Source organism: Electrophorus electricus, chromosome 13 (assembly GCF_041902795.1).
Source record: "Electrophorus electricus isolate QZ-2024a chromosome 13, ASM4190279v1, whole genome shotgun sequence".
Classification (NCBI taxonomy): domain Eukaryota; kingdom Metazoa; phylum Chordata; class Actinopteri; order Gymnotiformes; family Gymnotidae; genus Electrophorus; species Electrophorus electricus.
In genome coordinates, this window is record NC_137509.1 from 17,169,346 (window position 1) to 17,382,341 (window position 212,996).

At 40.7% G+C, this 212,996-nt stretch overlaps 11 protein-coding genes and 1 pseudogene across 21 annotated transcripts; 4 read left to right on the top strand and 8 right to left on the bottom strand.

The window, feature by feature from the left end:
- Positions 1 to 14,983: 14,983 nt before the first annotated feature.
- Positions 14,984 to 20,475, bottom strand: LOC145643382 (uncharacterized; annotated as a pseudogene).
- Positions 20,476 to 30,666: 10,191 nt separating this feature from the next.
- Positions 30,667 to 42,755, top strand: emilin2a (elastin microfibril interfacer 2a). The gene is made up of 9 exons (XM_027014451.3): positions 30,667 to 30,985; positions 31,613 to 31,738; positions 33,711 to 33,904; positions 34,028 to 35,929; positions 40,448 to 40,771; positions 40,856 to 40,903; positions 41,041 to 41,088; positions 41,275 to 41,415; positions 41,634 to 42,755. Exons 1-9 carry the CDS (start codon positions 30,849 to 30,851, stop codon positions 41,963 to 41,965), a joined length of 3,252 nt encoding a protein of 1,083 aa, XP_026870252.3. The 5' UTR covers positions 30,667 to 30,848; the 3' UTR covers positions 41,966 to 42,755.
- Positions 42,556 to 63,164, bottom strand: lpin2 (lipin 2). Of its 6 annotated transcripts, XR_014115942.1 has the most exons (20): positions 60,680 to 60,973; positions 57,234 to 57,434; positions 54,480 to 54,575; positions 53,935 to 54,236; positions 53,680 to 53,787; positions 53,374 to 53,575; positions 52,891 to 53,260; positions 52,413 to 52,512; positions 51,980 to 52,167; positions 51,754 to 51,847; positions 51,470 to 51,632; positions 50,801 to 50,886; positions 50,291 to 50,441; positions 48,716 to 48,864; positions 47,498 to 47,584; positions 47,179 to 47,331; positions 46,622 to 46,736; positions 45,770 to 45,873; positions 44,104 to 45,370; positions 42,556 to 42,905 (listed from the first exon to the last, which is right to left on the bottom strand). XR_014115942.1 is itself a non-coding variant. In XM_081694936.1 (19 exons), the coding sequence occupies exons 2-19, from the start codon at positions 57,423 to 57,425 to the stop codon at positions 45,223 to 45,225; spliced, it is 2,808 nt and encodes a 935-aa protein (XP_081551062.1). In that variant the 5' UTR covers positions 57,426 to 57,434; positions 62,858 to 63,164; the 3' UTR covers positions 42,973 to 45,222. The 6 variants fall into 6 exon arrangements, 5 of the variants coding, with proteins under 5 accessions (XP_081551062.1, XP_081551060.1, XP_035375919.1 ...); XM_081694936.1 differs by lacking the exons at positions 42,556 to 42,905; positions 60,680 to 60,973 and adding an exon at positions 62,858 to 63,164 and having other exon boundaries at positions 42,973 to 45,370; XM_081694934.1 differs by lacking the exon at positions 42,556 to 42,905 and having other exon boundaries at positions 42,973 to 45,370.
- A 1,627-nt stretch (positions 63,165 to 64,791) lies between these two features.
- myom1a (myomesin 1a (skelemin)) lies at positions 64,792 to 84,027 on the bottom strand. Its single transcript, XM_026996156.3, has 37 exons — positions 83,868 to 84,027; positions 82,939 to 83,126; positions 80,262 to 80,390; positions 79,766 to 79,943; positions 79,433 to 79,590; positions 79,184 to 79,276; positions 78,870 to 78,958; positions 77,450 to 77,482; positions 77,132 to 77,293; positions 76,774 to 76,935; positions 76,105 to 76,246; positions 75,800 to 75,999; positions 75,577 to 75,633; positions 75,257 to 75,381; positions 74,677 to 74,860; positions 74,347 to 74,521; positions 74,131 to 74,252; positions 72,546 to 72,742; positions 72,220 to 72,346; positions 71,715 to 71,890; positions 71,380 to 71,494; positions 71,119 to 71,275; positions 70,560 to 70,666; positions 70,241 to 70,285; positions 69,947 to 70,083; positions 69,697 to 69,841; positions 69,375 to 69,434; positions 69,220 to 69,287; positions 68,971 to 69,096; positions 67,252 to 67,339; positions 67,086 to 67,124; positions 66,863 to 66,968; positions 66,250 to 66,413; positions 66,084 to 66,120; positions 65,772 to 65,794; positions 65,410 to 65,465; positions 64,792 to 65,219 (listed from the first exon to the last, which is right to left on the bottom strand). Exons 2-37 carry the CDS (start codon positions 83,073 to 83,075, stop codon positions 64,959 to 64,961), a joined length of 4,380 nt encoding a protein of 1,459 aa, XP_026851957.2. The 5' UTR covers positions 83,076 to 83,126; positions 83,868 to 84,027; the 3' UTR covers positions 64,792 to 64,958.
- Positions 84,028 to 84,574: 547 nt separating this feature from the next.
- bag1 (BCL2 associated athanogene 1) lies at positions 84,575 to 87,153 on the bottom strand. Its single transcript, XM_026996157.3, has 7 exons — positions 87,006 to 87,153; positions 86,551 to 86,676; positions 86,311 to 86,393; positions 86,118 to 86,231; positions 85,908 to 86,015; positions 85,731 to 85,793; positions 84,575 to 85,633 (listed from the first exon to the last, which is right to left on the bottom strand). The coding sequence occupies exons 1-7, from the start codon at positions 87,046 to 87,048 to the stop codon at positions 85,541 to 85,543; spliced, it is 630 nt and encodes a 209-aa protein (XP_026851958.1). The 5' UTR covers positions 87,049 to 87,153; the 3' UTR covers positions 84,575 to 85,540.
- A 49-nt stretch (positions 87,154 to 87,202) lies between these two features.
- Positions 87,203 to 89,610, bottom strand: chmp5a (charged multivesicular body protein 5a). The gene is made up of 8 exons (XM_026996160.3): positions 89,441 to 89,610; positions 89,233 to 89,337; positions 89,067 to 89,113; positions 88,796 to 88,889; positions 88,504 to 88,575; positions 88,166 to 88,274; positions 87,963 to 88,078; positions 87,203 to 87,728 (listed from the first exon to the last, which is right to left on the bottom strand). Exons 1-8 carry the CDS (start codon positions 89,504 to 89,506, stop codon positions 87,678 to 87,680), a joined length of 660 nt encoding a protein of 219 aa, XP_026851961.2. The 5' UTR covers positions 89,507 to 89,610; the 3' UTR covers positions 87,203 to 87,677.
- A 1,967-nt stretch (positions 89,611 to 91,577) lies between these two features.
- Positions 91,578 to 96,318, bottom strand: oprk1 (opioid receptor, kappa 1). Its single transcript, XM_026996159.3, has 4 exons — positions 96,236 to 96,318; positions 95,754 to 96,001; positions 94,861 to 95,213; positions 91,578 to 94,553 (listed from the first exon to the last, which is right to left on the bottom strand). Exons 2-4 carry the CDS (start codon positions 95,996 to 95,998, stop codon positions 94,024 to 94,026), a joined length of 1,128 nt encoding a protein of 375 aa, XP_026851960.2. The 5' UTR covers positions 95,999 to 96,001; positions 96,236 to 96,318; the 3' UTR covers positions 91,578 to 94,023.
- A 13,044-nt stretch (positions 96,319 to 109,362) lies between these two features.
- Positions 109,363 to 138,502, bottom strand: atp6v1h (ATPase H+ transporting V1 subunit H). Of its 3 annotated transcripts, none has more exons than XM_027029063.3 (14): positions 138,391 to 138,502; positions 137,561 to 137,700; positions 136,536 to 136,635; positions 136,176 to 136,265; positions 132,931 to 133,044; positions 126,602 to 126,706; positions 124,446 to 124,493; positions 123,296 to 123,393; positions 122,519 to 122,711; positions 119,255 to 119,433; positions 118,924 to 119,049; positions 116,013 to 116,114; positions 114,488 to 114,601; positions 109,363 to 109,931 (listed from the first exon to the last, which is right to left on the bottom strand). In XM_027029063.3, exons 2-14 carry the CDS (start codon positions 137,662 to 137,664, stop codon positions 109,865 to 109,867), a joined length of 1,440 nt encoding a protein of 479 aa, XP_026884864.1. In that variant the 5' UTR covers positions 137,665 to 137,700; positions 138,391 to 138,502; the 3' UTR covers positions 109,363 to 109,864. The 3 variants fall into 3 exon arrangements, with proteins under 3 accessions (XP_026884864.1, XP_026884865.1, XP_026884866.1); XM_027029064.3 differs by lacking the exon at positions 138,391 to 138,502 and adding an exon at positions 138,245 to 138,384; XM_027029065.3 differs by lacking the exon at positions 124,446 to 124,493.
- A 4,617-nt stretch (positions 138,503 to 143,119) lies between these two features.
- Positions 143,120 to 151,260, top strand: rgs20 (regulator of G protein signaling 20). Its single transcript, XM_081694938.1, is given in 6 exon segments — positions 143,120 to 143,143; positions 143,145 to 143,183; positions 145,617 to 145,798; positions 147,266 to 147,355; positions 147,799 to 148,033; positions 148,212 to 151,260. Coding segments are annotated over 6 exon segments (759 nt in total). The 3' UTR covers positions 148,401 to 151,260.
- Positions 151,261 to 153,000: 1,740 nt separating this feature from the next.
- tcea1 (transcription elongation factor A (SII), 1) lies at positions 153,001 to 158,099 on the bottom strand. Its single transcript, XM_035520016.2, has 10 exons — positions 157,916 to 158,099; positions 157,080 to 157,142; positions 156,883 to 156,988; positions 156,682 to 156,784; positions 156,128 to 156,273; positions 155,433 to 155,489; positions 155,171 to 155,325; positions 154,917 to 155,063; positions 154,624 to 154,695; positions 153,001 to 153,640 (listed from the first exon to the last, which is right to left on the bottom strand). The coding sequence occupies exons 1-10, from the start codon at positions 157,988 to 157,990 to the stop codon at positions 153,632 to 153,634; spliced, it is 933 nt and encodes a 310-aa protein (XP_035375909.1). The 5' UTR covers positions 157,991 to 158,099; the 3' UTR covers positions 153,001 to 153,631.
- Positions 158,100 to 159,706: 1,607 nt separating this feature from the next.
- Positions 159,707 to 169,099, top strand: LOC113589418 (oxygen-regulated protein 1). 4 transcript variants are annotated; one of them, XM_081695246.1, is made up of 5 exons: positions 159,707 to 159,776; positions 160,122 to 160,778; positions 161,433 to 161,592; positions 161,780 to 164,259; positions 165,819 to 166,012. In XM_081695246.1, exons 2-5 carry the CDS (start codon positions 160,128 to 160,130, stop codon positions 165,876 to 165,878), a joined length of 3,351 nt encoding a protein of 1,116 aa, XP_081551372.1. In that variant the 5' UTR covers positions 159,707 to 159,776; positions 160,122 to 160,127; the 3' UTR covers positions 165,879 to 166,012. The 4 variants fall into 4 exon arrangements, with proteins under 4 accessions (XP_081551372.1, XP_081551373.1, XP_081551370.1 ...); XM_081695247.1 differs by having other exon boundaries at positions 161,780 to 162,691; XM_081695244.1 differs by having other exon boundaries at positions 161,780 to 169,099.
- A 14,842-nt stretch (positions 169,100 to 183,941) lies between these two features.
- LOC113589417 (putative G-protein coupled receptor 141) lies at positions 183,942 to 184,843 on the top strand. Its single transcript, XM_035519952.2, has one exon. It carries the CDS (start codon positions 183,950 to 183,952, stop codon positions 184,841 to 184,843), a length of 894 nt encoding a protein of 297 aa, XP_035375845.2. The 5' UTR covers positions 183,942 to 183,949.
- The last annotated feature ends 28,153 nt before the right edge of the window (positions 184,844 to 212,996 follow it).

Genomic DNA, 212,996 nt, shown 5'->3' on the forward strand with positions numbered 1-212,996 from the left:
TGTTATATATCTTGCATATTTTTGATGTGACATTTGTTCTGTGAAATTCTTGCAGCCATGGAAGGGACCCACATCTTGGCTCCAAATGGCGTTTTTCCAAAAGCCCTGTGGCAGTATTTGCGGTGGACAGGTAGACAATAAGGAAGTAAACAGCATTCGGCTCCTTTCCTCTTGTTCCCTTAAGCCTTCTCTTTACCCGATAAACCTCCACCAAAGAGCACATTTACTCAAAGCATTTCCTCCAGAGATTACATTACACAACCTCATTCTTCTGAAACTAGTTTTGAAATGTCCCTTTCTTCTGCTGTACCATGATGGCCCAAAACGCTTGTGACATTTTTCTCCGGTGGTGGTGAAGGGAGACTGCATGACGCCAGGCTACAGTGAGCCAAATGGAGATGTCAATTAAGTAGGGGAGCTGCACCTCTTCTAATGTCAGCCTCCGGTTTCCCCAGAAATTAATTACACCCATAGTCCCTCTAATTCCTCCTGACATGTTTAACTATGCAAAGATGGAGCCAGGAGCCAGAGTGAAAGTGAGCCAGGGCCTGGGAGGGTGAAGGCAGCGGAAATGAATTGTCCTTTTACACCCAGCCTAGAGCCACTGGTGATGACCTTAAGATAAGCCGGGAGGGGCCTTGCTTCTGCTTTTGTATTCTGCCACCGTGTAAGGCATCCATCAGATTTTAAGGTCACTGTCGATTTCAAGTCATTCTGTTTGGAAGCTCAGACACATCCACCAACTCGCATATACACACACCCACATATGTAATGTTTTTAATCTGTGTTGTATTGTTTTAAACCCATACTGTGTTACTTGAAAGAGTAAATAAAAGCAACATAAAAACAAAGGAATTTTTTTTACTGGGTGAAAAAACGATATCTGGCTTGGAGATTTACTAGGCCGAACTGTGTGAGCTCATCTCTCTCTTACTCCCCCTCAATTCAACAGGCATCTGTAAATCCTGCTTCATGATTCATTAATTAGTATAAAAAGAATGATCTGATCCTTTGGCGTCTCATTACCGCCTTGTGGTGTGGTAAGAGTGTGGCGTGTAGTGGAGGCGTCAGCTGGAGGCGCGCGTGCGCGCAGAGTGCGTGATCCACTGGGTGTAGCAGCGTCTTCGGCATGCACAGGAGGAGACAGCAGTGGAGGTGTTCAGACGGAGGGAGCACGGGGGGATGGGGGGTAGGAGGAGGAGGAGGAGGAGGAGGAGGAGGAGGGCCTCTCAGAGCAGACTGCAAATGACAGAATAGCTGGGGATTGTGCTAGGGGTGAAACCCATAAAACTTTACAGCGTGTTCCTGGGCGCACGTACCGCTGCGACACAGTGGTGTCAGTGGAAGCTCTCACACTGCACACTGGAAAAAGACAGGAAAAGGGGGAAAATGGTATTCTGAGTCTTATTGTGAAAGCAAAGTATGAAGTCTCCTAGCCAAACAGGTGAGGTGGTGGCGCGGGGACGAGATGAGCTGGCTGTGTTGTGTCAAGCACCTCCAAACTGTTTTGCCTTTTTTAATGTTTGTTTTAAAACAGTGCGCTGCTCTAGTTTTGAGGACCAACTATGCAGACCATTCAGGAAGCAAGCTGAGCCATTCTGAAGAGAGGAGACTGGAATATTGGACAGTGTGAGTGTGCGCGAAACATTAGAATGCAGGGAAAGACTCAAAGCTAAGATTAAGCTGTGGATTATAATGAGTTTAATGAAGTGAGTATGTGTGTGTTATTATAAACTGTGCTACAGTGTATGAAGTAGCCATTAGATGGGGATGGTCCTACCAATGCCTGCTAATTGAGCAGGGAGACAGGAGACCTACTGCGTGTGTGTGTGTGTGTGTGTGTGTGTGTGTGTGTGTGTGTGTGTGTGTGTGTGTGTGTGTGTGTGTGTGTGTGTGTGTATGATAGCAGACGGCTCAAAGGCTGAGCCCCCCTGTTGCCTGTGTGGGTGATGGATGACCATTACATCCACAGCCTGTTAGCTTCACTGCCACACATCAATTTATACCCTCTCAGACACACACACACACACACACACACACACAGAGGCCAGTTTGGAAGGAAAGTTTTCTCGTTATTCTCTCAGTCATTCGCTATCTCAGGGGAGATTTGTTTCTTTAGCTCACATGTTCTCCTCTGTAAACTTCTGAAGCCTTTTCAATGACATGGAGCTCCACATTCAAATACGATTTAAATGCAAATTCTGTTTCCATTTAAAATGACAAAGCTTAAAGGTGACACGGAAAATAAATTATTTGTGGGTTGTTGGTTTTTTTGTGTTGAGTGATATTTTTACAAAATCATAGATTGTACCATCAGCTTTTTATTCTCTTACAGTACATATCAGTGCTTCAAGACTATTTTTAATTATGATCCAAAGGCTTTAGTGGAGATATTCTGAGTGCTCATTTTCTTTTTGGAAAGATATTTTTTGCGTTACACATAAAACAAGTCCATTGATGTACTCTAGGGCTGACATTTGACACCATAAGAAGAACTAAATAGGAGCTCTAACATATTCACCATGTTTGCCAAGTCAAAGGCAAACTACTCTTGTATACAACTAATATAATATAATATTATATATATATATATATATATATATATATATATATATATATATATATATATATATATATATATATATATATATATATACAGCTACACTTAAAAAAAACACAACTCTCAGCCCTCTAAGAACAATATTCTTCATAATCCTTTCATCTGTAGTAGTAAATTGCTTGTACATGCGCTGAAGTGACATTTTAAGATTGCTGTGCCAGGTTCTGAAAACAGTACTTGATAGATCTATGCAGTTTAGCTCGTGTTTGATTTTAGAATTTTAGCATAACAAGAAGCTCAAGAACTCAAACATGTTTCAATTCTTCATAGCTAAAATAAAATTTAGTTAGATAAATATAGATTGATTCAACATAAATTAAATCATGGTTTTATAATTCAGAAAAGGGGTATGGATGTAATCAGGGTAACTGGAAGCTTGGCCATCCCATTAGTGGCTGGTAAAGCTGAGTGTTTTGTGCTGGATGAAGTGGAACATATCTCACAGCGATCGCGCAGCATGGCCTACACGGAGTGTCAGCACCTGTCAGCCTGACGATCGCTCTAATTAGCTTCGCCACAATGTTGTTATTTTGTAGGCTCGTCTGTTTTCATTTAACGCCGACAGGCATGAAAGTGTAAGGAGCTCTTGCTTCCTGCTTGCCTCTCTGATGGTGTCTCGTGCATTGGGACGAAATTAATGACTTTTACTCGTCCCGCGCAAACGGCTAAGCTAATTTCCCTGAACAAGGCGTACCGAGATAGACAGTTTATTGATTTCAGTGTCTTCGGTTTTATAGTATATAAGCTTCCACTGGGGCGATGGCTTTTGATTTAAATATGCAAAACCAAAATAACAGTTATAAATTGTGAACGCTGGCTGTCTGATCATCATGCAGCAGGAAATATGAATTGGCCAAATGTTTAAGACATGTGCTTTAGTGCTTTGACATGTCACCTGCACTTAACCAGAGGCACAGCCCATAAATCTACTATGATAATGAAAAGGAATTAAGCAATGTCATCCAGGTCATCCAGTAAAGATGACCTGGGTGTTATGACCTGTTGAGGCTGACTGAGGGGAGTGTCCTCACACTTCCCACACATCACACTAAGGAACACTCAGCTAGACAGGGTCTGGCTCCACAGCAGCACAGCTACACTTAGATCATCTCAGCTGATAGGGAGAATGATGCTCACCCTGATGTCATCTCGAGATCTTTGTGCAGTGACGCATCTGAGAAACCAAATCCAGATGCATTAGAAGGAGTGCTTTCTGTCTGTGAGGGCTGCCAGGAATAGCCATGTTATTCGGGCAGCGAGAAGGATTTCAGAAACAAGCTATATAGTCACTAATAATCACAGCAGGGGAACAATCCATAATAAGGTTAAATGGCTTATTTTTGCATAAAGCACTTTATTTAATATCCTATTCTGATAATGTAGAGGACATTATATAGCACTTGATCTTCTACATAAACCTTTTACAATTAAAACAATTTATCAGGACTTATCCCATCCAGGAGGAACCAACACAATCATTCGCATTAAACACATCATCATTCATCCTCCTTTATGGGCTTATTGCATAAATGTACAACTTTATACATTTTGCATAAATGTACAACTTTATTATGTTCTGCCTGCTTAATACAGTGCATGGGGGGTGGCACACACAGTGCTAATATAACAGAGGTGTGAAACACATCTCGCAACAAGATAATGAGCTAATAATGAGCAGGAAGCTCTCTAGTGTAGAGCCTATAGCGGAAAGGGTGCACTGTTAAATAGGGATGTTAAATCATGTGTGCAACCATTCAAACACACAAAAAACTTTCTACCTTTCTATCTTACTGAAGAAATGTTTTATTTTTATCAGGAAGCTTAAATAACTCTTGTATTTGCATTTTAATCCAAAATCTTATGCCAAAGATATTATAAAACTATATCCACTGTGTATTAGATAGACTTATAACCTCATTTATATGAATTGATAATGATGGGACGTTAAATATGATATTACTATCCAAACCCCACATTGGAGCTTTAGATAAAGTCGAATAATGTTGGCAGCTACACTTCTCTTTCTCCTGACTGTTCTGATGCTCCGTCCATATGGCAGAAATCCCAAAGTTGTTACGCATGAAAATAATCCAACCGTCCCTCATCAGGATGCTGCAGTGGACGTCTTCTCTCTGTAGCCTAACACGCTATGCCAATGACAACAGAGTACTAATAATGACAACAGAATTATAATAACCAATCCTCTTTGAAACAGAGCACAGAGCAAGAAACAGGATTGTGCAAGTTACTTTGCAACTTGGTGGAAATGCGTTGGGATTCACATTTCTTGTTTGTAGATATACCGCCCTTAAACTACTGTTCAAAATGTCTATGAAAATATTATAGCTCACAATACACATTGTTCCTCTACAGATTCAAACTCAAAACCATAATTTCTGCCAGAGATTTTTTAGTGTTGTGGTGTGCAACCATGTAGAAAATATTCCGCTGGGTTTTGTTTTTTTGTTTTTATATCACTGATAAAATTAGCACATGATCACTTACATCTTGAATTGGCATCTTTTTTGTGCAGTGTGAATATTAGAGGCAGATTGGAAAGAGTCAGTTTAAAAGATATGTGCTCACACCTACAGGAGCCATATTGTCCAGGGCAAAGTGTCAGCCCAGCAAGCGCTCGGCGCAGACAGACGGAAATCTTCCTTCGGCAAAGCAGGAATTCAATTTGGTGTGCCAAAAATAGGGAATGAATCAGAGATCTTGCTTGTTTTGATTTTCTTTCCAAGGTATGAACCTCATGAGGATTCTAATCTCTACTGATCGGTTTTGCAAATATTAGTCTTTGATGCCTTGAAAAGGGGGGATCACGAGGCCTCAGAATTTGCATCAGCACATCAGCATACAACGGCCAGGTAATGATATATCTCTGCAGTGTGCACTGGGCAGAGACAAGGTTGGATGAAGGGCCTGACGGTCTAATAAACGGATTATGACTGATAGAGGAATTCCCTCTGGCTGGCTGGCTGGCTGGCTGGCTGGCTGGCAGTTTTTGATGTGCCACTGTAGCCTGGAGCCCTCCTCCGAGCAACAGCTCTATGCAAATTTCCAGCTGGTGTGCCTGCCACACTAGCAGCAAAATCCTCTTAACGGGAAATATTGCATCTAATGAAAGCCATTCCTCTTCTGGATGACTTCGAGAAGCCTCTAGCTTCTCTTTAGGAATATTGCTTATGATTGTGGGGGCTTAAAGGGAACAAAAGAGCACATTTGAGGCTGAGAGTGGGGAGGCAACATCTACAACCATTCATGTCTATGTCACCATGGCTGAATGGAATCACGCATTCACGGAGAGGTGAGCACAGTCGGCAGGAGAACATCCCCTGTCTGCGTGGGATGAGATTGAGTGAGAATGTGCCAGCACAGAACCCTACCTCTCCACTGACCTGCAAGCCAGCAGGATGCTGTGTTCTCTGAGCCCTCTGTGCTGAGAGCAGAAAGCGTCTCATCTGCCATCGCTCACAGACCAATTTTTAAAAAAAAAGGACGAGTTAGTCTTACGTGTGCCAGTTAATCTCACATCTTCAAATCTTGAAGGCTCAAGTAATGTGACAGTGTTACGATTTCCCACATTCAAACGAGTCGCTATCAGTAATCATGTATTCATTGTAATCAGCTATCAGTAATCATTAAGTAATATTTTAAATAACATTTAATATGGTACATCCTACAAATAAATCTCTCCAACACTATGCAGTGTGTATCCACTGACATTTATTTTAAAGTGCATTCAGTGTTTTAAATAGAAACAATTCAATTAGTTCACAATCCTGAAAAAAATATTGCAGAAAAAAAAAAATGTAAAGCATAGAAATAACGATCATGAATTTATGACTGATTAGACTTTAAGTACTGAACAAAATTATGACGCTGACAACATGGAAATCAGTAACAGTCGGACTGAGACGGACCCATTTTTATGTCCATCACCGATTAGATCACGGCTGATTATTTTCAAGTTGATTTGACTTTAAAAGTAACGACAGCTAGCTGCCACGCCAACCCTGGTTGCAACATGTTGTCTCATCCTTACCTGATCCTCACTGTAACTTATGTAACATTTTACATGTTGCATAACATTTATTAGCTAGCTAGCTTGTGCAGCTGTAAGCAGTAAGTGCACTGGCATCTCTTTTCAAATAACCGATGAGGCTTTAAGCTGTTGGTGCTGTGATCATTATCTCTGCAGCACAGGTTTTGCTTGCAATCACTGCAACACACTTTACAAGAAAAAGAGACCATCTGAGGCTCAGTCACGAGGACACGCTTCAATCATCCAGGGTGTGATGTCATTGAATATGAATGAACATGGGTGGAGTTATTTGTAAATCCAGTCCAACTGGTGCTCAATCTGTTAAGTACCAAATTTCAGTTGATTATCTTTTTATATAGTGGGAGAAAGTGCAGTTGAAATTCAGCCTACAGGTACAGAGTCATGCATCATAGATCCAAGCTGATTCATGTATCTTAAAGTCAGTTCAGTCGAGTTTTTGTTTATCACAAGTCAGATTTATGACCCGAGTCCAGCTAAACTATGTGCCCCATCACTGTTGGAGCCACATATGACTGTTAAGAGGAAATGAATTAAAGGCTATTTAAACCAGCATGTTATTGGCAATGTGATGGCTGGAAACAAGGTCATTTTCTACCCAGCAACCTCTAATGCTTCCTTGGCATAATGACTTTCAACAGATTGAAGTGTGACTAAGGTTTTGGAGAGGAGCATGTGAGAAGCCATCTTGCTGTTGTTTCTCTGGCACTTAGGTTACAAATGTCAGTAACGCTGAACATACATGCCCAGGAATAACAACTCCAACAATGCTCCGGTGCTTGGGAAAACTTTACATGAAGCCTACATTGCTTACAGTGTGCATCAGCAACAATAATGAAACTCTTAAGTGCAATGGTAAATATGTTGCATATCAATGTATAAATGAATATATAGAGTACTTACTCCAGATTTTGAATGCATTAATGCTATGTGTATTGTACATTTAAGTATAATTGCACTGTAATGGTGATTACATGAAGTAAAATGTTACCATTTTATTTGATCATTTCATTTGTTTATAAAGGTAAAAAGTGTTTTTGTTAGATTTAAACTCGCAAGCTTTGAAGGAGGGTGTGACAGCCAGAGTGCAGAGCAGGACTCACAGATTCGCTTGACATGGTGAAACATTTATTGACATTAAACACAAACAACAATGGTGGCACTCACACATAGTGTCAACACTGAACATGAACACAAACAGTGGAAGAGGGTGTGTATGACAGAGGGTGTATATGACAGAGGGTATGTATGACAGAGGGTGTATATGACAGAGGGTATGTATGACAGAGGGTATGTATGACAGAGGGTGTATATGATGAACTGGATTTGTGTGTTTTCATGCTGTTCATGCTATCAATTTATAAACCAAAAAACACCAAAAAACAAACCTGTTTTGGGTTTTCATTTTGAGCATTTGAAAATTAATCCTAGCTGAATTACATTCAAAAGATAAAAAGAAGTAAACATCTAGCATCAAAATTACATTTTGTATGCATTACTCATATATATGTTGAAATTTCCAAACTCTTTTCATGCTTCCGCCACATATTTTGATAAGAGATGCTCAGGACTTAAGTGAACATTATATTATTTTAGTGCTTTGGGAAAGCCATACATTCATCATGCCAAAAAACCTGTCAAAGTTCCGTTTATCACAATAAAAATCAACATACATAGGAAAAGATGTATTCAGAGAGTGAAATTTATTGATCTAATTTACTTGATTTATGATTATGTCAAGACTGACATTTCATCGTCCACTGGGATGACAACATGCACAAAGAGCACCTTTAAGAAATTTGATTTAAGCGTGCTCGTGTTTTTCTGCTTTCAAATATTAAATCCAAAATCAATTTTATATCCACGAGGAAAGTATGAAATTGAATACAGTGTACATTGTTTTAAATCATGCTACATTTGAGTACAGTAATTGCTGCTTTCCCATTTGGCAAACACATCTAAAAAGATGGATGGTGCACTTATGCCTATTTGCCAGAGAGCTTAATATTTGCCTAGCACAAGGTAGACCAAATGTGTTTCTCTATTTATAAAATATTTTTCATTGCATAAAAAGAAAGGGTTAAAAACAAAAGTAAGAACAGGGCACAATTCTCAGTTCAGACTAATATGGTACAGGGACTCTCTTCTTGCTCAGTTCTGTTTTCTTTCACAGGCTGAAGCACTGCTGTGTGATATTTCACCTGTAAAACACAGTTTCTGCTAAATGTTCGCCCACTACACTGATGAATGGCTCCCAGCACTACACATCAGCAGAGCTGGGTGAGCCAATGTCGCAGTGGCCCATGCTTGGTATTTCAGGCTCTACCTGACCTCTAGCTAGTAGAGGACAGCCTGCTCTTCAAATAAACACCCCCAGCTGCTGGCCCACTGAACCCATGGGCTTGGCCTCGACCAGGCTTGGGGGTTTGCTGGACCGAGCTCTGACTATGGCAATTGATTTCCAGTAAGTCAGAGTTCTGTTATGCTCATTCACTTTTCCCCTGCACTAATATCATTGGATGGAGCAATTGGCATGTTCGGTGTTACCTTGAGAAGCAGGGACAGCCAAGCATATAAGCATCAGCGAGAGAAATTAAATGTTTAAATTTTGGTGGTCTCTAGTCACAATGAGAACAGAAAACCCAATGCTTTCTAAAGTTTTTTTTGTTTTTTTTTGATAGGTACAAGGTCTCAGCGTCAGATACTTATCACATGCAGATATTTGGAGTAGATGACATATGTGTTGGAGAACATGCACAGAGATGCTATATCCAACACCCTGCTATGTGCTGAAGTGCAGATGGTTAATCAGCTCCTTGACCCTCAAGGCAGTGAACCAATCCAGCAGCCTCATCACAGTGCTATTGTCAGACTCATCAGGCCTGCTGTAGCAGTCCCACTGGGCCCAGCCCTGCCGGAGGGCCGGGAACAGCCACAAATAATTAACACGTGGGTCACGGTTTTAATTCAGTAGGAGCCATAGTTACTGTTCCTCCCTCTGCGCAGAGATCAGCACATGGAATAATGAGATTTTCTTTGCAAGGTGATTGTATAGAGCAGTCAGCCAGAATAGCCTCAGATGTTCAACCTTGGTTCAAGAGCATTACCTGGATTCTACTTTCAGCCACGTGTTTTCTTAGGGTATTATTACCCGAATGCATAATCACTTCTTTCCCTGCGAATGCGGCACTGTCAGCATGCCATTTTTTGGCAGCATCAGTGAACTCTCCAGACTTTCCACAAATGACTGATGCCTGTGTTCAAGTGTTTTCAAAAATGAGACCTCACCCTAACAACAGGTTACTTTTTGTGTCATCGCAGGCAAAACACACCAAGTTTGAAGATGATTTCACTCATCTCCGCTGTCTTTGTGCAACTGCCCTTATTTGGGCAGAAAGGAAAAGGCTCCTTAGATCCTGGCTCCAAACAGCTCAGTGGAGATGACGTGGGTGACAGTACCTCTCAGAGCTGTGTCAGCCCGCTCGTCATTCTGTCTGCGGGCATGATGAACAGCTCTTTCCCCCAACATCCCCCCTGAGGCTCGTCGAACCCGCGCTCAGCTTCGGCGGCCAGCCTGCCGCCAACAGCACCTACTGGTTCTGACCCGCTGTTCTCAGGTCAGTACTCAATATCCCACATCAGACTTTTACCTCACACATGCCTCCATGGGACTATTATGAGATGTATTACATGAGAGATCAGATATCTAACAGTACTATTGTAAGGTCATTGTTTAACATTAGACATCAATCTTCTATCAAAACTTCTATCTTCTGTTCTATCTTCCATCAATAACAGACATAAGATTTTAAAAACACAGCTCTATCTGTGAAGTGCTATGACTGATATTAATACTGTGGCAAATTGCAGGTTTAAGGCACACTGAGATACACCCTGAAATAACTGCCCTTGCATTTCATAAATGGGACTCGAGGATCAAGTAGACCCAAGTGATGAATTGGTAATGACTCAAAGGCAAATACTGTGTGGGCAAACCTCATTTCATTAGAATAGAAGCCTCTTCGCAGGAATATTTGGAGGTGAAATACCATATACCATGGAGCTAAATTTGCTCATTTTTATTTAATTTCCGGAATACATTTTTTCCACATATTGTCAATAATGCAAATACACATATGTGCATGTGATAATAAAAAGGCACAGGCACGCACACAGACAGTCTCAGAGGACATACTGACCAGTCCCAGATGGGCCTGTATAGTGGAGGCCGGAAGATCAGAGGAAGTAATTACTGCTCCTTGATTTGAATTCTCTCTCCATTGGGAAATGAATATGTTTCCAGTTGCCTCTCACATGACCTGCCACCAGATAAGACAGCTGTGCTATCTGCTTTAAACACCAAGGTGACGCCCAGTTTTGTTTAACATACCATATACGGTTCATTCTAAGCAATAACAGGACTTGTCAAAATACGATCTACTCCTTTACCTTTATGGCTGTCAGTGCAAAGCTGTGCATTGACCTTTTTTGCTTGTTTGTTTGTTTTTTTGCTTTACAGCTGTCTTTGTGCAGGCTCCATGCTTGTTTTCTCAATACTCTTCATTTCAACGTTTGGAAGAGAGATTGTAGTATTATTATTATATTGTGTGTAGATGAAGTCTGTTTCCTTGGCAACTAGGCCAAGACAGAAGATGGGAAGTTATGAGCAGGTTTTTTGGGTGGGTATTAGATCAAGTTAGTAACTGATTGTGTAGTAACTGATTTTTATTTCTGCAGTCATTACCAATATGCTTATTAATATGTTATGAGTGCATCTGTTATATGAGTTTGTGATTGGATTTTGTTATTGTTTATACTGCATGGAGCACATTGGTTGTTTGTGAACTGATTGGGCTGTACTCTTTAATCAGTGGCAACTTTGGGATTTCCATCATTAATTACATCCTCAGAACCACTCGTTAGATTTGATGCTCTATTCCTCTGAGTTGCAGACAATCCTGCCATGGCCAGAGAACGCCTTCGTGCACTTGTTATTAGGCTAGTTGCCTCTAAGCCGATTGCTGACAATCTCCAGAGGTCTCGACCTCTTTGACTCATTGACAGTGAGAAGCCTGTTGAGTTTATCTCTGTTCATATTAGCAAATGTAAGTTCACACTTTCCAGTCATATGCAGTACCTGTTTCAGGTACAAACAAAATTTGCATGTAATGTATGAAACTGATGTATTTGCCCTAAAGCACAGTTCACCCACCATCGACATGAAATATACATACACAAATGGAGGTTTGCACAGACCATGGATAGATTGTGCAAATAAATGAGTGGAGATATTGTAAGTGTGGATGATTACATGTGCTAGCTGATTTACTAAATCAGTTAGCAGTGTCCAGTTTTACATTTATTTTCATCTTAAAGGAATATCCCAGTGTTCAACCTCAATAAACATATTAATTCATTATTCAGAGTAGTTTTAGGATGGTTCTTGTGAAATGGCTGGTTTTATAAATACACTTGGGACCAAATGACCCTTTCATAAAATTCTAGAGGGCATTGTTTCTGCATCACCTGTAACTGTAAAGCATTTTATATAAAACACCCCAAAAGCAATTTAAAATCCTTTGAAAGATAAATAAAATGTTTTTTATACCCCAACATTGTTTGAAAGTGTACCTTGATCTATGTTCATTTATTAACACTTCTACCTCAATATCACTAAACATTTATTCCCATCTTAACTTAATAACTCTATGATTGTCCATTTCACCTTTCAATCCTGTACCCCTGAAAACTCTGCACATATACAAAATGAACACATGCACAATTCAATTTGCTACAACCTTAGTTAGTCGTTACTTTTAGATTTGCTGCTAGTGCGGTTTGCCACTGCATCAAGTTCCATTTTGCACTGCACAGTCTCATGTACATAGATGTAATTGTGTTATATCACTAGAGAATTATAGGGAAGTAATGATACTGATTGTGTGAGGTATTACTATTGGGTGCTCAGTGTTTAGTAAGCCTTTTGTTTTTATTGCCCAAGATGAATTATCAGATGGGAAGGTAAAAAGAAACTGATCCTTGGGAAAGTAAGACCATGATCCATGAATCTGTAGTCCTAGCAAAATAATCCAGATAATCCAGAGAATTATCTCCTCACTGTTAGTCACTGTCAGTTTGCACTGCTTTTTTCAATGCCCCATCATACACAATGAGTGTAGGAGTAAGCAAGTAAGAGCATGCAAGACACATGAAACTGCAACTATGTTTTCAAACTTCTATCTTCACATCATACTGCTGTTGAGCACATCTGATAAAGAATACCACTTATGTGATCTGTCAAATGACCGGCTTCGCCCAGCACGTCTGTACATCAACACCAGAAATGAACTAAGTCATCCTTCCCAAGCCAAAAGGAAGGCCCAGCTGTGCTGCCTTGGATTAGCAGCTATGGATGGCTATGGAATCACTGGAATTTCAAACCTTCATAGCAAATCGCACCACTTCATAGTCCTGGGGGGGGGGAAACGTGTTGATGGAAGGAATTAATGAGGAAGCAGACTAGAAAGGAACAAAAACAAGACTTGGGCAAAGAACAGCACTGCTATGGACATGTAATGTTAGTCCATATATCCCCTTAATGTCTCCGGATGTGCCCTCTGGTGAGGGCTTTTCAAGTCTGCCCCCCAACCTACAGATACAAGTCTGGATGAACTTGAAGCTGTTCGGGATGAATGGAAAAGGGTGACAGCCTCTGTCAGTCTGAGACTGCACTAGAAAAAAATGACCACATTTACAGCTCATTCAGACTAGAGCTTTTGGCCTTCAAGTGGCAATAACAAGAGAGTTTAAAAATTAAATGTCACATTACTGGTACCAACCCACTTAGCCACACGTATATATTTCTTGCGTTTAGGCTATAGAACAAAGATAAGTTGCCCCGCTTTCAGTGTGCTCAGTAAGAAAAGCAAACCAGATCAATGCAAAACAGCTTGTTAGCATCTTAAGGTCAATGATCCTTAATCTGGAACCCACTCTGGAAAGGTTCAAATAAACAATGTGCATGCTTTTAACAAACAACAAAAAAAACACATTATGCCCCCTATCCATTTCAAGAATAATTTACTTTTTATTACTTTTCAAGTACAGAAAACAAAGAAGAATCCCCAGAACCAGATAAGCTCTACCCTGCTGTGTCAAGATGCTGGACACTGTGCTGCTAAACTCCAGTGTTTACAGACATATTTAACTCCCCTCTGAGCCTATGTCCCTCGGTGATCTAGAGAAGCTAGGATTATTTTTGTGCCTAATAATGTTAGGATCATTTTTAAAAAAGCATTTAAGTAGAGAAGCATCCTCACTTATCTTAATATCCATAGCAGATTAATTCAAAATGTTGAGCAGTGAATTGTTTAGGAACTCCACATGTTTGAAAGCCATTGAATTGGAAAATCAGTATGGAAAATGTATTTAAAAGTAGTGAAGACAAAAGAAATATAGTTAAATAATTCTAGGCATCCACTGAGTTATACTGTGTATGACTATGTATGTGACGAATAAACCAAACTTGAACTTGTTGAAAGAATTCTCAACTCATGTATTATGGTTTGGTGCATATACAATGGGGAAAATAATTATTTGATCCCCTGCTGATTTTGTAAGTTTACCCCCTTACAAAGACATGAACAGACTATAATTTTCATGATATGTTTATTTTAACAGAGAGAGGGAGAATATCAACAAAGAAATCCAAAATAAAAACTTTAAATAAAGGTTATAAATTAATTTGTATTTAAGTGAAATAAGTATTTGATGCTCAAGCAAAATGTGACTTAGTACTTAGTGGAGAAACCCTTGTAGGCAAGTACAGAGATCAGACATTTCTTGTAGTTGGTCACCAGGTTTGCGTACATCTCGGGGGTATTTTGGCCCCCTCCTCCTTACAAACATTCTCCAAATCCTGAAGGTTTCAAGGATGTCGCTTGGCAGCTCAAAGTCTGAGCTCCCTCCACAGATTTTCTATGGGATTAAGGTCCGGAGACTGGCTAGGCCACTCCAGGATCTTAAATGTGCTTATTCTTAAGTCACTGCTTTGTTGCCTTGGCCGTATGTTTTGGGTCATTGACATGCTGGAAGACCCATCCATGACCCATCTTCAGTGTTCTGGCTGAGGCCAGGAGGTTCTCATTCAAGATTCTATGGTACATGGTCCCGTTCATCAACCCCTCAATGCGGTGAAGTCTTCGTGTACTTTTAGCAGAGAAACAACCCCAAAGCAGAATGTTTCCACCTCCGTGTTTGACAGTGGGGATGGTGTTCATGGGGTCATATCCAGCATTTCACTGCTTCCAAACATGGTGAGTCGAGTTGATGGCAAAGAGTTCAATTTTAGTTTCATTTGACCACATGACATTCTTCCAAGCCTTCTCTGAATCATTCAGGTGTTCACTGGCAAACTTTAGACGGGCCTGTACATGAGCCTTCTTGAGCAGAGGGACTTTGTTGGCACTGCAGGATCTCAATCCATTACAGTGAAGTGTGTTACTAATGGTTTTCTTAGTGACTGTGCTCCCAGCTCCCTTGAGATCATTAACAAGCTCCTCCCGTGTAATTCTGGGCAGACACCTCACCTTTCTCAGAATCATCCTTACCCCACGAGGTGAGATCTTACATGGAGCTCCAGAGAGAGGCTGATTGACTGTTATCTTGTATTTCTTCCATTTTCGAATTATCGTGCCAACACTGGTCTCTTTCTCACCAAGGTTCTTGCTGATGTTCTTGTAGCCCATTCAAAGCCTTGTGCAGGTCTACAATCTTGTCCCTGACATGCTTTGATAGATCTTTGGTCTTGCCTATGGTGGTTTGAATGAAGAGACTGATTCTGTGACAGGTGTCTTTTATATACATAACAAGGTGAGATTAAAAGTACATTCTTAAAGGGACAGGACTAATTTGGGTGCCTCATGGGCACATGACCGGTCTGTGGTGGTCAGATTTCTTGCTGGTTGGTAGGGGATCAAATACTTATTTAACTTAATCAAATACAAATTAATTTATAACCTTTATTTAATATTTTTACTTTGGATTTCTTTGTTGATATTCTGTCGCTCTCTGTTAAAAAAAACCTACCATGAAAATTATAGACCGTTCATGTCTTAGCAAGGGGGTAAACTAACAAAATCAGCAGGGGATCAAATAATTATTTTCTCTACTGTATATATATATATATAGATTTAAATTCTCCACTTGCTCACTGGGTGGTCTTTTTCCTTCAAGCTCAGGTCCTCTACCAGAGCCTGGGAGCTTACTTGTTCTCAGGAGTATCTTATTTGTTCTCAGGACTACAATGTTCTGGATCGAGATCTTGTATGCTGTTCCTGGTATCTGCTGGAGCCATTTTCCCAGTCTGGGGGTTACGGCCCCTGGTGCTCCAGTTACCATGCTCCAGTTACCATGCTCCAGTTACCATGGGTACAGTTGCCTTCACCCTCCACAGCTTTTGTAGCTCTTCCTTCAGCACTTACTGTTTCTCCAGTTTTTATAAGTGGTCAGCTCACTCCTAAGCAGGCTAAGAAGCTCATTGTTTGTTTACTGAGGTAAAGTCAAAACTGTCATAAATAACTGATACAACTGTGCAACTAATTGATGACTAACACTCCTTCTTAGGAGTAAAAAATAAAAAGATGGTAGAAAGTAGAAAAGGGGAGTAATAAACATTACATCTTTGGCTTCTCTCTCCAATACCAAAAGTAAAAGGACCAGGTTGGATAAGTTGAGAAGCAAAAGAGATGTGTGAATGGAAAAGGGGGGTCAAGGTGTATTCAGGGAATCACAGTATAGAAAAATAAAACATCAATTAAACATTAAAATGATGGCAAGACTAATGTAAAGGAGCTGATCTCTTTCTAATGTAAGCTAGCCTCACAAGCAAAATGTTCTACTAAAGTTGAATAATATAATGAGCAATGAAGGTTATGGTGAAACCAGAAGTCTCACATTTCCCACAGTGCTTTTTGCCACTTAATGTTACCAAGAACCGCCTACTACTGCAGGAAAAGGAAGCTCAACTGGCGTACAAAATGACCAATCACAAGCCTGATATTTTGGCATGATCTATAGTAGGAGGCAAACTTGAAAATGGAGTCGTGACATAAACAAGGAAACAGATTGCCAGTCCAATAAAGTGTTTGTGGTAAATATTGATCTTTTGCGCTTTTTACTGCACACAAGCAACTCAGGAATTCCAAATATGCTGTTAAATCACACGAACGCTATGTCAGTGTCAACTTCTTCATTTTTCCCCGTGTAAACCACAGCAATGCTGTTGTCTGCGAGGTATTTCAGCTGATCAGCCATAACAGACAGAAGGAGACAACCAGCATAATCGGATGACTCAGATTCCCTGGTCGCTGTTCACAGAAAGTTGGCCATGCTTAAAATGTAAGGCTTTGTAGCCAGTTGGCAAACAAGGAATGATGTCTCTCTTACTTATTACCAACTGCTTTAAACTCTTTTGCTCATTTAACTTTAATGATAAGGTACCATGGGATTCATAGACCTTTCTCAGTCCCACAGATATATCTTGCTCTGAAAGGCTAATATTTACATATAAACTGAACCACTACCTCAGCTCTCTCTTACTTTCTGTTTATCTGTTGCACTACACTGTCTGCACCCAGCCATGTTACTTAATCTGTGAATCACTATATCTCACTCACTTTATACGTACAGCATTTTATTGTGCTAGTAAAAGCACTATTAGTCCTCAGTGTACTAATAACAATGCATACAGCACTAGCACACTAACTGCATCATCATGTTGCTGTAGACCAACAGCTAGTGAGTCTACCCCCCCATGATCAATGTCTAGTCTCCATTGTCCTGTGCTTAATTGGTTTCATAGTTTATCGTAGAATAGTTTATTGTAGTGTTTGTACTGTCTGTCTGTATTTATTGTAATCATTTGTAATCTACTGCTGTTATATGTCAAATGTAGCATTGTGTTTTGGAGCATTTATGTAGCATTTCATTTCTCGTTCAATGCATCTGTTATAAAAAGGAATTACAATAAATCTTCAGTTTTGCAAATAACATATTCAAATGTATAAACATTAACTGGAGAAAAAGAAAGCACAGTAATCCAGGGCAGTTCATCTGGACAGTCCATAAGTGCAGTTCTATATCTTCAGTCCTGTCTTTGGCTAAACAGTAAAGTCATCACACAGTTGCAGAGCTGATCTACAGAAATTGCCAGTGACTAGTGGGATCAGCGAGACAGAAACACAGCTATTCAGCATTGTCCTCGGGCTTATTTCTCAGCTAGAACACGTGACTGTCTTGTTTTTCTTCCAGCAGCTGAATAAATAGAAGTGTGTTTTTAAGAATATTCATAATGCACGCTTTTTTTCCAGTCATGATCTGCCTCAGTAGATTTATTTCTGCAGTCTTCAGTTATTCACAAGCAGAGGTGCATAGTAACACATTACATTCATTTATGCAACTTTTTAAAGAAATTGTAGTTTTCGGAGTTTTAAGATGATTTAACTATGATTTTCTAAAAAACAAATCTAATATGTATATAAAGGCTAGAGAAATGTTTTGTTTTTTTCCATTTTTGTGCTGCTCAGAATGACAGAATGTTGGTAAATGATGGATACTATTTGTTCTTGTTACAGTCTAAATGGCACATATAATAGGATTTGCTTATTGGAAGTTATATAATAAAATATCCATCTTTTGTGCCGGAATGACAACCTGCAATATGTAAATTGTATCATGCCTATTACTACGCTATGTGAGTGACAAAAAATATTTTCTAATACAATGTGGAAATGCCACAACTTAAGGTTGTCTCTGGAAACAGCAATTATTTTAATTTGCTAAACTACCCTATAATATATATATATGTTGCCATAGATACGATGGATGCTACACACTCCAATCCCACGGGTGGCATCCTGGCAAGCTGGAACATGCCACTGTGCTTCTCTGCTTTATTTTAGCTAAGACATTTGATGATACGTGTAATCTATCTCAATATTCTGTTTTTTCCCACTGACTTTTCTCATTTTCTTGACTTTCCTCGGTGCCATTTTGCTAAAAGTGATAAAATTATAGAATTTTGTGTATGTATGTATAGATAGATAGATAGATAGATAGATAGATAGATAGATAGATAGATAGATAGATAGATAGATATGGAATTTGTCCAAATGCCAAAAATTGTCAAGTGTGGAATGTGTAAAAGTAAGTTTAATTCTAAAAAATAGTTTAGAGGATACCCCCCACCCCCACCCCCACCCCATTAATACCTATTCACGGCATCTTGTGATTTCATTTCTTAAAAGTGTGGTGTGTTTGCTCCTAGCTGTTAGATTTGTTGTATTGTTTGGGGTTTTTTCCATTTATTTGTTTTATAAAATTGTTGTTTTAAAACAATTTTGGTTGGGTACTGTGGCAGCAGGAGTGTGGAGTTACTGCCTCCTCCCCTAATCAAGGAGAGCTGCTGCACCCGCAGCGTAAACACTTAGTTCTCCATGGCAGGTTGGGTGGTGTCAGCAGTGTCCCCGCTCGAAACTGAAACGAAACCTATGCCACTACTGTCACATAATATGGGGAAAGCACTGAGCCAGAGATTTGCATGTGTTAAGGTTTCCCCGCTTGGTGTCGCGGTTCCCATGATGCTCGGCTCCATGTGTTCTGTTCTGTGCTCATGCTGTTCCAATGTCGATGTCTACCATGTGGTTTTGTTTTTTGTTTCTCTCTTTGTTGTGGCTGTTTCCATGTGAACTGTGCTGTTCTGTTGTGTATTCCAGGTTTATCTTGTATTCTGTGTTTCTTTTGTTCCTGGTTTTTTCTTTTTTCTTTATTTATTTCTTTTTTACTTTTTATTTCTTTTTTTGGCAATGTTTTCTGGTTATGCTGTTTTGTTGTAGTGAGCAAGCAGTGCTCTGGGTTTTGGCTTCTATCTTTGGGTGGAAAGAGTGAAAAGCACTGTCTCCGTGTCACTGGTGCGCCGTCTGGCCCTGTCAGACTCACCAGCGGCCACCATATCTCCAGACTCTCCTCGTCACCCGGCTCTCCGGCCAGGTGATTTCCCAATCCTAGGTCTTCTACCTGTTCTGTTCCCTAACCTGTTCCCTAACCTGCTCCCCTGTCCTGTCTCCTGTCCTGTCTCCTGTCCTGTCTCCTGTCCTGTCCCCTGTCCTGTCTCCTGTCCTGTCTCCTGTCCTGTCCCCTGTCCTGTCTCCTGTCCTGTCCCCTGTCCTGTTCCCCAGCTCCATGTCCTGTCCCCTGTCCTGTCTCCTGTCCTGTCCCCTGTCCTGTTCCCCAGCTCCATGTCCTGTCCCCTGTCCTGTCTCCTGTCCTGTCCCCTGTCCTGTTCTCCAGCTCCATGTCCTGTCCCCTGTCCTGTCCTGTCCCCTGTCCTGTCCCCTGCCCTGTCCCCTGTCCTGTCCCCTGTCCTGTCCTGTCCCCTGTCCTGTTCCCCTGTCCTGTCCCCTGTCCTGTTCCCTGTCCTGTTCCCCTGTCCTGTCCCCTGTCCTGTCTTTGCCTATCCTCCCATCACTGCCCTTGTTCCTGTCTTGCCCCATTTCCTTCATCCTCTTTGCCTGTCTCGTCTCCAGGGCCTGGTCTGGTCTCTGTCCCTGTCCCAGCCTTGGAGGTTGTCCGCACGCCTGTGATTGTCTCTGTCCCTGTCATCCTGTTTCCCATCCAGCCCCAAGTCCAGACTGATGTGCAGTCTTGTGTCCAGTCTCCTCTTCAGCTGTTTGTCCTGTCCACTGTCCAGTCCCCTGTCTGACCGGTTGTCCAGTCTTCTGCCAAGTCTCATGGTTCATCCTCTGCTTCCAGTCCCAGGTCCTGTTACTGCTCTAGTTAATTTACAGTTAGCTTTCTAGCTAACATTAGCTTTTTAGCTAAAATAAGTCCTTTCACGTTGTCTGTCTCACATCTAAGTCTCAAGTTATGAATGCTTAGTCAAAGTCGAGTCTTTTATTAGTGTTAGTCAAACAATGTTAAGTCCTCAAATTTGCGAATTGAGTCTTACTTGAGTCAAGCCATGTGGTTCAAGTCCCCAGTCTCTAACCTTCAGACATTATTTATTTGGTGTTAATTACACTGCCTTAAATGAGGATATGGTACCTCATTTAAAGGTCACAATAACAACACATTACAATTCATTTGAATAGAAATTATATTTGGAAAATATTTGAACTTGTATTTCTGTGCTACCAAAATTAGACTTTTTTAAATGTTTTAATTAAATGAGATCTGATGAAGTAACACAGTATTTGAGTAGTCTTCTTACTAGATACTTAGGTACTTGAGTACAGTTTTTGGCTACTGTACCCACCTCTGTGTAAACATCCTATTTCTAGCTTTCTGTAACTATTTTTAAGAGGCATTCTTAATCTGGTTTCCTCCTGTAAGTCACCTCTAATTCCACCCACTAGCTAAAGTCCCCCCAGCTGCTGAACAATGCCACCAAGCTAAGGGGGTGAAGGCTAGCGCGTGCTTTCTCATAACGTGTAGCCAGTTATGCCAGTTATGCCAGGGACGGATCTGATCCGTAACAATTTCTAACAGATTATTTGATATTCAAAGTCAAATACAGTATATTTGAATCAAATGGTCAGATGTTGCTACAGATTTTACTACAGAGAAACTGGCATCTATATCTGTAGTAAGTCCAAGGTGTGACCAAATTCATATGTTGGTTATTTTTGCAAATACAAGCACTTTTGTATATACATACAACACTCCACCTGTTTTTCCTTCATTTCAACAAAGGAATAGTTAGATAATTAGCCTTTGATGTGACTGCTCCACTCAAACACAGCATTGTTTCTGTAAGACATACAAAATTACATTTATATTCTTTAGTCATATCATTTATCAGATACATTTTGACCTCACGCATTGAAACATTAGATTTTCTTGGGTGTAAGAGTTTTAACAGGTTATTTCCACTCCTGCTTTGCCGTCCTCAGAGATACTGCTATTATCATAACTTGGCACAGAGCACTAAACAAGATGTGAAACAGAGCATATGTTGATTACCAGGTCCTGGCCTTTCTACTTACCCTTTTAATCATAGTTTTTTTCTTTTACTTCACTATATAGACCATCTCTTCTAAAAACAGGAACATCTTTCTTAATGAGTTCTTCACACCTTCTATAGGTAACTCAGGACCAAAGGCAGCTAATCATCTTGTGAAAGAACCTGGCATGACCATGATCTCCTGAGGCCAGGTGTCTTCATAATGTCTTCTGACAAGGCATTTATCATATCTGAGGAAAACCTCTTTCATTTCAATCCCACCTCACTGAAAGTGATTTCAGAAGCATAAATAATATGAAAATGAGAACTTACATCTTAATAAAGATTCTTTTAGACAGTGTTCCCAGACTATTTATAAAATCGCAATATCTTTCAAAATTGATTTAAAACATCTTCAACCAAAAGAGTAATTTGCACAATAAATATTTCTCTAATTCAACAGAATTATGGTGAGTTGCTTTAATTTCTCTGCCCTGTAATTGTCTGAGTACTTGGCAAAAAGAGGCTGTTATTTTGTTTAATAAAGTTTCAAAAGAGGCTGTTGTTTTGTTTAATAAATTTCCTAAAGCCCTGGCACTGTGAGTACTTGCTCCAGGGAAATATTCTATCATTACATGCTGCACACACAGAAGGGAAGTAAAAACAATAAAAGTGACCTTATCTGAGGCATAAGATAACTTTAAAGCCTCTAAGTGACACCCATCCGTAACTGAACTCATCGAGCTGATTACTGGCAGGAAATTACTGGCAGAATACAGATCATATGTTTGAAAGAGTCACGATGTGATTGATGGCTTTTTTATTCATTCCCTTCTATTCGATTCTCTGTATTTAACCTGGCCTTGCTCTGAGCTGTTTTACTAATAATGTGGTAGGTAAAAATGAGCAGTGGGCATCAATCTGTTTTCCAACACAGAGCCAAATGACTAACTATGATGCAGGCATCGGGTGGTATCGAAGGATCAAAAGACTCCAGATCCAGTCAGCATAATTTAATTATGGAATCTTCATCTGGCATCCATCCAACCAAGTGAAAATTTTCCATCTTCACATTTGATTGTGTAGGTTTCTGGAATATATATATATATATATATATATATATATATATATATATATATATATATATATATATATATTGACGCACAGTGCTGTGTTGGCTAAGTAATGTTAAAATCTTACCAGAATTAACATTTTAAATACATCTGAGCCTCAGAAACATTTGTTTTTCCACTTTTGCTCCTGGAATGGAGTAATTCTGAGGCAATAGTGTCCTCTATTTAATGGAAGTGTCCGTCCAGCTTATCATTTCACAGATTTTGCATATCAATGCATCTGAGATTGAAATCCATTCTGTTTTATAGATAGGACTTTGATAGTTTCCCATTATGTCGATGTCACCCTGAGGTCGAATGAAAATGCCATCCCAGTCTCTACCAGGTGGTGTGCAGCAGATCTGGGGCCTGCTCATATAAGATGAAATATATTCTCATAGTTTAACCTCAGACTTTGCTCTGACAGCTTAAAAACATGAAGTGAATGGCTAAGGCATGCCGGTCCTTCACTGTGTCATTTAGTATAATGAAGACTTGATATGCTTTTGTCAGTGTAAAAAAATCTCTGCTGAAATGAAGTTTATCCAGTTTGTTTACTAAAGAAAGCCTTAAAATGTAATAGCAAATTTCAGTAGCAATAAAAAATGATGTAGATATATTTATACCTGGCCTGACTTTCTTCCTACTTTTTTCAGATATGAATTTAAAGGAAGGCATCCTTTACATGCATTTAGTATTGTTTACTGACTACAATGACAATTTTGTAGTGCGTTATAATGAAAAGCTCATTTAAAGATTTAAACATACAACATACATATGTATATTTCCTGTCAACTCTTGGTAGGTGATCATATAAATTCCACCATTCCAAATAGATACCACCTATGCACTTGACTCATACCGTCTTTATCTGGGAAATGAAAACACGCATTGTGCCACACCGCAGCCTCACATTGCCAATGTCTGCCAAGGTCGGAAGTGGAACCATTTCAATAGTTTCATCTGCGTTTCCCTGGGAACGCTTTTTTTTAAAATAAGCAAGCACAATACCTCGTTCTCGCCGCCTAAGCACTGAATTTCTGATTGCTTTTGTTGCACGTTAACGAAGTCCTCCATCCTGCACAAGCCCATGGCACCCACCACGTTGCAACCCTGCGTCAGTATTCAGGCTATCAGATAAAGGGCTGGATGGGGAGAAGAATTACATAACCTTCAGAGTCATGGCTTCTCATTTTCCAAGTTTACAGCACTTGCTTCAACTTTGGAACAGCATGAAATAAACTGGGGGTGAAGGTGGGCATTGCAGCCATGTAGCGCTCTTCCAGTGGAAAGTGTGAAATTTACGCTCCCGGGTGCTTTTTGGACTGTTCAGTTGCCGTAATGCAAGCAGCCCTGGAATCAGCAATGCCACCCCCTGGAGAAATTTTACAGGCCTCCAACAATGTCAGAGGCAGAGGGCCGGCTTCCGGTTCAAAGGCCTAAAAGGACTCCATCACTCTAATTCTCCAGCCAGCTCGGCTGAGCCCCATGTGGGGTTTGGGTGAAGATGCTCTGGTGGGTGGAGCTCTTTTGCACTTAGCCTCATGACCTGCTGACACCGTGGCTGCAGAGCGCAACGCTGCAGCACTACTTCCTCTGCAGCGCCATCCTCAGTAGTCATTACAGGCTAATGGTCCATAGAACGCTGTACTGTAACACTCTGTCCTGGAAATGAGACAGAACATTGAAGGGTGGGGGGCAACTGTGAGCAAGGGGGCAAAGGTGTGCAGGGGTGTGTGTCTGTGGGGGTTGAGAAACGGAAACAGACAGTTGGTCCAGTCACTGATAATAAGATAATTAGACTATTGTCTTATTCTGGCATTTGAGAAGAAGCTGCCTGAAATGGGGCTCGGGGCCGGGGCCAGAGCTGTGGGGAACATATTAACCCTGTCTTCTCCAGCCGAGCAGGAGGACCAGTCCCACAGGACAGTACTGCTGCCCTCCACCGGTGTTATTTCCCGGAAAGATTGCACACTTATTGCATTTTGACCTGTTTCGAGGCCTGGTATCGATTTTTGAAGCATTACAGCAATATTAGGATGAGGGGAGCTTCGTTGAGTGAAGGCTGTAATAAGCTTGTTTTGTGCCCTCTTCCCACTTCTTCTGGTTTTGTTGACTTTGTGTTGCTCCGGTCGATAAAATAAATTCCTCGGCGAGTGTCTTGGAAATATTGCCGTGTCACACAGGTTCCTTTTCAGGCTTGAGGAAATAGAACGTTAATCAAATAAAGGAGATCTCATTTCAATCAGACCTCACATTCCTCCTGGTCGCAGCTCACAGCCCAGCGTCAACGGTGCCTTAACTGGGCCCGACTCAAGCCCCAACTACTACACAGACCCACCATCCTCCCTGACACCACTCATTCATGATTTCAATCATTTGTCTGCTGTTTCATTCTTTCCGTTTGTTGACACAAGAAGATCTTTTTTCTCTTTTCCTTTCTTTCTTTCCATCCCAGCATGTGCCTCAGTTTGGGTGGCAGACGCATTAAAGCTGCCTGTCTCCATGGTGCATTAGTTGGTCGTTAGCATGTATTATTGATTTGACTCTGCTAATCACCATCTTTACTGTTCCTGGTCTCACAGCACTATGGGCAGTCAAAGTGCTTAGAGCTTTCAGTCAACAGCCTGGCTGTGAAGGACACTTTCATAAAACTTTGCCATTATGTATTTCTCACCACTAGACTGCAGCTAACATTATTCAAACCCTTTTAGTGTGAAATAGCAGCTAGCTTTAGAGGCTCATGGGTTTTGTTTTTTTGTTTTTTTTTTTATGACGCTTTTGGTAACATTTCAAATTACACTTCAATTTACACTTACAGTCTGAGTATGTATGAGGTCTAAATGTTTTGATGTTCTTATCATTATATTTGTATATTTGCTTTCACTGACAGTGTAGGAAGGACAAATTTTTAAAAATCTTTTAGAAATGAAATAATGATGTTTTGACAGAGCAAAATCTACTGCATGATGAACTAAGTGATGTCACTACCATATTACGCAGATCTGTCTGGATGACGGAGGCTAGACCATACACGCCACTGTGATGTAAGAACTTGTGACATTTCTTCCCCAGCTGGTTGGGTCAGACACTTAGAGCCCACTGAGTCATGGGGGAAAAGATCAATAGTAATATTAGATCTGAGTTTAAATAAATATTTTCACCTTTCAGATTATGGCAATCTGACAGAAATAGAAATCTAAAATAGAAGGGCTGAGAGTATGCTGATAGAGTGATATATCTAGGGCTATTCCAGTCATTGCTTTTTGGCTGTTGATCAGTTGGCAAACAAATCCAACTAGACAGTTTTAACCTGGTGTATTATTTCGGATCTTACTGTCATTACAGTTAATACAGTTAAAGCTAATTCATAAATTAATAAAACAATTCAATTGTAAACAATTATAGACTAATAACCCATGATATAAGACAATGTGGCGGTTCCTTATGTAATTGCCTTTAAAGTTTTCAGAAGCAAAATAAATGGCACTATTTTATTAGGAACTGCTTTTAGACTAAGTAACACATATATTTGGCAGGGAGGTTATGCTCTTTGTCTCCTCTCCTCCCAGACATGTCTCCTTTAAAGCCTCATTTTTATATGAACATTTGCTCAGATACCTTCAAAAGACAGCTATCTGGGCAGCATTTGAGGATTCGCGGTTTGCAGTCTCTTTCAAACACTTATACTTAGTTGAACCAGGAGAGGAAAGGCATGCCATAGCAGTGATCAAGGTTAATCTTTTATCAGACTTCAGAACGGCTGGTGTATTTGACAACGGGATGAAATGAGTTTTTAAAGAGCCGTAGTGAATGAGTCCCGGCAGGGCAACCGACAGGGCAAATCACTGAGATAGAAACCCGCAAAAGCAGTGAAGCCAGTCGGGAAAGAGAGACAAATGACTGGGAAGGCTCAAATCAGCAAAACATTAAGACATTATGGAAAAGAAAATTAGGAATTATACTGAGTTTAAAGTTATAATAAAGAGAGCAAAGAATAAAATTGATTCTAGATTGTGTAGCTTATCACTGCTGGATCAATGGAACATCTGATCTAACCATTTTCCAAAATGCTCCAGGTACAATGTGGTTCAACCTGTCCATTTGATTTATTTATTTATTTGTATTTGGGGGTAGAATTCTTCTACAGAGGTGCAACCATGAGCCACAAAGAAAGAATTCCAGCTCAGACCCATCTGTAAGCCCAGTATTAAAAGCTTATACATCTTGTCATCTTTTGTAAAAACCATTCAGGGATAACTGTCCTATTAAATGTTCTATCAAATGATGATACAGTGGGGAGCATTTGTTTCCCACAATGGACTGAGTTTTGAAAATAACTTATAGAAGTGAAATTATTTTAATGAGAAACAGCTCCAAGGTGAATGAAGACCGTTTTAAAATGTGAAACCAACAATAGTGTCTCTTCAGCTTTCTTGTCGTGGATTTACAAAGTTCAGTGGACAACATGAAAAGAAAGGAAACGACATGTATTAGCTATTTCAGTAACACTGTGGCAATGCAAACAATGTTATAACAAAATAAGGTTTTTACGACCACTGATTCAAGAAAGCTCTCAATAGTTAACAGAGGGTGAACTCGAACACCTCTCATGAGCAGGATATACTGTGATCCTGACAGATTAATGACCTGTAGGTTGGGACATGTCTGTGACACCTGGGTGAAACTAAAGACAGAAAAACAAAAATATCACACAATGCAAATTATTCATTATCCTTCATCTATCTGTTAATCTACATAATATGATTCATTATCTCCACTCTTCAGTGTCATGGCACAACCTGGCTAGTAGCCTATGCCCCCTGCTAACCTCATTATAGCTGGAGGAGCTTATAGATTCAGCCTATCTGTACTATTTGTTGGCTTTGTGACAGGGATCTTCCTGCCCACACACAGTCTTACCTCATTAACATTTTAGGTGTCGAGGCTGTCTTGGGCCCTGATCAAAAATTCATGAGTAAGGCTTATGGCCATATTAACATTTTAGAGTCAATAAATTGAAGTGCCCCAAATGGCTGCTTGTGTGTGTGTGTGTGTGTGTGTGTGTGTGTGTGTGTGTGTGTGTGTGTGTGTGTGTGTGTGTGTGTGTGTGTATGTGTGTGTGTGTGTGCGTGCACGCCTCTCAATCTGGCAGCCTGTTCCACTAAGTTCCAATCAGAACAAAAGCATGTTAAGAATGATACAGTGTGTGCATTTACAGCCTGTTCCCTTGTGTAGGTGAAGGTGTTATTTATCTAAATGAAAATCCAGACTTAGAGATGATGTCAGAAGAAATTATGTGCCATTAGATTACATTGAAAACTATTTCCCACACAATAATATCCAGTTGAACGGAAGTCCAAAAAGTCCACGCTAGGAATCATCTTTGAAAGGTCATTTAAAGTGTACCGCTAATTAGGTCCAGCTCCACACCTCTATGCAGACAGTGTTAAAAAATGTTTGATTTTAGCCCAATTAAAGCCGCCAGATAAATCACAGATGCGCCTCAAAGTCAACGCGGAGTGCGAAAACTTTAATATCCGTTAGGTTATTGCGTACTGGGAGAAACGTTAGTCCGTTAGCTCTCCATAGACAGCATTAGAGAGCGCAGCAGAGCGCCTCCCGTCAAACACCCCCAACCTCCACCCCGCCCCGACCGGAGAGGGGGCGAAGCACTGAGAGAGGATTTTCACACAAACAACGGCGATTAAAGACAGCGCAGCGCCTTTCGGATAGCGCCGCAGAACAAAAAGACACGTCGAGCCGGTGGCGAGCGCAGGCTGGTGCCGCAGACGCGTGTGAGCGCGGTCAGTCTGTGGACCAATCTGTGGCACCGAGTCCTGGCAACAGGCAACGCGCTGGCGGCAGCGAAGGAGCAGCCTTGCGCGGTGACTCACCCCTGTGTCAGGATAGGGACGTTGTGCCACGGTGAGTGTGGAGCAGCGAACACACCCGCCAATTACACAGAAACCCAACCGACGAGCCAAGCTGCTTTCTCCGCACTGACACACTGCCAGGAGAGCGCAGGGCAGAGGTGCTCCACACGCCCTCTGTCCAGCGTGATTAGACGCAAATTGGACAGTCACGGGTCTAGTGGCTGCACCAAACAATCGCTTTGGTCCCCAAGTGCAAGCACACGCTCTTCACAAGGGCTCAGTCATTAACGGCGCTACCGGCTTTCCACTTCATAGCAAAAGCCACTTGTTCCTCTACTCTTTACTGGGGTCAGATGTGTTGTGTACAAACATAAGCATCTAAAAATATATCAGAATCATGGCTGGTCAGAGAATCGTTTTCTCTGGAAAATCATATGCCGATAAATGTTTAGCATGTCCATTGGAAGACAAACACGATAAACACAATATCAAATTAATCAATGATTTTTTTTAAATACTGGGAGCATTTAAGAAAAATGATTCTTTTGTTAAAATATAGGTAACGTTAGCTCCCACACCATATAAACAGTTTGTTAACTACTGCATATATCTTTGTGTAATTAATGAAGGAACGATGAACAATGTCCTGCGAATCGCAGATTGTGGATTAAAAAAATAAAAAATAAAAAATAACTTTAAAAAAAGATATATATTTATTACATTTTGTTTCCCAACGAATGCTTTAAACCAAACTTGAAATGAATGCGTTGCAGTTGGCATGCATCCAGAGCCTCTCTTAGGCTGAATCCATGGTGCAATACAGTCCGGTCACGCAGTGGCTCGGTGCGTTCGGTCATTAGTGCTACTGCTGGTTTGGCGTTTCATGTGACTACACTGCCCTCTGTTGGCTGTTTAATAGTATAGACAACCGACAAGCAACGCCAGAGATCCAAATCAGACGGATCGGTTGCAACATCGTGTTGGACCTATTCACTGTCATTTGGTTTTCGTTTACATTCTGCCACCTCAACAGCAGTTCCAGTCTCTGCTTACGCGTCTTAAATGCATTCGCAGTGATTTGATCAGGCTTGCTGATCCTTTGCTGTCCTTAGCAGGGGTGCCACCAGGAGTTTTGCACCCCATGAAATGATAGCACATTAGGTCCCACCACCTAGTAACCAAACGGATGCTTAGGCACCCTATCAGTCACAGGCCCTTAGAAACCTCCTAACCGCTCCCATACAGTGCCTGGTATGTGCACTGTTAGGTTGGAATTTCCGTTTCATTAAGAATTTTTCTTTGATGGCTGCAAATGATAATTATTAAATAGTGTGATTGATGCACTGCAATTTATTAGTTATATGTGGTATATCAGGACCAAGTGGTAGTTACCACTGCCTCACTAATGAGCAGTCAATCGGCCTGTTGAGCAGTTATTTGTCCTCATTTAATTATGCATTTGGAGAATTGTTTGCGAATGGACATTTGAATCCGACCTTTTCCAGTTCCATACATCTGAGGAATAGCATGGTATATGCAGTCTGAGAAGGCTAATAGCTCTGATCAAAGAAAAAGAAATTCCAAAAGAAAATCAACTAACGCTACAGTATCTCTGTACGCTGACTCAGAATGAGAAGATCCAGTACTGGCCTATAACCGACTTACTCGTCATCGAATTGCGATGTTCAGAAAACAACTTGTAAAGTGTAAAGATCCACGCTGGTTTCTCAGCTATTCCTTGATGCAGCCATGAGATTCCTCAACAGATGACTCCACTGGTAGATTACTCCGTATTTAACTCAGGCCCGTTGAGCTCCTAACCGAGAAAACCAAGATAGGGCTCACCCTTGACAAATGGAGCTTCAGGTTTATTGTGTAATAGCAGAAAAACAAGCAAAACAAATATCATACAAGCCACAGCAATGAAGTGGCATTAATTTAAAAGCGTTGTGAAGCATTCATCGACTGTTTTTTATCTGGGGGTCGTCCCGCCCACACTTTTCATAGGGTAATGGGGGTCTCCTGTAGAGTTGAGCGTAACTTTTTTTCGGACTTCCTCGAACTTGTCTCAAGACTCACGGAGCTCTTTCTCCTTGTGGTTTGAGAAGGCTGAACTCAGCCCTAGTCACTTTTTTTCATTTGTTCGTCGTTTGAAAGTGTCTAGGTCTGCTTTGCGATGACTTGCGCGCAGCATGTATTTTGCGTGCCGTTGGCTGTGTGGTTTGTGTTGAGCGTGTCTGCGAGCCGCGGGGCTCCGTCCAGCATGTTCCAGGGTACTTCATATTCAGGACCGCTCCACAGGCACAGGAACAAGTGAGTAAACGTGTACCTGCACTAGCAGATACTTCTACAATCCTCTACGCCAAGGTGGCTGTTTTCGGGATTTTCTATTTTCTTCAAACATGAGACGCTTCCTATAATCTGGCTGTCGGCACCATTTACTTTAGGCCAGTATTTTGACTCTAATCTGTTTCACTACACGCTTTTTTTTAAAAATACGAACGGTTCCCTCTCTCCGAGAAAATGACATTTTTACAATCCCTCTCGATTACTCGAGGTATAACGTATGGCTGCAGGCACTGTGGACTGAGGTACATTTTGATAAAGCGCCTTGATAGGTAACAGAATAAAACAATTACTTCATTGCCCTTTAAACAATCATGATGTTTTACTTTCCGGGTTTCATTTATTGCTCTGAATTTGGTCGCATTTTCTAACAGTTGTCTCCTCACGGTTTGAGGACGCTATCTTAAACTGCGCCAGGCCTGCTGATAACAGCGAGTTATTGAGAATGTTATCGAGTGCCGACGTTCTGTCGTCTGGCTAAAATCCATGGATTTGGCGTCGTTACCATCCCTCCCATGTGCATTTTCAGGAAAATATTAATGCAAGTATGAATGCATGTTTATTTTTCAGTTTTGTTGTTTCACATATTCGCAGAAACTGGTGTGCATTTATTGTTCAAAAGAACGTGAGTTGCGCGGTGCAAGGGAACGTGGAAAGCCATGTAGAGCCTGAAGTTGCGCCTTGTCCGATACATCACCCGGACTGCGAGCAACAAATGATGTAAGTACCCCGGGAGACCGGGAGGGGCCGGTGTGCAGGGGCTCCCTGTAAACTCATGGAGAGACTACAAGACCTAAAATGTCTATAAAAAGGGAACTGTATATCCATAGGGTTTATTCTAGAATGATTCAGTGTGGCAATTAGAAATTGGGTAAACAGTCTAGATTTTGTGTGTGTGTGTGTGTGTGTGTGTGTGTGTGTGTGTGTGTGTGTGTGTGTGTGTGTGTGTGTGTGTGTGTGTGTGTGTGTGTCCACACATGCGTGAGTGTATGTGGGTTGGGGGTAATTAGACATTCCTTGGACTTTAAGTACCATGCTGTCCTCATCTAGGACAAAAAGACATAAAGGCACTAAAGACAGGAAATCACATAAGTTCCAGACTATTTATTTTTGATATATTATTCAATTTTTATGGCGCACCATATTTTAATGTAATCTGTTAGCTAAATGGTTGCAAGACATTTTATTTATTGGCACTAGACCCAGATGGTAAAACCCTTTATTGTGAATATTTTCTCGGGACGTTTATTCTCCTAAACAGTAGTGCACTTCAAACTAAGTTGATATTTTAAGAAGCATTTTGCAATTCCTACCTAAATATAGACTTCTCAACATCATCCCATAGTCCTCGCAATTCAAATAATTTTAACACAAGTCAGTCTCGCCTTAGGAAGGATGAAACTGCAAAAAATATAATGTGGGACTAAAAAAGACCATGTGGAGCTTTTAGTTCTACATCAGATTTCAGAATGCAGGTGAGGTTTCTACAACAGTATTTATAAAACTGTGTGTTCCTATAATAGGTCAAACATCTTGGCGTTGTCTAGCGTGGATAGTAATTATTTTCATACATAATTGAAGTCACAGGCGTGAAAGCTGATCCCCCTCCCCACTATGGGAAATGATGTAATCTGTTCTTCCTTTTAGAGTTCGACTGGACCACTAAGATTTATTGTGTTACACTCAAATTAGCCGCATATGCAGAGTGCCAAATGCATGTCTATGGATTTTCAGGAGGTTCTAAATCAGTACTACGATAAGTACCAATAAGAAACTTTTTGGATAACATTTTTCTGGACTTGCTGAAGTATTTGTTGATGGTTTTCGCATATTTTAATTTGTGGAATTTGTTTACACTTTCAGACAAAATTTCACTTCTCGTGACATCCATGACAATATTGCTTTTGAATATAGTTCCCTGATGTTGTTACCTTGTGATAAATATTGAGTATCTTTCTTGTTCATCATATTACTGCTATTAGTTATTGTTACAAAGTGGAGGCATTGGTATAGTTCTTAAATGTCAGATAAAATTGCTGAGATTGAGCAGGATGATGCATTATACAGTAGGCTATAATGCAGACAAGGAATATTGCAAAATGTTAAGTGTCCATAAAGGAATAGCTGTGCCATCTATGAGTGAGAAATACACACAAAGAGTTTTAGCATTTCATTATCCTGACCACCTGACAGCTTGTAAAGCAATCTTGAGTACATGGACGGACAAACTAATGAATTTATGTAGCAGCACTGGGCCTCAGATCTCCTTCTCTAAACTTATAAAAACTTTCTCTGTGCACACATGTAAGTGGATGGCTTAAATAATGTTACTTTAAATAATATTAACTGTGACTTTTAAGTGTAATCTGAACAAACACATAGGCCAATTAAAATAGAATAACCCATGCAATACTGCACAAAAACGCTGCAACATTTTTGCTACTTTTGTGGCTACTAAGATTCTTTTATTTTTGAATTCTAGTACAAAATTGTGGAAACATAAACACACACACACCTTTATTCCAGTAGAACATCACTGTATGTCTGGGGAATATTGTTGCTTTTTTTTCAAGTAAGTGATTCATTCATTGTTCAGTCTGCTGCACACTGACTAATGTGAATTTCTTTGCTGATTGAATCATTTAGTAACAATATTGGTTTCCATTGTGGTGCACTAAATTTTCCTTTCCAGATATCGGACCCGGTTTCGACCAACTTACAGGATTTCTTATAAGACTGTGACTGAGCTTGAATGGAGGTGCTGCCCAGGATACCAAGGTCCTGACTGCAAAGATCCGAAAGGCTCTCCAAATACACAGACAATACTTGAACCCCAACCACAGGCACACCCTCAGCCTCGCCCTGGGCACACTCGAACCACTCAAAGTAGGACAGGATTCAGAATCATTTTTGTCCTAGCATCTTTGATGTGCAGTTCACCATAATTTAATGTTTTTATAAATCATATTCTTCTTAAAAGTAAAGGTTTGCCATTTTCTCCTGTCATAGGGCCAGGGCGACAACAGACTTGGCAGTACAATGGCCACCGTGGGGCTGAGAGAACCCCCCAGCTGGAGCAAGAAGTGCAGCGCCTCTCACAGACAGTATTGGACCTCCAAGCAGCCATGACCACAATTAATACAAACCTGCGCACCGACTTGCAGGAGGACACCAGCAAGATGCTGGTTACGCTTCTCAACAACATGCGTCCGCCAGACACTGCAAGAACGGGAGGCACAGAGGAAAGCGTGGTGCATCTGGATGGGCACCAGGCCACTAGGGGGCGCATTCACGGTGAAAGGGGGATGGAGGAAGTGCTAGCCAGGCTGAATGACGTAACGGATGCGCTGAAGAGCAAAGACGAGGCGATTGAGGAGTTGCGGGGTGCTGTGACAGGACACGATGGCCAGATCCGGATGCTCATGGACACCTCTCAGGTTCCAGCAGACACTGTTGGTGCATCCACAGACCTTGATGTACTCCAGACCTACATTGACGGAAAATTTGAAAAATTAAAGAAGGAGATGACTGTCGCCATGAAGGACCAGATAGCCCAGATGAGGAGTGAGTGTGATGATAGAATCTTTTCTCTTCAGAAGACATGTGACGATGGTCAAAAGAGAAGCTACGCGAGCCTGACAAAACTACTGGAGAGCACTGAGGCCGAGCTCAGGAAGGAGATCCGTGAGCTACATCTGGACTTGGCCATGTCAGATGGACTGGTGAGCACCAACAAGCAAACACCGCCTATTAAGGAGGATGATATTCACCATGAATTATGGCAGGAGCTTCAGCGGGTGGCAGAGGCTCACCGAATCCTAAACGCCCGTGTAGATAATGAGTTGGAGCACCTGTCCATGCTGCAGTTGGAGGATGTGTTCGGGCCTCGCCTGGATGAACTGGAGGCCCAGATGAATGTGACTGAGAGGAACGCAGAGGCCTACTGCTTTTATGTGGATGAGAAAATAACCAAGGAACTAGCAGATGAGATTGCCAATATCCGCCAGTTCTTGGATGACAGACTGAATTCAATGGAAGACCAGTTCACAGCCATGCTGATCGAAATGAGCAACAGATCCTTCCCAGGGATGCTCAGCGATTCTGTTGATGCCCTGCAATCTCAGGTTAATGGTAATAAGTATCTAATCCAAGGACTTGAAGACAAACTAAATGCCATGGGGCAGATATGCTCAGTAGAGTGCAAGACAAGCTCATCCAACAAGCATCAAAACCAGAGACGTCTGGAGAGTATCGCCAAGGACTTGAGGCACTGTATGAGTGATCTGGATGTCTTGAAGTCTGATGTCATAAACCATTCCACAAAGCTTGTCGATCTAGAGGGCAAAATCGATCATCTGGCTCTGCAGAATCAGCAGAACGGCGTGAGCACTCAGGACCTGGACAACAAGCTCAAGCCTCTCAAGGATGATGTGAGTGGCGTGACCGGAGCCGTGGTGGGATTGACAGACTCTGTTAGCAAGATTAGCAGAGATCTACAAACCCTGAACTCTACTTGTTGCCTCGCAGGACAGGGGGAGTGGGCAGAGGCTCAGCCGCCTCATGGAGACAGCAGACCACGTTTTGGCCAGGTGGAAGAGCTGAGAGTCAGATTGGACAAGTTGAGCGGCCAGGTGACCAAGGAGCTGAGTCTCTGTAAAGAAGCAGCAGCAAACATAGCCGAAGGCTTCTCTGCAGTAGATGGCAGGGTGGTCACACTGGAACAGCTGTGTGGGAAGCAGAATGAGCAGATAAACCAAGTTCAGGGCATGAAAAATGGTCTGGAGAGACACTTGGCGCAAGTGAACTCCTCTCTGCTGACACACTCTAGGGAGATCGACGCACTCCAGAGCAACCTGCTCAACTTTCAGAATCAGCTTGCAGCGCTTAAGGGCCATACCACAAAACTGCAAGGTAAGTCAAACAAAAACCTTAAATGTGATGCAAAAGTTTTGTGATACTGTAGGTCTGCATTAGTTACAATTTCTTGTTAACACAGCTCCACAAGACTGGAACTGGCCCTCTCAATTTAGGGAAAGGGAAAGCAGCTCACATGTCAGTCATTTTGTACTCTTTCAGTACATCAGGATGTAGTGGTGTGTTAATTCTTCCTCTGTGAGGCATAATGCATTGTACAAATGTGGCGTACTCCATTACATTTTACTGTAGTGACTTCAAATATCACTGTGGCATGCCTCTAAATGAGACTACAAATACAATTAAAATGGGGAGTAAATGTATTAAACAATTATGTAAGATTTGTATAACTTTGGCAAGCCCGGAAAAATGGAAATTGAACCATTTCCATAGATAAAATTTAGCTGCAATAATGTTTACAATTCATACCCACCAGAGTTATCATGAAAAAAAAGCCAAAGATTATATTTTCATACTTCCTTGGCTTTATAGGCAGACATGGTATTGTAATACAGTTACAGTATGATTCTCAGTTAAACAGTGAATTGGCCTGCATCTGTAATGAGATGCAGGCAGACTCATGGGGCTGCACAGCCCCAGGGCAACAGTAATGCAGGAGGCCCCACATGCCTGCAACACACAAAAACAAGTTACAAGATCTGGAATGGAATCACACACATCTTTGGGATGTGGGTTGCCCTCCTTCCCTTCTTTCCCAAACTTTGTGAGCTCATGTCATCTTCCGACTGTCCTTTGCTAGTCCCACCCTACTTTTGCTGCACCCAAAGTTGCAAACGAGGGCCGTCTGGTCCTCATTAAGTGCCCGGGCCAGCAGTCAGGCCCCCGGAGGTACAGTGGCATGAAGCGGGTTCACTCCCACACCCTGCTGCAGATGTTGGGCCGTAAGCCGTCTGTGATGTCACGCCGGCACACTGATCCTTGGGAGCCTCCCCTGTAAAGGCTTATGTCATCATTCCTACACAGGGTGGACTCAAAGTCCTCTGTGCTTCCTCACTGCACATGGAACTGGAGTCTGTGCACACTAAAATAAACTAAAGGTTTAGATCATTTTAGCACTCTAAGACCTTTTTATGTTGCCTGTGTCAAATTTGTTTTCATGGGATGTTAGAACAGCTTGTTAAATGCTATCTGGTAATTTTTTCCTTGAATTGAAAATTAATCATCAGTTTTACAGTGTACTCATATAATCTTTGAGGCAAAAATAAGATAAGATGAGGTGATGTCTCTCATTTGTTTTTTAAAAATTCAGAGACCGTTCATGTGAGCATTTCATTTATGAGAAATATTTCCTAATAGCTTCTTGTAATGGGATGTAGATGGGTGAAAAAGTGTTAAAGCATTTTGTAGTTCTGTAAGATCCCAAAACGATGTGTAACACATGGAGTACCATAGCCCACAGGCCAACTGAGCGTGCTGTTGATAAGATATAAGCTTTACTCATTCTTCCTGGCTGCGTATCCGGATTGGGACACACAGTTGCACAATTCTGGAGCCAATTCCTACAACCTCTCGTTCAGGGACAAGGTGGCTGGCTTTGAAGCTTGTGGCTTGATGCTCTCTTTCTTGATCTCTTTATTGTTTTTGAAGATCACTGCAAAATTTTTACAACTTTTTTTGGACAAAAGATCCCTTCACGCATTAGTAAATCAGATTCATTCTGAGCTTCATGGTCCATACTAGAGATGCCAGTGTGACATCAGAATTTGAATCTCCCTAGGAATAACCTGATGTGGCGTTGACATTTCGATCAAAGCCTTAAGGTCCTAGTCCCTAAAAATATCCCCTAAAAACATTTTCACATTGGATATCCCCCCCAAACCCACATCCCTGGTCTTAACTTCTCCCTTCCTCTCGTCTCGCCTGTCTTTCCTGCTGATTGGTATCTTGCAAGTAGAGGATGCCAAAAACCTCTTCCTCTGTGCAAGTGTTCTGCAGGACCTTTTCCTCTCAGACCTGTTACAATATCACAAATCAATCAGAGAAGTCGGTTTTAAGCAGGGAAAGGAAGTAGTTCATCTGCTGGATCTGAGTCAGGTGAGGGTACTGAGTCAGGGACCAGTGATGCATCTGGAGGTCAGAATGGATCAGGCTGAGAGGAATGTTGCTGGCCATTAGTGAAGCATGCAGAACAGAAGGCATTAACTTTTGGGTGGGTAGATGTGTGTCTCCATGGGCAGAACCACCCATTGTCTGTTTTGCCTTCTGAACCAACAGCTGTAAATGAGATTTGGCATTTGCTGATAACGTCTATTTTCCTGTATAGTAATGTTACAGACATAGCCCCCGTCCATCCCTTTCCCAACATATGCCCACCACACAGTGGCAAACCAAAAATTCCTGCTGAAAGCCTGTGCCTCCACTCCGCTGTATATAAGCACTGCTTCTGCGTTGCTCCCATAGTCTGGAGCGTGCACTTGGAGCCAATGTCCCTGTGATTCACTGCTGGTGAAGATGCCACATCTGTGCATGCTGAGCTCTGAGCCACTGCACCAGGCCGCTGGGTTACGAGCCTGTGATTTCCTCTGCTTGTCAAACAGACTCATGGGAAACGCACAGCTAGATGCCAATTATCTCGTGGGAAATGCGCTGTACGTAGGAGGATGTGTGTGTGTTTCTGAGAAAGGTGGTGTTGGGGCAACAGCTAAACGCGGGCGAACGGCACTGACGCATGCACTCAGTCGGGTGCAGTCGGTCTGTGCCAGCCAACTCCCTCTGAGTAGGACCTGTGGGATCCTGGCTGCTGCTTTGTTTTACTCATATCAGTTGCAAGCTGGAGAAAAAACTACTGGTGTCGGGAATGACGCACTGTGCTTAATTTTTTACACAAGCACAAGTAATAGGCCATGGAAGCAACTGCGGCAGTACAGGACTCTGAGAAGGTTTAGGACACAGGGGAGAACAGCGTAAGATGAGCAAGTGTGTAAAGCTGATCCACCACCTGTATCTGGGCATCCAGATTTAACTTGCATTCTCCATTTCTATCTTTCTGTTGAAAAAAGAACCATGTGGATGAAGTTTTCACAAAAATCTTTTGTCTAGGCATATCGGGTACATCTCACATTAAACGTAGTTTAAAAAGTTATATCAGGTATGTTGACGAACTACCAGTTTGTAAAAACTGAATTAGCAGACTGAATTAGCAGAAAGGTAGCTGTGGGCTGCGAGACTAAGTCCTTTTCTCAGAATGGTGACAGTGGGGTGAACTGAGCAGAGCCTTGGGGTAAGTTGGACCCTTCAGGATTACATGAAGTCAAATATTTGGTCTTTAATTTGGAGTTGCATCATAACAACGTGTAACTGACATTATATTTACCATTTCAGATTTAGAATCTGAACAGCCGACATGCCACATAGCTAATTACATTAGAAAAACAGATAGGGGCTCCACATCCCTGGGGAGCAACACTTGATATTTCCCTGAAACCTACATGCATGGAATGTCAAATAATTTCTATAATTTTATATGATTGATTGCTATCAATCATAATCAATAAAATGTTATATGATATTATCAGACATACAGTTGGGTGTCTCCACTGGAAGTGAACAACTTTGTGTATGTTCCTAAAAAAAAAAAAAGTTTAATTCAGTTTAAAACTGCCCTGACTAATTTTTAATCCTAGAGACTTGGCACACCATCATCAGTGCAAAGAACTGTAGATGAATTAATATATTTGTTTCATGAACACCAATACTATCAGTACAATGAAGGATTTAATTATTACTAAGAATATTTGGAATTAAACTTGAAAATCTGGTTAATACAATAGTAATACAGTAGAATAGCTAGTAACTGTTCTCTTTGATGGTTCAACCAACCTCCAACATGGGGCAAGTTGAGCCACAAGACCACTTTTTTGCAGACCCCATATTTAATCTATTTGGGTCAGGTACACTGTTGTGGCTCCAGTCGATGGCACACATCCTGAACTTGTCTTTCATGCAGTGGGTTTATTCCCATCTCGTATTCCCTTGGCTGTAGGTCCTTAAGTAAAAAATCTCATCTTACCCCACTCTCACCTACCTACATATTAAGGAATTGACAATCTTTTTTGGCCTAAATAATCATGGTGTCAGACTTCTTGCAAGTCAGTGAGACTTGGTGTGTATTAAAGCAGTGTGTGAGTGGGCGAGGAGCCCTAATGTGTTGAGTCATCTGAGAAACTCATAGCCTCTCCCCTCAGAAAACCACCAAGTAGAGTCTCAGAGATAGAGCAGACTTTACTGCAAAAACACACAGGAACTCCCATACAGAGAACACTGCCCAGTTTGAAGAATGGCAGCAATGATAGCTTGAAAAGTGAAGAGTTTTAGCCTAGAGAACAATTGTGGCTTCCCCCCGCCCACAAACAGCATTGCAAGAGTATTAAAATAGTGCTGCTATGAGATGAGTCACTTTTTCCATTTCCTTCATGTTTTTAATTTTGGATGACATCTGATATATCCATTTGGTTTTGCCACTTAATGTTTCCATATACCTTTTTGATCCGCCAGCTCTCTTCCAGAAGCTGAACCAAATCGTTGGAGTGCCCATGAAACAGGAGATACCTAGTGCCATCCCAGACTACAGGACTTCATCTCCATCCAGGAGGAACAACATCCCTGAGATACACATTCCTCTGATAATCCCCCACCACCCTCGTGCACCGGTCCAGCCAGGCAGGCCCCGGCAGCAGCCCAGCCAACCAGCTGTGCTTCGGCCGCCCGTGGAGACCGGAGAGGCTGGACCCCCTGGCTACATACGCAAGGTGACAGTTCAACGAGATGAGGGCTTGGACGGAGCTGGAAAGCCAGTTAAAGGATTTGCCGGCGCACCAGGTGAGAGTGCATAAGTGATTTGCCATAGGTCCAGTGACGCATCGCTTGGCAGAAATAATGCTGTGTTCCCCCCCACCCCCACAGGCCATCCTCCCATTAGCCCTGTGGCATACAGACCTGGCCCAGTTGCAGGTAAACCTAATTATCTCTCATGACTGCTTCATTTAATGTTGTGGTTATTTATATGATTTTTACACATTACTTTATAGAAATGAGAGGCCCTAGTTTACTTTCTTTTTTTTGGTCAAAGCATTCTTTATTTTCATTAGTTTCTCAAGTCCTTTGGAATCCTGCACAAAGACTTTTTGCAAGACCAGGTAAATTGAATGCTTTTTTTTCCAGTGTAGGTGAGCCTTTTGACATGCAAAGGAATTTAAAGCCAAAAAAAAAAAGTTTAAAAAAAAAAACTATTTTTGTGTGATTAGCAAATAATCTAAATAACTATCATTTATTTTTCATTACAATAATCTGTTACTAAAAGCATATTGTTCCACATCTTCCAGTGTCATCTGAGAGAAACTTGTTTGCAGACCCCTTTTCCTTCTCTGCTGGACTCTCAAAGCAGATGTTTTCAGGGGACTTTGGCATCATTCGCTTCAACCGAGTGCTGGTCAACGACGGAGGACATTACAACCCCCAAACAGGTAGAGCATAAACCGCTGACCCCTGCTTTTAAAAAACCTCCATTCCAATTAATGTTGCAAATGCTACCAATAGAAGGTTTATAAAGTCTCCAAGCTAGAACGTACAGCTATTTAAAAAGGTGCGTTACTTTAACTGAGGACAATGAAAAAGAATGCATCCACCGTTCTTGAACAAGGCTCATTTGAATTCTCACCCTACGCTCTCCACCACTCCACAGGGATCTTCACGGCACCTTTGGATGGCCGCTACCTGGTCTCGGGAGTTCTGACGGCTCCGCACCACGCGCGGGTCGAGGCTGTGCTCTCGGTGTCTGAGCGCAGCGTGCTGAAGCTGGACTCAGCGGGCTACATGGGTGCGAGCGAGCCCGCTACTGGCCCGTCACCAGGCTCATGCGGAGGCTCCGCTTCCTTCACAGTCATCATCTCACTGCGGGCAGGCGACCGCGTGGCGCTGGTGCGCACAGCAGGCGCACTGGCCATCTCGGAGGCCAGAGAGGTTCTTTCCACCTTCAGTGCCATGTTCCTCTATCCACCTCAGGCACGACGATAGCCTCTGAAGAGGGATCCTTACCCGCCCAGCCACCCGCGGGTTGCTCATCCTGAAGCTCATTGCAAGCCAGGGGGACGTTGGAAGGAAAAACAGGATCAGAGCCCACATCAAAGCAGCCAAGTTGCCAGACACTTACAGGCTCAGGCCATGAAAAGGCCAATGCAAGATATTTAGCAATTATCTGTTTCTATTGTATAAATCTTAAGTTACTCAATCTTAAAAGAAAAATGTTGGTTTATATATAAACACACACACATACATAATTTTATATTATATATATATATATATATATATATATATATATATATATATATATATATAAATAAAAATAAAAACAAAACATTAGCAGTTATAGTTGTCATTAGTCAACCTGTTTGAGATCAGATTTTAGAAAATTGCTTTAGGTCCCAATGAAGCAGTATTAAAATGAATTTTATATAAATAATAGTTGCATTCTTTTAGAAAACATTTATATAGGGTTTAATTTTTCTTTAAACAATGGAACAAAAGATGTAAACAAAAATGGTTTCATAAATTTGTGATAAAAGAAAATTAAGTAATAAAACTTTAGATGATTTATTAAATCTGACTATCCGTTCTCACAGAGTGAGTCCTCCCCTCCTCTGAGACTATTTCTACAGACTATTGACTTCTCCCTCCATATTTCATGTTATTTATTGCAACAATATTTCTTGCACTTCTAAGGCAGAAAAAAAAAACAGATCTGTAATATCAAAACCCTGTACAGGGCGTTCGTTACAAAATCTAATAAAGTAAAAAATGAAAATTGCTCGCTTGTGGTGTAAACTTACTACATAATCTCCATCATTCATTTAATCACTTAACTGTAATCTCACAGGGGTAGTGGTTTATTTCCCCTCCACTGGGTCCCACTGTCTAGTCTAGTCCTAGATCCTCCACACAGAGCTGTTCCACAGACCTGCAGTGTAACAGAATTGTCAGCCTACTGAGGGAAAGTGAAAAAACAAAATGTGGACTTGATCGTCAACATTTGTAGTAAATGCTTTTTAATACATTCTTTGTTTCATAAACATAGAGCAAGTAACATTTAAATGTGTTCAGGATGGTCAGATGGTAAATATCAAATGTTAAAGCTAACAGAAACCAAGAGCATTTTCCAATAAAGCCCCTATATCAAGAAATAAAAAAAAAAAACCAAAGCATGAGGGCAATGACGAATAATTGTCAGCATTTACTGCAACAGATCCAAAAGAATAGCTTTTGTTTAACCATACGTCTGAAATTCACACAAGATGAGTGTGCTCATCCCACACAAAAAGCATCACTTTCATAGAAAGAACGGGATCGTTGTTAATCCTTAACAGACAGATTTCACCTCTATCATTAACACAGACAAAATACACGAAAACAATTCAAACAACCTTGGAATGCGCATTTTCCCCCCTCAAATAACTACCCTTCAACACCGAAAAATGTTCTACCCTAAATAAATTAGCTATTGTGCTCCAAGTTTATGTGCATGTCTACTTAAACTCGAACACATGGTTTATGAAACTGCGTGAGCGCGATGGACCTAGGACAAATATATCCATTTCCGTAACACCAAGGCAAAGACCAACTTATCTTGACAAGCAACTCACGAGTAAGACATACTTCAGTTGGCCACAGGTGGACTTTAGTCTACATATGTCGACAAAGAACTCATTTGATCCCTCTCACACAAAACAGCTAGAACTTCCTGCTGAAAGCACAGAAATATTCTCAGAACATGGTGGTATTATTGTAAAGAAAGATATACAAGTTTCCTTCTTCAATACAAAGGATGAAAAGAGAAAACTCTTAAATTTCTCCATTAATCTTCCAAGCACCTAAAATGATCTCAAATGTCTGTACACACGCGCACGCCTGCACACAATGTAAACTGCTAATGCAAACGAAGGTTTCTCACTAATGTCAAAGCTAGTTTAGAGAGTGCTTTAGCTTGATAATTCTTTTCCCAAACCAGTGGATGCATGTGTTTATTTTATTAATTACATATATTAATCAGGAGGATTTACATGCAGTGCCACTCAAAAAAAAAAAAAAAAGTAGTATCCTATGTATAACTTATGTATATTCTAAAACTGTTCGCACAAATCACCGAACAACTTACTCACTTGCCAGCAACATGGCAGTTCCTTCCTTGCTTAAGTGCAATGTGAGCTGCAGCGATCTTTTAGCGGCTTCTGAAAGTGCGATCGGTAAGGCATCATAAAGCAGCCGGACTGGCAAGTGGGGAATGCCGCCACCAATGCCTGGAGTGCAGCCTCGCTGACCACTAGCCTTCCTTGGGGACTGCTAGCCTTCCTTGGGGACTGCTAGCCTTTCTCAAGGTCTCGTGCCTTCTCGTTGAGCGTGCCCTTGGTCTGAAGTTGCAGAATGAAGGTAAGAATACGAGCTCTGCAGCATTCTGGGCAGCCTCAGCTCACACCTTGATGTCTGACGATGTACACTCCACCAAGACACTCCACCAAGCATTCACCCACCACGTATGAGAGGCAGTGCACGTTCATAATTATAAGTATCTGTACAACAAATGAGTCATTGTTAAAGAACTAAATAAATTAGTATTTGTAAATAAATATGTCGGTTAACTATTTATTATCTGTGATGCTAAACACCATCTCCACGTTCTCGCTTTTCAACTTCATGCCTAATTCTCCATTCCATATTGTACACACCATATCATTGCACACTCAGTGACCACTTGGGCCACAGGACTGTAAACACTAGCCCACTCTGGACCACCACAGCTGGGATAAACATTGACATCGGAGTGAAATGGACTTTAGCAGCTAAATGGTCCATCATAAACAGATAAGAGCATCCTCTTCATTGCTCCAGCTCTGTACTCCAGTGTCCCAGTGCTCAGGCAGGCTTATCCCTGTGGGATACTGTGAAAAACTGTACCATCAACACTCCCCCAAGTTCAGCTTGAGAACACTTCCACAGCTCTAGAGCTGTCCTGGCTGGGATAAGAAAGTATGCTTTGGCTCAGGATTTGGAGAGTTGTTCAGAGCAGACCAGAGTGCCACTCAGAGCCCACTACTGGCAAAATGGATGTGTGAGATCAGGTTGGAGCTATAGGTAGTTAAGACTTTAGAGTTGACCACAGTACTCAGACCTGGAGACACATGACTTTTAGCCAGATCATGGAAAAGGACAGGCATGTTTGGTTTGTGCGGGCAGGTGTTTTCGGGCTGAAATCCCTGCTGGGCGGAGTCCGAGAGCATAGCCTATGAGAGCAGGTCGTCAGGGTTTATTTCGGGGATGGGCTGCCTCCAGAAGCAGAAGGAGCTGAACTCAGGGAAGGTGAATGCAGAGCTCTGTTCTTTAGTGAGCAGGGGAAACACATGCTCCACCAGCTCACTCAGCCTGCTGTACCTGCATAGAGACAGAAGAACGACCCAACATACACACTGAGATACAGCATTCTAGAGCAGTGGGCAAAGTTCAAGCTCTTTGAGATCTACCTTGCTTCAGCATTTAGCTCCAATACCCATCTAACATCCCTGGTCCTAATCAATGTCATCACAAAGCTCTAAATGACTGGACTGGTATTAGACACAGACATGAACAAGAAGGTTCATATCCAAGAACACAGTTGGTGCGCACTCTTCTACAACACTCCATAAGTTAAAACAATGGAAGAAGTACAACAAAAGGAAGTACATCATCAGATAACGCAAGCCTTTCTCTCGTAACCTTGTTATCTACATCTCGGGGCCCTTGTCTGCAGAGGCACGATGACGTTCCCATTACAGATGAATTGGATGTACTCACGAGGACTTGTTGCCCTTGGTCTGCTCTTGAATCAGCTCTCCTTTGGGGTTGACGGTGAAGATCCGGCACACAGGAACTCCGACTTCCTTGTAGGCAAACACGTCCTAGAATGAGGGAGCCAGGATTACACCACCAGACATAGAAAATCCAGACAAGTCTTTCCCCCCCAGGACACAAACATGACACAGAAATTTCCTATTTGTGTGGACAAGACTTTGACAGCAACAGGGGCATTCATTTGCTTATGAAATAGATGTGATCACGTCTGTAGACAAAGCCAGCGGCTTATGAAGCTGTCCCCCACCCACTTGGAGATGGAATATACATATCTAAAAAAAAACTGGACGTCGGACACTTTGTTACTTCAGTATAAGGGTTGGATCATACATGAGCCAATATATATTCATTGCTGAGAAGTTTTCTGCAATTGCCCCACATGTCTCAACAGAATATCTTGCCCCCTGCAGGTTATGATGGTCATTACACTGGTGTAGTAATCACTGATGGAACTCCACCTGCAATTTCCACTTGTAAATTCACACAGCCATTCTGTTTAGCAGATTGTACATAAGAAAGAAAAAAATGAAAAATGTTGTAAATAGGAATGACCATAATCAATATATGAATAGAATAATTTAATTGATATGAATGGGACAATAATATTTTGAGCACAGCCCACCCACAACCTCTTGTTATCCAGCAAATGGCCTGAGGCGACCCAGCAAACAGTGCAGACCAGAGTGGGTGGCAACAGACTTAAACCATGAATCCACACACTTTCCGCCAGCAGCTTAGGCCAGATCCTGACAGTATTAACCAGACTTAGAGAGAGTGCTCTGCAATCTAACTCACATTTGTCCTGTTTCCAAATGCGGCATAGAAGGGATGCTTGTTGGGGTGGAACAGGTTCTTGATGTCAGTAAGGCATTCGATCTTGAAAATTTCTGGCTTCTTCTCAATCACTTCTCTGCAAAAGCAAATGAAGTTACAAGTTACACAGGCATCATAGAGGAATTTGTTTTTACAAACTAAGTCTCGACAATATAAAATTAAAAGAAGCTATTCAGGAAAGAACATTAAAAACATTATGCAGGTATGGAAGCCTCGATGCACATAAAGCTGCAAAAAATACACTTGATTGAGGAGGCTCATCTTACCTATCTAAAAGTATCTATATGGTAGAAAAGTCCTGTGACACTGAAAGAAGTGGCACATTCTCCCTCTTCCAGTCAGAATATGCTCATTCTGACAGTACATCTTATTTCATCATGCCACCCTGCCTCATTTCACCATACTTACTTCACTGAACACAGACATTCTAAATATAGCAATATTAAGCAGTCTGAGGAATACCTACTGTTGCAACTGTATTTCAAGTTTTAGGGCATTTTTGTGTGTGTAAAGGGTACCTGTGAAACGCAGAGAACAAGCTGCTGGGAGAAAGCATGAGGGGCCCGCGGGGCAGAATGGTGCCACCATCGTTTACCCAGTGCAGATACCCTCGAGTCATGTCGGCCATGCCGATGGCCCTCGCTGAACAGTAGAGGAACTTATAACCATTCCTGCAAAGCACAGAGCAAAACAGAAACGATGAGAAGAAGCAGAATTACAACAGTCAGACTCCTGGTCAATCCACTGAATGGTTCGTGGTGAGCTGACTTTTCCAAGACTGGTAGTGGGTACCTGATGACGAAGCATAATTAGATGAAGCAGACGCGATATACTCACTCAGCCACTGAATGGTAGAGCTTGGCGATACCCTGGTGAGTCCAGTCCTTCCCCAGCTGAGGTAGGATCTGTCCAAACACGTCCGATCTGGAAGCGCCAACACAGACACCCACACGAGTAAATAAATAAACCAAAGGCTCAGAGGTGTCCGTCCTCGCAGCTCTTTCCCAACTCTTCTAAATATAGCCACAGAAGTGTGTGCCCCCACCCCCAACTTTTTTTTCTCTTCAAAATCCAGAGTTAAAAATGCAGAAAAACGTTCCAACGTTTGGGCGCAGCTCAGACTGTGTCGCCGGCTAATGAGGACCCTCTCCCTGATTTTAGCGTTTTATCTGCTGTACAGGCTGGGTGGCAGTGCGGGAGAGCTGGGCGTAAATTGGCTCATTATGGCCACATCCTCCTCCCGGTCCAGGCTGCGGGCCTCGCTCGCACCCCGCCACGGGCCGCCCGGCACCACCGCCGCTGTACAAGCCTCATCAGGCGCCGCAGGGCCGTTGAGATAATAAGCGCCAGTCAACTTAGAAAGAAAGAAAAAAAAAAGGAAAAAAAAAATCCTGACTTTTTTTTTTTTTTGATGTTGCCGCCCACCAGCTCTGAGGAAGGGAGTCAGGAGGCGGCAGATGTCTGCTTGCACTGATGCGCCGCTATTACAGTTGCCTTTGCGGTAATTAAAAGCCAAAGAAGACAGACTGGTGGCAGGCTAATATTAGTGCAGTGAGCGCCATCAAACTTCAAAAAACACAGTATCTTACACTGAGCAAGTTTCCATGTTCAAGCAATGGCTGCGCTACATAGAGCTGTGATAAGAAATGGGCATGCAATATTAATAGCATAAGTGGATTATTTGGTCATGCATTCGAATGCTTTTATCCGTGATATCATACTGGCTTAAGACTTTGGCAATGGCCTCAGTGGATCTACTTAATGTGGAGTCATTACAGCTCATTATTGCTAGCAGTGTACTTTTACTGGGTAGTAGATGGATATTGCACCCCACTACTTGCAAAATGGCTTTTCCTTTTCATTAACAGTCACCAAAGGTAATTGCCCTGAAAATGCTTCAGTGAATTTACACTTCGGAAGCTCCAATCAAGAGTCACTTGCAGCTGCTCACCATGAACAGCAAAATATGTAGATTTATGTCATACTCTGCTTGCCACTGCTTTCCCCATTCTGGAGGCTATGAACATTTCAGTCCCAAATAAAGGAAGAACATACTTGGTGATTGTGCCATCGATGTCAGAGATGACGACTTTATCATCCCAGTTCCACAGGTAGATGGTGCCCTCACAGCGGCACGTGCCCTGGTACTGTGTGGTGATGCTGAAGGTGACATCATTCGGCCCCTCCTTCAAATTTAGGCTGGCCTGCAAGATGCAGAGGCTCGCATGACATCACATTAACCTTGACTTTCCCTGCTGAAATAGGCATTCATGCTACACATTGAAATCATCATTAATACAACTCATATCAGAGTCTTGTATACAAGGTCCACCTGCCACAGTATATGGAAAAATGAAATTTTTGAAATTTACTAATTTATATACATTATAGAGCTGTGCTTTAAAATAGTTTCTGTTAAATGTATAAAGTGACAACTCAGACAGCTGTAAACTCAGTGTAAACAGTACAAACTAAATCATATCACAGAACAAAGGAGTGCCCATTTTACTGACGTTGAAATCCATATCTCCTGCTTCGCTGGACATTGTGCTCTGATATTTTATAACGGTGACATGCCAAACGATCAGACATTAGCATATGGTTTGGCATTTTGAGCCGTGCTGGACCTAGAATACCCTGTTAAAGCACGTCCAACACTAAAGTAAAGAATAGCTACTTCTGCCTTTACTTTTCTCTGTTAAACAAAGTAAGTGAGATGTTCAGTAAGACAGGCTAAAGTCATCCCTGCTCTAACTTGTTTTATTCTAATTAAGGTCTCATCAGTTCTTTGATGAGCCATCATCTGTTCAGAAGCCAGGAAAAAAAACTGCAATGAGAGCTCTTCTCCACGCTACATGGTATCAAACCCTACGAAGGCTCGTAGGGTTTGATACCAGTCTTAAATGTAATAGAGTATTACATGATTATGCACTTTCTAATGTCAGGTATTGGGTGTTTCCTCTCTCGTCTCATCTTCCCCAACACAGTGGTGACATTGTCGCGTCAGTTTTTAACCGTCAACTAGATCATTAGAACCCGTTACTTATAGCATATTATATGTCAAGCTGATCAAAGACTAACAAGCGAACTGGAGATGGAACAGTGGTATTCCTGATGTACACTTGGCAGGTTACCAAGCAACAACATGAATATTCATGAGCCAATCCTTTGCTGATTGTTGCTTTTGAGAGTGAGTTCAAGAATGTGATCTGTGATCAGTATTGGCCACATTAAAAATATAATGTGAGAAAAACAAATTTGAAAATGAAATGGAACTGAGTACTTTGGTTACATTCACACCGTAAGCCTTGGTTCTCTCTGACCCAGGGAACAAACACTGCCTTCTGGCCAACTGTTGCCAGTATGTAGCCAGGAGGGGGAGCCCTTATCCAATAAAAAAGGCCTTTACTGGGGCATTACAGGGGCATTTCAGAATAAGCTAGTAATGGCTCATTGTCAGCCTTTAGCAGGGGTACTAGTGTAGGATGTGTTTCTTTTCTGGACTTTGAAAGGCTTGAAAGGTTCAGCATTTTTTCACACCACTCGTGTATGAGCAGAAAGACTAGAGCAAACAGTTTTCTGAACAACTGCCTGTGACCGTGACACATTAAGAGAGTGACGTGGACTTACGATCTGGTCAGAGGAGAGGCGCAGGGACTTGCGGTAGGAGTGCGTGCCAGCCTTGGCCTGGGGCTCCACCTGGGCTGAGCGCTCCAGAGAGGCAGCCGCCGCACTCACCTCTTTCCCCTCCTCATCGCTGGATGAGTCTCTGGACTCCACCCTGGATGAGCAGCAAGCCCCCAGGTCAGTGGAGCACATCAATAAACACCCCCTTGTGATCACTGAGATCCCCAGACCATGCCTGAGACTGGAGCCTAACAGAAACTAGGCTAGTTTGTCCTAGTTTGTTCATCTCCCTCAAGGCAAATAAGCCACTCTGGTGGGAAATTCCAGCCAGCAGCTTATAGGAAAAACTATACGAAAAGACAAGGCCAATTAACTTCAGCAAACAATAAGAGAGAGTGATACATTTGGTTTCCTGTTCACATACAGTTTAACAAGTTTCATTTGTCTGAGGTTAATGGCCAGTTCTTACAATCTACACCTTAACACACAGGGCTTGCTGACACACTGACTCACTTGTGGGCATGGTTATCGAGGGAGAGGGCGGAGCCCCCCTCGTCTAGTGGTTCCTCCTTCATCTCCAGCTTTCCTGTGCTCTCAGACTGCATAGAAGGAGGGAAAAAAAAAAAAGTGACCACTTTACAATCCAGTCAGACGAAAGGAACAAACCCCTTAGATGGGAGTCTTTGTAGGAACTTTAGTTGCATCTACTGCAACATGGTGCTTGACGCAGGAATGCAGACACACTTGACCTCTGTGCTGAGAAATGCACAGTTCTATACTTTCTTAATGAAGGCCTCAGGCATAATCAGCTTGCCAGCTCCTTTTCGATCTGTCAGCAATGTCTGTGAAACTCCGCACTAATCCCCAATTATAGGGTGGGAAAGAAGGCAACATGACGGGTGAGCTAATGAAGACACGTTCAAGGGAATAAAGGCACTTCAGAGGCTGTGGCTCTCTGCTAAGAAGTCACTTATCTTTCTTTGAGCCAGCAATTAAAGAAATGTCTCACCTAGTACCTGCAACAGGTCAGCTAGCTTGCACTCTAGGAGATTAAAGACCATTTAATGTTTTTTGCAGATGCATGCTGTGAAAATTAAAGGCTGTGTTGAAAAAGAGGGTAAGTCATCACGGGAAGCTGAAATGGCCTTCAAACACCATCATACAATTTGTCATCAGAATTGCCTGTTTTACGGTGCTGTCTGCTCTTTTCCTCCAGAACCACCAGCGGCCAGACTTCTTTGGCATCTTCTCTTTAACCCAGGCCTCCTCTGTAGCCTTGGGCAAGTTCTTCTGGAAAGCCTGCAGGCTCAAAATTAATGGTGCAGCCAATGTCCAATTGTAATATCTGAAGGGGGCAATGAAAAAAGATTCTTAATTAAAAAAAAGAATAATACATTTTTAAAAAATGACAGTGCAGGGGAGTTATGGGGTGGGGAGCTTTTAATGTTTTATAAACCCATCCTTACCTGTTTGCTATTTTCACAACCAAATTGGGATTGTCTATAATGGCTGGATTTTCAGCAAATTCATGGTAGGTGATGATATGCTCCATGAACTTTTCTATAATAAAGAGAGGGGGGCACAAAAACGCATTGTGTTAACCAGGAATTACTTGCATTTCACCTCAGAGTGTATAGTACTAAGAGTTCCCACAGGACCCATGTCTCCATGTATGGCTCGTGTTCTGTATACCTTTGGATATCTCTGCATTCTCACTGAGCCCCCCACACAGAGAGAGTGTGACGTCAGGCAGGTCTGAGGCAGAGTCAGACAGGCATTCTGTACCACTGTCAGCTGCAGCACTACCCACAGACTGGGGAGACTGTGAACCTGAACGAATCCCTGAGTCCATCCAGTGCTTGGAGCCAGAGTCTGAGTCACTGTGCACAAACATACACACAGAAACACACGCACACAGTCGTCGTTTCTAATGAGCTCCAAGACAATCCAAGGAGTGATGAGTATGTTCAAAGAAGTTGGTATTAAAGGTCAACCTAGCACTGCCATGAAGACAGTTATACAAGCGAGCGCTGCACTTTTACTTTAATATGTCTGTACATAAAAAGGCATAACAAGGCATTTTGCAAAACCATATGGTGTGGAAGTTATCGGCCTTTCTGTGTACCTCTTAGGAAAGTAGCGGGCGGCCACATCAGGCTCAAGGACATTGAGATCATCCAGGTAGATGTCCTCAGGGCCCTGGTGCTGACTCCTCTTTGGGACACCTGAACAACAAACAGAAGCAGGTCCCTAACTGAGCTGTAAATAGTAAAAGTACAGAGGTGTCTGCTCTGTCTTCAGCAGGAGTGTGCTGCTGTAGTCTTTTATTCAAAGAGTACTCTAACTGAACAAACACAGCAGGGTTTAAGCCACTACCTCGCAGCCACACACTGTCTGATTAAGGCTGGCTCTCTTCAGGGAAGAGAAAAAGAAACGCTGCGCGTTACCCACTAACTAAACTGCTGCTTCTTTGCACTTCTGGCCTTCATTTGGGAACTGAAGGTCCCATTATATCTGCTTTATAATGGCCAACTGAGTTCATGATGAAGTGTTTGTTAGACAGACCGCAAGCTTCCACTGAAGTACCAATGGTGTCAACCAACCTTTCTTCTTGGTAGGGGAATCGGTCTTGGGGCTGGCATCACCCATCTCTCCACCCATGGCGCCAGCAGCAGTGCTGGGGGCAACACTGGGACCCAGAGCAGCAGTGTTGGGCTCTGCCGGGGTGGAGGTGGCCACAGCAACACTACCCAGCACATCCACACAATCAGAGAGTGCGAGAGGTGTAACTGGAGTGCGGGGCTCAGGTTTAACGATGGCACACACAGCCACAGGCTCCACGGGCATCAGCCGGCATTGCCCATCGCTCTCTGGGTCCATGGCCTCAGAGCTCAGGATCACCCTGAAGTGAGTGTTCTCCGACGGTATTATAGTCACAGTCTTCGGCAGCTCCGCCTTCTCCTTTTTAGCCACCTGCTGGGAACATTTTTGAGCTCAGCCAAGCGTACAGCTCCACGTTTGTACACAAGGTTTGGCCGACTTCTTATTCTAGAAGGTTGCCAGTTTACGTTATGCAATTACGTAACTGCAAACCTCATGGGACTGCAAGGACACGGGGGGGTGTTTTGGGAGACTCTGCTGGAACGTGAGCCGACACATACCCTGGTTGGCTCTGGTAATTCCCCCCATGTCCACTGCATGTGAGACTCCATTTTGAGCATGCTCTCTGAGGGGCGGACCACCAGCTCAGAGTCACTCTTGGGGGAGAAGGTCTCTGACATTGCATGACTATGACGGAAAAATGACAAATATGCAGAAGAAATGACTTGTGGCATGCCATAAGTGGTCCAGGTCTACACATGCATACATGTTCGAGCTAAATAAACACCTACGTGTCTGAATGCGACAAGTCTCCATCTGAAAAAGGGTAGTTCTCTGGGGAATGTCGAATCGCTGGAACCCTGGGTTCAACCTCCTTCACTGTGTTAATTGAAGGTGAACTAAAAATATGATGTTATTGAAAAAACTGATTAATTTATAGTACATCACCAGAGGATTCGCAGAATATGTGCCCTTTCTAATCAACTGTTTTGGCTATAGGAGAATGTTAAAAGTACATGCTGGTCAAGCGTGGAATTACTACTCACCGTGTGCTGGCAGGAGCTTCCTCATCTGAGCTCAGGTCCATCTCAAAGATCTCCTCTGCAGGGGCAGAGGAGCAAACAGAAGCGGGAGGTGTTAGCTCCTCACGCCGAGGGTCTCCTTTATGCTTCTTTCTCCGCCTCTTCTTCTTCTTGGCGGTGCCGGTGCTGGGCACAGGGGGCTCGAGAGGCTCATCGGGGTCCAGGGCGTCATCCTCTTGGGCCTGCATCTGGCCTCGCTCCCCGATCCAGAACATGTGACTCTCAGTGGGGATCGGAGAGGTGGCCAGGTGAGCTGGTACAACCTCCTGATTTACATGGACAAGAGGGCCAGGTCAAACTCACTTTAAACTTTAGACAAGCACTGAAAATATCCCGTTACATCAAGTTTCTTAATATGAGTACATTTAAATGAAGCAACATTTAAAATTAATCTTTAAGAAGAAACATTAAAGAACACATTCTCTGGAGGCAGTTACATATTTGATCCAATCATCTTTTCTATGATTAATCTTTGTCAGATTAATTATCTGATCAGTGAAGATACTCACATCCTGCACCTCCGTTTCCTGTACAAAGAAAGCTTCCCCATTGTCTCCAAGCTTCATGTGTAGATCCACTGACTCCCCATTTATTTCTATGTCAATCTAAGAGAATTCAATACCAAATGATACCTTAGATTTAGTGAAGCCTACAGAAGAAGGATTTAAATTTATTATACTTAGTGTTGATCAGACTACACATCAAACACATTAAAAGTGTGCTGTATCCAGGCACAGACTGATATGAACTGACATGTAGTATGCCATTCCCTTCTGCTTTCCATCAAATGAATACAAACTCAAGTTAATAATGGCCTCATGCGATCATGCTGAAACTGTGTGGGTGATATGGGTACAGTCAGTGTCTACTGGGGAAGATCATTCCTTAGTGATTGATTTAGGAATTTTTTTTTGGTGAAACATTAATCATACAGTGAAACATTAAACTTACAGTTTAATTGATAAGACAAGAGAAATTATTCTTTAGTTTTGAAACGAAACAGTGGAATAAATGTAGCCAACAAGAAAGTTTGGAGGCACAAATAAGCATCTTGGAAACTAAATGCTGATATCACACACATGCACCAAACCACATCAAATGATCTCAGACACTTCCTCAAACAGTTTCTAATGACATACCTCTATTATACATAGTCAACAGAAGTTGACAAAAGCATATTGTGTGGCTAACAGTGCGTCGATGACGGACAGTTGACTGTTGAGCCAGCAGCACGAGTTTTGCGTAGATCAGGTTGACACCTCCAGTAAGTCGAGCCCTTGGTCCACGATTAAGCGTGCATCTATAATGACTGGCTCAAAGGCACACAATGCCTGTGATGGCCGTTCTGTTCAGCGGTCCTCATATGAGCCGAACCATAATCGAGGAACGGGGCCAGGTCACGGAAAATGGCCAGCACACCCACAGCCGGCAGGATCGGATCACACACCTGACAACACACTCGCATATTCAGGTACACACTCAGCTTTCGACCCACACATGTTTATTGGCAAAGCCAGGACTAATCCAAGACATCTAGAGACTTATTTTGGCCTCCACTGCAGAATCCACTCGGTGCCCGCTCCTCTCATTTTCAGCCCGTCTCCCCCATTTAAGGGCCCATCCAGAAACCTCTCGTCTTCTGTTTCAAGGTTGCTAGGCAATTTGGGCGATGTGCGTGGAGAGATGGGTCAGAATACTAATGACAATGTGAAAGATGACCTGGGTTGATTCTCAACCAGAGCACTCCAATATGTCAATCCAGGAGAGAAAGCTGCAAGGCCAGAGCAAATTAACGACCACTCATGTTGGAAACATAAATGACTGGTTCCTATCGATGCTCAGGATTTATTCTGCCTTCCATCACTTTGGTGAGCAGATGAGTTCAAACAGAGATTACTCTTAAGAGTTACAAGCAGGGCTCATAATCCATGAAAACGGATAAATAAAAACAGCTAAGTCATTGGGTTGCTGTTTATATGATCACTGGATATGCACTAAACAACTGTGTTCAGATTACACAATAAAAGAACAGGCCAAACTTTTGGTTCTATTTGAGGCTCTGAAAAGCTTTTCAAAGAGCGTCAAGAAAAAGAAATAAAAGTCACCTCAAGACTCCTCATTATATCAGTAACCTTGATGGTACTATCCCACTCTTCCTCTGCCAAGCACCTCTTATTCTGAGAAACCTGTTGCCATAGCAACCACTCCTTCTCTTTTTCTAAGCCTCTCCATACTTCCCGCAGGTTGAGAGAACTGCTTTATCCCCCACCATTTCCATTTTCTTTCCCCAAGCCTCATTTGATGTATGTTAGCTATATGCAAAAACACCTGCACATGTTGTTCAACTATATGGAGATGCCTGTTAAAGCTACAAGCCTGCCATTATGAAGAATTTATCATTAACAACAATCTCCTTCACAACCCCCCCCCCATTTAGTGTGCATAAACGTATCATTTCCCCAGTGTGGTGCCTCACTGTTGTTCATCTTTATTGGTTGGCTATGGGAGGCTGTTATGGTGCAGTTCCTTAACTAAAATAGGCTACCTTATTTAACCTGCTCTGTGCTAAGCAGTTCATTCAGCCTACTGAATATGACACAGAAAAACGGGGCTGTTTACAGCTCTGCTGTACCTTTTACCTACATGCACAGTCACGCACAACATTTTACACACAGTCACATGGTTTCCTATACTTGCGAGAGCTGACAGTGACTTCAGTGAAAGTGTAACTATATAATCCAGCTGTAACCTTAATGAATTAATGTAAAATTGTGTCTTTGGTTTTTCAGTTTTTTGCTAGAAATATAATCCTAATGAATATACCAATACAAGTACACACACAATGTCACACACTCACGTGTATAATTCATGCACAATGTGGTGAAAGTCATTTCTCTGATGATTTTGGGGGGGTAAATCTTGCTGCCAAAAATGACCCATTTCTAACAGACAGGAGTCAAGTAAGACTTGTTGACATGACAAACAGCAGGACCACAGGTGATGAGAGCTAGCCTACTTTCACTCAACCTGTTTGTTCAGTCAGGTCAGAGGTACGAGTATAGTTGAGGATAATGGGGTACTGTGAGCACAGACCTCTGGCAAAACCAACAGGAGGACACATACAATCTAAAGGCATGCCCAGGACAACTACTGGAATGAGACCACTTGAACTCTTCAGCCCTCCAGAAGACGTGTTCCGACCTTCAGCCTTTACGCCGAGTTCTGTGCACTCCACGGCTCAGGTGCTCCGGCCCGTCACTCACCACTTTTTCCTTGGAGCGCAGCACACCCAGCTTGCCGAAGCGCACGTGGAAAGGGGAGCACTGGAAGGAGCCGTCCTTCTGCCGCACCACCACCACGTCGATGCAGCCGGACAGTGTTGCCTGGTTGATGCCCTTGTACAGCTCTTTCACTGTCACCAGCACCTGTCCTGCCAGCTGGCCCACGTAGTTCATGGTGTCTACCTGCTCAGAGACACACAAGAGGGGGCAGGAGGATGGCCTCGATGTCAGCAGTTTGTTTTTGAAAAAAATTTAGTAGTTGCTCTATAGCAATAAATGTTCCTTTATAAAAAAAAAATAAAATAAAATAAAAAAAAAGTAGTAATTCCCATAGAAGGATCATTTTTAATTTTTTTTTTAAATATCACTGTCCTGACCACAAATACTCATGATACCTTCCTTCATACACATACATTCATCAAAGTCAAGTGTGTGTGCGTTGTTTTTAAGCAGCAGTTTGGATCTGACTAGCAGTGCATGAACTGCAGCTCATTTGCACCCCCAGGCCGTGTTCACCAACTAAAGATTCACTTCACAGTTCCCCTTGGCTGGTCTTATCTGCACGCCTGCAGACATCTTATTCGATGTCAGCACATAGAAGTGGCCTCCGTGTCCCCACCCCCCAACCAAGAGACAGTGCAAGTTTAAGCAGAAGCAAGCCATGCTTGATGTTCAAACAACGATGATAAGCTGCACATTGAGCATGACAAATGAAACCATGCCTGAGAGACTATTTGGAGGAAATACCAATAACTCCAAGAACTGTAAGGTCAGAGGATGTCTCTCAAATGGCCTGTGTGAGGAATTCCAGCAACTATAATACCGTCATCCTGTCAAGCCAGAAAAACACTGTGTGGAGTATCAAGGAAAGGGGCAGAGGCCCCATGTTCTCATGTCAGACTCATAAGATCCAGCGCTTTCTTATGTAAACTGCAGTTATGTTAAAAACAGACCTATAGACAGCTGCCTGAAGAAGAGGCCAATTTGGTCTTTAAAACTGCAGTCAGCATTAATGAAAAACACTAAAACCGGTTTGAATCTGAAAACATCAGAGTCTGCTTTTTTCCAATAGAATTCTTCCTGTCATATCGGATTAGTCAAGGAAACATTGAATGTGTGTCTCATTTCAGCAGTTTGAAAAAGAGGTCCCTTTGACACCAACCCAAACCCAACAACTAAAAAAAAGAAAATCCTTTTTAGTCTAGGGCTGAGCTTAATCTGTGCCAAGAAAGCAAGCTCTAAATAGTGCTGCTGCGTTATTAAAACTAGGGCATTCACTTTATTTAGAGCCCTGCTCAACTGGGTCTTTATCAGACTTTGCACTTAGTACTAGCCTTGATTTCTTGTGCATAACAGCCAAGCTTCAGATCAAACATAAACCATATTTAGGCAGAAAAACAAGTTTCATAATAGCAGTTAACAAATGTGGGGTTTTAGAGGAGTTTCTCTGTTTTCTGTTTGCTTATGTAGATCTGCACTCCATCTCCAGTGCACTTATTTAAATATTAAAAATCAATTAAAGAAATTAATCACAGGTAATCAAAAAAACTAAACTGTGTAAAAAAGAAATAAATAAAAAATATTTTTAAAAAACAATCAGCTGATGCCAAAAATAGCATTTTATCAGCCGACCAAGCATCTTTATTTGATAAACAAGGAACAGTGGTTTAGTATAGGGAGAGATTACAACTTTTAGCTTTGACCATCCTTGACACTCAGAGAGCTGAGATCATGAACATTCTCCACAATATGGTGGTCCTCCATGTGTGTCAATTATCACTCCTCTGCAGGCAACATACAGAAGGCTATGCTAAGCTTAGCACGAGTGTCTTTGGATGGAAGGAAACTATCTAAAATTTAGATGGAGGGCATAGAATTGAAGGGAGGCTGCAGACCTTTCGTGGCTAAGCCTATTGGAAGTTAGCAAGAACTAACATCTGCAAATTACTGATTACTAAAATAGACACAAAGATCAGAACAGTAAAGTATAAAATTACTCATTAATACGTAAATAAGCATTTATTTATGACGACGATAATAAAACTAATAAGAAATAACTTACTATTTATTTTGACAACAGATACAAATAACGGACCCGTGGACACTGACCTGGCTTGACTACTAAGGTTTAAAATGTGTTACATTCAAACAACTTCCAAATACAACCATAAGCAAAAGTGCCTAACAGTTTACAACTGGTTGTGTTTGGTATGGCAGCTTACACCTATAATGTCTGACTAATCGCTTAGAAATTATATAGCTGATATAATTTAACTTAGATCTTGAGGAAGAACCTCAGAGAGCACCATACCACCAAGATCTTATGTACAGTCACACAATGTATTATGGGCTGACCCCATACAGGCTACGTACACCATGTTTCACACATTCACGCAATGGAGGGCAGAGAGTACAAGACACAGGAACTATGTGTGAACGAAAAAGAATAGGAAGCCATTGATGAGGGTTGATTTGAGAGAGGCATATTCTGAAGCATTTTTGTACTACCATGGAAGCTTATCTTGCACCCATTATCCCACATGGAGACGGCGACAGGTACACACACCTATCGCTATACGAGCATTCACTTGCTTGCCCTGATCATTCAAGGTTTGTCAGAAAAAGCCTGGCATAAAAGCAGAAAAGTGAAGCCAAAAGAACTTATTAGGGGGATTGTGACATTCTTAAAATGTTTTTTTCCTAGTCAATATTGACTATTAAAAAAAAAAAAAAAAAAAAAAAAAAAAAAAGATATAAAGAACGTCACAATCCCCCTAATAAGTTCTTTCTTAAAGGACAACAATGGATTTTTTTAAACAAACATTTTTAGTACTGCCTGCTGTCTGTCACTATAAATACTTCTTCAGATAAACTAAGGTTGTGTTTTCTTATTGTGGATCATTAATCAGACCCCTCCCCCCACCAGATTAGATGGGTGAGTATGTGAGGCATGGAAAATTCTTCTTTTTTTTTTTTAAATTAAAAACAATTTTGGCCAACATCAAGATTAAATCAACAATAGCAATCACATATTGCTGATTCGATGTATGTACGCAAGTACTCATGAGCCTGGTTACCTTTTATGGGTCTTATCAGTATGCAGGTCACAGAATTTACGTGCTAGCGATCCAACATGTTAAGATAGTGCCACCATAAACTTAAGATAGTGCCACCATATTCCCTGAAACCCTTAGAGATAAAGTTCTCAGTGTAACAAACAAATGTGAAATATCCTAATCAGTAGTGAAAGGAGAACATAAATCCTCGAAATACACCAAAAACTAGGGAAACTATATTAAATATATTCAGGGGTGGGGGGGAAATCACCTGTAACCAAAGATGCAAATTAATTATTAAATAGGTGATAAATAAATCCATGGTAAACCTGAGGTCATGTACATGCCACGGCCCAGAAACAGCTTACTCACCAAGGACCAGGACGTTTTAAGAGATGAAGAGTCATCCTGTTCACTGTTGTCTTCTTCAGTACCACTGCAGTGGGGGTCCAACTCGGCCCAAGATTGCAATCGCTTCATGACAGCGCAAAGTGTTTGTTTATGTAGTCTTCTACCTCACTCACCAAGCACATCTGTATCTCTGTCATCCTCAACGCTGCCTCAAAGACAGCCTGTACCTAGCCTTTGATTGACGCTCCCAGGTACAATCACAATCATTCTATGTGCGACATTGCTGGACATATTTTGCATAATACCATTTCTTTCACTTTTCCCTATGCATAAAGCCCAGCCAAGAATACCCCAATCAATCAATGAGGCAAAAAGACGCCCCCTCTGCAGCCAATGAGGTGGGGGGTAACGGGGGTCAGCAGCTCTGAGATAAGAGTTTTCTTGTGAAGGGCACTGTGGAACTTACTGCTGATAAGAGCCTGGGTAAAGAGGATGAGCAGAAGCCAACATCTTGTTCATCCAAAAATTCTAGTGAAATACAACTAGTGGAACCTTCTACCCAGACGTGAAATAGTACACAGATACAAATGTATTACAGCAAATTTACTGTGTCAGCTGTGCTTTATTTCCTCTTTCCCTTCTCTATAAATTAAAACAGATTACATATAATAGACCTCCACAGAGTATAAAAGCACATCCAGTTTAGGGTTCAAGGTCTTGAATACCCATGTTACTGTGAAAGCATATTCTAAGGTATTAACCAACACTTTTCTGGATAAAACTGCTATTTATGAGCTTCATAGCCAAGTATGAATATGTGGCAGGCTAATGACAGGCTAATGTTTTCACTCTATGGTTCACTCTAAAGGCACACATTCCCCAACATCAGTGTAAATGTGTGGGGAAAAATGTGTATGCATGTGTATCAAAACAAAAAACTATAGATTCACAAAAAATAAAATAAAGTTTGTGTCTTTGATTACAGATGACTTGAAATGCACAAAAAAATACTACTATTCTATTTGAAAAAGAATGCATTATTAGACCTGAAAGACAAAGTTTTCATGGCTGTACATAGCAGTGAAATTTGCCAATTAGGCACATATACTATTTTTAGGGAAAGAAATCAGCTTCAAGCCAAAAAAATATTACTAGAGATTCCATTACAGAGTAGGTAGCCAACTAGAACTATTTTGACTGTAACCGCAGACGTAATTATACGGTCAGCATTCATTTCTTTTAGTGGAAGTGAGGTGGCAGAAGAACGGTTTGATTTTTTTTACAAATATTTAAACATACTAACTTTTACATATCTATTAGCAGCAGATGAAAAGAAAGCACAGAGAGTAGAAGTTTTGTAAATGTAGCTAAATAACTTTAATGAAACTTGAAGGAAAGCAAGTTAGAAATGTAATGATTAATCGAGGCAATCCATCGTTACCATGTTAACCAGCCTTAACCGGGCAACCGTAATGGTAATCTATTTTAACTAGCTAACCTATCTTGATACCGATATTATTACTTGCTAGCAAACTTTTTAAGATAACTTTATCACTTTTATAATTTAGCAATGGTCTTTACTAAACAGTAGTCTTTCACACAGTTAGTTCGAAGTAGATAAATTACACTTAGCAACTTCAGCATTTGGTTTTCCAGTAGCAGTCAGTACCGGTAACCTAGATTAACTAACCAGTTACCCATCTACCGAGCTATGTTAGCTAACCAGCTAGTTTACCTGACACCAGAGTGACCTAACCTAACAGGCAGGGTATTTTAAACCAACACCAGAGTGACCTAACCTAACAGGCAGGGTATTTTAAACCAACACCAGTGACCTAACCTAACAGGCAGGGTATTTTAAACCAACACCAGAGTGACCTAACCTAACAGGCAGGGTATTTTAAACCAACACCAGAGTGACCTAACCTAACAGGCAGGGTATTTTAAACCAACACCAGAGTGACCTAACCTAACAGGCAGGGTATTTTAAACTAACACCAGAGTGACCTAACCTAACAGGCAGGGTATTTTAGCCCCTGTGCCCTACACAAACAGCCCACCAAACGAACTGAACTGGCCAACTGTGAAAATTGAAGTTACTCAGTCAGCAACATACACTTGAATAGCACTGTTTAAATGTTACGGAAGTAGACACATCAGTTGAACCTAAATAGTACTGTTTGTATGATGGTCGGTTACCTTATTTCAGACGCTGTAATGAGATGATAACGATGTTTCTCCGTCGCTGGCTGCGGTTCCGCTAGGCTAGCTGTGGTATCTAGGCTAGCTAGGTTAGCTACTTTCTCATTTCTGCACTTGGACCTCTCCGAGTCCAACGCTAGCTAGTATTTCCCAGCGGTAATCCGTCTAACCGAAGCCCGTTCGTATTTCGGCTGCTGTCCTCACACGTAGGCGGACTGTGGCGGATGAGCGCGGCCCATGACCGGAGGTCGGTCCGCCGCCAGCAGCACCAGCTCAACCGTCGTCAGTCACGTGGGCGCGCGGCCGCTGCGGAGCCCCTTCACGTGATGCAGAACTGTCACGCGCTGACCTGTGGCCACGTGTGACCTAGAGAGTCACACAAACCAAACCCGGCCAGGCTTAGTACCGCATACTCATGTAGCACAGGAGTCAGTTTACTCCTCATAGAGCAATCAGTGCTTTACCCCCTTTGTGAGACAAAAGTTGGAGCATACACTGGCTGTCCGCATACTCAGTTACACAAATGCATCTGTTTTATGGATTTGTGTTTACTAATGTAAACATTTTCACAGGGAGAGAATGCAATATCTGAACTGCTGAGGAGCACTCTGAACAGCCCACAAAGCCCCGTACATCTGGATAAACAGGGTTTCCTAGTTGCCCACGAAAGCCCCCATACACCTGGCCAAACAGGGTTTCTGAACAGGAAAAACACATTTTTTTCTTTTTCTTTTTGCATTACATGGCTTTATTAACTGTTGTCACAAAACAACTCTGCTTTTTTATTTAATCTATTGTTAAGAACATCACAGGCTGATTTTATACCTGACACAACAGGTATACACAACCTACAGATTTTGTACCTACACCATGAAAGCATTTTACATAGATGCTGTATGACTGAAACATATTCTTATATCATTATTCTTAACTCCAGCTAGAGTTGAAGAGACTACACTTAACTGTAACTGACTTATTTTATCCTTTGACTCTCCCCATCAAAATAAAATACAGTAGTAGTATGAACTGAAATAAATGAAAACAGCAGACATTAATTTTGCACTACAGAATTTCTGTTTATAAGTTAAGCAACCTTCAAAGCATTTTAACTCAATTCATGCTCACCTTTTAAATTTCAAAAACCTCTCTCAGGAAATCAAGAAAATCTGTTGAGAGGAATACTTTCAGTGCCATGTTATATGAATAATGGGTGTCAATCTATATTACCCAAAGGCTAAACACACCTTGTTTCACTGAGCTCACTTCCTATTACTGTCTGGCCAGCATCTTAAAGCCCTAGGGAACCTAAACCGGAGTTTTCTTTCTGATTGGGTTAAACTTTGTCCTCTGGGTACACAATGTAAATATACAAAGTGTGCCATATGAACACTGTTCCAAAGTCCAGTAAATGTCAAATATATTATTTCCCTTCTATTGTAAAATGGGTAGTCGTAGTTTTTGGGTAGAGTTCACATAAGCAAGTCTGTTTTGATACAGGACAATGCTAGACTATTTTGTAATGACATCTGAGAGGTTTTTCACCATGAAAGTCAGCTGTTTATGTCCAAGCCTGCGTGTTTGTTTTTATCCTTATATAAAACCCCTACCATTCTGTCACCACCCATAAATGATGCTTACATAGTGCGAGAACTCCAGAATTGTTTGCAAATTCCTCATCGGTAGGGCCGTTACATACATGTTATGTTGTAAAATTCCAGTTTCCTCACCGCTTGTGCGAGTATATTCAGCTCTGCTCGAGTATTCAGCTCTGCTCCGAACAGGCTGTGCAGGCTGTCCATCAAGAGTATTGGCCCCTGTGTGTTTCTAGCTAGGACTGATGAGCCAGTTTGGTTGGTTTTTGAGTAGTGTTTTATCATGTTTTTTTAAATGGGTGATTTGCTGAAAGTTTAATATAACACTCTTGTTTAGTATTATACAAACATTTCATATTTTATTTTACATGTTCCCTGGAACTTTAAGCCTTCCTTTATCTGTATGGTCATGGCATGGTACAGCGGCTGAACGTGCTTTGGAGTAAAATGCTGTGGAACCCAGGCTGGTCATACTCAGACCACCCCCACCCTACGTCCGTCTTTCTCTACTCTTTCTTCTCGGCTTCGTCTTCTGGGAAGTAGACGCTGACCGTGAACTCGCCAGCCTCCGTGCCATACTTGTTCTTGACCACCAGGGCGTACTTGCCCGAGTCAGTTGCGGTGACGGCCGCGATGGTCATGCTGGCAAACTTGCCGTGCTCGAACTTGAGTGTGTAGTGATCGTCAGACACCAGCTGCTTATCGTTCTTCACCCAGCTCACTTCAGGTACGGGGTCGCCCCACACGTTGCCAGTGAGGTTGAGGGACTGAGAAATGCAAACAAAAGCCCCAGGTAGTGCAGAGAGCACGACGCCCACGCTATAACGCGGGACGTTATCATACGCATGAAAAGGCTGACAGACTAGTTTTCCCTTCTCAAAAGTAATCCATCATTTCAGGTTGGTGGAGTGTGATGATGAGGCTTGCTGTCACCTACAGAAGAATGAGACAAAATACCTTGCCCTCCTGGATAGTGACCACATCTGGCAGGCCGCCCACGACACGAGCCCGGTCTACAAGAGGAATGGAGCAGTTAAGTAAAAATGTAAGCCACCTGCTAAATTAGAATGTGTCCCCTGCAAGACTCTCTCACTCCTCATGCTACCTGTCATTATTTACCAGGACTGTCTGAATTTCCTGTGTAACGAGACTAATGAGCAAAAGCATTTCATTTGCAAGACATCTGGACAGGAGACGCAGTCTTTGCGGTATCAGCGAGTCCTGCATAAGTGAAACGGCTCAGAATAGCAACCATGCTTTTGCAACAAGCTGTTTTCAGGAAGGAACGCAAAAAAATGACAGCAGACACAATCACTTACTTCTCTCTGCGATGGCTGCCGCCCTGAGGCAGGAAAAGAGATAAGCACACAGTTAGCGGAGGCTTTAAATAGTATCAGAGCCTGTCAAGGTGATACAGCCTACTTCCACACTGCAGTATCAGGAAATGTCTGAGCCCAGGCCTTTCAGAAGGAAGCACTGACATATCTCACCATTGGAATAGATTTTAGGATTATGTCTTTCCCCTCAGGAAGTTACTGACCGTGATCATTTTGTAAAGTTTATGAAATCAGAAACAGATTATGAAGACCAGGTGTGGATAAAACCTCTCCCTGTTACACTTCATCACTTACTTCAGTCTCTGGAACTCTTCAAAGGCTTCCTCCCATACTTTGAAAAAGAGTAGAAAGAGAAAACTTTGAACCTGTTTAAAAGCCTTAACATAAAATATATTTTTAAAAGCTTCGACAAGAAAAGAGTAGGCAATTAAAAGTGTATTCCGAACACCTGAAACCTTACTTTTTCCAGTCAGGTCAAGAACTTTCTTGACATTGGCTTTGCCATCAAAGATGTCGATGGAGTATTTGCCCTTGTCTTTGTTGGTCGGCTCTTTGATTTTTAGCCACAGTTGCTCTCCTGTGACTCCACACTGCACTCTGTCTGAGTAGGAGATCTTTGACTCTCTAAACAGACACAAACAAGCTAACTTAGCTAGCAGAGCCGTGGCATGTCATTAAGGGCCACAGCAGCACCTACCTGTACAGTTTATCTAACGTAAAAACAGACATTCTAACGTTGAGCATGAAAGCCTGCCAAAAATGTTTAAACGTTTTTAACATTATTTTAACTGATGAAAGTAGTAATATTATGGTCTGTTGGTGGACTTCACCATATTGCCTCATGCTGGAGTGGATGTACAGTGCTATAGGCAGTATGTTGTATGACACATCAGCCCAAACTCCAGCATTGTCCACTGGTGGATGTGGCTGTGAAAATAAAAAAAATCTAAAAATAAAAATACCTTTTCTATTTGTTCTGGCACTGACAGCAACATTCCCATTATCAAGAAAGCCAAAAGACGGGAAATAACCTGCACGGACATATGAGTGAGAATGTGGAAAAAAAACCTTACTTGTGAAGCCAGCCAACACGGAGCTCGTCAAAGTAGTGCACAACGTTTGTGGAGAGGATGATTCCATGTTCTGTGCTCTCGACCTTCAGCTCGGTGGCAGAGTTAGCTGAGGTAGTGAAGAAGAGACGTCAACGCTAGCATCAGTTTTATATACTGCATGGACTCTTAATGAGCTGTTTACAGAAAGGTATGGAGGTTTAAAAAAAAAAAAAAACCAGCTCACCTATAACTCTGAACATTTCACTCAGCACAGCCTGATAGCCTGTTAGGGGGAGCCGATGACCACAGGGGTGTTAGAGGACTAGGCACGACAATTCATCAACTTTGGCACAAAGTTGACATCATTCACATGTTGTCAGAACTCTTGTGGGCATTAAAAAGCCACTCACCAGCTTCGGTCAGGTTGAGCATGGTCTTATCCTTTCCTCTCTCGTCCCACAGTGTCACCTCATAAACACCGGCGTCTTTTTTCGAAAGCTGTAGGAGGGATAGAAAGGAGGGAGTGGAAAAGACTGGTCGCAGCTGCGGTGTGGAGCAGATATTAAAAAGACTTCGGAATGAACGAAACCACAAGAATCTGCCGTAGGAGAAATCTTCTCCTACGGCAGATTCTGCAAGGCAGTCAGAGATGCCAGGGAAGGAGAAGACCACAGCGACACAGAAATCCAGAATGACTTGGTGAGAACTTATAAAGGGAATGCTCCAGACTTTTGGTTCTCTCTCGTTTTCTTCATTAAGTTTGCTTTTTCCCTACTTTGCTGCTCTTATTTACAGGCTGTAAATTAGACAGATACTGCAGTTATTGCCAGTGCCATGCAGGCAATAACTGCATTGCTCTGCTTTGCATTGTTACATTATTGGACACTACAATTCAATACACCTCAGAGGACACTCAGGCCTAAATGACTATACACCAAGATTTGGTGAAGGTGGTATTGGACATAGGACATTATTTTAAAATACTTGTGCTATCAGTTTCATTAAGCAAAGTCCACATATAGTTTAAGGCCAAACTATATGTTTGTGATATATGGACATAAATGTTTCTAAATGTATGTGTGGATGTGTGGGATGTGTGTTTTCCAAGCATTTATACAAAAAATATATTTGCCTTTAAACATAAAGAAATCCACATAAGACAATTGCATGAACACGTGGCTGAATGAGTGGCAGAGAGGCAAGATCACAGTGAAGGCTTCATGACAGGTACCTAGCAGAGGTGTGTGGGGTTCCCCCTCTCACCCAGAGACCTCCCATCCCTCTCACCCAGAGACCCCCCATCCCTCTCACCCAGAGACCCCCATCCCTCTCCCCCAGAGACCCCCCATCCCTCTCACCCAGAGACCCCCCATCCCTCTCACCCCGAGACCCCCCATCCCTCTCACCCTGAGACCCCCATCCCTCTCACCCTGAGACCCCCCATCCCTCTCACCCTGAGACCCCCCATCCCTCTCACCCAGAGACATCCCTCTCACTCTGAGACCCCCCATCCCTCTCACCCAGAGACCCCCCATCCCTCTCACCCCGAGACCCCCCATCCCTCTCACCCCGAGTCCCCCATCCCTCTCACCCTGAGACCCCCATCCCTCTCACCCTGAGACCCCCCATCCCTCTCACCCAGAGACATCCCTCTCACCTAGAGACCCCCCATCCCTCTCACCCTGAGACCCCCCATCCCTCTCACCCTGAGACCCCCATCCCTCTCACCCAGAGACATCCCTCTCACCCCGAGACATCCCTCTCACCCCGAGACCCCCATCCCTCTCACCCAGAGACCTCCCATCCCTCTCACCCAGAGACCTCCCATCCCTCTCACCCTGAGACCCCCCATCCCTCTCACCCTGAGACCCCCATCCCTCTCACCCAGAGACCCCCCATCCCTCTCACCCAGAGACCCCCATCCCTCTCACCCAGAGACCCCCCATCCCTCTCACTCTGAGACCTCCCATCCCTCTCACCCAGAGACCCCCATCCCTCTCACCCCGAGACCCCCATCCCTCTTACTCTGAGACCCCCCATCCCTCTCACCCTGAGACCCCCCATCCCTCTCACCCAGAGACATCCCTCTCACTCTGAGACCCCCCTGCTCAGCCAAGAAGCTGCCCGACCTTGCCGATGTTGAAGGACAGCACTCCAGCAGCAATGCCAATTTTCTTAGCATCTTCGTCATCCTCTGCAATCTCAATTCCATCCTTAAGCCAGGAGATCTCGGTGTCGGTTTTCATGTTTCCTACCTACGGAGGAGGGCGGGGAGAGACAGGGAGGGGTCAAGAGGAAGAGGAAGAGATGTAATATCAATCAGTTTGTCCCTGGAAAGTGAAAACAATCTTCTGTTTCAGCCAAATGCCTGGCCTTACCTTGCATTTCAGATACACGTTACATTCTGGTGTGACCTCGAAACTGAGGTACTCCACAAAGTGAGGGCCTGTGTGCCAGAACAGAAATGTGAGAACACACTGTATATATTTAATGTGGTTTCTTTCTTTCTTTTCTTAATTCGTTAATCACATACCTTGTCTCCTGACCCACTCAGCTCTCTCAAACTCAGACTTCTTCTGAATCTCAGCAAATTCTGTGTGGGGAAAAAATAAATGAATATTTGATAAAATACACATGCATGCTTACATATAAACGTTATTTTCACAAGCAAGTAAATACTGTGCAAGCTAACAGGAAAGCCACACTGAGCACTTTGGTTGAATTCAGCTTAGGCAAAGGCTGCTCAACTTCTTATGAGCTATTACTGCCCTCTGGTGGATAAATCAGCAGTTGCAGCACACATTAATGGGACCGGAGGCTCCGGTTAAACTGAAGGGAGTGCAGCTTCATCATACCTTCTTCAATAAGAACTAAGCTGGTCCGACCAGTTCCTTTGCCGTCAACCAGGTTAAATGTAAAGGTCCCTTCATCCGTGACTTCCAGGGAATCCATGAACATCTCAATAATGCCAGTGGACTTGTCAAAATTCATTGTGTATTTCTGCAAAAAATGGAAACGTAACCATGTTTTTGCACATGAGAAACAGAAGAAAGATGGACAATATTCCAGTAGTTGTGCAAAGAAAAGCCTCCATCATTGCCTTACCTTTCCTTGAGTAATGATGTTGTCATTGAAGATGTATTGCACTTGGCAATTAGAAGTAAACTTGGCAACCTGGGCCCAGAAACGCACACGTCCTTTCTCCTGAAGCTCAACTGCCATTTCAGACTTGAAGGGAATAACTGTGAAGCAAAGAGTTAGTGAGCTATTTGGAAATTAGCCACTTTAATTCGGAAATGTTAACTAATCATAATATAGTGGAAGAGTGGAGAGCTGAAGGCCATGTCTGATGGTGTCAATCTGATGGTGGTGTCATTGTGTACGTGGTGGGATACTTACTGGGGTACTGATGCTCATGGCTGATTTCCAACAAGCGCTTCAGACCTGCATAAGCAGAAAACCATGAATTTCATTCATGTGCTGAAGTGAATAAAGAATTCTATAATTTCCTAGTACCAAAAAAGGAATGTGAACGCTTATGCTTTTTCTTGTCCTAAGCAGAGTGAAAAGAAGGCATGTCAGCCTCAGATGACGGAGAGAAGATTTCCTGGGAAGGATTGGGAATGAAGGGTTCTGACTACATTCTGCCCTTAAGACGTGGGAGACACCGCAGACAAATCATGTCACTGGCATCAGCTAGAGAGTCAATCGGACTCACCCTCCTCCGTCAGAGTGTAGCTAGCAGAGACTCCGTCGGTGTTAGTGACAAAACAAGAGTAGGTGCCCAGATCCTCCAGAGAGGGGTCATTGAAGATGGCTCTGGATCTGAAGACAGGTCAACAAAACAAGCAGGAATGTGAGAAGCAAACTCAGGCTAAGCACATGTGCTGTTTGGACAATCCATTGCCAAAGGGGCCTGAGGTCTTTTCAAATATAACTTCAAGTAGGTTCTCTCTTGATTCTTGGGCTGAGTTTTGGCTGGCTGATATTCTCCCCATTTTACTCCCCACACCTGTCCTGTCTGTGCCTTCACAGCGAAGCTCGGCACGCAACTCGGGCGGCTTACAAGCAGCATGCCTGTACCCCTCTTCATAGAAGCTCCCAAAGTCAATGTCCAGCCTGCCCAAGCGCTTAAAAAAAAAAAAAAACACCCAACGCTGCCGTGTTAGAAAACTCTTCTCCTGCGAACAAAGAAACTATGGATTTTGCTTACCAAAGGAAAGCACATTGATCCTGAAAGGTGAGACATCGCAATCAGTTTTAAAAGGTAAACTCACTTCCCGCCGACCGTCTGAACAGTGAGGCGAGAGGTATCAGTTAGGGCCTTGTAGTCCTTGGACCAAACAAACTGAGAACCTTGAGCCATCTGGGAACACTCGAAAATCAGAGAAATCACGCCGTTGTCATCCACATCCACCACAATTTCATTAGTTCCTGAGGAAAGACCACAGTAACAGCATTCAAAATATAATGAATGCTAACACAACTGACAAAAGTGAAGGACATCTGAGAAGGGCTGAGTTGTTCTGGCTACTTACCTGGCCGGGTCTGAGCAACAATGGGGTCTGATGTTTTGGAGGGTCCACCAACACCAACCACATTCTTAGCGTGCACACGCAGCATATAGGACTTGCCTTCTTTCAGCCCAGTTATCTGAGTCAAAGAGAGAATCTTTATTCTCTTTATTCTCTTTATTCAACGCTCCCATACGTGGAACCGCCATCTATTTGCACCAAGCTCCCACTTTTTTTTACTGCTACTGATCAAAGATTGCATGCATCACAAGAACTGTGTTGGTCAAGACAAAGTGGCCCCTGATTGATCGATCTTCACATCGTATTGGCCAGGCGCAGGACTTCTAAATTTTCCTTGCCTTCATGAATGTCTGCTTGGTGGACCTGTCCTGGACACCTCTCCACCTGCCCTTCTCCTCTTTGATGTCCACATAGTAGCCGGTGACGGCACCGCGGCCGTCGAACGTGGGCGGCTCCCACAGCAGTACCACGGAGTCCTTCCGTACCTCTTGCACACGTAGGCCATGGGGAGGCCCTGTTTTATCCAGACAAAACCCAGAAACTTAACAGGTTCCTTTACTGCGTGCAGGTCAGTGGGTGATTGGATAAGTAAAGGAAAAATGTGCATCATCTTGAGGTGAATGGAGCGCATTAACCATGCCCTTATCTCCTTGTAATTTCCCCTTGGGGGGAACTGCTGATTATGTCCATATTAAACGACATTCTATGAATCCAGTAGCTGGAGTTAAGCGAGTTAGATGAACCCTCATGCTGGTTTAGGGCCTTCATTATTAAGGAGGCGAATAAATGGCCTCCACTGCTGTAGCAACCGTGTTACTAGGCTGTTCCAGTGGGCTGATTTACCTGGCACCGCAACTGTCCACTCTTTGCACTCAGTAGCAGCACTAGGGACAGATCCCTCGCTGATACCAGCCTGGTTAACTGCACGCACCTGGAATTCATAGAGCGTGTTCTCCTTCAGGTTCTCGACCTGCTCACAAAGACAGACAGATGAAGGAACAGGAGCAAAAGTCATTTTAAACATGTTAGAAAGATCTCCCACAACACGGCAATCATTTTTTGGTCTGACATGTATATTACATTATACATGTAAATGATACATTATATTATAATGTATGCAAAGCTTCAAAGTACAATTTAATCGCACGTGCTGAAGCCCAGCAATTAACCTTATAGGTAGTGCCAGTGATGATCTTCACATTGATCTCGCGCCATTGGCTCTTGATGCTGCCCTTAACGGTCCTGTAGTCCAGATAGTACCCCCTGATGTCGGCCCCCCCGGTGTTAGCAGGGGCCCGCCAGCTCACCACCATGCAGTCACGAACCCGCTCCACCATAGTGACAGTCAATGGGGGTGAAGGCACCGCTGGACAGGAAATGACATGAGTTAACACCCTAAAAGTTCTACCCTAAAGCCTCCTTCTTGTTCCACTTTTGGGTCTTGGGAATTTTTTTAACCTCTTTTGATATGAACGCCTAATTCAGGCCCCACAGACACTAGCATGTATGACTGTACTTTTGAAGCAATTACTGCACGTCAAATAAACAAAGCCAAAATGATGCTGCTGTTGCTAACATGCTGTCCAAGTTAAGCAAGACATTCTGTAATCAGTAAGGTATAATCAGTACATCACTACAAAGCAACATGGAATCAACTGACCGTTGTTAGCATGATAAGTTTATTCAGACGAACCGAATATAGACGCTGGGAGCTCACGAGTATGACATCAACCATAACAACTGGCCCAAGACAGATTCTGTTCCTGAAGTGCACTGACTATACCTTTTAAACATTTCATGCAATTCAATCATTCCTTGTTTTGCCAACAGTCAACGATTACATCATCTCTTGATCAGTAAACTAATGCAAACTAATGTTTCACTCATTTTGTCATTTTTGAGCATGATGTTTCAGAGGTTACAAGGAGATAAATGCATGCATTCATTTCAGATTAAAATCAGACCTCCTCCCCCTGCTTATGTGAGAACTTAGGAGTCTGCTTCACACCTCACAGTCTGCTTCTACTCACTGTGCGCTCCCTTCCAGGACACTGTGGCAGATCTGGGCCCTCTCTCTTTCGCTGCACCCCTCAGCCAGGTAAAAGCTGGGCCACACCCCCCCATACCCTAGAGTCAACCATGAAACACAGCAAGAGACACACTGCATGGACACAGGCGACACCGAGCTACACTCTTTCGTCTGCCACCGGCCTTCGACGTGCGACCGCATCCCAAATTCAAGGCAGTCGGTGTTGTTATGCTCAGCGAGGCGACTGCATTGAAGGTGTGCAGTAAGTAAAGACCTCACCGGGGCCAAGGTTACAGAAGTGAATGGGGGAAGGGGGGTCATATTATATCAGAGGACATGCAGAGACGCGACATGTCCATGCAGCATGTGCAACGGGGACATGCAACACAGTGCAAAACAGCAACATTTGGCTCTGTGTCGAGGTATGGGAATGTCATCCAAAGGGCCCTACATACTGATCTGGTTACTGTGCACCAACAGGGATTCTGGAAGGTTCTGTGGTAATTAGTGAGATGAGGGCATTACTCTGAGGTGACCGTGAAAAGTGGAGGAAAGGATAGCCGAAACAATCTTATTGTGCTCAACAATAAAACCAAAAATATAAATAATGTAAATAATAAAGGAAAGAAATTCATTCCTTTGGGCCTTCTCACTCATTTTCATTTCTGTCCATTTCCACTGTGTATTAGGGATGCAGTGATAGGTTCTGGGATATCGGCACTCACTGATGCACGCTTTCACAAGGCAGGCCTCTGAGTCCCCCGAATAAGTGCTGTATCCAGCAGAGTTGACAGCCTTCACCCTGAACACGTACTTATCTCCCTCGTTCAGTCCGTGGCACTCAAACCTGCAGGCCAAACGGGGTCCAACACCGGTGAGCCGCAGGAGACCCACCGGTCTGTGCAAACAGGAAGGGGCCATGCCCGGAGGAGCCCACTTACCTGGTGCCTTTCACAGGTTTGTTGTTGCAGGGGACCCACACCTCGCTGCCTACCACACTGGCCTCAATATAGTAGCGCAACAGAGTTTGGGCCTCCTTAGAAGCCCCATAGGTCACCACAACGGAGGAAGCCGTGTTTCTGATGGCCACTACAGGCCCTGGTGCCGAGGGCAGGTCTGAAAGCGTCGAGCACACCACAGAGGGAAGCGGACAGAGCCAAAACACAGCATAGTGCTCACATCACATTTGAAAAAGAAAACATTAGAACAAAATGCTGTGCTGCTAGCATCCAGCCTTAGCTTTGACGTTACTTCGACAAAGAAACCCTTACCCAGTCTGTCGGCCACGGTAATGGATTTGGTCTCCTGGGACGGCTCGCTCACTCCTGCCGAGTTGCAGCTGCGGACACGGAAGCTGTAGGACTTTCCCTCGGCCAGGTCAAACAGCGCAAAGCGGGGAGACTTAACTGGCATCCCGGTGTTCACTCTCTGCCAGGTGTCAGTGCCGACCATACACTGGGAAAAGGTACACAGGGCAACCTAAAATCACAGCTTCAGAATAAAGCACTACATCCTTAAAAGAATTACATCCTTAACAGGAAAACTTCAAGGTAGAAGCAGTTTGGTGTTGTGAGGAACACTTTTTGGTGTGGGATAAAACCATTTTTGTAAAGAACATTGAAGGAATGGTTCAATCACGCACTCTAGTGTTCGCTAACCCTTTACATAAAAGTGTAATGCTTTATTTAATTATTCTTCCATCACCATTTAAGATCATTGATTGGTAGAGTCCAGTGGAAAGCCAGGGAGCTTAGGATCTGAAAATAATCCCTTATCACCGATCTGAAACGTGAGTGCAAATACACACACATTGCAGAAACACAGATTATGTCTTTTCCCATGTCTACCCACCTTCTCCACATAATACACGACCCCCTCATGGCCCCTCTGCACAGGGGGATTCCAGCCAAGCACCACATAGCTCTTAGTGGCCTCAGCAACTGCCAGATCAGAAGGAGGCCCAGGGACTACACCCACTAAGGGAAAGAGAGAGAAAAAGATGATTCATATTACAACCTCAACAGCCTCTACCCTCGGCAAGTAGTTGCTGTTACTTTTATATTTCCTAGTTAGACTGACTGTCTAGATTCCAACAGAGACTCGAGACAAAATGCCTAGCTGATTGTCGTGTGTCTTATGAAGTGTTCAGCGTTTTCTATTTGATACCTTACCTGTGGGATCTTCCTCAGTGAATTTGATCATACCAGTCCAAGGGGCAGAAGGACCAGCTTTAATAAAAGAATATATGTACTCACTTTTATTAAAGGAAAAGGATACATGTCGTATATACCAGCTTTAACACAGGCAGAGTGACGTATACATGTGTACAGCCGCTGATAATTGACTTGTTTTAATGGCTTTTATTCTAGACAGCCACCCCCCCAAATCTCTCACCTCTCAGACGGGCACGGTCAGATGGGTCCATGGCAACCACAGGGTCAGATACCCGGGAAGGATGGCTCACCCCACTCCTGTTAAGGGCGCGGACCCGGAAGACGTATGAGCGTCCCTCAACGAGCCCAGTGACAGGAAAGCGGGCGTACTTCACCGGGGTGTCATTACACTGGGCCCAGTGCTGGGTGCCAACCTCACACCTGCAAGAAAAACCTAATTTGGTCATTGTTATTGCAAAATGCATGGATTATCCAATGCCAACAGTGCTACCATAGCCTCCCGGTCACTGAGGCTAAGACGCTGACCTGTCTATAAAGTAGCCCAAGATGGGACTGCTGCCCTCGACTGCAGGCTGTTTCCAGGTCACCACCACATAATCCTTATTAGCATCATGACAGCGCACATCAAGCGGAGCAACAGGAAGTCCCTCCACCTCCACATCAGCATCTAACACGCGCACACACACACACCCAACACTTTGCTCACAGGTGTCACATCTAATTATGGCAAAATAAGTACAACATCTGCTCTTCTTATTTCTACATTTAAATCGCAACCCCCATATACTACAAACATACATGTATAAACTGACAACACATTATCATATTAATATTATCATTAAAGCATAAAGCAGTTCTCAGACCGTTCTCTCACTGGTATCCCTGTGGTGACTGCAGCTTGATTTAAAAGCAGCATTGCGTATGAGAAACAGGGGCCCAGCCTGCTGGTTAAACACATCACACATGGAAAGCACCCCACAGTAGTAACATCTGGTGCTCAAAGTGGGCCAGTACTCTCTCCTACATTTTACTCTCTGGTGTACCGTGACCAGTTTTTGTACACTGGCACTTCTCTCAAACTCCCCATTCGCTTTTCTACCCTTTCCGTGGCAGGTCCTGAGTGAGTCATTACGACACTTTGGGTAAACAGCTACTTAATGTGAACTTATGTTAAAGTTCTTGCATGAGCGTCACCTCTGACGAACACGTAGGCGGAGTGGGTGTCAAAGCCGGACTTGGTGTTGACACGCAGGGTGTAGAGTCCCTCATCCTCCTTGTTGAGGTGGACCAGGGTCAAAGTGGCCTGCTTGCCACTCCAGTGCATCTGCACCCATTTAGAGGGAGCCAGAACAACGCCTGATCAAAAAGCAAGGAGACCAGTTATTAACCATAATTAGAAATATTGACATTATTGTTACAAGAAAAGCGAACTGGCCACATTTACTTAGTCAGTACAGAACAAACAGTATATGTGTGGTATAACCTAACCATGAATACTGACACTTAAATGTGTAACATATGAATGGTTTTCTTAAGTCAAATTTCTACCCACCATTCCTGTACCAGACGACCTCGGGCTGGTAGCGCTTCACAGTGGGGTAGACGATGACAACGCAGCCCAGGCTCATGGTCTCCCCCTCTCTGCCAAAGGCAACCCCAAACTTGTCAATAATGGTGGTCCTGAAGGTGACGCCATGTTCAGGACTGTAACCATCTGCGCAGCACAAGAGAGTTACAAATTAGACCACAAGTGCTGCAGAGCAGACGCATTCTTCGATATGGATCTACATCTAGTTAAAACGTGTGTCCTGTGTTTCATTAACGGTATAAAAAATAAATAAATAAATAAACTGAATTTTACAGAACTTACGTGGTCTTTCACTCACTTCTTCATCTTTGAATCCTTTAATATAAAACATGTAAATAGGTGGAATTCATTATGAATGACTAATCAAATGGAAATGTAGTCATCTTTACTGCACTTGAGTAAGACCCTGAACACTGACTGCTGGGTTTAAATCAAACCAACACTTCGATGTTTCAGCTATTCTCTACAGCAGCCAGCACTGCTCTGAAGGTTTTAATACATAAATATATGAATACATGCATTTGGTCTTGAACTGTAATCTTTGCAAAAGTATTTTAAGTGTACCAGCAGATCACAACAGTGTCCTGCAGCCTTATAATATAGAGCCACTGTCTCTCCAAGAGTTGGCTACATCACAGTAACTGTCCGTTTTAGTAAGTACAGTAGAGAACTGGTTCCACTACCAGAAACAATACACTGATATCAAATCAAATCAAATTAATGTCTAGTCCGTTTTTCTAGAGGTCTTAGTTTGTCTCGATGATGTGCAGGTATCCGAAACCCATCCCGCAATATATACCACCAACACTTATATAAGAGACCATAATAGGGGTTAGGTGGCCCCGTCAATACCAAAATCAGATAAATGATCGTTTAAGTGGCTTGTGGTTTGTATTTCCTTTTTTTTTTTTTTTTTTTTTTTTTTTTGCAGGAAATGACTTTTTATTAGACAGGAGGTGGATTGCACATAGATGCCAGCGGGGCCAAGTTTAGAAAATTAACCTATGCCAGAAGTGACGTTACCCGGAGTCGCAGTAACCCACAATGCTAACTAAAGTAGCCTTAAAAACGTAGTATAACGACTACGATTCTAAAAACATATCTTGACAGATTAACGCGCTTACATATGGAAAACTAATGAAATCTCATCTGCCCTGCCTGTCTTTGCCGCGTGTTAAGCGAGAATCCTTCTCGCAACTCTGGCAGTCGGCAGACGTGCGCGCAGCGTTCTTGAGGAGGAAGTTTATTTTGTGAATAATATTTAATAGGCTGTACTTAGGAAATGTTCTCTGTGTTCTGCCATGACCACAGCAACAAGGTTTACGATACACTTGTTTGTCCGTGAATGAGATATTCTGTGGTCTCGGCGGTGTATGGCAAATGTTGAGACCGAGTTAAAAATCACCTGCTCATTTAGTCTCGAGACCGGTCTTGAATAAAAGTCTAAAATAAAAAACAAAACCCAAACAAAAAACTAGATGGTGACCCGACATGTCCTATCAGCATGTTCTATTACCGCAATTAAGGTCACTATTACATTATAAGATGACTAACTTATCTCAAACTGTCAGCCCTTATTTGAGCTTCGTAAAGTCACCTGACCTGGATTCCTGGACAATCATAATTTCATCAAAGCATCCTACTAACATGCACACACGAAAAAGCAGATCCACTTGAGGATGGGATGATGTGGGAAACCTACTTTTAATGATCACTGAGGCAAAGGCAGACTTCTCACCCTTCACATTAAGAGCTGAGATACGGTACTCAGCAGTGTCTGTGAAATCACACCTGTAGTACAGAGGAACAGTAAGGCCTCTATTACTCAAATAATAAATACATATAAAATACATTTATAATAAATACATCTATTACTCAAAGTAAATACATTTATGGTACAATCCACCATAAGGCAATAATTTATACCATGTCTTTGGTACGTTGCTATTGAAGTCTATGTAAAATATCACCAAAAAAAAAAAAAAAAAGATTTTAGCACTATCTCAGCTCTCTTACTTCTTAATTTCCAGGGAGTGCATATTGTAATTGCTCTCTGTGATGTACTTCTCAGGGTGAGCCTTGGCATCAATAAGCACATTATTTTTGTACCTGGTAGGTAAGCAGAGAATTAGGCACTGAAACATAATTTAAGCCTGACAAAATGAAAAAATATAATTCAGCATGAAGGCCTGGGCCACCCCCTTGGATATGTGTGTGGGTGTGTTCTAATATGTTGTTTCTGTGTTAAACAGAAATAGGGCTCACCAGGCCACGCGAGGTTTGGGCCAGCCAGCCACAGTGCAGTGCAGGGTCACATCCTTGCCCTCCCAAACTGTCTGTCCCCGTGGCTTCACCACAAACTCCGCAGGATGGGTCAGGCTGTCCAGGTTCATCTTCTTCCGGAACTCCATGTTCTCTTGCATCTACAGCAGGTGGGCAGTGGGACATGAGCGCATTATCACCTGCACCATATCTGAATGCACTCTACATAAACAGTGAAACAGTTTGTGAATAGACGTGGACACTTTTAAACGCAATAAGATGGTTGGTCTTTAGCTACAGGCTCAATTAACAGACTAGGAGTCATAGAGCTGTAACCTTCTTTCCCAGGGCCATGCGCTCAGCAGACTCCCTCATGCTTATACTCCGGCTCTTCTTGTGCACTCTGATCTTGTGGTCAGTCTCTCTGGAGAAAAGGTTCCTCATGACCACATAACCCAACCCTTCCTCCTTCAGCTCCTCCTGACTCTCCATCAACTCCTGTGTGGCTAAATGACTGAGCAGAGAGATTGAATCTCTTAGGGGTGGGTGGTATGAATGCAAATGATTTCTCAGCATCCTGAGATATCTGAACAGCCATGGCGATTCAGTTTAAAAAGAAAGAAAAAACACGATGAGCATGATCTCTATTATTATGGCTTTTATGAGGTGAAAAAAAGAGTCAGTATCAGGTTTAGCACTTCAAGCCATTGGGGTATGAGAAGCATTTACAGTCCTAAATCCTCATTACAAAAAAAAGTTAACTACTGAATTATTTTAACAGTTTAACGTAACAATTTCACCAGTTTTCATTGTAAACAGGAGCTCCAGTCACCTGCTTCTAAAGACAGGCACCACGTAGCCGATGACCTCATCTTCATGGCCGACGGCCAAGTAGAGGCGTCTATCTTTTTTCGTGATGCTACTGAGCTTTTTCACTTGCTTCTTCTTCAAAGTCTTCACCCTGAAGGAGAGAAGCAGTTACCCCTTGCAGATTGAACTAGTGGGTGAAATAAGTAATAAATCATGCTGAGTCTGATCCACTGATTTGGCGGCTTGAATGCTACCGTTAAAAGCGGCAAAGGAGAAAAAGAAAGCAAACCACCACCCTAAAACCAAGGAAAGGAAGCTTCCCACTGACGTGGAAGTGCATATAGACTACTACACACGGCACTGTTCCTGTAGCCCTGCAGGAATAAGATTGAGTGGGTTACTTGGGAATGATGCATAGTGTTATTTGGAGTGCAAAATGCAATGACATGCTAATTTTTAGAGTGGTGGTTAAAAAGCCTCCAAAAACCATCACCAAATAGTATTTAAAACTAAAACTTCACCATGCACAGGAAAAGCACAATGTTCCAATGATTCCTGTTTCCAATAACAGGCTTTTAATGTACTTTAAAACAGCATTACATAGCACATTCACATTCATGTCATTAAATCACATTTGACTTTGCTCATCCACTGTCTTATTTGGATTTAATAACAAGCATGTAAAGGTATTTTCAGTGTGGTTCTTTTTTTTGGTTTGTTTTTTCCACAATTCATCCAGCTTCTGCCAATCATCTCCAACCATTAAGTACTGCCAAATCTTTGGATTTCAAAACAGTTAAAAAAAGCTTTGCTTTGTTTGTGCAGTCCAAATCAATCCAAGCTTTTTCCTTGCCACACAATGTTTTCTACACATTTTCGATCCCAGGATCTAAAAGCATTTTTTTAAGCTCACTGAAACACACAAAGTCTTGTTGTTCCTCATGTTGATAAGTGAACTTTGTGTAGAGTCTGCTGATACAACAAATGAACAACAAATAGGCCTCTGAATTGGACCCTAGGATGAGATAAACCTAGAGGCATGACAACAACCCTGACACATATCCAGCCGCCAGCAGTATAATGAGCTTCCTCCTGTTAGCTTTGTTGATAAGTATGGCACTGTGGTCCAGAAAGCTCTGCTATCTGGGGGGGATTCACTGCTTATCTCTTGTGCTGTTACAGCTTATCTGTGGACTACTGTGGCTTTCAACCTCCACATTCCTTTTGAATAGGACCACAGTAATGCATAGTATATTTGTTAACCTGGCTTACAATTAATCCACAACAGAAGTGGTTATATAAGGAAGATTTACCTCAGATAAAGACAAAACGGGAGATGAATCTTCATTACTTGTAATGAAGACTAAACAAATAATATAAACTGCATACATTTTCTACAACTACAAGTACATTTTCTATTAAAGAAAGAGCCTGGGTTCAGACTACATGATATAAAAAGGTACATAAAAAGTTCTGAGCTGTTCATCTTCTCAACGAACCCAGGAAGCAGAGTGTACAGTCTCCAGTACAGTTACAGTCCTCTTAGACCGCTATGATTCTGTGTCCCAGGGGCCACATATAGTCCTTGAACCCATTAATAACCTTGCCATATTACAGCAGAGGGGCTCAAATTCCCCCTCGCCCGCAGGGTCAGGGAGAACAGTGGTTAGCACACAGGCAAGGTGTCACCTCTGGAACAAAAGCAATCTGACCTCATTTCACTGTGCCATGCTCTCTCTACCATCCAGCTGACCACACCATTTTGGCACATTCAGCCTTTTACGGTTGCACTGAGACTGGAGTCTCAGCTAAATATTAGCACTTTTTAATCTTTTTCTCCATTACAAAAGTTTTTCAGTGCTGACTGTGTTCGTAGTCAGCAATTTAAGTATTGTTTTGATCCAAAAATATAGAGCAAAAAGGTCATGATGCAGCATTCACTGCATAAAAATAAAGGTGTCTGGATAGTGCCATGAAACAGAACGATAAAGCAGCCTCCACAAAACTGCACCAAAACAAAAAACTCTAACACAACACAGGACAAATTGCAGGAAAACAGAAAAACAATTATAATAACACATTAAAGCAAAGAAGGGATAAAGCAGAGAACTGCAGCAAAATGTTGTTTCGTATCTCCAAACCGGATATATCGAGGGTAAAATGTATGGCTGTACTTTGAGTAGTAATTACTCAATAACATGGCAAATGTGCTCAGATTTGAGACAGTCTGGAAGAAAATGATTCAGACATGCAAAATACTAAATGGCAAAATCTGAAACCCATAAATCATTATGGTAATGTTTCCCAATCAAGTCATCTTTATCTCAGTTCCCAATATGCCTGAACCAAGCAAACAAGAACAGCAAACACCCAGTACATCTGTGCTGGCAGCTGCGACAGAGCAAAAAAAAAAGTGTGCCGTCTGAAAGTCCCTGAAGTCTGGTTTAGACTGATTCCTTATCCAGGACCATGGGATGCCATCCGAGACCACGCCATGCTGAGCTGAGTTAGCAACGTCCTTACACAGGAACTTTGAGACCAGGTGTTGTTTGAAAAGCACCTGGGCCTCTTAGGGAAAGTGCTTTAAATCATTGCTGAAGGCACTGAAGTGATTAGCAAGTAGCGGATTGCAGAGCTTGCTCTGCACCAGGCCTCAGAACCACATGCTGAGCAGCACTGCCTTCCCCAGATCTTCTTACCCCTTGCTGCTCACGTGAGCCGCGTAAGATTTGTGGCTGACTGACGACAGCGAGCTTCGGTGGTAACTGCTCTCATAGTGCGTCTCGAGCTCCCGCTGCTCCCGCCGCTCCCGTCGCACTTGGATGGATCCCGACATCCTGAGTGGATCGTGGCCGTGCCTTTTCCCTCTCGATTTGTACCTTTAATACTGCCAATCGAGAGGTAAAGCAGCGACGTGTAGGTCAAGGCGTAAAATATAATATTAAAAAGTTAGAGTCCTTAATAAACAACACAGAGGCCGAATGCGCGGTTGGTTAAGGGATAATCACCGGTTTTTACTATATGTAAATTACATTTTAATAATTACATTAAACAGACTTTCCAGCAACTACTTGATAAACTGAGTACTTAAAATGCCAGAAAACTACTACTTTACCATATTAAAATATTAGAATATATGCCTGGTGTAAACACAGTCTCTGCCTCTCTAGAGGAAGTAGGGTTCAACATGTTCTCTGGGCAAGAGTGCCACACCATACCAATAAGTCTGTGGGCAAGACTCCTAAGACTACATTTGCTCACATCTGTAACGTGATTAAAATGGTAAATGTTAGTTAGTTTGTTTGGTTTTTTCTTTTTTTTTGGGGGGGGGGGGGGGCATCAATAAACGTCATTTATTGGGCTTCAGATCCCTGACTGAATGTAGCATTATGTCATAGGCCTAAATTATGTCACAGCAAATTTAAAGTAACTAGCGCTTGGATAAAAGAAGTGATGAGCTACTTGAAGTAGACTACTTTTTGAAAATACTTCAGAAACACAAGCAAAGGCTACAACAAAAGCATATTATGTCACACATCTCGGTAATGATTTCCTTTGTTTGTGCAAAATATAGGGTAGTTATCTAGGCTTAGATGCTGAAAAAAGAAAAAAAAAAGTAGTTTCTTACCAAACTTCAGACAGTGCAGAAAAAGGGGCCAGAAGTAGCTGAACTCCAAAAGTAGGTGAAATCCAGGCAAGGCAGCAGGCACAGGGCAGGCACAGGGCAGCCGAAGGCAGGACGGAACTGCACAGGATTAAAATAATGCTGCCACTCGGCACATTGCAGCCTACAGTCGCGACCTTGTATGGCCGGCAGGCCCGATAAATTTAGCCCGTGTTGAGAAGGCAGGTCATCTCAGCTGCCCGGCTATAAAGAAGACCCGGAGCACCCGTGTCGTGCCAATCTCAAACATTATGGAGCAAGTGGGAACACTCAAGATACCGAAAAAAGCCCCGCAGTGCCTTTAAAACGTTACAGTGAAGGGGCATTTTAGGAAGATGTTCACTTATCCCCCCCTTCTGTCTATAAGAGAAACGAAATAGGTACCCACAAAGGTTAGGGTATTACAGCAAGACAGCTAACCATGCTTATAATTCTTTTATGAATACCAAATGCACATTTGCAGAGGCTTTTATTGAAAAACAATGGAGTATTAAACTGAAAGGTTTGACTAGTGGCATTTAACTGACTTTCAACTGCATTTAAGAGGGAGGAAACAATACAAGCTGCCTAAAGGACAGCAACTGAGGTTTGCACAGCAGTACATCTGGCATCAAATCTGAGAACATTTTAGGAACTGGTGTTTGTAAAGAAAGAACATATGCTTGTTTAGAAAACTGACACATTTTCTTGGATTTATTGAGAAGTACTCACTGAGGAGAAGCAGTTCAGGACTACGATTCAGCCAAGCATATGACAACATTCTCATTAGCATGTCCTTCAAGATTCAGCGACTCTTTTTAATGAGTGATTTTCGTGATAATTCTGCAGAGATTTCCATATTGCCACCTAAAAACATTCTTGTTCTGGGGTTATATTGTTCTTAACAGAAAATTTGGAAAAAGTACTATACTAAAAGAACCAAAACATATATGACCAATAGCCCTAAAAATCACCATGTTTGTTTCTTTGTACCTTTATTTTATATACATTGGCTTTTACATGAAGTTAAATACATCTGCAAAATGCACAACGTGTATCTACAAACTCCCTGCAAAGACTTGATTATTGCATAATAGGCTAATAATACCACAGAAATGGCTTTAAGCATGTTAATATTGAGGCATGATAAAATTAAGATAACATTCTACCATTTAAGTACACAATATTGTTCAGTTCCCCTCATTAGATATGACAGCTGAGCAATACTAACAGCACAACATGCTGTACCTCCACTTTTGACCATAGTAAATTAGTAAGCAAATATAAAATTTTAAATGTTTGTCATACCTAGTAATTAAAATGGTCACAAAACAGCAGGTATTACTTAGATAGACATTCACTGAATCTTGTAGTTTTATATTTATGTAAAGTTATGTGCTTGGGTTGTAGAAGCAGAAAGATATACAGCAATAAAGAATATTGGATCTGAACTACAGCACTGCAGGGCACCTGAAGATGCTGAATGCAATTCAAACATTAAAAACCTACAACAGATTTTTTTGCACTGCCCATATTAGGACAGAAAGCATATATAAACACTCCAGAACCTGCTCCAGTACTGAAGCTAATTTTGATGGTTCTACAGTCACTCACAGAGCAACTGCAGGGCAACCACTGAAGTAAAAGGAGTTCTCTCATCACTTTTCTGCAAGGGCTAAATTTTTGGTCTGAATCTTTGCCAGATGATCCGATATACCAGCTTCAATTTTGTCACACTGTGCTAGGAAGCCCTGTGAAGAAAAGACAGAACAATTCGAAATTAGATTTGGCAAAGTGTTTCTCCATTTATTTTACGCTTGAAGTCAACGTGTAATACTACAACTGCACCTGAACAGTTTTCACAAGTCCCTTTTTCTTCATTCTACAGTCACTAAAATTCTCAGGCAAGCTCTGCAAGCCAAATCATAAATTAAACTGTTAATTAGGCAGTTATAATGACAAACAAAACATTTATTCAACTACTTCAGTAAGTTTTTAAAAATGGACTGTTTAAAAATAAATCACCAAAGTGTCAATTTGCTCCAGGATCTTCATGAACTGTTCTGCAGCAACCTTCACTCTATGGTCCAGTTTGTTAAGCGCTTCAGCCTGTAAATCCTTTGCTAAAAATCCCTGGGAAAAAATGACAGCTTTTCTAAATGAACTCTGAAAGTATCAATAATAATGTACATAATTTATATGATGGGAAAAAGCCCAGACCAAATGCACACATACATTCTTTAGTCCTGACAATTCGTCATCCACTTTCTCAAGCTTCTTGGCCGTCTGTTCCACAGACTTTTCGATGTCTTTGAGCTTTTTCAGTTCAGCCTCCTCCTCTGGACTGTTCTATCAAGTACATTTTCATGTTTTGAAACCATACATATATTTATTCTGCCAAAAATTATTTTAAGTCCAAATAGCTTACCCTTTTCCCAATCATCATAAGTTTACATCCTTGCTTTATCCCAAAGCTTGACAACCTTTCGTCCATGTCCTTCAAGGACTTCCCTACAGCATAAAAAACCATGATATGGTATTTGATTGTTGAGAAGTTCTCTGAGAAAAACGTCAAGTTGCTTTTAAAATTACTCTGACAGAACATGACACAGCGGATAATACAAGAAGAGCCCAAATCCATTCATCTGAAACAGGTCATGTACATTACCTTTGAAAATGATTTTCTGCGAAGGAGCTGGTACACCCGTAGCCTCTGTTAGCGCCTCGGATAAATCCTTAAGTGAAGGCTCGTCTCCATCCTGCCCTGTTAGTGTGATGTTGTGCTTGGATGTGCCTGAGACCAATGTAAAAAGCATTAATTAGGTGTAACTAAACCTGTTAGCTGTTTATAAGCCTATTTTGTAGCTCCAGTACAATGCTTTAGGCCACACCACTGAGCTAGCTAACGTTAGCTGGACAGCTAGGTAGCGGAAAATCACCACGCACCGAGCTTTTAATAGCTAGGTTAGCTAAATAGCTCTCTTACAGGTATCTACATAACGTTATCATTTAAGATAATTTAACGTTAACGTTGTGAGTTAGTAAACGTAGATTTAAACAGAATTACGAAACGGTCAGTCTTGTATTTACGCATAAAACCTGAAACATTATAATGGTATTTACCATATGCAACTGTCACTGTAATTGTGTTGTCGGCCATCTCCATACTAGCTACTCGCTTTAGCGGTGCCGCAATCAAGCCGGATGTGTCGTAAAAACACTCGCCAACATTTGTCTTACACTGCCCCCTAGTGCTGAAAGTAAAATTAATCGTGACATAAGTGTGCGCAAATGACAAATGCACACACACGTTAATGAAATCATGTTTTTCAAAAAGTATCATTTATTATTCCAGTTGCAAAAATAAATATTTAATATATGTGATGCAAACATGTTTTTCCCCCTAAAGAGTAGACAATAAAACCATTAAAAAGCATTTGCTCAAAATACAGACATTCTGAAAGACTAAGCGAGGCATTTACTGTATATCCCTTCATTTTTGTGCTTTATTCATCAATGGTCCAGTGACAACATATAAAAAGCAACCATGATGATGATGATGATGATCATTATTATTATTATTATTATTATTATTATTATTATTATTATTATTATTATAAAGCATGAATGTGCAGATAATACTAGTCATAAAATTACAAACACCGATCCTTAGAACGACATTCTGGAATAGTGTAAAATCAAAACACAAACAGAACTTCAGTACCAGACAATGTGCAAACTGGAGGTGAATATCTAGAAGATCTTCAACCCAGAAACAGATCCTAGAGGTTTCACCTATGTGGCTGGGATCTGTGGTAATCCAAACTCGTCAACCAGAATGCCATCCTGAGGAACAAACATACCAAGAGGTGATCCAAGAATGGGTGCAGAATATTTAAGCCTTTTATATCTTCTGCTTAGGATTAGTTCAATAGGAGTAGTTGTAAAAGCCCCTTTATAAGAGAAATAAAGTAGTGTAACATGGTATTCGTGGGATGTCATGGGTGTGCAGAACCAAAATCTAAGGCAATGGTAAATGACATGCAGCTGATGGTTTGATCTGATCAGTGTGAGTGTAACCTTATTGGCTTTGCTGTCGCTGGGCATGCCCTCTGGTATGGAGGGTGTAGATGAGGCCTCGTCAAGATAGGAGCTGTCCTCGTCCAGTAGTAGCTCATCCCCAAGGGCATCCAGCTCTGAATGGGCACCCAAAATATATGCTGACGTCTTTTTTGTCTGTAATACTGCCTTCTGTCTCTGCGATACATACATCCACCACCTACCTGCTTCCAGGTCGTCCTCATCAATGTCGGGGGTGCAGTAGCTGCGGCTCAGGGCCTCCTGCACTTCACTGGCTTCCTCCATCATGTCCTCCAGCTGGTCCTGTAGGTCCTAAAAGTCAAACACAAGCAGATCCTCACATTGTTCTGAATCAAATATAGGATGCAGACACAGCTACTGTTGTGCCATGTTTTTCTGAAATCACACAACCCCCTTATGTTCTCCTAAGGTCATTGTTTGTACAAATTATATTTGTGTAAATATCATACAGAAACAACTATTATTTACATTTATGCTTAGTGCTGCAAAGCAAGAGCTCTACGATGACATCATAACATACTTCAATCTGATCCATTTTCACTTGTTTATAAGCCTTTTTCATTTCTTTTGCTCCAACCTTCATGGCCTCAACCTAGAGAGGAACAATATCACAAGAACATGCAACAGAGCCAATTATTTATATCAGTGCTTGTTAGTTACATTCAGACTAGATACACATTTGGGTTAAATACATCAACATGAATGCCCTCAGGAACATGGAAATCTGTGGATACATGATGACAGATCCAACTGAATTTATGGGTGAGAGATGGGAAACTAAGCACTAAGAGAAAGCTGACCCAAGTCCTTACTGTTGTTTTGGTGTCTTTTAAAGCCTGAATGGTATAGTTGGCCTGTTCCATGTTAAAGGACTGCTGAGCAAGTTGATCTCTCTGGCCTTCATACCTTCACCACAATCCGACAGAAAGACAATCATGTCAGGCATATAATACCCTATGAAGTGTTAAATTTAGTTCTTTGGGCAATAGGCAAAAATATACTTGCTCGTTAAATACCTCAAATGTGCCCAAGACCAAAAGGGCTAAATTTAAGCACAAGTTTTATACTACAGATACCACTCACATTCTTTTTTGTTTGAGCACTCTCATTGCCTTTTGTTTCACTGCATTCTGTAAGAAGAAAGTGTATTGCAGATTTACACGGAAAAATCGAGTTTAGGACTGAAGTCATGACTGCCCTATACTTCCAGTGTTATATGTCATGAGTAATGGCGCCAGTGTCAATTTACCTTTGCCGGACCGTCCCTCATCTTTTTCATCTGTTCCTTATGCTTGATTAACTCCGCGTCGATTCTCGCTATCTTCTTATCGATTGACTCGGCCCTTGCATCTGTCTGAAAAGGTGTGAATCATTGCAGTCAGCAGCCATGGCTTTCATGATGTTCGTGATGAAACAGATTCCTTAGACGACAAGACAGCAATTAAGAAACAGCTCACATTTCCAATACACTCTGAAATGTTGGGCGGGGCTTGGTTCTTGCTGCGACCAAAAATGCGGTTCATTATTTATCAAGACTTTGATCGTTGCTTTGAGTCAAAGAAAAGCAAAGGAGTAAATAAATCTGCATCGGACTGTCAAAGCATCAGTGGGACCAGTTTCCGGTGGGTCAAAAACTACTCTAAACTAGAATAAAAGTCACTGGAAATGCTCTCAGCGGTTTCGGAGATTTTTCTATTCAAGGTGAATTCAAAACACAGGGTCCTGAGAACTTCCTAAAGAATTTAGAATTTAGAGAATTTAGAGCGTTTTACATTTTTGATACATATGAACTGTCATTTCTATGAATTATCGGCATGAAAGCAACCCGATTCCCTTGTGATTTACAAAATTTCAAATGTATGTTTCCGATATAATTAATGCGCAAGCAAGATGACTAAACAGTGGTAAGCTTTTAAATCTTTCGCAAAGTCTATACACATATTAAATAAAACCCCATATATAACAGCCTTTAAAAAAGTGCATGAAACAAATATAACATCGACTATTGTCTACTTTTAATACATAAATAATTGTAATATAGCTTACTGTATAGGTAATATCTATGCTTTTTAAAATTTCTGTTCTACAAATGTTAGAGTGCAACACATCTTCACCTATTCCTTCATTTGTTTTCTGGTCAAGACTAATGACACACAGTGGGACTATTGTTACACACAGTAGCCTCAAGACCAGATGCTGTGTATCCCTCAAGCAACAAATAAACAATTAAAAAGCAAAAACATACGGTGGGTAACTGATCAAAGCCACATGCTCCAATTTGAATGCAAATCTGAATGCTCTTGTACAACAGCATCATGTGAATTGTATATTTACAGAGTGAAGAGCCTACAGCCGCCATTCTGTAGAAGTCAAATTAGAAATCGTATGCATTAAATCACATTTATCAAGGCCATCTTAATAAATGAGTGTTTCATAACTACACAAAGTGGCCATGAACTGCTGCCTGCAATCATTAAAGTCTGCCATGGCAACAGTAGCGCTCCCGTAGAAACTAAATGGTGACAGCCTGCTCCAAAATGAATGCACCCACTGACAGACAGAAGATGTGAGGATGATTTGAACTCAGGACCTGAGCCTGCTGTACACTCCTGTGCCATGATCCCACAAGGAGACCAGAGAACTGTCAGCAGCAATTGAGGAGGTTCAGATTGGATCATTTTTCTCTACTGGGAGTGGTTATGACAACATAATGGCTCATTCCTTTATCCCCCTTCAAGGCATTTCATTGCACTGACAAACATCAGTCATGCATAGAAATTGTAGGCTACATTGTGGCCAACTGAATTAGCATTTCTGATGTACAGTTAGTTACCATGGTAATGTCAAAGATGTTTCTGTTCTATGAGCTTTATGACTACAGCCCACATATAGACTATATGTATTTTCTTTAGGTTACTGTAGGAGATGATCTATGTTTACATTCTAGAACTTTCTGAGAAAGTCACTTCTAATAAACACTTGTTTCTGAGTCGATTCCAAGTTACCATTTAATCTCATATTTGCATGTTAAGAAACTGAAAATAAAACTCTGAATGATATATTGACGTAAGATGTGTGCAGAAAATTAATCTGTCAATGAACCCGTTTGTCCTAGATTAGGGTTATGTCCTTTATATATAGCACTTATGTGCTATTGTATTTTGATCCTTTTCACAGTAATGGCCTCTCTCTCTCTCTTATTAATGGTGATAGGCTACTTGGGATGCTGAAAATGAAATGCATCCTCCATTGGTGATTATTTTACTCCATTATTTATCACTTGAAGGTACACTTGCCACTGCTAAATTTGCTTGATGAAGGAAGTCTTCTATTTCAAAGCATCTTCGCTGTAAACATGTCACTGTCACAAAATGAATGAAGTGTTTTACCCGAGGAACAGCTGCAGTAGAAGGGAGTGGGTGATAGTCATGGGCACTGCATGTGATCTAAAGGCTTCATTGACAACAAGTCACTTTGTCAACTGCAGACCCATTTATGAATAACTTTTAAATTAAAACCAGAAAATAAAGAATTAACATATTTTAATGTATTAAAGTAGAATAAAAACAAATACAGCATTATTCATTGTGTAATTATACTATTGAATTTATTGGCAGATTTTCATATACAGATCATAGATCAGATAATACTGTAGCTGCTAGCACAACAAGACTCAATATAGCAAAATGCTTGATTACTGTAGGCACTTTTAAAAAATACAAACAAAAAATTAATTAAAAGTGCAGCAATTGTGCAGCAAAAGCAAAAAACAAAAGCAACAGAACAAATCTTTATCTTATACAACCACTTTATAATAAGTACAATATAACAGTATAATAAGTGTTGGTATCTGGATCTGAGTTTTGCTGACCTATGAATTAAACTGATTTGAAAATCTGTGATTTTCAAAAGACAAAACATATAAAGTCCAGTAAAAGATTGTAAAGGCTGTTGTGATAAACACAGTCATACTTGCCAACCTCTTGATTTTTCATCCTTGTTTTTACCCCCTCACATAGCAAACTGCTAGGTATTAAATACATAATTACAGCATTCGGTTGTGTCCATTTCTGCTTAATTGAGCACTACTGGTTAATACAGCACTGTAGAGCTTTGAGGTGTCGATGTGGAAGTGACCTGTATTTTATCCTATTTAAAATCTGTTTTTCTCTTCTTGTCATTATAACCGTTCAAGTAGCCATCGAACGGTGATTCGATCGATAGAGGAAAACCACTTCATTCGGAAAGTTAAAATCAATATGTAGCTGCTAGAATAACAGCTGTCTTTATCTTCCTGTGGTCGCCATACCATGGTCAACACTCCCTAACAGAACCATTTAATATAAAACTCTACTTGTTGCTGATTTATTATTTTGTCCCTTTGATGCATAATAACTGAATAATAATATCATTCATTCAAATTGCAAAAATTACAGATTTAAATAAGCCTTACATAGGCTTCGGATATCTTACTCTATATATCTGAGATCTAAAGATTGTCAAGTATGACTAGTGTCATGACACTGTTCAGGTACAAATAAAAACAAAATGTACCTCCACCATACCTTAAGAACCTTTTTACATTGCAGAACATATCATTGCAACCAAAACACTTGTAAAGAATGAGTGCTTATACCAGTAATCACTACAGCCTGGAAATGTAGATCTATGTAAAGTCACGGTGCACGGTGGATGTCATGATTCATAACAGCATGGTACTCATCACAGAAAGGATTTTCATGAGAGGAGATGTTAGCTTCACCAACGACTGAATTCTATTAATAGAGTTTCATGCACTACACATGTATGATTTTCTCAACTGAGGAAAGACTCTAAATGGTATTTAACACGAACAGATTATCACAGGTTCAAGAATCATCGTTACAGATTCAAGTTCTTCAGTTGTTGGAAAGTTCTCTGTCCAGAAAGTACATCCAACTTTTGCAGCAAGCACTGAGATATCACAGATTGGATATCAAGGATTATTCGCCATTACTATAATTTTTACTTGGTTATCTAGAATCTAGTAATTTTAAAGTACAAGCATACATTAGTGAGATTCTAAGACCATTTTTAGAGCATTTCACTATACAAATGCAAAGTAATCTTCCAACAAGCAGCAATTCTTAATATCAAAGAACGACTGTTCTCCTGCAGCTGAAGAAAAATACTGCAAACGATGCTAAGGAACTGCAATACTACTTCCTGAGTAAATATGTAACGCTGTTGTTGATTTTGGCTTGCCTGTGACAGAAAGATTTCACAGTAATCAAATAAACACCTCCTAAAACACTTTTACAAATACACTTCTCCACACACTTTCGTTTCAGTTTTCGCATTATTTAAACATAAAGACACTGCATCACTGTCCATTTGCACTATACTTGATTTTCTCCCATAATGTATATATAGCAAATGTAATTCTGTAATGTTTAGACACAGAGCAATACATACACTGAACAATTAATCTTTTATCAGTCTTTGGTCACTGGCTCTTGGGCATTCCTTAAAAAATAATCACATAATATCGCATGGTACTGAGTGGGGTGTTGATGTTTTGACTGAGAGAAGGGAGCATTACAGCCTCTTTTAGGGTATTTGGGTGCAGAGATTTCAAAATGTAACGATATAGGACAGGGCAGGTTGTTTACAATATGCAGCCAATGCAGAGGGCAGAGAGGGGCTGGGTTACAGTGACCCTATATGTGTGCCTTCCCCCCAGCATGAAAATTAATCTAAAGGTTTACTCAGACCTTATTAGACATTCTCAGTTCCATGAATATATTCAAACATATGTTTACCAAAACATGGCAGTATTTTAAAACAAATCCATATGTCTGGTCATAATTAGAACAAAATGCTTTTAATCATCACACAATCGACGATTCCATTTATGTGCCTCCGAAAAACATGCATCGCACACACCTACAAGGCAAATCTCCGCTGCTGTGGCACCTCCTCATACGGCAGTGGTGACCTGCGTCAGTCCTAACTCGTTCGAGTCCTCCTCGCCCAGGAAGGAGGACAGCTCCAAGTCTAGTCATACAGGCCTACCACCACCGCCTGCGCCCTCCACCGGGCACGTGTGCTCGCGTATGGTGCTCCGGACGCGCAGCACGCCCTGCCTATCAGCCTGGCCTCGACCCGGGCAGCAGAAGTCCCGGAAGCAGCGCTTGAAGTTCTCATCCAGGAAGGCATAGAGGATGGGGTTGAGGCTGCTGTTGGTGTAACCCAGTGCCACGCAGAAGAAGTAGGCACCTGTGATGGCCGTGGTCTCAGGCACATCGGGCGCCAGCACCTTGACCAGGATGAAGATGTGTATGGGCGTCCAGCACACGACGAACACAGCCACAACCACAAGCACCAGGCGCGTGATCCGCCGCAAGTTGCGGTCTTTCTCGCGGGAACCCGACAGCAGGCGCACGCTCTTCAGCCGCAGCACCATCAGCGTGTAGCACACGGTGATGATGAGAAGGGGCACGACAAAGCCGAAGATGAAGACACAGATCTTCATCAGTGTGTCCCAGTAGATGTAGGGTTCGGGGAACTGTAGCGCACACTCCGTGGTGCCTGTGGAACACAAAAGGCGAAGCTGTTACATAGCGCAATTCACTGTTGCCCTACCACCACCAATGTTGCTCTAATACCTGCACTGTTCAGCCAAGACAAAAGCTCACTCCAACAGTTGACTCAATTTTGATGAAAATTTGGAATATTTTTGGGTTCTCGTTGGGAGCTCCTCTGGATGAGGAACATCATAATGCAGTGGAAACATCTAGCGTAAGGTCAACAACCATCTAAGCTTCTCTTTGTGTCTTTTAATAAAACATTCTTCAATCATTCATAGCATTCATAAACAACAGTTGCTATCAGGTACCATTGTTGGTCTGAGTGCTTCCAAGGACCATGGCGGGGATACCAGCGGCAGAGGACAGAACCCAGATGAGGACGTTGATGATCTTAGCCTTAAGGGGTGTGCGGAAGTCCAGAGCCTTGACCGGGTGGCAGACGGCAATGTAGCGGTCCACGCTCATCATGGTGAGGGTGAAGATGCTGGTGAACATGTTGTAGTAGTCGATGGAGATGACGACCTTGCACACCACCTCTCCAAAGGGCCAGGAGTTGAGCAGGTAGTCTGTGTTCTGGAACGGCATGCTGGTTGTCACCAGGGCATCAGCCACAGCCAGGTTAAAGATGTAGATGTTGGTGGCTGTTTTCATCTTAGTGTATCTAAGAAAAAAATGATAAAGAGACTAAATGACAATGTTTTTTTTTAATTGTTTAAAATAAGGTGAACAACTTCAAAAATACAAGGTACTATGTAAATAACAAGAGTATGCATGTTTACAAATGTTACATGAAGCAACATCTTGCCAATAGGCCTAAAACATTTCACACGTGCAGGCTGTACGATTTTAAATATTTGTGATATTACAGTTCAAGATTGAGCAAAATAAGCTTTTGTTTAAGAGGTTTCTGACGTTATTGTTTATTATAATTCACAGGACGACAACCGCTTACGTTCCTGCGCTGCGCGATCCACGTGGGGGTGCCAAACCACCTATAGAAAATTTACGCTTGAACCTTTGGCCAAACGTTTTTCACCACAACATTTCAGGAATCGAAATTGAGCTATATTCACTGTAAACTGGTATACTATACTGTTGCATTCCAGTTCAAGTGAAATGAACAAAACACTGTCAACAGGCTGTTCGCACTCACTGGTTAAGAGTAGCACTGCAGTTGCTGCATCAGAACAAGACTTCTCACCTGATAATGACAAACATCACCAGGCAGTTTCCCACCAGTCCCACAACGAACACTACCGAGTAGACGGCTGTGATGATGGTTATGATAGGGGACATCGACTCGGTGTCGTTCGTCCTGCTTTCATTCAGCGAGTAGTTGGACATGTCAGAGAACCCAGGCTGCCATGTGAAGTTTGGAAAACAGTCCTCGGGATGAGCCGATGGACATTTGTCATCCTTAAAAATCTGCACCACGTTATTGTCCATCTCCTGACAACAAAAATAAAAATAATTCCCTTTTACCTCAATGGGTCGTGCTCGTGCATACTATGTATATTTACAGACTGACTTTAAACAGTCAAACGTAATACGAAATTGTATTAAAATGTAAATGTATAACAAATCATCAAAGTCAATTTAGAAGTAAAGCTTATTTTACATTGCTAGTCTTTTATATGTAGATCAAATCGCCCAAACGACCAGAAATAAACTCAGTATACTTACAATCAGTAATAGTCTGCTGTTGATGTAAACGCGCAAAGGGAAAGACGAAGGTCTTGTCCTGGAAAAGCAGTGAGTCGCGCGGATGTCTGTCCTGCACCCTACTGGCGCGCGCTGCCTCCGACGCCCGTCGCGTGTGACATCAGAGCTCGCGGCGCTCCGTGTGGCCCCTGCAGAGCGGCGCTGCCCGTTTTACTAAACGTCCCACGTAGTTGAATTGATTCAGTCAGAAACTCTTTCACTCCCAACTTGTTTTTAGCTTCGTCCCGTGGCCATTTAGGAGATTTGGGGTAATATCAGAGTGTTGCTGTGTGGCGCTGATATTCAAGCAGGTATACATGTCGTGTGCAACAACGCAACAGGTAGCATAGTGCAAAATATGAAGTTCAACACATGATACGGTCAAAGAGATTTAAACCGTTGAACGCAATAATAAAATCAGTGCCGTTTCATGTAAGGTTGTGGTAATAGCCCAATTCAGTGAGGCGCTCAAGCGATTCTTTTCGTTTTTCTTACAAGACTGAATTCTCTTGAATTCTCGTCAGTCATGAATTGAATGTTTCTATCTTTTCTGTCACAAGAGAATAAAGTTACCCGGTGTGGGAATTCTCACACGTTAAGAGTGCTGGCGGACCCAGAAGGGCAGTGCTTTTGACCACTGCTGCCGGGGCGTTTTTGTCTAGAGAAGCGGTTATAATCGGCTAGAGGGAACTACTTAACAACTTCACTCAACCGTGAGGAAAAAAATCAAGTCAATGAGGGAGAAAGAGCTTGTGGATTCTTTGTCTTAACTCTGTTGTCACCAACATGAGGACGAGATAATAAAGAGTTTAGCTAGAATGCTGAATTAAGTCGTTGCGAAAGCCAGTATATATCAGTGAAAGCTGAGGTCCCATCAACATCAAGCCTACTAATGGTCTCAGTCGTACGTCCATGCCCGCTGCCGTAAGCGTTGACTTAAGTGTAGTCTTTTCGCAGCGCTAATGGACCCTATAAATATACTGTACCTCTGTATTAAACCTATTTCTCTCTTTCCATCCCAAATGATGTCAAGATGACATGTTTTTAAGAGATATATATAGGGATTTATGTAGTATATTTTCCCTCTTATGGACATCGCCTTAAGGCTTGCAAGTGCAGACAACATATACATATTTGGAGGACATACACATTTGGATTACATTTATAAAGGTCAAATGATGAACAGCGATAGGAGTCAAGATGACACTTCATTAAACCAACTTTCAGGAGAACATCCTAACCTGTTGCTGAGTTTATTGTGCCAAATGCTTAACAGGGTATAAATCAAATGTATTTATAAAGCACTTTTTACAACAGATGTTGTCACAAAGCAACTTTACAAATGTCCAAGTCCAACACCCCAGTGAGAAAACCCAAACCTTGAGAGGAACCAAGAGTCAAAGAGGGGCCCATCCTCCTCGAGCTGACATTGGTCACTACAATAGTATCAATTTTAAGAGAAAAATAAATAAATAATAATAAAATTAAAAATTTAATGTCTAGTTCGGTTTTCTAGAGGTCTTAGTCTTGTCCTGATGGTGTGCATGTGTCCGAAACATATCCAGCAAGAGAATGTCCATCAAGGACAACGGAGATGTAGTTGGCTGGGGTGGAGGTGTGGTGGGCTACAGCAGGGGACATCAGGGGGTGGTGGGAGTAGCCGTGACAGCTGAGACGGGTTGAGGCTCAGTAAAATCATGATGTCACGAGTAGGTGTACCTTGGCAGAAAGAGAGAATAGATTATTAGGCATGTCCAGGTACGAGGGTGTGTAAATTAGGGAGCTATAATGTGCAATGACAGACTCCGGCAGATCTAGCTATGGCAGCACAGCTAAAGGAAAGAGCCAGAAGGAACCACAGGCATGAGGGCACCCTGGAACATCAGCACTCTGCTCTCAGTCAACAAACTTGAATGACAAAAGAGAGGTGACATGACAGCATCATAACCTCCCAGTTTACCAGAACTCTCAATGCACATTGAAGGACACCCAGATCTACACCTTTACCTAAGATGGGAAGTAATTAATAAAATGCCTGACTGTACAGGTTTTCAGCCTAGCCTTAAATATTGAGACTGTGTCTGAGTCTCAAACATTTACAGGAAGGTTGTTCCATAATGTGACTCCGTCCCCTGTGGTAGATTTTCATATTCTTGGTACTAGTAAAGAGCCTGCACCTTTTGATATAAGCAAACATGGTGGATCATAATGCACTAAGAGTTCTCTAAGGTACTGTGGGGTAAGACCATTCAGTGCTTTGTAGATCATTAGAAGTATTTTATAATCACAACAAAATTTTATTGGGAGCCAATGTAAAGTAGCTAAGACAGGAGTGAGGGGATCAAATAGTAAAAATAATTTCATTTCAAAAGACTTAAAAATCATAACCAGCTTTCTGGTTTATACCTAATATGTCAGTATAAATAACTGCAATACTGTCTCCATGGCCAGTTAGACAAGGGCAGTGTACATAGCTGTAGCCATTTAAAGTTATGTACTCTTTTGGCTTGATCCAGGTTTCTGTTAAAGTACATTAAATCTATAATCTGTTAAGATTTCACTTAGCATGAGCACTTTAGATGTTAGGGATCTAACATTTAGTAAACCCAGCTTTAGATAAGAGGTGCAGGCAATGTTCTGTGAATCAGTTAATACTTCAATACTAGTTAGGTTATTAAGACATGTTTTTCTCTGTTTTTGTATTTCTGCATAGCTTGGGGAACAGACATAGTGTCAATGTAATGAATGTCGGGTGACGTCACGCAGCAACCAGCAGACGGTTGGTTTAGCCTCTTTGTCTGCTGCCTGGCTCCGCTCTGGATTGTCATAGATTAACTAGGCCTGTTAAGAGACTATGTCTTATATAACAGGAAAGGAGAGCAGCGCCCTCCCTGATAGGATGGACACCATCCCGCCGTAAAAGGCGGTCCAATTATCTGTAAATCCCACATTCTTTTGTGAGCTCTAACTGTGAAACCACTAAGAATTCATTCAAATCTTCAAAATTTCATTTGTAGATTCCTCAGGAGCTCTTGGAGTGTAAACATGTATGGCATGTTTATGAGGAACATTATAATGTCCTGAGGATGGAAAGAGCTACCTAAATTACATAAACAGTACCTACCCTAGAACAAATTATGCAACAAAAATTACTGATGATTATTCAATAAAGACATTTCAAATTAATTTATTGGGGTACTCCAGCCAGTCCATATATGGACTTCGTTCCAGCTCCAAACACACTTTAGCTAAGCGCTCTGCTACCCTTTATTATCTGTGGAGAGCTGAATAGAATAAAAGCCTGTCCTAGTTGGAGACATTGAGAACTGGTCTGAGAACCTTTGATTTAGCCTCCCTGTGGATCAAACACTATTCCTTAATATCATTCAATCATTCGAAGCTCACAGTGGATATCACTGCTGGTTTTGGAGGGGCAGCGGCACAGATGCCTTGTCTTAGCAGAAGACAAAGTCGAGGATTTTGATTATCTTAGCACTGGGTTTATTGAAATCCAGAGAAAAATCTAATTAGCCTAGCGCGATTTTCCCCTTATGCCAAATGTATCTGATCAGCCAAGACCTTTTGGTGTGCAAGTTTCAATTCTTTAATTTGTCACCATTCAGCTTCACACAAGCTGCCGAACCCCTTATATGCAAGGCACCAAACATCTGGTCTTGGCTGATCCACAACATTTGAGTTAAACTAAAGGCAAAATTCTGTAAATTTGTGGAACTGTTCTTTAAGAACAAGAAAGGATATAAAAGCCAGGGCTGTAACGATTTAACACTATCTATCAAAGGCTGATTTGGAGAGGTGATAACAATGACACTGGGCTTCATCATATGAAGAGATTTGTTCTTAAACTGCTTCTTCAAGTTCACTGTTTACTGCCTCCACCAGTTTTCTCATATTTAGAATTTTATTAGTTTATGAGTGGTCATATCTGTCACACAAATGATGTAAAGCTGTTCCCTAAAAACAATTTATGGACAAATTAATGGTATCTGCCATTAGACTGAAAAATCTTGATATATAATCATATTGCGAGTATCCTGTTCAACAGTTGTATTTGGATATACTGTAACTTGGATATTAGTTGTTCTCTAATAGCACATTGTGGCATTAGCCATTCACTTGATATGCTAAACCAAATGACGTTTCATGTGATTTCACTGTCGCCTGCACATTTCCAATGTCGAATAAAACTGTGTTTAATATTATCAGTTTTTAGTCTTGACTCGTGCACTTGACACTTAGACTTGACTAGTGACATGGTCAATAATTAACACCTGAACCCTCTCTATCACCAAACAGGTGAGTAGATGAGAAACGAGACATGGAAGAGACTCTAGGGAGGCCTGATCAAATCACTGCACACACAAGGGCAGCTGTGGGCAAAAGCTACTTCTGATTCTGCTCCATTGTTTAACCATTTCTATTCTTGTAAATTCCCAACAGGACCTTAGCGTAAGGTCAAATATAAAGACGCCAAAATCTTCAAACTACAGCACTGCCGCTTTATATACTCATTTCCGAGTATAAACTACTAGCCTATATGGAGGGGAGTAATACATACTATCATATTAGTTTATAATATATATTACCTGAGTAGCCAGTCAGAAATAGACACTCATTAAAGTTCTTTATACTCTGTCATGTACTGTGTTTATATAATGGAACTATAAATAGTGCATCCTAGCATCAGTAACAGAACTCCAAATAGTATTCCATGCTTTTGAAAAAAAAAAAAAAAAGGTCAGTTGGATGGTTACAGAAAGCAACAGCTGTAAATTCACTTTATTAACCTATGTATTTGTAGTCATTTAGAACTGTTTCTCACTCATATAATATTTAATACAGACAGTATCCAAATAGGATTGTATTTTTAACAACCTTGCTGTAACAACAATTGGATTTGCACTATAGAATCTATTTCATAATTGATACCTGTTGTGACATATAGCTGTTGTTTTAGGGACTTAAGATGACTTATTACCACTGGCATTTGGGAGGGGTACGGGGGGGGTTGTCTCAAGCTGAGGGGTATCATTTACATTTAGAGCATTAAACTGACAGATTAGTGTTTGTATTTACAGTATTTATTTTTAATTTTACCACATTTTTAAGAATAAACACTGGAGCTATAGAAGGATGGCATATCGGTCCCCACTGCATTATTGAAAGGGTGTATCTCACTGCCAAACTGTGCAGCCTCAATACACAAACAGAGAGGACAGTACACCTTATTATATATATGTATATACACACGTGAACAAAAATATTTAATTTACAATATTTACTTCTAATTTACTTATTGGTTGATTCTCTTAGACAACAGGTATTCCATAAAATAATATGATGATTTATGAACTAACAGTAAAGTTAATAGTGTCAAAGGTCTTGGGGTCCTACAGTGATGTGTTTACCAGCAGATGTACTGTGTCATTCTATGTACAGAGATTTAGCAGTGCTGTTTTGATGGTCAAAGGAAGTCAAAGATAGGCCTTTTTCTGCTCTTCCAATCCTCTAATGAGTAATGACATAAAAATCATATAGAAAGATATAGGCTTTAGGACACAAATGGAGATGGTGTGGTAGAGTGAGTAAGGATCTACCAATTTTAATCAATCAGACATTGAAATTGACTAAATGCTGGTAACGTCCTTGAGTGAATATAAATGAGAACGTAAAAAAGAGGAGATTTGTTTGTAATGCAGTGTAAACGTAGAAATATGAAAATGGCAGATTTTAAAAAATGTCAGTATATAGTGTTGCAAATTCTAAATTTAAATATATTGCAATATATTTTGAATTTTGTGCATTTTATATGTCCTAATTTCTAAGAAAATGAACGTTTATAGAAATGATGGAACATTCACACCCCACAATCATTCTAAATAATCATTCTAAATGATTTCTAAAGAGAGTGTCAAAGCTACGTGTAGAAGGAATGATTAAATTAAAAAAAAAACTGAAAAGCCCAGTTCATAAGAGAGAGGATGAGACAGAGAGAAACAGACAGACAGACTGAGAGAGAAAAGAGAAATATATACAGAGAGAGAGAGACTGGAAAATAAAAGATATAGAGTGGGAGAGCTCTTATGGTTTTGTAACGACCTTGAAGTGAAAAAGGAGGATACTGAATGCCAGCAAAATGTTTCTAGACTGTAAAGTTTCTATAGCAACCAGAGTTTCTGAAAGGAGGATTAGAAATCAGGTGATTTCATTTCCAAACCTCATATTCTTTATCTGAAAATTAAATGAGATGACATTAAATGAGCAGAATGTGTTAAAAATCAAAGAATGTCATATCACAGCCTTCAGGCAACATCCTCGTACAATAGTGGAATTGAATGAAGTAGTAAGAACAGCATCAAGAAAGCAAAATCTGTAAAATCGCTTTTAGCCTGTGGCATGAGAACACATGAGAAGATCATAAAAGAACAAAGAACAGCAACTCTACAATTATCGGCTGAAAATAGAAAGTAACTTTTGTGGCCATCATAATGCACAGCGCATGTGGAACAGAACACAGGCAATCACTGACTATAAAAGCCAAGCCAACAGTACTACATTCACTAATGCCTCCCCAGCAAATGAGCTCAACACTTTCTTTGCCCATGTTGGAAACCAACTCAATGAGCAAACCGATGTAATTCGCGCCACCACACAGAGCCACAGGCTTTCTCGCTGAAGGCACTGATGAGGGTACGCATAAACAAAGCAGCTGGACCAGACAGCATTCCTGTCCAGGCACTCAAAGCATACACCTACCAGCTGGCTTCTACCGTCCTGAGATCTTCAATATTTCCCTGGTCCAGACTACTGTCCCCATATACATTAAAACGAGGATAATCCCTGTGCCAAACACAACCTCCATTACCAGCTTGAGCGGCTACCGTCCAGTTGCCCTCACGCCCATTGCGATGGTGTGCTTTGAGGGACTGGTTATGGCCCACATCCATAGTATCCTCCTGCTATCATTAGATCCACTACAAACTGATCGATGGAGAATGCAAACTCTCTAACGGTACACATAGCAGTAAACCACCTGGAAAAAAAAAACCACTTTGTCAGAATGCTTTTCCTGGACATTAGCGCTGTATTTAATTAATCATTCTGTCAAAACCGGTATTTAAACTCAGGTTCCTAAGACTCAGGAGTAGTCTCTGCAGCTGGATCCTGGACTTCCAATCTGGCAGACCAAAGATGGTTATATTAAGCAACAACACCTTCTACATGCACCCTGAGCACTGAAGCCCCTCAAGGCTGTTTCCTCTCGCCACTACTCTACATTCTGTAGACTCATGTCTGTGGCTCTCAGCGTGACTCAAGCTCCATCATTACATTTGCTGATGACACCACAGTCATAGGCCCCATTACTGAGAACGATGAAACTGCACACAGGAAAGAAGCAATCCTTCTCACCACATGGTGTGGTGACAATAACCTCTCCATCAATGTGACCATGTCCTGATCACCCCCTCCCTGGCATCATGGTTCCCATGGCGACGCTTTGCTCCATACTCTGTTTTGGTTTTCTTCCTGGATTTGTTCCATGTGCACTTTGTTTTCATTCTTAGTTCCGCCCCTTGTTTAGGTTTCCTTGCCTACGATTGTTTCCACCTGTTTCAAATTTAGCCTTGTTAGCCTTAGTATTTAAACCCAGCGTTTTTTTGTATTAATTTGCTGGTTATTATTCAAAGCTTCTTTCTGAGTTCTGTTCATTGCATGTTTGCCTGTTTTGTTGTTTTAACGGTTGTTTAGGTTTCTTTATTAGCCTGTTTGTTTCCACCTCTAGATTCCCCATGTCAGTTTTTGTGTTTGCTTTAGTTTCATTCTTCATGTATTCTATTTTTAAACCAAGAACGGATGATGGTAACCGAGTATGAATTTGCCCCCAAAAAGCTTGCTGTTCTCAGTGTTTGACTGTGCCATTCAATCAAACCAACACAAAGGATATCATTGATTTCAGAAAGAGGAGAGGAGAGCATGTACCACTATGCATACAAGGCACTGAAGTGGAGAGAGTAAATAGGTTTACATTTCTTGGAGTACACATTAAATAAGATTTCACCCGTTTGGCCCTCCAGGCTGACGTCTCATAAGGAAAGCTCAACAGCGCCCAACAATGTATTTCCTAAGAAGATTGAGAAAAGTCAACCTCTCTCCTTGGCTCATGACCAGCTTCTATAGTTCAGTGGAAATCATAATAACAAGCCGTATTAAAATCTTGTATGGCAGCACCATAGTCATTGACCGTAAGACTGCTGAGTCCACCACTGTAAGAAAGCACTGAACATCTCCTCTGGCCCCGCTCATTACCTCTGGCCCCGCTCATCACCTCTGGCCCCGCTCATCACCTCTGGCCCCGCTCAACACCTCTGGCCCCGCTCATCACCTCTGGCCCCGCTCATCACCTCTGGCCCCACTCATCACCTCTGGCCCCACTCATCACCTCTGGCCCCACTCAACACCTCTGGCCCCACTCATCACCTCTGGCCCCACTCATCACCTCTGGCCCCACTCAACACCTCTGGCCCCACTCATTACCTCTGGCCCCACTCAACACCTCTGGCCCCACTCATCTCCTCTGTCCCCACTCATCACCTCTGTACCCACTCATCACCTCTGGCCCCACTCATCCCAGCCACAACCTGTTTGAACCACTACCATCTGGAGAGCAATATGACACGGTATAAGATCCAGATCCTCAAGACTGCAAAATAACATTTTCCTTCAGGCAGCCAAGCTGCTTACACCACACATTTCACTATGTACACCAAATCCCTCCTCCCTGACACATTCACTTACCTTGAACTACTTTGAATTTTAATACTTGCACTGATCAAACTAAACTTAACTGTGAACTCTGAATACTGCACTGCCACTTTATATCATTATGCACCTGCCTTATCATACTCACCATGTGCTCTACTTGGTAAACTGCACTTTATCAGCTAAGCAATAGCACACTTATGATTGTTTACTTGGTAACTTGTATTTGTTTAAGCTATATTTGTATATTGTAAGTCACTTAATGTCTGAGTCTTTCTAAATGTTGTATGTCTACACTGGGGGCTAGCCAAACCACATTTCATCGTACTGTACATGTATGAATGATAATAAATTGAATCAAACGGAATTGAATTGAATTCTTGTGCTCTGATCTCAAAAGATGCCACACATATCAGTATTCATTAATCATGACTTAAGACCACTGTAAATACACTTCAGTACAGCTGAACAATTATTTTAAATGTTAATTAACTTGTGTGAGAATTATTATTATCAAGACTTTTATGTACTCTGAAACTAAGATAGTTTATTTTATAGAGTTAACAATTTCATTTGAGAATGCTGTGGATGAAGCATTCAAAAGGAAGAAGTTGAAGTACGCGGGCTTGGTGACTGAGGTTAAAGATATTGGGTGGCAGGCGAATATAAGATAGGTGCCAGGGGATTTATATATATATATATATATATATATATATATATATATATATATATACACACACACACACACATACGGTACATACTACACATGCACACACACACGGTAGCAAGGAAAAACATCTTGAGATGAAGAAACCTTGAGAGTAACCAAGATTCAAAAGGGGTGGTCATCCTCTTCTGACCAACAACGGATACCCCAAGCTTAACATGGTCCTTGGGAAAACATTTTGTGGCGTACTATTGCCTTGGCATATACTACAGAAATGGCACAGTGTATATATGGATTCTGTTATGTCATTAATCCATTTACAAGCATTCCATGGAAAATACCATTTATCATACCAAAAAACATCACCAATGATTTCCCCTCTTCTAAAGTAAAGGGTGCCAAGAGATGCCTCGTTTGGTGGTTGCTGTGCTTGATCAAAGTCCTCTTTTACATTATTTTAGCACAAAGCAAAACATGGAGCTCTCCAGTAAAGCCATTACTGCTGATGGTGTAATAACGGAGGACTGTTGTGCGGGCCCTGAGGGAGTTTAGCTGACCCTGGAGCCACTTCCCTGCCACAAATGGAAGCTCTTCTTAACCTTTAAGAACAATCATTCTACTTTTCCGGGCATTTACACAACTAATTTGCGTCACCGTTTTCAACATTCCCTCAATTTAAGATTAGATTATGTCCATCAGACAACCTCAGTTTATTTTGATGTTTGCATTATTAGTTATTTTACAGAAACATTAGAAATGTTTATTTATTTGAAAGAAAAGAGCCGAAAACCAGTCATTTCGGGTGTTGCTCTGTGGTACCTTTCAGGGTTTGATATCTATTGCTGAAGGTGCAGAATGCTTTCTGTAGAATGCTTCACACAAAATGCCACTGATGTTAGCAATCAGGATGTGAATAGGATGTGAATAAGAGCTCCTATTGTTAGTGAAAGGGTTCATTGGAGCAGAGGCGGTTCTGCTCAAGAAATGCCAGATAGAGCCAATCAATCATTGATTGTAATGCAGCATAGAAAACATGTTTCAGTTTTAAGACGGTGCACTCCCTAGAAGAGTGGTGCGAGATTTATTTCAGAGGTCATTGACACTGCGTAATTTGTCATCCTTTTGAAGAAAGATCCCTGCACAGACAGCTTTGCGTCAAGGGTACAAACAGTGAGGATTACGGTGAGCTCTGGGAGATCACCTCTAATTAGGTACCTTGCACTCCGTGGCCTTGCACTTGTACTTGTACTTGGTCTTGAGAGGGTTGTTTATCTGAATTCCAGTGCACCCTTAGGAACCTTTATGTCTGTAGTTTTATAGACATAAAGACATCCCAAGGTACACACTGCGCACCATGTTCGCAGATTGTTTGCTACCTAATCTAGTCTCTCTCTATTTTGAAATAGATGGCCAAGTCTCACTGAGAGCAGCACTCAGGATGTGTTTTAGTGTGTGATCATGCCTCATGCTTCATTCATTCACTCATAACAGCACTCACCACGTGGAGGCAAGATGAAATGGAGGCTCTCCGCAACGCTCTTGTTTTGACCGTAACCATAGCAACCAGCAAGCTAGTGACCTGTGTTAACAGGAGCAAAGGGACTCAGTCAATATGGCAAGTCAATATTCCACCTGTGTCACGGCTGTGGTGTAGGCCGTCAGTCAAGGAACACTGAACCCTGCAGAAAGTACACTTCTTTAAGACATGCAGGACAGATGGAGAAAGTGCCTGATTTGCCCTTGGGTTTTTGTTTGTTTGCTTGTTATATTGAAGTGAAGTCAAAATGTGTTTCATTTTGTTGAAATTCACTCACTATATTCCCAATACACCCAGATTTAAAGGAATCAAACAGAAATCATTAGAAAGCATAATGCACAACTGCTTCCGCTGAACAGTGTGTGCTCTGGAGAGCACACTGGGAAAGAGCAAAATGAAAGGTGAGCCACGGGAAGGATTTAAGGCATTTAAAGCAAAATGCTACTCGATGCTGACTCAGTAGGCCTACACATGCCTTTACAGCCAGGGCGAATCCCTGATGACATATCAGTAAGCATTCAGTGAATTCAGATGACTGCATAAGAAAAACACCCTCTGATTCTCAGATAAAAGCCACTTTACCTTAGTGTGTATGTGTGTTCTCACCCCAAATCCATTTGCACTGAGGAGAATGTTAAAGCAGCACAAGCTCTGAATGCCCACAGCACTGCAGACAGCACAGGATGAGATCAAAAAGAGTTAAGGTGGTCCTCACCGTTGTTCTCTGGAGAGTGGCGCTAATAGGGTGGAAGGTTATTTCCAACAGGCCACTGAGAAAGCACACAAAGTTCCCACCTGCTGGCCACCAGCATTACGGCCTCAGTTTGGTTTCCATTTCAGCTAAGTGTGTCTGTACACAAATTACCCAGACGCTGTATCTGCCTGACATACTGCACTGTGGATGTGGAGGTGTTATTTGGAGATTTAGAAATGAAGACAGATAGGACTGCAGATGGAGAACAAATTACCTTGTTTACAAGTGACAGTCAAGACATCGAGGCCTGCACATCAAATCTTAAGGTGTGCTGCATGCAAGGGTAAATGCATTAATATCCTGAGTTATTATTATTATTATTATTATTATTATTATTATTATTAAATTGTTGTGTTATTAAAGCTGTTATTATTATTATAGACCTGTGTTATAATTATTATTAAAGTCCTATTATTATTATAGAACTGTGTTATTATTATTATAGACCTGTGTTATTGTTATTATTATTATTAAAGTCCTGTTATTAAAGTCAGTTATTATAATTATAGACCTGTTATTATCATTAAAGTCCTGTGTTATTAAAGTCATTATTATTATTATAGACCTGTGTTATAATTATTATTAAAGTCCTGTTATTATTATAGACCTGTTTTATTATTATTATTAAGGTCTTGTTATTAAAGTCATTATTATTATTATAGACCTGTGTCATAATTATTATTAAAGTCCTGTTCTTATTATTATACATCTGTTATTATTATTATTATTATTATTAGTCCTGTTATCAAAGTCATTATTATTATAGACCTGTGTTATAATTAAAGTCCTGTTATTATAGTCCTGTTATTATTAAAGTCCTGTTATCATAGACCTGTTTTATTATTACTAATGTCCTGTGTTATTAGTCATTATTATTATTATAGACCTGTGTTATTAATATTAAAGTCATCATTTTATTTTCATTGTTTTATTATTATTAAAGCTGTTTTATTAATTATTAACAAAAAGTACTGTGTTATTATTAAAGTCTTGTGTTTCATAGTCTGTTGCTGTTCCTGGGATTTACTGTGAAATGTTTTACCTGATATGGCCATATTGCCACCATGTCACCCTTACTTGGGACTTGCTTGTCAAGTACATATCAGTATTAATTTTTTTTTACTGCTAATGAATTCTCCAAGCTGTGTAGGCAGGTCTATTTTTCATATGAAACTAAAGGTGAGATATTTCTACTCAGAGAATTTCAATAATAAATTAATATTTGGAAGAGACCATGAATTATAGTAAACATTTAGGATTACATTAAAAAAAAAAAAGATTTCGTGAAGAACTCTTGCATGTTGTTTTGGAGGATGTGCATTTAATAACTGAAAAAATGCCGAAATGTAGAATTGAACACTTGTGAAGGCGTGTGAAGTTAAGAGTTTTTATTGGAATGCTTATTCATTGTTTTACAGATAAGACATAAATAACACTGAATATCATTTACTTTTGAAACTACTCAAACCATTTCACATAATAAGCGTGAAGACACAAACACATTTCAAACAATGAAGGCAAAGCGCCTATATGCAACAGCCACAAGTGGCACTGTGGCAGACCAGCTAATGGTTTCGAATGTCAATAATGTCCATTCAGTTGTCCAAAATATCCATTTTTCATGTTCATTGTTTTTTCAGCGCCCATACCTGGGGCAGCGGACATGCTAAGTTTCAGGCTGGGGTTTTAAGAATTGAAAAGAAGCAGTTCGGTTGTGTAGGGATTTTAGGGAGGACACAAACACAGTAGATCAACTTGGGGCATAAAGTTTCTTTTTTTTCCCCTTCCTGACACATATTTGTTATGTAGCAGTAATGGACATTCAGACAACAAGATCCATGAATGCAAAACCACAACCTTGAGAACAGGGCAAGTTTAGCTTCGGGCAGCCACAGCTGGAGTGGTCTGCTCTGTGGACTGGAGCTGTTTCCCCAGGTACTCCCTGCAAAACAAGATACGATCGTTAGGCAACCAGAGCCCCCCCCCAAAAAAGGGGGGGGGGGGGACGACAGAGTTTAGATCTTCTGTAGGTACATAGTCAATTGAAACAGCAGGCTTTTGATTTAGCTACTTTATGAAGATGCAATCAGGTTCTATTCAAATGGAAACATTCTGTCACAGGATAGCAATGCTGGTTAGTAATTTAACAGCATTAAGGGCCCTAAAAGCCCAACATCCTTAAATGGTGAATATCCCTGCGTCACTCCTTTCCAAATGATATGTCAGAGGGGAGACTTTGTTTTGGGAGTCAGGCAAATGACTGAATTACAAGATAATTAAAAATACACACCTGTCACTCTTAATTCTTGTTTTTATTCCACAAAGGAAATGAATAAACATGTTTCCTGTGCCCTAACTTGTGAAAAAAGTTTAGTGAACAGACCGAGAAGCACAACAAAGCAATAAAGAGGAAAATGACTGCACTTATGATTTTGCTCACATTTTATCAGTTAATAAAATAAAATGATTGTCTCCATTAGTTAATTGTCTTAAATAAGCTAAATTACACTAGAGCATTATCATTAAAATGTATTAAAATCATACTTTTTGCCTCTATATTCTATTCAATTCTTTTGAGCCTATAAAATGACACTCAGAAACAAACTGCTTATCAAACGGATAAGGGAACACTGATGCTCTTCCATAATGAAACCCAGAGAGAACGACAGTCATGGGGCTCCAGCACCAGAGCCTCTCAACAGCAGGATGTACTACAAACACCCTGCACACCCATCAAGAGCCAAAGAGCTGCATTAACTGTTTTGCTGGAGCTCCAAATACAGCTCTGCTGGACTACGACGGGCAAATATCGAGATGTGTGAAAGTAGTGCAGTTTAAATTAAAATCCCTATAAGTAGTCTAACTCATCTTATGTTAACATTCATTTAACAAGTTTTCACTAGACACATGTCAGATTTACCAATGGAACACAGGACGCTCCGTGAGAACAGGATGTGCTATATATAAAAGGTGCACCTCAACAGCTTCAGTACCCACCATCTGGTGTAGCTTCGAATCCATAGCAACAGCTAGCAACAATGCTCATCTATTGACTGTTATAAAGGGTAATGAATAACAAGTTCAAGAGAGGGGTTCAAAAAGGAAAGAAAAAAAGATCTGCACCTCTGTGGCACTCTCATGTTGCAGATGTGTGTTAAAAGCCTTAGGAAACATAAGACAGGTAGACATCACCAACAGGCATCTGTACAGACCTTCAAACACCTTCTTGATTACATTCACATTTATTTTCGTTATATCAGTTTTAAGTAACAGAATAGCAATGAACTTTATATAACCAATTTCCCCCATTACTTCTACAACTGTTGTGCACCATTGTCTGCTTTAAAATCAAGTTTTGTGTGGTCAGAAGTTTTAGTTTCAAACATGATTCATTATATCTCCCACTGTGTGCATGAGCCACTGTTCCATTAGTCCCTTTCTGTTTCCATGGACAACCTGCCTAAAACATCCATTAAAATGTGGTTTAAAAAGCAGAAACAAAAATTTATTTTAGTTTAAACTGGTCAAGAAATCATCTATCAAACAGCTGCTGGGTACCAAACAGCAAATCATTAACAGACACACCTGGTATATGTAAAAGGCATGTAGGTTTAATCTCTCAGAGTGTCAGTAGTGACACCTCATCTATTACACAGATTCAAGATGTCTGATTACTGACAATACCAGTAATAACTCCCAAGACGTCCAATTATGCCAGCTCATTTTAAGATGACTGGGAACTAGAATTTGTATAAGTAAAATAATGTATTTAATTATATTTTTGCCTAACAATATGACATATTAATAGTCAAGACCATCTTCAATACTAAACTGGTTTAAACTGTCACGTTCATGGAATCCAAAGGTGTAAATAAGATTGTATAGAGGAAAGAACAGCTAACTGGACAAAATAGCAGCAGTCAGCACATAGGTCTGCAGGTGCAGTCAAACAGATGTAGGAGTTGTGCCTTTTTATATACCGTGGCTATAACCTTTAGTCTAATGGAGTAAGAGTGGTGTCTCATAACTGTATACTCTGCTGTTACAACTGTAGGTGGTGAAATTGAAGCAAACACAACCCTGCCCTTTGTGCCAACCTAACTGAACATTGGGAAAATGGGAATACAACTCATCGAGTCCTAATAATAAACCAATATAGTGGTTTAAAGCAATTAACTGCCTTTAATGCTAATAAGGCAAAGACATGGTCATCAATAAAAGTATGTAAGAAGAACACCCTCACAATACAGAAAGGACCAGACCTTATATACAGTCTCACCTTGTCTGAGCAACGAGCATAAAGCCCCATTTCCAGAGCATACAGTGATTTCCCAAAAACACAAGACCACTCTTGTCATAGGAGCTGCCAGCTGTGTACAGTCAGTAACGCATTAATCCTGTCTCCTTCTATTGCCTCCCTCTCTCTTTCGCTCAACAGTAATATTCTCTAATGTAGCCTTAATTAAAAGTAGAGATGCGAGGCTGCCTTAAGCTACCGTTAAGAGTGTGGTGCTTCAAAACCTGGGTCTATTCAAAACCTGGCCCCTCCAGCTCCATATTTTAACAGTTAGTTCTTTTACTTCATTCCTAGATTTAAAAGGGCTATTGAAAGACTTGACAATAAGCATTAAAACTGCTTCAACTATCTGTCAAAAATAATTACCTCCTTTTTCATTGTTCTTTTTTAATGTCTTAAATATTTAAACTTACCTGAATTACAACCAACTTCAAAATTTAGATACAATTAATGCTGAAAAATATCCACTTTGTGCATCAGGCAACACAGTTTCCTTGCACCCTTTTCATGGTATTGAACAAACCATCTGTATAGTAGGCTGAACTTATGACATTGGCTCAAGCTGCTAACAGGCCAACATAGCAACTTAGCTTTGCTGTTTAATTTGTATGCCAATTAAAAGGATATTGTCACTGGTGAAAAAAACTTGTTTATTGGTCATCAACTAACAATAGTGATTCAGAACTTCGGTGACAATGTTTTTAAGACATTGCATAAACAGATCTGGTGATATATAGCTAAACAAGGTTAAATACTGTGTAAGAAATTAATAACTGCTCTGCGATAAATAAAGGATGACTAATGGAAAGTAAAACCCTCACAGGGGCAGCAGTTGCAAAGGGGCAATAGAATAGTACAGTAGTAGTCTTCATTACTGTATTACATTTATGGCATTTAGCTGACTTACAATTATGACTAAATACAACTTGAGCAATTGAGGGTTAAAGGGCCTTACTCAGGGGCCCAACAGTGGTGATTTGGAGGTGGTGCGGCTTGAACTGGCAATCTTCTGATTACTAGTTCAGTAGCTAAACCACTGAGCTACCACTTTTTTTTTTATTTAAAAAAAAACAACTAAAGCACAAACCTTTAAAACCTTAGAAGCAAAATCCTCTAGAAGTGGCAGCCTGTCAGCAACTGAGAGAGCCAGTTACAGGACTGAACAAACAATTCATATGAGACCATATTCAGAGGTATAAAAGAGCAGGTACAAACAGTACCACCATTTTACCACCATGGTACAGTCCCACCATGGTTTTGTATCATGCAACTGATTCCTACTATCCATGGTTGTTGTCTTGCACTAATCAGGTTAAAACAATATCCTGGCGCCTTTGACTTTTAATTTCTGAACCTGCTCTATAAACTGTAAACAGATGTTTATTACAGACACATGCGAGTTTTACTGGATTCAGAGGAGGTTATACCACCATGTCATGTCTGCAGGGAAAATATGACCTTAACCTTAAATCACTTTAATGCAATTGCACCAGCAATGGAATTTGATGCTAGTGTAATACTTAAATACAGTGGACACAGATGAATATTTGGTCTTACATTTGTTTAAAGGATTCCATAGAAGAATTTAAGGTGAGGGTTATTCGTATAAAGATTACAATGAGCCCAGACAATTAGAAAATGGCATTAATACAAATTTTTAAGAACCACTCTAGCTGTGCTAATATTCTGAGGTGCTTCTGTACTGTGGTTGAAGACAATAAAATCACTTACTCGGATTTGATAAAGAACATTTTCCCTTGACAGAAATCTGTCCGTAGCACTCATATGGCATATTTGAAGAATAATAATACTTGTTAAATTAAAGCAGAGATGAGTTGTTTTGAGACTCTTATGAGTCTGCCCAGTAGGGACTGCCACATCTGTTACATTGCGAACAAATGTCCAACGCTAATGCTTTGGGAATTCTTATTCTGGTTTTATCTAATTTCAAAAAGACCCTAAAACAGACTCTCAGTCAGTCATTCAAGCTTGTAATGGACTAATTTAGGGTCAGAAAAAGAGCTGGTGTCTTCTGCAGCCCTCATCACAACAAGAGTAGAGACCCATCACACAGGATGAAATGTACATGACCCTGTTTGTGTTCCTTTTTTAAACAGGATATTTTCAATTTTCATTTGGCAGACGTTATCAGTAACTAAGCACCTAAGCTTTCGAGTAAAGTTATATCACAAAGCACCTACCAGTTATGCACCATGAGCTTCTGAACTGCCAGCAGGGCATTGTAGCGCACCAGCTGATCCTCGTGATGCATGTGGTTCATCACCAGCTGTTTTCCACCCAGCTGTTCAATCACCCTGAGAGGTGAATGGGAGACAAAAGAGACACAGGACACAGACAAAAATAAGGTAGGAAAAAACAAACCAAAAAAGAGATAAGAGGAGAACAAAAAAAAAGTAAATGGGAAGAGTGAGAATGCAGCATCGAGGAAAAGTGATGGAGCAAATAGGAGACAAAATAATTGTTTGGGATTAATGTGGTGTGTGAGATGACTGAGTGCTCTGATTCCCAGTGCCTTTGAAAATGAGGTCTGGAAATAATGGGGGAGATGCAACAGCTCTCTGGCAAAGCCCATCAATAAAAAGAAGTAGCAAAGCTGTACTTATAGTGTGATCATATTTCTGGGAAGCCAGTTTCAGTGGCTCTGTCAGAGCAGGGAATGATGGCAACTGCTGCTGTGGAGCATGTCTTCATCGTCTCAGTAAAAATGAATATTCAAATCTTTCAAATTTATAGAGCTGGCACATTCATGTTTTAATGTATTATATTTAATTGAAATGTCTATAAGACTACACTTATATACTGCTAAAGGACACTGGCAATTAAATAATTCAAGATGAGAGCATTTTAAACAATGCCCACCTTGTGCAGCATAAACAGTGTAGCAGTGCTGACTATCAGCAATTTTAAACACTGGATGGTGATGCATATAATTTTTCAAGCCTATTGAAAATAATACAAAAGCATAAAAAAAGAAATCAGATCAATTTCATACGGCATAAGTGAACTCTATTTACACGTCCTGTGTTCAAGTTTTCAATGATAGAGTAGAGACAATAATTCCTCATATCAGGCACTGGAGAGCCGCAGAGGTTAGATTGCTCTGGATTGGACCAATTACAGGGTTAGTTCCATGGGTGATTCACACCAATGATTCCCTATGGAGAGCACTTAGTTTCCTGTGATGATGTGGCGTTTTAAAGAGCAGAGTGAGGTTGTACACTCCGTGTTGTTATCCACTGTTAAAAACATGGGAAGGATTAACAGTTAGGAGTTAGCCTCTGCTTTCACCCTGTAGGACAAGAAGATTACTTAATTACAGAGAGATTGCTTTGTCTTTGCACAGTTTCATTTGAAAACACCCTGTATCACTACTTGGAGCAGGACTGGAAACAAATACAAGAATTTCTGGTAATACACATGCAATCATAGACTGCCATGTCACATGGAAACAAGCAATCCGAAATTAAAAATAAATCTATAACCAGCTTCTAGTCCCATTTCTTTGACGCAACATTGGAGGAAGCATAGAACCTGGTGAAGCTAGAAAGCCATAAAAAAGCCCTACAATCATGCAGACCTTTTATCCAGAAAAGATCAGACAACTGCATGGCCAAAAAGACAGAAAACTGGACAAGCACCATTGAAAGAAAGTGCGAAAGACTTCTAGCAGCACCCCTAAGTTGCAGAGGATGAAAACAGGCTTACCTTTTCCCTCGAGGGTAATGCCTCACATATTCTCCCACATCGTGAGCAGCCACTGCGATAACCTGAGGGTCATCAGACACCTCCAGCAGCCTGGTCAAAATCCTGCAACACAATACAAACACACAAACACTTCATATCCCTGCAAGTAAGGCTGAACTAGGGCCTCTTGGCTAGTGAACAAATCACAAGTGTAATGATGCCTTAGTTAGGGGAGAAAAGGAGTACTGCCGAAAACACTGAGCCATTGATCAAAGGTGTTGTTGTTCTTTAAAATGATCCTGAATAAACAGTAAGGGAACAAGAGGGTGTAATTTCATATATTTCACTGGACACCAAAACACGTCTATTTATGTGCTGCCCGTGGGTGATCTGAACTCACAAACAACAACCCAAGGATGAGGCAGGAGCGCAATCATGAGGAGGACCGGAAATTATAACACAGGCACAAAAACACATAATGGCTCACTAACAGAGAGCGGCATCCATTCAGGGTCCAGGCATTCTGCAGATGAGCTACGCAGAGCAAGGGACGCAGAGCAGGAGGAATGGCAGTAGAACATAAGCTGCCAGCTATCTGAAAGGAAGCTGCTGCCGATTACAGAGAGTACTATGAAGAGAGGAATGAGAAAAGCAAATTAAGGCTTAAACGGAGTGACAAAAGGGCAAGGAGGAGTCATAATTAAAATGCTAAATGACAGTGGTGTGAATGAATGCTGCTGCTTGGACACAGGTTACACTGGGGTAACCTTCAAGCCAAAGGAAATGGGACACCCTCCATGCCCTAAACACACACAATAAGCCAAAACGTTAACATAAACCAGAAGTGTATCGTAAAACAGCACATTTTCTGTTACGTTCTAAGGGTGTTTTCACACTAGATTTTTTTTTTCTGTGCCAGGACTGCTTGCTCTGCGAATTTGGTATGTTTTATCAAGTGTGAAAGCCGTTTTCATACCCGGATTGGTACAGACAATCTCTGGACCTCCTAAAAACTGTGTTCTAGAGTTCACTTTGAGGGAACTCTGGTGTGGCCCACTGCGCGTGTGGAAGATATCCTCTTCCAGGACTGCATGTGTGGCTGCGTGATTGGTTAATTGGTTAATTAACTTTTCACCTCACTTAGCCTTTCAAGCTTCATCATGCCAGGGAAAGGATTGCAGAGCATTTCATGTAGTCTAGAAATCATAGTATCATGTTATTACTATTATACCTCAAAGTATGTCTAATAAAACCACACTTTCATAGGGCTGTAATAAGCTCAACTTTTTGGAGTAAGTGCATGTACTAAGAGCATTGCCAAAAAGCATATCTCATGCTGGCCTGCATGCCTAAAAACTCTCATACGAGAATGTCCTTCACTGATTGAATGTTTGTATCCAAGGAAAATAATAAAGAGCCATAAATGGATTAACCTAGTGGCTAACATTTTGCAAACCTGCACCCATAAAAGTGATATACACAACTGCATGACCGCTCAGTGGTTCACATGGAATTCTTCTGTGTGAAAGCAAACCAGTGATAATGAGCCACTCCCTCAAACGAGCCAACGATCAGTCCTGGGTGCAGGCAGAGACAAGCGTGAAAACAGCCTAAATCTCCACATAAATAAAAATAATCAATCCTCTTAAATCTACACTCCCGTATTTGATGCATCAGGCTGTGCTGCCAAAAAATGCATCAGAACATCAAAAGTACTTGTACCCTGACTCATTAAAATGAATAACATTAAAAGGTGCATTAGTCGATTTTCTCCCCTTTTCTAATTCAAAAAAACTCAAGTACATAGAATTACAATTACTTAAGCAATGTCATCAGCACATATTAATGTCCTGAAAAAAGTATGTTTGAAAAATTGGTGTTGCGGGATGAAATTGGTGTTTATGTGGTTTACATTATGTTCCACACCCCTTCATAAGCTGCTTTGTGTTCATGTATGTTACATTGGCTTTTTTAGCTCTTGTTAGTGCACTTTTAAGTGTTTGCTTCATTTCTTTTTCCTACACATTCTTTGTCCATGACAAAAACACGCTGTGCTGCCAAAACATTCACAGGAAATGTAAAAAAAAAAAGAGAGAGAGAGATAAAGTTATTTTTATTACCTGCTCAGAAGATGACGCTGGATGCAGAATTAACAACATACATTCTGGATAGGTAACTTTAACTAGCTAATGCGATCTATAAAATGTGTGTCAGACTACACAATGAATCAAGTAGATCTATTACCTTTAGCACTTTCAGAGAGCTAAGCAATACTTTGGATGAACCACTGTCAGAGAAATATATGTAACAATGCTGGGCAACTGCATCAAGCTCCTCTGCAGCTAACGATGCTAGCTAATTAGCTGGCTAACACAGGTAGTGACTGAAAGTCATTGGAGGTCATTACAAAGAAATACTGTACAATGAAAACACTCGACTATTCTCACAGCAAAACAAATCGTTACGATACTGAAATTATAAACAATTAGAATTTCTATCAAGAAGCTACATTTCTTAGTGGCAACACCATAGAGGCTAAAATGCTACCACCATGACTCCAGATATGGGGGTTTGACGCCTGCGCTGACCAAACCACACTGCTATACCAAGAGGAATTTGTAGAGTACTTGAGTAAAATGATTAGACGATAAGTTTGAAAAAATGAAATGCAACAGTATGTCATCATAATTTGATAAGTAGTATAAATCAACTGTAGCACAACCCCACAATAACAGCTTGCATGAGGTTCACTTGTGCTAGCGTGTTCAACTCAGTTCATTCCAGTGTTAACATCATTCCAGTGTTGGTGTGTTCAGCTACTTAACCGCTAGATATGTTTCTTGAATCTTGATTAATGCACCTTTAATATCAACAGCATGACGTTAATACAGACAGAAGTCTTTCAACTTGTCTCGCTACATTTTCCACTCACTTAAGCAGTTCATAGTTTTTCTCATTCAGACGAACAGCATTCTCTCGCCAGAACTTCTCTGACTTGTGCACTGGACTCCACTCAAGCCGGCCAGACTTCAGCTCAGAGCTGTATTCATCAAAAGAGCTGAGCAATGAAGCAGAAATGAAAGAAAACCATCAACCACAAATTTCACACACTAATTTGATTAGCAGCCAATCTATGGTGAAATGCTTTCTATCTTGCTTCGCTTTTAAAAATATTTTTAATATTGGTGCAGTTTGAAAATAAATGAAAAACAATTGATAAGCCATTAAAAACATTTAAAAAATAATGTCATAAGAAATAGTACCTGAGATCTTGGACACTTTCTCCCAGTCTTTCCAAGAGGAACTTGATGTCATCAGTAATGTCTTCATCGTCATATTTTTGCTGATCCAGGTTCTCCAGTTGTTTCAGTACCTTGCACTGGATCATGGCCAAAGCGTACTCCTGACGAGTCTCCCTCTCTGCAGACTTCTCCAGCAGGTTCTAGCAATCACAAGATAGCAGAAAGAGAGTAGTAATTATTTTCAAAATGAACAAATTAATCACTACATGAAAGGGACAGTGAAGGACAAACCCATTATGCACAAGGTACTGGATGCTGATAGGAAGAGTAACTGGGCTTTGTAAGAGGAAAATGGCCACTCAAACTCCAAAAAACCACCTGAACTCCTCACATACAGCAGACAGCAAAACCAGCCTCTCCAGGTCCAAATGAAACCATGGTGACCATGGCAAGCCAAAAATCTACTTTAACAGGTGTTTCCATGGCATTCAGTTATATATGGTCTGAACAATATTTAATCTGAAATGATTTTATAATTCACGGCTATATTTAGATTTTGTGGAAACAAACAAATAAGCAAAAAATTTTGCAACAGAGAAATGTCCAAGCTTCCCTTCAGTAGACTAGGCATCATTAGAACAATACCCAAGAAAGCTACCTGGAATTGGGGCAGTAACAGTTCATTCATGTTCCTTCTTGGAGAAGCATGAAAATCACAAGGGAAAACTCAAAAGACTTTAAATGTGAACTACACTATTGAAAGATCTGAATACAGTTGCTAAAATTAGACAGTATATCATCTATCAAAGGCCAACTATAAGGATGGCTATAAAAGAACTCTATATTATCTATACTGGGGAAGTTAAAATACAATGCACTTGCAGGCTTCCACAATAAAATCTAGGAAGGCGATTATTAGTCAGATCATCTGACTGCTCCCAGGCAGCTGATGATATACTGAATTGTGGTGTTATCATACAGTAAAGCCTCTGACACAAATGACCAATTAAGATCAAGGCAATGAAATGCCCTGCTGGTGTAAATGTGTTGTTAACATGTGTAAAGGCCAACAGGTATTTTCAAGTATGGTGGGGAAATAAGAGAGGGAGATCAAAGAAATAATTCACATGAGCTGATAAGAGTGGAAACTGTTCCTTTGAATTAAAACAGTAATTTACCTTGGAGAGTACAGCACTGTGGGAGCATATTAATCTGCCACACAGAACTGCATCTAAACATAAGGCTAAATTGAGCACTTTAGTAAGGGGAACTGACCACAGGCTGCAGTGCAAAATATTTGTATTTTGGGGGTTATGATGCAGATATCCACATGTGGCACAAAGCCAGAATGATTAACGTTCTCCACAAGACAGTTGAAATTTTTAATTTTGAGCAAAATGCAAGAAAGCACTTATTAAATGCTCTTAAGTGAATATGTAGATTTAGGAGGTAACAGTGAATGAAGTTTCCCAAGTGGTCAATGACATGGGAAAGAGACTTTGAGCAGTAGCTGAGGTGAAACATGTATATCTTTAACATCAGTAAGGGAGCATGGGATTACAGGCATAGTTTCACTTTTTTCTTTAACTTTTACTCTTTGATGCTAATATGAAAACCTGGGTATGTTACTGAAGTGGCTAATAATTTAACTACAAAAGTGCAGCTTGCTAATTAAAAGAAGAGTAACGACACTGCCACTGTGCTAAGACCTTTTAAATAACTAGTACACTGCCTTTACCCTGTGGTATTCAATCAGAGGCTTACATTGTTTTGTTTAATGCTCTGATTGTGAGAAAAAAGGGCAGCACATTAACTATATAAAATAAAGCAGAAGTTAATGTGTGCACCTGCTCAGCTAATGACAATGGACTCTCATATATGATTTAATCTTCCTTTTTTTCTTAGGGAACACCATTAGGATGAGCCTCCTGGGACCTCTGCACTGTGCAAGCTGTTGAAACAGGCACTTCTGGCATATATCTAGAAAACATTATCTGCTCACATGCATGCAGCATTGTTGCAGACTAGAATATCATTTCGGTGCAGGCTACAAAATAATAGTCTAAGTAATTAAGAGCAAGGACAAGAAGAGAAAGCCCGAGCAGGTCAAGTTCATCAGATCTGCAACAGATGAAATGAATGAAACACGGCAGTCTAATTTAATACTGTCAGAGCCATGGACAATGAATTCATTACCTAACACTAATGCCAAAAAAGTAGCCAGCTTTCAGGGCTAAATGAAATGCTAAGTGTACTGCGGGCAGACCAGAGAAAGCCTGAGTGACAATAACAAGGATTTTTTCCTGTACCTGTAATGCGTTTCGGTGTAGATGTGCCTCTGCCAAGAAGGTGCTTGATAATAGGAACATAAATGCCTTGGGAGCAAAATCAGATTACAGACCAGCCTACATGGTAATGCCAGTGACAAACATGTGTAATGGAGGGCGTGGCGGGAGCAAGAGTGTGTAGAGCTGAAAAAGTGGAGCTACAGGTGAACAGGGAGAAATGATTTAAAAGAGCAATATTAGTGAACCTGCACAATAAATAACAAGGAAATAATGGGGCATTTTGTCATTTTATAATGAAGGCTCATGGGAAAATTAAATCCTTTTTAGATGTCTGAATGATGGGGTAGGGAGTGTTAATTATGATCTCCTAGAGACAAACAAAAAAAGGGTTTTTATAAAATGATCCAAAGCCCACAACACAAGCCAGCACCAATTTAATACATCGATCTAACAGTGGAACTTTCCACGTCATGTAGCTGCTGTATTGACCACACCAACCATGTTTTCCAGACAAAAACCAGACAAAAAGGTTCCTATATAAATAAAAGGAATGTTGTACTGTATATAAATTCTCTCTTTATACTAATGGGTGGAAGGAAAACAAACTAACTGATTTAGAATAAACAGTAGTTAGTGTCATAACTTGCTTGTCAGCTGGCCCATCACAGCTGAGTGACATTTGCCAGTCAACTTTTAGTTTATCAGTTAGAGTCTGCAGTTTTAATGACATGCTAGTGAACTTTTTTTTTTGTTTGTCAGAGTATAAAGTGCTTTAGGGACTCCACATTTCAAGTCAGACAGTAAGCCAGATCAACATTTACCGCATTTAGCTGACGCTTTTATCCAAAGCGACTTACTATTATGACTGAGTACAGCTTGAGCAATTGAGGGTTAAGGGCCTTGCTCAGGGGCCCAACAGTGGCAACTTGGCAGCAACCGTCCAATTACAAGTCAAGTACCTTAACCACTGAGCTACCACTGCCAGGGGTTGGCTTACCCGGAAAGCAGCCAGGATGATACGGGTGACTTTCTCCTTCACAGACTCCTGGAGGATGTCAGAGAGGGCAGGCACAGCGTTGTAGCGACGCAGCTGCTCACAGAGCTGTGGGCTGAATGCCAGCAGCCACACGCAGAAGATCATCTGGTACTGCAGCTGGAAGCCGCACTTGTTACTCAGCACGGCTGTGATGCTGGGGGACACGCAACATAAGCACTCAGGGCACCCTCTTCATCTGCAAGCATGCCAGCAGACAGTGGCATAGTAACACTGTGGATTGGGGCATCTGCCACCTTCCACCGAGTGCTCTGAGACACCTGATGACATTTAGTGATTGGCATTTTGAGATGGTGTAGAAGCAGACCTCATTCTAGAAGATGTGTGTTTAGTTCCAACCCTACAGGCTACAGATCCTGATATGTATAAAACATAAGCTTTGGTTTTATTTTCGTCTCTAAAGACCAATATAGAAGCCTTGACAAATGATATGCTGGTTGTTAAATTATTAACATGTTCTGAAACATTCACTTGTCTTCTTTCGCTGTTTACACAACACTGTCCACCTGCCTAATTGCTTTGGGGAAATTGCAGTGATTGTGTCACTGGTCTTATTAATGTGAGTAGACCACAGAACCAAAGTGAGACAGTGGTGGTATATTTTAACATCTATCGAACTCACACTATCTATGATAAGCTGATGGATATACTTTGTTTTACAAATGTCACTGAAGGACAAATATTTTATGGAGTATTTACATTGTAAGAAATGAGTCTTACCAATTCACTCCATCGGCTTCGAACCAGGCAAACCTGTATTCATTCACTCTCAACATCAGCTGCAGGCAACCAGCGACGCACTGAACATACTGAGAGCTCTGTGTGGAAAAAAGTACACACAAACAGATACACACCCATGCATACGCACGCACGCACACACACACACACACGCACACGCGCACGCGCACGCGCACGCGCACACGCACACGCACACGCACACGCACACGCACACGCACACACACAAATTTGCATGCATACAAACATGAGACAGACAGGACATTGTAATCAGATTATGGGAACAGAATGATCCACAGAAGCAAGGCAAAAGATGCAGGAGATATGCCCATCCTGTGTAAGAACTAGCAAAGTGAACGCAGTAACACAAGGCTGCGGAAGGAACATCTATACACCGAATCCCCACGCATTTGCTTATGCACGTGCAATTGTTCAGACTTCAATTCCATCTCCAGGAACATGCAAATTCCAAGAGACAGACAATCCCACAAAAAAGACAAAGCAGGGGTGCCTACGACCTAGACAGAGAGAGGTTAGCAGAGAGGCTGAGAAGAAAAAGAGATTTGATTTAATCACTGGGAGAGAGTGAAGATGGTGCAGGCTAACATAAAGTAAATGTGCATATAAGCAGAGTGCTCAAGGAAGAAAGATTTAGTGAGTACTGAGGAAACTGATTTAGGGTGTGCACCTGTTTACATCAACACAGCTGATGATGAGGGGACTACTTCTATTCTACGGGTGTTAAATGCTTATGAGAGAAATAAGTGGAAGAGAGTGAATACGAACACAATCTTCCCTTGTTCTTTTCATCTACAGTGACTTTGCCACTTTAAAAAACATTTCAGGAAAAAGTATGCTATATAAATAAATAAGTGAATAACCAAATAAGCAAGAGAGAGAGAGAGAGAGAGAGAGAGAGGGGTATATCTATCCGGAAAAGCATTGTTAAGGCTCAGAGGAGCACAGGCCAGACAGAGAAAGTAGCTGAGGAGCATAGCTGTAGACGTGGAGGAGATAGAGCACAGGTGAATGAGAGGGATATGCAGCAGAGGTCAGTCAATGGCACGCTGAGCACGGGGGCTCTTCTGCAAGCTGATCGAATCCTGGCCACACTGGCTCTCTGTAACATACTCACTTCACTGGGAGAGATGGTTCCTGTTCCTGTTTCTGTACCATGTAGTTTCTAACAAAAGATAAAAAGAAAAGAATGCTTCCTCAGACACTGACTAACTTGTTTATTCACTGGCCCACTATAATTAAAAAAAGGAAACTGGAAAATCGGAAAAAGATACAAAAAAAAAACCAAAAAACCAAAAAACACCTCTATAGAAATTCCAATTGTGGAAATTTCTATAGGAGTATTTAATACGAGGAACTCTAAATTAATGGTCTGTGTAGCATAGGCTATAGTCAGACAACAGCATTTCCCCCACAAGAAGTTGCACTATAAGTTATATTTCAGCTTACACGTACTAAAATATGTATCTTTACTAATCCACTAATTTGGTTGGACTAATTGACATTTTTGTTACTCTGTAATATATAACCAACATGATGCTGTTGTGATGGTTTTTGGCCATCTGTCTGCTACAAAAACAGCATCAGTGTTAAATGTGCATATTAGAAGTGGTAAACATTCCACTTCTCCATAAACATAAATTAAAAAGTGTCCAACAAATAGCCCAGGCTTGTTATATTTATTTGAAAAAGCATTTATAAAGCAGGATCTTAAAGGTTCCTGTTACTATTCACATACAACAAGGACAACCAACCCAGTACATCTTACATTTCTGCCGATCTAATAAAAGGATTACGATATAATCAGTTCTGTTTGTCAGAAGCTTCTATTTCAACTTTTGTGCATGCTGCCTTGTGTATGTATAGGTACCTCTGCCTTTCCAAGGTATCTCACCCATTCACAAGAGCACAGAAGAGAAAGGAATAACTACAGCAGAAAAGGTCATTCATGTCTCGTCAATCCAAGATTTAGCACAGTGGTGGCATGTGTGAGGAGTGCACCTAACTAACGATTTGAGTTTAGACCCAAATTAAGTTTCCATCAGCCAAGTAGAGTATGGGTTTTTGTACCTGCATCCATGTACTTATATAAAAGCAGGCGCTTCATCCACACCACCAGGCTCTTTGGAAAGGTTGCTAGGAGAAAGCTCGGTACTGACAGTAATCTTCTGGATTTCACCAAGCAGCACTGGTACTTTAATTTAGGAGGTACAGTGAAAGAGGGGACTATAGCTGGTCTCTCTGGACATAGAATATTTTGACATCAAAATAGAGACTCAAATAAAGATGTGTTCCTGTCACCAGCCAGGGAAACAAGAATAGTCAAAAATCCTTCTTACCGTAGTTCTCTGATTACTCAATAAACAAAAAGTCTTAGGGATGTTATTAACAAAACATAAATGTTAATTACACCTAAATGTTGATGGTCTAACAGATTAAAGATGTAAAATTAACAAACACAAATGTTTTCACTTGACAAAGCTCACAACCTTAAACACAAAACATCTGTTGCTGAAGCCAAATTTATGATGAAAATAACGCTTAGAATTAACAATGCTGAACTCTTCAAACAGGAAATAAGGAACATCAAAAAACAATGAAATCTATTAAATGTCGTGGGGTACTACAAACAACAAATTTCAAAGTAACTTGGCACAATACAGTTGATTCCGAGATTCATTTTATAATAACTGTGGCACTTGTCCTGACAACCTCATTAAAATACAAAATACCCAATTTCATATAAATATTTAATATATCTGTGACTCAGTTATTTGCTATGCAACTAATTAAAAAGGAACACTGTACCAGAGAATAAACCTTACAATGGAGTGATATGGTCAATGCCTGAAACATTTTTCCTTCTCTGTGCCTGTTACTGAGAACACCTTGGGTTAGAATGATAAAGAAAACAGAAAAAGAGATAACACACATGATCTGGTGAGAGAGGGTCAGCTTCATAATAACCTTTTGTGCAAAGAAACACATGCTTTGTTTGGTCACATTTTCAAGTGTTAGCTGGAGACTTTGTGAGGTGGTTAATTTCAATATGTAATTATACAAAACTATGGGAAAGCATAGCTAGGGATATTCACACAGTGAAGTCATAATCATGTATAAATGATCCATGCTAAGCCTTTTTTATTCATAAGATCAAATAAAGTTGGCTACAGGTTTGCCACATTTTAACCCACACTATGATAGATGCAACATTAGAGAACGCATTTACCGATAAATTCATATCACTGAATACAACCAAATAAACTTTTCTACCTGGGAACTAAGCTGAGTTTTGATCCAGTTGAAGTAGTAGTTCAGATCACTCCCCTCCATCAGGTCCCGCCCCCAGGCAGCCAGTTTGGCAATGATCCTTGCAGCCTGAGGAAAAAAAATGTAAAAAATGAATTGTGCAATTTATGAAGGACATACCTATATAATACGAAATGTACAAAAACACTACAGAATTAATAATAAGGAACATCTGTCAAACACAAAAATTACCATAAAAACTGTTAAATAGAGAGTATGTTGAGAGAAAAAGCATAAACCTTGCTCGGCACATGAATAGCTGACTGGGCTTTGCAAATCGAACACAAATCCAGAGATCCATCTGGCTTTCAGTTTACCTCTGCTCATTTAACACCCTACCTTTTTCTAAAAGTATTTTAAAAAATTAGCTTGTGTGCTAAATAAGATGCAAACATTATATGGTCAGAGAATAATTTAATGAAATTTGTTGAAAGTTTAATCTTCATCACTGGAATTAAATGTTTGCATACAACTTGCACTTCTTTTCAGCCTTCTGGACCACCAGCACTTTACACCGAGACTCATTCTTGATGAACCCCAGAGAACAAAGAGCCAAAAGCCCGAAGGGCCCGACTACAGCTAAAAAACAGAGATTTGACTGTAAAATTTACTAGATGGTATTAGTAGATGGCATATGATGTTTATGAGAATTTTGTCTTCTGATGAGTATATTGTTACATTATTTGGAGGGCCGTTACACAATTTTGCTGCTACCCATCTGTAATTGAGAGAGACTAATTACTGGTCACATGTGGTTAGCATCTGAAGTAGATTCCATAATCACCAATTTCATGGCTCTCTTAATGTCGCCAGGATGTGTGACATTTACACAGCAGGATGAAATGTAGCCTGCATTATTAAGAGATAATGTGAGGAAGGCTTAAGGGATTGATACCATCCTCTCTTGGCAAAGATGCACCCTGCCACCACTGCCCAGAGCCTAATTAAGCCATGACAAGCACCTCCACTGGTGCTCGCACAAAGCTGATGTCCTCTGAAGTAAAGAAGTAAAAAAAAAAAAAAAGCTTTTAATTTACTTGCTTAGGGGACGAGCTCCCAGCACAGTTTTGTTATCTCCCTGCTAAAATTAAACTGATTAAGCTCATCAGTTAATTACCAGGAGTGTTAGAGCAGGAAATTTTGTGTTATCTCAGCCCTTGGGTTACCCTAGTTAAAGAGAGATTGCACTAATGTGAAATTCGTGAACTCTATTCAGAGGATTAGGGGTACCATCAATGCATCAATGGGATGAAAATTGTGTGAAGATTTTGGAATCATGCTGAATTGTTTGCATGAAAGGGTCCTAAAATGATCATCAGATCAGATCATCTTCTAAGCTGCAATGATATTATATAAATAAATTCCTGTTTAACAAACAAAACTAACATTCTACAATACCATCTCTACAGAACAAATAGTCTGACCAGTGAAAAAAGCATTTGGAGCCACTAGTATAAAGACCTCTTGAAAACTGCATAATCCAAGGAAACTGAACATGTGTGCAAGGTTCATTATATGCACACCCGATTTCTCAATTCTCTTCATTTGCCATTCATTGGAAAAACAAAATAAAAATCTTTTAGCCAATATTAAGAAGTAGTAACTGAAGCTATAGCCACACCTAAGGCTAAATCAGTCCCCAGTTAGCATGGTATAGAACCTTTAAAGAATGAACCCCCTGCTTGCTTCCTCTTTTAATTGCACCTGTAAAGAAGAATAGTATTGCATCCTTCCATCTTGAAAGGATGCAATAATATAATTAATTCACAAGGATTGCAAAGATCCTGAACATTGCAGCAATTACCGCCTATATACACTGAGATATATATATCTCAGTGTAGATTACAAGACATACACCACCCTCTTTGCAAAAATATATATGAGGGTATGAGAGCTATGCTGATAAGTCTTGATGCCAGGAAGGTCTCTGATAATGTGAATTGGAGTTTCTTATATTTAGAGTTGCAGCAATTTGGTTTTAGTAAATACTCCACTATCAAAACAAACTGCCAAAATCCAACTGCTAGAATTAAAATGGATGGCATCTTAATAGAAAGGATTGGTCTCGAAAGAGTTACTCGCCAAGGAGGTTGGCTGTTGCCTTTCGTCTTCACCATATATAGTAAACCCTTAGCACAAGGTAACACATCAAAGTAAAGAACTGAGGGAAATTACTATAAAAGGACAGAGAGATTGTATCAGCCTGTTTGCAGATGACATTACAGTTGATTTGGGTAACCTTAATACATACTTTCCAAATCTAAAGAAACTGCTGAAGAAATATCTAATGAAAACACATCTATGCAAAATAGAATATGAAGAAATACATGGAAATACATGGAAAACACTCAGGATATCATTTGTCAAAAAACACAAATCCTCTCCTTAACCAAATGTTTTCCTTCTCATGAGATCAGAAAGGAGTTCCAAATGAAATGGATTAGAAAACTAGTATCTTGGTATGATTCTAACAAAGCAATAATCCCAACTTTACACAACAAACTACAACTTTGTTAGAGTTCCTCACAATGGGGCCTTTTCTGTAAATAACCTATCCTTTAATCAGTAGTGCTAAATGTTTCTTTTGCCCACGTTTTGCTGTCTTGTTTATTTTTAGATAGTTGATAAGCCATGTCAAATATGGTCCGGAGTTGGCAATACATCATGTCTGAACATGTTGCACTTGCTCTATCATTTATATATTTTCACTTACTCAATGATTTTGTTCTCTATATATTACAAATGTATCTCTGAATAAAGCATATGTACTTCTCAGCATCAATGACTCTGTGTCACTCATTCTGAGAAACGTGCCCCCAGGGCAGATTTAAATTTATCTATTCACAGATTAAGACACATTGAGAATTGGTCCACCCCAACACAGTATTTTAGCTCTAGAATTGAAATAATTAAAATGAATGTTGTTCTTAGACTTTTATACCTACTTCAATCTCTTCCTATTAAAATACCTCACAAAAGGTTTCAAATTTGGGATGATCTCCAGCTTCATCCCAAAGCCAAGAATTAAATACCACACACTACAGTTGCCCAAATATAAAGGTGGCCTGTCACATCCAAATCTTAAAATTATTTTTACCATTACTTAAATGGTGCGATGAACAATACTCTGTGAGATGGAATGTCACTGAGAAGAGTCATTGAGAATTTTCAACTAAATCCCTTATTGGTAATACGAAATTTACAAAGAAATGACAAGACTCAATAGACCCAATAACCATACATTAACTAGATACTTGGTCTGCCTTAATTAAACGGTACAAATTAGCAAAGCACATACTCTTACTAAGTTGGTCTGCTTATAATGAGAGATTTAAACCAAGCTTAACAGACCAACTTTCAGACAATGAGAAATACACTGCCTGGCCACAAAAAAGGTCCCCACCTGGATTTAACTAAGCAAACAGGTAAGAGCCTCCCATTGGATAATTACTGCCTGGGTGATTATGTTTCAGCTGGCAACAAGTTATTTAATGTCAACTGATGCAGTGAGTAGCTTCTCATGTGTTAAACAACCATGCTGAAAGACACATCCTGTGGTCGTGGAAAAGATGTTAATCTGTTTCAGAAGGGTCAAATTACTGGCATGCATCAAGCAGAGAAAACATCTAAGGAGATTGCTGAAACTACTAAAATCGGGTTAAGAACTGTCCAACGCATTATTAAAAAGTGGAAGGACAGTGGGGAAACATCATCTTCGAGAAAGAATGTGGAGGGAAAAAAATCTTGAATGATTGTGATCGGCGATCACTTAACCGTGTGGTGAAATCAAATCGTAGAAAAAAACAACAGCAGAACTCAGGGATATGTTTAATTGTGAAAGTAAGAGCATTTCCACATGCACAATGTGAAGGGAACTCAAGGGATTGGGACTAAACAGCTGTGTAGCCTTAAGAAAATCACTTGTCAATGAGGATAACCTGGCTAAACAGCTTCAGTTTGCTAAGGAGGATAAAGATTTGACTCTGGAGCAATGGTAGGAGGTCATGTGGTCTGATGAGCCAGATATACAGAGTGATGGGTGCATCAAGGTAAGTAGAGAAGCGGCTGAAGTGATGCACCCATCATGCCTAGTGCCTACCGTACAAGCCTGTGGGGGCAGTGCTATGATCCAGGGTTGTTGCAATTGGTCAGGTCTAGGTTCCGCAACGTTATGTGCCCAAAGAATGAGGTCAGCTGAGTACCTGAATATACTGAACAACCAGGTTATTCCATCAATGAATTTGTTCCTTGATGGCACGGGCATATTCCAAGATGACAATGCCAGGATTCATCGGGCTCAAAGAGTGGTTCAGGGAGCATGAGACATAGTTTTCACACATGGATTGGCCACCACAGACTCCAGACCTGAACCCCACTGAGAATCTTTGGGACGTACTGGAGAAGACTTTGCGCAGTGGTCCAAATCTCCGATCATCAATACAAGATCTTGGGGGGAAAAAGTAATGCAACTCTGGACAGAAATAAATGTTGTGACATTGCAGAAGCTTGTGGAAGCGATGCCACAGCGAATGCATGCCGTAATCAAAGCTAAAGGCAGTCCAACGACATAGAGTGCGTGACCTTTTTTTTGGCCAGGCGGTGTAAATGGAACCAGAGCACTGTGTACAATTGTAAAGAATGGAAACAGGAGTTACCAGGAATTAAAAGATAATTATGGGCTGGGATGTATCCAGATGTTTACAATTAAGGGACTTTTTCATAACTGAATATTTCTAAGTCTATAAATACAGTATTAGATGTTGTAGTAAAGATATATAGTGGGATAAAATGAAGGGTGAAATCCCACCATCGCCAAAGCCTGAGAAAATGTAAAATGTTCTCTACTATGCACTTTAAAGCTAAATGGGCGAAGGAGCTGAACATCAATATCATGGAGGAAGACTGGATCCAAATTGGCAAAACACAACACAACACTACTAACTCAAGGATATGGAAAGAATTTGGATGGAACCACTTTCATATTTTTGAAATACCTGAAATATAGAGGAAACAAATTGCCTACCGCCAATCATGCTGTAAGGTGTGTGGGACTATGGACAGCAAACGTCTTTACATCTTTTGGGAGTGCAATAAATTTCACACATGTGCAGTGCTCTAGAGTGTTATGAAAGGGACTTCTAAATGCAGTGACCCACTAACTAGTATTATAAGGTTAAAAAGCTAAAACGATCTTTAACAGGGTAGACAAAAGGAGAAATAAATTTGAAGAAAACGTAAGGAATTTGATTCTACAAAGAGGATAATGAACGCACTGGGACAAAGTGTTTGTCCTTAACCTGACCTGATTTGTTTTTGACATTTCAAGCAAAAATCTATTATGTCTGTAAGACTGGTTTTTACTACATCTTAGATCACTGTGCAATTATACCTGTGCCATTCTGCAATATGGTACTCAAGGGGTTGACTCATGAAACCTTTTATTTTTATGCACACTTTTATGCACACTCTTACACTGTTGAGAACAGCAGCTCATTACATACTTTTTACCTGTTTGATTAGATTATGTTCTTATTTTAAGAAGCAAAAACAGCTTTATCCATTTTTTTTCAGTTTCATGTGTATAACATCAAGCACCATTAGTGTCATTTATCATCCCTGAATACTTCTGAAGGCGGCAAATATATTTTGCTGCTGGTGAACATGACAACCAAGCCTTAGCTGCCAGCCAGTAGAATATACACCCTTGAAAACTAGCAGGTATGCTTCTGCATGACCACCTCAATTTAGTCACTTCAGGATTGTCTAAATTCATTAGTGGCACACAGGACTGTGAGACTGTTAAACAAGTGAAATAGTAATGTTGCTACATATAAACCAAAGCTAACCATCATAGCTTGTATTACCTACAAAAAGGCTCTAGTTAACAGCTGACAACTGAAAGCTAAATAGAAGCTGGCTTGATAAAACTGAAGTTTGAAAAGCTCAATGGGAAAAAAAACTACAATTGAAAAATATACAAAAAAAGGACTCTGCTAGTTTTATGACATCAATTCAATGCACAATAGCATTAGTGAACTTGAAGCAAATTTCCCTTTTTGACTCATTAACGACCTTGTAATTCAAATGTATTTTGAAATTTGCTGCTTACCACAAGGCACCACAGAGGCAATTTTTGAAAACTTCATTCATTTTTGTGTTGACAAAAAAAACATTTAGACCCAGGGTAACTTATATGGGCACAAGAGCATAGTGCCAATGACAGAATGATGACAACTTTAGTGGTCTATTCTGACTGTCCTATCATAACAGTGCTTTGTTTAATAACCACTCACCATGTGAACAGTGAAGAGGTCCTGGCGGTTCAGCATAGGAAGGAAATAGGACCATGCTGTGTTCTTGGTCTTCTTGGCGTAATCGAAGAAAATGTTGACCCTCTGATGATTTTCCTGTTAAAAATGAATGTACTGCTATCTTGAATTTACATGGGAGGTCAAAATATTTACAATCTTCCACATAAACAACTGGTACAGATATGTAAAGGAATAAGGTCATGTTCCATTAAACCATCACATAGCAGCCATATTGGCCCTGTGTCAATCAAAAGGGCCATTGTTTAATTATAGGTAAAAAAGCCCTAAATTGCATTCAGTCATAATGTACTCTTTCAGAGGCCAGATTATATACAGTAAAATACAGTTCGGATATTCTTAAATTGTATTTTAATATCAATCACAGTTGAGTGTTCTTAAAAGTAGTGAATGTAAATACAAATTATACACATTAAGATGTTCCTTATATATGAAAAGACGTTAATGTAGGCACCATTAATGCATACTCAGTGTCACCAGTTCCACACAGTTAAGCAACATGGACTTACAGCCCACCTGGACTTAAGTCCCACTGGCATTGTCAATCCATACTCAGCCACAGTGGTTCCACTACCCCACCAGTCACATGACACAACATTATGATTCATACCCCCCAACTAATCTGTGAGCTACTGAACCACAGCCAGCAATTAGCCCTTTCAGCTTTTTCTGATAACTTTTTCAATGCTTCTTAGCAAATGCCCTCAAAAACCAAACTCAAGTAGCGAAGTGGTTGCCTTGGCTACAAATCCTCTTGCCCCTATCTCTTCTGCGCTAATATACAACTGCCAACAATGTTTCTTCACCTCAGCCACCAAGTGTGCATATTTTAGCTTCTTTCATTCAAAGGCTTCCTCAATTACATCATCAAATGGAATCATTAGCTCAGTAAATTAAGCCACTTGCTCATCCTCCGAATACAAAACCATGTCCAGTCGCAGTGTAGTTACTGCAATTCACTGTGGAACCTGAAGTTGCCTACCAATTTACAGTATTCTGCTTAATCTTAATGCAACCATTACTGCTAACTTGCGACTGACCACTGACTCTCTGCCCTTCCTTAACAAACTTAATAGCGCTCTTCCCCCTTGCCGGGAAAGGAATAAATGTATATGTGCCTATTTATCAATTAACAAGCCAAGCATTTAAACAACTGACTATGTCTCCATGTATAATGTCTGCATTACAGACTAACTTTACAACCTGTTAAAATGTGTCTCAAAGTACCAACTCCAGCACATCGTTCACAGCACATATCTTCAGCTGCCCACTGACTAAGGTTTTGGAGTGTTAGAAGGACATCATAGGTAGGTCAAAATTATAAATTTGTTGCAACCAGGGCATATCAGTCATAAGTCTCACAAGTTTTTGTTTCGTTTCTCAACATCTTCCAACTTCAGCCACTGACCCTGTTTTCCTTGAGCTGTTACTGCTGCACCCCTGCCTTCCTCTTAATGCTCCTGAATAAATTTAGTAATCATCCACCTCCTGTTTGGTAGCATAGCACTGCTGAATGCCTCCCATGCATCACATCCTCTCCCATGTTGTATCTGCTCTACAACATCTGTGTGTACCAGAGTTCTCTGAGCTGACAGGAGCAGCGGCTTTTGCTGCCTCATCACTAGAGCTCAACAAAGTTATCTTCAGGCTGACCTTAGCACATTTAAGTTCCTCTACACCTGTCATCAGCAGGTGTAGCATTAAATGAGTAATTTAATTTCACCTGTTAGACAAAACGGTAATTTTCACAAAACTGTCCATTTTGTGACAGATGTCTCAAATGAAAAGACCTTGAAAGAAAAGCTTTTTTTGGACTTAAAATAGCATTAAACATTTTGCATATAAAAACATGCTATTGTTCAAACAAAATCCAATTGTGAGAGGAAACACACTGTGCTTTATTTTACTGTCCATGTCTAGTCCATATTTATAGTCTGAGTCACTCCACTACAAACCCGACTGAAGACCTCTGCAATAAGTACTACATTACGCAGGGGTGTCAGAGAAACCGTGAGGGTAAATACTGGGCTTTGGTCCAAGGGGAGTTTGATTCCAGACCATCTGCAGACTTTAACTAATGTCTGAGAGAGAAGCATCATTCATCATTTACAATCGGTTGTAAATCCACTTTGTGCCATCTGTTGTTTGTCAAAGATGCAAGGATTGTAATTAATTTCTAGCTACGTAGAGAAGTCTTAGTCTTTTAGTAGAGGAAAAAAAGACACGGTATTAACCGCTACAAAGACGCAGCAACACAAATCTCAAATAAAAGCTGCATCATTTTAAGTCTTGATGCTATGCTCAGGGTAACAATATGTGTAGTAAATGCACAGCCTAACAGAGGGCTCTAAGCTTTGACTGTTACTAAGTGTAGTGACATTTTTAGAACTGACTTTTAAAGGAATGACTGAATAAATCAGGCAGTGATTCATTCAGTCTTACGTTTAAAGAAGCATCAAGTTATTTTTACCACCAAAAGGTGGCACAGTATTTATAAAAGTAATTATTTTTTTTAGTTTCTCTAAAGTGCAGCTCACATAACAAGAAGAAGCAAATTGTTTTGTAGTGCTCAAATGAACCAATTTATGCACTATAGAGTGGGTCCACTACATGCAGGCCATGATTAAAAAAGACTTAGTACAGAATCTCTAAAATTTCTGAATTTGATAAAACTATGAAGTATCCATAGCCTTTGTAATTGTAGGGCTTTAATAACTTTGATTGCAACAATATTTAACAATTACAATTGTTCAAAATGTCACTTGGAACATACTCCAAAAAATTTGGCCCAAAGTCTTACGGTGTAATGAGAACATAGTAGAACTTTCTGTCTTGAATATTAATATCAACTAGGAAACACCATCCTCACTGTAAAATGTGGTACTAAAATATATATATATATATATATATATATATATATATATATATATATATATATGTATATGTGTGTGTGTGTGTGTGTGTGTGTGTGTGTGTGTGTGTGTATATATATATATATATATATATATATATATATATATATATATATATATATATATATATATTATATATTTATTAATTTATTTATTTTTTAAGTTATTAACATGAAAAATAAAAGCAGTTGGGTGGTTTTTTTTAAGGTTCAGTATATATAAACTGCTTCAACCTATCAACCTGGTATTTTCATAATTCCAGTTACATAATGGGGGATGTGTGCGCACATATTATACCTGTAGAGTGTCATCAATCAGGGTTAAGATGTACTGAACTGTTTGTTCCTTTGATATGTGGGCCATGAGGTTGAGGAAGGTCTTTGCACACTGTAACAAAACATTCAGGCAATTTCAAAAAACGATCATTTCCAAAGAATATAAAAAGATTCTTCTTTTGTACACAATAAAAATGTAATTATAGTAATATAACTAATTCATTTAAAAGTATATATCCAGTCAATCCAACGTGTACTAAACCATTGTTTTTAATACACATAGCAGTTAATTTTATCAACATATTTTTACTTTAGCATACCAGCACTCAATAATCACTAAATGTAAATAAAATAAAAACAGCACAGACCAATCATAATCTACCTGATGTCCTTCTTTTGTCAGAATTGCCTGCTTCTGGTCAGAACTGGCAACCTCAAACTTCTTAATAAACTCACAGTCTTCTCCTGAGATCATCTGGCCCCTGAAAATATTAAGGTTAGGAAATCCCTCCTCAGTTAGCCATTAGTGTTTAAAGAGAGTTGATGGTTACAATAACATAAATCAATCATTACATAGAAATTAGGTATGCAGACTAAAATTTTGTGATATATAAAAGCAACTGATATGTAATCATAAATAATGTGCTTCTAGGGAGTCTTCTGAGAGAAAATGTCATTTGTCTGAGTTATAACAATGTGCACTCTAGGTCTGCTACTGAGGTAAATGAAACTAAATCTCCAAAAATGTAATCCTATATGATGCGTTTGTGAATTTGATCTGCAATGCTTCTTCCAACAAACAGGCTGTTAAATGACTAAATGATCATCAGTGCCCGGTGCACAATCTGGACAAATGGTATTTTCCAAAGTTAAGTAATAAAGTCAGTTTCACAACCACTTTACTTCATACTTGAAAATATTCTACTTTTGACAAAGAAGCTACTTACAATAACACTCTAAATAACTGCCTTAGTCGTAGCTGTACATCATGTGGGTAATATGTGTTTTGTAAAAAAACAAACAACAAAAAACACATTTCAAGGTGATCTATCTTTATGCCACTGCAGTAGTATCAAAAATATTTACACAGTTAAAGTCACCATATGATGAATGACTCAAGAATATTCCAATCTGGATTAAAAAGTCAAATCTACATAATATGACCTGCTTCCACTGGAAGAACAAACATAAAAAAGGAGTCACAAGATCTTGACGCAAAGAACTATGTCTGAGGTCTAAAGACTCTGTTCCTGTTTTAGAATGAAACACTAGAGAGATACAAGGAAGTGCAATCTCCAGGATTAAGCCCAAGTTAAATTGTATATGCACTACAGCTACAAGTAATTAGACATTTGTAAGCATAAACGCATTAAAACCATGATCTGGGCCCATCTCGGGGCTACTCACTGGAGGTACGACTGCCAGTTGACCTTGTTCGCGCGGACCTCGGCGGCCTTGGCTGCTATTATATTGGTTGGGACGGCAGCATCAACTGCACCTCGGATGTCCATTTTGAAATATGCTTTCGAGTGTTCAATTTAGGAAACCTACACAGAAACAGAGAAAAATCACAGAATACAGACACTTCGTGACTCTAGTTAAACAGAAGCGTACAGACAGCTAGCTGTCAGATTAGCGAGGTAGACAGCTAACTAGCCATCATAGATAGAGAGTGACGTGGGAGCTGGGTAGCCAGATGCGCCCGTTATTTATTCCATATCTTCATCGGAGCTGGGTAGCAAGACCGTTATTTTCAGGCTGTGTCTCACTATTACCATCATTCTTAGTTGACTAGGTAGTTAGCTAACTGTTATTGACAGCTAGGCAGCTACGTAGCTAGCTTACAGAAATAGCAACGACATCAGGTGCTTAGCTGACTGAATAGATTCAATTTAGCTTCAAAACGACAGCACACACAAACGTTCATCAAATGGAAATGTCTAGATAAGGGACCCATTAACACAGTCGTTTATCTAGTTAACGTTAGCTATGTTAGGGTAGTAGCCTAACCTAAGGTAGGGCAGTTAGGGTAGTTAGTTAGCCTAGCTACCAGTGGGATTATCAAGGTTAGCTGGGTGCCTCGGTACCTACCGTTGCTAGGTAGGTAACTGATTAAAAGGCATTGACTACTCATCTGTCCCAGTAGAGAATTATCCAGCTAGTGTTGTCGACATTCAGTGTCACTGGAGACAGTAAAAGCCTAAGTAGTTAAGATACTCTAGCGACATTTCTCCTACCTGCTTCACGCAAAGTTGTCAAAGCGGCCACACGTCACGCGAGCGCTGTCATGTGATGATGTCATGTGGAAGAGAGGGACATTAACCATTTCATGTCACAGCGGAGTCTTTGAACAATGCAAAGATTAGTATTTACAGGCTTACTGTCACAGGGTTGTGTTCAGTATTATACTAGGCCTAGGTGTTTATTTGGGATGACGTGTCTTTTTCAAACTGAGCGGTGAAGATGGACTTTCTAAATACAGATGCACTCACCAGCTGATGAGTAAGTTATATATCAGAAAGACAAGCTTTGCATTGTGTGTTAGAAAGACAGCATGCTTGTGTTAATGACACACATAACCCACACGCAGACACATAAACCCACACTCATTGTCTTAATCTGCCCTAAGACTGTGACATGCACTTAAACCACACTGGGACAGGGATTATTGGGACGGTAACCCTAATCCCCTTTTTCCCACTCCATTATGGATGTAAAGTGTTTACTTGATAATGCCGTCTTGCTTTTTTACCTTGACAAGGACCTAGTATGTGGCATGTAAGATGGATGGCCCAAGAACATAGGTTAAATTCTATAAGACTCTGACGTCTGACAACCTGTAAAAATGCTGGGTGAAGAATGCCATATAACAAGATTGTCATAACGTGGGAAGGATCTTTTGTGGGGTGGTGTAGTAAGCAGACTCCCTCCTTTATGTGTGGGCAGCTACATCAGCTGCTCTTGGCCTGTCGGCATGGCAAGAGTTACCTAGCACCAGGAAGTTATGAAAATGACACTGAGCATGGAATTAGAGAGGACAGGTCAGAGGATCCCATATCCCTCCAGGTAAGAGTTCACAAACCATAGCAGGATTGTGGTTACATCAATGTGCCAGAAATTGTGATTTGATTTAGCGGTTGGACATTTTCAGCATTACAAATTACATATATTAAATAACATAAGATTGTGGTTGACCAGGACCTTGTTTGCAATAATGAATCAGAAATTGAGATTTGATTTAGCAGTTTTCCCATTGCAGCATTACAAATAACAAATATCAAATAAATGACGTTTGGTTGAGCTAAGGAAAACTATTAAAGAAAGTGGTAATATGTCATAATATGACTCATATCTGCTCCAGTGTTACACCCATGAAGGACATCTGCTTGCCTAGTCCAAAGACTATTGGGTTTTTCTTTCACATTCTAGCATATTAGCCTCTGGTGTGTGTGTGTGTGTGTGTGTGTGTGTGTGTGTGTGTGTGTGTGTGTGTGTGTGTGTGTGTGTATGTGTGTGTGTGTGTGTGTGTGTGTGTGTAAATTTACCTTTCCTTATTATTGGTGCTACATCGATTCACTGTCACAGAAGAGGGTGTGGCTTCACCCAGAGCTTTAATTTGTGAATCAGGATAAAAAGTCCTGCAAATATGAACGCACACAGGGATTCTGGCATCTTACCTACAACATAATGGCTTTTCAAATATACCAAACCTCAGCGCAGGGAGGCTCTGAGTAGTGCTGATTTGTTATTTAATAACTGTGGCCATATTTATTTCTTCAGAATCAACCTATTTTTAGAAAGCTTATCTATCTGAAGACTTGATTAAGCTTACTTGAGTGGTTGTGTAATTAAATGAGTGGAGCATGTTCATAGCAGGTTGCTGTGGGTTTAAAAACACAAACAAGCTCATTGCACACAATGTTATGCATTCAATTTGGAATTAATTCATTTATGTTTACAGTTAACTAGAGCATGTTCATATTAAGAAACTGTACACAAATGATAAAAAACATACTGAGAACTTTATTTCTCATTACATTACTGTATTTGAGGGGCCAGTGGTCTTAAAAAACCGGTAGAGCTTGACCTCAAATACCTCAAATTTTTTTTTGCTTTTCCAAAATATTTCAATATAGGCGTTTCAGAACTCTAAGAGTAGGATATTCATGCTTACATTTAACCACAGTAAAACAGATCTGTATTGTCATCCTTTTCAAAATAAGAGCTGTGAACACCCTACGTGATAATGTTAACTGAAGAGCAGGAGAAAGGTAAACTCTGTTTATTTGGTACATTTTAATTAGGTGTTCCTCCTTGTGGCCACCTGGAGATTTCTATGACATCGGAAGGACACAATAAAGTGTGAATGACTCTGTTGACCACCACACACTTGAATCTATTCATCACATATTCAGACGTGAGGCATGTAATAATAACCTTATTATTAACATGGTTGGAACCACAGGACCTTAAAGTAGAGAGACATACACTTTACGGTACCTTTGCCCTCAGGAAAAGCACTAACCCATGTTGTTTCAGGACTGTAACCTCTTCCCAAAGCATGCTTATGAATAAGAATATATTGTTATGGTTCTTAAGATAAATATTTTCAGTAGATGCATGTATGAGATGATTCCTTCAAGAAAAAGCTTTAAATCAGAGGTGGCTAGTTCCAGTCCTGGAAGGTCAGGTGTCCAGCATGGATTGGTGATTTCCCTGCTCTAGCACACTATTAAACCTGTTAATTAACTGATGGATCTGATGGATTCAACTGGGTGTATTTCAGTAGGAAAATCACAAGAAAAGTGCTAAGTGATCCTGCACAAAGCAATTAAGGATCTGATTTGGACAAACTCTACTCCATCACATAATTCTGAATGTGGCATAAACCTTTAAACCAGCTTTTGTTCACTGCAATAAGTTTCAGGGTGCAATTACCAAAAAGGTCAAGAAGAACACATTTCAGTCAGTGCTTATCTTAGATTACCTTAAGAGGCCAGTGCAAGACAAATCTTTCTCCTCGCTTAGGAGGAGACAAAGCAATTGGATAATATGGTCACTGAAATTCAATTGAAAAGAAGAGCCAAGACAAAAATGTAATTCATGAATGGATTTTCTTAGCTTTAAGGCAAATGAATGATTTAAGAGGCAAGGCCTGAATGCGCAAGTAACATGGCAATGAAAAAAGGAATACATTTGAACTATCTAAATCTTTTTGCTTTATTTACTTTGTGTGCTTTATTGTAAACAGTGGCAAAGGCATTTATTTTTTATCATGATGGTATATAATAGCTGTGTAAAACACAATAAATCATCTAAAAACAAAAGGTTATTGTTGTGTTATTTTCAGGTGGCGCTGCTGTCCGTGGTGCTAACGTGTAGGACCCATACATTTCTCTTTATATCATGGGTACTGTGGTGACCATTAAAATAAGTTATTAGAATTACAAAACAGACAATGCATCAAGTGGCATGTTTATATTTACAGAAACCTGTCTAATATACAAAATTTTAATAAACTCCTTGAAGATTAAATATGAATCCTGAGATTGAGACTGTGGAGTGACAGGGCTTTGGGAAACCTGATTAGCATGTGGAAAGAACATCCATAGCAAAAATGCACTAAATGTTTTCTCATAAAAGAAGACTATATTAGTCTGTGTATATACATAGCCCCACAGTGCCATCTACAGTTGGTGTGTGTGTGTGTGTGTGTGTGTGTGTGTGTGTGTGTGTGTGTGTGTGTGTGTGTGTGTGTGTGTGTCTCATATATATAAATACTGTGCCAATCTGCCATAATCATTGGTTTATGAAAAAGAAACTTCCTGTTTCTTTCAAAACTTTGTATACTTCACTGTATATATATATATATATATATATATATATATATATATATATATATATATATATATATATATATATATATATATATAAAACCCTCACATCTTTAATAATATATAATTATCTAATTGTTGTATTATGATAAAAGACCAGCAGATGTCAGTATAGCACCATGACTGAATGCAATAGGGCTCATTTGCAAACACCGTATACCTATTACGTGTACTTGACTGCAGTAACGAAAGAAATCCCTATTCATATAATAGTTCTAAATCAGCTGATAGACGTGTGAGCTTTTATACCATCCTGACAATAGCACATAGAAAAAAGCATCTTTACTTGTTACAAAATTCGTGTGGAGATCCTAAAATTGAGATTTACTGTTACTTCTAGTTCATATAATGAAGAAGAATAGTGTAATGTGCGATTTCAGTACCAAGGTCAGAGCTTGCGTTCTAAAATAAAATGAAAACAACACAGACCGACTCAACAATCTGTGTAAATAACCGTGATTTGACTTAAATATTGAGTAATACAATCGAACGATATTATCTACGGTGACCCAATGAGAAGGAGGTAGAAACAATATGCAGTGATCCTCTGACCAGGGAACCCCACATCTTTGTGAGAGGGGGCTAAGTGGTGTTGTGGTGGGTTGGTGAAAGCCCTTACATCCTAATCATAGTGATCCAATATGAACCCGAATCTGTGCTGCGAGACAGCCGTATCGACCACTAGATAGAAAACGGTATATGCACATATACGCTTTCTGTCCCACGTTAGAACACATACTCTGATCACACGTCGACTTCAATGCTGTTCGACTGGCGCCCAGGTGTTTTTGAGTGCCTGGTTTAGATGAATGCACGGAGCAATTAGGCGGTTATGATGGGACTCCGTCGTTAATGGGTGAACCGACGTACAAAATAAGCTGCCAGTTCGGTCTCCTCTGCGTATGGAAACAAAATAAGACGCCCATTTAGTCCTGCGCAGGAAATAAGACAGACCACAGAGACATACATTTCAGCGCGTAATGGATCAGTGGCATTCAGAGGCTTTACGCTACCGCGACCTGCCAGGAAGCGCATGCGCACTCACGCAACGCAGCCGGGCTAAAGCATCCTTATGCCAACGGATGTAATCAAGGCTTAAGAAGTATCTCTTACCTCTGGGCATACATGGTGAAATTGTAAGTATGGGCATCGTAATATCGCTTTACATATACGGCATAATCAATGTTGAGAGTGACATGTGTTTCGTGTGTTAAAAGCGGAATGTCATGTATGAGAGGTTACCGTTCCTCCTACAGAAATGTCTTTTTGGTGCTTGTCCTGCGATATTGTAGCTGGGGTTCATGGTGGCACTTTCTTATCATGGGATGTATGATGCTCCTCTTCCATTTGACGTTTTACTTTCCAGTACAACACCCTGCGCTTTTAAATACACTCTTCTCGTTTCCCCTTTAAACCTTAGTAAGGGTTTGGCTTCGTCTAACAGCTAATATTACTCAGTATATTTTTTCTGTTTCTCGACGCTTAAGATTAAGCAAACCACACCAGGCTTTTGTCTCTGGAACAGTCAGAGCGACAGCATAGGCCGATTTCAGGGTTGTGAACAGAATACAATAACCATAATCTGGACTCGTTATAGCCATATGATGGATTGTGTTTATGAACGTGAAACATCCCTCATTCATTGCCTTTGGGCCGGATCCCCGTGATGCTGATGAAGAGCTCAAATACTCCAGCATTTCAGCCTGGCATAGCTCCTCATGGAGAAACTGCCTTCACGCTTCACACCCCCTAAATAACACGTCTGTTAGCATCGGATTAAACACCTCCTTTTTAATTACCGAGCTTTCATTCTCATAAGGCAAATCAAAATGCCCGTAGGATGTTTTACCGAGACGGTAAAGTTAAAATGATTCTTTTTTAAATGTATACTAAAATATGTTTAATTACAGATTAAATGGTGTTGTGAGACAAAAATTCAGAACGTTGCCTGGTTAAGGTGGGTTTCTATATTTAATCGATGGGTTCTAATAGCACTTTTGAAGTCACTAGCCATAAATAAAGCTTTAAGACTTGAGAGATATTCTGTACTAAAATACACACACGCATACACACATCTCACACACACACACACACACACACACACACACACACACACACACACACACACACACACACCTATATATATATATATATACATATATATATATATATATATATATATATATATATATATATATATATATATATATATATATATATATATATATTTTAGAGAGAGAGAGAGAGAGAGAGAGAGAGAGAGAGAGAGAGAGAGAGAGAGAGAGAGAATATTCAAAATTATAGTACACGGCATTTCCAAAGAAACAGGGCGTTTTGGACAGAGGTCCTTCATCAGTTGTGCCTGCAATTAGCCTGCAAAGATCCGGAGCAAACCTTTCTGGAAAGATGAAATAAATACCAGCTTGGTGTGAGGGTTGAAATATGAAGAAAAAAAGTGAAACATTTTGAAGCATGACACCCAATCTGTAAAATATAGGTAAGCCTTGATTAGACATGCATTGCAGCAAATGTTTATTTGTGGTTTAAAAAATGAAAGCGGTGCAGTGAGTTAAGCATTGTGCAGAAATGCATGCCAATTTAGAAGAAAATGTTTGCAGAGATTTTGGACAGTGGTTTACAGTAGGAGGATGACCCAGAACACAACCAGTTAGTTTTGTCACATTTGTGTGTCATCAAAGAAGCTGGAGTGTAGAGCGTAAATTTTCAATGAACTTGCAGGACTACAGCAGTGTATGGCTGTTGTCATGACCCTAACATTTGGTTGTTGCTAAATTGCCATTGTCACTTTCCCTTCTAAAAGCTACATCACCTCATTCAGACATTTGGACATCCTGGAGATACTGCTAAAGCGTAACTACGTGCCCATAGGCCTAAATGCACTGTGTGCACTACAATCTATTAAGAAAACTTGATTTAATATAAATATAATTATAAATATAATTCAGTTCCAGCTGAGCTAGGCCTTTGAAGCTGATACAAAGGTATGTCCTGGGTGTTTTTCTATTCATTTATTTAAACTTTTTTCTCCCCTCGGGTTTCATCTTATCTTCAGAAGCAATCCTAGGGATGATGTTGCTAATAGAGACTGTCAGGAATAGGAAAAGTGATGAAACTGCTACTCCCTTAAAAAAACATTACTAGGACCTTGTGGGGGAGTGTGATGCAAGACATGTTAGAACAACTTTATTTATGGTCCAGTTAAAACATGCCTATGCTCAGAGCTTCACTATCATTCACTGTCTCATGGGTTGAAATTAATGTGTGTCGATCCTTTCATTCTCCAGAGACTGGCATGTAAATTAATCAAAGATCACTGTTTGGCTGTTCCCCATCTCTGTATTGGCATTGATATATTTGGTAAAAATGATGGCATCCTTAGACACGTCCACTAAAACGTAAGGTGGCTCGATTAATCTGCCCCCCCCCCCATGCTCTCGTCATCGCTTAACGGGCGATCGAGTCCGTTTGCTAATCGGATCAGACCACGGAAGCACGGGGTGCCTGCAGGGTGGGGGCCATGTATCAGTGGCCTGGTGTCTCCTCCGCAGCCCATGGGGTCGGAGCGGATGGAGATGCGCAAGAGGCAGATGTCGGGCCAGCAGGAGTCGGCGGCGGGCGGGGGGACAGCGCCGCAGCCCGGCCAGCCCGGCCAGCCCGGTCAGCCCGGTCAGGCCCAGCGCGCCAACAACGCCTGCTGCTTCTGCTGGTGCTGCTGCTGCAGTTGCTCATGGTACGATCCCCCTCGCTCCTGCACACCAGCCACACCACCACCCTCACCCCGGGGGTTGGCCCAGCCTTTGCACTGACTCATTAGTGAGGTTTCAAAGAGGTGAGTTGGATTTCTTGTTCTTGGGAATGAAATGCTCCAGACACAACTGGTTATTCGTGCATAAGGTAAAATGACTGTAGCACACGCCGTGTCAGTCTGTTACATTGCGGCTGGTGAAATGACTGTAGCACACGCCGTGTCAGTCTGTTACATTCTGGCTGGTGAAAAATGACTGTAGCACACGCCGTGTCAGTCTGTTACATTGCGGCTGGTGAAATGACTGTAGCACGCGCCGTGTCAGTCTGTTACATTGCGGCTGGTGAAATGACTGTAGCCCGCGCCGTGTCAGTCTGTTACATTGCGGCTGGTGAAATGACTGTAGCACACACCGTGTCAGTCTGTTACATTGCGGCTGGTGAAATGACTGTAGCAGACGCCGTGTCAGTCTGTTACATTGCAGATGGTGAAATGACTGTAGCACATGCCATGTCAGTCTGTTACATTGCGGCTGGTGAAATGACTGTAGCACACGCCGTGTCAGTCTGTTACATTGCGGCTGGTGAAATGACTGTAGCACACGCCGTGTCAGTCTGTTACATTGCGGCTGGTGAAAAATGACTGTAGCACGCGCCGTGTCAGTCTGTTACATTGCGGCTGGTGAAATGACTGTAGCACGCGCCGTGTCAGTCTGTTACATTGTGGCTGGTAAAATGACTGTAGCACACGCCGTGTCAGTCTGTTACATTGCGGCTGGTGAAATGACTGTAGCACACGCCGTGTCAGTCTGTTACATTGTGGCTGGTAAAATGTCTGTAGCACACGCCGTGTCAGTCTGTTACATTGCGACTGGTAAAATGACTGTAGCCCACGCCATGTCAGTCTGTTACATTGCGACTGGTAAAATGACTGTAGCACACGCCGTGTCAGTCTGTTACATTGCGACTGGTAAAATGACTGTAGCACACGCCGTGTCAGTCTGTTACATTGCGGCTGGTGAAATGACTGTAGGCCACGCCGTGCCAGTCTGTTACATTGCGGCTGGTGAAATGACTGTAGCACACGCCGTGTCAGTCTGTTACATTGTGGCTACACCACATGCTCTGTAAAATGACATGGGAAGGAGAGGAAGAGATTCCATGTGGCAGCTTGCGCCCAGCCTGTGCTTCCACAAACACACCTGGCCACATGTGCAGGAGCTGATCAGGTGATAGCATAGCACATCGGACACGCGTTATACGGCGATCGCCCTGCAGTGATTTTAAATCCGCACACGGATATGCCCAACTAGACTCGCGAGGAGGTTCGATGTTCTTCAAGAGTAGGAGGTCTAATGAAAATTTGGACACAGACACTGAAAGTATGTACAAGGCCGCCTGTTGTCGTGGGTCTGGTGCCTGGGGCGTCATGATGTGCTTTACTACCTTACAGTCTCACTGTTAGGAATGAAGACAGGGAGGAGAGGAACCAGAGAGCCTCGTGTGACGTCGCAGCCGAGGGCACCACCGACTGTGATGAGAGGTCAGTTATTTATCAGTAGTCTGACATAAAGCTGAGTAAGACATCATTACAGTGTGACTGATGTAAAATGATTTATCGGTGCTTGAATATGAAGAGATTGGAGTAGCATATTGTATTCAGTGTAGAGCACAATTTGTATTGCGGTGTTACTTATGCAGTAGGTTAGAACATGCAGCAGTGGTAAATATTCCAGAGATGCTTACAAACTGGCAATAAGGCACTTGCGGGTGTATTCTGTTTTGATGCTGCCATGTGCTTTAGTATATATGTAACTCATGTAGAACTGATGGTGGATGGTCCTCATATTCGAGCAATTCAGTAAGTAAAATCATATAAGCAGAAAGGGTACAAACCATGTTATGTCTGCATGTACAACCTGTCTGGCAGCAGTTTTGTGGTGAGAGCTCTCAGTAAGAAACCCCCCTTCCCATATGTCTCGCCAGCCTGAAGCCCACTGCAGAGGAAGTACGCTTGTGGGGACAGTCCTTTGACAAGCTGATGTGCGGCCCTGCTGGGCGCAGCGCCTTTCGGCAGTTCCTGCGCACCGAGTTCAGCGAGGAGAACATGCTCTTCTGGCTGGCCTGTGAGGAATTCAGCAAGGAGACCAACAAGAGCGTCATCGAGGAGAAGGCGCGGCTCATATATGAGGATTACATCTCCATCCTCTCGCCCAAAGAGGTGTGTGCATGTCAGCGCCATGGGCCTTGACTTTTCTTAGCAGAGTTCTTAGGCTACAATACCAGAAACCTGTGCGGCTTGTGCCTTTCTAGTAGTTTTCTCTTGCTTTTGAAGAACCTGCTACTAGAGCACTTGGTTACAGTGACAGTAAGACCGAATTGGTTTGTGCCTTTTCCAGGTGAGCCTGGACTCGCGCGTTCGAGATGTTATAAACAGGAACATGCTGGAGCCCACATCCCACACTTTTGATGACGCCCAGCTCCAGATTTACACATTAATGCAAAGAGACTCATACCCACGCTTCATGAACTCCCCCGTCTACAAAAGCCTACTCAAGAGCATCTCGGAGCAGTCTCCAGAATCCTAGATATCTGTGATCCTGGTTGAATAATCCTCTCTGCATTTCTCCTTATTTATTATTTCTTTGGGGGGGGGGTCTTTTCTTTGGGTAGAGTATATTTTAAAGGACCTCAGCATGGGTTATCCCAGGGACTTTACAGCATTAGAGATCTGTACCTGAAAAAAGACACTCAGGTCTCCAGGTCACTGGATTTTTAAAAAATGTCTCAAATTTCCTGAGGGCTCAACTCCACAACTACTGCTACAGATCAACATAGCAAGATGCTCCAAAGGATTATCAGTGTGTTTGATGTTTTTAAGAAAATCTATTTTATTTGTGTTGGGAGTTTCTTTTCTAATTATTGTTTTTAATTACCTTTTTGTATTCTGTTTGAAAGAAGTGATACCCATTGTGGGCTATTTACAGTATATATAGTAGATATATTTATGAATTTATATTTCTTCAATGATCTTTCTTGTCTAACAATGTTTAAAGAAAAGGGAATGATGGGTAACAGGACGTGCCCAGTACTGAAACTGCTTATGAGAATCAAAGCTCAAGTCAAGGCAACACATCAGCTGTACTCACAGGAACCTGTGATGGGGACTGTAATGTTCAAGCTCTCTCACACTGCCTCTTTCACTACCTGTTCCCTGTCATGATAACTTGGCACCTCCAATCGGACAAGACATTTCACCATTTTTTGTGGGTTTTTTTCTTTTTCTAATCAATGATAAAGGCAGAGCTACTAAAACAGTGACAGTTTTGCTTTGGCTCTGTACTCCAGCATGCAGAAAATTAAATGAAACTATGACTACGGGGTTTAAGCACAGAATTCCAGCTTTAAAGCTGTTTACATCTATATCAAGCGATTTTGAGGGGAATTAAAACTTTTATACTTATAGTGCTTCATTTCAGGGGAGCAAAATAATTGGACAAATGACAATAATCTTATACATTTAGCACTTTGTTGCACGTCGAGATCTGCCAAATGTCTCTGATTCATATGGACATACAGTTTTGTGCTTGTTTTAGGGGCTTTCTGCCTCTTAGGTTTTGTTTCAGTAAGTGTATACCACATACTCAGTGAGTTGCAGGCTGATTGATTAACTTTGCCAGTCATAACATTCTTCTTTTTTGCAATGAAAAACTCACAGTATGTTTCGGTCCAGTATGACACTATCCAGTAAATTGTAAGGCATGCCGAATCTGTTTAGCTGCCTCTTTACACTCACAAATTACCCTCTGCTGCCATCAATCTTCACATCAGAAAAGACAAGAGATCCAGCAACATTGTACCTGCCACTTTGATACATCTATGGCTGAATTCTGGATGCTGTTCTTGATTTGATTTAAAACAATTTTTCCTCAGGTGTGAAAGTATATTTTGGTCACCACTGTAGTCTTCCATGGTCTGCCATCTTATAAGTTATTGCTAGGATCACTTGTGTGTTCTTTCTTCTTAACAATGTACCAGTCATTTGAATTTGAAACATGTTTTGACAATGGCTCTGATTTATTTATTTATTTATTTATATTACAACTTAATGGCATAGCTTTTTGGTCCTCATATTGAGAAATAGCAACAAATGCCACAGCCAAACCCTTTTTGATCTCTTGTGCATGAAATAACAATGCGGTCACACACGGCCAAGAAACAACCGAGTGGCCTTTGCTATAAGTATATATGGTCCTTTAAAATGGGAGTAATGTGTTTAAAAAGTGTCGCAATTCCTACAAAGTTCACCTGATATAGAGGCCTGTACCCTCACAATTAAGTTAAAAGTATGCACTTTGGAATCATTGTCATTCCGTTTTAAATCCAGTGTGCTACAGTAAAGAGGCAAAACCACAAACATTGTCACTGAACAATTGCTTATGGTATGAACAATGACAATGAGTCATGAGAACAGTAGCTAGTTTGTACCCATGTCCAAATACGCGTACAGTAGAAGGCTGAAGAAATCTTGTGCATACAGATGTATTCAAATGATCTAAATTACTTCAATTGTATTATGATGAATATAAATATTCTACTATCTATAAGTATTATACTTCAGTATCAAATATAGCTTAGACTACATCCCTAACAGACCTAACAGATAGTTTATCTTTTTTTCTTTCTTTTTAGTACTCCAATTAGTAAGTGAGTGACAATAAAGTAGCCAAGTTCTCTTAAACTGTATTCTAACTAGCCTACCAGTGACTAGAATTGGAGTTGCCAAGTGTTTTTCTGCATTTTAGTTCTGCAAATTATTTTGTTGCCTGACTTTCATGTCACTCAAACACAAGATCCTCACTCGGGGAAGTGCCTTGACATTCAGTTTTGTGACATCTCTTTTATGGCAATAGTTGAATCAAACTCTTGCCACAGAAATAGACTCTGGGCCTTTGATCAATTTATGACATGATTTGTCCTGAAGTGACTTCTGAACTGAATCCTTGCACTTCATTTGTTTGTTTTTAATATCAGCTTTCCCATCATTTAAATCACAGTAAAATTAAGAAATAGGTTTGCGTCTTTCGATTACAGAACAGTGATTCATAGGGCTTGTTGATCTGTTTAGATGTGCATCTGCCAGTATGTATTACATGGTGGTACTTCTAATTGTCTTGGAATAACCCAATATGTGCAATTTGAGCTGATGGATTCACTATATAGATCAACCTCAAGTACAATCTAAGCCAATGGTTTGGAGTGCTACTGCCTATACATTTTTTTGATCATTCTATATAGTACTCAAAGTTATTTTCCAATCAGTTTGCGATATACATTTTTAAATTAATAATATGTGAATGTTTACAGTAAAGTTTTTTTCTTTTTTGTTTTATTCAACTAAGACAAATACTGATTGGTGGGCATTTGGATTCTTTAAGATAAAATAAAGCACAATAATTTTACAGCTTTTGGTATTTTGCTGTTCAATAAGGATGCATACACCACATCCAAACACCACTTTTGCCAGTCACTGGAGTGTGCCGTGTGTTAGCCGTGAACAGCGACAGTAGTAAGCTCACTTCTCTGGAGAGGATGCACCTGGGAGGCTTACCGAAGAGCACATGAACACATGAGCTTAACAAAGAGCACACGAACACATGAGCTTACCAAAGAACACACACCACGTCCTTAATGACTCACTGCCACCGATGCCACCCACCATGAACCCTTCACAACTGAAATAGTGGCCCTAATACCCTCTGACACCCAAACATTACTATAAGATGTGCCAAACTACTGTACGCCCAGGGGACTGTGAACTGCCAGCTCCCACTATCCTCATTCATATGCACATATGAACATCAAACACATTCAGTACATGCTTGTTTCGTTGTTTGTTATTCAAATTAGGTGCTCATAGAAGGGGGCTTGTTAAAACAAAGCAGTGGAAGGAAATTCAACAAAACCCATTTTCTAATGGTAAATGGGAAAGAGATTCATGTGCAGTCAGGGCCAGGACACGCATGGGCTGTTTGTAAAAGTTTTGGAAAAACTCAAATATTTCTGGTCTCTCAAACACCATACTCCCAAACATAAACTGACATATTTATGTTCACATTCAACATTATAGGTAAAATAATATAGCGTTGTAACAAATAAAAGAATCAAATGTTGCATTTTAAAACATTGCCAAGAACATGACAGGGATCCTCCCTACTGAATCAATTGTTGGGAGTAGCATACTCATAAATGTTTTATGCCATTTGATTCAAAAACTGTGGTCAAAGTGAAAAGCAGTTATGTCAACCTCATTAAGCATTTCCTTGGCAGTTAACTACAGCTCCATACAATGACGTTTCAGGTATAGAAATGAAATTTTCAGAGTAGATTTCAAGGAACAACAATCAAACCAATTTGAATGATATACATAATTCACTAAGCTTGACTGTACATACTGAAACTGCACAGCATTGCAAAATCCTTCTAAAAAACGACCACAGCTTTAGGATGCTGACTACTGGAGCTGTTTCAAGTTTAAAGATATGGGTGTTGCCAAGTGTCTGGATCAGCCAGCAATTATGTTCCTGGAGTTTGTCAGAGGATGCTGATTAGTCTGTACAGAAGTGAGCAGAGACAAACACATGCTGTGGTTGTAGTGTCAAACTGCACCTGCAGCCGAGACTGAAGTGGAAGCTTACAAGCTGCTACAATGGCCAGTCTACATTCCATTGACCAGAAAGGCAGAACACCCTGTTCAACACTGTGGATTCCCTGTTCAATAAATGTGGATTCTTAGTTAAGATCTGGCATCAAGACACTCTGGCCTACAGGTATTAACTGACTCTGTATGCCAACGGAACACCAAATCATTGCACCTCCCTCTCAAACCTGCAGATTTGTAACAATGCAAGATGAACCCATCCTTTCCTGTTTAGAAAACACTTTACTATCAAGGTATTGCTGGAGAGGCATGTTTCTGATCACTGATATGGATTAGGACACATGCTTAATATAGAACAAAGGTGTCCAACTTGTGTCCATGAAGGCCAGTCTCACTCTATGAAGTGTGAAAACACTAAACCCTGGACAGATGTGACAAACAGGAGCGAAAGGTTCAATATCCAGGAAAAAACTGTAGTGAGTCCTCTGAATATGTAGAGGCGCTGAATATAATCAACCCACTGCAAATCTTTGAAAAATGTTTTACTCCTGAAAAAAGGAACAAGAAGAAAAAAGAAAAAAACAACAACATGTAAACAGTATAAGTTTGCCAAACATGTACATACCTAAAAAGGGGGGGAAAAAAATACATGTAAACAGTATAAATTTGCTAATCATGCACATAAATATGAATAAAAGTATTAATAAAAAGAGTCTCATTTCTATGATGTTTGAACATGTCTGACTAAACCAAAACCAATAATGTTTTCAATAAAAACTAAAGCTTTTTTCTTTTTGAATTTATTGGTTAAAATCACCTAATAAATTTAAATAATCTAACTGTGCTAATTTCTGTTAGGGCAAAAAAAAACAACTTTCTAAATATGAAGGCTGTCCAAAAATGTTAAAACTACATCTAAAAATTGGTGGTAACAGAAACAAAGAAAGAGCAACGCTGATCAGTCCAAAGGCTGAGCATAGCAAGATGTCAAGTTAAAACAGAACATGAGATTGTGGACCAAAACAATAAAATAACAACATTGATGGTGTCTCTTGTGGCTGTTGTACATCAGGGCCACAGACAAAAGTTCCTATTGGTTGATAAAACATGGTCCAGGGATTTAGCTACCTCTCTGCACACTGGCAAAGCTCTCCGTCTTCAGCAAAACTGGAAAAGAATAAATAGTGTGTGAAAGAGATGTTAAATCAGCATGTTTCAGAGTGCTTTCATTTAGGGTCAATGAGGTATGAGCTACATGTAGAGCTACATGTATCTAAACCTATCCGATACTGATAACTTGCATTTGAATGCCACCCGATATTGATTGGATACTCTTTCATTAACAACCACTATGGAACTATACTTCAATGGCTTAGGGAAAAACAGATTGTTGGTGGGGTTTTTTTAACGTGAGCTGTATTATATATATGCAATATTTTTACAGATTACATATACGGATATACAGATAAACAAATTTAAAAAAAATGTAATCTGAAAAATGTTGAAGATCTAGGCCAGATGGAATATCTGTAATTAAACATATCCATGTATACAGTACAATGAACATCTTTTTCCACATATCCCCGCTTCTATGGAAGCTTGGGTCAGAGCGCAGGGCTAGCCATTGTATGGCGTCTCTAGAGCCGAGAGGGTTAAGGGCTTTGCTCGAGGGCCCAACAGTGGCAGAGCCAGGATTCAAACCCAAAATCTCTTTACAAAAGCTGCCTTACTCATTGATTCCTGACATTTACACTATATTTCATGTCATCAGAAATGTTATTGCATGTGACTGTAATTCCACATTAACTTAATATTGACCTTTTTTGATACTTTTTGTGGATTTCAGAAGTAAATCAGTGCCCTACAACAATGTATAAATTGCGCTCAAACTGTTACCACAACCTGTACATCTAACCTGGCTAAAATCATGGCTTGCGGTGTGTGGCTGCAAAGCACTGCTGAGCTATTTTCAAGCCAGATTTGTGATGGTATCAGATCGGTTTCATGAAAACATTTTCATCTAATATACGAGACAGCGGTTTTTAGGGGGGGGGGGAATCAATCTGATTCTGATACATGGTGTTGAATCAGTGCCATCTCTAGGTACACGGGGTGAGAGTTAAAACATGAAACAAAGTAGGGAAACTCACCTTCCACCTATTGCCACATTCATTGCAGAAGACAAACGTGGTCATTGGCTCATCAGCACTTCGAGTTTGAACCTGATGAAAACCCAACATGTACAAATCCCCTAAAGGCCGAACACTGGCAAAGTTGTCTGCTACTGGTTTTAAAAATGATATTAGGAAAAGTCATGCGAATGGGTAAGCAAAGCAATCCAGAGCTTGTTGCTTGTAAATGCATAGTAAAGGGCTGATGTGCAATGCAGTTAGGCTGAAACTTTAAGGGACGTGCAGCTGCTGTACATGCCGCGTGGACACACCTGAGTGTAGGTGCACTTCTTCTTTTTACACTTTCCACAGGTGAACAGGTCAGTCTGCGTGCCTCCAGTCTTGGCCATCTGGTGGTCCCTGATGGCCTCTTTGGTCAGATTCTTCCGCATCTCCTTCAGCTCATCGCTGGCCATTTCCTGGCACGATTCACACCTCATCAACACAGCTCTCATCTTAGCACAGTCAGACAGGTTTCAAAGAAGCCAAACAAGCAAGGTTTTGTCTGAGAAACAGCTATACTCACCTCTGCTGTCATTTTGGCAATGCGGTTCGGGGGCACGTTCCCACAGAGTACATTCCTCCTCAGGTTGGGGTTCTTGGCATCCTTAAGGTTTGAGATTCGACTTCGTACCCGGTTTTTGTATTTTATGTCGGTGTTTTTGAACTCCAAGAAGATGCGTGCAGTTTGGTTAAGGAGTTGCTTGAAATATTACTATAACAGTCATGATATCCATTCTTTTGAGTGAACATTAAGGACTGGCTCTTCGTTTTCAAGAAAAGGATATATTCCTCGATTTGTGCCCCAAGTTCATCACAGTCCGCCCCAATGGCAATGTAGTCATCTAGCCAATAAGAGGACAAAAAATTAAAGTCATGGACAAAAACAAAATACATAAACACCACATAATCAAGCATAAATCCAAACATGTACATGACAACTTTTTAAGCAAAAAAGTATATCACACTAGAGCTATAGTGTACCTATCAGATCCATTTCTCATTTTTTAGATGGCTTTTGTACTAAAATCGCAGTGATGTGTGATAATATATATTCTACTGTTTTATATTTATGGCATTTAGCAGTCGCTCTTATCAACTTACAAAAGTGCTTTTACTCATAGAATATATCCTAGCCAGTACAATAGGTTTTAAATTAGAATCGCATTCTAATGCACCTGTGACTCTGGATAAAGCAAATAAGAAGTCCGTATTATTGCTGGAATATTCTGGAATGAATAGTCAGTTAGCAAAACTGCCTAAAATAAGTGTTGGAAGGAAATCCCTTTCACTTTTAATAATAATTTGCATATAAATAAAACTTGATCTGAACTGGTTTAGTATAGATTATCCACCGTTCAGGTCCTAAGTACTGAAGAACTTTAAAAACACCCATCGACTTTTTTTTTTTTTTTTTTTTACCACTGATAAAAACAATGTGTGTGTGTGTGTTTGGTCAGTGTTGTGGGCCAGCTTGACTTGCCTCCAGTATTAAGAGCGCTGGACAACATCTCCCTGCACTTGAGGCGCACCGAGTCAGATGTGCCTGGTGCTCTCGGGAACGTGGAAATCAGCGAGTTGGTAGTTACATCAGTGGGCTCACTCTTACCACTTGAGTTACTGCTAGAACTAGAGAGACCAAGAGGGGTAGAAGGTACAGGAGTTACCAAGCAGGAAAAGACTGATTGGCCCAGCCTAACCAGGTTAAAAATCAATAACGACTGCTCACAGTTTGAATTCCAAATGATAAAATGTGCTTCTAGGGTCAAAAGTTACCAAAAAATAAATAAAAAAAATCAGTCCGCAAGCCAGGTCCACTTCTTTGGTTTATTTCTCAAATCGATGCACTTTTGGGCCAAATAAATCATCTGGGGTAAGATGCTATGCTGTTATCTGTTTTTTATTTGGGCAAATATTTTATTTTGGGCAATCAAAATCCAGTTTTTGTGGATGAGACTCTTGGCTGGAACAGTTATTGTGCTGTATCTGCCTTATTGTGGAGAACAGTGTGAGCCAATAGGCAGTGCAGAAGAACACCTTTCCTCTCTGGGCTCTGGACTGCCCTGGGATGGTGACAGGACTGGTGTAGTGGGTTCTTTCTTCTTCTCCTCAGACGTTTTGTCTCCTCCAGAAGGCTCATCTAGATGGCAAGTGACACTGACTTACCAACTGTACTTCACTAAAAAGAAACTACTTATAAACTAAACCTAGAGTATGTTATCTAAGTGTTTAACTTACCTAAAAGCTTCTTCCAAGATTTGATAAGAGACTTAGCCAGTGACGTCACCTCCTCGTCTGTACTTTGTTTGCGGATAGCATTCACAGACATCCCAATCCTAGTAGACTGTGGGAAAAAAGCATGAAAAATCCTGGGATTTATTCGAGTCAAACAGTGTGATGGTTAAGTAACCTTTCTGTCAACACAACTAAATTACCTGCAGCAACTCCAAGGTCATGGGTATATTCTTGAGCTCCTTGAGTAGATCCAGTGCCCCTGACTGAATGAAACATTTTTTTAAATGGTATTGATTGAAATTACAATTCAGAACACTGGATGCAATAACCTAAAAATAACTGATAGCGCCATGACAAATACAGTAAAAAGATCTAGACATGTTCAGCTGAGTAAGATGCCAGAAAGTTGTCCTCAGGGAGAGAGAGAGCTCACACTCCCCAAGGGAGATGTGCAGCTACCAGAACATTATGCAAATCAAACGTTTACCTACTTCTGTATTGTTATGTGCCAACTAGGACACATCGCTAGCTAGTTAACTATGGCATAATAGTGGCACTTCAGCGTTAACTGCATTAGCCAAGCCAGCTAGTTACCCAGGTACAATATACCTGCAAACAACACGCGAACAGTAATATGTCGCCTTCAGTTAATAAAGTAACAGGCTAAGGAGGCAATTAAGTTATGTAACCTAACTTAGCTGGCTAGTTCACTTAGCTGCCAATCGCCGATATTTCACTTCAGTATTGTATAAGATAACCTGTATGCTAGATAGCTACCTAAATTAATTAAATTCCAAATGTCTACGCTGGTTAGCTAAATCAGTTAATATAGCTGGTCGCTTTAATGTTATATGGGAGAGCGATCTAGCTGGTGTCCGATATAAAGGTTGTTTGACTCTGTTTTACGAAAGTTTAGATTAGCTATGCTAGCTATCTTAGCCTCGGACTGTACACATCAAACCAGGCTAGGCTAGGCTAGCTCGCAACGTCTAACTGAAGTCTAGGTTGGGAATTCATTCAGGACAAAACACCTCACCCCATTCTTCTTCTGCGCCATTTTATCCATCTTCTTTGCGATTCTAATAATCTCTTCTTCTTCTTTCTTACCCATTGTAATGTTTTATTCTATAATACGTCTTAAATCGTAAAATCCGTTGCGTTCAACCACTGAACCGGCGGCTTACCAACCAGCCCAGTCAGAGAGGCGTGTTTACGTCTATGAAGGCATGGCTAATCGAGTTTAAGAACTAACTAATTGATGGCAGAAATATCCAGATAGGAACACTAACACTGTGCGACTACTGATTAATGCTGCTTAATCGAGTGAAGAGATCATTTTACATAAACAATTATTCTTAAAGTGTAACTGTAGTACAGTTTTTTATTTAAAGTAAAACTAATACTAATTCATACTAATACTGTAGTAAAATTAATTTACATGTATTTCCCAGTAACAACAGCCAATACTTTAGTCTGCGTTCATTTTAAAAGTGAGATCAATGCCTGCCAAATGACCGTTGCTTATTACATTAACTATAGCCCGGAGCCATCTAGTGTTCAGACTTGGTAATACAAGCATGTTCTTATTTTCCAACACAGGAAATAAATAAATAAATAAATAAATAAATAAATAAATACATAAATAAATAAATAAATAAATAAATAATAATAATAATAATAATAATAATAATAATAATAATAACTGCAACTGCAGTGTAGTAAAGAAGTACAGCTTGTAAATTGCCAGAAAAGTGCTTGTGAATTGGACAAGCAAAAATGCATGAATTCTGATCGACTGTAGCCTCTCTATTTACTTTGTGAGAAACCCCTTAAAAGCATCTTTACAAGCCACATGGAATTCTAAAGTGGAAGACTTATTAGCGGCAATACAGAAAACCATGTCGTTAATGGAATCTCTGATCACCACCATACTAAGTGCTCACATTTCCTCATACTTTAGACATATATTAGGATCACACCTGATCCCATGTGATCTTGTGCCACTTTCAAGATCATGCTCCAGTTCACAATACTTTTTGGAAAGAGAAGTGAATATGGAAAAAGAAGACTCATTACTTCATATCAAAACCCATGGGTAATGACTGACATGATCCCAGAGCAAATTTAAACACGCTGCACAGTATGATTTCCAAGTCTTCCAATACTCCTATAGTCCCTAAGTCTGCGTCTGTGAGGCACATTGCTTTTCTGACTTCCCTTGTCCTTATTGTCAGCTGTAGAATAAACTCATCCTTCCTTTCCCCATCTCTAATCCCTATTAGCGAACAGCTCGAGTCTGATTACATCTCTGCAAGAAATGCTAAACACCCCCCATCCGTCTGCTTGTTGTCACGTGTGCTGTACAACAGATATTGTGTTCTTCATATGGTCTCAGTACAAATAAGAATGGAAATCCAACGAAATACGAAACATGCCAAAATGGATGGCTGTTCGGTAATGGTCAGAGGACAGACTCATGGAAACATTTCTGAGCTTAAAATGTTGGCATGGTGAAACATCAGTTGTCACTGAATGAGTTACATTATCTGGTTTACAATACAAATGTCCCAAGACGTCGATATAGAAGTGTTGTAAACAGAATTGACAATGTTATCTAAAAGATTTAACATATTTTCCAAAATAACATTGTAACCAAGACTAGGCCAATATTGCAGGAATTTTCACTGCAAGAATTTTCCTTTTGTTTTTACTTCAGACAGAACATTTCTCATGTGCTACTTAATGCTGATTAACAGTAAGCAAAGATTATGCAAATCACCTTTGATGCTGATCATCCAGAAATAGCCACACGAGTGTCTCTGCTCAGGGTTTATGTGCCTGGACTATTGGCTCTCCAATTCCACATGAGGACCTCTTTGCTCAAAAGTTGAATTAAGGTAAGATATATAATTTTCTTCCTTGTACTTTTATCAAATATCAGTGACAGTAAAAAGGTTTAAGGAAAATCACTGAAACTAAGACTTACTGTTACACATTAAGAACAGGTTACTGTTAAAAATCTTGCAGGTTTGTAAAAGTGAATTGCTACTGAAACTAATCAGTTGCGTATTTTTTTCTTTCTCAGCAGATGCCATAATGCTAACAATTAAGTAGTGCTTATGTTTTACTTCCATAATGACAAACAATCTTTTCGCTTTTCAATGGAAAATGTTTACAGAAAAATGTACTTTCTTGGGGAATATAGAATTTATTTTTTATAATCTTCTGTTTGGTTCTTATAGCTTACCATGAGCACCACTCCTCAAAATGGCACCCTACAGGCAGATGTGTTGTCAAAAATCATCTGTACACAACCCTCCAACCCTCCACCCTCCACCACAGACCCTAACGCATCAAAGAGAGTTTGCTTCTACAAGAGCGATGACCCCGAGTTTTCTGCAAAACAGATAATCATCAGCAGTCGTACATTCAGGACATTTGATGCCCTGTTGGATGCCCTCTCTAAGAAAGTGCCTTTAACCTTTGGGGTACGTACCATCACAACCCCTCGAGGCACACACACGATTCGCAGGTTAGACGACCTGTGGGATGGGGCCTCTTATGTGTGTTCAGACCAAAAAAGGGCCAAGCCCCTGAACCTAAAGGTGGTCAGCAAGAGTCAGGTCCCCTGGAGCACTGCCAGACATACTAGCCCAGGACACAGACAACTGATTCGGCAACTGGTGAAACAATGCAAAACAGACAAGATGGACAAAATGACTGAAAACAATGTGTGGAGTCCTAAAAGGCTGCTGGTTTTTAAAAACAGGGATCCCAGCACTAAGCACACAGTTGTTCTGCAGAGAAGGACAGCTCCAACTTTTAGTGCCCTGTTGGATTACATTTCCCGGGTGATGCACTTCCGAGTTGTAAAGCTATACACAGCTGATGGCAAAAGAGTAAGTATTGATTTAATGTATTTGCCAGTGTATTGTTAATATGCATTGATAATTAACGATTCACAGAAACACATTATTTTTCTTGTGTTGAATGTGATTTTTATTAACTTTGGTACTCAGAGACAGATTAAAAAGAAAGAAGCATGCGAGGAATTCGCCACTACCATTTAAAGCTGTGTCACATGCCAGTCATTTAAAGGTGCAATAAGTCATTTTTCTAATTATTCTTCTTCACCTTATGAAACAGCCTGTTATACTATATTGAAACCTAAAAGCCTGGACGTTTCAGAGATTCTGTACTAAATCTATTTTAAACACGGCCCCCTCCATGTGCAGGACACGGTCTATGGAGCATAGACTACCAACCAAATTGATTATCATCTCGTGAGCTGCACTTTATAGAAAAAAAATTTAAAAAATAATAAATAAATACTTTCATAAATATTGTTTGCTACTTTTTGGTGGTAAAGAGGATTTATTTTTCCTCTAACTATGCCATATTATTTGCTCAGATGAACGTATTATAATTACCCTCTCTCAAGTAGTTCTCATGTAGGTTTTAAACAAAGCTTCATGTGTTTTTACATCAGAAGTGAAATGTAGCTCATGTTTTCAAAAAAATATGAGATACAAGTTATGACACTCATTTTGTAGGTTAATAGTCTGCCTGCCCTTATCCTGTGCTCTGGGGTGATGGTAGCAGCTGGTAATGAACCTTTCAGGGTGGCTAACTACAGTCTCCAAAAATCATCACAACTCTCACGGTCAACCGTACCTAAATCTCCAAGGCCTGCGACAACAGAGTCAGTGCCCTGTAAGCTATACGCTATTTAACCCTCCAGCTATACATTTGATCCACCATTTCTGAAACTCATTCATTATGATGCTGATTTCTAATAGGAAATTGTGAATGTCATTACATTAAAATGAATCTAATAAACTATTGTCTGTGTTTTTTTCCTTTCTTCATTTTGCATGTTTCCTGAATATATGATATGAAGTTACGAAGAAATCAGCTGGTATTAGATCGAGACGTAGAAATTTCTCTTTGTCATCCGAGAGATACTTTGTAAATAAGATAAATATGTCACTAAATGGAGGTCTGTCACATGACAATGGCCAGAAAGCAGGATCAGTGAAGACAAATATCACCCAACCATCGCAATTGAAGGAAATGGGGATATGTGACAGTTTGACTGGCAGAATGGAAAGGGATCACTTCATTATGCCCTCAGAGAATGACATTGAGAAGTCTTTTCATGTGAATCAAGATGGCAGCATGACAATTGAGATGAAGGTTCATCTCCATGTAAACCAAGAAGAGATGATTGGCTGGACCACCACACTGAGCCGGGCCTGTGTTAACAGCCAGCAGAGGGCAGTGTGCTCACAACCAGTCTCAGGCTATGACTCCCAAGGTTATGATTATGATGCAGTAAAAAAGGCAAAGACACACAGCTCTGACTCTGAAGGAGATAATACTGCTAAACCAATGAAAGTTGATGAGGAACGAGAGGATCACTGTGAAAGTGCCATCTCAGAGGCCTTGGTAATACCAAAAGCGGTTTTCAGGAGGCTGCCCACTCCAGGACCCAAATGTGTCAAAAGGAAAGAGGGTTTAGGGGAGAAAATAAAAAGAGCACCAGGAAGTGAGGTGCAGCAGAGCACAGTAGGTGCATACTCAGACGTGGAGCACACAGCAGAAGAAGAGCTAACAAAAGGGCTCTGTGTGGTCAGTCATAGTTCTGGCAGCACGAAGCCTGTAATAAGACCCAGGAAGAAGAGCTCAGCAGAGGCCAAGCACAGAAACTCTGGCTCTACCCTTAGGTCCGTGGGGATGGCTGAAGTCCTTCAACTGAGGAACAATGGGAGAGAGAGTACAGAGACTGTTATGAACATCCATCAGTCAGAGAGTATGTATGAAAACGATTTGAGAAATGCTCAGGTGGCAACTGATAAAAAGTTTGGATGTAGAATTATATCAAAAAATTCCCATAAGCCAGACTCACCAGATTCAGGGCCTCATTCTTCAAAGAATGATTGGGATATTAATCTCATTAGAAAATCATTAGAAAAAAGTTCTGATTCTCAGAATGTTAGGAAAAATGAACTCTTGTCATTGCCATCTGGCCCATCACAAAAGATAAGCAACCATTTTTCATCATTTACTCACAGTGAAAAGCAAGCTAGGTCTAAATCCTTGCACAAGAGACTGGGAGACCCACAGTCATCTGTTAAAGAAATTTCTGAAGATAAAAGTATTGATACAAAGCTAACAAAAATTATCCCAAAATCTGCTAAATCAATGAAATTTACTTCCAAAACCTATGAAATTCACAAAAAGTCAAAGGGTCATGTTTTGAGCTCTGTATCAGGGCTAGAGAATAGTACATCTCGAAAGTCACAAAGCCACACAAGATCAGAAAAAAATATAGCTGCCTTGGCAGAAAGTGAAAAACATGGGCAGAAGTCTAAAAAGTCAAAGAAAGATAAATGGGTTGGTCAATTACCAAATATCAACTGTTGTGATCAAAAAGAGAAAGATATTAATCTAGATGATACAACTGCTCAGCAGTCTGCTAAGAAAGTAAACACATTTGACTGTAACAAACTCAAGGGCTCATCACAAAATGCCTTTCCCAGCTTCACAAAGAAAATATTAAATGTTCTGCCACCAGCCTACTTATCACCTTTCAAGAAACGGGCAAAGCAAAGGTCTGTGACTGAGCGCACAGAGTTGTGTGAAGGCATTTCCAGACCAGTGCTGCATTCATCACTCTCCAATGTCCATCAGTATGTGAAAAACTGGCTGGAAAAACTCCAGCGACCTTACAATACTGAGTATGAATCTAGCAGTGTGTTCCAGATCAGAAGTGATGAGCAAGAGAGTTGCCTACCCAAGCTTTTAGAGGCATTGGTTTCTATCAAGCCTGATACAGAGGGTGAGACACAGAGTACAGAAGTAAACGCCAGGTCAGGTATGATACCCATTTTGGAGCACCTATGTTTATCTATACAGTCTATCAAAAGAGCATCCAGTCATTCTTGCCTAACATCTCTGGAGCAGGAGATGCCCAGTAGTCTTCCCGACATGCCATCTCAGGCAGTCTCTGCTTTCGGTTCTTCATGTAAAGTCCTTCTCTTCTTCCTGTCAGTGATGATTATGAGAGATGTCATCTTCAGTACTGGCAATGAAGACCGAGTTAGTGACTGGAGCAGCTATCCAGAGGCTCTGCAGGTGATGCAGTCCTTAGAAAAAATATCCAAAACAGAGGATGAGGAAGAGTTGAAAGCTGGCCTGTCAAGTCTTCTAAGCTCAACCTCTTCTCAGTTAAAGAAGAGATGGAGAGATTTTCAAGACAAAAATGACATAGAGAGATATGTACGACAATCACCAAGACACTCCGAGAAAGAGTTTGGTCTAGAGGTGGGATCAGAAGGGGAGAATCAGGCTAATGAGGATCATTTTCTTTTAAAAGAGGTAATGCATGAACTTAAAATGTCTGAGATTTTCTATCTTGTTGAGGAGGAGCTGGCAAACGTGCATCATCTAAAACCAGCCAAAGACCATTCTCGAATTAATATAACCTCTGAAACTGGTTGTGTGAATGAGGATGGCACTATGAAAGATGATTCAGGAGGTTTCTTAGATAAAGTGAGTGGCTATTCAAAGATGAAGGAAAGCCCAGATGAAATCTCCAAGACTAAGAAAGCAGGTGTACCGGAGTTTGAGGAATTACATTCAGTGCAATTTTGTCCCCCTGATTCACCACTCCTGGAAACATACCTGGTTAAAGGAAAATCAAATTTCAAAACTTCAAAGAAGTTATCAGAAAACATGAACAATGTCCAGGCAACTGCAAAAAAGTGTAGAGACGATAATACAACCCAAGTAGATGAGCATGAGGTTCCCTATCATAACGAAACTGAGGAGAAGAAAGAAAATCAAGAAAATGTAGTCTGTATACAATCTGAATCTGAAAGTGTAGTAGCTCAACTCCATGTTCACACATCAGAAATAGAAACAATTAGCTTTTCAGGGAAGGATTCTGGAGTGAATGATGACCAAGACATTGACACTATAAGAGACCATGATATAAAAAGTGACAGTTTAGAAGAACATGTCATAAATGCAGAGGACAAAGTCACCTATCAGGAAACCAGGCAATATACTGAACAGCCAGATACAATAACAATTGGTTCAGAATCAGATGATGTAGAAGCACATCACCACTCTAATAAGCCAGATAGTGGAGAAGAGCACAGGGATAAATGTAAGGATGCGTATGAGGATATTCAACCTCATCACCCAGAGGCAAGCCTAGAGGACTGTGAGTCTGACTCAGAGGCTCAAGCTCATCACCCAGAGCCAAGCCTAGAGGACTGTGAGTCTGAGGCTAGATATAAGAACTTGGTCCTAGAATTATTTCACAATCACTGGCATCATAACATACCTACTGAGGATGACGATACTGATGAGGATACCAAAAACAGGTCAGCATCTTGTAAACGCAGAGAATCAGATGCTGAATATGAGCGCAGGCAGGCGCTCCAGACATTAGATGAGGAAAGTCTCATTGAGAAGACCAGCTCTCCTGGGACAGAAGATGAAGAAGCTAATGAACATGTGAAAGAACTGCACATTTCTTTAGACAATGACCAGGATGTAGATGGTCATCACGCTCACAGAGTAGACCTTGAAACTGCTGACTCTATAAGGAGGGAGTTATACAACACAATACAGAGTCAGGAGACTGAAAAATATAAAGCCCAGACAGAATACAGAATGGCAGCAGCTTCTGGAGATCATGGCTGTAATTGTGTGCATCCTATAGTGATCCCCCAGGAGCTGCTAGACTTTGTTAGTTTAGCTCTGTTGTCCTCTGCCCTTACTTTCACATATGACTCAAATGGCCATCTGAGAATAGAGCCACACAGGTGTAAACTCAGAGAAATGTCTTTAGCCATAAGGAATGTAGACCATCAAAATGTTCAGAGATGTCTTCCTACCCCCAACACATCTGACCTCTCTGATTACAGGCCCGAGACATCAGACAGTGGTGGAGACCTGTCACAGGTCTCCACAGATCTTCTGACTGAGAGTGGAGAGGAGGAAGCTGAGAGGTTATGGATTTACCAAAGTAACATGACGCGAGGTCCTGAGGAATTCAGGAGCTGTACTAAAGCACTAGATAATGGCTCTGTGAAACCTCACCCAGCGACTGACATAAAAATTACAGCTAGTCCTCGTTTAAACAGCATCAACAGTCTTGCCTCAATTGATGACTCTGTGAGCCATACTACTGTACAGGAGTTGACGTACATCAAAAGTTCAGGCTCATTTGAAACAGATTACCCTGTACAGAATCTTGCATCTCATACAGTAGGAAACTCCAGTGCAGGAATCCTGATAGATAAGGGCAGATGGCTCCTTAAAGAAAATCATCTTATTCGTAAGTCTCCTCCTGATCCGTTGGGAATGTATGAAAATGCGGACACCACATCCACTGACACAGGTCAAGAAAATACAACTGAGGAGGCCTCCTATCCATCATATGAGAGCCAGCACCCTCCATTAGCTGTTATATCCTCATCAGAGCTGGAGGAGATGACAAAGCCTCACACACCCAAGTGTACATACTTCAACATGCTTCACAGTAGTGACTCTGATCACTTTCTGGATAACCAGAGTGTTTCTAGTAATAAAGGAGGAGACAGAATTAGGAAAAGCTGGGAACTCAAAGTTTCTCCAATGGGTGAGAGCTCACAAATGTTGGCAAAGAAAAGTGGAAGTCTCCCCTCATTTGCATCAGTTGATTTCAAACTGGCTGATGGGAAAGTCCATCCAGAGTTTGGTGTGTCTGGTGCTGTGGAGAAGTCTCCCAGGTCACAGAGCTTAAGCAACAGAGCACCACCAGAGGAGGACCCAATAGATGGTCTTAATTTCAGATGTTGCCAGCACTGCACAATACTGTAGAGTATTAAATGGAATCTATAGTCATTGTACCAAAATGATGATGCAACTCCGCATAGACTGTTGACTTAGCTTTCAATTAAGAACTTTGCGAGAGAACCAGTCACGACGGGGATGCAGTGGGCTGGTCGGATTACAGGCTGTATACTGGGGTCTACTGTCATGGAGTATGTGACTAGGAGTTCTCCAAGCTCATCACTGAATAGGTCTTTATATTGGCTGAAAATCTGTTTGTTAAAATCTGTGTTGCTGTCCATAGCGACCTGATGAACTTCTGGGCTCATTTTGACTATACCCATGCTCATACATGCACGAAAACCTAGTATCGGTTGCACTTCTCTATCAACTATGAAGAAGGGCAGGGAATGGTACTGCCCATTTAAGCAGCATGACAGTGTGACCATGCCATCGATCTTAATTGTGGTGCCTCCGTAAGCTGCAAGGCTGCCTATTTCCTTTTGGTTTACCAATTGTTCCCCATTAGTTATACGCTTAAAAGTCTCTAGCGACATCACGTTGCATTCTGCTCCCGTGTCAACTTTCATTTCAGTGAGCTTGCCATTTATGCGCATCATGACCAATCCTTCATCTTTTTCAGATGCTGTATAGTTGACACAGTCCATGCAATCATTGACCTCGATGCCATCTACATAAAACGTTACATCTCCGCACTCTGTGGGCTGTTCTACTGCCACTTCATGCACAGATATTTTGAGGGCTTTACTGCATGTAGTTCTGTGACTCCGTGGTCTAGACTTGCAACAGCTTTTGAAATGGTTCAGATTTCTGCAGTTATGGCACTGTTGTCTGAAGGCCGGACACTTATCTCGTCTAGCCACATGACTGTGCCCGCAATTATTGCAGTTCGAAACATTCTGGACGATAGACTGTGGTTTTGATTGATGTTTTCTGTTCAAAATGGGCTTTACTGCATCAACGCTGGTAGCGTGTGTGGCTAGCATCTTGTTACTTTGTTCAGTCATCTCAAGAATGCAACAGATAGAAATGGCCTTTGCGAGCGTCAACTCACTATCTCTCAGCAGAGATTTTCTCAATGAGTCACTAGTTATGCCACACACGATTCGGTCACAAATTAGCTCATCAGTCAAGTCTCCGAAATGGCAAATTTTGGCCTTGAACCGTAAATCAATAATGAAAGACTCGATACTCTCAGCTTGTTTCTGGTTTCTAGAGTGATATCTGTGCCTTTCCATTGTTCTGTTGCTCTGAGGGTTGCAGATTTTGCAAAACTTTAGTCTTTAGGCAATCCAGGTCCTCTTATTCAGGGAAATGATCGCGCTGTCTGTTCCAGCCGCGCGTACCTCATCTGCATAGACAAATGAGCGTTCATGTTCAATGTCCTCTGGTCCCGCAATGTTGAGGAGAATATAGGCCCTTGTCTTTGCAGGCTTGTCGAATTGTGCTGCTGCGATGAAAATATCTTCTCTTTCGAAAATTCGCCAGTTTTCGGCAACATTTTCATCAAAAACTAGGGGAAAGGGCCTGAGAAATCCATCCGCCATTGTCAAAGCAGCGTGGCACCAATTAGCTGGCTAGAAGGAAAAAAAAACAGACGAGCTTTCAGTGGCGAAAAAAAAAAATCAGTCAGTCAGATTCTGGCACCATGTAAAGCCGTTGTACCAAAACAACTCCACATAGACCGTTGATTTAGCTTTTAATTAACAACCTTGCGAGAGAACATGTAGGCACACCAGTCATGTCTTACAAAATACGTTATATCTGGCCACAGGCAGACTCCTGCATGCTGATTGGTCCAGCCTGTAACAGACAAAACAGGACATTTATTCAAATACAGAATCTGAATTAATTTTTCATTTAAATCCACTTAGATCCACTTAAATCACTTAACCTCACACCCTTGGTTAACATCTACTACACCCTTTATATTGTTTATCTTATCCACTCCAAAATGGTTGCTTTGGATTCAACATTGAAAAAGGGAGTGAGCACAATATACCAAACTAGACCACATATATTTAATAAATTAATGTTTTAACTTGAACTTATAATGCACCAAGTTGTTAAAATGTATTGTGCACTGTAAAGACAATATATAATTTATTTCAGTATAGTTAACAGTTTTCACATGGGATTGCATCAGAATTTTTACATAATGATTTCAGCATTCAAAGATAATTTGTATTTGGCTACCAAAATGAATGTTGCAAAGAGGCAAGAAGTGAAAACTCAATATGGAGAAGTGGTCTGGCAAAAGGCTTTTATTGAATAGCCAGCAAATTTATGCTACTCTACATTGTAAATATGTTAAAAGTCATGTTACCAGCATAAATAATGTGACATGTAAAATAAAAAAATTAAAAAACTATTTCTGTGTGGGCAATAAATTCACTCAGTGTGTTGATGTTTAAGCACTTTTCTGTATTAGTATAAAAAACTCAGTAGTGCAACAGCCAATTGAAATTACACTGGCTTCACCATGAGCCCATAGCACACTTAATATGCACAGTATATTAAATACTCAGCTGCATTGTTAACCATTATCTTACTACAAGAAATATTTTTGTTATTCACTATGAATGAAGATGGTAATATAACCTTATGTTCTGTCACTGAAATGCAGCATCTCCTGTTCAGAAAATTGTTTTCATTTAAAGCAATAGACCGTCAAGAAGACTAAATCTGACAGCAGGTTTGGCCTACTGTTTATGTATTGTATAAAGTACAATTTATGTACTTTATACAGTGAATAGAACCTAAACCACTTTATATTGGAGTGGTCTGCTCATTTCCAGTAATTTTCCTTTGGTTGTCCTCTTTTTAAATATGAATCTCAAAACGAACTTGGGGGGCTGTGAAAAGGTCATTCACAATACAAATGAGCAATAAAACAGTACATTTATGATCCAAACAAACGCTTCCATATTTTATGTACACATGGGATAAAATAGAAAGCTCAGCATGTCGTAATTGCTTACTGAAGTATATGTGTAGGGACCCTGAAAAAAGGTAAGGTAACCCCATATTGTTTATTCTGTATTTGTTTATTATTGTTGTACTGGGTATTAAATACTATACTTCCCAGGACTCTTTTCGAGTTTCGCACCAGTTTTCTTGCTGGCATGTCCCGTCTCTCACCTAGGCGAGCAATCAGATGGCTGCTAGGATTGAGCGACATTGTCGTTGACCTATCCGTGATTGGGAGGCGGGACTAGACTGGGATGTTTGAGAAGGTTGTTTTTGTTGTTGTTGTTTTTTTTGCTGTAACGTACGAGAGTTGGAATTTTCCTCTGAAGTTTCAGCTGTTGGAGACTTTATATATATATATATATATATATATATATATATATATATATATATATATATATATATATATATATATATATATATATTTTTTTTTTTTTTTTTTTATTTTTTTTTTTTTTTTTGTGTTGTTTGGGGTTTACTAACATGTGAATCATTCGGTCACTCAGCACAAGGGGTTTAAAAGGCTTTATTGCTATCAACATAGTTGAAGTAAACACATTTTTGGAGGCACCGTGCTAACTTACATTTAACTAAACCGAAATTTCTGAGATGTGCTCCCCCTAAATGATCATTTAGTTAGGGCACCTTTACAAAGGCGTTACATATGGAACCATTTTAAGCCCCACTGTAAAAGAAGAATGTGTCTTTATTATTAAAACATCACTAAGGCATAAGGCCCAAATGATATCTGTTAACAAATTTGACTTTAAAAATGTACCGCAGCCGTGAAAACAGAACTGCATTACTTGATACCTCACGACAATCGTAAGGATTAGTGTGAAAAATTTCAAATGTTGGCTAGCATTTCTGTAAACAGACCGAACCTACTTTCTCCAATGTCCTGAATATCTTTAAAACACCTACTTAGTTAGTAAAATAACTTATAGTTTACCAAGAATTTCTGGTAGCCGCCATCAAAATTTGTATTGTTAGCTAAACAGCATCTTTGACCAGATAAAGATTCTACATCTTTACAAAGGCTACTCTAACACTATATTCCCTTATGTAGGAAAAGCCACATTGCCGTTTGTGGGGTTTCATAAATTTAATGAATGCTAAGCTTACACTAATAGAGAATAATGCGCAGAATGAAATAGGACTAATGCTTGAATTAATAAAATAATTAGTGTCAGTTGGTTAGCCATTACTATTTTGTCAGTCTGTATCTTGAAGTCCCACAGGATCTTAGCATGGCCATTTTCCATCACTTTTGGGGGTGTATGTTACTTTGACCTGGGATCTTCCAGCCCATACTTGGCACAAATGGTTCTGTATACTATGCCAGCCACTTATGGCTATGGCGTTCTACGTACACTCTGCCTGCTAGCATCTTGCATCCTTGCATCCTGCTGTTATGTGCTGGATTGGTTTATAGGCATCTTTGCAAAGCCTGCATCTGGACTCCTGCTTAGTGTGGTAGATCCCAGCCTCTCTTGATCTTGGATTTAGAACTTGCTTATATATTGCCATCATCCTGGTGTATTCCTGGATCCTGTTTGTTTCATCCTAGATAGTGGCTCTGATGCTCACTGGTCCTTGGCCCCCAACCTTGGCTTCTATCTCTCCCTTAGGCCAACATATTATGCCAGCTGGGTATCTGATGACTGACAGAGTGCAGGTGTTATTAGGTATTGAGAGCCTGGATCTTGTTCCTAACTCTTTGTAGTTATTTAACTGTAGCTACTTTCCTTGTGGTCACTTCATGATTTCCATTTGTCTATGGGATTCCAAGGTGCTCGTAGCTGCCCTCAACATCTTTTTCGTTACCTTCTGGTAGTACAATCCCCTCTGTTATATCTACCTTTCCTCTTCTTGTAACCATCCGACCACACTTATCCAGTCCGAATGACATCTGATATTGTTGCTGTATATCCTGGTGAGGTGGATTAGTGAGTCAATGTCTCATTCATTTCTGGCATACAGCTTGATGTCATCCATGTGGAGGAGGTGGCTGATGGTTGGTCCATTCCTTAGCCAGTACCCATAGCCACTCTTGGTGATGATCTCACTGGGTAGGTTCAGTTCAGTGCTGTAACAGCAGCAGGGCCAGGGGATCTCCTTGGTAAATCCTGCACTTGATGGTGACTCGTGCTATTGGCTCGAAGTTGGCCTCTAGGGTTGTCTTCCACACCCACACAGTTCTTAGTGTCCTGTTGATGTTATACAACTTCAAGCATTTCAGGATCAATGTGAGGCACTGAATCATAGGCTGACTGATCTTACAGTCTCGATTGTTTTATCTTTGGTGCCTTTCTGTTTTTGCCTTTCTGGGCCTCACTCATGAATTGAGCCATGTTACTACTCATTTTAGCTGCAATGATGCCGAACAGGAGCTTCCATGTTGTGCACAGGCAGGTTATCAGCTGGTAGTTGGATGGAAATGCCCTTTTCTGGGGTCCTTCAGGATCAGAACTGTCCAGCCTTCAGTTAACCATTCATGGTGGGTTCCATCCGTTAGCAACTGGTTCATTTGTCCTGCCAGGCAGTCAAGTAGTGCAGTCAGCTTCCATGTCAGGGCCTGGGGCTGTCCAGTTCTTCATACTTGGGCTTCTATTTATACCTCTTCAGGCAGTCAGAACTGTTAATCATTGCTTGGCAGTCCAAGGCCTCAGGTATGCACAGCTTGTTGTACCTTCATCTCAGGCAGCTTCTCTCCATATTGCCCCTATCTTGGCCTCCAATCTCCTTCTCCATGGTGCTCCTTGATGGTGTTCCTCGTGTACCAAACATCTCAAGTATCAATGTTGCTGTTTCATATATCAGCTGGTTGGCCTCAGTGATGGACTTGGATGTAATTATATCTTCCAGCAGCCTTTCAGCCTTTCTTGGTAGTCTGCTACGGCTTGGTAGTGTGTCCAGCTCAGCCATGAGATTTAATCTCAGGCCAGTAGCTCTGATGTTGGAGCAGAGCCTTTCAGTTAATCTAGCAGGTTAGCAGGAAGTGACAAGGGGCAACAAAGCTGATACCATCAGTACTATGCACAAACCAAATTTGCCATAACATGTTCAGTTGAATAGTGCCTCACATTTATCCTCAATATTATTTACACTTCTTAATTTTTTTCCTAGGAAGAAAAAAAGCAGTTTGTTACATTAGTCCATGAAGCATGTGCATTTATGAACGATTAGTTAGTCGATGCCTTCTGTAACGCAGTAATGAATATTTATAACACTTGAAACAATACATATTAAACTAAAAACAAACCTTATTAATAGTACTAACAATTATAAAACGGTGTTAAAAACTTTTAATTAGATAAATAATTTTTTGTGTTTAATCCTTAAACCCAATCTGTCCCAGCCAATCATGTCTGAATCCCTCCTACTATGTTGCGATTCCCCTCCATTAGCATCATGATCCCCTTGGTTACCTGTCTCGTGTCTTTGTTTTGATTTTGCTTTTCCTGGTTCCTTGTATCTGCCCCTTATCAGTTCCACCTGTTCCTTGTTTTCCCTCATTTAGTTGTGTATTTAAGACCTGTGTTTTCCAAGTATAGGGGCTGATCATTGTTTGACCTTCTGTCCTCTGCACTAAGATGGTGTTCTATGTATTATGCTTCTGTGTTTGTTTCATTTACTGGTTTCCTGTGTTTAGTTTGTCTTTTGGTTAATTCTGTTTGTCATGTATTCTGGTTTTGGATTTTTTTTGGCACACTCTCCATGGGTATTTTAAAATAACACAGAGAATAACATTGTGAGGCTGGTCAGACAGCTGTTGAAAGGGGGAAAGGGGCATGATGAGAATTCCCTGGTGCTCCACAGATTGTATATAGTTTAAAAAGTAAAAAAATAATATTTCACAATGTAAAAGTTGAAATGCATTCATTGTTGATTTAGTTCAGTTGTGTCCTATTTCTTTTCATTATCACAGAATTAGCGTCACAGACTGCTCCTCCCCCATAAGTCACATGGTACAGCCCGCCGCATGCAGGGGGATTCACAAATGTACTGTGTCTCTGTTTGTAACCATGCCCCCTGGGATTGCACACACGTGTAGAGGAATTAATGTTAAGATTTTGTGTGTCTATTTAAACCCCTGTCCTTGTGTGCTCCCTTTGTTGGTCACTTTGTGTTTACATCAGTCTATATGTACATCGTTGTAGCAGTAACATGGATGTGTGTTTGTCTCTTATTGATGTGTACATGTTCATTGTTTAGTGTTGATTATTTAGTTATGTTCTCCGTAGATATTATATGAGTGCCACTGTTGTTGTCCACGTTTTATGTTAATAAACGTCTTTCACAGAAGAGGGGGTGTGTCCGTCCTGCTCCACACCCACCGGCACTTGGCCTACCAGCATTACAAGTAATTGTTACATTCTTTGTGATGTCTGTGCTTTTTGGTTAACCTTCCTCCACTAAGTTCCACCGAGTCCAATTCTGCTTGTTTGAGTCTTAGTTTTAGTTTTAACAATGTTTCTATAAAAGAGCAGTGTTGTAAGCAGAACACATTAATTTCAGAAGTGAGATTTTGCCACTGAGCTTGAAGAAATCGAGTGGTGAATCAACCAGCTTGAAGGTGGGTGTTGAAGAGGAGCGAGCCCAGAGGAAGTGGATACCAAGGATGCAGCCAGCCAAGCGTGAGGCAATGACCAAGGAAGACAGCAAAGGAACTGACGAGCTCAGCTTGTGGCTGTGCAGTGTGATATGTGCTGACCACACTACAACAGCTAAGGTGCTTGGTAGTCGCATTTTGCGCAGCTGCGAGTGGTCACCCAGCATCGGGGCTGGACAGTAGCTGTCACTGTGACAGTTGTGTTTGGCACTGGAGGGGACAGCGCTACAGGTGCTCATGGATCTAGCACTGGAACAGAATGACAAATTGGTTCCACTGCCTACAGCCCTCCAATGATGGTTCAGACAGATGCCAGCTGCATTCTCACTCAAGTGACTTCTCCCAGAGAGCCGGAGCCTACAGGGAGAGCTGATAAGTGTGCTGGTGGCAGAGCTAAGCACGAGGGTCTGGTAAGCATACCTGGCATTTGAGAAAAAGTTAGCACTGGAAGAGTGAGGATTTAGGAGTTAGGACTAGAACACCTCCTGAACACAGTGATAGCAGAGGACCTGAGATGGCATGTGCGTCTGCATTGGGCGGCCTCCAAGCATCTGCCGCCAAGGCACAGAGGGCAGCATGGCGAGCACCTCCTGGGTGTAAGGGCGGAACGGCGAGCACCTCCTCGGTGTAATGGTGGCATGGTGAGCACCTCCTCGGTGTGAGCTCGAGGAGGATAGTGTGCAGAGCAGCTCCCAAGTGAACAGTGGTGGCACAGCTGCTGCTGGTGTAGGAAGAAGGGAAACTATGGCAGACTGCTGCAAACCTGAACTAGTGGGAAAAGAGAGGGCAGGCAGCCCTTGGAGACAATGACCCTCATTGTTGACGCCACAGCAAGAAAGAGAAAGTTGATCTCGGTTGAGTGCTGTGTAGATGGGAAGCGGCTCCCAGCCCTCATTGACACTGGTTCATCGGTGTCACTGCTCTTACCAGGCACGCTCCCACACACTGAGAATGACATACCTGATAGTTGAGAAATGGGCTCCTGGTCATAGTGGGGGCTGTGATTTGAGTGGCTCATGCCTGTGCAAGATGTGTGCAAACTTGGCTTGGATTTTCTCGTGAAGGCTGGGGGTTAACCTAAAGAAGGAAATTGAGAGTTGGACTCCGTGGCCTTCATTTTCCGAGGGAGAAACCACAAGCTCTGGAAAAACCGATCATGCAGTGTCAGAGTTGGTTGGTGGAACTTTGGGGACAGGGTACACTGTCAGCTTTTTGTAGGTGAAGCCATGAGTGCTGATTAACTGAACACACAGCGCCAATACTATTTGATGGATCCAGGAAGGCCATAGGAAGTGCGTATGAACAGCACCCATGTCGGCTTTAATGATGATCAAAGCACAGAGGGCAGTGGCAAATAAAAAAGGCTTGTGGGACGTTGGAGGCGCTACATGAATTGTGGCAGCTGAGTGGGTCAAGCTTAAAAGAAGAGCAAAAACAATAGCGGTGGGAGCTTCTGTGCTGTTACAGCAACGTCTTGCCAGCCGCAGAGAAAGACTGTACACAGACTGAATTAGTGCATCACAGCATCAGCACCAGCATAGCAGCACTGATTCAGCTCTGTCCCCACCGGCTTCCTCCCCTCGTGTTTTCTCTGCCTGTTTGTATTCTCTAGTATTAAGTGTTAGTTATTATCATCGCTTGTGTCTTTATTATAGCCTGCTTCCTCTTTTGTCATCATGTGTTTTGTTTCTTTTTGCTCTCCATGTGTTCGCATATGTTTTGTATTGGCTTTCTGACCCTGGACTGTCCTAATGATTCTGATTATGGATTTACCCTTAATAAATCTCGCTCTTCTCAGCGCATGTGTCCGCCTCATGATCGCTCCGCCTAACAGAATGACCAGCCCAGTAAGTATGCAGGGAGAGAACGAGACTCTGGCATGTGGTTGTTCCGCTGGGATCAAACTCCAGTTGTTTCTATACGGACTGAGTCTACCGCATCTCAGCGCCGCCCAAGCCAAAGAAAGCAAATCCCCGGCATTGCGGGTACACGGGCATCTCGTTATTCCTGGAAAAAACAGGATCCCATATATTATGACTACAATGAGATCCCAGGTAAACGCCATGAGCCTGCCCATCTTGACCAGGGGGGAGCGGACTGCAGCAGAAGACATAAGTAGGCCGATTGAAGGCTCAGATAACCCATTTTAGGGCACTCGATGTGTTCTCAAGAACAATTGCGAGCTCCCCATAGCCCGTGTGAGGGTTCTGTATCTGTGTGTTCTTTCAGAGTCACCCCACCAGCTCCTGTGGCTGTCCCGCAAGCCACCCTGCCACTTCCTGTTACCAGTGCAAAGGACACCACCCAGCCTGATCCAGTTCCGGGTCCCGGTGAAGGACACCACCCAGCCTGATCCAGTTCCGGTTCCCGGTGAAGGACACCACCCAGCCTGATCCAGTTCCGGTTCCCGGTGAAGGACGCCACCCAGCCTGATCCAGTTCCGGTTCCCGGTGAAGGACACCACCCAGCCTGATCCAGTTCCAGTTCCCGGTGAAGGACGCCACCCAGTCGGTTCCTGTTGGCACACCCCGGGACCTCCCGGACCCACCGCTGAACGCCGCAGCCGCGCCTCCAGACCTCTTTGACCTGCCGCTGAACGACGCAGTCATGCCTCCGGAGTCCCCAGATCCGTGGCCAGTCACCTCCACAATCTCAGACTCACCTCCTGACCTACAGGCTTCACGTTCCCGTCTGTGTCTCGTGCTGCTTCCGCCCTGTGGGCCCCGCCTGTCCCGCCCCTGCCTGTGTGTCCTGTTCCCTGTGGGCCTCCTGTCTCTCATTGGCTGCCTGCTCCTGCTGCCCTGTTATTTTTGCTATGCCTGGTTTTGTTTTTGCCACTGTTGTGGTTTCTGTTACTGTACCTGTTTCTGTGCCCTTTCCAGTTCCTGTGTCTCCCTTTGTTTCTGTACGTGTGCCCGTCTGTGTGTCCATTCTGGTGTCCGTGTCTGTTTTAGTTCCTGTCCCATTGTCCCGGGCCTGGTCTGTATTACATTTTTGTTTTCCTCATTATTTTGTGCGTCGTCGTCGCTCATCGTTTGACGTCTTTTGTTGTGTCTCCGCGTCCTCCCTCCCTGCCGTTTGTCATTCTCTGTCTTCTGTTACTGCTCCCACTTCTGTGTCTGCATCTGTTCCTGGTTCTTGTGCTGTTCTGTCCCGCAGTTCCTGTTCCCCCAGTTCCTGCGTCTGTTCTTGTTGGTGTCCTAGTCCTGTTTTTGGTATGGTGGGGTTTTTTTTGTGCGCCTCAGTGCTGTGCACGTGGGGGAGGGGGGGAGGGGGGAGGGGGGGGTACTGCCATGTTTGGCCCATCCTAGCATCCTTATTGTCATGGTTACCCTGTTTAGTGTATTTGTTTTGCTTCCATGTTTCATTTTCTCCACCCATCATTTGTAGCACTTGTGTCTTGTTAATTCTTATTAGAACATGTATTTAAACCCTGTTTGCTTTGCTGGTCATTGTGATTCCTAGACTCTGTGTTATTTCTAGCCACTGTTCATATTCCAAGCCTCGTGTTTTCTCTGCCTGTTTGTATTCTCTAGAGTTTAGTGTTAGTTATCATCGTTTGTGTCTGCTATAGCCTGCTTCTCCCATTGTCATTGAGTGTTTTGTTTATTTTTGTTCACCATGTGTGGTTTGTTTTTCGGCAGGGCTAGGGTTATCTTTGTCCTTCCTGTCTAGTCTAGTACCACATACTAAATGATTCTGAGACCCAGAGCATGATGTTTAATTTTTAATTTCTCCATCCTACTTGTAGCAAGCAGCAGAGTAATCTTTAATATGAAATAAAGTGCTTCTCTTTGACAAGGAGGAAAGCATTTCACAAACAGTTTGCATAATGGATAAAGTTCACTACAATAAAAATAAGTCTTGCCTTATCACTAACTCTAAGCAGTATATTTTTACTGTGTCATAGACTGAATTACTTAACACACTAAAGCAACAAAGCATTCAACTGTCTCTCTTCATATTTATTTATACTCACTTGTTGAAGCAGAAACAAAAGAGTTTATATATAGGGAAAATAGACAGTATTTTCACTTAACACCCAAAAGAATGTCAATGCACTTACTGAGTGCCTTTGCTAATCTGTAAACCGCACTATGGCAAAGGAGGGTCACGGCAATGCTTCCTCAAGCAAAATGGAGGACTGACTGCGACCACGTACATAAAGCTACACACTGGACAATTCTTACATTCATTGCTAGTCTTCAGGATGGATGAAATACCCTCGATAAACTGGCCTTACAAGATAATAAACACATTATAAGCATTTAAAGAAGGGGTGTTTTTAAAGCATTCCAAGTGTACTGGTGAGTATTCTTTTTTACTTGGTTTCATTTGGTTAACCATTTTCTTTGTATCTTTATTTGAGCACATCACAAGTTGACTATTTTACATAATTACACAAACCCAAGTTATTTTTGATAGACTAAATTTTGCATTTGAGATTGTGTTTTTGGTTTTTTGTTTTTTAAAGTAATCCAGTATCACCAAAATATCTTTAAAAAAGTGACCGAAATATATGTCAAATTTGGTTCCTATTAATACTGAATGAACGGTCAGGCATTATATCTTGATATTTGTTTATTTTTAGTATTACTTTAAAACAGCATTCTGTTAACTGCACAGAGTATTTTGCTAGTCCTAGCAAGGACGTTTTTAGCAATATATGTTTCAGTTAATATTTCTTCAGTTTACCAGAAACTAAGTACCTTATGTACAGTGGCAGGGTTTAATTGGTTTTGTTTTCATAGAATGTCATCTGCTTGTACCAAAAAATGCAGTCCAAACATAATATAATTTCACATCTGTCAATATGAAAGATTACATAATACATATATTTTACAGATGAGCTCATTCCAGATCATATAATTAATGTCTCTACTTATTTGTTTAATTTATCAAGAGAATGAACACACATTTAAAGGAGTGATAAAATAGCCTAGCAAACAAACAAGATGATAAACAGAAAAACAGCAACATTTGACATCGTAAATATAATCATTTCATGACAATGGCTAATTCATAAATGCAAACTGTCAGGGGGATGCTAATGTGAATATCGTAGATCTGAGCAGATGAATCAGTGCGTGTGTGGAGAAAATCGTTGATTTACAGAGTAAAACTAAATGTTGCGGTACAACTTTCAATAAAAAAACAAAAAGTAATTCCCTTTGTTAATTTTAGTTCTATACTGTTTAAAATAATGAGACTAGGACTAAATGTTTCAATCAACATGATGAAAATCGTTGTTTTACGGAATATAACTAACTGTACTTCTAAGATATAATGACATATATATAATGAAAAGTCAAATTAATGTAAAACACCAAGATCTCACTGTTTTCTCATACATGTCAATTATGTTTCTCATACAAGTCCAATATTTTACAATTGCTTATACATCCAACTCAGAACTTTGGACATGTACAAAATACTGCAGAAACCAAAACACAAATTTCCTGTTACCAAACATTTCTTTTAGCAAGACTATTAGGACATCTACTTTCTTCACAACAGAGGTCATTTTAAAAATTAATTAATTAATTTATATATATATATTTTTTGTTTGTTTGTTTGTTTGTTTGTTTTGTTTTGTTTTTAAATAAATAAAAAAATCTGTTAGAAACAGATTTATTTCAGGTTTATTATATCAGATTTCCAGTGAGTCAAATTATTAACTCATTAAGGCAATTTACACCTCCACAGCAAACTCCCAAATATCATCACACACACTCTCATATAGTTCCTCTCCACCCTTGTGGTTTCTCTGCCCCCCTTTGCTATTCCTCAAGCAGTCCCTTACTGGAAGGTTGTCAACTCACTTTTGCTAGCTGTAAGCATGCACATGGTCTCTGTTATTCAGATATTGTGTTATGTGCCACTCAGGGTGAGAGACACACTCAACAATTATTAAACCCAAACCTAAGACCTAAACTTAAGCATAAGACTTAATGGTTCACACAAATATATGTGTTGCCATAACACTGAAAGATAATATATAACAAGCAATATTTATCTAAAATATAAAGTTTCTCCACGTCTCCCCTAGTGGTTAACTATCCAAGTGAATATTTATACACATGACTAAATACAACATCTGAATATGAATATGACTGGAATAAGACATCAACAACAATAACTGTATTTCTACTTCAAATTACTGCTTCAGAAATACTCTATAGAAAGCATATCTGAGACTGTTTTAGGGGAAATAGACATCCCATCATTTGAGCAAGATAACAGGTTAGAAAATACTTTCCACTTAAATGAACTCTAGAACGCATAATCTCATATTCAGTATTATTGGATTCAAGAAATGGTGGAACCCAGTCAGGTATTTGATCAAGGTCAAGTTGATCATCCATTCATAAGTGGTCATCTCTGCAACTGCAACATTTAATGCGAAACGCTTTTCTCAATGCACCTCATAATTAAACCACTGATGCATGGATTACACAGCACCCCAGTGGAGTCAAACATACTGCAGCAATCACTAAGGTGCTAAAAACTGAAACCACATTCAACTTGCCAAACCACTGTGTCATCCAATCCCTCAACCAATCATTATTAACTCCTGAAGTGTTTTTCAACTTGTTCGACTGTGATTCTAAACTCCTAAACATATTTGTCCCTAGACACATTCTTTTAGTTAGACTGATCATGTAAAGACACTTTATGCTATATTTAATAGATTGCCTCAAGCTAACTTTCGTTAACTTTGAATTTGACTAAATGTGAATTTGGCAAGGCTACAGTTACTTAAATGGGAAAGCAAGTTGGTCAGGGTCATGTTTGTTCAGTTGCTGAAAAAGTGCAGGCTATCATAGAATTCCCAGTGCCACATACAAAATGGGATCCCAGAAAATTCCTTGGTATGGCAGGTTATTACTGTGGGTTTTACAGAAATTTTCTGATGTGGTTTTACCTTAGACCAATTTGCTTAATTGTTTGTGTGAGTTTGTTTGGAATATTGAGTGTCAGATCACATTTAATTCTGTGAAATTGTTACTTTGTAATGCTCCTGTGCTTTCTGCTCCAGATTTTGTGCATCCCTTTAAGGTGAATGTAAATGCCAGTATGACAGGGGTTTGTGTTGTGTTGTGTTGCAAGAGGATTTAGCAGTGCAACCTTTTGCTAACATAAACACTGCCTTTGCTAACTGAAGTAGCTAATGCCTTTGCTTTAGTGGTCTAATATGTGTTTTTAGTAGATTAAATGGCTCTTTATGGCTAGCCTTAAAATGTCTGCATTATGCATCATCACCTTCTTATCTTCTGTGTGGCTGACATGCTTTTAAATAACAACATAGGTCAGGTTCTACTAATAGTTACTGGATAGTGAATAGAGAAGCTGACTCTGGCTGAAATTGTTAGCCACTGCAGCGTTTGAAAAGATGCTGGGGCATTATGGAAAATGTGTCTATAGTGATTTTGTGTGGTGCTAATGTGTAGTAAAAGAGAATGGGCTTCCTAGAAATATCTTCTTCTCCATAAACTTCTTATGGCAAACCATAAAAGCTGCACTGAAAGGAAAATGAATATTCTACTCTGCACTTAGAAAAAATGAAGAATGCAAAGGAAATAAATCAAAGTTGGAAAATGAAAGAATTACTTCAGAATTGCTTATGAAAATACACTTATGAGAATAAGCTCAAAATGTCATGATCCAAACTCTGAAAACACTTTTCAACAACTTTAAAATTTGAACAATTTCTCACATTTTATTTTCACTATCACCCTCCAGCTAAAATTTATCAAAGATTCCAAACAACCCTGACCCATGATCAGTTATTAACACACAGAGAACTGTGTTGCCACAATGGAGGCAGTCATCCATTTATCCTGATCAAGCAGATGTTGTCAAAGTAGGCACTCAGGCACAATGTTCAATCTAATACATTACATCAAGCAAAAATAACTATAGCCAGAGAGAAGTTTGTGTTTACTATTTTACACAAAGTAGGCCTTGAAGAAGTATTTAATGGATCAAGGGGTTTTCCCCACCTTACATCTATAGCCACTAACAATATGAAATAGTGTTTCACACTGCAGAAAGAATACAAGGCAGAAATTTCCAATATCTGTATATTTCCCTTATCAAACCATCACCTTCAACTATGCCAGATATAATCATCAAAGGAATCCAGATATATAACCTACAAAAAACATAATCTGTATATAGTTGATGTATTAGTCTTCCTAAAAATCCTTCCATGTTACTGCATTAAAAATATACATATTAAAAATCCCCAACTATTTTATTAACTGGACCAAATCCGCCATTGTTCTACTCCATAAACAAACTGGCCACAGCATCTTAAACATTACCAATTACCCTAAGCACACGTAATGCATTTTGGGGTATTAATATCCTCCCAGCTGTCAAAACTGTGTCCACTACTGTAACCAAGAACAATGACCTGTTGAATGAACCTCCTGTATCCGACGAAAGTACTTGATTGTCATTTGCAAAAAGTTAAATTAAATTCTTGAAATTAAATTGAATGTCATTAGTCAACAGACAACAATATAGCACAATAACAATACAATTGGTGTTACTAATAACCAGGATTAACACAGGACAGTTGTCATGGTTAGAGCTTGTTAGCTTGTTAGTATTTATACGTGTGTTTCTAGTGATCATTTATCCTCGCCTATGTTGTGTTTGTACAAACCCTTGTGGTCTCACTAACTGTATTCTATACTCTGTCATGTTTGCTTTCCTAGTCTGTGTTCTTTGTTCTATGTAGTTGCCTGTTTCTATTTAGCCTGTCCATTTATTTTCCTGGTATTCCTGTTTTGCTTTCTGTTGGTTATCATGTTTCCCAGATCTTTTCACGTTGGCTTCGTGACCCTGGACTGTTGTAACGACCCTGATTTTGGATTTGTGAAATGACAGAACAAAGAAAAGCAATCGCATACTTCTTACAACATTTAACCATGAGTAAAAAAAACTCTAGTTATGAACTTGGAATTAAAGAACAACACACAGCAGATTAGATCATTTAAACATAACAGATTTGGATTCCCAATTGTTGTATCTGTGTGGTTTTGACTTATCAAAACAAAGATGAAAATTATGATTATAGAAACAGTAATAGTCATTCTATCTTACAACCGTCTTTCATGGCTATGTTCTAAGTTTTAAATCTTAATTTGTTTTTAAATTTTTCAATCCTGCTAATGCCATAGCCACAGCAGAAAAGTTTGAGATATGGGCTAGTTCCTCTGTCTCTGAGAGATGCTAGGCATTTGAAGACATCTGTTAGATCACACATACAGAATTCTGAACTAACACAATCTCCTTCAAGCTCACTCTGCTGCCCTAGGAAATTATTTGGAGAGTGGTTACACTTCTTGTTAGCCATCATGTGATCAGGAATTGGCGTTGACTAAATTGGGGGGAAAATGGATAAAAATATAAAAAATCCCAGCAGATTTGCAGTTTTCAAATAAGGAAGATCAGTAAGCTTTCCCAAAAGCAATGAAAATAGAGATTATGTTCAAAGTGATGCATTTTCTGCCATCTTACAACCTCCCATTTACAAATATAATGTAACAGAACTTGAGCTATAAGTATATATACGCTATAAGATGTGAGAAGTAACCACCCTTTATTGTTATTTTTCAGGTCAAAATGTGGATCAGAAATAGCACAAACCAAACCATGAGCCTCCCCATCGACTACAGGGCTGGCCTACTATTCCTGTACTCACTTGTTTTTCTTGGAGGGTTTGTGGGTGCTGGATTGATGAGCACTGTTTTAAAGTCCAACATGTTGTCAATCACCACCGTGTCAGTGATCAACTTGCTGGTAGTGCACGTGATTTTTCTCCTCACAATACCCTTCCATATGTACTATTACGCTACCAACTCCTGGAACCTGAGCTTCGATGCCTGCAGGATAGTCAGCGGCATGATCCATGCGCACATGTACCTCAGCTTTATCTTCTATACCATTATTCTACTTGCACGTTACCTGGCCTACTTCGAATGGGGACATCGATTGCAGTTTTATCGAGCTCTGCACGCATTTATAGCCAGCATGATGGTTTGGACCATCACTCTAGGCATCGCACTGCCTGCGACAGTGTTGGTGTATGGCTCAGGGATGACAGGTAGTGACACTGTGTGCTTTGATTTTGGTGGAGCTCTTACTTATCCCGGAGTGCAGTCACTAAACTACATCATGAGTGCCATGGTCTTGTTGGTGTGGACTGCCTTGGCCAGTCGCCAGCTGTATGTCCTGTGGCAGGTGTATCAGAAACACAGGCAGGCTTCTTATTCTCATCAAGAGTTCCGGGTTCAAATCAAAAGCATGTTCTTTGTGCTTATCATGTTTCTTTGTTTTGTACCTTACCATGTGTTTAGGATATACTATGTGACCAGGTTCCTAGAAAACAAGTTACTAGAAGACATAAATGATGTTTTTCTTGCTTTTACAGCATTTAGCTGCTTTGACCTACTCACATTTGCTAGCAGAGGTATGTGGCAACCAGCTTACATAAAATGTTGTATTTTATGTGAGTGATTTGTTCAAAAGTGTTTTTTAAATCTTGATTGAACTTCAGAAATAAGCATACACTTTGTGGTTCACATTTTAAAACAGTTTTCAATCAATTCCATTTCCATGTTTTAAAGGGAAAAAAAACATTTTAAATGAAATTTAATTAAATAATATTCTGTATAGCTTGATTTTAAAGTAATGTGAAGCTTTGGTTTAACAATGATTTAATCACAATTATGATTCTGTATTTTATATTTAGTATATATCACTTTTTATGCACTCCAGCATGAATGAATAACTTCTGTGACCAAAATTGTAATCTATGGAATAGCTATTTCAAACTGTGCTGTTTCCCATGGCTGATCAGAATTATAATCATGTCCTAGCCCAAGACAGCAGCAACATGTATGTGCAGATGTTTACCATGAAAACAGATGAGCGTTTAACAAGTATTATTGAAGTCCCAGCAAAAAGAAGGTCAAAAAACGATGTGCACACACATCAGGTTTCACTTGGTACTGATCTGGGCTAAGGAACAAAAGAACTGGAATGTTGCTCTGTGGTTCACTGTCATCTTTTCAGAAGAAAGTAAATTGTGCGTTTCATTTGGAAATCAAGGACCTAGAGTCTGGAGGAAGAGTGGAGAGGCACAGAATCCAAGGTGTCTGCAGTCCAGTGTCATCTGCTGGTGTTGGTCCACTGTATTTTATCAAGTCCAAATTCAGGAGCTTTACCAGGAGATTTTAGAGTACTTCATGCTTCCATCTGATGACAAGCTTTATGGAGATGCTGGTTTCCTTTTCCAGCAGGACTTAGCATCTGCCCCCAGTGCCAAAACTACTACCAAGTGGTTTGCTGACCATATTATTGCTGTGCTTGATTGGCTGGAGAAACCCCCAACCAGCAAGACAGATGAACTGAAGGCCACTGTCAAAGCAACCTGGGCTTCAAAAACATCTCAGCAGTGCCACAGCTTATTGTTTCCATGTCACTCCACATTGTGTAAAGGAGCAATACAAAATACGAAATTATTGTTTGTGTAAATTAACATACTTGTCAGAAGTGAGACATTTCTGTTTGATGTTGTGAAATATTCTAAAGATTTGAGATACTGGATTTCTGATTTTCATGAGCTATTAGCCTGAAACAGAAAAAAAAAATGTCGCCTTACATGTAATGAATATAAAATATGAGTTTACAGTTTTAAATTATATTATGCACCTGTTACCAGTATGTATGTATGTATGTAAGCATGTATGCATGTATATGAACATTGCATGGTTGTTAGTGTAGATAGGCTGGTGTGAGTATTTCAGAAACTGCTGATCTCCTGGGATTTTCATGCATATCCATCTCTACAGTTTACAGAGAATGGAAAAAGAGAAAATATCCAGTGAGCAGCAGTTTTCTGCGCAAAAATGCCTTCTTGATGCCAGAGAAGAATGGCCAGACTGGTTCTACCTGACAGAAAGGCAACAGTAATTCAAATAACCACTTGTTACAACTGAGGTATGCATTACAGCATCTCTGAATGCAAAACGCATTTTGCACTTTGAAGCTGAGGCTACAATCCGCATGGGCTCACCAAAACTGGACAACAGAAGATTGGTATGTTGAGTCTCGATTCCTGCTGCAACATTTGGATAGAAGGGTCAGAACTTGGCATAAACAACACCAAAGCATGGATCTATCCTTCCTTGTATCAACAGTTCATGCTACTGGTGGTGTGATGGTGTGGGGGAGATTTTCTTGGTGCACTATGGTCTCCTTAATATCAGTGAAACATCATTTAACAGTCACAGCCTACCTGAGTACTGGTGACCATGTCCATCCCTCTATGACCAGAGTGTACCCTAATTCTGCAGGATAACCGGTCCCATCACAAAGCTCAAATCATCTCAAACTGTATCTTGAACATGACAGTGTTTTATTTATATATTGAATAAGCAGAACATTTGTAATAAGATCCTCATCCATTAGAATTGGTCAGCAATCTTCTGCTGCACCAGTTCATGTTTGTGACGACTGGCCACCCTCCTGGCGTCCCTGTTTTATAATTTCTCCATCGTGTCTTTGTTTTTCCTTCACTTCCTGTTCTGTTCCTTGGTTTCGTTTTCTCCACCCCTCGTCCGTTCCTCTAATCCAGTCCGTGTTTTAGTTATCCCCGTTATGTTCACCTGCGTCTGATTAACCTTGATTGTCTGGGTTATTTAAGCCCTGTGTTTTGTCTTCTAGTTGGTTGGTTAATTTGGCAAGTTTGTTTGTGTGTGTAGTTGCTGTAATTCATGTTGTTTTATTTGTTTGCGTAGTTGGTGTGTAACTTGCCTCAGTCTTTTCTTTTTCTCTGTTTATTAGCCTCCCGTGTTTTTGTTACTCACTCATTAAAAACCTCCTGCATTTGTGTTCTGCCTCTCACCTTGACCCTGCTAAAACATTACAATGTTCTTTTGGTGCTACTACTGTATTGCTTGTTTTCTTAAATTTATACACTACATACATATTAATGTTTCTAAATCCCCTAAGGTGAAACAGGAGGACTGAGCCTTATATTTCTCCTGTTGCCATGGTGTATCATGTTATCTGTGTTCCATTGACTCTACTCAGGGTTCCTCATGCACATGCTTTAATCGAGGTTTGACAGCAGTACTAGAGGCTCAAAGGCAGTATGGTGCAAAACATGGTTTGATTACTTCTTTTAATCCAGTTATAGCTTTGTAGGCGAGCTTCAGTACTTTAAATCTGTTGCAACCTGATACAAGGACCCAGGGGCAGGAAGTCAAGAGGAGGGTACAATTTGTGAACTATAAGAAGTCCCAAATAAGCATCTTCTTACCTATATGCTGAATGAGTTGCAGGAGTCTGATAGCACAGAGGGATTTTAGCTTCAAATGAGTTGCCATCCATGAAGAGATGTCTGGTAGGCATACCAAGATATTAACAGAGACCTGAGTGTCTGAAAAAATTAGTATCATCAGCATAGAAGTGGTATGAATGCGAGGATATGACCACACTGAGGTGGTATAACTGGAGAACAAAAGAAGACTAAGCCCTGAGCTTTGTCAAATGCCAGTGGAGATTCTGTAGAAAGCAAGATGTAGCTTCGCCCTCTGTCACATGATATGACCATCCCTCGAGGTATGAAGCAAAGCATTTCAATTCTGCGCCAATAATCACAAAGCCTGTGAAGATAGGCAGGAGGATCATGTAGTTGATTGTGAAAATGCTGCTGAGAGATCAAGAAGAATCAGGACCCTGTGACAGCTTGACTGATACAGCAGCATGCAACTACTGAGTAACAGCTACAAGTGCCACTACAGGGGCGTGCACTGCTTTATACCCGACTGGTTAGGATCCTGTAGTTCATTCTGTGCAAGAAATACTAAAAACTGATTGTAATCAGAATGTTCAGAAATGTTATAAAGTAAGGACAAGTGATACTTCTTGGTAATAGAAGATGGCCAAGGTGTCATTTGGGGGATTTTTCAGGATGGGTATGACCCTTGCTCTTTTGAAGACCTTCAGTACTTGACCAAATAACAAAGAATCATTCACAATGAAAGTGATGAAGGGGAGAATGTGTCGCAAGATTGGATTGGAGCAACGTGGAAAGTGCCTTTTATGCTATTACAGTGCCTGTTCCCTCTAAACTTCTATCTTTATACACTCCTTGTCAAATAGTTTTCAAACCACGGTGGAGAGAGTAGATAGTTTCAGGTACCTTGGTGTTCACATCTCGCAGGACCTGTCCTGGTCCCGCCATACCAGCTCCCTGGCAAAGAAGGCTCGTCAGCGTCTTTACCACCTCAGACGCCTAAGGGACTTCAGACTGCCCTCCAAGGTACTGCGGAACTTCTACACCTGCACTATCGAGAGCATCCTCACGGGGAACATCACAGTCTGGTTTGGAAATGGCACCAAGCAGGACAGACAAGCACTCCAAAGGGTAGTGCGTTCAGCAGAGCGCATCACTCACTCGGAACTTCCTGACCTGCAGACCACCTACTACAAGCGGTGCCAAACCAAGGCCAGGAAAATTGTGAAGGACCCCACCCATCCCAACAATAGACTCTTCTCTCTGTTGAGGTCAGGGAGGCGCTTCCGCTCCCTGAAGACCAAAACAGAGAGACTGAAGAGGAGCTTCTTCCCACAGGCCATTCGGGCCCTGAATCAGGGAAACTGATAAACTGTGGGGACCACCACCACCACCACGTAACATGACTGTATATCTGTACATCTGTATATATAGATTTAGATTTATACTCAATTAACCTGTTACAACAACTGTAGATATGGTACTATACAATGGATCTGTACATTCTGTAGATTGTGTACATATATACTCAACCATATACATTGTACATTGTGTATATAATCATAATATACATATATTGTACATACATTGTTAATATATTTTTGTACATACATAGAATATATATTTATCTGTATATATATTTTTTTCTCTATGCACCCCTGGTTCTCTTCCTCAGTTTGGACAGAGCACTCTCCACCATTTCACTGCGTGTTGTACTGTGTATGACTATGTATGTGACAAATAAACCGAACTTGAACTTGAACTTGAACTTGAACTTGAAATAGTTCTCTCCTCCAGACCGGCAAGATGTGCCCCACCTACCACCGGCTAACAGAAGCACTGCATTGCAACAGGAGAAAACCTAGAACCTCAGAGAAGTGGTGGAGGACATCTTATCTAGATTCAGACCTCCACTCATATCAACCTCTCTTTTCCGAGTTCTCACTGGAGGTAACATCTGCAAAATAATAATTAGTGATCATTTCCTTATATGGCATGTTTAAAAGCATTTTACTGAAAAAATATAAAACTATAAAATACAAACATAACTAGACTAAACCGAAATACAGACATATAAACCATACCAGAAGCCAACGAAGAGATGCCAGCACAGGAGAAATGTGATCCCTTTTGAGGACCCTGTAAGAAGGCTCACAGTCATATTTTGGACCATTAGTAATAAAGCCCAATTGTAATGTTGAGCGGTAAGGAGGCGGACACGTGCGGAGAAGAGTGGGATTTAATAGGGGCAAATCCAAAATCCGAGTCGTTTAGGCAGTCCAGGGTCATAGAGCCAACACGGAGAGTATGAGGAAACATGATTAAATAAAGCAAATGCACGAAGGCACGCACGGGAAAGCAGGCTATAACTAAGGCAAGGGAAAACTCAGGGCTAGGAAACACGAAGGCTAAGATAAACACAAAGGTACAGAGTACAAAGAAACAACCATAACACATTCAAACAGTCAAACATGCATTCAAACCATGAAACGATGAACAGCCACAACCAAGGCACACAACAGGGTTTAAACACATGAGCTTGAAACGAGGGACAGGTGTACGCAGTCGATGTGAAGACAAAACAAAACTATGGAACGGAACTAAACACATGATAGGGAAAACACAGAACATGGAAGGGACTGATCATGACACCAAGAGGCTTCGTTTATGCCCAAATAAAGCATATTACAATAATATACATGAGAAAAAATAAGAACATGTACAACAATTTCACGATTTCACTTTTGCAATCGCCCAAATATGATAAAAACTGTTTTTATCTACCACATTAAGATGACTATCGAACCTAAGGTCCAGATCCAAAATTACCCCAAAGTTCCTTACTTGGAGCTCAACATAACCAGACAGAACCACCAGATTATCCAAATAACAATTCACAAGCTTCTGGTGGACCAAAATGCATAATATCATATTTATTTTCAGATTGTTTGACATCCATACCTTAATCTCAATTATGCATATGATTAAACATCTGATGGAACATAAATCTGTCAGCCTTAAAGGGAGGCACAGTTGTGTATCATCACCATAACAATGAAACAGGATTTTGTACATCCTAATAATATCCCCGAAAGGTTATATATAGGATGTAGGATATGTGTCTCTGTGTGTGTGTGTGTGTGTGTGTGTGTGTGTGTGTGTGTGTGTGTGTGTGTGTGTGTGTGTGTGTGTGTGTGTGTGTGTGTGTGTGTATAAAGCAGCACTTAGATCAAGCATAAGGATGACACAATCACCAGCATCTGCAATCATTAGCCAATCATTAATCGCATTAACTAAGGCACATTCTGTGCTATGATATGCTATGAAACTGAAACACCTAAAAGAAATAAAATGGGCCGGTAAGGAACAATTACCAAGTTTTCTTAAACTGGCCCTTCTAGTCCCACCATCTACCTCACCTGGTCTGGTTGCTTTACAAAGGTCTGAGTGAGTAAGTCAAGGATGGCAGAGGCAAGGAAAAGCTCCCTGGACCATGAGGAAGAAACCTGGAGAGGAACCAAGACTCTGAATGTCTGAACTAGAGGTGCAACATGTTCAAAGCTAACAGGATGTTCAGACATATTAGATACGGGATATTCAGCAACAATAAAAGATCATCCGCCTGTAGCTAGCTCAAACCATGTTTGCCAGCGTTTCACATACATAAAGTAGACGTGAAGTATGTTCAGAGGATAGATCTACTGTACAAATGCATGTAAAGTATTAATCAATTTACAGGAAAAGAATTCTCCTTGTAGGAAATTCTAACAGGGCCCATAACTAAGTAAATACTAGCACCTTCAAAAGAAATGGTAATTTAGCAATAGTCCTGTAATTACTAAAAACACTGGTGTTAAGGTCACTCTTTTTAAGGGAGCTGCACAACCGCATGTTTAAAACAGGCTGCTGCAGAGCCTGAACTCAGAGAAGTATTAATAATAGCCTGAATATAAGGGCCTATACCATCAAAGGTCTCTTTCAACAAGCATGGAGAGGCAAGATCACAAGGAGAGCCAGACGGTTTAACCTGACATACAATTTCTTGTAAATCTGATAATGAAATAGGCCTGAACTGACTAAAATAATAAATATATCTAGAGTTAGAATAATGCTGGAATTCATCACACCTTGCAGCAGATTCGGTCAAACAAGCCAAGATCAGAACTAATCATTCTGAATAGAGTCATTATCTAATTACTCTTAGCTATAATTTCAGCAAGGTAATTACAGTTCTCCAATCTAGCCACCTTCTGAAATACATTTGAACACTCCTTAAAATTTTCAAAAGAAATTTGTAATTTATCCTTCTTCCAATTGTGTTCAACAATTTGATAATCCCTTCTATGCACCCTGGTGAAATCATCTAACCGAGGCAAAGACCTTATCCCATTTATTCTTGTCTTCAAAGGAACAATAAATTAAAAAATATAAGCACATGTAGAATCAAAAACAAAAACTAACTGCTTAGCAGTCAAACATTGTCGTATACTGATCCACTATCAACAGAGGATCAGCAAGCATCCATGAATTTGGTTAAAGTACACAGATTAACAGGACCTAGGGGTTCTGATACCAGAGAATTGACCAGTTAACAGTAACTTAAAATGAAAAGATTTATGATCAGAAAACCCCACATCCTCAAGTTTGATGTACCGTTCTCCTGGTGTGTATAAGTGTACACAATTCAACAATAAGCCAAATTCCCTTCACACAAATATATGAGAGTCAAGATATAGACCCAATCACCCGTGCTTTAGTGAGCTGTGCATCCGTGCACAGAACAAATGGGAGTGAAACTATAAGGAAAATGAGAATTAACAATACAGCATACGTAACACAAATAGAGCTAAACCATGCTCATCAATATGAATCACCAGAAGGTGACTCAGAGAAGCTATTGAGTACAATGCTCTGCTACTTACTGAACCTTTGTGCTACCAACCTAACATTATGTTGTGCACAAATAAACATTTCAAGTCTATGTGGACTGTAAATTACACATTTTAAATGAATATCAATGGTTTTACGCCTTATATAGTTTAGCATGTGTAGAGACAGAAAATAGGAGCTAAGTGAACAATGGGAAACATGGAAACAATAATACATAGAGCATCGCAACATAAATAAGATTAAGTAAAGTAGTGAGGTAAACATAAACTACAAATACACCTAAACTGCTTCCTGCTTTACAAAGGAAAGACAAAAGCTGCCAAAAATAATAGTCCTCAGCAGAGGGTGCTATTTTTCTTAAACTAAGGACAGAACAGCTGATATTAGTAATATCAATTCCTCAAGATAAAACCAAATCCAAATTATGACCTTGGAACTGTGTCAGACACTAATTAGATGGTGCTAAAACAAAACAATCAAGTATATGTATAAAATCTTACTATCAGTTTCTCCAGACAACAAACATGAATATTAAATTTGCCCAAAATTAAAAAACTGTCTTTAGTAGGCAACATTAAGAAAGAAAACTCACTCACAAAATAACTATTGGATTTCATTGGTCTATACACCGAGGCACAGTTAAAGGATCATTAGGTTCCAGTTTCACTACCTGCACTTCAAAATGGGTAAAAGGCTCTACTGGAATAACTTGACATTTAAATCAGGACCTAAAAATTGGTCCACTGCCACTTCACCTACTAACTACTAAAAAACTACATTCTGGGGGTTCAAGGAACAGACTCAGTTCATTTGCCAATCATGTCTCTGTAAAAATAGTCCAACTTGCGCATTATAAAAAAGTGTCTCAAAATAAAAATCTTATTTACAAGTAATATAACATTCAGTAATGCCATTTTCATTAAAACCTTTTCATTAGTCTGTTGTGATAAAAACTCCAAAAAAATGCAGATTTTTTTGATCCACTCATCCTCCTCATCCATGGAAAAGGACACACCTTGGAAAATGGCAGGGAAAGCACAGAAACCTCCTGAGGAAGACATAGAAGCCTCCACGGAAATACTCCAGAGGATTTAGGATCCAGAGACTGGGGATGAATGGAATGGCACAATAGGCCAGAGCAGCATTCCACCAGGCAAACAAAGCCCTGAGACTTTTCTGAGTGACTTCCTAATCCTCACCTAGACACTGCCACATCTATTGCATTCTGTTTGTCATTTCACCAACTTCACAACACAGCAAGGCAAGCCAGAAATAAATGCCAACACCAGAGGTGGTATCCAATAATAAGGAAATCGTCAATGATGGTCATCTAATCCCACAATCACGGAACGTAAGTTCAAGAGTGTTTTCTTTTCATATACACCTGATGATACAACACCAAAACCTGAACATAGAGGACCAAATAGCAAAGCAATAATCAAACAGACAACAGGTAAGAGACTGCAAGCCAACAACAACACTGGTATCATTTTCATTCTCGCCTGGTCCACACAAGAACCAGTCCTTTTCCTCTGTTCGCAATCTTCCCACTTGTGTTCATACTCCTACATCTAAGTCTTTGGCTTCTTTTTCCCCTCTCTCCACAGAAAAGATCCTTCAAATCCTGACTTCTAACAATCCAAATACATGCCCACTGGATCACATTCATTCCACTGTGTTCCAGACAATTTTGAGAGATGTGCTTCCATTCATGTCTACCATCATCGACAACTCCTTATCCTCAGGAAATAAACCTACTGCACTCAAGACCGCCAGGCTGGTACCAGTCCTAAAGAAGGGCACACTCAACAGTTCTGATATATGCCATTACAGGCCAGTATGAGTCCTCTCTTTCCTCTCAAAGGTTTTTGAATGAGCAGGTCTCCTCCTCACCCACAACCAGCTCCAGAATCCCAATCAGTCTGGTTTCAAACCGGCATATTCAACAGAAACCGCCCTTATAACAATGACCAAGAAACTTCACACTGCCAAAGCTGCCAAATTGTCATCTGTATTGATTCCTCTGGACCATTTGCAGACTTTTACACAGTTAACCACAACATCCCCCTCTCCAAACTCAGAGTGACTGGCTTTGCATGGAAATGGTTCCAGTCCTATCTGGGGGGCTGGACTTATCAGGTAACATGGAGAGGATCCACATCTAATCGATGTAGACTGTCCATTGGTGTCCCCCAGGGGTCAGTGCTTGGTGCCCATCTCCATGTACACTTGCGCTCTTTGTGATGTAATATCTCACAACTTCTCCTACCCAGGCTACCTGAGCTACCCAGGCTACCTGAGCTGCCCAGGCTACCTGAGCTACCCAGGTGCTTGTGCAGTCTCTTGTGATCTCAAGGCTCAACTATTGCAATAATAATAATAATAATAATACATTTTATTTATAAGAGCCTTTCAGGATACTCAAAAACACTTTAAAGTACAAAAGCAAATGAAAATGTCACGATTAGTCCCTCCCAGCTTCCATATTCCGTGTTTTCCCTGTCTTGTGTATTTTAGTTCCATTCCATAGTTTCGTTTCCTCTGCCCCTTCTTTGATTTTCCACACCTGTCCCTCGTTTAGTTCAGGTATTTAAACCCTGTCTTGAGGCCTGTGTCTTTTGGCTATTCACTGCATTTGTGTTTGCTTCATTGTGTTTATGTGTTCATTGTGTTTATGTGTTCATTGTGTTTACTTCATTGAGTTTGTGGATGTATGGAAATCTCGTGAATGAAAGCCCGTCTCTGTTTCAAAGCCTTCGTTTGTTAGCCTGTTTTGTTATGCTAGCCGTTGTGTTTCCTAGCCTCTGTAATAGCCTGCTTCCCCTGTTTGCCTTTGTGTGTTTTGGTTTGTTTGTAATGTATCCCCGTGCTCTCCATGTTGGCTCTATGACCCTGGACTGCTATAATGACTACGACTCTGGAGTTGTCCTTAATAAATCTAGCTGTGCTCCGCACATGCATCCGCCCCTCACTGCTCACCATTACAAAAAACATGATAAGAGTTATGAGAAGAGAATAGTAGGGTAAAACACAAGAATAATAAAATGACAACACAGTGGGTAATTGAAATTAAAATTAGAGATCAAGACAGTAAGAGAATGGCAGGACAAAATAATATCAAATAAAGCAACGAGGCAATAAGATGAAAATAAGATTGACAGATCAGGAAATACACTCTAAAAGGGAAACATTCTTATGCTTTTTGAAGTTGGACAGTGATGAGCAGAGACGGGGGTGCAATGGGATGGAGTTCTATAGCTTTGGGACTGCAAATCTAAAAGCTCTATCATGTAAGTGCGTAATTTGGCAGGAGGAACAAAGAGCAAATTAGTACCTGCAGACTGGTGCAACCATCAGGGATTTTGGCTGAACAACAGAGCAGAGAGGTAATCAGGAGCCAGACTGTGTAAAGACTTTAAGATTTTATACTGTATGTGATAATTGACCGGGAGCCAGTGTAAACTGTGTTATGTGTTTCCATGATGTGGTGTGTGTGAGAACTTTTGCCATTGAATTCTGCATGTATTAGAGCTTCTTGAGAAGACTAGCAGGGAGCCCAACCAGAACTGAGTTGCAGTAATCCGATCTGGATGTAATAAAAGCATGAATTAGAGTTTCAGCTACAGAATCAGGGAGTGAGGGATGCAGTCTGACAATATTTCTAAGGTGGAAGAAGGCAATTTGGATGCTATTAATGCGGGCCTCAAGAGAGAGTGTAGAGTCCATGATAATACCAAGGTTATGGACCTGAGTCACAGAGGGCGTGATAAAACCCAGCATAGATAGAGTGGGTTGACCAATATTCTTGACCATGGAAGAAGATGCTAGGCAAATGGCTTCAGATTTAGTACTATTAAGTCTGAAGAAGTTCAAAGCCATCCAGTTTTTAACGTCAGCTGATCAGTGAGTCAGGGGGCAGTGTATCAGAGGGCTTGTTGCAGATGTAAACTTGAGCATCAAGCTGGTCTTCATCTGAAACTGAAGACCATGCTTTTTGATAATATCCCCAAGTGGAAGCAAGTCAAGTCATTATGAAAAGAAGTGGTCCAAGAACTGAATTCTGGGGGACAGCATGAGCAAGTGCAGAACTATCTGACCTGAAGCTGCCAAGAGTGACAAATTGTTGCCTGTCAGTGAGATACGACCTAAAGCAAGCTATTGCACTAGTGACAGCAGTCCAGGTCTCTTAGCTTATGTAACAACATGTGATGACAGACTATATAAAACACTGCAGTAAGATCTAGGAAGACAAGGATATTCACTAGACCAACATCACCTTCCAATAACAGATCATTCATGTCCCTTACCAGAGCAGTTTCAGTGCTCTGATTTACTCTGAATCCAGACTGAAACTGCTCAAAATGGTAAGAGAACCCTTGAGTTGGGCCAACACTGCATGTTCCAGTATCATACTCAGGAAAGGAAGGTTAGATATAGGACAGTAATTGTGAAGATTATGGTGGTCAAGGTCTGACTTCTTCAGGACTGGGGTAATAACTGCTTATAAATTGGAAGTGAGCAAAGTGAAGGTTGGAAAGCTTTAATTATTGTAGGCAGAGGGTCCAAAATACAAGTAGTTGCTTTAGAGCCAAAGATGATCCTATTTACAAAACTCTCACTGACCTGGTGAAAGGAGGAAAGGGAGTTAACAACAGGAGGATAAGACAAATGTAAGGAATGAAGTGAGAAAATTTGAGTAAATGTTGCTAACCTTCTCATTGAAGAAAGCCAAAATGTCGTTACAGAAGGCAGTTGAAGGGGTTAAAGGGAAACTGCAAGCAGGCTGCAGCAACTTATTAATTGTAGAAAAGAGTATTGGATTACCGCAGCAGTTGGTGATTTTGGTGGAGTGGAAGTCAGCCTTGACCTTATGCAGGGCAGTTTTATAAGACAGAATGTGTTCCTTATAAGCAACTGCATGAACTCTCAGTTTAGTTTTCTTACTAAGGCACTCCAATTGATGGTCTCTTGCTTTCCTTAACCTAATTTCAGAAGTAAGCCACAGGGCAGGTTGACAGAAAGTCACAACTCATATTTGAAGAGGAGCATTGTGGCCCTTGGTGGTCAGATTGAGCAACCTAGTTTAATAGTTCAATTTGAATCTAACCTACAGTACTGGCTAAAATACATGAGAAAGTGAAAAGGCACTTTTGCATGTCACTCTGGATAAGAGTGTCTGCTAAATGATGCTGTAAATGTAATGGAATCCAAAGAGCAAGTGATAGTGTTACTGGACAAGGTAACTTTCTGGGGAAAGTTGAGAAAAACATTTTAACATAGCAGGGTAAGGGATACTGCAATTTAGAAGTAGTGAGAGGTGGAAGGAGTTTGTGATTTTCTCAGCAAACAAGGTGGAAAGATCATCAGCAGTGAGGAAAGATGATAAAAGAGTAGGGGGAGGGTTTAGACAAAAGGGAAAGATGTTATGGAGTTTGAATGAGTCAGATGCAGATGCTGCTGGCTTTTCATGGAGAATGATGTCCTAGTAGCAGTCATATCAAATGAGAACTCAGACTGCTGATAATATCTGACAACCAAGAAGCTGGGCCAAAGAATTTCCTGGTCTGGTAGGCAAAGAGAAGTGGAAGTCAATGGATAAAGAAAGTGAAGAGAGGAAAGTATTGTTTGGCAAGTTCAAGTGCTAGAGAGGACCAGGTGTTGAAGTGTGGCAAGGATGTAAGATTGGTGGAAACTAGGCTTGATGGAGATATGGAGTGGAGGTTAAGGGGGTAGGAGATGGCTATCAGTAGTGGGTTATAGGCAGTGCTTAATTTTTAAAAATAAGGTAATGGAACACCAAGGGTGACGTGATCCAGCCTGGAATATACAGACTCAACAGTGCATCGAGTGCGCCACTTAATAGATTAGAATTCAAAATAGATATCATAATGTATGCAGTGCAATGAGAAGTTGTAACCAGAAAATCTCAGCAATTCAATGGGGGGTGTCAACTGAACAGTGTTAACAGTGTTACAGTGTTAAGTTACATAAGTTACACTGTTAAGCTACCAGATACATCTTCATGCTCAAACATTTTTCCTCAGAACATGGTGTCCTACAAAGCAATATTATGCACTTTAATCCACATATAAGTAAAATAAATACACAAATACTTTTTCTTGCTACTTCTGACCCTCACAGTCAGCAAGTCCTCTTGAAGGGTGGGGAAGTGAAATGTGACAGATTACCTGATTGCAGTTACCAAGGGAAATGAGCCGGTTGGGATTCTGGAAAGGAGGTTAGAAAGTCAAAGTAAAATTTATTTACATAGCACTTTTTACAACACATTGTCACAACGCAGCTTTTTCCTTACCAAAGAAGAGAATAAGCAAGCATACAATTTAATGATTATAATTTTCATTACCATAAGTTCCGGTAGTAAGATAAGAAAGTCTGTTACCAGTTCTGGGTGTGAGTTGGGAAGGTGCCAAAGGAAGAAAGAAAAGGACTTTCTTGGTTGCTGACAGAAATGATGACACACATAAATGGGAAGTTCCATTTTTGTTTTTCTTGATATTGCGATTCATGAAAGGTAGCTTGTGCCGCAGCATTCTTTTCCCTCTTTTCTCGGTGGTTCTTTTAGAGCAGGTGAAATTGCAATGCATTGATAAAATGTAATAAAACCACCCTTAAAACACATTCCCTTGCATATCCATGTACTAAACAATTTCCTTTCACAGTTCTCATCAAGCTCTGGAGCACCACGGTGGAACCACAAGGACCAAGTGAGTGTTTTCTTCCCCCTAACAGCACTTTGGAAAATCAAGTTTTTTAAAAATCTCTGAATAATAAATATTTCTGCAATTTTTTTTTCATATAAATTCCAGTTACCTTCTATTTTCCCCCTAAAACTATGTTAATTTTTTTCTCTGTCACCTTTTACCATTGTGCTGAGTGGGTGTGGACCCCAGCATATTGATTGACGGCCTCAATGTCAAACATAACATTTAGTCATTACCAGTTCACATCAATGCAGCTTGACTTCTCTGAACCTGAAGAGCTGAAAACCTGTTAGGGGTCTTAGTCAGTCTGAACTCATGAAATTCAGTCTGAACTCATGAAAGTCACCAGTTCGATAATATTCTCATTTTTGGCAGACAAAAAATAATATAACTTTTGGCTCACAGATGTAACTAAGGTATGTTTATTGAGTAAACAGAAAGAGGAAAATGTGCATAAAAATCATTTACTACTAATGACCAGAAGTATTGCATTCACTAGAATCACTGTAGTAAACAAACAACAATTTAACCGAACCACAATTAAATGATTTGTGGTGGACCAAAGGAGCTAACTAGGCTAATAAGTGAGAAAAGAAAAAAAGGAAAACTGTTTTCAAGTAATCTGTGAAAATGACCAACAGGGCAGACTACTTGTCAACCAAACAAAGACCAACAAAGGAAACTTATTAACCAAGAAAGATTTGGGGGGAGAACATGACTAAAGGTTTAACAGGAAGATTCAGGAAAAAAGGGAAAACTGTTGTGAAATACCTAATGGAAAAACTAATTATAGGTCTGAGGAGGCATTGCAGGGGGGAAGAAAGAATTATTGATCTAATTTTGATCTATATAAACAGTAGTGTTACTACTAATACCAACTGGTAACGAAAAAGGGAAACACCTGTTCTTATGAGTAGTTGGGCTTGACCATGTCAAACAGCCTGAATGGCAGCGAGAGAGTGTATCCGTTTTCCATCAAATCACCTCGAATACATTCAAAAAGAGTGTCTGTTTTCCATCACATTGCAGGCTCATGTGATGTTGGCCAATAACAATGAGAAAACTAGGATTGGATTTTCAGAGCTGGCCCAGTTAGAATCCTAAGCCTTTTTAGGGTAGGCCTTTCAGAAGTAGAAGTTTTATGTATCAGTGGCCAGGCATCCCATGCTTGCTTTTGATGGTGATTCTTGAATGGGTTACTGCCAGCCATACCATGAAAGTTTTGTCACAATTAACACAGCCAGGCGACCTTGCTTAATATCAGCAGTGGTGAGCAAATTCTGATGAAGGTGAACTAAATATTTCCCTATACACCTCTGTTTGTTTCCTCAGTTTGGACAGAGCACTCTCAAACCATTTCACTGCGAGTTATACTGTGTATGACTATGTATGTGACAAATAAACCAAACTTGAAACTTGAAACTAAAACATAAGAAATTAAGCAGAACCAACTAAACAAAGGAAATATAAAGGATAAAATAGGCTAACATAGAGTTTGAGTCTGTTTTAACCACTTAATGAGAAGGTATTGAATTAGTTTCAAAACAAAGGCATGAGTTTTGATCTCTCGTCACAGACATTCTGTCAGGGGGAACCCCCTTTTTGTGGGTCCTCTTGTAGATCCTTCTCTGCTTCACACTTTGTATTCAGACTGAGAAAGGGGTAGAACTTTCCAGGTATATGTTGGGAACAGGGCATGCCTTGGTTCATGCATATTAAATAGCTTTTGTTTTCACAATGAGGGAAAAGATTTCTGTAGGACATTATAGTAAGATCCACCATGGATCAATTAAACTACTAATCTCATGGTCTGTTAAAACAAACCTACCATGAAAATTATAGACTGTTTATAAAGGGTTAAACTTACAAAATCAGCAGGGGATCAAATAATAATTTTCCCCACTGTGTGTGTGTGTGTGTGTGTGTGTGTGTGTCTATATATATATATATATATATATATATATATATATATATATATATATATATGGTCCAAGGTCATGGCCAAATGTTTTGAGACTAGCACAAATTTTCATTTTCACAAAGTTTGCTGCTTCAGTTTTTATGGTAGCAATTTGCATGAACTCAAGATTGTGAAGAGTGATCATCAGATGAATTGCAATTAATTGCAAATTCATTCCTTACCATGAAAATGAACTTAATCACAAAAATGACTGCATTCCAACCACTGCATTTCAGCCCTGCCACAAAATGGCCTGCTAACACCATTTCAGTGGTCTTGTTAGCTCAGGAGAAAGTGTTTATGAAGACAAGGCAGCTGATATCACTCTGTCATGCTGATTAGAAGAGCAGACTGGTTGCTTTAAAAGGGTGGTGGTGCTTGACATTTCTTCTGTTAACCATGGTTACCTCCATGGAAACACGTGCAGTCATCATTGCATTGCTTCAAAAGGGGCTTCACAGGCAAGGACCTGCTGCTTGAAGAGAGCATCTATATCAACCATTTATTGAATCATCAAAAACTTCAGGCAGAGAGGTTCAGTTGCAGTGAAGAAGGTTTCAGGGCACCCAAGGAAGTCAAGCAAATGCCAGGACCGTCTCCTAAAGAGGATGCAGCTACAGGATTGGGTTACCACCTGTGCAGAGCTTGCTCAGAAATGACAGAAGGCAGATGTGAGTGCTTCTGCATGCACAGTGAGGCGAAGGCATTTGGAGGATGGCTTGGTGTCAAGAAGGGCAGCAAAGAAGTCACTTCTCTCCGAGAAAAGCATCAAGGACAGACTGACATTCTGCAGGAAGTACAGGGATTGGACTACAGAGGACTAAAGTTATTTTCTCTGATGAAGCGCCTTTCAGATTGTTTGGGACATCTGGACAAATGATTGTTTGGAGAAGAAAAGGTGAGCGCCACCATGAATCCTGTGTCATGCCGCCAGTGAGGCATTCTGAGATCATTCATGTGTGGGGTTGCTTCTCATCCAAGGGAGTGGTTTTGCTCAATATTTTGATAAGATCACTGCCATGATTAAGGAATGGTATCAAAACATCCTCCAAGACAATCCAGGAGCAATTTGGTGATGAACATTGCTTTTCCAGCATGACAGAGCACCATGTCACAAGGTAAAAGTGATAACCAAGTGGCTCGGTGAACAAAACATTGAAATTTTGGGTCCATGGCAAGGAAACTCCCCAGATCTCAATCCCATTGAGAACCTGTGGTCAATCCTCAAAAAGAGGGTGGACAAACAAGCACAGAAACTATGATCAACTCCAAGCACTGATTGGGCAAGAATGGGTTGCCATCAGTCAAGATTTTGCCCAGAAGCTGATATCCAGTATGCCGAGGCGAATTGCAAAAGTCTTAAAAAAGAAGGGTCATGTCATGAACCGCTTGTCCCCCATGAGTCACGTAGTATCCGTGTCTATTATAAAATTGTTATCCGTGAATGTTATGAGTGTCACCATTACTCTCTGTGTTGTATATAAATGTCACTGTCACTGGCAAGGGAGTCTGAGCGTCCTGTTCCACGCCCAACGGCACTTGGGCTAGTGTTACAGGTCAACACTGTAAATATTAAGTCTTTGTTTAGACTGGATGTATTTGTCAATAAAAAAGTTTTTAAAAACTTATAATTGTACTTCACTATACCACATAAACATCTGACAAAAACACCACAAAAAAAAAACTTTATGAAAACCAAAATTGTCAGTCTCAAAGCTTTTGGCCACAACTGTATATGTGACAGGGAGCATTGAAGGAGACTGATGGGATGCAGACGTGAGTTGGGGAGCGAAAAGACATTAATACAAAACCAAAAGTGAAACACAGATGGTAAACACTAAACAAGACACCAACCTAAAAGTACAAGGGCAATATTACACACAAGCTACACAGAGAGCTATCTAGACAATATAGAACAATGACTGACAACCAGTGGATAAAACACTAGGGTTTAAATACATGCAGAAATTGGATATGGCATGAGGGACAGATGAAAAATTTAGAGGCTTATAAGGGGGCCAGACAGTTGCCTTACAAAGGGGTGTGACAGCACAGACCAAAAAAAATAGCATGTGGTGAAGTGTTAAACTGAGAACAACAAACACAAAGCCATGTGGAAGGCCATACCACATGGTCTAGGGGTTAGGGGGCATGCCATTACACAAAGAAAATCCTGGAGCTGGGAGGCCATCAACTTAACTAAGAAAGAGAGATTTGACATGGGTCTGAAATTGGAAAGTGGTGAAGTATCTAACCCAGGATACTTAAATATGGTAATAATTGCACCTATTTTGGGAGGAGTAGGGACAAAGCTTAAAGAGCAACTCTGATTAATCGGGTGAGCAATAGGAGAAGAGATAGAAAGACAGGATTTAAGAGGAGCCGTCTGAGCAGGGTCAACTCGACAGGAAGAGGAAGAAGACTTAGAAATGATCCAAGAAATTATAGATGAATCAACAAAGGTGAAGACAGAGAGATTGTCCACATTCTGTGGGTGAGTCATTTGTGAGGGAGATGCTGATAGAGGCAGTCAATTATATCCTGAAGGACGTCTAAAGGCCAGGCACTGAACAGGGGAGCTGGAATAAATGAGGTGAGAGGTTGTAGGAGGTCGGTTTTGGTCCTAAACAGAATTCTAGACCTAGACCTGCTCAGTTTTCTTACAGGCACTAAAGACACCTTCCAGTTGCTTCTGAGCTCAGGGGTGCAAAAGGTCTAGGTCTAGAGGCAGGGATCTTTTTAGTTTTGAAAGGTGCATAACTTAAACATGTTAGATGTAGTGTCATTGTAGCATGAAAAATACATCAGGGAAAATGACTTCTGAAATGTCCGAAAAAGAAAACAGATGAAGATCAACCAAATTATGATTGTAGAAGGAAACTGTTTTTCTTAACAGGTTTGGTAGTGGGGTCCTAAGATTTAATGCATTTATGGTCAATAAAACTGACAGCAGAAACAGTAACAAACATTTTTGAGACTGGGGGAAAAAGAAAGTCTAGTATGTTTCCATGAGCATATGTTGGAAAATCAACATGCTGGGTAAAACCAGAACATTCAAGAACCATCAGCAGCTCAGTAGAGAGTGAGCAATTAGTGTCAACATGGATATGAAAGTCACCCAGTAACATGTAAGGAGTTCATTCAGAAGTTGCTGATTTGGGAGGATGATAAAATAGCAACAGACGTAATGTGGTGGGGGAAGAAACCTTCAGAGTCAATTGCTCACAAAAAGTAACATCATGAAAATCACTTATTCAGCCTGCAAATATCTAAAAAATAAAAACTGCACCCCTGTCTCCCTGTCCCTGTGAAAATAAGCACTCCCTGTTCCCTGTGAGAAGTGGCTTAGATATACGAGTATATCCTGAAGCTGCCAGTATATTTAGGTGAAGGTAGCCCCCATGGCTGTTGCCAGGTTTCAGTCAATAAAATCATGTCCAGATTTTCAGAGTGACCAATTTGTTTATGGTGATGGCTTACTGGTGATAGAGTGTTCAGCAAGCCTATTTTATCAAGATGAATGATACAAATTTTGGACGAGTATGAGTAAAGATGGCCAGGGTCTTTTGTAATGATCCTAGAAGTCCATTTGTGTGTCCAGATAACAGGGATACCCACATCTAAAGCATAGTGAATCAAGGGAGAACGCAAAGACCAGTGGATCTACCGTGGCTAACACCCAAAGCCGATTGAATAACATATGATGACAACATGAAACAGGTATGTGTGGCTGGGATTTTTTAATTCATTTCCCGAATATGTGATCCACATAAAAAAAGATCAAGACCACTCAGACCAAAAACCCACAGTCAAAATATAACAACAGATATGCAAGCATAGTTCAGTATTAAGTATCATAACCATTTTATTGATTCATATCCAAGGGGCAGAAATCAGATCACCACAACACAGTAACATATTAAGCTTAAGCCATTTACCATGTTTGGCAAACATCAGAAATAAAGCACCTATATTGAGAGCAGGAAGGCAGTTAATCTACCCTGCACAGCAAAATGGCTGACAATAACTTAGAGAGGTGTGGAAACTCATTCACTGTGGCTGCAGTTGAGTGCAGTTGAGGTGTGGGAGAGGGCTCAGGGTGATTGGCTACCAGTCTTACAACTGGGTGTCAAGAGAAGAGCCTGCCAAAGTCCAAACGCCAGAGATCCAGCATACAACAGAGTGCAAGAATAAGACATCCAAAAATCAGGAAAACAAAAAGTCCAGAAAAAGGCAAAAATCCATTTAGAAAATAAAGAAAGCACAGGAGACAAGCAGCAACAAGGACATGTTTCGTCTACTCTCAAACCACAAGTCGCTCTTATCCAGAGCAACTCACAAAAGTGCTTTGTCATTTACTCATAGAACACATCCTAGCCAGTACAGTAGGTTAGAGTCCAAGATACCAATGAGCTAGAGCGCTGATGAAATGCAGGGATCAATGCTGATTCCTAGAAGTGCAACACACATTAGAGCTATCTTAGACAACAATCAATACAATAAACAATGAGTACCAGAGTTTCAGTTAGTCAACAAAAGAGCAGTCAATATCAGTGCAATCAAGAATACCTACAATAAGTATTAGTTTCAGTTAGACAACACAGGAGCAGGGTCAGTGATCATTTAAATATTCAACAAATAGATGGGTTTTCAGTCTGCGTTTGAAGACTGCAAGGGATTCTGCTGTCCAGACAGCCAGTGGAAGTGCATTCCACCATCTAAGAGCCAGGACAGAGAATAGTCTGGATGCTTGTCTTCCATGAGACTTTAAGCATGACATTTCAAGCTGAGCCATACTTGAGGTTAGAAGTACTCGAGGTACAGATCAGGCTTTGACCATTGACCTCATGTATGGAGGTGCAGGTCTATTTTTGGACTTGTAGGCGAGCATCAAGGTTTTAAATCTGATGTGGGCACCTGCTGGAAGCCAATGAAGGGAGCGCAGCAGTGGAGTAACGTGTGAACTTCAGAAGATCGAAGACCAGTTGTGCCGCTGCAATCTGGACAAGTTGTAGAGATTTGATGGCTCTTAGAGGAAGACCAGCAAGTAGTGAGTTGCAGTAGTCTAGCTTTGAGATCACCAAGAGACTGCACAAGCACCTGGGTAGCTTCCTGCGAGAGAAAGGGGAACCTGAAGGGTGGTAGATGACAGTAATGTAAAGTTTAGTAGGGAAATGCACTGTAATAGCATGAAATTCAAAAGAGGGGATGGAAAGACCAGATAAGGAAAGTGGAGTGAAACACCACTTTCGAGACAATGGTAAACCTGTGCCACCACTCCTGCCGAGATGCCTCGGAGAACATGTGAAGGAAAATGCAGAGGACAGGGCAGCCGGTCTCTATTAGAGCCAGGACATATAGCGAGCGGAGGGTTACTAGGGCTGAGATGAAGTCAACCTTCTGGACACCAGATTGGCAATTCTAGAGTCCTCCCTCCACCATGATCTGGGATTGTGCTGAACATTGGGTGTAAATGTGGGATATGTAGACAGGGATTGTGAGACACATTTCATATTGCCAGGATTGAGGACATATGCGATGAAAGTTTGAAAAAGTGTCAGAAAAAAATACTTTTGTTTGTGTTTGCTTGAGTTTGTAAGGTCCGGTGTAGTTGAACTAAATGAAAAGCACAACAGAAGCCTTGTACAGATGTTGATCACCACTATAGATGTATATGTCTGTAGTGGAGTCATCCGAATTTAACAGTTCAATAAGTGCTGAGTCCGCCCCCCAATTAACACCTGAGGCCAAGACGAAACTACACTTGCAGCAAGTAATTACATCTAACAGCAGAAACAGTCAGAAACAGTTTTGCTTATTAACTCTTGGAAGTCAACACAAAATGTACACTTCTGTCTTTTCTTGGACCAATACGAAGCCATGGTTGATCAACTTGCAGAGAAGCAGGATGTGAAGGACAACTGACAATTCACAGGCAAGCACTATGCAATCTCCAAACATGTGACAAAAAGTCTGGTAGGTGGAGGCATTCTGAAACCAGATCATCAGACTGAGAGTTGGGGCTGGGATGAAAAGGAGTATTGGGATGGAAGAGGAAAGGTAAGAGATGAACATGGGTTTTGAGATAAAAGGCTGTTTTGGGATGAAAGGGACAAGATGTGGGATTAAGGGATTTTTGGAAAAAAATTGTCAGAAGCTGGAATAAAGAAGGGTTTAGGGCTGAAAGGAGGTTTGGGTGGGATAAAACAGGAAGATTCAGGAAGAAAACATGAAAGAGAGAAAGCAAGATGGGTGAGATGAGAAAAGAGATGAGAAGAGATTTTGAAAAAAGACAGAAGATTGGGAGACGGGCAATAAAAAGTCCCACTGATTTATGATGTGCAGGAGAATTCCCAACAGCAGAGGGAGCAGTGGTACCAAACACAGAGGTGCATTGTTTACCACCAAATAATTCAGAATAGAAAGTCAACAGCTCTGCTTTAGGCATTGGACAAGCAAATGGAATGCTTCTTTTTCACAACACTCTTTGTAGTTTCACTACAATTCACTAGAAGATGGAAGGCAAGTGACATTTAGAAGAAGATGTAGTTGGAACAGAGGTGTCCTCTAGTAATTCATCTAGTTGAACAGGTAAAGCAAAATGGTAGCAACATTGTGGTCATGGGTTTAACTCCAAGGGAGCACACACTTACAAACTGTTAAATATGTTCTTAATAAGAGTGTCTGTCAAACGCTATATATGTGACATTAGCCTCAAAGCTGCTAATATGCTTTTTTCAATTAACAGCATGTCTTCAGCATCTACAACATATGGCCAAATGTATATGGACACACTTGTCTGATCTTGTTGGACATCCTATTCTAAAACCATGGAATAATTTCCATATGATTTTGGAGTGTGTCTGTGGAAATTGAATCAATTGAAAGAGCATTTGTGAAGTCAGGAATTGAATGGATGAGATTGTTTCTTGTTAGCCAGACCATCTATTTAATCCCAAAGGTGTTCACTAAGACTGAGATCTGGGCTCTGAGCAGGCAACTGGGGGTCATCCACACCAGACTCATCAAACTATGTTTTTATGGGCCTTGTTTTGTTCACAAAGGCACTGGAAAGAGCATCCCCAAAGTAACAGTTGTGGTAGTAAAGACTGTCTACAGTAAATAATTGTCTACAATGACCTTGTATGCTGTTGCATTAACATTACCCTTTCCAGGAACTAAGGGACCTAGTGAAAACTCTGAAAACCAGCTTCAGACAAATTTGCTTCACCAATTTGTACTGTTAGCGCTATGCATTCTAGTAGATGGCATTCTCTTGGCATCAGTCAAACCCTCATTTGTCCATCAGGCAATAATGATGCATGATTCATCACTCCAGAGAATATGTTTCCACTGCTCCAGAGTCTATTGATGGCACGCTTTACACCACTCCAGCCAATGCTTGGCATTGCACGTAGTGATCTTAGGCTTGTGTGCACCTGCTTGGCTGTGAAAACCCATTTCATTTAGCCCCTGACACACAGTTGTGGTGATGATGCTTCCAGACGCAGTTTGGGACTCTACTGATTCAACAGAGAATTTTACATTTTATGCACCTCAGCACTCAGTAGCCTTGCTCTGTTTGCATGATCTACCACTTCGTGGTTGAGCTGCTGCTCCTGGACACTTCCATTTCACAATAACAGCACTTACTGCTGACTGGGGCAGATCCGATTTGTGGCAAAGGTGGCATCTTTTGACAGTGCTATGTTTAAAGTCACTGAGCTCTTCAGTAGAATTTATTCTAAAGCCAGTGTTTTTGTATGGAAACTGCATAGATGCGTGGTGATTATATATACCTAATAGCAATGGGTGTGGCTTAAATACCTAAATTCCTTCATTAGGAGGGTATATGGTATAATTAGTTTTTATAGTTGTTTTTTTTTCCTATGAGTTGCAACTACAGAGTAATTCAGTAAGTCAGTGTGTTTGATATTAATTTAATATATAACCATGATTTTTTTTTTCATTGTGCGTATGCTGTATAGGGCAAATATCCAAACCTAGTCTATGCATTATTATAGTCTGCCATTGTCTATACCAACAAAACCATACCAAATATTTGTTACCACTGTAACTTGTTACTCATAGAAGCAACTGCTATTGCCAAAAGCAAAAGCATTTGCTTCACTCATAACTTTATCCTGCTTGTAAAGATTGCTGCATGAGAAAAAATAGCATGGAGTTCATTTAAGCTGCTAATCTAATTTGTAATTAAAATAAGAGATCAGGTGTGAATGTGTAACTATGAGAACTGCAGTAAAGTTTTTCTCTATTCTGATAACATCATCTCTCCATAAATATCCTATTATCCTGTATCTAGGCACCAAATATAAGCTAGTTTTTCTCAGTATTTTATCTCACTTCCACCCCAGAGGAGAGGATTTGCGTATAATTTAAAAAGCTGTGTGATAACATATATGGGATACTGTAATACTATACTGAGAAGGATACAGGTAAGTATGTGTTTTCTTACCAGTAAACAGAAACACAGCATGTTGACAGAATGTTTTGAGGCAATGACCTCGAGCCCCAGCAACGGACTGGCTGAATATCAGTAAATCTCTGGTGCATTGTCATGTTAAGAAAATGTAGACTTTATTCATTATTTAGTGCTGCAACTATAAAATGTATTCGCTTTTTCTAAATACATTACTCCTATCGTATAGCATCAAGTATTCTGAGAGATTGAAGCTGCCTTTGAGACACTTGAAGCCAACTATCTTTCCAAACTTTCACACGACACATGAATACACTTAAGAGGAGAGCTCCAATTGCTCAAATCTGTGTATGTGAGCTGGCAAACAGCCAGGATGGGTCAGCACTGTGTGGGACTGACGGGATAGAAGAGCCATCCTTCCATAGCACTCAGATGTCTTGAGACTGACTGGAGAGAAGAGCCATCCTTCCATAGCACTCAGATGTCTTGGCTTTCGACGTTCGTAGCATTGTTGGACTGCAAAACCAGGTCTCAGCAAAGGGATGCAGTCCTCCTAGGCAGGTGCTTCAGCTGAGACCTCGTGAAGTTTCTTAGTTTTTATATGTACCGCATTTACACTTTCAGGTTTCACATGCTAGAGTGCATGGGAAGAAGAAGAAAAAATGGTCTGGAAAATGGTTATATTCCACATAGCTGTGAAATGCTATATAATGCTATATATAATTACACAGTACGTACAGAAGCTACGGAAAGGAATTTGTATCAAATTGAAATTCAGTTACAACAGTGGAAAAACATGAAATACAAAACACATATGACACTACTTCTTAATATCAAAATGTGGAATGCATTCCAGTATGACAACCAAAATCTCTATTTTGTTTTCAGGTCGTTTGACCTCTTCACTGAAAAATAATAAATGGGGCTTTGTATATAAAATCCAAAACACTTAATTTATATCAGAGTTGAATACAATCTACCCTCAAATATAATCAAGGCATGATATTGCTTCCCATTCAAACACATATGACTCACTGAAGCGCATTTATTACAGTGAAATGTAATGTATACATGAGATTTCATTTAAACAATGAGACATGGAAAACCTAAATAAAAAATGAAAGATCCTAAATGAGCCTAAATGAAAATGAAAAGATCATTTGCATTGAAACAACACTGCACTGTGGTGCACTATAGTGGTGACCTCTTAACAGAAAAACATGTGAATTTATAGTTTTGTTTTTTTTGACATTTCTGATGACCTTTATGGGGCCACACACATCAGAGCAGATCCTTAATTGATTGCAGTTTGCCAAAAACTAATTTGGCAAGTTCAATGTTTGCTTTCTATGATGTGACCCTTCTCTAACTATTTCATCTTGCAGAATAGTTTTAGAAATGTCAAAGAAAAAGCTGTCAGTCAGCTTTGTTGAGAGAAGTCTTCTTAATAGCCTCGAAAACACAGAGAGCACTTCATCTAATGTCACTGATGCAACTAACACAGGTAGCTTTGTCTTGTACAAATGAGGAGAGCATATAAACAACCTAGCACAGCATGTAGTTGGCCTCTCGCAACAAATCTGGCAGCAAGCCTTTCTATGACATTTCTATAACCACTCTGCAAGACAAAATGGTTAGAAAAGGGTCATATCATTGTACCTAAACGTTTACCAAAAATATGTTTCAGTACACTGTGATTAAGAGTCTGTTGTGGTCTGCAAGGCCCCATATCATGCAATTAAACAGTGATGACATTTCATTGTGGCATAATGATACAGCACTGTTCTTGACTGAAATGCAATGTGTATTATATTGTTTGATTGCAACGCTTCATGTAATGTTTTTCAATAAAGAGGTCAAATGGTGTGAAAATATATAATAGAGGTTTTGCGTTTCATACTGGCATGTATTCCACATGTTGCTGTTGAAAAGCAGTGGCATCTGCATGTCAAATCTTGCATTTCACGTTTTTCAACTGTCATGATAGCATTTCAATTTGGCATGAAATACTCTCCATAGAAACATACCTTGGCTACATACTGCATTTATTTATGTTCAGACTGTTCAGTTTTGTGTTCTATGCATGGTCAAATTTTAAAAATATCAGCCAAGGATTTAACAGTAACAGTAGTAAACTGTAAACAATGAGTTTACAGTAGTAAACTGAATGTTAATAATTCTTCCTCTTCAAGGGACTCCCAATAAAATGAGACTAAAATTATATTACCATACAGGGTACATCATACTAAAAACATACTCCAAAGATATAAATGTGTGGAAGATAATGTATATAAAAAAATGACTGTATATGAAATGCTATAATTATGTAAAAAATATGTTTTCTAATAACCACCTTATATAAACTCATTGTATATAATGGTACAGACATTTGCCATTGATTTTTAGGGTTTTTGCTAGTAGTCTATTTTCATAAATATTAACACTTTATTTGACCAGTAGTTTGCAGTCTGTGGACTTCATATCCTTCTGTGAACTGTATTAAAGATCCCAAATATCTTGCCATGTGGCAATAGCAAATGGCTGCTTTGAATATTTTAGCCCATGACTTGTGAAATGTAACAAAACGTTATGGTTAAAGCTAGTGTCAAGTTTAATGTTCATACCTTTTCTTCATCCATACAGGATCCAACAACATGTCTATTGCTCATGGTAATTCCTACAAATGTGGTGGGATCACACTAATTTGAGCACATTTAAATAGGACTAGACAAGAGTAATATTTTTTCACACTACACAGATCCAAAAGGCTCATTTGTTGGTCAGACCAATATATTTCATTTCAGTAAATGACCGATGCTGGATGTCAGCCTTTATTTATCCCAAGTGCTTGTAACAGCTAATTGTTTATTTTTTTGTGTTTTATTTGTTTGTTTTTGCAGATCCACATTCTATTAGATGCTCTGACAATCATGTTGTTTGTTTGTACAATTTTTATCCTTGCTGCTTGGTTCTGACAGAATAGCCATGCCTGCAGGTCTGCCTATGTCACTAACCTCCACCTCACTGACCCTGGTGAAGTTAGAATGGCTTTGGGGAGATGTGGGCCAGGGGGATAAATCCATGCTTTTCATCCTCTAATCTTCTGTTCAAGGTCACCGGGTGGATGAGTTTATGTGTGCAGTTCACAGAGAGTGAGCCCTGTCCCAGGGTGGAAGTGTCCAGCCTAGACGGAGCGGCATGTCCGTGTGGCTCTGGCTCTGGATGAGCAGGAATGGGTCTTGCTGGGGATTAAAGCTGCTTTCACACTACAATGCCTGTCTCACCTAACATCATCCTGACTTTTTGGACTGGGCTGATGACCTTTAGCAACAGGGTCCTGGAATGTCTTTTGG

What these genes read in the sequence shown, in the direction of transcription:
- emilin2a (XM_027014451.3), top strand. Translation starts at nt 30,849, where the DNA reads ATGACTTGCGCGCAGCATGTATTTTGCGTGCCGTTGGCTGTGTGGTTT. An exon ending in GACTGCGAGCAACAAATGAT is followed by an intron (nt 31,739 to 33,710) that starts GTAAGTACCCCG and finishes TTTCCTTTCCAG; the next exon opens with ATATCGGACCCGGTTTCGAC. An exon ending in CAGACCTGGCCCAGTTGCAG is followed by an intron (nt 40,904 to 41,040) that starts GTAAACCTAATT and finishes TATTTTCATTAG; the next exon opens with TTTCTCAAGTCCTTTGGAAT.
- lpin2 (XM_081694934.1), bottom strand. Translation starts at nt 60,787, where the DNA reads ATGAAGCGATTGCAATCTTGGGCCGAGTTGGACCCCCACTGCAGTGGT. An exon ending in GACTTGTCGCATTCAGACAC is followed by an intron (nt 53,576 to 53,679) that starts GTAGGTGTTTAT and finishes TTTCCGTCATAG; the next exon opens with TCATGCAATGTCAGAGACCT. An exon ending in GCCCGCTACTTTCCTAAGAG is followed by an intron (nt 52,168 to 52,412) that starts GTACACAGAAAG and finishes GTTTGTGCACAG; the next exon opens with TGACTCAGACTCTGGCTCCA.
- myom1a (XM_026996156.3), bottom strand. Translation starts at nt 83,075, where the DNA reads ATGTCGGGATCCATCCAAGTGCGACGGGAGCGGCGGGAGCAGCGGGAG. An exon ending in CCATGAGCATCAGTACCCCA is followed by an intron (nt 70,084 to 70,240) that starts GTAAGTATCCCA and finishes TTTGCTTCACAG; the next exon opens with TTATTCCCTTCAAGTCTGAA. An exon ending in ACATCATTACTCAAGGAAAG is followed by an intron (nt 69,842 to 69,946) that starts GTAAGGCAATGA and finishes CATTTTTTGCAG; the next exon opens with AAATACACAATGAATTTTGA.
- bag1 (XM_026996157.3), bottom strand. Translation starts at nt 87,048, where the DNA reads ATGGAGATGGCCGACAACACAATTACAGTGACAGTTGCATATG. An exon ending in AATTGTCAGGACTAAAGAAT is followed by an intron (nt 86,016 to 86,117) that starts GTATGTGTGCAT and finishes ATTTTTTCCCAG; the next exon opens with GGATTTTTAGCAAAGGATTT. An exon ending in TGGAGCAAATTGACACTTTG is followed by an intron (nt 85,794 to 85,907) that starts GTGATTTATTTT and finishes TTTGGCTTGCAG; the next exon opens with AGCTTGCCTGAGAATTTTAG.
- chmp5a (XM_026996160.3), bottom strand. Translation starts at nt 89,506, where the DNA reads ATGAACCGCATTTTTGGTCGCAGCAAGAACCAAGCCCCGCCCAACATT. An exon ending in TTTCAGAGTGTATTGGAAAT is followed by an intron (nt 89,338 to 89,440) that starts GTGAGCTGTTTC and finishes ACACCTTTTCAG; the next exon opens with ACAGATGCAAGGGCCGAGTC. An exon ending in TGAGGGACGGTCCGGCAAAG is followed by an intron (nt 89,114 to 89,232) that starts GTAAATTGACAC and finishes TTCTTCTTACAG; the next exon opens with AATGCAGTGAAACAAAAGGC.
- oprk1 (XM_026996159.3), bottom strand. Translation starts at nt 95,998, where the DNA reads ATGGACAATAACGTGGTGCAGATTTTTAAGGATGACAAATGTCCATCG. An exon ending in GTGATGTTTGTCATTATCAG is followed by an intron (nt 95,214 to 95,753) that starts GTGAGAAGTCTT and finishes TTTTTTTCTTAG; the next exon opens with ATACACTAAGATGAAAACAG. An exon ending in AAGCACTCAGACCAACAATG is followed by an intron (nt 94,554 to 94,860) that starts GTACCTGATAGC and finishes TGTGTTCCACAG; the next exon opens with GCACCACGGAGTGTGCGCTA.
- atp6v1h (XM_027029063.3), bottom strand. Translation starts at nt 137,664, where the DNA reads ATGGACATCCGAGGTGCAGTTGATGCTGCCGTCCCAACCAATATAATA. An exon ending in AACTGGCAGTCGTACCTCCA is followed by an intron (nt 136,636 to 137,560) that starts GTGAGTAGCCCC and finishes TAATATTTTCAG; the next exon opens with GGGCCAGATGATCTCAGGAG. An exon ending in TCATCCTGGCTGCTTTCCGG is followed by an intron (nt 119,434 to 122,518) that starts GTAAGCCAACCC and finishes TGTGATTGCTAG; the next exon opens with AACCTGCTGGAGAAGTCTGC.
- tcea1 (XM_035520016.2), bottom strand. Translation starts at nt 157,990, where the DNA reads ATGGGTAAGAAAGAAGAAGAAGAGATTATTAGAATCGCAAAGAAGATG. An exon ending in ATCTTGGAAGAAGCTTTTAG is followed by an intron (nt 156,785 to 156,882) that starts GTAAGTTAAACA and finishes CTTGCCATCTAG; the next exon opens with ATGAGCCTTCTGGAGGAGAC. An exon ending in AGAAGTGCACCTACACTCAG is followed by an intron (nt 154,696 to 154,916) that starts GTGTGTCCACGC and finishes GGTTTTCATCAG; the next exon opens with GTTCAAACTCGAAGTGCTGA.
- LOC113589418 (XM_081695244.1), top strand. Translation starts at nt 160,128, where the DNA reads ATGAGCACCACTCCTCAAAATGGCACCCTACAGGCAGATGTGTTGTCA. An exon ending in ACACAGCTGATGGCAAAAGA is followed by an intron (nt 160,779 to 161,432) that starts GTAAGTATTGAT and finishes CTCATTTTGTAG; the next exon opens with GTTAATAGTCTGCCTGCCCT. An exon ending in GACAACAGAGTCAGTGCCCT is followed by an intron (nt 161,593 to 161,779) that starts GTAAGCTATACG and finishes TATGATATGAAG; the next exon opens with TTACGAAGAAATCAGCTGGT.
- LOC113589417 (XM_035519952.2), top strand. Translation starts at nt 183,950, where the DNA reads ATGTGGATCAGAAATAGCACAAACCAAACCATGAGCCTCCCCATCGAC.